Source organism: Hippopotamus amphibius, chromosome 2 (genome assembly GCF_030028045.1).
Source record: "Hippopotamus amphibius kiboko isolate mHipAmp2 chromosome 2, mHipAmp2.hap2, whole genome shotgun sequence".
Lineage (NCBI taxonomy): Eukaryota > Metazoa > Chordata > Mammalia > Artiodactyla > Hippopotamidae > Hippopotamus > Hippopotamus amphibius.
Window position 1 is genome coordinate 193,885,482 of NC_080187.1, and position 257,180 is coordinate 194,142,661.

General features: G+C 36.6%; 1 protein-coding gene and 1 pseudogene across 4 annotated transcripts; one reads left to right on the forward strand and one right to left on the reverse strand.

Annotated features, from left to right (window-relative positions):
• Nucleotides 1-46,561: 46,561 nt before the first annotated feature.
• DMXL2 (Dmx like 2) lies at nt 46,562-215,250 on the reverse strand. Of its 4 annotated transcripts, none has more exons than XM_057722413.1 (44): nt 214,724-215,250; nt 179,145-179,270; nt 176,642-176,713; nt 174,025-174,103; nt 173,064-173,199; nt 172,389-172,455; nt 145,282-145,460; nt 143,361-143,544; nt 140,553-140,727; nt 136,790-137,029; nt 135,646-135,917; nt 134,117-134,813; nt 133,647-133,768; nt 116,399-116,488; nt 113,894-114,011; nt 109,264-109,383; nt 105,822-106,049; nt 101,888-103,564; nt 98,809-98,919; nt 93,468-93,637; nt 89,929-90,026; nt 89,324-89,489; nt 81,880-82,144; nt 76,362-77,437; nt 75,237-75,428; nt 73,141-73,217; nt 71,492-71,619; nt 69,427-69,675; nt 66,507-66,685; nt 62,326-62,456; nt 61,772-61,857; nt 61,145-61,346; nt 60,190-60,307; nt 56,206-56,268; nt 55,340-55,426; nt 55,138-55,259; nt 53,865-54,003; nt 53,139-53,199; nt 52,885-53,012; nt 52,259-52,336; nt 51,025-51,116; nt 50,274-50,326; nt 48,783-49,000; nt 46,562-48,044 (listed from the first exon to the last, which is right to left on the reverse strand). In XM_057722413.1, the coding sequence occupies exons 1-44, from the start codon at nt 214,808-214,810 to the stop codon at nt 47,835-47,837; spliced, it is 9,168 nt and encodes a 3,055-aa protein (XP_057578396.1). In that variant the 5' UTR covers nt 214,811-215,250; the 3' UTR covers nt 46,562-47,834. The 4 variants fall into 4 exon arrangements, with proteins under 4 accessions (XP_057578396.1, XP_057578394.1, XP_057578397.1 ...); XM_057722411.1 differs by having other exon boundaries at nt 71,492-71,622; XM_057722414.1 differs by lacking the exons at nt 46,562-48,044; nt 51,025-51,116 and having other exon boundaries at nt 48,862-49,000; nt 71,492-71,622.
• Nucleotides 201,823-202,222, forward strand: LOC130845344 (transcription elongation factor A protein-like 8; annotated as a pseudogene).
• Nucleotides 215,251-257,180: the final 41,930 nt, after the last annotated feature.

Below are 257,180 nucleotides of genomic sequence, written 5' to 3' on the forward strand. Positions count from 1 at the left end.
CAGCTCCTGATTACCACTCCAAGATTAGCAAAAGCCAAGAACAGCTACCTGCTCATGTTTCCTAATGAAACAGAAACAGGCCCTTCCAGGCTCCTATCAGTTTCTGATCATGCTGATTTGCAGGTTGGGTAAACATCGAATCCTCAGGTCCTGCAGGGTCCTTCTGCCACAGATATGGATCTGCTATCAGAGTAAATACTATGCTGGCGGGCATTAATCTGGAGAGAACCTTGGGAGGCACTTTGCAGTGCTCAGAAAAGGCACCATTCACGGTTATTATTTAGAACAAGAACGAGCAAACAATGACCCTCAGGCCAAAGCCAGTCCATTGTCTGTTTCTGTAAATAAAGTTTTTTTCAGCACAGTCACAGGCATTTGGTTATGTGTTATAGTTTATGACTACTTTTGCTCTACACTGGCAAGGTTGAATCACTGCAGGAAAGTTGAGTAACAGCCCCAAATACCTAAAACATTTACCCTCTGGCCCTTTACAGCAAACGTTTGCCAGCTCCTGATCTAGAGTATAAAGTGAGCCTGAGTCTTGGAAGAGCTTACTCACCTGAGCCTGTTTGTTATATTTTGTTTTGTTCCAGACTAAAAAGTGGTTATTTATATGGTTTGAGTTTTTGGTAAAGTGGAAGGGTGAGAACAACATAAAATTAACTGTCCCTCCCAAAAAGCAGTTAATGACTGTTCTTACCCTAATATAGTTTTAAAGAATGTGATCTGGTCCCTTAAGATACCAGGAGAAAATCCAACTTAACTTGCTCCTAAAAGCCCTTAGATATGCATATTTTCTGCCAACTCAGTACTTCAAACATCCTTCAGCCTAGCACTGAGGTCCAGGCAGGGCCACTGAGAATAGAGAAGAATCTGGAAAGTTTCTGGGGTCCTGCAGCCAGGAGAGAGACCTAGGGAAATACTTATATAAAGATTTTTCAGCAATTTGCCCTCACTGAGTACATGCATGTGTTGGGGGAGAGCTTCTGAAACTTTTTCACCGGATCCAAATCGATTCTCAGTGGCCCTGAGTCCTGGTTTTATACCTTATTAATAGAAGCATTTTAAAACTTAGGAGATGTACAGATTTAAATATTTAAATCTCCCCATCCCCTGAATAAACCCAGGCAGCTATTGGGGAATTTACTGTTGTTGTGTTCTCAAAATAATGGGTATTTGAAACTTTTTTCCCCACTTTTTAATTAGATTGGTTGTGTCAAGTCACGACAGCTTTTAAAAAATATTCTCTTCAGATTCATGTCTTATAACAAATTAAAATAGAGTTCCATGTTCAAGATCAATGTCTTTAATATATACTAGTCTTCCTTTAAACTATTTAAAAATATACATTGATGTTTCTGGGCACAGGGGACCTGAATATGTGTATAATTTCATAGTGATAGTTATAATAATAATATATACAAAACTAACTGTGTATACAGTAGCAATCAAAAGAGGTTAGTTATTGAATTAGCACATATTTCTTTTAGAAAAAAATTTTAGAATTCTCAGTCATGATATTTGAGCTATCTTGGCACCCTTAATTGTTGGTAAGGAATCATATACTCACTACTAGAGAAGTTTATACTGGGATTTCTCTCTCTCTCTCTCTCTCTTTTTTTTTTTTTTTTACTGTGGCAGAGTAACATAAGGACAACTGAGTTTGACCAACCAACAAAAATTAGTAATTTCACAGTAAGGTTGACAAGTCTGTCTTTACACAGTGAGAATTCAGATTTTACTCATTCTTTTCCACAAACAGTGTTTGATTTAAAAAAGGAAATGTTTGAGCTCACTGCTAAAATAGAATGTACCACCTAATGTTTTTAAGTCGATATCATTTTAGCAGTTTACATTGTCATTTATAACCAAAGTTACTTTAAAGCACTTTCCAAATGTCTGCACTTCTGATGTCAGAATCAAACCAGATAATTCTCTAATTCTTCTTTAATCTAAAGCAGATAGCTTCCCACCAAAAAGTAAATAAAACCATCCCTCCCAACCTCAAACGGGGGTGGACCCTATTTCAAAGCATTTTCTTGCAAACTGATAATTTGTCCTTTTGAAGCCACGCGGGTGGTTATGGTCTCAACATATCACTAAGCACAGGTGTTATGAAAGGAAAGAGTCCTGGGGGAAAGGTTTGAAAATGATTTCTAATCTTGGGTATCTCCACAGTCTGTTACCTTCCAAGGTTGCAAGATAAAAAGTCAAACAAGACACCAAAATTCTTGAAGAACCAGGTGTCATTTTCAAACTGCACAGGCTACACTTTGGCTGTGACTGGCTGATCACAAGCCATACGAAGGAGAAGTTCGTGATCGGGCTTTTCTGTTTTCATGCAGCTGCTGTGACCTGGTGTACCATAGTACAATAAAAGCCATATGTCTAATCTGTAACCACAGATTCCTAACTATTCTGAACAACAAATGGATCATGGTGAATGTCTATTTTTTGGTTGTAATTTATTTAACTTTAATCTAATTAGTCAATAAAAATAATCATTGCTGAACACAATCACATGTTGAAACAAGTGTAGTGTTATTTTTACCTCTTATAAATTTACATGTAACATTTAAAGAAAAAATAACAACCGAAATTGGTAGAATTATATTTGTTGCTCCTCTGTTCAAACTCTCACAGTTTGCTAGCTCCTTCTGAATGCTGAAAAAATCATTCATATGGACTGTTTTCTCTATAGGAAAACATGAAAAATGTACAACTAGTTACTAAAACTAGATACTAATAGACATAAATGCAATGAATATTTGCTAATTTATTGGCTTAGGTAAGGCAACTAAAAATGACATGACAGGAGGAAGGGTTCAAGATGGAAGAGTAGAAGGACATGCACTCACTCCCTCTTGCAAGAACACTGGAATTACAACTAACTGCTGAACAATCATCAACAGAAAGACACTGGAACTCACCAAAAAAGACACCCCACATCCAGAGACAAAGGAGAAGCCTCAATGAGACGGTAGGAGGGACGCAATCATGATAAAATCAAATCCCATAAATGCTGGGTGGGCAACTCACAAACTGGAGAACAGTTATACCACAGAAGCCCACCCACTAAAGTGAGGGTTCTGAGCCCCACGTCAGGTTTCACAACCTGGGCGTCTGGCAACAGGAGGAGGAATCCCCAGAGAATCAGACTTTGAAAGCCAGTGTGATTTGATTGCAGGACCTCCACAAGACTGGGGGAAACAGAGACTCTGCTCTTGGAGGACACACAAAAAATAGTGTGTGCACCAGGACCCAAGGGGAAGGAACAGTGACCCCATAGGAGACTGAACCAGACTTACCTGCTGGTGTTGGAGGGTTGCCTGCAGAGGTGGGGGGCAGCTGTGGCTCACTGCAGCGACAGGGACACTGGTGGCAGGGGTTCTGGGAAGTGTTCGTTGGCACGAGCCCTCCCAGAGTCCGCCATTAGCCCCACCAAAGAGCCTGTAAGCTCCAGTGCTGGGTAGCCTCAGGCCAAACATCCAACAGGGTGGGAACACAGCCCCACCCATTAGCACACAAGCAGATTAAAGTTTTACTGAGCTCTGCTCACCCAGCCCTACCCACCACCAGTGCCTCCCACCAGGAAACACGCCTCTTACATAGTTTCCTCCACGAAAGGGTAGACAGCAGTATCAAGCAGTACCAGCAGTATTTCATTCTGTGGAATTGAAAACCATAGCCACAGAAAGATAGAGAAAATGAAAAAACAGAGGACCTTGTATCAGATGAAGGGACAAGATAAAACCCCAGAAAAACAGCTAAATGAAGTGGAGATAGGAACCCTTCCAGAAAAAGAATTCAGAATAATGATGGTGAAAATGATCCAGGACTTTGAAAAAAGAATGGATGCAAAGACTGAAAAGATGCAAGAAAAGTTTAACAAAGACCTAGAAGAATTAAAGAACAGACAAACAGAGGTATGCAACACAATCACTGAAATGAAAAATACACTAGAAGGAACCAATAGCACAATAACTGAGGCAGAAGGGTGAATAAGTGACCTGGAAGACAGAATGGTGAAAATCACTGACGTGGAAAAGAATAAAGAAAAAAGAATGAAAAGAAATGAAGACAGCCTAAGAAACCTCTGGGACAATGTTAAATGCACCAACATTCACATTATAGGGGTCCCAGAAGGAGAAGAGAGAGAGAAAGGACCTGAGAAAATACTGGAAGAGATTATAGTAGAAAACTTCCCTAACATGGGAAAGGAAATAGCCACCCAAGTCCAGGAAGCACAGAGAGTCCCAGGCAGGATAAACCCAAGGAGAAACACACCAAGACACATAGTAGTCAAACTAACAAAAATTAAAAACAAAGAAAAATTATTAAAAGCAACAAGGGAAAAATGACAAATAACATACAAGGGAATGCCCATAAGGGTAACAGCTGATTTCTCAGCAGAAACTCTGCAAGACAGAAGGGAGTGGCACAATATATTTCAAGTGATGAAAGGGAAGAACCTACAACCAAGAATACTCTACCCAGCAATGATCCCATTCAGATTCAATGGAGAAATCAAAACCTTTACAGACCAGCAACAGCTAAGAGAATTCAGCACAACCAAACAAGGCCTACAACAAATGCTAAAGGAACTTCTCTAAGTGGGAAACGTAAGAGAATAAAAGGACCTACAGAAACAAAAACAAAACAATTAAGAAAATGGTAATAGGAACATACATATCGATAATTACCTTGAATGTAAATGGACCAAATGCTCCAACCAAAAGACAGACTGGCTGAATGGATACAAAAACAAGACCCATATATATGCTGTCTACAAGAGACCCACTTCAGACCTAGGGACACATACAGACGGAAAGTGAGGGGATGGAAAAAGATATTCCATGCAAATGGAACTCAAAAGAAAGCTGGAGTATCAATACTCATATCAGATAAAATAGATTTTAAAATAAAAATGTTACAAGAGACAAGAAAGGACACTACATAATGATCAAGGGATCAATCCAAGAAGAGGAGATAACAATTATAAATATATAGTCACCCAATATAGGCACACCTCAATACATAAGGCAAATGCTAACAACTCTAAAAGAGGAAATCAACAGTAACACAATCATAGTGAGGGATTTTAACACCCCACTTACACCAATGGACAGATCATCCACACAGAAAATTAATAAGGAAACACAAGCTTTAAATGACACAATAAAACAGCTTGATTTAATAGAAATCTAAAGGACATTACATCCAAAAACAGCAGATTACACATTCTTCTCAAGTGCACATGGAACATTCTCCAGGATAGATCACATTTTGGGTCACATATCAAGCCTAGGTAAATTTAAGAATATTGAAATTGTGTCAAGCATCTTTTCTGACCACAATGCTATGAGATTATAAATCAATTACAGGAAAAGAAAAACTGTAAAAAACACAAACACATGGAGACTAAACAACACATGACTAAATAACCAAGAGGTCACTGAAGGAATTAAAGAGAAAATCAAAAAATATCTCGAAACAAATGACAATGAAAACACAATGATCCAAAACCTATGGGATGCTGCAATAGCAGTTCTAAGAGGGAAATTTATAGCAATACAATCCTACCTCAAGAAACAAGAAACATCCCAAATAAACAATCTAACCTTACACCTAAAGAAACTAGAGACAGAGGAGCAAACAAAATCCAAAGTTAGTAGACGGAGAGAACTCATAAAGATCAGAGCAAAAATAAATGAAATAGAAACAAAGAAAACAATAGTAAAAATCAATAAAACTAAAAGCTGGTTCTTTGAGAAAAATAAAATTGATAAACCTCTAGCAAGACTCATCGAAAAAAAAGAGGGAGAAGACTCGAATCAATAAAATTAGAAATGAAACAGAAGTTACAACGGACACCACAGAAATAAAAAGCACCATAAGAGACTACTACAAGCAACTATATGCCAATAAAATGGAAAACCTGGATGAAATGGACAGATACTTAGAAAGGCATAAACTTCCAAGACTGAAACAGGAAGAAATAGAAAATATGAACAGACCAATCACAAGTAATGAAATTGAAACTGTGATTAAAAATCTCCCAACAAACAAAAGTCCAGGACCAGATGCCTTCAAAGGTGAATTCTATCAAACATTTAGAGAAGAGCTAACACCCATCCTTCCCAAATTCTTCCAAACAATTGCAGAGGAAGGAACACTACCAAACTCATTTTATGAAGCCACCATCACCCTGATACCAAAACCAGACAAAGATACTACAAAAAAAGAAAACTACAGACCAATATCACTGATGAATTTAGATGCAAAAATCCTCAACAAAATACTAGCAAACAGAATCCAACAACACCTCAAAAGGATCATACACCATGACCAAATGGCGTTTATCCCTGGAATGCAAGGATTCTTTAATATACACAAATCAATCAATGTGATACACCATATTAACAAACTGAAGGATAAAAACCACATGATTATCTCAATAGATGCAGAAAAATCTTTTGACAAAATTCAACACCCATTTATGATAAAAAAAACTCTCCAGAAGGTGGGCATAGAGGGAACCTACCTCAACATAATAAAGGTCATATACAACAAACCCACAGCAAACATCATTCTCAATGGTGAAAAACTGAAAGCACTCCCTCTAAGATCAGGAACAAGACAAGGATGTCCACTCTCCCCGCTACTATTCAACATAGTTTTGGAAGTCCTTGCCACAGCAATCAGAGAAGAAAAAGAAATAAAAGGAATCCAAATTGGAAAAGAAGAAGTAAAACTGTCACTGTTCACAGATGACATGATACTATACATAGAAAATCCTAAAGATGCCACTAGAAAGCTACTTGAGCTAATCAATGAATTTGGTAAAGTTGCAGGATACAAAATTAACACACAAAAATCTCTGCATTTCTATACACTAACAATGAAAGATCAGAAAGAGAAATGAAGGAAACAATCCCATTCACCATTACAACAAAAAGAATAAAATACCTAGGAATAAACCTAACCAAGGAGGTAAAAGACCTGTACACAGAAAACTATAAGACACTAATGAAAGAAATCAAAGACAATACAGATGGAGAGATATACCATGTTCTTGGATTGGAAGAATCAACATTGTGAAAATGACTATACTACCCAAAGCAATCTACATATTCAATGCAATCCCTATCAAATTACCAATGGCATTTTTTACAAAACTAGAACAAAAAATCCTAAAATTTGTATGGAGACACAAAAGACCCTGAATAGCCAAAGCAATGTTGAGGGGAAAAAAATGGAGCTGGAGGAATTAGACTTCAGACTATACTATGAAGCTACAGTAATCATGACAGTATGGTACTAGCACAAAAATAGAAATATAGATCAATGGAACAGGATAGAAAGCCCAGAGATAAACTACAGTCAACTAATCTATGACAAAGGAGGCAAGGATATACAATGGAGAAAAGGCAGCCTCTTCAATAAGTGGTGCTGGGAAAACTGGACAGCTACATGTAAAAGAATGAAATTAGAACACTCCCTAACACCATACACAAAAATAAACTCCAAATGGATTAAAGACCTAAATGTAAGGCCAGACACTATAAAACTGCTAGAGGAAAACATAGGAAGAACACTCTTTGATATAAATCACAACAAGATCTTTTTTGACCCACCTCCTAGAGTAACGGAAATAAAAACAAAAATAAATAAGTGGGACTTAATGTAACTTAAAAGCTTTTGTGCAGCAAAGGAAACTATTAGCAAGACAAAAAGACAACCCTCAGAATGGGAGAAAATATTTGCAAATGAATCAACAAAGGATTAATCTCCAAAATATATAAACAGTTCATGCAGCTCACTATCAAAAAAACAAACAACTCAATTCAAAAATGGGCAAGAAGACCTAAATAGGCATTTCTCCAAAGAAGACATACAGATGGCCAAGAGGCACATGAAAAGCTGCTCAACATCACTCATTATTAGAGAAATGCAAGTCAAAACGACAATGAGGTATCACCTCACACCAGTTAGAATGGGCATCATCAGAAAATCGACAAACAGTAAATGCTGGAGAGGGTGTGAAGACAAGGGAACACTCTTGCACTATTGGTGGGAATGTAAATTGATACAGCCACTATGGAGAACAGTATGGAAGTTCCTTGAAAAAATAAAAATAAAGTTACCATATGACCCAGCAATCCCATTATTGGGTATATACCCAGAGAACACCATAATTCAAAAAGACACATGCAACCCAATGTTCATTGCAGCACTATTTACAATAGCCAGGACATGGAAGCAACCTAAATGTCCATCAACAGATGAATGGATAAAAAAGATATGGTACATATATACAGTGGAATATTATTCAGCTGTAAAAAGGAATGAAATTGGGACATTTGTAGAGACATGGTTGGACCTAGAAACTGTCATACAGAGTGAAGTGAGAAAGAGAAAAACAAATATCATATATTAATACATATATACAGAATATAGAAAAATGTTACAAATAAACCAGCTTGCAAGGCAGAAATGGAGACCCAGATGTAGAGAACAAATATATGGACAGCAAGTGGGGAAAGCGGGAGTGGGGGGGGCGGGGAGTAGGGGTGAATGAATTGGGAGATTGGGATTGCCATATATACATTACTAATGAGAAAAAAATATCAAATTGTACACTTTAAATATACACAGTTTATTGTATGTGAACTGTATCCCAATAAAAGTTCTTAAAGAAAAAAAATAAAAAAAAAACATTAAAAAAAGGACATGACATTTTAGGCTAAAAATGAAAAAGAAAATTTTTAAATTGGATTTGTGTGAATTTGGGCAAGTCTCTCAATTCCTCAGAGCCTGTTTCATCTGTAAAATGTGGATAATAGTGCTACTTACCTCTTTTGACTTTTCTATGTGAAATGAGAAATGCTCTAAAAATTATATGATCCTTGATAAATTATAAGTGCTACTTTTATAGTTCATCCCTACAGGGAACCAGAATGACCATGTTATTCTTATGGCCTTATTCAAGGGCTGCAGAGATGAGTGAGTGGCACAGCACCAACAATTTCTATCTACTGGTCTGTTTGACTACGTAGTTAACACTTCATGTCACCAAAAAAATGGTTGCTCAGTCACACAACAAATTTACAATAAAACTGCCCTCAACTAATGAAAAAACAATTCAAGGACGTGCTGCCTTGATCTACAGAGCTTCTTTAAAACCTTCCCTGGGGGGGGGGGGGGAGTCAAGGGAGGGAGGGAATATGGGGATATGTATATAAGAACAGATGATTGAACTTGGTGTACCCCCCAAAAATAATTAATAAATAAATAAATAAATAAATAAATTAAAAAAAAAAAAACCTTCCCTAGAAGTGTCTCTGTTACTGGGAGGCCTAGGCATGCACTGTTGATAACTTTTGTCATTAAAATAATACAAAACGAAAAAGAAATAAAAGTCCAAGAAGAAAATAGCCTTGCCCCTTTAATTGAACCATTCAGGCCTTGCATGGGAGGCTAACATATCCAATCTTATAGCTGTTTCCTGTAAGATATAAATAAGAAATTAACCTGTCTCCCTCCTTTTCCCTCCAATCTGCCAAGATCAGCAAAAAACTGAGCTACTTGAAAAGCGGTGGTTAAACTACTTTCTAAAATCTAAAAAATTAATTCTAAAATTGCTAAAGTCTTGTGCCTAGTAATCTGGCATAGTCAGTGTCCCAGGCTCATTTGCCAAGAGGCCACATACACAAACACAGGATTGCAAAAGGTCAACACTAGATAGAACTTTCACCGAACACCCACTCCAACTCTCTCACTTAAAAGCCTAGAAAAGTGAGGCCAGAGAAGTTTCACCCAACATCACAGCTTAAGTGCCAAGATAAAGAGGAGACACTGCTTCCTGACTTTATGATCATGTTTTCTGCCTCACTCTGCTGCTTCCAAAGGAATGATCTGGTCTCTGTAACTGGAGAAAGACAATAATTAACTTTGAAGATTTTTTCAAAAGGCATTACTTTTTAAAAGGCTCTATCTAGAGGAAAATGCCCAATTAAGCCTAGTCAGGCAGAGAACACTCCCCAGCAAAGAATTTCTCAACAGTCCACCTTCTGCCAGGTAGATAAGCATGCGGAAGCCCACCACTTGTTACTCAAAAAACTGCCCCACCACTGGACAACCCTTCGTGCCCAAAGTTCTAGAGACATCAACGTAACTACTGCCTGGTGCTTACCAGGTATGTGCCATGGTCTCTTCTAGGCAATTTGAACACACTATTTCACTTAATCATAGATGCTCAAGTGGAAAAGTCCTTAAGTATCATCTGTTCTCTCTGCTCAATGTTTTAATCCTCTCTCCAAACATAGTAGACACTGTGATGCGTTCACTACATGGATTCCACTTCAGGAAAGACTTTCTGCCCTGGTGCTGGGAGAACTGTTGGCATATAGCCTTCAGCTGTCAGCCCCTTTAGGAACTGCTTCATCTGCAGAGATCTGCTTCACCCAGGAAGCACTCCCTCATCCAATGACGGATCAGTGTGAGTATAAGGGCCTGGGTGACTCAGCCCAACGTGGAAGTACTCTAAAGGGCCATTCGAGTGCCAGAGATCCCCAGGGCTCAGCCACATCTGTCACTGGACCTGCATCACAGACTGACTTTTCCTTCTGCCCTCCTGCTTCCTTCTCCTCCAATCCTTCCAAAGGTATTAATACCAAGGGCACTCTTTCGTGACACCCTGCTGGCTAACTCCATCTCAGAGCTTGCTTCTTGAGGAACCCAACCTGTTGTAGAGTTGGCAGGTGAAATACAGGATGCTAGCTAAATTTTAATTTCAGATAAAGAACAACAATTTTTTTAGTATAAATATGTCCCAGATAAGGCATGGGATATACTTACAGTAAAAATTTTGTTTATCTGAAATTCTCACTTAACTGAGAGTCCAATCCTGTATTTATATTTGCTAAATCTGGGAACCCTAACTAGGTGCAGTCCCAGAATGAAGCCACTGATGGGGCTTTGGAGCTGAATCTTTCCCACCCTGTTTGCAATAAGGACCTCATGGCTGATAGTAGATTGAGTACCAATAGCCACTGGAACAATGAGGTGCACCAATCGTTAGAACTTTCATTGGTGGGAAGCTGGAATGGTATAGCCGTGGAAAGGAATATATCAGCTAATGTTATGTATCAGGTGTTTGAGATCATGGAGAAATAGGGACTAAAAGGATAATGAAATCAAGTGGCTATTGCTAAGCTTGATTGACCCTCTGGAAAAAGATAATAAAAAGCTGAGAGCAATTAATTGCCAACCGAAAGCTATGTGGGAAAGCCTGGGTCCTCCTTAGCAGCACACAAAGAGGCTCTTATCTCCTGCAGTAGAGGGGCAGAGAAAGCTGAGGACCAGACCCCAGACTTGAAGATCAGCTCCAGAGAAGATTTTTGCCAAGCTCCAAAGAAGATTAAACTCCCAACAGAAGAAGGTTGCTATACCAAGGTGAGGACCTGGCCAGAGAAAGACTGGGACTCTGCCATTTGGGATGTAGGTATCTGGGTCCGCTGTTTCCAGGTTGCAGCTTGTGTAGTGTTTGTGGTCATTTAGGAAATTCAAGAATGCGTTAAATCAAGCTTGTTGGCAATTTTTTTTTTCTGTAAAAGGCCTGATAATAAATACTTTAGGCTTTGTGGGCCACACGGTCTCTGTTGTAACTCCTGAACTCTGCTGTTGTGGCTGAAAATACTCACAGACAATACGCCAATGTGTGAGCATGGCTGATTCCAATACAACTTTATTTATGGACACTGAAATTTGAATTTTATCATTTTCATGTGTCACAAATGGTTTTAACTATTTAAAAATGTAAAAACCATTCTTAGCTTGCAGACTGCAAAAAAAAGGTGTCGGCTGGATTTGACCTACACCCGGTTTCAGGCTTGGTCTTTGTCTCCTTTCTGGCAAGAGCTCCTAGACCTCAGAATTTCCTGTCACAAGAGCCATAAAAATGTCTTCTGTTTTTAATGAAGTGACTTTTGGAAAGCACTTAGGTAACGTAAGCATAGGGGCTGGTTGCCAGTATAGCCAACCATGATTAGAGAGTTAAAACTTTCCGTCCCACCCCTGCCTCCGGGGAGAGGAGAGGAGGTGGAGGTGGAATCAGTCACCAGTGGCCAATGATTTAATCAATCATGCCTATATAATGAAGTCTCCATAAAAACCCAAAAGGACAGGGTTTGGAGAACTTCTGGGTTGGTGAACACTTGGAGATTTGGGGAGAGTGGTGCCCTCAGAGAGGGCATGAAAGGTCCAAGAGCTTTTTCTATAACTTGCCCTATGCTTCTCCTCCATCTGGCTGTTCCTGAGTTTAATCATTTTATAATAAACTGGTGATATAGTAAGGAAAATATTTCTCTGAATTCTGTAAGATGCTGTAGCACCTTAGTCAAAACCGAGGAGGAAGTAGTTGGAACTTCTGATCTGCTGGTTGGTCAGAAGCACAAGTAGCAATGTGGACTTGTGACTGGCATCTGAAGCAGAGGCATCCTAGTAGGACTGAGCCCTTATCTTGTGGGCTCTCATGCTATCTCCAGGTAGATGATGTCAAAATTCAATTGAATTTTAAGACACCAACTAATATCCAAGAATTTCATAGTGGGAGAAAACTCCCACACATCTGGTGTCAGAAGTATTGTGTGTTGTAGTAGTGAGAGAGTAAAGGAGAAAGGTGGAAAACTGAGTTCTTCCTTATTCACCTGGGTTAAGTCATGCTCCCCCAAATGGCAGGGGTTTTTTTTGGTTTTGTTGTTGTTGTTGTTTGCAAATACATACAGCCACTCTTTTTAATATTCTTTTCCCACATAGGTCATGACAGAGTATTGAGTAGAGCTCCCTGTGCTATACAGTAAGTCCTTATTAGTTATCTACTTTCCAAATGGTACTTATATTTAAGAACATTTTACTCCTAGAGGATGGGGGTCATTGTGTCAACTTAAAGATTGTTGCACAAACAGGGTACAACACTTCATTTTCTCCAAAGGAATACCACAGTGGCGGGCAACATCAGTGTCATCATCACAGTTCACATTTAATGAGTGCTGACTGTGTGCCAGGTGCTGTACTAAATGCTTCACATGTATTAACTCGTGTAATTCTCACGCGAAGCCCATAAGGTATAAATCTTATCCCCATGTTCCAGACTAAAGAGGTTAAGAAACTCCCTCTCAGTTTGTAGATGGTGAAATTAAGATTCAAATGCAAGAAGTCTGACACCAGAGCCCACACTGTTAGTAACTATTCTTTCCTACCTCTCACAAAGAAGCTTAGGAGTCCTCCATTCTTTCTAGCTCCTTCAACCCTTCTGGTACAGAAGCAAGGGCTAAAGGCACGCCCACAGGAAGAAGGTTTGGCAAGTCCTTTTCTGCCTTATTTGGTTGGTCTCATTCCTAGGAGTCTGGCAATGAAATACCTACTGGCAACCTGATCCATTTGGCAGAATATGTAGCCATCTTTCTGTTTGCTTACTCTCTTTCTCTGCACCCTACCCCTCCTTTTGCTCTAGATGTACTCTGGCTAATATTAACACAGGCCCTCCAGCTTTCTTTTGGTTCATGTTAGTATGATATATCTTTTTCCATCCTTTTACTTTTAATCTATGGGCAACATATTAAAATATTTTTTGTAGGTAACATATATTTAGGTATTGGTTTTTTCCGCAATCTATTTCTGACTTTGAATTTGGGTATTTAAACAAGGGACTAGTAAACTACGGCCTGGTAGGCTGACTCACATTTTTGTAAATAATATTTTATTGAAACCTAGCCACATCCATTTCTTTATGTATTGACTGTGGCTGCTTTTGTGCTACAACAGCAGAGTTATGTAGTGGCAACAGAGACTGTATAACTTACAAAGGTAAAATATTTACTATCTGACCCTTTAAGAAAAGGTTTGCTGATCTGTGGTTTACACTGTTTCCATATGATATAATTATTGATATGGTTGGTTTAAATCTACCATCTTGCTGTGGTCTCATCTGTCCTTTTTTCCTTTTTTTTTTTCTCTTTTTCTGCTATCTTGTGGACTAGTGAAAACTTTTTATAATTTCACCTTATTCCCTTTCTTATTAATCTTATTAGTTATCTTATTTTGTGTTATTTTACTTTAATTTATACTGTGTATCTTTATCACAGTCTACCTTCAAGCAATACACCATTTTACACATAGTGTAAGAACTTTATGACAATATACTTTCATACTCCTCTCCTAGCCTTTGTGATACTGTTGTCATGTATTTCACCAGTATATAGGTTTTAAAACCAGAAGAGTAGTATTATTTTTGCTTCAAGCAATCAATTGTCTTTTTATTGGAGTATAGTTCCTTTACAATGTTGTGTTAGTTTCTGCTGTGCAGCAAAGTGAATCAGCCACACGTATACATATATCCCCTCTTCCTTGGATGTCCTTCCCATTTAGGTCACCACAGAGCATTCAGTAGAGTTCCCTGTGCTATACAATCGGTTCTCATTAGTTATCTATTTTATACATAGTAGTGCATATATTCAGTTGTCTTTTAAAGAGATATAAATAGTGAGGTAAAAGTCTTTATATAATTTACCTATGCGGTTACCACTACTGGGTGCTCTTCACTCTTTTGTGTAGATCCAAACTTCCATCTGGTATCATTTTCTTTTGGCTTCAAGGACTGACTGCCTTTATATTCCTTTCACATTTCTTGCAGTATGGATCTGCTGGTGACAAATTCTATGGCCTTTTGCATATTTAAGTCTTTATTTCACATTTGGGGGGAGCAGGCAATCAGTTGTTTGGTTTTTTCTCTCCAGTTTTATTGAGATATAATTGACATATAGCATTAGTTTTAGGTGTACAATGTAATGATTATATAGATATAGATAAAATACAAAGTGATTATCACAGTAAGTTTAGTTAATATCCGTCACCTCACATAGTTAAAAAATTTTTTCCTTGTGATGAGAAGTTTTAAGATCTACTCTCTTAGGAGCTTACAAATATGCAATACAGTATTATCAACTATATTCAGCATATTGTACGTTACATCCTCAGGACTTATTGTGTAACTGGAAGTTTGTACCTTTTCACCACCTTCTTCTATTTCCCTCACCACCAACCCCCTCCTTGGCAACCACCAATCAGTTCTCTGTATCTATGAGACTGGGATTTTTAGATTCCAATTTTAAGAGATCATATGGTATAGTATTTCTGCCTGACATTTCACTTAGTATAATGCCAATGAGGTCCACCCATGTTGTCAAAAATGGCAAGATTTCATTCTTTATATGGCTAAATAATATTCCATTGTATGTATGTCACATTTTCCTTATCCATTCATCTAACAGTGGACACTTAGGTGGCTTCCACATCTTGGCTATTGTAAATAATGCTGTAATGAATAAAGGGCTATATGTATCTTTTTTGAGTTAGTGTTTTCATTTTCTCCAGCTAAATACCCAGAAGTATTTATGATAGTTCTTTTTTTAATTTTTGTTTATTTGTAGTTTTTGTTTTTGTTTTTATTTACTTATTGGCTACATTGGGTCTTCGTTGCTGTGAGGGCTTCCTCTAGTTGCGGCAAGCGGGGGCTACTCTGTTGTGGTGTACGGGCTTCTCATTGCGATGCCTTCTCTTGTTGTGAAGCACAGGCTCTAGGCACATGGGCTTCAGTAGTTGTGGCTCACAGGCTTAGTTGCTCAGAGGCATGTGGGATCTTCCTGGACTAGGAATTGAACTTGTGTCCCCTGCATTGGCAGGCAGATTTTTAACCACTGCACCACCAGGGAATTCCCCATATAGTAGTTCTATTTTTAATTTTTTAGGAACCCCCATACTATTTTCCATAGTGACTGTACAAATTTACATTCTCACCAACACTGCACAAGGATTCCTGCTACACATCCTTACCAACTCTTGTTATCTCTTGTCTTTTTGAAAATAGCCATTCTGAGAAGTGAGGTTATATCTCATTGTGGTTTTAATTTGCATTTACCTAATGATTAGTAATGCTCAACATATTTTCCTATACCTCTTGCCCATCTGTATGTCTTCTTCAGAAAAATATCTACTCAGATTTTCTGCCCATTTTTGATCAGATTGGTTTTTTGCTATTAAAATTGAGTTCTTTATATATTTTGGATATTAATTCCTCATCAGATGTATGATTTGAAATATTTTCTCCAATTAGTAGGTTGCCTTTTCATTTTGTTGATGATTGTTTTTGCTGTATAGAAGTTTTTCAGTTTCATGTAGTCCCACTTGTTTGTTTTTGCATTTGTTGCCTTTGCTTTTAGTGTCAAATAAAAAAAAAAATCATTGCCAAGACCTATATCAAGGAGGTTATCACCTATGTTTTCTTCTAGGAGTTTTATGATTTCAGGTCTTACAATTCAAGTCTTTAATCCATTTTGAGTCAATTTTTGTGTATGATGTAAGGTAATGGTCCAGTTTCATCCTTTGCATGTTGCTGTCCAGTTATCCCAAAACCACTTTTTGAAGAAACTGCCTTTTTTCCACTGTCTGTTCTTGGTTCCTCTGTCATAAATTAGTTAACCATATGTGGTTGGGTTTATTTCTCGGCTCTCCATTCTGATAACCTATTAACTTATCTCTTCATTGACCTATGTGTCTGTTTTTATGCCAATACCGTGCTGTTTTTTATTACTACAGCTCTGTAATATAGTTTGACATCAGTAAGTGTGATGCCTTCAGTGTTGTTCTTCTTTCTCAGGATTGCTTTGGCTATTAGGGGTCTTCAGTGGTTCCATATAAATTTTAGGATTGTTTGTTCTGTTTCTGTGAAAACTGTCCTTGGAATTTTTATAGCAATTGCAATGAATCAGTAGGGTGCTTTGTGTAGGAGAGACGTTTTAACAATATTGATTCTTCTAATCCATGAGCATAAAATATCTTTCTATTTATTTGTACCTTCAATTTCTTTTTTTAATTTCTATTTTATATTAGAGCATAGTCGATTAACAGTGTTGTGTTAGTTTTAGGTGTATAGCAAAGTGATTCAGTTATACATATACATGTATCTATTCTTTTTCAAATTCTTTTCCCATTTAGGTGATTACAGGATATTGAACAGAGTTCCCTGTGCTAAACAGTAGGTCATTGTTGGTTATCTATCTTACATATAGTAATGTGTACATGTCAATCCCAAACTCTCAATCTGTCCCTCCTCCGCCACCACCATTTCCCTTGGTTAACATAAGTTCTCTAAGTCTTTGAGTCTGTTTCTGTTTTGTAAAAAGGTTCATTTGCATCTTTTTTTTTTAGTTTCTGCATATAAGTGATATCATATGATATTTATCTTTCTCTGTTTGGCTTACTTCACTTAGTATGATAATTTCCAGATCCATCCATATTGCTGCAAATGGCAATATTTCATTCTTTTTATGCCTGAGTAATATTCCACTTAATATATGTACCACATCTTCTTTATCCATTCATCTGTTGATGAACATTTACATTGCTTCCATGTCTTGGCTATTTAAACAGTGCTGCAATGAAAATTGGGGTCCACGTATCCTTTCAAACCATGTTTTTCTCTGGATATATGCCCAGGAGTGGGATTGCTGGATCATATAGTAGCTCTATTTTTAATTCCTTAAGGAAATTCCATACTGTTCTCTATAGTGGCTGTAGCAGTTTACAGTCCCACCAACAGTGTAGAAAGGTTCCCTTTTCTACACACCCTCTCCAGGATTTATTGTTTGTAGACCTTTGGATGATGGCCATTCTGACTAGAGTGAGGTGGTATTTCATTGTAGTTTTGATTTGCATTTCTCTAAAAATTAGCAGTGTTGAGCATCTTTTCATGTACCTCTTGGTCAACTGTATGTCTTTGGAGAAATGTCTATTTAGGACTTCTGCCTGTTTTTTAATTGGGTTGTTTGTTTTTTTGATATTGAGCTGCATGAGATGTTTGTAAATTTTGGAAATTAATCCCTTGTTGGTCTCATTGTTTGCAAATATTTTCTTCCATTCTGTGGGCTTTTTCTTTTGTGTATGGTTTCCTTTGCTCTAGAAAAGCTTTTCAGTTTAATTAGGTCCAATTTCTTCATTTTTGTTTTTATTTCCATTACTCTAGGAGACAGATCAAAAAAGATATTGCTAAGATTTATTTTGAAGTGTGTTCTGCCTATAATACTCTAAGAATTTTATAGTATCCAGTCTTACATTTATGTCTTTAATACAATTTAAGTTTTTTTGTGTATGATGTTAAAGAATGTCCTAATTTCATTTTTTAAATTAATTTATTTATTTACTTATTTTATTGGCTGTGTTGGGTCTTTTTTGCTGTGCACGGGCTTTCTTTAGTTGTGGTGAGTGGGGGCTACTCTTTGTTGTGGTGTACGGGCTCCTCATTGCCATGCCTGCTCTTGTTGCAGAGCACAGGCTCTAGGAGCATGGGCTTCAGTAGTTGCAGCACATGGGCTCAATAGTTGTGGCTCACAGGCTCTATAGCACAGGCTCAATAGTTGTGACTCACGGGCTTAGTTACTCCGCGGCATGTGGGATCTTCCTGGAGCAGAGATCGAACTCATGTCCCCTGCATTGGCAGGTGGATTCTTAACCACTGCACAACCTAGGAAGCCCCCTCAATTTCATTTTTTTATATGTAACTGTCCAGTTTTCCCACCACCATTTTATTAAAGTGACTACCTTTTCTCCAGTGTATAGTCTTGCCTCCTTCATGGTAGATTAGTTGAATATAGGTGAATGGGTTTATTTCTGGGCTTCCTATACTATTCCATTGATCTATATGTCTGTTTTTGTGCCAGTACCATGCTGTTTTGATGATGATAGCTTTGTAGTATAGTCTGAAATCTGGGTGCTTGATTTCTCCAGCTCCATTTTTCTTTCTCAAGATGGCTTTGGCTATTCAGGGTCTTTTGTGTTTTCATGTGAATTTTAAAATATTTTGTTCTAGTTCTGTGAAAATTGTCATTGGCAATTTGATAGTTATTGCATTGAATCTGTAGATTGCCATGGATAGTATAGTCATTTTGACAATATTGATTCTTCCAATCTAAGAACATGGTATAACTTTCCATCTGTTTGTGTCATCTTTAATTTCTTTCATCAGTGTCATATACTTTTTGGAGTACAGGTTTTGCCTCCTTAGGTAGGTTTATTCCTAGGTATTTTATTATTTTTGATGTGGTGTTAAATGGTATTGTTTCTTTAATTTCTCTTTCTGATCTTTAGTTGAAAGTGTATAGAAATGCAACAGATTTCTGTATTTCATATCCTGCAACTTTACCAAATACATTGATAAGCTCCAGCAGTTTTTAGGATTTTTCTATGTATAGTATCATGTCATCTGCAAACAGTAACAGTTTTACTTCTTTTTCAATTTGGATTATTTTTTTTAATTGGGATATAGTTGTTTTACAATGTTGTGTTAGTTTCTACTGTACAGCAAAGTGGAGTTCCCTGTGTTAGAGAGCAGGTTCTTATTAGTTATCTATTTTATACATATTAGTGTATATATGTCAATCCAAATCTCCCAATTCATCCCACCCCAAACCCTGCTTTCCTCCCTTGGTGTCCATACATTTGTTTTGTACATCTGTATGTCTATTTCTGCCTTGCAAACCAGTTCATCTGTACCATTTTTCTAGATTCCACATACAGGCATTAGTAAACAATATTTGTTTTTCTCCTTCTGACTTCACTCTGTATAACAGTCTCTAGGTCCATCCACATCTCTACAAATGACCCAATTTCATTCCTTTCTATGGCTGAGTAATATTCCATTGTATATATGTACCACATCTTCTTTATCCATTCATCTGTCGATAGACATTTACATTGCTTCTGTGACCTGGCTATTGTAAATAGTGCTGCAATGAACATTGGGGTGCATGTATATTTTTGATTATGGTTTTCTCTGGGTATATGCTCAACAGTGGGATTTATGAGTTATATGGTAATTCTATTTTTAGTTTTTTTTAAGGAACGTCCACACTGTTCTCCATAGTGGCTATATCAATTTACATTGCCTCCAACAGTGCAAGAGCATTTCCTTTTCTCCACACTCTCCCCAGCATTTATTGTTTGTAGATTTTCTGATGATGCCCATTCTAACCAGTGTGAGGTGATAACTCATTGTAGTTTTGATTTGCATTTCTCTAACAATTAGTTATGTTGAGCAGGGTTTCATGTGTCTCTTGGCCATCTGTATGTCTTTGGAGAAATGTATTTAGGTTTTCCACCCATTTTTTGATTGGGTTGTTTTTTTGATATTGAGCTACATGAGCTGTTTATATATTTTAGAGATTAATCCTTTGTCTGTTGATTCATTTGCAAATATTTTCTCCCATTCTGAGGGTTGTCTTTTCATCTTGTTTATAGTTTCCTTTGCTGTGCAAAAGCTTTTAAGTTTAATTAGGTCCCATTTGTTTATTTTTGCTTTTATTTCCATTACTCTAGGAGGTGGGTCAAAAAAGATCTTGTTGTCATTTATGTCAAAAAGTGTTCTTCCTATGTTTTCCTCTAAGAGTTTTACCATAGGTGCATGGGTGTATCTCAGCTTTCTATCCTATTCCTTTTACCTATATTTCTGTTTTTGTGCCAGTACCATATTGTCTTGATTACTGTAGCTTTGTAGTATAGTCTGAAGTCAGGAAGTCTGATTCCTCCAGCTCCATGTTTGTTTGTTTGTTTGCTTGCTTTTCCCTCAAGTCTCTTTTGGCTATTCAAGATCTTTTTTGTTTCCATACAAATTTTAAGATTTTTTTGTTCTAGTTCTGTAAAAAAAAAATGCCATTGGTGATTTGATAAGGATTACATTGAATCTATACATTGCTTTGGGTAGTATAGTCATTTTCACAATATTGATTCTTCCAAATCCAAGAACATGGTATATCTCTCCATCTTTTTGTGTCATCTTTGATTTCTTTCATCAATGTCTTATAGTTTTCTGAGTACAAGTTTTGCCTCCTTAGGTAGGTTTTTTCCTAGGTATTTTATTCCTTTTGTTGCAGTGGTGAATGGGATTGTTTCCTTAATTTCTCCTTCTGATTTTTTGTTGTTAGTGTATAGGAATGCAAGAGATTTCTGTGCATTAATTTTGTATCCTGCAACTTTATCAAATTCATTGATTAGCTCTAGCAGTTTTCTGGTGGCATCTTTAGGATTTTCTATGTATAGTATGTCATCTGAGAACAGTGAGTTTTACTTCTTTCCCAATTTGGATTCTTTTTTTTTTCTCTCTCTCTGAATGCCATGACTAGGACTTCCAAAACTATGTCAAATAAAAGTGGCAAGAGTGGACATCCTTGTTTTGTTCCTAATCTTAGAGGAAATGCTTTCAGCTTTTCACCATTGAGTATGATGTTAGCTGTAGGTTTGTTGTACATGGCCTTTATTATGTTGCGGTAGGTTCCCTCTATGTCCACTTTCTGGAGAGTTTTTTTTTTTTTTTTATCACAAATGGGTGTTTAATTTTGTCAAAAACTTTTTCTGCATTTATTGAGATGATCATATGGTTTTTTCCTTCAGTATGTTCAAATCAATCAACACTGATTGATTTGCTGACACTGGAAAATCCTTGCATCCCTGGGATAAATCCCACTTGATCATGGTGTGTGATCCTTTTAATGTATTATTGGATTCTGTTTGCTAGTATTTCTTTGAGAATTTTTGCACCTATGTTCATCAGTGATATTGGCCTGTAATTCTCTTTTTTTTTTGTGGTATCTTTGTCTGGTTTTGGTATCAGGATGATGGTGGACTCATAGAAGGAGTTTGGGAGTGTTCCTTCCTCTGCAATTTTCTTGAATAGTTTCATAAGGATGGGTGTTAGCTCTTCTCTAAATGTTAGAATTTGCCTGTGAAGCAGCCTGGTCTTAGACTTTGTATGTTGGGAGTTTTAAAATCATTGTTTCAATTCCAGTACTTGTGATTGGTCTGTTCATATTTTCTATTTCTTCCTGGTTCAGTCTTGGGAGATTGTACCTTTCTAAGAATTTGTTCATTTCTTATAGGTTGTCATTTTTTTTTTTTGACATACAGTTGCTGATAGTAGTCTCTTATGATCCTTTGTATTTCTATGGTGTCTGTTGTAACCTCCTTTTTCATTTCTAATTTTATTGATTTGAGCCCTCTTCCTCTTTTTCTTTGTGAGTCTGGCTAAAGGTTTATCAATTTTGTTTATCTTTTCAAAGGACCAGCTTTTAGTTTCATTGATCTTTTCTGTTTTCTTCTTCTCTATTTCATTTATTTATGCTCTCATCTTTATGATTTCTTTTTTTCTACTAACTTTGTGCTTTGTTTGTTCTTCTTTCACTGGTTGCTTTTGTGTAAGGTTCAGTTGTTTATTTGAGATTTTTCTTGTTTCTTGAGGTAAGATTGTATTGCTATAAATTTCCCTCTTAGAACCACTTTTGCTGTGGTTTTGGATAGGTTTTGGATCATTGTGCTTTTGTTTTCACTTGTCTCAGGTATTTTTTTATTTCCTCTTTGATTTTTTCAGTGATCCATTGGTTGTTTAGTAGCATATTTTTTAGTCTTGACGTGTTTGTGTTTTTTACAGTTTTTTTTTTCTTGTAGTTGGTTACTAATTAATAGTGTTGTGGTTGGAAAAGATGCTTGATATGATTTCCATTTTTCTTAAATTTACCAAGTCTTGCTTTGTGCCCTAGCATGTTACCAATCCTGAAGAATATCCTATGTGCACTAGAGAAGAATGTGTAATCTGCAGCTTTTGGATGAAATGCTCTATAAATATCAATTCAGTCCATCTGTTCTAATGTGTCACTCAAGGCCTGTGTTTCCTTGTTTTTCTGTCTGGATGATCTGTCCGTTGATGAAAGTAGGGTGCTAAAGTTCCCCACTATTACTGTGTTACTGTCAATTTCCCCTTTTAGGGCTGTTAGTGTTTGCCTAATATATTGAGGTGCTCCTATGTTGGTTGCATATATATTTACAACTGTTATATCTTCTTCTTGGATTGATGCCTTGATCATTATGTACTGTCCTGCTTTATCTCTTATAACAGGCTTTATTTTAAAGTCTATTTTGTCTGATATGAGTATTGCTACTCCAGCTTTCTTTTGATTTCTATTTGCATTGAATACCTTTTTACTGTCCCCTCACTTTCAGTCTGTATGTGTCCTTGGATCTGAAGAGGGTCTCTTGTAGACAGCATATATACAGGTCTTGTTTTTGTATTCATTTCAGCCACTCTATGTCTTTTGGTTGAAGCATTTACTCCATTTATGTTTAAGGAAATTATTAGTATGTATGTTCTTATTGCCATTTTGTTAATTGTTTTGGATTTATTTTTGCAGGTGTTTTTTTCTTCCCTTCCTATTTTGTTGTCTTGTGATTTGTTGACTAACTATAGTGTTGTGTTTTGATCCTTTTTCTTTTTTGTGTGTGTATCATTGATTTTTGGTTTGCAGCTACCATGAGGTTTTGATATAGCTGTCTATATATAAACAAGATTGTTTTAAGTTGCTGGTCTTTTCATTTCAAATGTATTTCCAGTATCCTGCATTTGTACTCTCCTCACAATTGCTGGTTTTGATATCATATTTGGATGCAGATGATTTCCCACCTTTACTATATGTTTGTTTTTACTGGTGAGATTTCCTTTTGTAATTTCCTTGTTTCCAGTTGTGGCCTTTTCTATTCTACGTATAGAAGTTACTTTAGCATTTGTTGCAAAGCTGGTTTGGTGATGCTGAATTCTCTTAGCTTTTGCTTGTCTGTAGAGCTGTTAATTTCTCTGTCAAGTATGAATGAGAGCCTTGCTGGGTAGAGTATTTTGGTTATAGTTTCTTCCCTTTCATCACTTTAAATATATCATGCCAGTCCCTTCTGGCTTGCAGAGTTTCTGCTGAGAAATCAGCTGATAAACTTATGGGAGTTCCTTTGTATGTTTTTTGTTTTGTTTTGTTTTGTCTTTTTTCTCTTGTTGCTTTAAAAAATTTTTCTTTGCCTTTAATTTTCGTCTGTTTGATTACTATGTGTCTTGGCATGTTCTTCCTTGGATTTATCCTGCCTGGGACTCTCTGTGCTTCCTGGACTTGAGTGACTGTTTCCTTTCCCATGTTAGGGAGTTTTTCAGCTATTATCTCCTCAAATATTTTCTCAGGTCCTTTCTTTCTTCTCCTTCTGGGACCCCTATGCGAATGTTGGTGTGTTTAATGTTGTCCCAGAGGTCTCTTAGTCTGTCCTCATTTCTTTTCATTCTTTTCTCTTTATTCTGTTCCATGGCAGTGGTTTCCAGCATACTGTCTTCCAGTTCACTTATCTGTCCTTCTGCCTCAGTAATTCTACTATTAATTCCTTCTGGTGTATTTTTTATTTCAGTTCATCTGTTTGTTCTTTAGTTCTTCTAGGTTTTTGTTAAGGATTTCTTCTATCTTCTCAATCTGTGCCGCCATTCTTTTTCTGATATCCCGAATCATATTTACTATCATTATTCAGAATTCTTCTTCAGGTAGATTGCCTATCTCCACTTCACTTAGTTGTTCTTCTGGATTCTTATCTTCTTCCTTCATCTGGGACATATTCCTCTGCCATCTCATTTTGTCTTTCTGTGATCAAGGTTTCTTTCCACAGGCTTCAAGGTGGTTGTTCTTGCTTCTGCTGTCTTCCTCCTGGTGAATGAGGCTGTCTAAAAGACCTCTGCAGGCTTCCTGGTGGGAGGGAGTGGTACCTGCCCAGTGGTGGATGCAGCTGGGTCTTGTCCCTCTAGTGGGCACAGGGTCATGTCAGGGGATGTGGTTTATTGGGCAGCTGTGTGCTCAGGAAGACTTTAAGCAGCCTGTATACTGATAGGTAGGGCTGTGACCCCACCCTGTTGGTTGTTTCACCTGAGGTGCCCCAGCACTGGAGCCTACAGGCTGTTGGGTGGGGCCAGGTCTTGGGAGAAAAATCACACCCTCCAAGAGGGCTCACACCAATCAGTACACTGAAGAACCGCCACCTTCAGTGTCCTTGTTCCCACAGTGAGCCATAGCCATCCCCATCTCCATAGGAAACCCTCCAATACCAACAGGTAGGTCTGGCCCAGTCTCTTATGAGGTCACCTTTTTTTCCTGGGCTCTGGTATGCATGAGATCCTGTGTGCAAACTCCAAGAGTGGCATTTCTGTTTCCCCCAGTCCTGTGGAATTCCTGTGGTCAAACCTTGCTGAACTTCAAAACCAGGTCTCTAGGGGCTTCTCCTCCCATTGCCAGAACCCAGGCTGGGGAGTCTGACATGGGGCTCAGAACAGTCACTCCTGTGAGAGACTTTCTGTAATTATTTTCCAGTTTTTGGGTCACCCACCCCACATGTATGGGGTTTGATTTTATCAAGATTGCACCCCTCCTATGATCTTGTTGTGGCTTCTTTGCCTTTGGGTGTAGCATATCTATTATAGTAGGTTCAAGCATATTTTCATCAATGGTTGTTCACCAGTTAGTTGTGATTTTGGTGTTTCTGCAAGAAGTGTTGAGCACACTTCCTTCTGCTCCGCCATCTTACCTCCATCCTGTCCTCTCCCTTACTATGTTGAATAAAATTGGTGAGACTGGCCATCCTTGTCCTCTTTCTGATCTTAGAGGAGAAGATTTCAGCTTTTCACCTTTGAGTTTATTAGCTGTGCGTTTGTCATATATCTTTGGCCTTTTTATTAGCATATAGATTTTTATTGAATTATATTTATTTATAATATTGTGTTAGTTTCTGCTGTACAGCAAAGGGATTCAGTTACATACACATACACACACACACATATACTTTTTCATATTCTTTTCCATTATGGTTTATTACAGGATATTGAATATAGTTCCCTGTGCTACATAATAGGACCTTGTTGTTTATCCATTCTATATATAATATTTTGCATCTGCTAATCCCAAACTCCCAATCCAACCATCCCCCACTCCCCCCTCCCTCTTGGCAACAACAAGTCTGTTCTCTGTGTGTCTGCATCTGTTTCATAGATAAATTCATTTGGGTCATATTTTAGCTTCCAGATATAAGTGATATCATATGATATTTGTCTTTCTCTTTCTGACTTACTTTGCTTAGCATGATAATCTCTAGGTCCATCCATGTAGCTGCAAATGGCATTATTTCACTCTTTTTTATGGCTGATAATATTATATTGTGTGGGGAGATGTGATATATATATATATCACATCTTCTTTATCCATTATCATTATTCATTATTCAGAAATAATGCTGCTGTGAACACAGGGGTACAAGTATCTTTTTGAACTATACTTTTGTCCAGATATATGCCCAGGAGTGGGATTGCTGGATCATACAGCAACTATGTTTTTAGCTTTATGAGGAACCTCCATAGTGTTCTCCATAGTGGCTATACCAATTTAAATTCCCAACCCAGTGTAGGAGGGTTCCCTTTTCTCCACACCCCCTCCATCATCTTTAATGACTTTTTAAATGGTGGCCATTGTGACTGGTGTGAGGTTGTACCTTGTAGTATTGATTGCATTTCTCAAGTAATTAGCAATGTTGAACATCTTTTCATGTGCCTATTGGCCATCAGTATGTCTTCTTTGGAGAAATGTCTATTTAGGTCTTCTGCCCATTTTTTGATTGGGTTGTTTGTTTTTAATTAAGTTGTATGAGCAGTTTGTATATTTTGGAAATTAAACGCTTGTCACTCGCCTCATCTGCAAATAATTTCTCCCAGTTCATAGGTTGTTTTTTCATTTTGTTTATGGTTTCCTTTGCTGTGCAAAAGTTTGTAAGTTTGATTAGGTCCCATTTGTTTATTTTTGCTTTTATTTCTATTGTCTTTGTAGACTGATCTAAGAAAATATTGATACCATACATGTCAGAAAATGTTTTGCCTAAGTTCTCTTCTAGGAGTTTAATGCTGTCTTGTCTTATATTTAAGTCTTTTAGCCATTTTGAGTTTATTTTTGTGTATGGTGTGAGGATATGTTCTGACTTCAATTATTCACATGTGGCTGTCCAACTTTCCCAACACCACTTGCTGAAGAGACTCTCTTTTCTCCATTGTACATTCTTGCCTCTTTTGTTGAAGATTAATTTACTGTAGGTGTGTGGGTTTATTTCTAGGTTCTTTATTCTGTTCCTTTGATCCATATGTATGTTTTTGTGCCAATACCATGGTGTTTTGGTAACTGTAGCTTTGCAGTATTGTCTGAAGTCTGGGAGGATTATGCCTTCTGCTTTGCTCTTTTTCCTTGGGATTGCTTTGGCAAGTCTGGATTTTTATGGCTCCATAGAAATTTTAGGATTATTCTAGTTCTGTGAAAAATGTCATGGGTAATATGATAGGTATCACATTAAATCTGTAGATTTCTTTGGGTAGTATGGCCATTTAAACAATATTAATTCTTCCAATCCAAGAGTATGGAATATTTTTTCATTTATTTAAATCATCTTCAATTTCCTTTATCAATATTTTTATACTTCTGAGCATGTAAGGCTTCCACCTCCTTGGTCAGGTTTATTCCTGAGTATTTTTTTTTTTTTGATGTGACTTTAAAAAGGGATTATTTCTTCACTTTCCCTTTCTGATATTTCATTGTTCATGTAAACAAGTGCAACCAATTTCTGTATGTTAATCTTGTGTCCTGCTAATCTGCTTAATTTGTTTTTATCAGTTCTATTATTTTTTTGTGTGAAGGCTGTATGGTTTTCTATACGTAATATCATGTCATGCTATAATGACAATTTTATCTCTTCCCTTCCAGTTTGGATACTTTTCACTTCTTCTTGTCTGGTTGCTGTGGCTAGGACTTCCAATAATATGTTGAATAGAAGTGGTGAGAGTGAACATCCTTGTCTTCTTCCAGAATTAGCAGGAAGGCTTTCAGCTCTTCACCATTGAATATTATGTTGGCTGTGGGTTTGTAATAAATAGCTTTTATTATGTTGACAGATGTTCCCCTATACTCACTTTGGTAAGAGTTTTTATCATGAATGGATGTGAATTTTATCCATTAATTTTTCTACATCTATTGAGATGATCATGTGATTTTTGTCTTTTCTTTTGTTGATGTGGTATATCACATTGGTAGATTTGTGTATGTTGAACCATCCTTGCGACCTGGAGTGAATTCAGCTTGATCATAGTATATGATCCTTTTTTATGTGTTGTTTCGTTTGCTCATATTTTGTTGAGGATTTTTGCATCTATATTCATCAAAGATACTGGCCTGTAATTTTCTTTTTTGGTAGTATCTTTGTCTGGTTTTGGTATCAGGGTGATGATAGCTTCATAGAATGACTTTGGGAGTGTTTCTTCCTCTTTAGGCTTATGGGAGAAATTGAGAAGGATTGCTGTATGTCCTTCTTTGTATCTCTGGTAGAATTCCTCAGTAAAGCCATCTGGTCCTAGATTTTTGTTTGCAGGGAGTTTATTTTTTAATTACAGATTCCATTTCACTCCTAGTGATTGGTCTGTTCAAACTGTCTATTTCTTCTTGATTCAACTTTGGTGGGCTGTATGTTTACAGAAACTTGTCCATTTCTACTAGGTTGTCCAATTTGTTGGAATATAATTGTTCATAGTATTCTCTTATTTTTTTTTTGTATTTCTGTGGTATTGGTTGTAATTTCTCCTCTGTCATTTCTTATTTTGTTTATTTGGGTCCTGTCTCTTCTACTTGGTGAGCCTGGCCAAAATTTTGTGGATATTGTTTAACCCTTTAAAAGGGCCAACTCTTGGTTTTTACTGATTTTTTAAATTATTATTTTGTAAATCTCCATCTTATATATTTCCTCTCTGATCTTTATTATTTCCTTCCTTCTGCTGACTTTAGGTTTTGATTGTTCTCCTTTTTCTAGTTTTTCTAGGTGGTAGTTTAGTTTGCTTGAGATTTTTCTCTTTATTTTTATTTATTTATTTATCTATTTATTTTGAGGAAGGCCTGTATCACTGTGAACTTCCCTCTTAGAACTGCTTTTGCTTTTGTATCCCATAGATTTTGTATGGTTGTGTTTTCATTGTCATTTGTCTCAAGGTATTTATTTACATTTCATCTTTGATTTCATCATTGGACCATTGGTTTTTTAGTAGCATGTTGTTTCATATGTAATCTTTTTTTTTTTTTTTTTTCCTTCTTTTTCTTGTTTGATTTCTAGTTTCATGCTGTTGTGGTCTGAAAAGATGCTTGAAATATTTTTTATCCTCTTTGCCCTAGTGTGTGGTCAATCCTAGAGAATGTTCCATGTGCACTTGAAAAGAATGTGTATTCTGCTTTTTTTGGATATGACATGCTGAAAATATCAATTAAATCTAAGTCTTCTATTGTATCATTTAGGATCTCTGTTGCCTTGTTGATTTTTCTGTCTGGAAGATCTGTCCATTGATGTGAGTGGGTGTTAAAGTCTCCTACTATTATTGTATTCCTGTCAGTTTCTCCCTTTATATCTGTTAGTATTTATGTATTTCAGTGTTCCTATATTGGGTGCATATATATTACCAAGTGTAATATCCTCTTCTTGTATTGATCCTTTTATCATTATATAGTGTCCTTTATCTTTCTTTATGCCTTTGTTTTTAGTCTGTTTTGTCTGATATAAGTAATACCACCCCCACTTTCTTGTCATTTCTGTTTGCATGAAATATCTTTTTCCATACCCGTAGTTTCAAACTGTGTCCTTTGCCCTAAAGTGGGTCTCTTGTAGGCAATATATTGTAGGCACTTATTTAATTATCCAGTCTGCAACTCTGTGACTTTTGATTGGAGTATTATGTCCCCTTGTAATTAACTGTTTTTCTCTTGCTGCCTTTAGAATCCTCTCTTCAACTTTTGCCATTTTAATTATGTCTTCATGTAGGTCTGTTTGGGTTCATCTTGTTTGGGACTTTGTGCTTCCTGTACCTGGATATATGTGTTCTTCTTAAGGTTTGGGAATTTTTCAGTCACAATTTTTTCAAATACATTTTTGATCCCCTTTTATCTTTGTTCACCTTCTAAGAGCCCTATTATGCATAGATTGGCACACTTTATATTATCCCATAGGTCTCTTATATTGCTTTCTTTTTTATACATAAATTTATTTATTGGCTGCATTGGGTCTTCATTGCTGCGCATGGGCTTTCTCTAGTTGCTGTGAGCGGGGGCTACTCTTCATTGCAGTGCATGGGCTTCTCATTGTGGTGGCTTCTCTCATTGCAGAGCACAGGTTCTAGGTGTGTGGCTTCAGTAGTTGCAGCACATGGGCGCAATAGTTGTGGCTCATGGGCTCTAGAGCACAGGCTCAGTAGTGGCACACAGGTTTAGATGCTCCATGGCATGTGCGATCTTCCCAGACCAGGGATCAAACCTGTGTCCACTGCATTGGCAGGAGGATTCTTAACCACTGTGCCACCAGGGAAGCCCAATCTCTTATACTGCTTTCATTTTTTTCACTTGTCTTTATTTCTGCTGTTCTGATTGGTTGGTTTCCATTATTCTATCTTCCAGATCACTTATTTGTTCTTCTGCATTATTCAATCTGCTATTTTTTGCCTTTAGCTCAGCTTTCATGTCAGCAAATGAGTTTTCTGATTTTTCTTGTTACTTTTCTTGTTGGTTCTTTATAGTTTTTAGTTCCTTTTTACAGTAATCTGCATTTCTATCAATAGCCTTTCTTAATTCCTAAATATTTTATTTATTTATTTAGGCCACACTACATGGCTTGTGGGACCTCAGTTCCCCAACCAGGGATTGAACCTGGGTCATAGCAGTAAAAGCACCGAATCTTAACTACTAGACCACCAGGGAACTCCCTCCTTAGGTATTTTCATTATCTCCTTTTTGAACTTGGTGTCTGTTAGACTGAAGAGGTCTGTTTCATTGTTTGTTCTTTCACAGAAATTCTCTTGATCTTTTAGTTGGGAGTGGTTCCTCTACTTCTTCATTTTATATCTATTTCTCTGACTCTATGAGTTTAGGAGAAATTTACCTACTGTGGTCTTGAAGGGCTCTTTTTATGTGGGAGCATCCCTGTGTAGCCTGTGTGAGTTTAATATTTTTGGTGTGAGGGCTGCTTTTTAGGATGGATGCCTGCTGTGTCTTTCCTCAGTGTGTGCTGGCTGTTATCCCCTTGATAGGGGGTGTGACTGGTGTTGTGATGAGCAGAGCCTGCACCAGCTATTGAGCAGAGCCTCCTTTTTCCTCTGTGGTTATCACAGCTCTGTTGGGGGAAAGGGTCTGCTCCCTAGTTGTTGCAGTAGATGCCCCCGGATCCATTTCTGAGCTGCGGTATAAGGTAGGTGGGATTGGAGCACTCCTGCTGGGAGAGGAGCCACTGAGTATTCCTCAGATATGGCTTTTATTATATTGAGGTACATTTCCTCTCCACCCACTATTTTGGGAGTTTTTATCATAAATGGATGTTGAATTTTGTTAATGCTTTTTCTGCATCTATTGAGATAATCATATGATTTTTATGCTTTATTTTGTTTATGTGGTATATCACATTGACTGATTTGTGGATAATGAACAATCTTTGCATTCCTGAAATAGATCCTACGTGATCATGTTATATGATCCTTTAATGTATTGTTGAATACAGTTTGTTAATATTTTGTTGAGGATTTTTACAAATAAATTCATTAGGGATATTGACCTGTAATTTTCTTTTTTCTTTTCTTTCCTTTTTCTTCTTTTCTTTTCTTTTTTTTTTTTTTTTTGGCATCCTTGTCTGGTTTTGGCATCAGGGTAATAATTCTGGCCTCATAAAATGACTTTGGGAGAATTCCTTCCTCTTTCAATTTTTTTCACAGCAGTTTAAGAAATTGGTATTAATTCTTCTTTGGATATTTGGTAAAATTCACCAGTGAAGCCATCTGGCCATGGATTGTGGTTTGTTGTGAGGTTTTTGATAATTGTTTCAACCTTGTTTCTAGTAATTGGTCTGTTCATATTTCCTTTTACATCATAATTCAGTCTTTGTAGGTTGAATGTTTCTAGGAATATCTCCATTTCTTCTATGCTGTCTAATTTTTCAGCATATAATTGTTCATAGTGGTCTCTTGTTTCTTTGTAATTCTGTGGTATCAGTTGTAACTTCTCTTTTATTTCTGATTTTGAGAATTTTTTTCCCCTGATGAGTCTAGCTAAAGGTTTGTCATATTTTGTTTCTTTTGAAAGAGCCAGCTTTTAGTTTCATTGATCTTTTCTACTCTCCATTTAGTCTCTATTTCATCTCTTTCTTCTCTGATTATTTCCTTTCTTCTATTAACCTGAGGCTTCATTTGTTTTTCTTTTTTGACTTTCTTGTTTGAGATTTTTTGTTTGTTTCTTTCTTGATGTAGGCATTTATTGCTATGAAATTCTCTCTTAGAAATGTTTTTGCTATACGCCTTTTGGTAGGTTGTCTTTTCATTTTCATTTGTCTCAAGGTATTTTTTGATTTCTATCTTGATTTCTTTGTTGACCTTTTGTTGTTCAGTAGTACATTGTGTAATCTCCACATATTTGTGAATTTTCAAGTTTTTTTTCTGTAATTTCTACTTCCATTCCATTATGGTCAAAAAAAGATACATGATATAACTTTAATTCTTCTTAAATTCATTAAGACTTGTTCTGTAGCCTAACATAGGCTCTATCCTAGAGAATGTTCCATGAGCTCTTGAAAAAAAAAGTATATTCTATTGCTTTTAGATGGAATTTTCTTTATATATCTGTAAGTCCATCTGGTTTAACATGTATTTTAAGGTTAATGTTTTCTTATTGCTTTTCTGTCTGGATGATCTATCCACTGATGAAAGTGGGGTATTAAACTCCCCTACTATTTCTCCCTTTAGGTCTGTTAATATTTGCTTTATACTCCTATGTTGGAGATTTATATATGTATACACACACACACATGTTATATCCTCTTTTTGAATTAACTTCCTTATAATTATGCAATGCCCTTCTTTGTCTCTTATTATAATCTTTATTTTAACGTCTATTTTGTCTGAGGTAAGTATAGCTATCTTAGCTTTCATTTGATTTCCACTTGCATGAAATATCTTTTTCCATCCCTTTACTTTCAGTCCATGTGTGTCCTTATAATTGAAATGAGGCTCTTATAGGCAGCATATAGATGGTGTTCTTTTATTCAGTGACTGTGTCTTCTAAATGGAGACTTTGGCCCATTTACATTCAAAGTAATTATTTTTTTATAATTTTAAAAAATATTTATTTAGTTAGTTATTTAGTTATCTGCCTGTATCAGGTCTTAGTTGTGGCACGTCAGATCTTTAGTTGCAGCATGTGGGATCTTTATTTGCGTCCTGTGGGATCTTTAATTGCAGCATGTGGGGTCTTAGTTGTGGCATGCAGGATTTTAGTTGCAGCTTGTGAGATCTAATTTCCTGACCAGGGATTGAACCCAGGTCCCCTGCATTTGGAGCATGGAGTCTTCGCCACTGGACCACCAGGGAAGTCCCAAAAGTAATTATTGATAGGTAGGTACATATTGCAATTTTGTTCATTGTTTTCTGGCCACTTTGTATTTCTTCTGTTCATTTCTTCTTCTTTTGGTCTTTTCCTTTGTGTTTTGATGAATTCTGTAGTGGTATATTTAGATTCCTCTCTCTTTTGTGTATTTACTATAGGTATTTTGCTTTTTGGTTACAATGAGCCTTACATATAACAACTAATGTTTATAACAGTCTATTTTATGTTGATAACAACTTAAGTTTGAATGTATTCTAAAGTTCTAGATTTTTTTACTCTCCCTCTCAACATTTTGTTTTTGATATAGCATTTTATATCTTATCTTTGTATCCCTTAACTAATTATTTTAGTTATATTTTTATTACTTTTGTTTTTACCTTCAAGCTTTATAAGTGATTAATCTACCACTTTTACAATATTAATATATTCTGATTTTTACTACATATTAACCTTTACCAGTGAGATGTATACTTTGATATGGCTTCATGTTACTAATTAGCACCATTTTCTTTCACCTTAAAGAAGTTCCTTCAACATTTCTTATAAGGTGTCTTTGGTGATGAGCTCCTTTAGCGTTATCTGAAAAACTATCTTTCCTTCAATTCTGAATGATAACTTCCAACCAAGAATACTCTGCTCAGCAATGTTATTTCCTTCAGAACTTTGAATATAGTCTGTCTCTCTCTTCTGCAGAATTCCTGCTGAAAAACCTGCTCCTAGTATTATGGGTGTTCCCTTGTGTTTAATAAGCTGTTTTTTCTCTTACTGCTTTTAAGATTCTCTTCTTGTATTTAGCTTTTGACATATTAATTACAATATCTCGTTGTGAGTCTCTTTGGACTCATCTAATTTGGAACTTTCTGGGCTTACTGGATTGGATATCTGTTTCCTTCTTCAGGTTAGGGAGTTTTTCAGCCATTTCTTTGAATAATGAATAATGAAATAGGGTTTCTGCCCCTTTCTCTTTATTTTGGATCCCTATTATGCAAATGTTGATCTGCTTGATGTTGTCCTGTAAGTTCCATAAGCCATTTTCACCTTTTTTTAAAATGAATTTATTTATTTATTTATTGGCTGCATTGGGTCTTTGTTGCTGCACGCAGGCTTTCTCTAGTTGTGGTGAGCGGGGGCTACTCTTTGTTGTGGTGCACATTCTTCTCATTGTGGTGGCTTCTCTTGCTGCAGAACATGAGCTCTAGGCACATGGGCTAAGTAATTGTGGCATGTGGGCTCTGGAGCGCAGGCTCAGTAGTTGTGGTGCACGGGCTTAGTTGCTCCTCGGCATGTGGGATCTTCCTGGACCAGGGATCGAACCTGTGTCTCCTGCATTGGCAGGCAGATTCTTAACCACTGTGCCACCAGGGAGGTTCCCATTTTCACTTATTTCCCCATTTTTCTTTTTTGCTCTAATTAAGTGAGTACACCTGCTCTGTGAATTCATTGATCCTTCCTTCTGCTTTATCTAGTCTGCTACTGAACTGCTCTAGTGTATTTTTCAACTCAGTCATTACATTATTCAGCTCTGTGACTTCTGTTTGGTACTTTTTGATATTTTCTCTCTCTTTATAGTTCTGTGTTCATTTCATTCTTCTCTTGAGTTCAGGGAGCATCTTTATAACCGTTTTGAATTCTTTATCAGGTAAATCACTCCTCTACCTTTCATTAAGGACCTTTTCTGAGGTTTTATCTCATTCTCTCATTTGGAGCATAGTCCTCTGTTTCTTCATTTTGCTCGACTCTCTGTGTTGGTTTCTATGCATTAAGTAAAGCAGTCACCTCTTCTACTCTTGAAGGAGTATCCTCATGTAGGAGATGAAAATTGTGGTTCAACCCTGCCTAGCTCTTGGTGGTCTCTCAAACCATTGTGATTGTCCAAGGAGGCTATTTTGTTTTTAGCAGTTCCCAGTACTTGAGAGTATGCCAAGACCTATCAGTGCCCCAAAGGGGAGACTCTCAGTCAGCCCCTGGATTTAGGCTGCCTGGAAGCCAGAACCTCAGGTGATAAGTTGGGACAATAATAATGCTCACCTCTCAGGGATCGCTGTCCTTCAATGCCTGATATCCAACACCACCGTATTATATATTTTGTCTATTTTTGGTTGTCTCAAGCAAGAGAGTAAATCTAGAGCCTCTTATTGCTCTTATCTGACAGGAAGTTCTCTCCCTCCACTTGAAAGCTCTCACTCTCTCAGAGCATTTAGGCTTAAAGTATCCTGTCCTAGATGGGTAGCTTGCAGGCAGTTTTATTTTAGGGACTGGGATAATAAAGTCTCTCACAAGCTTATTTCCTCTGGCTCTTCTTGTCAGTGTGCATACTCTGACCTCCCCTACTTCAGAGCAACAGGTATATATATACAGCTTAAATTAAAGAATACACCATGAAGTCTGCCTAGTAATATATGCCTACCCTATATTTCTGAGAGACTTCATTCGAATCTGTGAACAGGATTTAGATATCTATAGGGCAATATTTACAATTCATTGTAGGGCTATGTGGGTGTGAACTCAGGAGTCAAACTAATTTGAATCCTTACACTACTGAGTTATATTTTTTAATTTCTTTCTGAGTCTCAACTTTTTTTTTAACCTATAAAATAGGGATTTTGAAATTGATTTATCTCTAACAATAGAAACAATGCCTCACAGGTTTGTTTTGGGGGTTGAGATAATCTATGTAAGTTGCTTAGCCCAGGACTAGTATGCAGTAAGTATTCAATAAATGATCACCATCATGCATCATCATTTCCCTGGAGGAAATAGCATCATAATTCCATCTCAATCTCATCCAATACTTTCAGCAGAGCCTAAATATGTACATATTCAAGGTATACAACATTGACTCATGCAAATTTAACTTTATATGTTATACCATCAGTCACAATAAAATTTTAGTTATAGAAAGAGTTTATAGTGCTTATATAATCACAAAGTAGAACTTCTGGTTTTAGCCCCAACTTGTAAAAAGCTTGTAAATCATCATACCTGTCCATACGTCAAGGAAAAAACCCTGAACAAAATGAAAATCAACAGTTTTTCTAAGCTCCATCAGAGAACTGAAATCACAGGGGAAAATGCCACTTCAAAAACTGAAGAGACAGGCAAATAAAATCAAAGCTTACTGGGAGCAGAAGCTGCTGGAGCCAGTCACTGGTAGCAATACAAAGTAATTGACAAATTATTGGAGACTGAGTGTGGATCAGCTTGAAGACTTAAATACTACTGCAGCCCAATCTTAGGGGACTGCTGTGGGTTTTACCCCCAGAAGTTCCACAAAGTTTTCATTTCTCATGATAAGAAACAAAAATAAGGAAATTCCCTAGTGGTCCAGTGGTTAGGAGTTGATGCTTTCACTGCTGTGGCCTAGGTTCAATCCCTGGTTGGGGAATTAAGATCCTACAAGCCATGTGATACAGCAGGAAAAAATAAAGAAAGGAAGGAAGGAAGGAAGGAAGGAAGGAAGGAAGGAAGGAAGGAAAGGAGGAAGGAAAGAGAGAAAGAGAGAAAGAGAGAGAAAGAAGGATAAGAACTATACTGGACTTACTTTTTTTTTCTTTCAGAAACCATACTAGCAAAAAGAGAGTGGTGTGAAATATTCAGTGTTGAAAGCAAAAAACCACCACCCTAGAACTGTGTATCCAATGGAATTACCCTTTAAAACTGAAGAAGAAATGAAGACTTTCTCAGACAAGCAAAAACTGTGGGAATCTTTCATAGCAGGCCTGCTTTGCAAGAAATGTTGAAAGTTCTTCAAGAGATAGAAAATTATATGGGTCAGAAATTTGGATCTACATAAAGAATGGAAGAGAATTAGAAAAAAAATAAATGAAGGTAAAATCTTATTTTTTATTCATAATTAATTTCCATATGTAGCTGTTTAAGGTAATAATAGGGGCAATGTATTGAGATGAAGGATAAGGAAAATGAATGATAAGGAAAATCAATGACAGTAATGTTACAGGGATGGCAGGGAGGAACTGGGAACACTGTTATTATGTACCTGTACTACCTATGAAGCAGTAGAATGTTATCTGAAAGTAACTTAAATTGGTTGTAAATGTATAAGGCAAACTCTAGAGCAGCCACTAAAACTCTAAAAGAAGTATAATAGATTTAGTAAGAAAAGATAAAGTTGAATCATATAAAATGCTCAACTGAAACCAGAGAAGGCAGAAAAAGAGGATTTTTTAAAGTGCAATAAAGAGAAAACAGTTATATTAATATTTACCATGTTCATATCAATAATCACTTCAAATATAAATAGTCTAAATATACTAGTAAAAGAGACAGTCAGCTAGGATTTAAACAACAAAATTCCAAGACCTAACACCTAATTTAAATCTAGACACAGATTAAACATAAAGGAATGGAGAAAGATAAACTATGTTAATACAAATCAAAAGAAAACTAAAGTAGCTATATTGACTTCAGACAAAGCAGACTTTATAACAAGTAAAATGATGAGGGATAAAGAGCATTACATGATAAAGGAGTCAATTCTTCAAAAAGACATACCATCCTTAACATGGATGCACCCAACAGGAAAGCATCCAAATACATGAGGCAAAAACTAATAGAAGTACAAGGAGAAACTGAAAATCAACTACTATAGTTGGACACTTCAACACCCCTTTATCAGTAATTGACAGAAAATCAGTAAGGATATAATTGAACTTAACAGCACCATCAACTGGATCTAACTGATATTTACAGAATACATCAGCTAACAACAACAGAATACATATTCTCCTCAAATTCATATGAAATATTTACCAAGATAGGTCCAAATTCTGGGTCATAAGGCATGCCTTAATAAATTTAAAAGTACAGAGATCATACAAAGTATGCGCTCAGGCCAAAACAGAATTAAACTAGAAATCAATAACAGAAAGATAGCTGGAAAGTTCTAAAATATCTGAAATTAAACAATACACTTCAAAATAACACATGGGTCAAAGAAGTGTCAAGAGAAAGTTAAAAATATTTTCAACTAAATGAAATACAATCTATCAACTTGTGGGATGCAGCAAAAGCAAAACTTATATGCATTCAGGTATTATGAATTTTCCTATATTAGAAAAGAAGATCTAATATCAATTATCCAAGTTTCCACCTTAGGAAACTACAAAAAGAAGAGCAAGTCAAAAGTAGAAGAAAAAAAGAAAAATTAGAGCACAAACAAATGAAATCTTATAAAAAGAAATTAACAGAGAAAAATAAACAAAACCAAAAGCTGGTTCTTGGAAAAGATCATTGAAATTGATAAACCTGTAGCCAGGCTAACCAATAAAAAAAAAAACAAAAAAAAAAAACCACAAAGCAGTAAAATTGGAAATGAAAGAGGTGTCATCACTACTGATCCTATATACATTAAAAGGATAAAAAGGAAAATTATGAATAACCTATACTCACAAATTTCATAACTTAAATGGACCCATTCCTTAAAAGATGCAATGTACCAAAACTCACAAATGAAGAAACAAGTACTTTAATAGTACACAGGGAACTTCCATGGGAATGAGACTACTCTGTGTGACTCTATACTGGTGGATACATGATATTATACACTTGTCAAAACCCACAGAACTGCACAACACTATGGCTGAAGCTTAATATAATTCATTGACTTTAGTTAATAATGCATCAATACTGGTTCATTAACTGTAACACATACATCACACTAGTGCAAAATGTTAAGGGAAACTGGGGTAAACGGAAACTCTCTGTAGTATTGGCTCAATTTTTTTGTAAGCCTAAAATTGTTCTTATAAAGTCTATTAACTTTTAAAAAACATACAAATTAGTGTGATGCATGGCAGACTGCTATAAAGCAATAGCTCAAAGAAGGTGGCAACTACCATAATGTCTTTGAATTTCAGCTTAAATTCTATTACCTTGGGGACTTCCCTGGTGGCCTAGTGGTTAAGAATCAGCCTGCCAACGCAGGGGACACAGGTTCGATCCCTGTTCCAGGAAGATCCCACATGCCGCAGAGCAACTAAGCCCATATGCCACAACTACTAAGCCTGCACTCTAGAGCCTGTGAGCCACAAATATTGAGCCCATGTGCCACAACTATTGAAGACCACAAGCCTAGAGCCCATGCTCCACAAGAGAAGCCACTGCAATGAGAAGCCTGTGCACCACAATGAAGAGTAGCCCCCACTCGCCGCAACTAGAGAAAGCCTGCGTGCAGCAACAAAGACCCAATGCAGCCAATAAATTATTCTTTTTTAAAAGTTCTATTACCTTGGGGAGATTAAGATGGCAGAGGACAAGAATAAGGAGCTCACCTCTCCCCACAAACACCTCAAAAATACATCTACATGTGGGACAACTATCACAGAATACCAACTGAAAGCTGGCAGAAGATCTCTAATACAACCAAAACTGCAAGAAAGACCCCCATGTAACCAGGTAGGACAAAAGGAGGGGAAAAAAAAGGGACATGGGATGGGACCTGTACCCCTGAGGTAGAGCTGTGAAATAGGAAAGACACCCTCACCCTGGGAACCTCTTTCACAGCAGCTAGGTGATAAAACCTGGGCTTCAGCAGACAGACCTGGGGAGAGGACTCAGTTGGACTGCATGGGGACAACACGAAGGGGCCTGGAGTAAGGTCTGGGGCATCACTGGGGCTACACGCAGCACAAAGCACAGGGCTGCCACAGGAGCCCCGTTATCAGAGTGCAAGGCAGGGGTGTGGGTCTGCCACAGGAGCCTCGGTGTCAGCACGCTCTCAGAGAAGTGCAGCTCCAGCCACAGCAGGCTTGGGGAGCACATTCACACCAGAGGTGGGTCTGGTGTCTGAGCAGATTGTCAGTGCTCTACAGAGGGTCAGAGCCAAGGGCAGTGGACTTTGTGGGCATGCACGCCAAGTGGTGGGTGGCTCCACAGAGGCACATATCCCAGTGGACAGCCCTTGGGGAGGAATATGCAGTTATGCGCCAATAAACTGGACAACCTAGAAGAAATGAACAGGTTTCTAGAAATATACAGCCTGCCAAAACTAAGTCATGGAGAAACAGAAAATTTAAAGACCCATCACTAGAAGTGAAATAGAATCTGTTCCAAAAACAAATAAAAACTTCCCTGTAAACAAAAGTCCAGGACCAGATGGCTTCAATGGAGAATTCTACCAATCATATAAAGAACTTACACCTATCCTTCTTAAACTCTTCCAGAAGACTGAAGAGGAGGGAATACTCTCAAAGTCATTCTGTGATGCCACCATCACCCTGAATCAGATGAAGGCACTACCAAAAAAGAAAATTACAGACCAATATCTTTGGTGAATATAGATGCAAAAATTCTCAACAAAATATTAGCAAACTGAATCCAAAAACACATAAAAAGGATCATACACCATGATAAAGTTGGATTCCTTCCAGGGTTGCGAGGATGGTTCAACATATGCAACTCTATCAATGTGATACACCACATTAACAAAAGACAAAACCATATGATCATCTCAATAGATGCAGAAAAAGCACTGAATAAAACTCAACATCCATTCATAATAAGAAAGCTCTCACCAAAGTGAGTATAGAGGGAACATCTCAGCATAAAAAAAGCCATTTATGACAAACCCACAGTCAACTAATAATCCTAATCCTAAATGGTGAAAAGCTAAAAGCCTTCCTAATTCTGGAAGAAAACAAGAGGATGCCTACTGTCACTATTTTTTTTTTAATTTTTACTGGAGTATGGTTGGTTTACAATGTTGTGTTAGTTTCACGTGTACAGCAAAGTGAGTCAGGTATACATATACATATATCCACTCTTTTTAAGATTCTTTTCCCATACAGGCCATTACAGAGTAGAGTTCCCTGTGCTATACAGTAGGTCCTTGTTGGTTATCAATTTTACATATAGTAGTGTGTTTGTATGTCAGTCCCAATCTTCCAATTTACCCCTACCCCTTCCTTACCCCCGGTAATCATAAGTTTGTTTTCTACATCTATAACTCTGTTTTGTAAATAAGTTCATTTGTACCTTTTTAGATTCCACATATAAGCAGTATCATACAATATTTGTCTTAGTCTGACTTCACTGAATATGAGAATCTCTAGGTCCATCCATGTTGCTGCAATTAGCATTATTCCGTTGTTTTCTTTTTATGGCTGAGTAATATTCCATTGCATATATGTACCACATCTTTATCCCCTCATCTGTTGATGGACATTTAGGTTGCTTCCATGTCTTGGCTACTGTGAATAGTGCTGCAGTGAACGTTGGGGTGCAAGTATATTTTCAAGTTAGGGTGTTCTCCAGATACATGCCCAGGAGTGAGATTGGCGCATCATATAGTAGCTCTACTTTGTTTTTAAAGGAAACTTCATATGGTTCTCCATAATGGTTGTACCAGTTTACATATGGTTCTCCATAATGGCTGTACCTCCAACAGTGTAGGAGGGTTCCCTTTACTCCACACCCTCTCCAGCATTTATTGTTTGTAGATTTTTTGATGATGGCCATTCTGACTTGGTGTGAGGTGATACCTCACTATAGTTTTGATTTGCATTTCTCTCATCATTAGTGATATTGAGCATCTTTTCATGTGCTTGTTGGCCATCTGTATGTCTTCTTTCGGAAAATGTTTAGATCTTCTGCCCATTTTTTGATTGTTTTTTTGGATATTGAGCTGCATGAGCTGTTTGTATATTTTGGAGATTAATCCCTTGTCGGCTGCTTCAGCTGCAAATATTTTCTTCCATTCTAAGAGTAGTTCTTCATTTTGTTTATGGTTTCCTTTGCTGTGCAAAAGTTTCTAAGTTTAATTAGGTCCCATTTGTTTTGTTTTGTTTCCAATTTTCATTACTCTAGGAGGTAAACTGAAAAAGATCTTGCTGCCGTTTACATCAAAAATGTTCTGCCTATGATACTCTTAATTAAGAGTTTTATAGTGTCTGGCCTTATGTTTAGGTCTTTAACCCATTTTGAGTTTATTTTTGTGTATGATGTCAGGGAGTGTTCTAATTTCATTCTTTTACATGTAGCTGTCCAGTTTTCCCAGCACCAATTATTGAACAGACTCTGTCTTTTCTCCATTGTATATTCTGGCCTCCTTTGTCATAGATTAGGTGACCATAGGTGTGTGGGTTTATCTCTGGACTTTCTATCCTGTTCCATTGGCCACTCGGGGGTTTTTGTGTTTCCATACAAATTGTAAAATTTTTTGTTATAATTTTGTGAAAAATGCCATTGGTAATTTGACAGGGATTGCAATGAATCTGTAGATTGCTTTGGGTAGTACAGTCATTTTCACAACATTGAGTTTTCCAATCCAAGAACATGGTATGTGTCTCCATCTGCTGGTGTCATCTTTGATTTCTTTCATCAGTATCTTTATAGTGTTCTCTGAGTACAGGTTTTTGCCTCCTTAGGTAGGTTTATTCCTAGGTATTTTATTCTTTTTGATGCGATGGTAAATGGGACTTTCTTTGATGTCTCTTTTTGATCTTTTGTTGTTAGTGTATAGGAATGCAAGAGACTTCTGTGTATTAATTTTGTATCCTGCAACTTTACCAACTTCATTGATGAGCTCTAGTAGTTTTCTGGTAGCATCTTTAGGATTTTCTATGTATAGTATCATGTCATCTGCAAACAGTGACACTTTTACTTCTTTTCCAACTTGGATTACTTTTATTTCTTTTCCTTCTTTTATTGCCATGGCTAGGATTTCCAAAAGTATGTTGAATAACAGTGGCGAGAGTGGACGTCCCTGCCTTGTTCCTGATCTTAGAGGAAATGCTTTCAGTTTTTCACCATTGAGAATGATGTTAGCTGTGTGTTTGTCATGTATGGCCTTTATTATTTTGAGGTAGGTTCCCTCTATGTCCACTTTCTGGAGAGTTGTTTTTTTTTTTTTTAATCACAAGTGGGTGTTTAATTTTGTCAAAAGCTTTTTCTGCATCTACTGAGATGATCATATGGTTTTTATTCTTCAATTTGTTGATGTGGTGAATCATACTGATTGCTCTGCGGATACTGAAAAATACTTGCATCCCTGGGATAAATCCCACCTAATCATGGCACTCTCACTACTTTTATTCAAGATAGTACTAGAAGTCCTAGCCACAGCAATCAGACAAGAAAAAGAAAAAGTATTCAAGTTGGAAGGGAAGAGGTAAAATTGTCATTATATGCAGATGATGATACTCTAGGGTTTATGTAGAAAACTTTAGGGTTTTCTATATAGAGACTCCACACAAGATCTATTAGAATAAATGCATCCAGCAAGGTAACAGGATACAAGAGTAATATACAGAAATCCATTGCATTTTTTTTTACACTAACAATGAATTATTAGAAAGTAAAAAATAATCCTGTTAAAAACTGCATCAAAAAAAGCCCCCAAAACCTAGGAATAAACATAACCAAAGAGATGAAAGATGTATAAGCTAAGAACTACAAAATATTGATAAAGGAAACTGAAGATGATTCAAAGAAATGGAAAAACGTCCCATGCTCTTGGATTGGAAGAATTAATATTGTTAAAAATGGCTATACTAACCAAAGAAATCTACAGACTTAAAAATGACTTCCATTAAATTATCAATGATGTTTTTCACAGAGCTAGAATAAATAATCCTAAAATTTACATGGAACCACAAAAGACCCAGAATTGCCAAAGCAATCCTGAGGAAAAAGAACAAAGCTGGAGGCATAACCCTCCCAGACTTTAAACAATACAAACAAGCTACAGTAATCAAATCAGGATGGTATTGGCACAAAAACAAACATATGGATCATTAGAACAGAATAGAGCCCAGAAATAAATCCACACACCTACAGTCAATTAATCTTCAACAAAGGCAGCAGGAAAACACAATGGAGAAAAGACAGTCTCTTCAGCAACTGGTACTGAAAAAGCTGACAGCTGCATGTAAATCAGTGGTTGGAATACACTCTTACACTGTACACAAAAATAAACTCAAAATGGCTTAAAGACTTAGAACATGACACCATAAAACTCCTAGAAGAGAACAAGGCAAAACATTCTGACATAAATCATAGGAATGTTCTCTCTTTTTTTCTTTTTTTAATTAATTTATTTTATTGGCTGTGTTGGGTCTTTTTTGCTGTGCGCGGGCTTTCTTTTTAGTTGCGGTGAGTGGGGGCTACTCTTCGTTGTGGTGCGTGGGCTCCTCATTGCCATGGCTTCCCTTGTTGTGGAGCACGGGCTGTAGGTACGTGGGCTTCGGTAGTTGCAACACATGGGCTCAATAGTTGTGGCTCACGGGCTCTAAAGCGCAGGCTCAATAGTTGTGGCACATGGGCTTAGTCGCTCCGTGGCATGTGGGATCTTCCTGGAACAGGGATCGAACCCATGTCCCCTGCATTGGCAGGAGGATTCTCCACCACTGTGCCACCTAGGAAGCCCCAGCAATGTTTTCTTAAATCAGACTTCCAATGGAAAAGAAAAACAAAAATAAACGGGTCCTAATCAAACTTAAAAGCTTTTGCACAGCAAAGGAAACCATAAACGAAACAAAAAGACAACCCTCAGAATGGGAGAAAATATTGCAAATGATGACACTGACAAGGGCTTAATTTCCAAAATATACAAGCAGCTCATACAACTTTATATCAAAGCAAACACCCAATCAAAAAATGGGCAGAAGACCTTAACAGACATTTCTCCAAAAAAGACATATAGATGGCCAAGAGGCACATGAAGAGAGTCTCAACATCACTATTAGAGAAATGCAAATCAAAACCACAATGACGTATCAATTTACACCAGTTTGAATGGCCATCATTTAAAAATCTATAAACCTACTGGATAGCACAGGGAACTCTATTTAATACTCTGTAATGGCCTATATGGGAATGGAATCTAAAAAAGAGTGGATATATGTAAATGTATAACTGATTCACTTTGCTATAAAGCAGAAACTAACACAACATTGTAAATCAACTATACTCCAATAAAAATAAAAATCTATGAATAACAAATCCTAGAGAGTGTGGAGAAAAGGGAACCTTCCTGCACTGTTAGTGGGAATGTAAACTGGTGCAGCCACTCTAGAAAATAGTATGGAGGTTCTTCAAAAAACTAAAAATAGATTTTACCATATGACCATGCAATCCTACTCCTAGGCACATATCCGGAAAAGATGAAAACTCTAATTTGAAAAGATATATACACCCCAGTGTTCAAAGTAGCACTGTTTACAACAGCCAAGACATGGAAGCAACCCTAAGTGTCCATCAACAGATGAATGAATAAAGAAGGTTGGTACATAAACACAATGGAATACTACTCCGCCATTAAAAAGAATTTGCAGCAACATGGATAGACCTCAAGATTATCATACTAAGTAAGCCAGAGAAAGACAAATATATGATATCGTTTATATGTGGAATCTAAAAAAACAATACAAATGAACTTATTTACAAAACAGAAACAGACTCACAGATATAGAAACAAACAAGCTTACCAAAGGGGAAAGGTGGGGTGGGGATAAATCAGGAGAATGGGTAACAGATACCCACCACTATATAAAACAGATAAACAACAAGGATTTACTGCATATGACAGGGAACTATATTCAGTATCTTGTAATAACCTACAATGGAAAAGAATCAGAAAAAAAAATATGTAATATAACTGAATCACTTTGCTGTACACCTAAAACTAACACAATATTGTAAGCCAACTACATTTTTTAAAAAACTATTATCTTGCAGATTCTGACTAAATCAGCTGGTACTATTTTAGTATAATACATACAATGATGGAGAGAATGCAACATATACAGGTTACTGTATACAGAACTGTGGTAAGTGTATGTATATGTTTACAATTTTTATCCAATTTGTGTTCCTATGTACTCAGGCACCTTCCCTCCTCCTCTTTTCTTCACCACTCCACATACGCACCATCCCCAGCTCAGCTCCTTCACCAGTGTGGCTGCCAAAACCCACTCGTAGTTCAATCAACAAGAAGGTACAGTGGAATTAGTTCTTACCTAACTAAATCCCAACCTTGCATGCCTTCTGTCTGGTCAATGCTGTACCCCGTTTCCTAGAATGGCTTCTGATGTAGAAGGCACCCATAAATATTTGTAAATGAATGAATTGCCTAATAGCTTAAGAATTCTATAACAGTTAAGCATTTTATTAAAGTTAAAATGATATCAACTGTTAAAAATATTATCAAAGAATGCCAGACCAAACTGAGGTAAAACTCTAACAAATAACATTTATTTTTCTTTTACATATGTATTTCACAGCCCAAACATCACACTGCCTTCAAAGAAAGGTGCTTTTATGCCAGTATATTTTACTATTTACCGCACAGGCATTAAACATTCTCATTAACATGATGAGACGATTTGCTGGTAAACATTTAAACACAGAGACATTGGTTTCAATATTTCAAGAACATATTTTTGGTCATAACCATATTTTTTGGTCATAACCAAGTAGTAGTACATCAAAATATGACAACATTGGCTAATATTTTTCAAGCAAATAATATTTAACTCTGCATAGTTTATACAATAGGCTGTGGTAATAAATAATATCACCAATCTCATCAACTATTAACTGGCCACAAAAAGCCTAACATTCATTTTAATTATGATATGAAATGCTCTACTGGTGTAGTTTCAACATAGCCTTAAAATGTTGTGGATGTTTAGCCTTGAATACGTGAAAAGAAAAAGTACTAAACTGGACTAAAAAAGTACTAACCTGGTATGATTTGGTTAACTACAAATATGTTATGTTCACATATTACATTCCTAACATGAAGGCAAATATTTAAATAGAAAAACTAGCAGTCCAAAAAATGTGAATGTGCAAATTGTGAGGAAAACATTGCATTTAAATTTGCACTCATTTGCAAATTACAGTACTAGCTCAGTATAAACACTAACAGGAAAAATATTCAGCAGGAAAGAACAGGAACGACCTCTCACAGCAGAGAACTAGTCACTGTGCACTGCTCCAAAGCTTAGAGCGTGTTTCTGGTGACTGGGAGCTTCTAACTCCTTATGACTATCCTTCATTCAACAAAGGAGACTGCAGGCATGCTTCAATCAGGTAAGAATAGGAAGAAACACCTGAAACAGCAACATTTTCTTCCCTGATTTGGTGTAAAGGTCCTTCTCATTGTTATAACTTACTTGTATGCCAATTTCTAACCTCAAATGTTTTCTGAATCAGGTTTGCTAAATGCGGTAAAGAATAGCTACCCTTCATACAATACTAAGTTTTGTTTTATTTAAGTATGTCAGCATGATAAAAGGTACATGCACAGTCATTCTACCAGCCCATACAGGCAAAACTCAGCCTAACCCTCAGCTTGGATCAGATTCAAATTCTACACAGAGATTCTCTGTACTGTTTTCAATGGGTTAACAACGGCTTCGAAAGCAGAAATGCCTAATAATTTCTGCAGTGTGTTTAACTGAAATGTTTATAAAAATAAAGCCCCAATTTTTAAGTCTATAGAATGTCAAGAATTCTATGAGGGATGTTAAAAGCACTGGGCAAAACCCTTGTTTTCAGCGTCCCATCTGCCCCACAGGAGAAAATCCGGTTGCCCTGGGTGATGTCGATCTGCATGACTCCAGCCCCAAGGTTTCTGAATATAGACTGTTTAGCATGTTCATTTTTAAATGAATGAATTAGGCCATGGCCTGTCAATCTCCAAACCTAGTTTAAAGAAAAAGTGAAAACAAAAAGTGTAAGTCATTTAAAAAACAAGAGAAAGAGACAAAAAACTTCTAAAAACATGGCCTTCACTTCTGTTCTCCCAGCCCAACTGATCTCATCAAAGCCCAACTTTCTCAACCACTACCTCTTTCTTAACAGTTTATCTAACTGGAAGTAATACCATTCACAGGGCTCATTTACTTCCCTGTACCTTCTTTCAAGTTCCTCTCCTCACATCCTCTTGTTTCACATTAACCATATACCCCATCTCTAACTCAACTGAATATTTCTGTTAATTCAATTAAATACATTCCTAACGCTAAGTTAGGCCTTGGGGCAATATAAAAGAACAGTACCACCTCGCTTATCTGGAGACCTGGACTGTACAAAACAAAGTCAGGTACTGGAGGCAGAGGCAGGAAGAGAGGAGGAGGTTGTGAGAAACCAAACTTATGTCACCAAAAATATCGATGCATTAATTAAACTCATACACTTACTTAAAAAGAGCTCTTTAAAGCTTTTTAATGACCTGAGAGTATATTGTTTGATTATCTGATTTTCTAGATCCTCACAATTTAGAAAGAACCACACGGAAGTAAGAGAGGAAGCAACAGACATTCGATATTCGCACGAAGAGGGTGGTGAGTTTTTTGGTTTGATTCCCCCCCCGCCGCCCCAAATCAGTCCTGACAGCAAAGAACTAATATTTAGCACATTCCACCTCTCGTACTGACTCACCTTTATGTTACCTTCTGCTGAACCTGTAGTAAAATATTCCTCACAGGGATCAAGAGCCAGTGCCTTAATAGCAGAGTCATGTGCCTGGAAAGTGTGAATTAGCTGTCTCTGCCTGATGTCAAAAATGCAGACGTAGCCTTTCCTGCCTCCAGATATTAGGAGCTGCTGTTTTGGCGCATACTGAAGTACCGTGGCACCATGATCATGGCATGTGAAACCTGAAGAAAAGCATCAAGAGCCTTTCCCAAATTATGTCTACTTCTGTTAATACTTAAAAATGCACATTTAAGTAATATAGAAATTACGGTCACATTTTCCCTTCTAATTTCTATAATCATGATCAAAGTATTAAAAAAGATGGCAAGCAATGAAAGAAAAAAAAACTTCTTATCCATAAGCTCAGTATGAAAAGATACACATATATATACACAGGAAGTTTGAACAGTAAGACCAAACTGAGTTATACTGTCTCATAAGAATGTAGAAGCAAGAGTGCAGAGGAAAACAAGCTTCTCAATGACACTCAATGTCTTCATTAATACCCATCAATAACAAGTATTTACCCTTTCCCAATTCCTGCCCATAATAAAGCCTCATCAAAAGTTCTTCTCTATAGTACAGGAAACTATACGTAATATCCTGTGACAAACCATAATGGAAAAAGAATATATGCATAACTGAATCACTTTGCTATAAAGCAGAAATTAACACAACATTGTGAATCAACTATACTTCAAAAGAAATTTTTTTTTTAAGTCCTTCTTGGCTAAATAATTGAAACTACACTAGTGTGAAAATTAACCAGCTACAAGTTAGGGAGTTATCCTTCCCAGAACTCTCTGCATTCTAATATGATTAAAGTCTTAAACTAATATGTGACAAATCTTTAAGAAATGTTAATAATTATTCACCAGAAAAAAAAGTATTTTGCAATCAAAACTGGGAAATAACTATACCTTTCAAAATACATATCAACACAGTAAAAGACTTAAAGCCCACCTAGCTGTGTTTAAATCAAACTTACTACAGCTTTGAGCACTCTTGGTGGCATTATGTGAAAGAGTGATCTTTAGGACAGGATAGCAAGATCCTAAACACTGGAAAACACTGTCTTTAAAGGAATAATGTTTAAATGGCACTGTTCAAACTTCTAATCATAAGGTTAACTTTTATTTTACGGTTAGGTTTAACTCTGTAAAATATGATCTCATTTCTGTTGCACTCGATGAATACTAATTCCTTCAACAGCCTTGTTAGCAGCACTGCTCTTCATACTACATTTTCTGAACGAAAGAGAACACAAAGATTATTCTAGGCTAGCTGGATTTCTATGACCATACACGTTTACCTCAGCAAGGCAGCCAGATATTCTAGTTAACTTTTAGAATTTTATTCATTCTATATATTTCTCCATTTTTAACCCGTGAATAAACACGCACTGGATTTACTGGTTAAAATAAAACCAGGAAAGCATTCTTTCAGTGTACTTACCATGAATGAGGCTGTTTCCAGGTGAGATCAATGTGTCCCAGAGGCATACATTTCTAATAAAGAAACAATAACAAAAATACATCATAAATTGTTCTAAGTCATCACTGGGATAAACTGTGTCTTTACATCAAATATTTGTACTTATTGAATCTTACGTTTTTTTGGTTCACTCACATTTATAAAGCAGTGATTCTCAACTAGAATGGGGGTAGAGATTGGGACTGGGAATACATCTCTTCCAAGAGTTTATCCTTTTCAAACTACAGGAGTCTATCTTACATGGTCTCACCTGACTCTGCCCCATCTCATCCCCCAGCCCTATCTCTTTTCCATTATCACTCCACGGAAAATGAGACATGATTTCCAGAGTAAAGGAGATGCTTCTATATCCTCGGGGGTAAACACTGCAGGGAAATGAGAGGTGTTATTCATGGGCACATGCTGCCAATGAAAACAATCTGAGGCAAAGAAAATGTTGAGAATGATGGCTACAGTCTCAAAAACCTGACAATATTAACAACAGTAAAAAATAGCTTTAACATAAAAATTCCATATACTTATTAGTAGATTACATTAGGAGTAATTTTGGTCTTTCTCTTTTTTGGTAAGGAAAACTACTCAAAGAATGATGTAACAAAGTTTTTATATTCCTGAGGCAGAAAACCCTGACTTAATAGAAATCCATACTTTCTAGCAAGAATACCTTTCTGCCTAAAATATGCCTATTTCTTTTCTGTGTCTGTCAACCTACCTATTGTCATTGGACTGTCCAGATGTGGCAACTAGACTTGATGAGGTAACAAACGCAAAGTCACTTGTGGCTTTACTGTGGCACTGCCAACTCTAGGGAACAAAGTGCAGTTGATGTTATCTCAAAATCCCGTAAAATGTGGTACAGTACACACACAGCTCTGCTAATCACATACTACATGCATGAGCTAAGAACAGTTCTTAAAATCTAGAATAAAGAATAAGTGATAAGAGGATTAGCTGTCATCTGCATGTTATTTGGCTAACACCCAATACTTTTTTAAAACTGGAAGAGTTGGTAGAAACATGGAATTAAAGGTTATGTTTTTTTAGATTACGTAACAAAGGAATAAAACACCAATTACATGAACTTAACCTTCCAGCCTCACTGTGCCCTGACCCTCCAAGTGCAGACATGCTTGTCTGCATCACCATGTGTTCTAACATGATTTGGATTAATGGATGAAGTGGCCTATTGGGATTGGTTATTTTATAATCTAAAAGAAACATTCTGGAGCAAACTGGCATACATGGAACCTGTCTGGTTCTTAATACAGTACCTAAAATGAATCACTATAAAACTCTATTGCTAAGAAGTTGAGATTTCAAAACAGATAAAAGTGTAATAAGAACAAGGACGCAGGTGCAGAGAATGGACTGGAGAACTCGAGGTTTGGGAGGGGGCAGGGGGTGAAGGGGAAGCTGAGATGAAGCGAGAGAGTAGCACAGACATATATATACTACCAACTGTAAAGTAGATAGCCAGTGGGAAGTTGTTGTATAACAAAGGGAGTTCAACTCGAGGATGGAAGATGCCTTAGAGGACTGGGGTGGGGAGGGTGGGGGGGACTTGAGGGGGGGGGGAGTCAAGGGAGGGAGGGAATACGGGGATATGTGTATAAAAACAGATGATTGAACCTGGTGTACTCCCAAAAAATAATAGATAAATAAAATTTTTTTAAAAAAGTGTAATAAAAGTGTATCCTAAACAGGACCACAGAGAAGACCCCTAAAAATTTCAAATATAATGATCACCCTTCAAGCTGTGAAAAGCAAGTTTTTTGCTTTTTAGTCATTTCAGTCTAAAACTAGGGCAATGATGGGTGTTGAGCCGTGGCTGCTGGACAGAGTGGTCCCTTTCCCAACAGACCCACCAGTGGGATTCGCTGTCTGAAACAAACACTTCACAAACACACTGGCCTTTGTGTGCTCTGGGGATGCTGAGTGATACTTACCATGTAAGGTTTAGGATTTGATGCAGTTTGGTTTACTTGCCAGATACTCAGAAAACCCTCTCCGTCTGCAACACCACACTGTAAGAATGGTGTAAATATTAAACACAGCTTCAGCATAGCCATATCAAAGGTAAAATCATTTATGAAAGTCACTCAGTCCCCACTTAACCAACATTCTGCCTATACCTATGTTCCTGATGCTACAGTTTTCAAGAAAGCACAAGTACTGTAAATATCCTGCCACCTTTTAAATGCTTTTCCATGCCTATTTCACTGTTTTCCTCCAAAATTCTGTAGCAGAATTTAGTAAGATACTGGAAGGTTTCTCTTAGGTGCCTGACTCTGCACACAGGCACCATCAACACACTCAACAGAAACAGAATTCTTTACCCTCACAGAATATTTATTATCTGTAAGTGGATGGTTAATTAATCCACACAAAATTCTGTGGATTTATGCTTTTATTGAGAGCCAAGGGGCTATATAAAGAGACACAATCAAACTGCCTGCTCAGCTTAAATCCAGAGTGACTGAATTTGTTTTTAGGTGTAATTTTACTAGCCATTTACTCGTAAATATCCACAATTAGTTTCAGACAAATTTAGCAGTAATCCCCAGGAACTAACCTTGTTGCCTTGTGAATTAAAATATAATCTGGTAACTCTTGCATTGCCGGCTTGGCGGAAACAGACAAGTTGTTGAGGTCGTGTCCATTCAAACATTCGTACACTGCCATCCTGAGCACCTGTAAGATCTGAGACACAGAAAAAGAAAACAATAAGAAAGCTGAAGAAAGAGTTCCAACATTTCCCATTCTATAAGCCAAGTTCATAATGATAGCGACCACTTACAGTTCTTTGATCATAAATAAAATACTTACAGTATTGATGGACTGGATGTGAGGTCATTCTCTTAACATTATGTAGATTCCTTTTCATGAGCTTTAATGTAAAAGAAGATGAAAATGAATTTATATTTTGCATCACAGAAGAAATAAGGAAGGATATGACTCGGACCGACTCTAATTCTGATAACATTTATTCTCTTACACTGGATTATTCCTAAAATAAACCCCTGCTGTGGATTTTCTGACCCACTAAATATACAACACTTGTCTGAACAGGCTGAGAAAGCACAGTAACTTACTGGCGGGTGGCCCTGGTCTGTGTGGACTGTGAGGATACCAAGCTGCTTCATCTAGTGATACAGGGAACTCTCCTCCAAGTGCCCCTCCCTGAGGACAATCAGGAGCATCTCCAGATTCTTCAGAGCAGAACATGAGAATGGAACCCTTTAACTACACCGACTAACAACATTACTGACGCACTTCTGAAATACTTAGTAGACACCAGTCCCTCTCCGTCTCTGCTTTACCACTTTGTGTCTCTCAGTTTGCTCATCTATAAAATGAAAACCACTTAGGGTTATTATGAGAAAAAGCATGCACCTGGCACAAAGAAACTCGCAGTATGTTAGCCATCATTATTGTGGTGTATTAAGTGGTCACTGCCCCTGATCTTCAGCAGCATTCCTATGTCAAAGTGATTTCAACCTATTTTTGAGTGAGTCCATATCCAGAAACCATACCTAATAGTAAGTAACATACCACACTAGCGCCAGTGCTAGTCTGTCCACTGCCCAGCCATGGCAGAGATGACGACGGATGCACCTGACTTGCTGAATAGGATGCTGCGCTGGGTTGATAGAGAGTTGTAGTGGAACCGCGATGATCAACGTCATCAGAACTGCGGAGAACATTCGGGTGTTACCGCGAAAGTTCCGTTTTCCTAACACAAATTCCAATTACAGAATTTTTTCTCTACCCAAAGGACCATCTTTATTTAAAAATATATGTATATATAAATATCCATGAGAAAAACAGGTACAAGTCCTAATCATCGCCAATTTTAGTACTGGTTAACTTTTTCCCTTTAGGCAAATATAAGTTTAGTCTAATGTTTTGGGGAATTTTATTGCTGCACAAATTAGAACAAACATTTGTTTTGAAGTATTTAACACAAATTTTCTTTTTATCCTGTACAGAAAAAGATTGTATGTTCTCTTCCATACAGAGATCCCATTTATAAAATTCATACATTTTAAAGAAATTTGAGTTAAATATTTTCTTAAACTGAGGTACTAATTATCACATTAAATGTTGAAGTAATTTTTATGATGGACTATATCATATTGCATGGTTATATCTACTCTGAAGTGTATGACGGAAACCTAGCTATATTATATACTAATAAGAGAGAAACATAACAATGAAAGAGGCCATCATGGCACCATCCCAGTACATAAAATTTCTGAGAGTCTGGAGAAAAGCAAGAGGGAGGGCAAAAGTAGAGGAGAACCCCCAAAACAGGAAAGCATTACTGCACTCTTGGTGAAGTGTCTATAGTTTTACTGAAAAGTAAAGTTTGCTACATTTTTGTCTGAAAAAAAGATACGCTTATGGGGAGATGATCAAGAAGAAACAATGAAAATTACTCAGTAAATGTGACCATCAGTCAGTCTAATAACATACTTTGCTTTTTATTGTAATTATCCAGATCGGCTGAAGTTATTGAATATTGTGCAATTTGGACATTTCTTTGGGGTTAAATGTCAAAGTGGCAGTTGTTAGTACTAGGCTTTGGTGCTGGGTATTATTCTGACTCAAACACTGTGAATAGTTCAAGGTCTAGTGGAAGAAGCAGGAGTAATTTGTACACTGAGGTAAGCAGAGCCTTTTATTGGCAGCTAAATCAAGTATGTCTGTCTCCTTACCAAATGAAGTATAGTTTTCAAGACAATTCAAATCACGTGCATAACCATTTAATAGGTTCTTTTCGAAGAAAACTACATTTAAAGTTGACTACATAAGGCAAGCAAACCTTCTGGATTCTCTGTCATATTCTTCTCCAATCCATATGTATGACTGACAGGCCAGCAGAGAAGTAATATCGAGTTCTTGTACATCATGTGTTGAAGCCAAAACAATTTCATTACAGTTTGCCTATAAAGCAAAGGTAAAGTCAATAACTTAAGCAATTTCACTGAAAGTACTACATTCTTTATAATGACTAAAGATTTTACCTTATTAACAGAAAATGCCATGATCATATCTGACTCCTTATGAATGATTTTCGCCTTTCCTCCTGGATAGCCCAGATCTGCTTCAACCTACAAGACATTTGTCAGCAGTTTTAGTTGTTGCAGCATGGCTCCATACAGAGATCTGTACATCCCGCAAAACTTAAAAGGAGGACAAGAAGAAAATGTAGCAGCAGCACAGCAGCAAGAAAAAAGGTACCAGTAATTCTAGTGTGTTGAAAATTATCTGTGGAATTAGCTTAGATTCGCTGATGCCCTGTAATCACCCCAATTACAAAGATTTCCATTGTGATTACAGGATACTGAGTAACTGTCACAAAAGACAGCTACCGTAATTTTCATTAGTATTTATAACAGTAACGTGTCTCTTATCTCTTCCAAAAGTGCACAAAGATACAGCAGTAAGAATGTAAGAGAAAAAGACACAGAAAGACAAAGGAGTCATGTAAGAAGTGAAATATTTTTTAAATAAGGGTGATGAGAGAGGAATAAGAAGTTGGATAGAAGAACAGTTAAAAAGTAATGAAAGATTATTGATGAGAAGAAGGTGTAATGCTTAGAGTCAAAGGTGATGGGGAGGAAAGAAGAGGCAGAATCAAGAAAAAGGGAAGATAAAACATTCATGTTTAAGATGATGGGGGGAAGGGACAGAAAGAGAAGAACTAACAGCAAGAAAGATCAAACTGGACACAGGGAAGCACCTCCTATCCTGTGCCACTGAGGTCTGTGGGAGCAGTGAGCACTCCAACGAGTTAGCCAGCTGGGCAGGTCATGGTTAGTATCAGAAATGAGGGGTTAGATCCTCGAACGCTAAAGAATGAGCTAAATACAAGAGCGTAGAATACTACCTTGATGTGGGAATCTTCTGCTATGCAGTTTTGTTTGACCTGCTCCACATGTTCTTCTATAGACTAAACACCACCACACCGTCACAAACACAAAACACATGCATGAAACGGAATTATAAAAAAATGAAAATTTTCAAACTGAAATGGTCACTCCATCATTTAAAGATGGTAAAAATGAATTTGCAAGTTTTAAAATGAATTTAAGAGCACATCAAGAAAAAAATTAAACTGAGTAAAACGTGACGTCATCAGATAAAGCACAACACAAAGCAAAACAGGCAAAATTTAATGCATTACATATATAAGAGCAATTTCAAAATAAAAATTCATTATTTGTATGTCAGTTATGTAACTTGGAAGCTCTAACTTAAACTGTAATCTCTAAAAATAAAACCTACTTGTACAAACAGATGCATTCTCTACTACACAGATTCCTAACCTATAGGGGTTTCTTTCAAATAAAAAATACCTAAGAACTACGAGGGTGAGTCAAAAATTATCCGCACTCCAGTTATATTAAAACTTCTGTTGGCTGCACTGTCTTATCAGTGCTTCCCATTCAAGGCTACTGTCTTCCCAGTCACTGCTGTGCAGGCGTGCACATGTTACATCAGTTCATTTGTAACCGGGGTGCGAGCAAAAATGGATGTCCCACTTGTGATTTGCACACAAGAAAAGCAGCGTGCAGTGATTCTTTTTTTGTGGTCTGAGGGTGTGCACATCCGCACACTTCTGCCCACACTGCTGACACTGCAAAAAGTTCCTTTTGAGGTGTTAAAGCATCCTCCCTACAGTCCTGATTGCTCCATTGGACTTTCACCTGTTTGATCTCCTGAAAGCAGCCCTATGAGGACGAAGATTCATTTCTGATGAAGAAGTGAAGACAGCAGTGCATTTGTGGCTCACGGCTCAGCATAAAACATTTTTTAATGAGGGAATACGAAAGCTATTGACAGATGGATGAAGTGTATTGAAATGCAAGGAGATTATGTCAAAAAATGATGTATTTGTCTTTTCTAAAAGTTAATTAAAATAAATTCTACAGCCAGAGTGAGGGTAATTTTTGACTCACCCTCGTATTTTTTTCTAAACACAGATGAAAAGTACTGATAATTATTTCACTCTTATTCATAAGGACTACATCCATGAAGAGAGACTCAAGGATTAGAATTCACATCAACCATTTACTATACATAATCTTATGATTTTTCTCCTTTTAAGTAAATGTCTGATGAGATGAGGCATGGGAAAGAAATCACACAAATAACTTGCTCCTGGGTGATGACACACCCATTAGGGATGGCTAAAATCATAAGTAATAGTTCTGCTGTGCTGTGGAAACCTCTGAAGATTTGGTCAGAGCAATACACTCCTCTTAGTAATTCCTGAAGTGCCTGCTTCTCGTTAGCCAACAGGACCCAACTCCCCCCCACCTTCTGCAAGTGCCTGTGCGCTGGTGCGGCCGACAGTGAAGGAGTGGTGCACGTGCTCAAGGGCCAACTCAGCAAAAGCCGAACTGCAGAGGAACCTATTTGCCTTTAATCAAGTGGCTAAGTTTGTCACAGTTATCAGTTTCACAAAAACTTATTTTGTGGAATAGTCTTCTCTAACATAGATACTCAATGAGTAAAAATATCTTCTGAATATACCTAAAATTTCAGCATTTCTCAGATTTTTATTTTTATTAATTTTTTTAATTAGCCAACATTTTAGCATTCTTAGGATTATTCTGCCAATTTTGCTACTTAATCAATTCACTGAATTTACCAAATTTATTGACCACCAATATACTGTTTAATAATCTAAAAAGATAAAACACTGTTATTAGATGGGTAGTTTTAATAAATTCTGCATATTTCTGACCTAAGTGACCAATTTTATTTTGCCTTAAGAGCTTTAACATTGTGTTCATAATGTTTTTTCATAAATGAAAACCATTTTTCAGCAGATCTGTGCTATTCAATACAGTAGCTACTAACCACATGTGGCTTTAAATTTAAACAAAATAAAAAATTCAGTTCCTCAGTCACACTAGCCACACTTCAAGTGCTTAGTAACTACCTGTGGCTGGTGACAACTATACTGTACAGAACAGATATAAAGTCCCATGAGCAACAAAGTTCTACTGGACAGCACTGAACAAGATATTAATTTCATTCAACAATTTAAAATTCAAAGGTACAAAAGGGTACATGACAAAAATTCTTCCGTCCAAACTCCCAGCCATGTACTTCTCTTCCTGGAGCCAACCAACACTTACACAGCATTTTAAGAAATGTTCAGTTTTATCTCTGTCCCACCTCCCTGTACAGAGAGCATCTTCTTGTAGAAAAATAGAAAAGAACACATAGCTGGGGCTGCTGATCCCAAGAGCACAGAGATGGAGGGGCATGAAGAAGTGGAGGTAAGGGGCCGGATCGGGGAGAAGCTTGGTTAAGGAAGAGGGAAACCAGAAAGGAGACAACAGATCCTGAAGAGCAAGACGCGTCTGAGGGTCCAAGAAACCTAGACCCTGGCTTCCCACAGCACTCTGAGGCTCTGATGATCCAACAAAACAAAACTGCTAGAAACCTTATGAATAATTAAAGCATAGTTTCAAGAAATCACTGTGTTTAATAATTTGAAGAACTAACACTCAGAAAATTGATCCTTCAATGAATTGGCTTTCTGTGAATAACAGAGCCCTAACTGAGCAAGAATCTTTTATTTTAAATAAGTTTCTTAGATCTCTATCTTATTTTATGGGATTTGAACTCAGTATCACTATAGGAAATGCAGTAACCAATGGATTAAATGAAAGAGGAAACGAATTTGGCTCTGATTCCCCTAACAAAACCCTACATCAATAATTTCAATACCATTGGGGTCTTCTGTTATCAAAAAAGCTTATAAGACACAAAAGAATCTCTACGGTTCATTCCTCTAATTCCTCACTTAAGTACATAATTTTTAAATCCACAGAAAAAATAGGAGACTGTTCACAAGGACTGACCACAATGACCATCCAGGTAAGTGGCTGAGTAGTGGAAAGAAAAGAATGAATCCGGCCGGTTCTGCTGAGCTAGATATGCGGAACTTCTGAGAAGCAGGTCTATATCCTGCCTTGGGAAATGGAGCCACAGAGACTGAGCCTCTCGGCTTTCACTTTTCTAAGTGAAATATAATTCATTTTTCTTTTCTCATAGTTTTTGTTTGCCAAATCTTTAATCATATCTGACACTCCACTCTGAACACTCTCCAAACTGCTCATCACCTCATTAAATAGCCAAATGGACTGAAATGCTTATATAAAATATCTGTGTACCTCTCATTTTATAATGAAGAGATCATTTTAAATTCTAAAGTGCCACTCTCTCAAATTCATGATTCTTCTTCAACCCTGTATGGCATTACATTACTAACCTATATTTAGCTTAAAAAATCACCATGCAATGTAGATTCTCTGCCTCACTTTGTAAAAGCAATCTTCCTTCATCTCATATTTGGTTATTTCTGCAGTTTAATCTCTGTAACAAAATTATCCTGAATTTGTTGCTTCTACAGTTTATCCTGTTCATCTTTAAATGCTAAATAAATATAAAGCTTTTAAAGGGTTATGCTGTATTTTCAATTAAATGATATTCAGAGAATCATAACATAGAGTATACTCATTTATGTATTAAACTCCCCAAACCATCCCTCACAATGTTTATTACATGTAAAAGCCCGATGGCAAATATTATAAAGGACATACCAACTTTCACTTGATTATACAGAATTTACCAAAGGACCTATGTTGTTTCACTGTTATGAAATAAAACTTTTAAGTTTTTATCTTAAAAAAAAATTCTCCATAGTTTGTTAAACTATTACCTATGATGTATGAAACATAATAAAATAAGTTCCAACCAAAAGTAAATTTCAAATAAATCAAGTACTGGCTTCATTAGAAATGTTAAAGAAAACAAATGAAAATTACAAAAGAGAATTTTTTCCCCAAAATACCTCACTCTGCTTTCTTTTCTTAGTAAAAATATATCTAATAAATGTCTCTTGAAGTACTTCTTGTTTAACAAGGAAATGCCAAAGTCGTTTGACTGGAAGCGCAGAAGAATCCCGGGATCTAGTTAAAAAAATAAAAATAAAAAAAATCAACATATCACACTATTTTAGTCTACAAAAAATTTTTCATTATTTGCAGATAACTTTTTAAAAACCTCCATTATTGCAAAGAAGATACAGCATTAAGTTTAATAAAATTTTATAATTTATTTCACTTTTATAATTTTTAGTTCTACAAATCATTCCTTCACCTAGAAATTAATGTTCTAATTACAGATTCTCTAAATGGACAGATTGAGCTGAGAGTCAAATGAATTTCTTATTATTCTCTTTTTAAATTATACTTTAGATTGGTTCTGTTGGTTACAGCATATCACCAATGACTATAAAGTCCCACATTTCATTTTTAACAGCCTAACAAGCTAAAAAGTCTTGCTCTTGCAAGTTTATGAGAAATACTCTAAATCATGGCTGGCTGCCTCAAAGAAAGCATGCTGCTTATCAAAAGAGGCCTCGACGGACAGATATAAGATCAAAACATCAATAAAAACCTTAATGTGTTTATTATTAAATTACTGACAAAAGGTCAGTAGCACCTTGTTTGAGTATGTAGACTGTTATCCCAAAACATTTCTGTTAAGAGTTCCTAAAATGATGACAAAAATAAAGGTTTTGTCCTGATTATAGAATTAATGTCTATTGAAGTATAGGTAATACGGGAAAAATAATTTTCTATCCAGATTTCTGATATTTTCCTTGGCATATACTGCTAGAAATAGGATTGCAAGTTCAAAGTTATGAATGTTTTGAAGGCTACTGGCATATTATTTTGCTAAACTGTCTTCCAAAAAGGTTAAACCAAGCTACACTCTCTTTACCATTATAAGAGAATTCTTACTTGAATGGAGTATTTTCAGGTTCTAGCATTGCTTTATTTCGAAGAATAGCTGGTCCAGCTCCTACTGAAAGGTCAGTTGGATATGTGTTGATATAGTTGGGGGGAGGACCTTCAAATTGATCCATTTTCTCTTGCAAGATCTGCTCCCAATTCTCCAGGTTTTTAACCACAGCGATACCTAATGGTGATGTTACAGGCAATTCTAAAATGTAATAGAATATGATATTTTACTTTGATTAAAAATGTTGACCATCACTGCATATTTACAAAATTCAAATCCTTAGAGCCAAAACTTCTGAAAATACAAATAAATCTGAAAATATTAATCTAACACCATTTGGATTCTTAATGCACTGAATGAAACAAGATCGGCTTTCTTAAAATGAGCTGAGAAGATGTTTAGTTTCTCAAGGCTGGTTTCCTGCTTTTTCTTCCAACCTTCCAGGTAGTCAGTGATTCTTGCCAAATGAATTCAAACCACGGATCGGGAGCCTAAGATAAACAAGACCTCATAACATCTCCAATGTAGTATTTTTTTTAGTATCAAATGTTCTTTTGGATTTTGTAAAGAGAAACTTGATGATAATTTGTTACATTTAATAACTAATTTTCAAATTCCCAACTTACCAGAGAATTCCAATCCAGCAATGGGAAAGAAATTCTTGACATTGTGAAGTACTAGCTTAACCATTGTCAAATGCAGAAGAGCCCAGCTGTTCAAAAGGGACAAAAAAAAAATTCTCCTTAATTGAAAAATAAAACCATGAGAATACAGTAATGATCCCTGTCATATATTTAGCCCAATCTCCCACCCAGAAAAAAGGCTGTTTTTTTCTAACAACTTGCTATTAAAAATTAGTACCTTTGTAATCTCTGAAAATAAAAGATATGCAACAATGTATTACACTTGCACTATCTGAAACACCTAATGAAAAGACACTTACCACACAGCCACATGGATATCAATAAATTATGTATTTCTTCTCACTAAAAATGTTTGCGCCAGCTATTCTTTGAAACTGGATGTGAAATACTCTACTACCTAGGAATGCACCTCAAAGGTACAGAATTCCTAACCTGAAAACATGTCAAATCTTGTATAAATTCATACTTAAAACGAGTAATATCAGGAACTTCTACAAAAGAAAAGGCAAAAAGAAAGAGAGGAAAGCCTTATTTACCTATAGGAGTTAGGGTCTTGGTGCTCTTGTATCTGTATATCTGAAAAAAAAGCATCATCTTCTTCTTCATCACTATGAATGCTTTCATCAGAATCATATATAACTCCACTATCAGACAAAGGGAGAAATGGCTGCAATAAAATGTGAAGTTATTTTAAATGTATAATTGGGTTATTTTTATCCTAACAATATTGGATATTTTAAATGGTGTCAACCTAAATTAAAATTTTCTTATGAAAATGATACTAGACCTAGGAAAGTCAGGAAAACCAGGTTAAAACTCTCAGATTCAATAAAATAATTGAGTAGCTAGATACGACACAAATATTTTTTTAAATCAATAGTCTTTTTCTCATATATCAGCAATAACTAGTTCAAAAACTCTAAAGAAAAAAGGTGCATTAAGAAACATAATACCAAAAGAAAAACTTTATGAAAACTATGAGGGCGCTGCAGTGAAGGAAATTACAAATCCTCTAAAAGCTAAATAAGGAGACTGAAATCATGTAAAAACTATGACTCTTTAATTTATGGGTTTTAGGTAACTGCAATAAAAATCCCCATGGGGATTTTTCCTTTTTTGAAACTTGACAGTGATTGTAAAGTTCACAGGGAAGAAAAAATAGGTAACATTAGCTGAGAAATCTTTTTAAAGTGAAACATACCATTTCTCAGTGGATATTAAAATAAGTAATTAAAAATAAGTGCAGTCTAGCAATTGATCAATGGAAAAATATAGTCCGAGAAGAGTATATAAATAAGAAATTAATATATGAGAAAGATAACATCTTAAGTCGTTGGGAGGGAAGGAACGACAACTAGTGTAAGTGTGTCAACAGAAGATAAAGAGGGCACCAAAGTCTGATCCTCACTTCATCGCAGATAAACAGGAAAGTCACAAATTAAAAAGAAGAGAGTTAAAAGTTAAAAAGAATGAGGAGGAAGAGAAGGTGAGGGAAGCAAGGCGGAGGAGAAGATAACAAAAGTAAACATTTATTAATGGAAAAGACTTTCTGTGCTTAAAAACAATGTAACAAATCATTTTTTAAAAGGATGGCTAGACATGACTAAATAAACTTTTTAAAACGTCTGTATGTCAAAAACATGAGACTGTCATACAGAGAGAAGTAAGCCAGAAAGAGAAAAACAAATACCGTATGCTGTATCATATATATGGAATCTGAAGAAATGGTACTGATGAACCCAGTTTCAGGGCAAGAGGGGAGATACAGATGTAGAGAATGGACTTGAGGACACGGGGCTGGGGTGGGGGGTGAGGGAAAGCTGGGACGAAGTGAGAGAGTAGCACAGACATGTTTACACTACCAACTGTAAAATAGATAGCCAGTGGGAAGTTGCTGTATGACAAAGGGAGATCAACTCGAGGATGGGTGATGCCTTAGAGGGCCAGGACAGGGAGGGTGGGAGGGAGTCATAGGAGGGAGGGGATATGGGGATATAATGTATAAATACAGCTGATTCACTTTGGTGTACCTCAGAAACTGGTACAAGAGTGTAAAGCAATTATATTCCAATAAAGAGCTTAAAAAAAATAAACAAAATTAAAAGGCAAACTAGAAAAGGTATCACAAGTAAGATAAATTGTTAATATCCTTAATAAAGAGTTCATTAAAAGTAAGGAGAAACATTCCAATTCCAATAGATAATTTTGTTAAGTAAATGAACAGTCAGTTCTTCAAAGTAGAAAACCTAATGACAGTAGGCTCATTAACATTTCGATATCACTAATAGGAAATAAAAATTATTTAATCAAATTAACAAAAATGAAAAAGTAATACTTAATGAGGGTAAAGTCAGATGCATGCTCACTATTCTCAAGAGAGTATAAAGTCAGTAATCTGGAGATATATGTCAAAAGCCTTTGACCCAGGACTCCTTAATGAAATAATCAGAACGTGAACAGGCTTATCTAAAAAGATACTAATCTCAATTTATAAAAATGTAAAAATAAATACAGCAAATACCTGATAGGCAAATGGTTATGTGAACTATAGTATATTCATCAAACTGAATAGTTATTTGGTCACTAGAAATGATATGTACCTAGAAACAATGACAAATCCAGCAGCAATGAGCACCCATACACCCACTTGTGGTTTCTAAACTATCACTTCCCACAGAAAGGAACCAGGTTCTTTGGAGGTTTTTCTCAATGTGGGGCAGGAAATGTGCAAAATTAGCCTAGAATGACTTACACTAGAAAAAAAAGAAACTCAAAGACTACTGGAAGAGTTCTCAAAAAGATTCAGGAGCCAACTGGAAGAGGTTCTCGCTGGCAAAGATGGGACAATCTAAACGTGCATAAGAATAATAACTGCATTGGATTAAAATACATAAAATATGTTTAAATCCATAAGATCATAACACTAATAACAAAACAAAACTCACTGGCTTCCTCTGAAGGATGCTAGAGAATCAACTCATCACTCTGAAAACTGCTACAAAAAGCAAAGAATAAAGCATTTACCCTGTCTTTCTCTTTCAAAATGTACTTCAGGGTAACCAAACAGGATGATGGAAGAAAGTATTCTAGCAAAAAAATGAAGACTAAATGAGAAGGTTTCATTATCATAATTTTAAAACTCCCTAAATTTAAAATAATAGATTTAGGCAAAGATCATCAACTAACATCTCAAAGAGAATGTTTCCTGATGGAAATACACAAAATCACCTACAAAGTACTCCCTGTACTCCCCTTTTCCTATCACATCAGAATGGAATCTGATAAAGCCTCTAAATTTAACTTTCACTTTACAAAAAAACAGGAATCTGGGGAACAAGGTCAGAAGACCAAACATGGGGATGCCATCAGCAAAAGCCACTGATAAATTTTGAAGGACAAATTTGGGGACAAAAAAGGGGAGAGGGTAAATTTGACAAAGTGAGATGGAGGTAAAACCTACAGATTAAAAGAAACTTAAGACATGTCAACCAATTGCAATGTATGAATCTTATTTTGGACTCTGATTTAACAAACCAACTGTTCAAAAACACAAGGTATAGTGCGGAAAAATGTGAACACTCTAGATACTTGATATTAAGGAGTTGTGTGCGTGTGTGTGTGTGAGAGAGAGAGAGAGGGAGAATGCTAGTGTGGTACTGGTTCAAAATCCTTCTTTTAAAAAAATAGTGAGGACTTCCTAGGTGGCGCAGTGGTAAAGAATCCACCTGCCAATGCAGGGGACACCGGTTCGAGCCCTGCCCTGGGAAGATTCCACATGCCACGGAGCAACTAAGCCCGTGCGCCACAACTATTGAGCCTGTGCTCTAGAGCCCGTGAGCCACAACTACTGAGCCCATGTGCCGCAACTATTGAAGCTCACGTGCCTAGGGCCTGTGTTCCACAACAAGAGAAGCCACTGCAATGAGGAGCCTGTGCACCGCAATGAAGAGTAGCCCCCGCTCGCAGCAACTAGAGAAAGCCTGTGTGCAGCAACGAAGACCCAATGCAGCCAATAAATAAAATAAATAAATAAATTTATAAAAAAAAAATAGTGAAATATTTATGAATGAAATTTCATAATGTTTGCATTTGTTTCCAAACAATCTGGGGAGTGGGAAGTAGTATAAATGAAACACATGTAAAGAAGGAACACAGGTAAAGAAGGAAACCTATCAATAGAAGGTAATGTGCTCAAAAAAACAAAGTGCAGAAAAAAACACACCCAGCACTGTACAAAATGGGACTATGTCAGATATGGTCACCATGAGTATTCTGATTCCCAGAGAAGTTTTCTCTGCTTTGAAGAAACAGAGATATGTCATGGGGGCTCGTGAAACCCATGGCCTTATGAAACCCTCAAATATCCATCCATCTCCTTCTGCTCTAATTTCATGCTGACTAAGGGAACTACTGATAATCAGAAGAAGGGAAGCTAGATGGTAGACACAAGTATTCCAGTCCCTAGAAAAGAATGATACTGATTATATGTTAATAAACTGACTTCTGATTTATACTTAAGTCCCATATGATTTTAATTTGTCTCATCCACATCAAGTATCTGATCACTCCTGAATGTTTATTCAGCTTCTGGAGTTGAGATTAAATGTCTAAACTATGGTGATTCAACCCAGAAGCTGCCCCATCATTCCTTTGTGACGCAAACGTAAGACTTAATAAAACAGACACACGTAAAGCTTGCATTCCCTACGCCCCTTACCTTTGCAACAAAATAATCCCACATACTAAGTTCAGGAGGAATAAACTTTTCTTTGTAAGAAGGTCTTTCTGCAGGCACTGGTGGTGGGGTAGCATCCTTTACAGGTCTTCCAGGGACCAGCATTCGCATGTTAAACCTCCTACGGTGTTTATCTATGTCTTCAGAGGGAACAGGAGGTGCTGAATAAAGACAGGAAAAAAAAAAACCTCTTATTTTCCATTATTAATTCAAAGAGTTAATGTATCTTTTCATCCTACTCTTGCCATGTTTTTCCTTTAGACTAAATTACTTACATCTGTGCTTCTAAACTTTTCTAGTTACTGCATCAGTTTTCCAGCAATTGTGGCAGAGAGACAGATGAGGATAGCGTATAAAAGATTAACCTGCAATGAAGCAGCCTATATGCTATACAGAATAAGGATTCAAGCGATTCTATATACAGTGTAGTAAATAAATGGTATATTCAACAAGTAGTAAAGAGAGTGCTTGAGTGATTATTTCTGGCTATGTTGTTCACGAAAGATTCACGGAATGAGTATGTAGGACATAAAGCATGCCTTAAAAGAAAAGCAGAAGCTCAATGTGAAAAGAGGAAGCTGACACCAGAAGCAAATGACCAATGGTTTGGCTAAATGAGGAGTAAACTTCTCTTGCTAGACGGGTGTCAAGGAGGGGAATAACGACAGTCTGGAGTTAGGCTGGGACGAGCCTGTGGATAGGAACTGCTCATCCCAGGGGCAATTCTCATGAAAGTGTCTTGGACGAGGCACATGATGAGGCACCGTCTGCATGATGAATCAGAGAGGAGGGTGGAAGGATCTGACATAAGAGGGGCCTAGTATGGTGGGTGGTAAAGACTAAGAGGAAGTGTTAGGTACAAGAAATACTTAAAAAATATATCAAAAGGCTTCAGAGCTAATTGGATATGAGAGAGCCAGAAAGAAGTCATCCTGGTCCTCTCCTGAAGCTCCTCGTCACAGAAAATGATAATTCTATCTCAAGTTCTCTTCGATGCATATGACCGCTTTTCACTCTGTCCATCACTAGGCTAAACCACTTTTATCTTTTTTTAATTGAGATGAAATTTTTAAAGCGTACAATTCAGTGGCATTTAGTACATTCACACTGTTGTGCAACCACCATCCCAACCTAGTTACAAAGCATTCTCACCACCCCAAATGAAAACCCCATACCCATCAAGCAATCACTCCCCATTCCTCCCTTCCTCTAGCCCATGGCAACCACCAATATGCATTCTGTCTCTATGTATTTACCTATTCTGGATCATATAAATGGAAGCATGCAACGTGTGACTTTTTGTGTCTGGCTTCTTTTACTCAACATAATATTTTTGAGGTTCATGCTGGTTATAGCATGTGTTAATACTTCATTCTCTTTTACGGCTGAATCACACTCCATTGTACTTACATACCACATTTTGTTTATCCATTCACTCTTGAGGGTAACCCACAATTATCTTTTAAGTGGGCTATTCCCAGAGCCTCCCACATGGGCTCCCTACTTTTATTCTTCCACGCAGTCTATTCTCCACAACAGCAGTTAGAGTGGGTCTTTTGAAAACCTAAATCAGATTATGTCACTCCTCTGCTTAAAACCCTGCAGTAGTTTCCTATCTTTCTTCAGAACAACAATGACAGTTTTACATGACCCATAAAACCCTAGATGACCTTGCCGAGTCATTTATTTTACCTCATCTCTGACCACACTCCCACGGCTCAGGACAGCCTCTGGCCTCCACTGTAGTTCCTGGGAAAGGTCAAACTAGTCCTACCTCATGACTTTTGCACTCACTGCTCCATCTGCCTGAAATGCTCTGGCCCCAGATGTCTGCACGATCTGATTCCTGACTTCCCCAGCACTCTGCTCAAATGCTATCTAATCAGCAATGCATCTTCTGACCACCCGAACTAGAGGTAAGCTTCAGGAAGGTAAGGCATTTGTCTGTTTCATTCACTCCCATACCCCCAAAGCCTGGCATACAGAAGGTGTAAGTGAATGCAAAGATGAATACGTACTCAGAGGTTTAAGCATGATGGTTTGATGAATGAATTACTATGAAAAAATAATAGAAAACTCAGGAAGAGAAAGGAAGTGATTTAGAAGGAAAACTTTTAAATTTACAGTGGACTACAACTAGGTAGGAATATGGAGATTATGAGTCATCCACATATAAAGGGAGTGGAGACAACAAGTAAGATCAGCTCCCTTACTTTGACTCACGTAGGAGCCTGTTCATCTGATTCGATCTTGGGCAGTAAAGACACAGGTTAGAACCTGTGCCATTTACACTCACTGTGCCACCAACTCCTCATCTGTAATATGACCATTTCTAATGATGAATTGAGACAGGCAATTTCTGTGTTTCAGCTCCAAGATGGAAACCTCTCCCATGGCATCAGCCTACATCTTACCATCCTACCATCTCAAAAAGTGGGCTAAAAAATATATTCCAGTCCAGAAGAAAAAAAAAAGTAAACAGAAAATGGAATTTAAAAATCATGTGCATGATTGGGACAGCCTTCTTCTCTATACTATAAACTTAATCTGAAGCCAACTGCTGGTATACTCTGTAAAGATTATGAGGATTTATTTAAATCTTCTTCCTCTAATTAAAAACTATCCTTGTTCCATGACCTCACTTCCCTTGTCTCCTTGCTTACCTTTACCTTTCCTTTTTTCCTTTTTATCCTCAAATTTGTCCTGGTTTATCAAAAAATGTTAAACTGAAATTATACTCTTTATTCTAACATGAGTTTAGTTATTTATTATCCTAACAAGAGTGATTACACATTAAATATCACTGATTTTCAAAATAAAAATTCTTAAAACATTTTAAAAAATCTTCTACTTTCACACTGGAAACTATAAACATACATTACTGGTATCAAATTTATCTTACCTGAAATATTTTCAGACTGTCTTTGAGGCTTCACAACAAGTTTCACACCTCCTCCAAAAACAGCAGCCCACATTCGATTGTTTAATGGGTGGGCTGCAAGTCGAAACAATTCATTGGAGGAATTTGTGGCAAGAGCATGTATCAATAAGCTTAAGTACACAGCAACAACAGCTTCACACAACAAAATGTTCAGTTTTGGCTGGTCTTCATCTTGGGCTGAACTCAAGAGATTAATAAGTGAACTCACACCTGTAGGGGTATATAATATTATAAGAAGTATATCAGCATAAAGCTCCAGAAGGAAAAAAAATCCAAATTTGCAGCTTAACCAAAATTATGTATCTATATTATACTATAATATATATATATATATAAGTGTGGATATATATATATATATCCATAATTTCAGCAACAAAATAAATTATAGGAATGGTTTATAACCTATAGAATAAAATAAAAATCCATTCATCCATACCGATGTAATAAATAAGTGAATAAATAAATAAAGAGAAGAGAAGAGAAAGCTCTTCCTTACAGTACAGTTTCAACTAAGAAGCAGAAGGAAGGAGAGAATTAGAAAATCACCATCTAGTAATCCCCACAGTAATATCTGATTCAGGCAGGAGTCATCACTGGATGCTGTAATTAGTGGGTAAAAGCACCATATTTTACACAATCTCAAAAATTCTCTTCAAAAGATACTTACTAATTGCAAAGGAGAAGAAAGTAACTTTACAAGGAGAAATCTGGCAGAAACTACCATACAAAGTGATCACAGATAATGACACCAGTAATGGGACCAAGTGGCATCACGTGCCTCTTGATATTTTGCACTGAGAAGGGTACAGCATCTCTTCATGACCTGAATCTAATATTAAGAAGACATCAGAAAAACCCAAATGGAGGGACATTCTTATAAATAATTGGCTAGTACTCTTCAAAAATGTCAACATCATGAGAGACAAAGAAAGAAGGAGGACTACATATTAGAGGAGATTCATGAGACAATACAACTAAATGTTACATGGAAGACCTTAGTGGAACAACAGGTGAAACTAAAATCTATAGAGGACAGTACTGTATCAATATTAAGTTGCTGAATTTGATAACATTGCTATGGTTATGTACAATAAGAGAATGTCTGTTTTTAGGAAAGATAAACAGATATATTTAGATGTAAAGGGGCATCACGTCTGCAACTTATCCTCAGATACTTCAGAAAAAAGTATACATATATTCACACAGACACAATAAGTGAGTGAGAGAGGAGGTATGAATGACAAAGCAAGTATGGTAAAATGTCAACGTTTGGGGAATCTGGGTGGTTACACAAAAATTCTTTGTACCATTTTTGAAACTTTTCTAACTCTGAAATTATTTCAATAAAAAGTCAAAATGACAACAATATGTTTTGAGAAACTTATGCATAAATGAATTTTAAATACACACATTGAGTTTCTCACTTCCTTCTACTGCCACTCTTCACAATGATCACTAACATGTAACCACAGAGTTATAAAGCAAGTAGAGTAAAAGGAGGAAAGGATATTAAGAGAGCGGAGGAGGTTTGAAATAACTGATATGGAGAGAGAAAGAACTAACCGGAGGAAGAGGACTGGTGGACACCATGACATATGTGCCACAGAATGGTCACTCCTGTCCTAACATACATCTACACCCCTGAGAACAACTGTATTCTGACATACCTGTGAGAAAAATCTCTGTGCTACTGGCTCTCTAAGACTCTAATTCAGGATGTTTAAGGATAAGAAGAAACATGATGTGCTCACCCTTGTGAAGGATGTTAAACCTTGCTTTTTTATGTGGTCAACACAGCTGGTTTTTGAAGCCTTAACTTTCTGAGTCTTCAGACAACATTACAGTACTTAAGAATTCCTAATCCATGGCAGATAACATCATCAAAAACAGACAAATAAAAAACTATTCACCAGATCCACAGACCCACAAACAACAACAATTAGGAAACCAGATGGTAGCTTTGTAAAAAGGAGTTGCCAAACAGAAGGTTAAAAAACAAACAAACAAAAACCACTCAAATTCTCACCAGGCCATTGAGCAGGAGAAGAATTTGGTGTTGCATGTTCTTCAATGCTTTCAGTCCTTAGTCTTCGACGATCACTTAAAAGAAGCCCTTGATAAGCCATTCCTGTAAACTGGTTTCCTTCTGTTTGACTGCTAAAACAATGAGGTTCAGTTATTTATCGTTCTAATAGAGGTGACAAGAAATTATACCTTAACAAGTATTTATTTTAGATAACTGTAGCAAAAACAAACTCTTAAAACTTGAGTTCACTGTACTAATAAAAACTTATTTCAGAAAGTTCTTTAAATTAGTTACAAATATTTACTGATAGTTTTTTAAAACAAAATACCAAATTTTCTATTTGGGCAGATGACTTTTAGTCATTAAATCCTTTTCCAAATGCCACTTAATATTTAAAAAATTTTTCTACATTTACTCCTTTGTATTTTTTTTAAAGTCTGCTGTAAGGAGGCTAGTGTTGGTACTAGGATATATCAGAAAGTTACAGGGCACTATTTTGTTGCATTTCTTAGTTCTGTAAAGCTGTGCAAGCTCAACTCTGAATGAAAATATCAACTGAAATCTGGAGAATCCTATTTTAGAAATACCTAATCATAAAGCCAAATGTGCCCGAATATTTACTTTCCTCATCTCTATGAAGCAGGGGAAATACAATAGAAGAAAATAAATCTGACTCCCTGGAGAGTCTATCACAGCCTAAGAACTAGAACATTTAAACAAAATTTATTTGGATTCTCATCTGGCACCATTTTAAGCAGTGACTGATATCAAACAAGTTGTCTTTTATCATTAAGATGACCACAGTGAACTAAATATACTCTTTTTCCTTATTTATATTTCCAAGTTTTTGGAGTTACTTAGACATGGCCTTATTAGGCTAACACCAGAGTACAGGCCATTTTGAGAGAGTAATTCCCTATGTAATAACATACCTTCCCACAAGAGATGGCTAAATTTATAAGAAAAAAAATCTAGACATATGTTTAATATAAATTTAATGTGATTCTACTTCTATTACAAACTTTTCATTTATTAATATAATTCATTTAAATCTAGGTCATCTTTCAAAGTGATTCAATTTCTTACTACTTATACTGCCTTAGTCACTAAAATACAAAGTATACACTGATAAAGGCAATTAGACATTTAACAAAAATTCAAACCATTACATCTACTACTATCACTTCTAAAGACTTATACAGAAATGGGTGAGTAAAACTGCTTTTCATAATGCAATGTTAGGAATGTACTTTTTCATTTTTCAAGAGTTTTTCCTCTTTCAACTGAAAACCAAACAAACAGAAACTAATCTAATGCTAAAAGGAATAGTTCCTAAGGAGGGAAAAATTAGAAAACTTCATTTTATAAATTACTTTGGATAATGAACACTTCTTTTCTTGAAAAAAAAAAAAAGATGGTGATGACAATTTTCCTTTACAATTTGTCATTTTCTATGTCTCTGTTGTTATTAGGTAATAGCTAAACTAAACAAATAATTATTTTATTTCTTATTCTCATCTATTAAGGTACACACGGCGGTCACAGTTGAGGATTTTTCAGTCCCTAGGAAGCAGAACCTTAATATAACTCTGGAACAGTTTAACGTTTTTGCCATATTAATACTATTTGGGTGATTTTTTTTTTTTTACCTGTAGCTATGACTGTCACATAATGCTTGGTAAATTGATGCAGAAAGTGATGCTGCTAGTGAATGAAGTGTGTGAACCTAAAACCAAAACAGCCACAATTACATTTTATACTAACATTTCTATGTAACAGTAGTATGTTAACGATCAGAAAATACCCAGGTAACTAGCACTATGATAAGATTAGATCCTACGTGAGACTACTAACTCCACCTTAAAGCTTCTAAAACATAACTCACCCAATTTAATACGTATGCTTACAACAAAGCTGATTCATATGCATCTTTATCAAATATTTATTACTGTGAGCCTACCATTTAGCAGGCCCTGAGCAAAGTGCCAGCGTTCACACTGCTGACTGTCCTAGCCCACTAGTGAATAGCTTAAATAGTAATACTCAAAAAGAGCAGGACCAAAATAAGCAGAGAACTTTCAGAGCTTTTATTTAAACTTGACTTATGAAATTCCCCTTGATAAAACTAAAGACTTGATCTCATCAATAAGAATGAATTAAATGTTTAGAAAATATATCAATCACTGTCTGAAATGGTTAATTTTCCAGAAAGCAAGTAATCCACTTAGTACTCAGAAGTAATGCGGTCTTACCATTTTAAATTGTGAAAGTTTAAAAATTATCAATAGAATATAAAATCCACATCCTACAGTGCCATACTGGATCAAAATTCTGAGACTCATATAATCTTAAAATTTGAAGGGATCCTGGAAATAGTTTCATACTTTTTGAAAGCTTACCCAAATTTCTAGGAACTAGAAATGTTTACTTAGATCTTATATGCATTGAGTGCATTTTCTACATTTCCATATTCACCTATCAAATAATTTAAGTAATCTCTGCTGAAATACTGATACAGATTAATTCATGCTATGGATCAGAAGTCTCTAATAGGATGATATGACCAGTAAACCTTGGGTCTTTCAGAAAAATATACTACCAGAGATTAAATGTGCCTTTCAAACAAAAAAATTAAAAATAAAAATGTTGGGGACCTGAAATGACATCAGCCACTGGAACTGGAAAAAGTATAGTACGAATACACTTAGGCCAGCACAGTGGAAGTTTGGTCAACTCTCCAGATCCTGCCACACTCCCTAGTGTTTCTCAGAATCTATCCATTTTTAAGTTTTCAGCATAAGCTATAGTTTTAATTTGGGGTAGTAACTCTGCCAAAACTCTGATTGCCCCAAACTACTGCACAGCCTCCAACAACACACAATCATCAGGGAGACAGTAATGAGGGTATTTTCTCTGGGACTATTTCTAATCAATCATGGTTTTCTCAAAGATACTCCCCACACTTATATTTTCATAATATCCTGGCATGTAAGCAAACAGTTATAAATATTTCTACTTAATGATTCATTTAAAGGAGATGGAGAATCCAAAGGAACATTTGGCAAGAATACTGCCTAGAAAAGGAATTTTATTATCAAAAAAGTATTTGCCTGTCTTACAGGAAGATAATAACTTTTCCACAAGTAAGAAGAAACTATCATATTAATTTCAAGTATACAGCACAGTAGTTCAATATTTTTATAGATTATCCTCCCCTTTAAAGTTATTACAAAACAATGGCTATATTTTCCTGTGCTATACAATATATCCTTGTTGCTTATCTATTTTATACTATGAACTTAGTTTGTATCTCTTAATTCCCTATCCCTGACTTGTCCGTCCCCCCCCCATGCCCCACCAAAACAGACACACACATACTAGTTTGGTAACCACTAGTTTGTTTTCTATATCTGTGAGTCTGTTTCTGTTTTGTTATATACAGTCATTTGTTTGTTTGTTTGTTTTTAGATTCCACATATAAGTGATAACATACAGAATTTGTCTTTCTGTCTGACTGACTTCACTTAGCTTAAACTCCATCCCCGTTGTGGCAAATGGCAGAATTTCAAGAATGCTTACTTTCAAATTACATTCATTGGACAAATAGTCTTGAACTGATCAGACTGAGAAGGCAGCAGATAAGAGTACTCTAAAATATTTCTTATAAGTTCAAATTGGAAGACAAGTATAACATATTTACCTTCTCAGTGTGTGCAATACCAAATGATCATAAACTTTACATTACCTTCACATCTTCAATACTGGGATGAGGTGGTGTTTTCATCTGAACAATAGTATAAAGTATATCATGGATGTGATTATTTAAGTACAATACAGGATTAGCTATCACTGTTTTTGTTGAAGCAATACTTGCTGAAAGCAGAGGTAGGGTGGTAGGCAGTGGTAGTGGAGACTGGAGCTGCTTCACTGTAGTTTCCTGTAAGTGATAGATTGTTTTTTCCAAAGTAGTTAAAATGAAGGACAAAAAAAGCAATTAATAGTTATATGATAAAAATACTGGCAGTAAACATTTGAGTAAAAGCAACATGTTAATGTTACTTGCTCACTCCTTCTACAAAAATTGATTGTGTACCAGGTACTATGTTAGATGCAAAAGATGTAAAAATGAGTTTGACACAGCTGTGCTCTCAAGCTTTTAGCCTATTCCTAATTACCAAAACTTTTGTCTAAAAAGACCACACAGAGTGTAAGTATGTGCCTCCTATGAACAGAGGAGCTGATCACATTAAGATTAACTAGTGGGACTTCCCTGGTGGCACAGAGGTTACAACTCCACACTCCCAATGCAGGGGGCCCACATTCGATCCCTGGTCAGGGAACTAGATCCTCCATGCATGCCACAACTAAGAGTTCACATGCCACAACTAAGGGGCCCACATGCCACAACTAAGACCCAGAGCAACCAAATGAAAATATTTAAAAAATAATAAAATAAATAAATAAAAATAAAATGAGTACTAACACTTAAAAAAAAAAAAGATTAACTAGTAAAAAGAATTTTACAGGACTTCCCTGGTGGCAGAGTCATTAAGAATCCACCTACCAGTGCAGAGGACATGGGTTTGAGCCCTGGTCTAGGAAGATCCCACATGCCGTGGAGCCACTAAGCCCTCAAGCCACAACTACTGAGCCTGCATGTCACAACTACTGAAGTCCACACACATAGAGCCCATGCCCCGCAATGAAGAGTACCCCCTGCTTGCCACAACTATTAGAGAAACCCCACACACAGCAATGAAGACCCAACGAAGCCAAAACTAAATTTTTTTTAAAAAGGGCTTTACAACTATAAATGAGTTATTGAAATTATTAAAGTAACCAAGATTGAAAACAAAAGTAAAGCTGATACCTGCTGTGATTCTTGCAGCAAAAATTTGAGTTCCATCCTTACTGAGGCCAGACCACCACCTTGGGCCCCATGAAGGCTACAGTAACTAAGAAACACTCTAAGGAGATCTTGGTTCTTCTGCAACCACAACTTCCGTCTTTCTGCATGCTCTCGTTTAGCCTGTAGTCTCCGCCTCTCTATCTGGTGCCGCTCATAGGAACCAATATCTGGTTTGTCCACCATTTCTTCCCGATCCAGAAGATCACTCTCTACTTTGGAATATGTATCACTGGCATATCCTTTAATAACTGATTCATGATTACATATCTCATGCAAGGCAGCAATTTCCTTTTCAAGCCAGTTATAGAGTTGAAATCTGAGTTTTCCTCCATCTACTTCATAACCTGTAGCCAATGTTCTGAGTTCAGTCATAAGGATCTTTAAACAAGCTCTGAATTTTAGTTGTTCAGCAATCACATCAACTTCAGTATCAAGACAATCCTCTTCCTGAGGAGTCAGCAACACATCAGGGTCTGGGGCTTTTGGATCTTCTTGTCTGTCTTTTTCTCTGACATCCGTACTTTTCATTACTAAACCATGAGCATCTTCTTCCTCTTCTTCTAAGGCACTATCATGCTCTTCACCCCAATCAAGAGTAAGAGGTTCCTCTTCTACTTTTACTATTGGTTGACTCCAGTCAATCTGTGATGAAGTTACGTTTGACCAATCAATGCCAGAACTTCCATCACCATCACTGAGAGTTTTTGATTCTGAAGGTACATCATCCATCTTTTTAGAAATGAAGCTGGTCTGATCTTTTTTTGAAGGTAAGGCAGACACTTTGGTAACTTTTGGAATTTTGGAGAGTACCTCCAAGGCTAAAACAGGACATCCAACTTTAAAATGAGCATTTGCTGTAGTAAAGAATAATTTTCTTTCTATGAGGTTAATTTTATCAACAAAGTTCTTCTCAGTTTTGAGACCTAAAGTTGCCAAAGTTCCTTCAGGGGAGGCAAGGTTTCTTCGAATAAGTAAAGGATGAGTTCGAAGGTAGTTGTAGAAACTAAACACCACTGGGTTACAAGATTTGATGATAACTATAGAAATCAAACAGATACAATCACAAGGTATTATGTTAATCTGTAATTATATTACAAAAGAATAAAATATGTCAGCATTCCCTCAAAATAAAGGATACTTAAATATTAAACTATGGTATATCCACATAATACGAGCTGAAATAAAAAGAATTTCCCTGTTTTGCTATGGGGTGATAACTAGAATATAAGTAAAAGAAGATGCAGAAAAGCATACATAGTAAACTACCTTTTATCTAAGAAAGTAAAGAGGGAACACATACATACACACACACACTTTTTTTTTTAAAGGGAAGGAGAACACACTAATTTTTTTTTCAATTGGTCCCCTAAAAAGGAAGAGAAGAACAGGGTAGAAAGATAAGGAAATACCCTAATTTTATTTATTTCAAAACCACTTCAACATTTTATATAATTCTAAAAGAAAATTAATTTTTAAAAATTCACAATAAAAGCAAAATTAAACAAATGATTCTTTGTATCAAGTTGGCAGCATAACCAGAAGAGAGGAAATACAAAGTGACTTAAAAATAAGTAATTTGACTGAACATCCTTAGTGGGATATACCATTAAAACAAAAAGGACAGCAAAAAAAGAGAAAAGCTTAAAATGTTCTCTGTAACCATATTGTTATGAAAATATCTGTATCATTATTCTGAAACTATTATATGTATATAAAACAGCAATTAATGTCATAAAAATCCAAGCTTTTCATTATAAGACACAAATTTGAAATCTCAGAAGAACCCTATACTCTATATTTGAATTAGAAATGTCAGTGGGAACACATGTATCTCGCATGGGGGGATTTCCTAGCTTCATTCACTGAAATAGCCTAGAAACAATGATCAAACCAGTAGCCACTAGGATCCCTGTACCCAGTCTGTGGTCTCTAAATATTATTCCCACCTAAAAGGAATCAGTGGTTAAGAAGCCAAGGCAGGTGACATGGTGGCACAGTGGTTAAGAAGCCAAGGCAGTGGTTAAGAAGCCCTGGTGGCACAGTGGTTAAGAAGCCAAGGCAGGGGACATGGGTTCAAGCCCTGGTCCTGGAATATTCCACATGCCGTGGAGCAACTAAGCCCTCAAGCCACAACTACTGAGCCTGCATTTCACAACTACTGGAGCCCATGCACCCAGAGCCTGTGCTCCTCAACAAGAGAAGCCACCGCAGTGAGAAGCCTGTGAACTGCAACAAAGAGTAGTCCCCACTCACCACAACTAGAGAAAGCCCGTGAGCAGCAATGAAGACCCAAGAGAGCCAATAAATAAACAGATAAATTTAAAAATAAACAAATAAATAAAAGGAATCAGGATTCTCTGGAGGAATGGCCATTTCCAGGTCTTGGGCAGGAGATGTTTAAGATGAGCCTGAAACATCCTGCCATAAACTATCAAAGAATAACATCAAAGCATTCAAGAAATTAAAGAGGCTCTGACTGATTAAAGATTAGATAATCTGAGCATCCATAATAATAACCTGCAATGGACTAAAATTCAAATCTAAATCTGTGAATTCAAAATAACCTTAAAAAAATAAAAGCTTTTGGTCACCTCTGTAGGTTGCTAGGGAACCAAGCTATTATTTTGAAAACTGGTAAATAAAAAGAGGAAGAATCAAACATTTATGTTCCCTTTACTATGCATACTCCTGGAATTCAGATAATCAAACCATTGCCAAGGGAGACTGTACTCTAGGGAAGCATTCCAGGTCATAAAGGAAAGATAAAATGACATATTTAGAATATCATCATTTTATTATAAGACACAAATTTTGAAACTAATGAAATAAGGCATGTAGATAGTAGTCACTGATAGCTGTTAATTCCACAAAAAAGCAATAAAAGCTAACATCATGAGTTCCCTGGTAGAAGTACTCCATCCACCTATGAAATATTTCTGCCAAAAAATGTCGTAAAAGCCTATAAAATGTTAATTACCAATTTATAGGAAACACAGAGGACAAGGGAAAAAAACACTAAATGAAATAACAGGGACACAACCAGCAAAATCCAAAAGTCAAGAAACTACAGGACAAACAATCCGACTTCCTTAACCAATAAATTGGCGGGGGGGGGAGGGGTAGGGCAGAGGTAACTAAATATGGATCAAAATAGACAAGAGGCACCTCAACCAATCACAATACACAGGCCTCATCTGGATCTTGATTCAAGCAAATCAACTGTATTAGATTTTATGAGACAATCAGGGAAATCTGAACACTGAGTATTTGATTACTAATAAAATTGTTTTATGTGTTATAACAATAATACGTGTTATAAAGAGTCCTTATTTTTTAGAAATGCATGTTGCAATATTCACAGATGAAATGATCTGTTAGGTGTGCTTCAAAATAAATCTATACAGTACTGAGAAAAGGAGGGAGTGGAAAGGATGGGATTACATACAACATGAGGTTGGTTATGAGTTGATAATTACTGAAACTGGATGACAGAGTCACAGACTTTCATTATATCATTTACTCTTTTATGTATACATAAAAATTTCCCTGATAACAACCTTTTAAAAGTTAACCTGGAAAACATTAAGAAATAAATAGAATCTTCCTTCAGCAAAAATGTGCATGTTCTATTAAAATTACCTGGGTAACTCAGATATTTATTTTTCTTTGAAAGGTTTTGTTTCCTTTCCTTTAAAAAAATTTAAAAATATTTATGGTAGTCCCTCCTTATCTGCAGTTTTGCTTCCCATGGTTGCAGTTACTTGAAGTCCAAAAATATTATGTGGAAAATTTCAGAAATAAACAACTCATAAGTTTTAAATTGCGAGTGGTGCTGAGTAGCATGACGAAATCTCGCACCATTCTGCTCTGTCCTGTCCAGGACAGGAATCATTCTTTGTCCAGAGTATTCCACCCACTAGTCACTTAGTAGCCACTTGATTAACAGATCGACTGCCACGGCATCACAGTGCTTGTGCTCAAGTCACCCTTGTTTTACTTAATAAACAGCCCCACGTGTAAGAGTAGTGATGCAGGCAGTTCATATATGCCAAAGAGAAGCCAGAAGTGCTTCCTTTAAGTGAAAATTTGAAAGTTCTCTATTTAATAAGGAAAATAAAAAAATTTGTAAGCCAAGGGTACTAAGATTTATGGTCAGAACAAATCTTCTACCCATGAAATTGTGAAGCAGGAAAAAGAAATTCATGCTGGTTTTTCTGTCACACCTTAAACTGCAAAAGTTTTGGGCACAGTGCATGGTAAGTGCTTAGTTAAGAAGGAAAAGGTATTGAATTTGTATGGTAAGATTCAGAGTGAGAGAAACCACATTCACATCTTTCATTACAGTATATCGTTATAATTGTTCCATTTTATTTTATTATTAGTCACTGTTGTTAATCCCTTACTGTGCCTAATTTATAAATTAAACTTTATCATATACATATGAAAAAACATACTTCATATAGGATTTGGTACTATCCACAGTCTCAGTCATCCACTGAGGGTCTCGAAATATAATCCCCATGGATAAGGGGCGACTACTGTATTACAATACTATATTTCTTTTTTGGGAAGAAGAAAGTAAAAATTGAGCCTGAATCTCTTTATTCCTGTAAACACTTTTAGTATTTAAAAACAATATGTAATAAAAATAAAAGGCTAGAAAATTATAACTATGGAAAGTTCAAAATGAAAAGTAAAAGCTTGTACCTCCCCACTCCTATTCCCAAAAGATAACCAGTGCCAGTATTTAGTTTCTTGTGATTTATTCCAGAAAACAAAAAAGGGAGAGGGAGTGGGAAATCAGACACAGGAAACAAGAACCATATTGTTCTATACCTTACTTTTTTCATTTACTAATACAGCACATATTAACACATCACTCTACCTCATTTTTAATAGCACATTTTTCTATACTACGGAGATAATTTATTTAACTATTCTACTTATGAATACTTAAAATGTTCCACTTTTACATTATTGCAAACAATGCTGATAGATACCTTCACGGTAAAGAAAGTTTACCACACAAGAATAAAGTCTTGTAGGTCTACATACTAAACCAATATGTATAACAGCCAAAATTTACTTTTTTTTTTTATAAAACTGGCTATTATGATACATGCAAGGAGCTGTGTAATGTGGAAACATTCTGTATGCTTCAGTTTAACATATATGAAATCAGAACAGCATGGTAATCGTATATGCCTTGATATACAGCTATGAGAGTAAAAATGTGTGTGAAGTCTCCTTAGCACTATTCAAATTATGATAACAAAATGCTAGATTCAATTATGGACAGTGACTAAATCTTTAGCCACACAAGAAATTCTGATACTAATTTCTAAAAGTTGAAAAGTAAATGTGGTAATGATTGGCTGTGTGTGTATGTGGCGGGGGGGGAGTATTATCTAAGTGAACATTAGTTCACAAACTGTCTTCTTTTAAAACAAGAAAAAGAGAAACCCACAAAATGTCCTACCTTGATGTTCATCATCTTCCTTTGGTGTTTGTTCCAATAATGTGTCCAAGGCATGGGTGTAATCTTTCATTACCCAATAGGCAAGACTACGTAGGAAAGGATCAGGATGTAATCTTTTGCAGTAGAATCCTGAGCCATCCTTTTGGCAACCCAAAATCTTCTGATTTAGGATGGACAGATAAGTGGATGAAGTCTCAAAATCAGATTCATATAAACGGGCAACTACCATGGCTAGCTGGATATCTTCCATTTTTTCAAGACATACCTATAAATTTAAATATTAAGAAATACTTAATGATAATTATTTAGAGATATGAAATATCCCATTGATATCCTGAAATTATCCATTATCTATATTCTCACAGTAGAGAAAAGAGGTCCAGAGGTTGAGACAGTGACAGGTCGTTAAATGCTTGCTTAACAGCAGATTAAGGAATAGCAGGAAGATTAAGAAACTAGAGCTTAGTAGCTTTCAGCCTAGAAAGATCATTTATAAAATAAGCATAAAACAAAGCATACCAACACTAGCTCAGACTCAGATCAATTCAAATAACATTCATCTTTAAATTAAATACCACTTGCAACATTTGAATTTATTATATACATCAGTTCCTCTTGATTGCCAAATGTAATTCCATATAAACATAATTATTATTTTAATAGAATCTTCTACTTAGATAGCAAATAACTTAAGAAATAAAGCCACATACTCTATTCTCACTCCCTCTGAGTTTATATTCTAAAGTAACTACTCATCTGAGAATCTGAGGTCATTCACGCATTATGAGTATCTATCACTCAATCAACATTTCTCTTCTTTGCCTGAGTATCTTCTAGGCTACACTTCCCATTTCAAAACTATAAATATTTGTTATTTTTAAAAAAATCAGAGGGAGAAAGATGGCGGTGAAGTAGAAGCACGTGGAATGCATCCCTCTCCACAGATGCAACAGCAATACATCAAAAAATGCAATAATTCCCACAGAGAACCAGCTGAACACCAGCAGTAGACCTTGGATAGCAGAAAGGACTGCAAAGATCCTGACATAACTGGGGACAAGCAACCTCTGAAGTCTGGACTACTCGATCAGAAGTCAAGTAGGAGGCTCCTGGGAGGAAGCACTGAATCGGGATGCTAGACTACTAGGGAGTCCTCAGCCACAGGGAAGCCTAACTGCAGAGAACTCTCATGGAGCCCTGTAACAGAGTCTAAGACCTAGCTTCGTCTGACTGTCCGCAACTGCCAGCGTTGGACACCTCACACCAAACTACAAACAAGACAAGAACACAAACCCACCCATCAGCACACAGACTACCTAAAGCCATATTAAGGTCACAGATACCCTAAAACACACCACCTGACCCAGCCCTGCTCATCAGAGAGAAAAGACACAGAGCCAGACACCGGAAAGCAGGCACTAGCCCCCCCACCAGGAAGCCTACTGAAGACACTGGACAAACCCCATCACAGGGGGCAGAGGGCAGAAACAAGAGGAATTACTACAAAGCAGCATAGGGAAAAGGGACAGCAAATCCTATAAATGAGACAAAATGAGAAAACAAAGAAACAGCATGCAGGCAAAAGAGCAGGAAGAAAACCCACACAACCAAATAAATGAAGAGGAAATAGGAAAAATGCCTGAAAAAGAATTCAGAGTGATGACAGTAAAGACGATCCAAAATCTCGATAACAAAATAGAGAAAGTACAAGAAACAGTTAATAAGGACTCAGAGGAACTCAAGAACAAACAAACAGTAATGGACAACAAAATAACTGAAATTAAAAATATTCTAGATGGTATAAACAGCAGAATAACTGAGGCAGAAGAACGAGTAAGTGAGCTGGAAGATAGAATGGGGGAAATAACTGCCACAGAGCAGGAAAAAGAAAAAAGAATAAAAAAAAAAATGGAATACAGTCTCAGAGACCTTGGTGACAACACTAAGCGCACCAACATTAGATCACAGGCATCCCAGAAGAAGATGAAAGAAAAGAAAAGGTCTGAGAAAATATTTGAAGAGGTTATAGTGGAAACTTCCTCAACATGGGAAAGGAAATAATTAATCAACTCCAAGAAGCACACAGAGTCCCATACAGAATAAACCCAAGGAGAAATACACCAAGACACATGTTAATCAAACTAACGACAATTAAACACAAAGAAAAAATATTAAAAGCAGCAAGAGAAAAGCAACAAATAACATATAAAGGAAAACCCATAAGGATAACAGCTGACCTTTCTACAGAAACTCTGCAGGCCAGAAGGGAATGGTAGGAAATACTGACAGTCCTGAAAGAGAAAAACCTACAGCCAAGAATACTCTACCCAACAAGAATCTCATTCAGATTCGACAGAGAAATCAAAAGCTTTACAGACAAGCAAAAGTTAAGAGAATTCAGCACCACCAAACCAGCCTTACAACAAGTGCTAAAGGAACTTCTCTAAGTAGGAAACACAAGAAAAGGAAAACACCTACAAAAACAAACCCAAGACAATTAAGAAAATGGTAATAGAAACACACATGTCAATAATCACCTCAAATGTAAATGGATTAAATGCTCCAACCAAAAGACACAGACTGGCTGAATGGATACAAAAACAAGACCCTTCTATATGCTGCCTACAAGAAACCCACTTCAGACCAAGGGATACATATAGACTGAAAGGAAAGTAAAGGGATGGAAAAAGATATTCCATGCAAATGGAAGTCAAGAGAAAGCTAGAGTAGCAATACTCATACCAGACAAATTAGACTTTAAAGTAAAGACTATTATAAGAGACAAGGAAGGACACTACATAATGATCAAGGAATCCATTCAAGAAGAACATATCACAATGGTAAATATCTATGCCCCCAACACAGGAGCACCTCAATATATAAGGCAAATGCTAACAGCCATAAAAGGGGACATCAACAGTAACACAACAATAGTGGGAGACTTGAACACCCCACTTACATCAATGGACAGATCATCCAAACAGAAAATAAATAAGGACACACAAGCTTTAAATGACACATTAGACCATCTCGACTTAATTGATATTTATAGGACATTCCATCCAAAAACAACAGAATACACTTTCTTCTCAAGTGCACACGGAACATTTTCCAGGATAGATCACATCTTGGGTCACAAATCAAACCTTGGCAAATTCAAGAAAACTGAAATCATATCAAGCATCTCCTCAGACCACAACGCCATGAGACTAGATATCAATTACAGGAAAAAAAATTGCAAAAAATACAAACACGTGGAGGCTAAACAATTCACTATTAAACAACCAAGAAATCATTTAAGAAATCAAAGAAGAAATCAAAAAATATCCAGAAACAAATGACAATGAAAAGACAACAACCCAAAATCTATGGGATGCAGCAAAAGCAGTTCTAAGAGGGAAGTTTATATCAATACAGTCCTACCTTAAGAAACAAGAAAAATATCGAATAAACAACCTAACCTTACACCTAAAACAATTAGAAAAAGAACAAAGAAACCCCAAAGTGAACAGAAGGAAAGAAATCATAAAGATCAGAGCAGAAATAAATGAAAAAGAAAGGAAGGAAGCAATAGCAAAAATTAATAAAACTAAAAGCTTGTTCTTTGAGAAGATTAACAAAATTGATAAACCATTAGCAAGACTTATCAGGTAAAAAAGGGAGAAGACGCAAATCAACAGAATTAGAAATGAAAAGGGAGAAGTAACAAAGGACACCACAGAAATATAAAAGATCATGAGAGACTACTACAAGCAACTATATGCCAATCAATTGGATAACCTGGAAGAAATGGATACATTCTTAGAAAAATACAATCTTCCAAGACTGAACCAGGAAGAAAGAGAAACTATGAACAGACCAATCACAAGCAATGAAATTGAGACTGCGATTAAAAATCTCCCAACACACAAAAGCCCAGGGCCAGATGGATTCCCAGGCAAATTCTATCAAACATTTCGAGAAGAGCTAACACCTATCCTTCTCAGTCTCTTCCAAAATATAGCAGAAGGAGGAACACTCCCAAACTCATTCTACGAGGCCATCATTACGCTAATACCAAAACCAGGCAGATGCTACAAAAAAAGAAAATTACGGACCAATATCACTGATGAATATAGATGCAAAAATCCTCAACAAAATACTAGCTGAAAGAATCCAACAGCACATTAAAAAGATCATACACCATGATCAAGTGGGGTTTATTCCTGGAATGCAAGCATTCTTCAATATACACAAATCAATCAATGTGATACATCATATCAACAAACTGAAGGATAAAAACCATATGATCATCTCAATAGATGCAGAAAAAGCTTTTGACAAAATTCAACATCCATTTATGATAAAAGCTCTCCAGAAAATGGGCACAGAAGGAAATTACCTCAACATAATAAAAGCCATATATGAGAAAACAAAAGCCAACACTGTTCTAAATGGGGAAAAACTGAAAGAATTCCCTCTAAGAACAGGAACAAGACAAGGGTGTCCACTCTCACCATTATTATCCAACAAAGTTTTGGAAGTTTTAGCCACAGCAGTCAGAGAAGAAAATGAAATAAAAGGAATCCAAATTGGAAAAGAAAACGTAAAAGTGTCACTCTTTGCAGATGACATGATATTATACATAGAAAACCCAAAAGACTCTACCAGAAAACTGCTAGCACTAATTGATGAGTTTAGTAAAGTAGCAGGATACAAAATTAATGTGCAGAAATCTCTTGCATTCCTATACACTAACAATGAAAGAGCAGAAAGAGAAATTAAGGAAACACTCTCATTCACCACTGCAACAAAAAGAATAAAATACCTAGGGGTACACCTGCCTAAGGAGGCAAAAGACCTATATGCAGAAAACTATAAGACACTGATGAAAGAAATCAAAGACAATACAAACAGATGGAGAGACATACCATGTTCCTGGATTGGAAGAACCAACATTGTGAAAATGACTATCCTACCCAAAGCAATTTACAGATTCAATGCAATCCTTATTAAATTACCAACCGCATTTTTCACAGAACTAGAACAAGAAATCTTACAATTTGTATGGAAATGCAAAAGACCCCGAATAGCCAAAGCAATCTTGAGAAGGAAAGACGGAGTTAGTGGAATTAGGCTTCCTGACTTCAAACTATACTACAAGGCCACAGTGATCAAGACAGTATGGTACTGGCACAAAAATAGAAAGGAAGATCAATGGAACAGAACAGAGAACTCAGAGGTAAGCCCAAGCACATATGGGCACCTTATCTTTGACAAAGAAGGCAAGAACATACAATGGAAAAAAGACAGCCTCTTCAATAAGTGGTGCTGGGAAAATTGGACAGCGACATCTAAAAGAATGAAATTAGAACACTTCCTAACACCATACGCAAAAAGAAACTCAAAATGGATTAAAGACCTAAATGTGAGGCCAGACGCTATAAAACTCCTAGAGGAAAACATAGGCAGAACACTCTATGAAATACATCAAAGCAAGATCCTTTTTGACCCACCTCCTAGAATCATGGAAATAAAATCAAGAATAAACAAATGGAACCTAACGAAACTTAAAAGCTTTTGCACAGTGAAAGAAACCATAAATGAGACACAAAGACAACCCTCATAATGGGAGAAAATACTTGCCAATGAAGCAACGGACAAAGGATTAATCTCCAAAATATACAAGCAGCTCATGCAGCTTAATACCAAAAAAGCAAATAACCCAATCCACAAACGGGCGGAAGGCCTAAATAGACATTTCTCCGAAGAAGACGTACAGATGGCCAACAAACACATGAAAAGATGCTCAACATCACTAATCATTAGAGAAATGCAAGTCAAAGCCACAATGAGGTATCACCTCACACCAGTCAGAATGGCCATCAACAAAACATCTAGAAACAATAAATGTCGGAGAGGATGTGGAGAAAAGGGAACTCTCTTGCACTGTTGGTTGGAATGTAAGTTGGTACAGCCACTATGGAAAACAGTTTGGAGGTTCCTTCAAAAACTAAAAATAGAACTACCATATGATACAGTAATCCCACTACTGCCCATATACCCAGAGAAAACCATCATCCAAAAAGAAACATGCATCATAATGTTCACTGCAGCACTGTTTACAACAGCCAGGACATGGAAGCAACCTAAATGCCCATCAACAGATGAATGGATAAAGAAGATGTGGCACATACATACAATGGAATATTACTCAGCCATAAAAAGGAATGAAATGGAGCTATATGTAATGAGGTGGATAGACCTAGAGTCTGTCATACAGAGCATAGTAAGCCAGAAAGAGAAAAACAAATACCATATGCTAACTCATATATACAGAATCTAAAAAAATGGTACTGATGAACCCAGCAACAGGGCAAGAATAAGGATGCAGATACAGAGAATGGACTGGAGGACACGGGGTTGGGGGGGGGGGGATGCAAAGGGGAAGCTGGGACAAAGTGAGAGAGTAGCATAGACATATTTACGCTATCAGCTGTAAAATATATAGGTAGCGGGAAGATGCTGTATAACAAAGGGAGATCAACTCGATGATGGGTGATGCCTTAGAGGGCCAGGACAGGGAGGGTGGGAGGGAGTCACAGGAGGAAGGGGATATGGGGATATATGTCTAAATACAACTGGTTCACTTTGGTGTACCTCAGAAACTGGTACAAGAGTGTAAATCAATTATATTACAATGAAGAGCTTAAAAAAATGAATGAATAAATAAATTAAATAAATAAATAAAATCATACACTTGAGATGTTTAAAATATGACTAATTCTAAACATAAAGTACTTTCATTGTGTTGGATATTTCCTATTTTTTCTATGATGTATTATTCCCAATTATATTTTTCCTTCACCTGTTTAAATTATTCATCATAATAATAGGTATCCTAAGAGGAATATCTCATAAATAAACAGAAATATTTGTAATTACTCTCTTAGTCAGATTACATATCAAAAAATGCAAAGTTTTACCTCTTCCCATTTACCTTCCAATATCTAAGACAACTACATTACAAAACAGTATAAATTGCAATCTCAGTGCCTTATCTATGAATTTCATTTAGAGGAAAAAGAACTTAAAATATCTGCCTTTCTACATCAAGTAAGGAGATTGTGACCTATACATACTTAAATAGTTCATAATTACAAGATGGCCAGGAAGAAGATACTCATAAACCATTTTTTGCCATTTTTTCCATACATTTATACTTGAAATGCATATACTTATTTTGAAATGCAATACTCTCTATATAAAATTTTTCATTGATGTTTCTACGTGAATTTATTTATAATTCCATTATCATCATGCCACTATTTAAGTTAATAACCTCTTAGTTATTCTCTACCCTCTATCCTTACAAACACACAACCAAACTTTACAATCTCCTCCACGACCTTTCCAAGTTTTCACGCTCTTATGGGTATTTCATAGCATGTTTTCTTAGTTATACCTCAATGGCATCTTTCAATGAACCAGCTAACAAGAAAAAAGCAGCAGATTGTTCAAAGCGTTGTTTTCCAAGTAAAGAGAAAGCATTTTTCAAAGCAGCTTTACGCCATCTATCTTCATTAAAGTTGTGGCTGAAAAATGTTGTCATTTTTTCATCATGCTGTGATCTGGAAACCAGAGCACAAACATCAGTGGTTAAACCAAATTTAAAATATTTTTAATCCTTTACAGAATATATGAAAATAGAAAATGAAAGCCTCAAACATCCATCTAAAAGAAGAACAATAACAACTTTAGTAACAGATACTTGTTATCAAGCTTCCCTTCATTTCTTCTAATAAGGAAAACTCAAAATACCTTATATATACATAAATAGGAAGAAAGAGCACTCTTTACGTTCCAAAGTGCTTTATCTACTTACTTTAAACAATATCCCATTCTTTAGGTTAAGTTCAAATGATATTGTGCCTATATTTTTGGCAGATAAAGGAACCAAGGCACAAAAAGGGAAACTGATTTAACTAAGTACTTTCAAAAGCATTATGTTACTGATTCACAGCACAATCTTCATTCCATTAAACCATATTAAGCATCGAGGCAATTTACCTAAACAGACCCCACACTACTGCTTTCTTCTTCATTGAAAGGTAGAATAATGCAGCATCCAAGGCATCATTGTTCCTTTGAAAAGAAGCTTTGGCAACCTAAATGGTCAATAAAAAATTATATTGAATTAACTACTTGATAAAAGAATTACTACAATTAATGCTTTCCTACTACTTGCATGGCTGATAGAAACTAGGAAGATGGCAAGAATTGACTCTATTCCACAATCTCCAGTAGCTTATAATACATACTCCTAGAGACAACCATTTGTATACCAGTAATTACAATAAACATAATAACAGCAACTAGTATTTACTGACTACTTACCATGTACCAGACACCTTTCATTTATTTTACTTAATCACCACGATCCAAGAGGTACTATTATTATCCCCATTTTACACACGAGGTGACTGAGACACAGAGAGGTTAACTGAATTACCTAAAGTCACACAGTAAGTAGGGGTGCAAAAGGGATTAGAATCCAGGTAGTAATAAAACTGTCTAACATAAGAAACAGTAAAGAATGCAGATTTGATAGGTGAGACCTTTTCTCTTCTTTTGGCCACGCTGCATAGCTTGCAGGATTTTAGTTCCTGGACCAGGGATAGAATCCGGGACCCCAGAAATGAAAGCTGAGAGTCCTAACCACTGGACTGCCAGGGAATTCCTGGTGAGACCTTTTCTTGAAAATTAAACATATTAAATTTCTTAAGGTTTTGTAAAAGTAAAATGCTGACTTCTATGGTATGTATATGTGAGTTCACAATTTAAAGCTCTCTCAACTAATATTGATACAGACATCTGTGAATAAATGTCATACTCACACACACGCATACACACACATTTAAAAAACTATGTACAAAAATAAATGTTCTAGTTTTTTTTAAAATATAATAGTCTGTTACTTTTCAATCATATTTTAACAATTCTAAAGGAGTGACACATTCTTTCTGGCATGTAATTAAAATACCAGTGGTTGAAGCTCCATTATTTTGAAGGGCTTTCAAATTTTAGTTCTTAGAAATTCCATGAGAAAAAGTCTTAATGAATACATAATTCCCCATGTACCATAACTAATAATTTCCTTTGAGCCATATGACCAAAGTTGCTGAATTTATACAGAACCAATCAACTCAATGTAAGTTTAAAAATTATTAAGCCAGTAACATTATTGTACATAATCATACTGTTTTGAATACAGTACCATACAGATTGTATATTTCTTAAAGATACTGAGATGACCTCTGCAAATAACAAGTTGAGAGGCCTAACTATAAAAAAAAACAATTGATGTTTTATTAGCTAACACTGACTGATGGTAGAGCAGGAAGCTACCACGGCATGAGAGAGAGGGGGAAGATACCTAAAATCACATCACAAAAATGCTTTATTTTCAATGCTTTTATTTCGCTTCCCTTTTTCAGTATTTTCTCTGCATTCAATGATTTAACTTAGTACTTCAGTGTTTAATAATTTTTACAAGGATTTTTATGTATCTTCAGCTAATGATTTATAATATATATTTCAAGGGAAAAAATTTTACATGTCCCTCTGATTTAATTTTAAGAGATAAGTTACTTGTGAAAATAAATCACGTGTATATATTAGAAATACTCAATTATAATGACACAACACACTGTTGACAAGAAACTAAAGAGACTTTGTAGGCAACATAGGAACATTTCAGATAAAATATGTCCTCCTCTTTTTCCATTGCTTTAGGATATGAAAAAAATTTAATGGGGACTTCCCAGAAGTCCAATGGTTAGGACTCGATACTTTCACTGACAAGGGCATGGGTTCAATCCCTGGTCTGGAAACTAACTGAGATCCCACAGCCGTGCAACACAGCCAAAAAAAAAATTAATGTAGATACTGTGTAATTTATATTCTATAAGAATTAATTTCCTTCTACATCAGACATTAGAAACTACATCTCTTGGTTGGTATGAGAACAAATTCCTTCTTACATCTGCCTATTTTGAGAAGAGAATTGCTTGTATCTTATTGGCAGCCTTACACGTAGCAGGAAAATGACACCTTTACACTCACATTTCAGTCTGTTATCTGAGGACCACGACACCAGAATCACAGGATGCTAATTAAGATGAAGATGGCACAGCCCTACCTCCCATAACCTACTAAATGAAAACTTCTAAGAGTGGAAGTGAAGGACGTATGTTTCAAATAAGTTTGCCAGGTGATTCTTCAGACACTAAAATTTGAGAACTACTACTGCAGAGGAATAAATTCCTCTTGGGAGAAATGAATTTATGCTCCACAAATGTAGTATCAATAATTGTACTTCTGAGAATTTCAATGGACTCCTAAAAGTAAACAAAACAATGACAATTCCACTCTCATAACCATGTCAGAGTAAAAAGGGTACAAAGTAAATCCAACACTTTTAAATAATGGGAGTTTGGGCTGGTTACCTAACTTCTCTGAGTCGTATTCTATCAGGTGGAAAACAGAGATGGTAACATGTGGCTAACGAGATTACATGAAATCATTTTATGTAAAGCAACTAGTACCAACCCTGGTACACAGAAGGTGCTCAATAATGGTTAGTTTCTGCAACACTGAAACAATTTTCAGCTTCTACTAAAACATTTTTTAAGCATTCTATAAATATTTATTAAATTATTGAATAAATGCATTGATAAGAAAAACACCTCTATACTAAGAAAACAGTATGAACACCTCCTACTTGGTAGATTTTGGCTTAATGCTAAGCTTTGGTGTACAAGGTATTTCATTAGTTTCTACTAAAACATTTTTAACATTTTTTTTCTACTATAAAACTGATTTCAAAAACCTATCTTAAAATTTATAGCATGTTTCATTTGCTACCACAGATATCCTCTTCAAGTGCACACAAATCAAAAAATTTTGAAAGCTATTTTAAATGTGCAAAGGAAGTCTGCTATTTATTAAGCTAGCCATGCAGAGAATCTTTTATATAAAAATAATGACTTGGGACTTCCCTGGTTGGGTCAAGTGGTTAAGACTCTGCGCTTCCACTGCAGCAGGCAAGGGACCAATCCCTGGTTGGGGAACTAAGACCCCACATGGCACAAGGTGCAGCCAAAATAAAGATAGATAGATAGATAGATAGATAGATAGATAGATAGATAGATAGATAGATAGATAGATAGATAGATAGATAGATAGATTAGATAGATAGACAGATAGATAGATAGATAAGTAAACAGAATGATTTTTCTATGTAATGTATGTAACTGACATACAGTTTGCATTTCCTTAAACTAGGACACACCTCAACTGATAGCACAAAACACTGCTATTCCATAAATGTTATATACTTAGTATACATGGCAAAAGACAAGTGATATACTGTAGGGACATTTTATAAAGATCAAGTTTTAGTTTTAAAGGTCCAAAAATTTTTATTTAAGAAATCCTCAAGATCTCAAGATGTACATACTAATCCTTCACCACAGGTTTTCTGGAAGATAATATCTTTCATGCTTTAAGAAAAGACTTAAGTTCAAAATCTAATGAAGTAAAGTTACCTTTTCAATGCATCTTCGTAGTGTGTTAATATTCCTGACCCACCAACCTATTCCCATAGCTCTTAACTCAGACCACTGAGGGTCCCCTCTCTGAATTGCTGGAATCATATTAATCAGCTCTTCCTCAGCCTCAGAATGAAAAGCCCAGGCAAAATGGCAAGTAGACACACCTAAATTAGAAAAACAAAATAATAAGCTTCAGAACCATATCAAAACAAAAACAAAAACAATTTTTTACATAATCATGTATTTATTCATTCTGGAAAGAATTTTCAAGTAGAAAAAAAAAGTATGAAAGGATTTCATCATTCAGGATTTGATAGTATAAGCTTCTAAATACAAGATTACTGACAGGATACACAAAACCAAACTCTTTTTCTGAAACATATTTGATGCAAGAATAGAGATATTAAAACTTAATCACTGGAAAGAAAGATATTTGAATATCAAGCCACTCATATGTACATACACACACCAAACTGATCAAGAGTAAAAGCTCTGGTCAAGTCAAAACATACTGGTCTATGTACATGGATGTTGTTTCACAGTGCCACTCACTTGCAGACCATAACCTTCAGTACTGGATACTGAAAACTGCCCCATCATCCCTCAGGCCAAGGAGCTACACGACACTTCAAAGCAAGCTCTAAGCTTGATGAAAGTTTCAGGGAAGAACAGTCAGGAGGCACATTCCTCTGCCTTTGGTGCCTCAGTTAAAAAGAGTTTAAAGCTGCCTAATTACTGATGGCACATGGCAAACACTTTTTTGCCCTGGTAAAAGACTGACATGGATCTAGGCTGTATTTAGAGGTAATAAAATGGGTTCAGTGACACCCTCAATGAGTCTGTCAATAGCTGAACAACTGGTAACACCTTCCTCCACTTAGAGCAGGTGAAGAAGAAACATGAGAGAAGTGAACCACGGAGTGATGTCAGATAGTGGGAATGCTGCCAGGAAGAACCCTAAGAATCCCAGGAAAGAAGCCAGGTGAGTCGAATCAGCCATATATAAGAATCCATGTGGAAACAAAGAGATGACTGAGGTCAATAACAGTCTCACAGTCACATTACGAGGGACTCTCAATGCTGTAAGGCCATCAATATTACCATATATAATCTTTTTCATCAACAACTACTATATAGATTTCCCATATAGTTTAAAGTTTTTCTAATAATTACTGCTTCCCAACAGTTCCTTTGGAAAGTATAAAAAAACTATTAGGACCATTTTGAATAATAATCTTAAGTCTTTTAAATTCCTCATTGCTAACATTTATATACAACTGTGTTTGAAACCAAATCACAAAATCGATGCAACGAGTCTTAACTGTCACTACAAATTTAGGGGGAAAATGGACAAAACTTAAAAACGTCAATTTGTATTTTTTCAGAACCTAAAAAGCAGATTAATTTTCTCACTATTTAAATCTGATTTAAGAAATAATCACTGCAAGAAATCACCAGAAAAAACTGACACTTTGCTTTAGAAACTGCTATTATAAGGCAATGCAAAATGCACACTTTTGCTGTTATAAAATTAATATAAAATAATAATATAAAATATGTTCTATACTCAAATGAAATTTCATTGATTACATTTTTGGTAGGACTAAAAGGAAACAAAAATACACACAGGTATGTCAGAGGAACTTGGTTCAGAAAGAAGATTAAGAGAGCAGTGACTATATTTGGAAACCTAACTATTAGAAGTGAAAAAAGGTATTAGGAAGAAAACAAACAGGGGCATCAACAGGCACTTGGTTTTATTTGCCCACCAATGGCAGGCTATTCTCTGCAATACATCTCTGTTCTTCTTAGCTTGTCTACTAGCTACGTAACTTCTTCTCAGACCATCACCTACTATACCAGTCACTTTTCTCATCTCCAATGTTTTAACTGTATCAAAGAGAAAATGGAATTGGACAAAGCTTTAGAAATTTGAGGTGTTTTAGGTCTCCGTAGGCAATGTACACAATTGTCATGAAGTGATTCAATACCATATGACCATCATTTAAAACTAAAATTTTAAACTTTAAAACTAAAATTTGAGATACCATTTTTTAAACCTATTCCAAATGGCACAGACTGTTTTAAATGATAATATCAAATGTTGCAGTAAGTTGAGTTTTGGCATCATCAAACGCTGGTTCTGGGAATGTAAATGAGCACAGTCTTTCTGAAAGTAGCAATACTTATCAAGAGTTAAGCATTTTCAAGCCCTTTGATTCTGTAATTTCACTACTAGAAAACAAACATGAGGAAGTAATCAGATATACACATAAATATTTATATGGAATGTTATAAACTCATTTATTAACAGTGATAATTCAAATAGGAAAAAATAGCAAAATTTTTTATTTTTAGAAGAAAATATAGGACTAGATAGATAAATTATAGTTTAAAAACATGACAGAATATTAGACTTCTGTTTAGAACCATATTTCCAAAGAACATTTACTGAGGGTAAAGGGTAAGGGGTAAGTACTATGGGTAATAACAAACATAAAAGCCTGGTATTCTAGGTCCTACAATACTAAAGCATATTTTATGGGGCTGTATCCAGGATGTTGGTTTCAAAAGGTACACAGCCCACTGCACTGGAATTCTATTTCCAACTCTATTAATAAATAGCCCTATATCTTGGCAGGTCACTTTAAACTCCACAGTTTTGATTTTTTTAATCTATAAGTTGGGGGCTGATATAAATCTACATATCTCAAATCTGGGTGTGTGGCAGTGTGCTGGGAGTATACAAATCTACTGAATTACTATATGGCAGATATTCCTGAAACATCAGCCTTACTTATAAGTAAATAACTTAGAACATAATGTTTATATTAAAATAAATACACAGGAACAAGACAAGGGTGAACACTCTCACCACTATTATTCAACATAGTTTTGGAAGTCCTAGCCACGGCAATCAGAGAAGAGAAAGAAATAAAAGAAAACCAAATTGGCAAAGAAGAAGTAAAACTGTCACTGTTTGCAGATGACATGATACTATACATAGAAAATCCTAAAGATGCCAGCAGAAAACTACTAGAGCTAATCAATGAATTCAGTAAAGTTGCAGGATACAAAATTAATAGAAATTTCCTGCATTCCTATATACTAATAATGAAAATCAGAATGAGAAATGAAGGAAAAAATACCATCTACCATTGCATCAAAAAGAATAAAATAACTGGGAATTAACCTACCTAAGGAGGCAAAAGACCTGTACTCAGAAAACTATGAAGATACTGATAAAAGAAATCAAAGATGACACAAACAGAGAGTTCTACCATGCTCTTGGATTGGAAGAATCAATATTGTGAAAATGACTATACTACCCAAAGAAATCTACATATTCAATGCAATCCCTGTCAAGTTACCAATGGCATTTTTCACAGAACTAGAACAAAAAATTTTACAATTTATATGGAAACACAAAAGACCTCAAATAGCAAAAGAAATCTTGAGAAACAAAAATGGAGCTGGAGGAATCAGGATCCCTGACTTCAGACTATACCACAAAGCTACACTAATCAAAACAGTACAGTGATGGCACAAAAACAGAAATATAGATCAATGGAACAGGACAGAAAGCCCCGAGATAAACCCACACACCTATGGTCACCTAATCTATGACAAAGGAGGCCAAAATATACAATGGACCAGAGACAGCTTCTTCAATAACTGGTGCTGGGAAAACTGGACAGCTACATGTAAAAGAATGAAATTAAAACACTCCCTAATACATACACAAAAATAAACTCAAAATGGATTAAAGACCTAAATGTAAGGCCAGACACTGCAAAACCCTTAAAGGAAACTATAGGCAGAACACTCTGACATAAATCACAGCAAGATCTTTTTTGACCCACCTCCTAGAGTACTGGAAATAAAAAACAAACAAACAAATGGGACCTAATGAAACTTAAAGGCTTTTGCATAGCAAAGGAAACTATAAACAAGACAAGAAGACAACCCTCAGAATGGGAGAAAATACTGCAAACGAAGCAACTGACAAAGGATTAATTCCCAAAATATACATGCAGTTCATCCACCAAAAAAGGGTGGAAGACCTAAATAGACATTTCTCCAAAGAAGACATACGGATGGCCAACAAACACATGAAAAGATGCTCAACACCACTAATTATTAGAGAAATGCAAATCAAAATTACAATGAGTTATCTCCTCACACTGGTCAGAATGGCCATCATCAAAAAATCTACAAAAAATAAATGCTGGAGAAGGTGTGGAGAAAATGGAACCCTCATGCATTGTTCATGGGAATGTAAATTGATACAGCCACTATGGAGAACACTATGGAGATTCCTTAAAAAACTAAAAATAGAACTACCATATGACCCAGCAATCCCACTACTGGTCATTTATCCAGAGAAAACCGTAATTCAAAAAGACACATGCACCCCAATGTTCACTGCAGCACTATTTACAACAGCCAGCACATGGAAGCAACCTAAATGTCCATCAACAGAAGAATGGATAAAGAAGATGTGGTACATATATACAATGGTATATTACTCAGCCATAAAAAGGAACAAAATTGGGTCATTTGTAGAGACATGGATGGACCTAGAGACTGTCATACAGAGTGAAGTAAGTCAGAAAAAGAAAAACAAATATCATATATTAACACATATATGTGGAATCTGAAAAAATTGGTATAGACAATCTTATTTACAAAGCAGAAATAGAGACACAGACATAGAGAACAACTGTATGGATACCAAGGGGGAGGGAGGTGGTGGGATGAATTACAAGATTGGGATTGACATATACACACTATTGATACTATATATAAAATAGATAACTAATGAGACCCTACTGTATAGCACAGGGAACTCTACTCAGTGTTCTGTGGTGACCTAAATGAGAATGAAATCCAAAAAAGTGAGAATATATGTATACATATCGCTGATTCACTTTGCTGTACAGTATAAACTAACACAATATTGTAGAGCAACTATACTCCAATTTAAAAAAATGCATAGGGCAAAATTTACATAATTTTTAAAGTAAAGGTATCAGATGTCATACAAATTCAGGGCCACTTTAGGTTACAACCTCAGGCATACCAAGTTTACTTCTAAACTACTATGACTTTAGTGATGAACATCTGAGAAACTGAGGCCGATGAGCAAAAGACATAGAATACAGCTGAAAAGTAAAAGAAAAAAGGTAGGTGGGTACCTTATCTTCCTGTGACTGGAAGATCTTAAGGCTAGTGACAGGTATGCATATGATGACTTACATAATGCTTATACACAAATATGACTATACCACCACCTGACTACGAAATAAAAGTTGCACAAAGATTCAAACAATACCTTGATGAAGTAGCTGTACTCGGTATAAAGGAGGCAGTGATGTCAAAAGGCAAGTGTGTAAGCGCATAGCTAATAAGTACCGTAAACCACACTCGTCTAATGTGTCTCTTCCTGGAAAGAAGGAATATGTTTAAGGAAAAAGGAATGCAGCAGGTCACAAACCAATAAAAAGTTAGAAAATAAACATTAAATTTAATAATAATTTACACGAAATATATATTTTTGAGTGTATTCCTTTCTGAACACTTCAATATTGTTATTAATAAATACAGCTTCACAAAAAAACATGTATATAATAAAACTGCCAAATGAAAAATAATTGGGAAAAATATAAGCACCTATTAGTACAGGTAATAATAGTATTTAGAGCTACTCATAATAAATGAAAAAGAAAAATCTTAAAATTCAATAAAAAATAGATTAGCTATAGTAAGTTAGGTATAATTTTTCTACATATTTACTATGCAAATTCAGGTGAGATTTAAAAATAGGAATTACAAAATAAAGTAAAATTATTTATTATATAATTAAATAGGTAATATTTTCTAGGTTGGTTAGTGCAAACGAAATATAGAAGATTCATTATTCAAAGATTTGAAATTTGACTCCCCAGGCTAGTATCACCAAATTAAGGTTGAACTCTAACCTTGATTCCACAAATTTACTCTTAGTTGAAAGTTGAGCAGAGGTATGAAAGCATGGCAAATTTACTCAAAATTAGAGCCACTGCTGGATAAAAGTAACAGAAAAATACTAACAGCACCTAGCCCGGTAACTGCTACTTAGGAAGTACTCAAGAGAATCGAATCAAATACTTTTTTGAAGAAAATACAACTTTAAAATTGTCAAAGTTGCAGCTCTACTTCCCATCAGTTATATTTGTTCATCCACTCATTCATGTATGCATTCAACAAATTAAGCATCTGCTACACTGGAGGCAGTTTAGGTACTAGGAATTTGGCAGGGAAAAGTCCCTACTCCCGGGGTGCTTACACCTTAGGAGACAGAGACAAACAATAAAGAAGTAATGTGTCTAGTGGAAATTAATGCTATGGAGAGAAATAAAGCAGGACTGAGAGAAAGGGAGTGTTGGGGTAAGAGGGTTCTATTTGATATAATGTGACCAGGGAAGAACTTTCCAATAAGAAGACATTTCAGCAGAAATCTGAGGAGGTAAGGGAATGAGGAGTGCCTAAATCTGGAAGACAAGTATTCTGTGCAGAGGAAACAATATGTGCAAAGACTCTAAGACAGAAACGTGCCTAGTGTGTTTGTGGGACAGCAAGGAAGCCAATGCAGTAGAGTGGAAGTGAGCACAGATCACACAGAGCCTTGCAGTCCACTGAAGGATTTGGCTTTTTATTCTAAAGTGAGATAGAAGCCAACCACCAGTGTTTGTTGAGCAGAGGAGAGATTTAATGTGATTTCGTTTTAAAATAATCACTAGTTTCTATGTAAAGAACAGACTGAGGTAACAAGAATGAAACAGTTTAGGAGACTTTGTCAATAATTAGGCAGGATGTAACAGTGATTTGGAGCAGAGTGGTAACAGGAAAGGTGATGAGAAATGACTGGAGTCTCCATGAACTAATAGCATTTCCCAATGGACTGGATTGGGGCATGAGAGAAAGCAGAGTCGGGAATACCTCTAAGATGTCTTACCTGAACAAATGGAAGAATTCATTTACTTAGAATCCATTTACTGAGATGTGCAACTATTTAATCTCTGAGCTTCAGTTTCCTACCTGTGAAATGGAGACATTCATTCCTGCCTTATCTACCTCATGAAAGTCCATTGTGACCAGGAAAAACTATTTTTATATTGCCTAAGGATACAGTTTTGTATCTGAAAATATAAACTATTTTTCATGGATTATGACATATCTATTTTCTTACTGTCCCAAGTAAAAACTCTAAAATATATTAAGTTTGCAACAAAGGCTTAAGGCTGTTCTGGGGAAAATCTTGCTCTATTGCACACAACCTCATAATAATTCAAATTTTTTAAATTAATATGTTAGAAAATAAGTCACAGACAAAACCCTCTAAAGGTCACTCATTTTAATCTACAGAAAACTTTGGAGATATATTATAAGGGCATAAATCTATATGAAGAGATATATTCCAGATAGCTTTGAGGAACAGTCTTTTTTCCTCAAACTCGGCAATCTTGTGAAATAATTAAAAGAATATAGGCTTGAAGGCAATGATTTATTCACATCTGAACCCCAGTTCTGCCATTTGCTACCTATGTGATCTTATATGTCACTTAATCTCCCTAAGGATCAGAGTCTTCATCTATAAAATTAAGTATAATAGTAGCTATTTACTAGAAGACTGCTGTAATAAGTAAATATGATAAAATACGTGAAGCACCTGGCACATAGCAATTGTTCACTCCTCCATAATATTTACTGAATGAATGAATGATCAATCATTTTCGGTTTCCTTTGCTAATGTCATCATTTAGAATCAACACCATTACCTTCAACTATCTGCATAAAAAAGAATGGAATCTAGTTTCAGAAGGCAGCCAAAATTTTTCTGGTTAGAGAATGAATTAAGCAAGACACACATTACATTAAAATGTATGAAAACCTCTTTCTTAAGAGACTTTTTGGAAAAAATTAGGTAATTATAAAAATTATTTATACCTAGAAATGCGAAGATGAACAAGTTGAGCCCAAGGGGTCCTTACAAGCCTGGTAGTTCGATAGTAAAATTAACAAATGGGCCATTATTATCACTAAAAGTAAAATAAAAATAAACCACAGGAATCAATCTGTTCAAAAAAAACAAGACACTGTATGTCCAAAATGCTATGAAGGTTTCAGGGTAAAAACTTATGTGAGGATGCACACAAATACCACAAACACATAAAGACACATGCACAAGTCACAGCCTACCCCAATTGTCTTTTCTTTCACAACTAATCAAATTATATAATAGTAATTGTCAACTAGAGAAGTCATTTCCCTGCAAGGTTTAAGGAAAGACTGCAATTTAATGTGTCATTATACAGACAATACAAATAGTTCTATTAGTGATGACTTTATAAATTTTTAGTGAAAGTATTTACCTGAGTAACTCTTATCTCTGTTTTCATCAAGCTCAGTACTGGTGGTAGCCACTGTATCAGCCAAAGCTACAAGGAACATCTGCTCCAAACGGGTAAGGCCTGGTAGACTTGAGTGCATAAGGTGACTTGAAAGTACCCTAGCATGTTCTTGGCCAAAGTAAGCTGGTCCATATTGAGAAAGATTTATTACTTTTGATTTGTTTTCTCTTTTTTCTGGCTCTAAGTCGATATCATCCGTTGTTATATCCTGGACTTGGAACAGCTCTGAGTACTGATCCTCTGGTTGACTTTCTGTATGATCTTCATAGCTCTGTGGAATTTTTGTACTTTCTTCTGAAATTCTGTAGGTTGTATCTTGATCGGCAGCAAGCAATGCATATAGTGGTAGTGGAGGAATAGAATCTATCTCAGTATAATCTCGAGTACCATCCTTCCCTATGGTGACTGTATCCTTTGCTGTACTGCCACTTACACTAATGGTTCGAGAAAGATGTCGCTTAGTTCCTTCTCCAGCATCAGCATCTCTAACTATTGCAACCTCTCCTGCAATGCATTTTACTAAATGAGAGAGAATAGCTTTAGCCCTGCGAACTTTCCCTAAATCCATCAATTCTAACAGCTGGGTTGGATGATACTGCGGGAGAGTAGGGGAAAGTACATGTGCAGCCTCAAATAAGCCACCATCTTGAACTACAGTTGGTGAACAAAAAACATCATCAGCAATAGCTGTTCCTTCAACAATACTTTTTCTTGACAACATGTTAGATTTAAAGGCAGAATGATCTTGTATTGCTGTCTCTTCTGCATCAGGACCATCAGCGTCAACGTCTCCAAATTTGACAGCATGCTTCCACTGTGCATATACATGCATTTCACAATCCATTCCTACCACCAATATCCCATCTCTTACCCAGGACAGAGAAACAGGCAATGAAGGTGTACCATCGACAGAAGACACTAAGTCTATAGATCTAAGAAGAACCCATCGTGACCTAATTCCTTGCTTTATACTTCCACCTAGTGGTAGAGTAATGACAGCTACTCCATCCTTACTGTTGGTCTGCTCAGTCACGATTCCTGAAAGCCGCCCATACATGAAGATATTAGCACCGACCCCCACTGTGAGAATGTGGGAGCCATCTTCTTTCGATACCCAGTCCAAATGTACTAAATGTTTGATATTCGGAATGAGATATCGATCCTTGCTCAAAAGTGCATCTGATTTGCTATACACAAAGAGATTACTGTCAACACTGACCCTTGAATCAAGTACACTCCCAACTTTGACCAAATCATCAAGATGAATTGTTTGCTCTAAAACCCATTCTGAACCTCCTGTAGATTCACATTCAAATATGCAAACATGCATGGAAAATTCTTTAGAAACAAAACCATTGTGATGGATAGGTTGTTTGTAAGCCACTGCAAGGCGACCCGTGTACGAACAGCTAACAGCAACTGGTCTTCCCACAATGCTCACTGTACTACTATTATCTTCTCCTTCATCATTCATCAAGGGCCATCTCCTCCAATGATAGGTTTCCTTCTCACCACTTTTACATTGTAGGTTGGTTTCCATATTACATTTCCAGAAGCGTACTTTACTGTCAGAACAAGTTGTAACCACCAAATAAGGTGCAAGGCACACTGGATAAATTGAAGAGGAACTCAGATGGCCTTAAGAAAGAAAAAGCAGATCATCATAAAAATAGGATCACAAAATAATATGCTAATAATCAAACTCTAGAATGTGATTAATCCAAATACACTATGAGCTTCTTTAGAATAACTCTGCAATCCCCCACTAAACCAAATATTTCATTAAAATAAGATTCAAAAGAAATGAAACAAGTCAATGCTTAATCAATAAACCTGTTATATGCTGTAATTTACATGTCTTTACCACACATGCCCCACTAGACTTTCATTCTATATCTTTTACCACTTTCATCATAAATACTTAAGTAGTCATTAGAATTTGCCCTTCTAATTCCCCTAACTGGCCCTCAGATAATCCAGACACAAGATCTACTCCTACCACAAAATGTTTTCAGTCAGCTAGACAGCCACTACATCTTACCTTTTTCACTAGGTTTAATTCACGCTCTCCTAACACTGAGCCAGAACCCTCACATTTATTCCTGACTGCCAAAGACTAACACTTCCCATCTACTGTCAACTATAATATGAGGGGTAACAGTGATTAAGACTGGGATCAGAAGACCTGAACTCAAGTTTCAGTCTATCAATACCCTCCTAAGAGTGGGAAAGCCACTTAAACATCCCAGCCTGTTCTATCTAAATAGGGATCATGTTACTACTTCCCTTGGAGTGTTACTGTCCAATAAGACATTTGAAAGCATTTTATAGAGTCCTTGCAAAATATCTTATTATTATTAATTTCAATAAACTTATTTGAGTATATCCTAAACTTTCCAAATACTTTGAAAGATTCAAAAGCTGACCTAAATCTGCACCTGCCACAAAAGCCCAAAGTAAACTCTTAATGTGGTCTTTCCAACTCTGATTGCAAACCTGTGTTAGGGATGAGTAAGAGAACCTCACACTCAAAATCATTCACCAGTAATTGGAATAGTCTTGAACCTCCAATTTCAGTTCCCCAAAAACACTATTCTAAGAACTCCTCAATTACAAATTCCACATTTTATTTTTTTCTTTTATTATTATTTTTTGGGGGGTACACCAAGTTCAATCATCTGTTTTTATACACATATCCCCATATTCCCTCCCTCCTTCGACTCCCCCCCCACCCTCCCTCGAGTCCCCCCTACCCTCCCCGTCCAAGTCCTCTAAGGCATCTTCCACCCTCAAGTTGAGCTCCCTTTGTTATACAACAACTTCCCACTGACTATCTATTTTACAGTTGGTAGTATATATATGTCTGTGCTACTCTCGCTTCATCTCAGCTTCCCCTTCACCCCCCGCCCCCGCAAACCTCGAGTTCCCCAGTCCATTCTCTGCATCTGCGTCCTTGTTCTTGTCACTGAGTTCAACAGTACCATTTTTAGTTTCCGTATATGTGAGTTAGCATACAGTATTTGTCTTTCTCTTTCTGACTTACTTCACTCTGTATGACAGACTCTAGGTCTATCCACCTCATTACATATAGCTCCATCTCATCCCTTTTTATAGCTGAGTAATATTCCATTGTATATATATGCCACATCTTCTGTATCCATTCATTTGTTGATGGGCATTTAGGTTGCTTCTATGTCTTGGCTATTGTAAATAGTGCTGCAATAAACATTATGGTACATGTTTCTTTTGGGATTATGGTTTTCTTTGGGTATATGCCCAGTAGTACAAATTCCACATTTTAAATACAGAAGCTAGTCTTGCTCTCTAAACTATTTTATCTACCTTGTTAAAGTCAGTATCACTCTAGGTAAACCAAACTATAATCTTCTATTCTTTATTTTTCCCCCAAAGTATCTGTCAACTCTTGTTTAAGCATACTTAATAACAGCACAATGTAGATGAAAAGCCTTAACTTAAAAAAAAAAAAAAAACTTCAATAATTTACATATTATGAGGATATATGTATAAATACAGCTGATTCACTTTGTTGTACAGCAGAAACTGGCACGACAGTATAAAGCAATTATACGTCAATAGCTTAAAAAAATTTACATATGAACATATTTGTTCTTTGCAGTTTCACTATCATAGTATTCCTATTTATAGGAAATCACAGTGTAGGCAAGAAATCTTGCAATAAAATATTCACACCAAGCTGATTACATTTATCAAAGGAAATTATTTCTAATATAGACATGTTTCTAAACAGATGTATCATTAGTAGAAAACAAATCTTTATTTCAGTGTCACTTGCACATATTTCAGAAGAGTTCATCCATTTTATGCACTGAAGATTACTCTGAGCTACAACTGTCTGGTCTTAAAGTTATCTTACCTGCTGAAGGCGTTGCTCTTATTACTTCAGTTCCTACTGGGAGATCAAGAGGTTGACTATACACCAGTCTAGAACTCAGAATCAGTTTACTAGCAGTCTGAAGATTGGCAATTGATGAAGAATGTGGCATGGGGCTCACACTAGGAGAGGTTTCTGGAGAAGAGTCCACATTCTTCTGTCCAGGGACTGAAAGCAGACTCTCCAATGAAACACCTTCTGAAGCTTTAGCTTTGAAAATAAATTATGAAATACATTACTATCATCACTATATACATGACCTAGAATAATATTTTGTTATAATCTATAAACATGGTGTCTTAAAAGTGCTCTGAAGACAAGATCAATTTTCAAACTTCTGCTCAGTTACCTTGATAGAATTTTTTTTTTTTTTTAACTATTTTACCCTTTCTTAGCATCACCAATTACATCCCAGGGAAACTGTCAGTGAAGAATCACAATATACGACATCTAGGAAAAAAACTTAAGTTCTCTAGTTCAGTGTTCTCAACCTTTAAAACACATCAAAAGCTTGAGGAACTTTTAACACAAAGGTTCTCAGGCCTAACCATAGAAACACACTGATTCAGTTGTTTTGGGGTAGATCCCAGAAATCTGCATTAATAAGCAGCCAAGGTGTTTCTGAAACAGAAGGGTCATAAACCAAACTCTGAGAAATAACAAGGTACTGCCTCACTTAATAGATGAAGAAATTTAAACTTGGAGAGCTTAATGATTTTCCTAAGGTTATATAATGAGCTAGTGGTAAAGAAGACACTCAAATACCAGCCTATTAACTATCAAGTGCTGAAACAAAATAATAAACAAGATTTCAAGAACATATAAAAGTTCCAAATAAATTTAAGATAGTACTAGTTGAATGGCTTTGTAAGCATATTGACCTTGATCTTCATCCAAAAAATTTCCAGCATTCACATTCAGGTGGAGTGTAACTCTCTAAGCAGATTTAATTGTCTGTGCTTCTGCTACATATAAGAGATACTTTGCATTACATTTATTTATTTGTATGTCCATCTCCCTCACCCTCCCATTAGACTATGAATTCATCAAGGGCAAGGATAAAATCTTACTGCTTTGTATATCCTGAGTAGCACCAGAATACAGAGAGATAATTATCAATCCCTTTTTGCTTCTGGTGGATTTTAAATACGTCAGTCTGTTCTATAATGGCAGACCACTAAATAAGAAATGTAAAAAACATTTTTTGTAAAACAGAATAAGACTACAAACTTGAATCAGTAGTCAGAAGACAGAAATAGTACTCCTGGCTCTAAAACTAACTAGATATGTTGCCTGAAGCGAGGCGCTTCATCATCTCTAGCTATTTTCTCATCTGCAAAATAAAGTTGAATTACATCATTTCTCTCCCTGTAAACCAGACAATTTTCTAATGTATATATCTCATGCAAAGAAAGAAAATAAGAGCAGGGGGGAAAAGCAAAAGAAAGGCTTTAGAGCCAGAAGACCTGATTTTGAAACTCAGTCTGTGACAAACTAGATGTGGCATTTGGTCAAGTTACTTAATATTATCCCATTAGTAAACTGAAGGTAACAATCTATCTCACATATATAAAGTCCCTATCTCAGTGCCTGGTATCCAGAAGGTACTCCAGATGTTTCTTCCCCACCTAAATGTAAGCCAGGATTTTCAACACACTGCTAAATTCAAGTATCAGCTTTAATGGCAATGTGCACCATGTTAAATCTGCTGCATATTTTAGAACCAAAAGATAGATGCTTTATGTCAAAGCTAGACACAGCATAAGATTTTTTTGCCTCTACTGTAATCTTACTGTTTGTGACCTTTTACTGCTGTCACAAACAGAGTAAGCAAGCAACTCTACACTAGCACAGACCTGAGGGGAACAGCAGTGGGATACTTCCTTCATAAGCAGGGGGACAGAAGGCATCACATGATTTCCATCCTACCACAAGGATCTGTTACTACCTCTATTAATCTCTTCAGAACCATTCCTGGCTCTGTGCCCAACTCCAGAAAATACTATATTCTCTGGGGGGTTAAGAATGCTCTTCCTTGAGGATATTATGCTAAGTGAAATAAGTCAGATGGAGAAAGACAAATACTGCATGGTTTCACTCATATGTGGAATAATTTTTTAAGCTAATAAATGAACAAACAAAACAAAACAAAGACTAACACAAAGGTAAAGAGAACAGACGGTGGTTACCAGAGGGGAAAGGGGGTGGGAGAAGGGTAAAATGGGTAAAGGGAGTCAACTCTACAGTGACAGATGGAAACTAGACTTTTGGTGATGAGCACACTATAGTGTATACAGAAGTCAAATTAGAATGTTGTACACATGCAACTTATATAATGTTATAAACCAATTTTACCTCAATTAAAAAAATAAAAATAAAATTCTCTTCCTGACAAGCTTTTATATCCCTCTACTCTTGCATTTCTGTGAAACAGTATATAATGCCAAGAATTAACCCCAAAGACTTTTAAAAATATTTTTGGATTCCTCCTACCACAAGAAGATTAGGCTCAACTAGGCACACGTAAAGGTTCTATTGAATCATTTGGCTTTTCCAATGCCAGTTCATGGCCCAGTCAGAACTGCTATTTACATAGTTATGTGATAATGTAGATTAAAAAACATATAGATTATTATTTCTCTGTATCAAATGTTTAGTATGTATAAAATCATTAAAATTACATTATCATCAGAAAAAATAAAATACTTTCAAAACTCAAATATTTGGGGTTAATCAGTTTAAACTGCATTCAGTCTGATATGGCTAACTATGCATTTCTTCACTGAAACAATTCTCTCTCAAAAAGTAAAAGTTTGTTTTAAAAAGAAAGATTCATAATCAATTTCTGTACTTCATATTACAGATCTTCTAATCTGCTAAGACATCAATATGAATATGTATACCAAAAGAATGGCTGAAATAATTTTTTATCACTGCTGCATTTCCTAATGTTCTACAAAACCAGTTCCCCTTTTGAACTTCAGATGCTCAATCACATTTTTCTAAATAGCAAATCTGCTTCTTTTAGTGATCTAAAGCTAATGTATACAGTCTCAGATAGCAGTGCGTATCAACCAACAAAAAAGTACAATATTAATTCTATGGGCAAAACTGATTTATACAGACACGGTTTCTAGAAGAGAGGACTAACAGGCATTTAATACATACTAATTTTAAAATAAATCAAACTTTTTTTTTCAATATGTCTAATATGCTCATTGACTGGTTTGTTTTCAGATTAACTTGTTTCATTAATGATTTATGGCCTTGTAATTATAAGTTTGGCATATACATACTTCAGTTCAGCAACTTAATTTACAGTTCACTGGATCTTCATTTTAAAGAATTAACCAGCCTAAGCATATCCAGTAAAATGAATTTATTTTACATCACCTCTACATAGAATTGTAATATAATTACTTACCTAAACATGCCTGTACGGATTTAAGATGCAGGTGCCACATATGGAGAATAGAGCAATTATTGCTGTCCTTTTCCATTACTACTAGAAAGAACTTTTCTGAAAATGGTGGTGGTCGATATCCTATTGTTAAAGGAAGAGAATATTTAAGTTAACATGTTTCTATAGGGATATGTTTAGAAGTTGGGAGAAAAGATAAGAGTAGATGTTTAGAAGCAGTTTCATATAACTTTTGTGTTAAAAGTTAGGTGGCTATTGAAGACTAACAGGTCTTTGTGCTAACAGTTAGGTGGCTATCAAAGACTACTACATCAAAAGTACAAAAGCCAACATGAAGGGATACCTATTGGTCAAAGATGGGAAAATTTGAGCATCAAAGAATAAAAATGAATACAATTTACTAAAACACATTGAGTTCATAAAAATGCCAAGAGAAAGGGCACAAAGAAAAAAAAAAAAAGGAAAAGAAGGACAAGAAGGACCAGAAGGAAGAAATGAAAGGAAGCATGAAGGGACAAGAAAGACACACAGAGAGAATGCAAGAGCAAGAGAGGGAGAAAAAGCACAGGAGCAAGTCAGTCTGATTGGATGCCCGTCAAAGTAACTGGGACACTTAATTCCTTAATCGGAAAACTGGCAATTAAATGGAAAGAATGAAGTAAATGTGTATCCTGCTTTTTCTACATGTAAAATAACATTTTTTAAAAAAATTAATAGTCATGGGTAAAGTGCCGGTGATAGTGATACAGAAAAGACTTTTTTAATTTTTATGCATTTTTTATGAAAAGACATTATTTGTGAACATAATTTTTTATACTAATAACTGCATTTTTCATATTTGAAAATGAGATCTACACAGAACAAAAGTTTTCTTTAAAAATGAAAATCTACACACTATATGAAATTATGGGTGTGAAACTTTTGAAAATTGTAAAGCACTACAGAATTTAAGAATCTTTTTCATTCAATAAAAGGAAGGGAGGGAGGGAGGGAGGGAGGCAGAGGGAGGGAGGGAGGGAAGGAGGGAGAAAAAATGAAAACCCATAATGGCAACTCATTGGCAATGAGCACTGCTAGAACTCAAACTGCAGCCTCCAAATACCGTGCTCCATTGAAAGGAACAGTTTGGAGGGATGACTCTATTCTTGCAAACGCTATCTACAAGATAAGCCTGGCATATCTTGCTGTGCCTGAAAGAAAGCAAACTATTAAAAATAATGAGGTTGTGTCAAAAGGACTCAGGACCAACTTGAAAGGTTCTTCACTAGCCTAATATAGGACAATGTGAGCATTAGAATTATGACTGCAAACTGACTGAAATATGCTAAGTACATAAAAATTCATGAGTGCTATGAGTATATCTTTGTACGTTTATTATTCTTCAATAAGGAGTTTTTCTAAAATGGGTTCATAATGAAACACAAAATAAAAAGAAAGACAACAACAATAAACTCATCTGTAACCACTGGCAGCAACCTGGGCACTAACTCCTTTGAAATTATCAATTAAAGGGAAAGAACTAAGCACTTACTCTGGCCTTCCTAAAAATAACTCTATTTCAAATAGCCAAAAAGCTCCCATTGATAAGGGAAAGCTTTTCCTTACAAATGCTTTCCCGCTAATAAATAAATGAGAACTGATAAAATTAGAAAATCATACTCGTGCAATCCTTAATGAAATAACTGATTGAAAAGCAACAATATCAATAGAAGAAACCATAAGATTTACAGATTGCTGGCAAATTTTACATTGGCGCCACCAGGTGACTGTTCTGAATCTTAGCATCACTAAAAATGAGACATCCTAACATTATGTTCTTTCTTATGTCCTTCTACAATGGACACAGCAACACCTAGGAAGTTGAATCTGAATCTAATCAAGTCTACAGAGCTAATTTGCATTTTACAGGGAAAATTTTAAATGATGTTACAAGTAACTGGTCAGAGAAATTCCTATAAAATAACTTTCTCTAAAACAAGTCACTGGCATGATAAGAGTACAAAGGGGGATTACTTTAGCTTAAAAGACTCTTAAAAAATGAAACACAATGTGTGGACTCAATATGGACTTGGATCCAAACAAATTAAGAACAAACAAATAACCCTGACAACTGAATGAAGTAAATATGGACTAGTTATTACAGAATTCTGAGAAATTTTGTTGTTTTATCAATGTGATAATAGCACACATGTAAGAAAGTCATTTTTAGAAATGCACAGAGAAGTACACAGAAGTGAAACAACATGATGGCTGTTTGGTTTAGAATATTTCAGGAAAAAAGGAAAAGAAAAAACAGGGTAGATAAAGCAAGTGTGATAAAATCTTAAAATCATCAATCTAAATTATAGACATAAGGAGGGTCATTTAACTACGCACTCTACTTTTGTCTGTAACTGGCATTTTTCTTGAATAAAATAGTAATTAATTTTTGACTAAAATTCAGAAAGTACAAAATATACAGCAGGGGCAGGGAAGAGAAATACACATTTCAAGTCCCTTAAGAAAACAGCTATAAAATCAAGAAAAACATCAGAGAAACTTTGTACAAAAACTAAACTAAAGGAAAACCAAGAAAAGCATCAGGAAATCCTTTGGCCTGATTTCACAGTGAGATAGAGAAATATCAAGGGAATTTCCTGGCAGTCCAGTCCAGTGGTTAGGACTCAGTGCTTTCACTGCCATGGGCCTGAGTTCGATCCCTGGTCAAGGAACTAAGATCCTACAAGCCAAATAAATAAATAAATTAATTAATTAATAAGGAAATAAAAAAATTAAATGCAGGTCTTGCAACTAAAAATATTACCTAAAAAATACCAACCTTATATAAGCATTGTTTTCTAGTAGGTTGGCATGTAGTCCCTGTTAGAAGTGGCATGATAATTGATAGCTAGGTTTGCAGGAAAGCGTATAAAAAAGTTTAAACCAACTAAAGGTGAAATACTATGGAAAAGCACATTTTAAATCTATAAATACTGTTATGCTGTAGTGATAGTGAAATAAAACTGACCATGATAACTGAATAACCTAGAAAGAGGAAAAGTTCTGATACATGAAGAAAGATACCTGAAAGGCAAAAAAAATTACTAGTCTGAAGGGTGAAAAGATGTTTGAGCTAAGTCTCACAGAAGACAGGAACTCATTCTGATTTTCCACTAAAGAAAAGGAAATTAACTGTACAAATTCAGTAGAAATGCCCTGTTTAAATGTCTATACATAATTCTGTGATAAAAGCTATACTAAGAAAATTAAGAATGTCCTTCTAAATACTTATATTCTATAACTAAATGAGATAAAGTATCTAGAATTCTTTTGTAAACTAAATACTGTTCATCACAGAAAATGAATTCTTAAAGTAGGACATGTCTTTGCTACCTTCAAACAGAAAGTATTCTATTCAGTATGTTTTATTTTCAAATTTCATTTTCAAATAGAATATGAAAGTTTTATAACTTCTAAAAGGTATATTTTAAGCTAAATAATAAAGCTTAAACTAAACATCATATGGTTTGTTCCTGAAAGGTCTTAGAAGAACTACTTTCTTTCACAAGAAGAAGAAAGAAATATAACCCTTCAGAGAGGAAAACTATGAGATGGTACCTTTAATTTACAGCGTACCTGAGCTTCCTGGTATACCATACAACATAACATCTTCCTCACATTCATTAATAATCTTTAGTAAACTTACATTAATTGGCTTCCTTAAGATACCACAGGGATACTTACTACCAAAGTAATTTAATTGTACAGTTGAACAACTAAAGTTAAGTTTTTAAAAAATTAAACTAGATTTCATAAATAACATTTCTTGGCAGAAAGCTATGTCACCAGTGAAAGTGTCTTACAAAATATAATTTTTACCCTCATGTGTTCTTCACCTACAAAAAAAAGCAATTCTGATAGAACTGGTGTATTTGCCAAAAATTATGAGAGTGATGACTTTTGATATAAAGATCCACACTCAATGAAAGTTTGGAGTTTTTTTTTAAGATTGAGGTATGAAACTCAAGACTATTTTTTAAAAGTACCCTGTGATCTATTTATAATAGCCAGGTCACAGAAGCAACCTAAATGCCCATCAACAGATGAATGGATAAAGAAGATGTGGCACATATATACAATGGAATATTACTCAGCCATAAAAAGGAATGAAATGGAGCTATATGTAATGAGGCAGATAGACCTAGAGTCTGTCATACAGAGTGAAGTAAGCCAGAAAGAGAAAAACAAATACTGTATGCTAACTCATATATGCGGAATCTAAAAAAATGGTACTGATGAACCCAGCGACAGAAAAGAATGAGGATGCAGAGAACGGACTGGGGGACACAGGGCTGGGGGGTCGGGGGCCAAAGGGGAAGCTGGGACAAAGTGAGAGAGTAGCATAGACATATATACACTACCAACTGTAAAACAGATAGGTAGCGGGAAGTTGCTGTATAACAAAGGGAGATCAACTCGAGGATGGGTGATGCCTTAGAGGGCCAGGACAGGGAGGGTGGGAGGGAGTTGCGGGAGGGAGGAGGTATGGGGATATATGTATAAATACAGCTGATTCACTTTGGTGTACCTCAAAAGCTGGTACAAGAGTGTAAAGCAATTATATTCCAATAAAGAGCTTAAAAAAAAAAAGTACCTTGTGATGGTTGAAAAAATATTTCTGTTTCCTTTTTTTCCATATCTTCCTTATGTGGTTTATATCCTCTAATGAAGTCTTCTTGAAACACATGAAGCAACTGTGTATTTGAGCCACACTACAAATATGAAAATGGTAAAGTTGTATCTTTGAAATTCCATATCTTTCACCCGCTACCTCCCCAAGAACCCTAATGTACAATAGAAGAAAAAAAGCCTAACAATTTCTATTCTTTATAGAATGACTAATTAGAGTGGAAAAAGCAAGAGAAAAAAATCATTAAATTACTTTCAGAGATACTATAGTCAATAGCAGAACTTTGAAACTCCAATAAAAACAAATCAACAGGTCTGCATCTCAAAAAAACAAACAAACAAACAAAAAACAGTTAAGTAGTCTATGCCACTTTGAGTTCAAAAATACCAGGTCTCATGACTGGCTGGAGAAGGCCATGCAGATCATGTTTAAGCACACTACTACAGGCTCCTTTAGTTTTTCTAATTCTACTCGAGAACAAAAAAAAAAGAAAATGAAAAAAGAAAACCCAGAAAGGCCCTCAAAGTACTTCCAGTAAGTCTGTCTAGTGAGAATTATAAAGGATCCTAGAACTGCTGATGGGAATGACACATCTCTGAAGAAATGTATTTACTTTTAAGCAACTAGGATTTTTAAAAGAATGGATGAAACACCACAGTCAGCTGATGCTACATAATCATGTTTGGGACCACACAGAGAAGAGTAAAGACAACCACAAATAGCTACTTAGAATCACAAAAGGAAACTGAAATTCAAGGAAAGGCTAAATCCAAACAAAAGCTTATTACAGAAGTAAGTCAAGACAATCAGATGGCTGCCCCACAGATTTTAAGGAAGGGAAGCAGCTATGATAATCTTGGCACTGAATGGATGGGCTATAATCTCCGAGAATGAAGCAAATCAGCCTCCTCTCATACTATTTTATAGAAGGAAATAAAAGGACTATGACATTAGGTTGACCCACAAAATTTTTATGAAAGTTACAAGCTATTTTTATGTCTCTCTATATAGAAATATTAAAAATCCCTCCACATTCATAGCATAAAAGGTCACCTCCTCCAGGGAAGAAGAATAAATGAAAGAAAAGGGAAGGCTGACGCCTTCGCGGATACAGAAATCATACAGCACTTTGGAAACAAACATAGAATGAGTTTTAAACTTTGTAATTTATAAGCCTAAGCCATTTATCAGTGCTTGCAATTTACCAGCCCTTGTGAAAAAGATAGCCACAAATGGAAAGGGAAAAAATCTTCAATAAGTATGAAGTAAAAAGCAAAATGTTAAGTGAGAGAGGTCTGTAATAATATCTCATGATAAAGAGTAGAGAAGGTGCTACACTGGGGAAATGAATTTAACTTCCAGTTCAGTAAAAATTAAGACATTTATGGGAATGAAGCTAATACACTCTTCTCCCATGTCCCTACGGATTAAAAAAAGAAAATCACAGGTTAAGGGTTTCCGAGGAGGCATTAGTAATTTGTGTCTGGCAGCCATATTTCTGTTGCCAAGAGCTGATGTGGTAATTTCTCTACATTGGTGGAAATTATTACATTTTCCCCAACAGAATGTGCAAGGCATCATGGAAAATAATGACACAACTCTATATTTGTTTTTAAATGTGGTTGGCTCTTTCTTCATCTCTTTGTTTGAAAAAAGTTGGTAACTTTCTCATCAAAGCAACCTTTTTGCATATCTTTCTATTCCCTTCAGTCCATAAACATGATCCTGAAGAAACAAATATCCAGAGGGCTATAATGGGATTTATAAACTCCCTGTAGAGAGAAGGGTTCTCCTTTCCTACGTAGGGGCTAGGCAAGAACAGTGCCTACACAAAAGACCTGTGATTACAAAGTAAATGCCTAATTTGATCCTACTTCCATCTGCATTTTAATGGATCATATAAAAATATTTAATACTCAGCCTAACAAGGCAAACACTATAAAGCTGAAGTCCCCATCTACTGATCTGATATGAGTAATAATATAAAAAGAAAAACCACAAACTGAGCCTCTATGCAGCTGTACTGCATTTTTCTTCATGGCTTCCCTGGCTGAATCAAATGACCTTTAAACAGGAAATAAACCTACAGATATAATTCAACTAGAGAAGAAAAATTCATAAGTCATTAAAGATTTTCACTAAGGAAATCCAGAGAAGTTGGCTATATTTAGTATCAAACAAGAGAATTATTCTGAGAATGAAATACAGTCCACCCTTGAACTGCACAGGTCCACTGAGATGGGAATTTTTTTCAACAGTAAATATTATGGTACTACTCAATCTGCAGTTAATTGAATCTGTAGATGCAGAACTGAGGATGCAGAGAACTAACTATATGTGGATTTTCTATAGTGACAGGGTCAGTGCCCCAACCCCTAGGTTGTTCACGGTTCAACTGTGTATCATATGCATACAAAGCACTTTGGGATAAAGTATGCTAATATCACCAATTCACAAGCATGTTTTTACTTGGTTGGTTATTGCATCAAGTTCAATAATGCAGCCAGGTCGAGCAGTAGACTGTTGGCTCACAATATTAAACACTTCTCCAATAAGTTTCTGTAAAAAAAAAACAAAAAAAAAACAATGTTAATTATGAACAATATATGAATCTACTGTCAATATGACATGGCAGCTGGGACATTAAAGGCCCTTTTAAATATTCACTGACTGACAAATGGCAATTCATACATTCAAATAAATATTTCAACCTTCTATAGTTATTCTCATTTTAAAAATTAACTAAGCAAAAAAAAAAATTAACTAAGCAAAAAAATCTGTAGTGTATACAAAAATAGTGTATAACTTCAAGGCATCTAGTTCTTTGACTATGCCTTCATTTAACAAGCTTAATGCTCCCTGACAGCTATGGCTGGGGATCTTGCCCAATGCCTATGTGTATGGTTTGCAGATCTGCAGTGCCATTTAAAAGTACAACCCTATCCTATTCACCACTGCAACAAAAAGAATAAAATACCTAGGAATAAACCTAACTAAGGAGGCAAAAGACCTGTACTCAGAAAACGAGAAGACATTAATGAAAAATCAAAGATGACACAAACAGATGAAGAGATATACCATGTTCGTGGACTGGAAGAATCAACATTGTGAAAATGACTATACTACCCAAAGCAATTTACAGATTCAATGTAATCCCTATCAAATTACCAATGGCATTTTTCACAGAACTAGAACAAAAAGTCCTAAAATTTGTGTGGAGACACAAAAGATCCTGAATAGCCAAAGCAATCTTGAGGGAAAAAATGGAGCTGGAGGAATCAGACTCCCTGACTTCAGACTAAACTACAAGGCTACAGTGATCAAGACAGTATGGTACTGGCACAGAAACAGAAATATAGATCAGTGGAACAGGACAGAAAGCCCAGAGATAAACTATCCTCAACTGATCTATGACAAAGGAGGCAGGATATACAATGGAGAAAAGACAGCCTCTTCAATAAGTGGTGCTGGGAAAACTGGACAGCTACATGTAAAACAATGAAATTAGACCACTTCCTAACACCATACACAAAAATAAACTCAAAATGGATTAAAGTCCTAAATGTAAGGTCAGACACTGTAAAACTCCTTGAAGAAAACAGAGGAAGAACACTCTTTGACGTAAGTCACAAGATCTTTTTTGATCCACCTCCTAGAGTGATGGAAATAAAAACAAAAATAAATAAGTGGGACTTAATGAAACTTCAAAGCTTCTGCACAGCAAAGGAAACTATAAGCAAGACGAAAAGACAACCCTCAGAATGGGAGAAAATATTTGCAAACGAATCAACAAAGCATTAATCTCTGAAATATATAAACACTTCATCCAGCTTAATATCAAAAAAACAAACAGCCCAATCAAAAAATGGGCAGAAGACCTAAACAGGCATTTCTCCAAAGAAGACATACAGATGGCCAAGAGGCACATGAAAAGCTGCTCAACAACACTCATTGTTAGAGAAATGCAAATCAAAACTACAATGAGGTATCACCTCACACCCGTTAGAATGGGCATCATCAGAAAATCTACAAACAGTAAATGCTGGAGAGGGTGTGGAGAAAAAGGAACGCTCTTACATTGCTGGTGGGAATGTAAATTGATACAGCCACTATGGAAAACAGTATGGAGGTTCCTTGCAAAACTAAAAATAGAACTACCATATGACCCAGCAATCCCACTGCTGGGCATATACCCAGAGAAAACCGTAATTCAAAAAGACACATGCACTCCAATATTCATTGTAGCACTATTTACAATAGCCAGGACATGGAAGCAACCGAAATATCCATCAACAGATGAATGGATAAAAAAGATGTGGTACATATATACAGTGGAATATTACTCAGCTGTAAAAAGGAATGAAATTGGGACATCTGTAGAGACATGGATGGACCTAGAGACTGTCATACAGAGTGAAGTGAGTCAGAAAGAGGAAAACAAATATTGTATGCTAACTCATATATATGGAATCTTAGAAAAAAAAATGGTATGGATGAACCCAGTGACAAGACAAGAATAAGGATGCAGATGCAGAGAATAGACTGGAGGACACGAGGTTGGGGGGGCAGGGGGTGAAGGGGAAGCTGGGACGAAGTGAGAGAGTAGCACAGACATATATATACTACCAACTGTAAAATAGCCAGTGGGAAGTTGCTGTATAACAAAGGGAGATCAACTCGATGATGGATGATGCCTTAGAGGGCCAGGACAGGGAGGGTGGGGGGGAGTCGCAGGAGGGAGGGAATATGGGGGTATGTGTATAAATACAGCTGACTGAGTTTGGTGTACCTCAAAAGCTGGTACAAGAGTGTAAAGCAATTATATTCCAATAAAGAGCCAAAAAAAAGACCCAATGCAGCCAATAAATAAACAAATAAATTTACATTTTAAAAAAAGGATAAAATACTTAGGAGTAAACTGAACCAAGGAAGTTTATACACTGAAAACTACAAAACATTGCAAAAAGAAATCAAAGAAGATACAAATATATGGAAAAACAACTTGTGCTATGGATGAGATGACTTAATACTGTTAAGATGTCCATACTACACAAAGCAATCGGAAGATTCACTGCAATCTCTATCAAAATCCCAGTGATATTTTTTGCACAAACAGGAAAAAAGCATCCTAAATTCATATGAAAACATGGGGAAAAGCTTCAAGACACCGGTTTTGTCAACAATTTCTTGGATATGACACCAAAAGCACAGGAAACAAAAAAAATAAATAAACAAATGGACATTACACTTAAAAAACCTCTGCATGTCAAAAAAAATCAAGAGTGAAAAGGTAATCCACAAAACGGGAGAAAATAATTGCAACTCATATATCTGATAAAGGGTTAATATCCAGAATACATAAGGAACTTCCACAACTCAACAATTACTACAACAACAACAAAAATAGGCAAAGGAGCTGAATAGACATTTCTCCAAATAAGATATATAAATGCCCAATAAGCATATGAAAAGGTGTTCAACATCACTAATCATTAGGGAAATAAGTGCAAATCAAAACTACAATGAGATAGCACCTCAAACCCATCAGCACAAGAAAAGAACAGAAAATAAGTGGTGAAGAGAATACAGAGAAGTTGTAACCCTCTGTAATGTTGATGGTAATGTAAAATGGTGTTGCATTATGGAAAACAGTTTAGAAGTTCTTCAAAAAATTAAAAATAGAATTACCATATGATCCAGCAATCCCATTTCCAAGTAAATATCCAAAAAAATTCAAAGCAGGATCTCAAAGAATTATCTTGCATACCTATGATTATCACAGCATTATTCATAATAGCCAGAAGTGGAAGCATCTTGTCACATGGTATAACGGATGAAACTAGAGGCATTATGCTAAGTGAAACAAGCCCATCACAAAAGGACTAAAGCTGTATGAGTTCACTCACATCAAGTATCTAAAGTAGTCAAAATCATAGAAACAGAAATTTAGAAAAGTGGTTACCAAGGGCCAGTTGGAAGCAGAGGGAGGGGGAATTAGTGTTTAATGGATATAGTTTCAATGTTGCAAGATTAAAAAGTTCTTATATCAAATCGTCACCATGTAAACTTTAAATATCTTACAATTTTATTGGTGAATTATATGTCAATAAAGCTGGAAAAACACAATTAAAAAGTTCTAAAACAGTTCTAGCACAAGTAAATATATTTAACACTATGAAACTACACAATTCAAAATAGTTAAGATGATACATTTAATGGTATGCATTCTTCACCACAAAAAAGAAAGGGCAGAATCATAAAGAAAGAAATATAAATTTTTTCCACAACCTAGCCTCTACCTTCCTATCCTATCTCACTGCTTCCAATGGCCACTTCCAGTCAATGCTATAGCCATAACAGGAGTTGCATAATAAACACTTCTTATGCTTCTAGGCATTTAATTGCTGCTCCCTCCACCTGGAATATTCTTTTTCTCCTTCATTTTCAACTCATATCCATTGAATAAGTCTCATCTCAGCCATCAGCTCTGCCAGAATGTCTTCCCTAACCACCACATCTCTACTAAGTGTTCCTTCCATGCACAGGACACAGTTGAGACAGGGATGATCAACTACTCAACAAGGTTGGTTAACCCACAGAATCATCCTGAAAATGAGACATATATATCTTCAATATTTATTTAAAATATAAATGTACATAAATTAACCAATATTTTGGTGTAGAGTCAAGGCCTTTGAGTATGGGTTTGCTAAAGGAGTTTAAGGTCTTTCTTGCATACCCCATTCCACGAGGTCATGGCTACGTTTTTTTCAGTTCTTTAAATTGGAGTAACAATTGAAAGATACCTACAAGGCAATGAGTGCAGTTTTTGTTTTGTTTTTTTACAATATCCCCTCAAATCTTTTTTATTTATTTATTTATTTATTTATTTTATTGGCCGTGTTGGGTCTTTTTTGCTGTGCATGGGCTTTCTTTAGTTGCGGTGAGTGGGAGCTACTCTTCGTTGTGGTGTACGGGCTCCTCATTGCCATGGCTTCTCTTGTTGCGGAGCACGGGCTCTAGGCGCGTGGCCTTCAGTAGTTGCAGCACATGGTCTCAACAGTTGTAGCTCACGGGCTCTAAAGCGCAGGCTCAACAGTTGTGGCACATGGCCTTAGTTTCTCCTCGGCATGTGGGATCTTCCTGGAGCAGTGATCGAACCCGTGTCCCCTGCATTGGCAGGCGGATTCTTAACCACTGCACCACCTAGGAAGCCCCTCCCCTCAAATCTTTTACAGTTGTCTTACCATACCTAATTAAACAGCAGTTATTTTTAGCAAAATGTTTCCAAACAATAATTTTTATAAAAACACTCATTTTTATATTCAAATCTCATCAATTTATATAATATTTAATTAAATTACAGAAGTACAATGATGTGTACAACTTAAAAATACATGATTGGAAACAAATGCAACTGGCTTTTAAGAGGCATTACAACATAGTGTTTAGAGCTTGGTCTCTAGAGCCAGGCTGCCTGGACTCAAATCCTGGCTCTGCCACTACTAGCTAATACTACTAGCTAACAAAACTGCTGGCACAAGTAATTACACTTCCCTATACTGCAGTGGCCTTGTCTCTAAAGTACAGGTGATAACACTGTTTACTTCTCAGGGTTACTGAGATTAAATGAGTTAATACACTAAAGCACTTACAGGAGGGCCTGGCACCCAAAAATCACTACATAAGGGTTTACTACTGTTAGCGTTAAAGGAACAGGTGTGATAAGGGTGGCCTACTTTCTAGAAGCATCAGTCTTATGTTTTGTAGAGGGAATGAACAACATCAATGAATCCAGTAAATTAGTTACATGGAGGTCAATTAAGCGAGCTTCAAATCCTGTGGTAGCCTTTTCCCCTCTGGTAAAGCAGTTATTACATACTACGTTTACATATTTATACCACCCAACAGATATAGGGTCCTTGAGGGTAGGAACTATTACTATTCATTTTAACACCCTCAGCACTTGATACAAAAACACACTCACTCTTTCACACCCTACAGCTTATGCACAGTGGGTCAATAAAAAATAAAGATTGAACAAATTAATGATTAATGAGTGAACACAAATTATACTTTGGATTGTTCCTACTTCAACCTTGCTGTTAGTAATGAAACAGAGCAGGACCCTATGGGGCCTTCCCAGGACAGACCCGCTCCATGTTCTCCGCCTGCCTCTTGTCTGTAGAACTTTAGCCAGAGAATAAATTTCAATATTTCAGGTGGGTAATTTTTTTAATCTTAATTAAATCCATACCTTCATAAACAGTTTTCTAAACACAAATCTCTTCTTGATGGCTCAGGGTCACATTATGAACATTAGTCATTACTCATGACTTTGGAGGTCTAATGACTTCAAATACTAACTTCATAACAATAAATCCCAAATGTACATTGGTACCTGATGTTGAATGTTAGGAATTTATTTCCGATTGCCTGCAAAACAGTTATCTAAAACATACTTTGCTATCTAAAATCTCAGTCACCTCACACTCAATGTATCCCAAACTTAAGTCACCATCAATACCTCACAAAATCTTGCCACAGCTACAGGGTCCACTATCACAAACTAGAAACCTTACAATCACCTCCTTTTGTATTCATATTCAAGCAACTTCTAAAGTTACTCTTCTCTTCCAGTGTCTACCAAATCCCACTCTAGCTCAAGTTTGTATTATCACATGCTTAGATGACCTCAACAGATTTCCTGCTGTCTCCATGCTTCCAGTACCTACCAACTACTCTCCACCCTGAAGATTAACCATTTTACCTCCCTGTTCAAAAATTTTCAGTGGCCCCTAAATCCACCTCTAAACCCAAAGAGCAAAATTCAAAATTCAAGATGCTTCTCGTGGGAAGGAAGAATCAAGATGGCAGAGTAGGAGGACGTGCACTCACTCCCTCTTGCAAGAGCACCAGAATTACAACTAACTGCTGAACAACCACTGACAGAAAGACACTGGAACTCACCAAAAAAAACCACCCCACATCCAGAGACAAAGGAGAAGCCACAATGAGATGGTAGGAGGGGCGCAATCGCATTAAAATCAAATCCCATAAATGCTGGGTGGGTGTCTCACAAACTGGAGAATAATTATACTACAGAAGTCCACCCACTAAAGTGAGGGTTCAGAGCCCCATGTCAGGCTTCCCAACCTGGGAGTCCAGCAACAGGAGGAGGTATCCCCAGAAGATCAGACTTTGAAAGCCAGCGGGATTTGATTGCAGGACCTCCACAGGACTGGGGGAAACAGAGACTCCACTCCTGGAGGACACACAAAAAAGTGTGCTCACCAGGACCCAGGGGGAAGGAGCAGTGACCCCATAGGAGACTGAACCAGACCTACCTGCTGGTGTTGGAGGGTTGCCTGCAGAGGTGGGGGGCAGCTGTGGCTCACTGAGGAGACAGGGGCACTGGCTGCAGGGGTTCTGAGAAGTGCTCATTGGCGTGAGCCCTTCCAGAGTCCACCATTAGCTCCACGAAAGAGCCTGTAAGCTCCAGTGCTGGGTAGCCTCAGGCCAAACGACCACCAGGGTGGGAACACAGCCCCACTCATTGGCAGACAAGCAGATTAAAGTGTCACTGAGCTCCACCCACCAAATTCGAATAAAATTTTACTGAGCTCTGCCCACACAGCCCAACCCACCATCAGTCCCTCCTATCAGGAAGCACTCACGAGCCTCCTAGATAGCTTCCTCCACAAGAGGGCAGACAGCAGAATCAAGCAGTATCAGCAGTATTTCATCTTGTGGAACTGAAAATCACAGCCACAGAAAGACAGAGAAAATGAAAAGGCAAAAGACTTTGTACCAGATGAAGGGACAAGATAAAAGCCCAGAAAGACAACTAAATGAAGAGGAGATAGGCACTCTTCCAGAAAAAGAATTCAGAATAATGATGGTGAAGATGATCCAGGACTCTGAAAAAGGATTGGATGTAAAGATCGAAAAGTTGCAAGAAAAGTATACCAAAGACCTGGAAGAATTAAAGAACAAACAAACAGAGATATGCAACACAATAATGGAAATGAAAAATACACTAGAAGGAACCAATAGCAGATTAACTGAGGCAGAAGGGAGAATAAGTGACCTGGAAGACAGAATGGTGATAATCACTGATGTGGAAAAGAATAAAGAAAAAACAATGAAAAGAAGTGAAGACAGCCTAAGAGACCTCTGGGACAACGTTAAACGCACCAACATTCGCATTATAGGTGTCGCAGAAGGAGAAGAGAGAGAGAAAGGACCTGAGAAAATACTGGAAGAGATTATAGTAGAAAACTTCCCTAACATGGGAAAGGAAATAGCTACCCAAGTCCAGGAAGCACAGAGAGTCCCGGGCAGGATAAACCCAAGGAGAAACATGCCAAGACATATAGCAGTCAAATTGACAAAAATTAAAGACAGAGAAATGTTATTAAAAGCAACAAGGGAAAAACGACAAATAACATACAAGGGAACTCCCATAAGGTTAACAGCTGATTTCTCAGCAGAAACTCTGCAAGTCAGAAGGGAGTGGCATGATATATTTCAAGTGATGAAAGGGAAGAACCTACAAGCAAGAATACTCTACCCAGCAAGGATCTCATTCAGATTCGATGGAGAAATCAAAACCTTTACAGACCAGCAACAGCTAAGAGAATTCAGCACCACAAAACCAGCCCTACAACAAATGCTAAAGGAACTTCTCTAAGTGGGAAACGTAAGAGAAGAAAAGGACCTACAGAAACAAAAACAAAACAATTGAGAAAATGGTAATAGGAACATACATATCGATAATTACCTTGAATGTAAATGGACCAAATGCTCCAACCAAAAGACACAGACTGGCTGAATGGATACAAAAACAAGACCCATATATATGCTGTCTACAAGAGACCCACTTCAGACCTAGGCACACATACAGACGGAAAGTGAGGGAATGGAAAAAGATATTCCATGCAAATGGAAATCAAAAGAAAGCTGAAGTAGCAATAGTCATATCAGATAAAATAGACTTTAAAATAAAACATGTTACAAGAGACAAGAAAGGACACTACATAAAGATCGAGGGATCAGTCCAAGAAGCAGAGATAACAATTATAAATATATATGCACCCAGTATAGGCACACCTCAACACATAAGGCAAATGCTAACAACTATGAAAGAGGAAATCGACAGTAACACAATAATAGTGGGGGACTTTAACACCCCACTTACCCCAATGGACAGATCATCCACACAGAAAATTAATAAGGAAACACAAGCTTTAAATGACACAATAAATCAGCTGGATTTAATAGATACCTATAGGACATTACATCCAAAAAAAAGCAGATTACACATTCTTCTCAAGTGCACATGGAACATTCTCCAAGATAGATCACATTTTGGGTCATAAATCAAGCCTTGGTAAATTCAAGCAAACTGAAATTGTATCAAGCATCTTTTCTGACCACAACGCTATGAGATTAGAAATCAATTACAGGAAAAATACTGTAAAAAACACAAACACATGGAGGCTAAACAATATGCTACTAAATAACCAACAGATCACTGTAGAAATCAAAGAGGAAATCAAAAAATACCTACAGACAAATGACAATGAAAACACAATGACCCAAAACCTATGGGATGCAGCAAAGGCAGTTCTAAGAGGGAAGTTTACAGCGATACAATCCTACCTCAAGAAACAAGAAAAATCCCAAATAAACAATCTAACCTTACACCTAAAGAAATTAGAGACAGAAGAGCAAACAAAACCCAAAGTTAGTAGACGGAGAGAACTCATAAAGATCAGAGCAGAAATAAATGAAATAGAGACAAAGAAAACAATAGCAAAAATCAATAAACCTAAAAGCTGGTTCTTTGAGAAGATAAAATTGATAAAACCCTAGCAAGACTCATCAAGAAAAAGAGGGAGAGGACTCAAATCAATAAAATTAGAAATGAAACAGGAGAAGTTAAAATGGACACCACAGAAATAAAAAGCACCATAAGAGACTACTACAAGCAACTATATGCCAATAAAATGGACAACCTGGATGAAATGGACAGATTCTTAGAAAGGTATAATCTTCCAAGACTGAATGAGGAAGACACAGAAAATATGAACAGACTTATCACAAGTAATGAAATTGAAACTGTGATTAAAAATCTCCCAACAAACAAAAGTCCAGGACCAAATGCCTTCAAAGGTGAATTTTATTAAACATTTAGAGAAGAGCTAACACCCATCCTTTTCAAACTCTTTCAAACAATTGCAGAGGAAGGAACACTACCAAACTCATTTTATGAAGCCACCATCACCTTGATACCAAAACAAGACAAAGATATTACAAAAAAAGAAAACTACAGACCAATATCACTGATGAATTTAGATGCAAAAATCCTCAACAAAATACTAGCAAACAGAATCCAACAACACCTCAAAAGGCTCATACACCATGATCAAGGTGGGGCAAGGATTCTTCAATATACGCAAATCAATCAATGTGATACACCATATTAACAAACTGAAGGATAAAAACCACATGATCATCTCAATAGATGCAGAAAAAGCTTCTGACAAAATTCAACACCCATTTATGATAAAAACTCTCCAGAAGGTGGACATAGAGGGAACCTACCTCAACATAATAAAGGCCATATATGACAAACCCACAGCAAACATCATTCTCAATGGTAAAAAACTGAAAGCATTCCCTCTAAGATCAGGAACAAGACAAGGATGTCCATTACTATTCAACATAGTTTTGGAAGTCCTTGCCACAGCAATCAGAGAAGAAAAAGAAATAAAAGGAATCCAAATTGGAAAAGAAGAAGTAAAACTGTCACTGTTCACAGATGACATGATACTATACATAGAAAATCCTAAAGATGCCACCAGAAAACTACTTGAGCTAATCGATGAATCTGGTAACGTTGCAGGATACAAAATTAACACACAGAAATCTCTTGCATTTCTATACACCAGCAATGAAAGATCAGAAAGAGAAATGAAGGAAACAATCCCATTCACCATTGCAACAAAAAGAATGAAATACCTAGGAATAAACCTCACCAAGGAGGTAAAAGACCTGTACTCAGAAAACTATAAGACACTCATGAAAGAAATCAAAGACGACACAAACAGATGGAGGGACATACCATGTTCTTGGACTGGAAGAATCAACATTGTGAAAATGACTATATTACCAAAAGCAATCTACAGATTCAATGTAATCTCTATCAAATTACCAATGGCATTTTTCACAGAACTAGAACAAGAAATTTTATGATTTGTATGGAAACACAAAAGACCCCGAATAGCCAAAGCAATCTTGAGAAGGAAAGATGGAGTGGGTGGAATCAGGCTTCCTGACTTCAGGCTATATACTACAAGGCTACAGTGATCATGACAGTATGGTACTGGCACAAAAACAGAAATATAGATCAATGGAACAGGATAGATAGCCCAGAGATAAACTATGGTCAACTAGTCTATGACAAAGGAGGCAAGGATATACAATGGAGAAAAGGCAGCCTCTTCAATAAGTGGTACTGGGAAAACTGGACAGCTACATGTAAAAGAATGAAATTAGAACACTTCCTAACACCTTACACAAAAATAAACTCAAAATGGTTTAAAGATCTAAATGTAAGGCCAGACACTATAAAACTCCTAGAGGAAAACAGAGGAAGAACACTCTTTGATGTAAATAACAGCAAGATCTTTTTTGACCCACCTCCTAGAGTGATGGAAATAAAAACAAAAATAAATAAGTGGGACCTAATGAAACTGAAAAGCTTCTGCACAGCAAAGGAAACTATAAGCAAGACGAAAAGACAACCCTCAGAATGGGAAAAAAATATTTGCAAACGAATCAACTGACAAAGGATTAATCTGCAAAATATATAAACAGTTTATCCAGCTCAATATCAGAAAAACAAACAACCCAATCAAAAAATGGGCAGAAGACCTAAACAGGCATTTCTCCAAAGAAGACATACAGATGGCCAAGAGGCACATGAAAGGCTGCTCAACATCACTCATTATTAGAGAAACGCAAATTAAAACTACAATGAGGTATCACCTCACACCCGTTAGAATGGGCATCATCAGAAAATCTACAAACAGTAAATGCTGGAGAGGGTGTGGAGAAAAGAGAACGCTCCTGCATTGCTGGTGGGAATGTAAATTGATACAGCCACTATGGACAACAGTGTGGAGGTTCCTTGCAAAACTAAAAATAGAACTACCATATGACCCAGCAATCCCACTGCTGGGCATATACCCAGAGAACACCATAATTCAAAAAGGCACATGCACTCCAATGTTGACTGCAGCACTATTTACAATAGCCAGGACATGGAAGCAACCGAAATGTCCATCAACAGATGAGTGGATAAAGAAGATGTGGTACATATATACAGTGGAATATTACTCAGCTGTAAAAAGCAATGAAACTGGGACATTTCTAGAGACATGGATGGACCTAGAGACTGTCACACAGAGTGAAGTGAGTCAGAAAGAGGAAAACAAATATTGTATATTAACACATATATGTGGACTACTGGAAAATGGTACAAATCAACTGGTTTGCAACGCAGAAATAGAGACACAGATGTAGAGAACAAACATATGGACACCAAGTGGGGAAAGTGGGGAGGGCTGGGGGTGGGGGAAAGAATTGGGAGATTGGGATATCAAATTGTACACTCTAAATATATGCAGTTTAATGTAAAAAATTTTTTAAAAAAGATGCTTCTCATGGAATTAAAAAAACATAAAAATGCTAGCCTCTACTCAGCATCTACTAAAAATCTCATTTGAGGAATAGCACAGCATGTGACAACTTCTTGCTATATTTCAACTCACAATTAGTAGAGGAAGTAACTAAGAGAACTGCTGCTCTGACTTACAAGGAAAAAAATGAGCAGAAATAATGGAACCTTGACAGAAAGTAATCATGTTATCTTAAGAGTTTAAGATCAACAATAAGGGCAAGGCTCTGTAGTCTATATTTTATATTTTAGCAAGGCAAAAATTTCAGAATTACTTATAGCATGAGGCTCTGAAAGTCAAAGCGGCTCAAGGAGTCTGGAGGCTCAATAGTCTTTAGAGGTTCCTGACTATGCAACTGCAGATATAACTGATGAGAAAAAAACCTGGTCAGTGTAGTGGGTTGAATAGTGTCCCTCAAAAACTCATGTCCATCCAGAATATCAGACTGTAACCTTATTTGGAAATGGGATGTTTGCAAATATAATATGTTTAAGATAAGGTCATAGTGGATCAGGGTGCTAAAGCAAATGTCTGGTGTCCATATAAGAAGAGGAGAGGACACTCAGAGAGAAGAAAGCTGTGTGAAGACAGAGACAGAGACTTCAGTGCTGCAGCTTCAAGCCTAGGAATGCTAAAGATTGACAGGAGCCACCTGAAGTTAGGAAGAGGCAAGAAAGGATCTTCCCCTAGAGCCTTCAGAAAGAGCATGGACCTGCCAACACCCAGATTTCAGACTAAATGTACTGCAAATATAAATATATTTGCATACTAAATACATGCAAACAGCAGAAATGCAGAACACATGAAGCAAAAACTCACAGAGCTGAAAGGAGAAATGGACAAACTCACCATTACAACTGGAGACTTCAACACCCTTCTAACAATTGACAGAAAGCTAGGCAAAAAATTAGCAAAGAATAAAAAGAACTCAGTTAACACCATCAATCAAAACAGAACCTAACATTTATAGAACACCCCATTCAACAACAGCAGAATATATTCTTTTCAAGTGCCGTGGAATATATACTAAGATACACCATGTTCTCTGGGCAGTAAAACAAACCTCAATACATGTAAAAGGATTAAAATCACAGAGGGTGTTCTCCTACCACAATGGGATCAAACTAGAAATCAGTAACAGGATATAACAGGAAAATCTCTAAACACGTGGAAACTAAACAACATACTTCTAAATAACCCATGGAATAGGAATTCCCAAGGAAAATAAAAAAATATAGTAAAATGAATGAAAATGAAAATACTACTTATCATAATGCCTCTCAGGGCTGAGAGAAAAACTTATAGCATTAAATGCATACATTAGAAAATAAGAAAAGTTTCAAATCAAGAATCTAAGCTCCTGGGACTTCTCTCTGGCAGTCCAATGGTTAAGACTCTGCTTCCACTGCAGGGGCCATGGGTTCAATCCCTGGTCAAGGAATGAAGATCCCACATGCCACATGGTGCAGCAGGGCAGGGGGAGCAGAATCATCTAAGCTCCTAACTCAAGAAACCTAGTAAACAAAAACCAAAAGAATCAAGCATAAGGAAGAAAAGAATAATGATAGGGCAGATACTAATGAAAATTAAACCAAAACGAAACAGTTCAATGAAACAAATAGCTGGCTCTTTAAAAACATCAACAAATTAACAAACTTTCAGCTGAAAAAGAAAAAAAGAGAGAAAACACTAATAACCATGTCATTAGCACGTGCCTGTTATATAACACAAGAAGGGTACTTCACATCTGAGGTATTTTTCCCCAAAACTCGTAACTCCAGTCTATCCATGAGAAAAATAGCAAGTCGAGGGAAAATTCTATAAATTCTTTCACCAGTACTACTCAAAACTGTCAAGAGCATGAGAAAAAGGCTGATGAAGGTGAAGAAAACTTAGAAACTGTCCCACAACAGAGAATATTTAGGAGACAGGACAACTAAATGCAATGTGGTTTTCTGGATGCGGTCCTGGAACATTAGTGGAAAGGGACATTCGTGGAAAAACATCAGTTAAGTCTTAATAAAGTCTGGGCTTTAATTAATCATATCACACCAATAATGGTTTCTTAGTTGTGACAAATATATTCTGGTAATATAAGATGTTAATGATTAGGGGTATATGGGAACTCTATACTATATCTCCAACATTTCTGTAAATCTAAAACTATTCTAAAATTAAAGATTTGTTTAAAAAATTAAGTCACTGAATTAATTATTGTTTTCAGAGTACAAAGAGAAAGACAAAGGCTCATCAACAGAGGCTGAAGATTTGATGTTAATAAAGATCAGGAGAATAAAGAACTCCTAATTCCTACTTTGGCCTTTTATTTCAAGAATTTAGCTTGCAAAAGTAGAAAGGACCAAAAATTTTCTACAATGAATAAATATTACTTCTTAACTTTAAAAAAAATAATGAAAATGGAAGGTTGAAGAAAAAAGTACATTGGTAAGTACACTGGAGCACACGACCAAGATAAATTTTAAAATTCCAAGAATGTATCCAACTGTTCTAAATGAATTTATATTTTCCTGGAAAAATAATGTGAGGTTATTGAGAAATTTTGCCAATAAGAATAATGAATCACAGAGGATGTTCTCTCTGAGAAATCATGGGGACTGCCACAGCCAAAAGACTAAAAACAGGCAAACATTCCAATTTTCAAAAAAGGAAAACAACATACTTCTATAAGTCACAATAAAGAGCCTGATGTCTTTCTAGTACAACGTTTTAGTCACCAAGATACATCAGGATTCACATATTCAACCTACTATACATTAAAACAATCATCTACAAATCTGACTTCTTTTTTTGACTGCAGAAGATTTGGCACATGGTGTATTTTATTACAGTAAAGTACACGACAAGCTGCCTCATGCAAATCCTTGGGATATGCTGGAGAAATATTCTAGACAATAAAAATGGAGAAAGATTTCAAACATATACCGCTAGATTCTTTCTTCAGTCCATTATTATTTAACATTTCTGTAACTGACTTAAGATGAAGATGTAGAACAACATTCATCAAATAGGCTGGTGATGTAAATCATAAAGCAGTAACACAAATAACAGAATCTGGATCAAAAAGATAATGAAAGGATGAACTGTTGAGTTGAGCCTAGCAAGGTGAAATGTAATAGGGAAATAAGTCTATATTTCGGTCCCAAATTCAAACACACAAATATAGAATGGCTTACTAGCAAAAAAAAAAAAAAAAAAAAAGACTGTGATATTTAATTGAAAGTCAGTTCAACATGAATTAATTACATACAAAGAATGTGGTGCGACTGCCAAAAGACAATAGTATCTACTGAGAGAAGACATAATACTGCCATATTCTAGTAATTCCACGATGCCCAATGTATAGACAATCTGAAAGCTGCGCAGAAGAGTAAATATAAAACAGTTAGATAAATCCATGGGCAGAGGAGCAGCAGGTTTGGCCTGAGGAAAAAAATTTCGTGGGCACAAGACAGGTGTCTCAGGTGTTCTCACATGCAAGAATATTAGACTTACTCTAAATGGAACTAAAGCTAACAAGTAGAATATAAAGTTTAAAAATTTAATTTCAGTATAATAGTGATGGTAATTCAAAGACAGAATGAGCTGTGTTTAGAGGTGAGTTTCCCTCCTTGGAGGCCAGATGAAAACTGGCAGGAATGTGGTAGAGAGAAACGAAGCATCAGATGGCTGGTTAGACTAGGGGAACTTTAAATCTTCCAACTGCATAATTTTAAGATGCTACTTTTCTAGACTTTCTCTATGCCAAACTTGTGGTTCCAGTCTAATTATCACTGTTTCCGGAAAAAGCCTTATTTATACATATACTTTCCTGTATCCACTTTCAGGCCATTCTCTCACTCAGCAAAGACTAAGGATTTGTCTTTCTCAATCTTATCCATCTATCAAAACTGAACTCAAATACTGTCCTTAATAAAAACTCCTATGCCTACCCTAATCTGATCTCTCTCTCACTTGAATTATGAAATTGTGTTTGGCAATTAATTACATACCACCTCCAGACACCTCTTCTTCTGTCTTAAATTGTCATTTAACTTTTTATTAATAATTTCTCTCCTCAACTAAATTTAAATCTCCTTAAAGGCAGACACTGTATTCCCTACACATCTAAGGACACATGGTAGACATTCCAAAACAGTCTTTGATTTTCAATATTGGAAACATCTTTATTTAGAACAGTTATTTTATAAAAAGGCATGTTTTTATAGGTAAATGGAAAATTCACCATTCAAATTTAAATATTAACTAACATGCATGACTTCCAGTTCAAACAGAGAACTACCAGAATGAGATACTGCCACCCACTGATAACATATTCTAACCACAGGACTGTTTAAAATAGTGAATCAAGCTCAGAAATGTTCAAATTTTCCAACCTAAACACAGAGCTTGGTAAAATTGCCTTAAAACCTTTCTTAAGCAAAGAAAGATTAACAGAACCAATCTAGAGAGTGAAAGATGTCAAGAAAAAAAATCATATTTTAGAAAAAAATCATTTATTTCTTTAAATGTAAAATGTATCGATGTATGATGTACAGAATGTAAATCTTTTTTTAATTTTTTTTTTTGGCCAAGCTGTGTGGCTTCTGGGATCTTAGTTCCTCAACAAGGATTGAACCTGGGCCACAGCAATGAAAGCACCAAAAGATTGTAATTTTGATTCATGTAAACTGGAACACTAATTTAAGAAAAAACAAACTCGTCGCACAGAGTCCAGAACAGATGCTCACTCCCTAAACAGCAACTAACAAATAAATGTCCCAGACAAATTAAGAGAATTCCTAGATTTCCCTGGTGGTCCAGTGGTTAACAATCCGTACTTCTACTGTAGGTTCCATCCCTGGTCAGGGAAGTTCCGCTTGCTGCCAGGTGCAGCCAAAAAGGAAGAAAAAAAAAAGAGAGAGAATTCCTTATTAGCTTAGATATATGAATAAAGATTAGGAAATACTCACTGAAGATTCTGGATCTGACAGTTCATCCAATAATTTCCTTGCATCTACCACAGCTTGGTAGAGTCTCAGATTTTTGCCATCAGAAGCAACAAAGCAAGCACTCGCAGAATTGCAATATGTACCTGAAAAAGTAAACACTGCATTATAATATGTATAGCTTATTTTTATTAATGGCTGAAGTATGAGAGAAAAATATTCACACTTCTCTTTTTAAGCATAACCATGGTCCAGAATCACAACTGAACAGATACAATTAATAGATATAAAATTATTAACCAAAAAATTCAATAGATAATAGGTTATGAGAGGGAAAAGATTAAAAACAAACTTCTAAAAATTCTAAACTTAAGTCTGATGCCTACATTCTGAATACTTATTAAAAATCCTAATAATGACAAATATAAATCATTTCATACATAAATAACAGTTTTAAGGCTTTTATTAATTTCACTATTAAAACGAAGACTTACCAAGACAATAACTAGGAATAAGAGTTGGAAGCCAAGCAACATTAGAGAAGGCTGAAGTATGTAAAGAGTTAATTCGCGCCAACTCTGATACTCCTCCAGTGTATGACAAAGGTCCTATTGGGTCCACACGCCACAGAATAAGTTCACTGTAGATGGCATTTGGGTCATGAAATGTACGCGTTGCTGCATTTCTGAGAGGTTGTTTCGAGGAAACTTTTATGTGTCTTATAGGATCCATTAATCTACCTAATTTATTGTCTGAGTCCCACTGAAAATCTGATTCAGGAGTCAACAGAGCATTATGATGAGATGATGTCAATAATAATGGTAAAACTGAATGACATGCCAGGTCATTGAGGTGAAATCGATGACCACAATATCTAAATTTGTGAGATACAGTCAGAACAGTGGTAAAGGCAGACTTGTCAGCAAAAGTGACTGCCCACTGATTTAAAGAGCCATCTATGTGTTTAGAGACCATCATTACTGTGGGTGCTAAAATGTTCATATTTGTACTGTGTGGTCCAGAGTGTGGCTGTGATCCATGAGGACTGCATTCAGCCATCACGTCTTGGTGTAACAGAGTGTGGTGAGAATCCTTCGTAGCATTTATACAGGCATACATCATGATATTTTTACTAAGAGAGCTTGCATCACCAGATGGAAATGCAACAGGAATCCGAGAAGAAAAAGAAACCTGAAAAACACAATTACATGATTCAGTATAAGTAGTGTGCCTCCTCTCAAAGTCTTCCAAAAATACTTCCATTTTCAAAATGTCAAACCTCAGCTTCCTAGCAAAAAATATCATTTCCAACCTCATTATGATCTAATCCCTTTCCTCTATTTATATAACATCATATCTCTATTCACAGCCTTTGAGAAGACTGAAGAAATAGTTTCAAGTGTCTTGCTTGTACATCTAAATGACTACAACCATAAATTTAAACAAATATTGTTGAGAAAAATAAGTTATAAAATAGCCAGATTTAATTAATAAAACTGGGGGGGGACTCATCCTGAGTCACATTTTTAGAGTAGTTTCTTAAGTTTATTCAAAATATTGTGAATTCCCAGAAAGAAATGAATACACATATATTCAAATATTCAGTATCTCATTTCAAAGCCAAATTCATTTTACTTGAATTAATCAACTTTATAAAGTTTGATGACTTAGAGGGCTGGGATAGGGAGGGAAGGAGGGAGTTGTGGGAGGGAGGGGATATGGGGATTATGTATAAACACAGCGGATTCACTTTGTTGTACAGCAGAAACTGGCACAACAGTGTGAAGCAATTATATTCCAATAAGGAGCTTAAAAAAAAATAAACAATCCAATAAATGGAAGTTGTATCATATGGCAAAAAAAAAACAAAACTGTGGTCATTGATCCCCTTTGGTAGCAAGTTATTCTCAGCTGCTTATCAAAAATAAAATCATTGAGTATTTCTGAAAACCTGCTAAATTTAAATAGCATCTGTTTTGTTTTTTTTAAGAAATGTAAAAATTGCTTCTTCAGTAAAATATACCTGGACTTGTCTAAATATTCCAGGATTATATTCATCCAAATACTTTACATGCCACACTAGGAAGGTACCATCTACTGGGTGTATAGTAAAAAGCATGTCAGGATTCTTATTCCATTCAGTTAGCAGCATTTCAATCTTCCGATCAAGCAGGACCGTAGGCAGTGGCATTGGTATACTAGGTCGTGACGAGGTTCTAGGACTTCCCTCTCTTTCTCCATCTTCATGTTCTGATGATCCTGTACCTGTTTCAGATTCTCTATCCAGGGATAATTCTATATCAGAAAATAAACTTATCAGTATGTGCTAATAATACTACAGACATTCATTTACATACTAGACTATCATAAATAGCATACTAACTTTAGAAATCATGAATCTCTTTTCCAACTTATCACCAGGAAAAAAAAAAAAAAAAAAAAGGAGGGAAACTACTTTCCGGTCTGAACTGAAAATTACTACATTTCTTAGTTTTAGATAAATCAAAATTTCATTCACACTATCACATTATCTTTATTATTACCATTTTTAGCAAAACCTGTTCCACCTACCCTCCCCCGAAAAAATATGGCTTTCAAAGCAATTATTATAACAAAGCAGGCTTCCCTGGAGGTGCAGTGGTTGAGAATCCGCCTGCCAATGCAGGGGACATGGGTTCGAGCCCTGCTCCAGGAAGATCCCACATGCCGTGGAACAACTAAGCCCCTTTGCCATAACTACTGAGCCTGTGCTCTAGAGCCTGTGAGCCACAACTATTGAGCCCACGCGCCACAACTACTGCAGCCCATGTGCCTAGAGTCCATGCTCCACAACAAGAGAATTCACTCCAATGAGAAGCCTGAGCACAGCACCGAAGAGTAGCCCTCACTTGCCACAACTAGAGAAAGCCCACGTGCAGCAACGAAGACCCAATACAGCCATAAATAAATAAATAAATAAATAAATAAATAAATAAATAAATAAAATACATTATAACAAAGCAAAGTTAGATGGCAGATGGTCTATAGTAGATGGGTCAATAAAGACCTGTGAATGAATGGAAAAGTGAAAAGGAAAAAGAGGAGGAAGGAAAGATTAAAAACCAAAAGTGGTTTTACAGAAAGCTGTCGGCTTGAAAAAAAGAAAAATCCAAACAGAGGATACTAACCATGGTCTAGTTTCATATGTAAACCCCTCTCTCTCTCCTCCTGTGAATGTTCCTCATCTTCTCTATCTCCTTTGTCGCTTTCATGATCTACCTGCTTTTCAGAAAGTTTTCGTAATTGCTGCATAAATATTTCAGTAGATGATGTAAAATGAAATTCTTTGTTGTTTAACCAATGAACTACAAAGCCTCCATTTCCATCATCAATGTTAAATACAGTGCCAACCAAAACATTTGGAATATCTGTGGAATCATAAAAGATAAAATTTCAATATGAATTTTTAACATCTTTTAAAATATTACATGTGCTTTTAAAATATTACATGTGCTTATAAAGACTAATTCCATTGCATAGAAAATGTACTAAATAAAAAGTAAACATAACTGTAGCAGGATTTGAAATTTTCAATTGAATTTAATGGTAAGTGAACTAATGGCACAGACTTATACAGAACTAAATTACTAATTTAAAAACCAAACACACCAAATGCACAAACTTTTATTGAATCCTGATTTGGGGATGAGGGAACAGAAAGATAAAACAAAAGCAACCCTAGAAGACATTTTTGAGATTGTTGAAATTTAAATATAAGCTGAATATTAGAGATTATGGATTTTTCATTTTCTTAGGTACGATAATGATATTGTGATTATGTGATTATGATTAGGAGACATTTGCTAAAGTATGTAAGTGATGTGCCATGATGTGTGCAACTTACTTTGAAAACATTAAGAAAAAGTTTCACTCACACACACACCCCCATATATAAACATACATATGTGTGTCTATACAGAGAGAATAAAAGCAACTGGCAAAATGTTAGAAATTGTTGAATCAAAGAGGGTGGAATGAGTGTTTACTGTACTATTCTTCCAACTTTTATGAATGTTTTAAACTTTCCTAAAAAGTTAGGGGGGAAACAATGCCAAGAAAGAAGACAGGAAGGCAAGTAAACTTGTAAGTATAGCAGATTTTCTCCATGTGTGGTAAATGAAATTCAAGCTATAGATCAGTTCATATAAAATAGTACAATTCAAAAAAATAAATGTCCTTAATCCCAAATCAAATTATAAATAATCCATTCAATAGAAAGAAAAAAAAGACTGTCCTCTGCAAAAGAAATGAAAATCCAAAGATGAAATGCATAAGATATTCTAGGAGCATTTTATTAATAAAGATCAATGTTAAATAAAGCTCCAAACTGTTCTTTCCAATTCCTGAATTACAATTTTGGCTTTCTGATAGAAATGAAACAAATCACACGAAATAGGATTTGTAAATTAACAATCCTATAAAACAGTACATCCCCTACGTACTTATGTACTATTCTTGCTAAAAATGTTTAACCCAATGGGGAGACTTCCCTGGTGGTCCAGTGGGTAAGTCTCCATGCTCCCAATGCAGAGGGCCCAGGTTCGATCCCTGGTTGGGGAACTAAATCCCACAAGCATGCCGCAACTAATAAGTCTGCATGCCACAATTAAAAGATCCCGCATGACACAACAAAGACCCAGCACAACCAAAATAAATAAACATTTTTTTAAAATGTTTAACCCAAATCTTATCGTGGACAAATATTCTGACTGCAAGACATCCTAAAAGATAACTGAGAGACAACTCTTTTGAGACTGACATTTTTTTTTTGACAACTGAGAGACAGTGAGACTATTCTAAATCAGTGGAATTTAAAGAAGTGTATTTTGAAAAGAATCTATATTTTAATATGAACTAGAATATATTACAATATCCTCTTTTTACCAGAAGATACATTTTGAAATCCTTAGGTAATGTCATAAAATATTTAGGGGATGAAGGAAAATGTCAGTGATTACTTTCAAATGGCTGAGCCAAAAATAAGGGAGGAGAAAGCAAAGGTGTATATATATGGGGAGAAGAGGGAGAATAAAAGCAAACATTCGAGAGGTTAATGGTTATAAATCTGGGTAAAGGGCACATGGGTATTCGCTGTACTGTGCTTTCAGCTTTACTGTAGGGTTCAAAACTTTTCCTGAAAAAAAAGGTGGAGAAGAAGAGTCCTACAATACAAAATTATTTGTATTTAGCAAACAATCTGGTTAACCTAAATGTCGTATTTACATACAGTACCTATGAACATGTAATGTTAAATATTTATACAAAATAATTTTTAAAACAGTATGTATGTAAGTTAGGGTGAAGATGGTTAAAATTGGTTAAATGGTTAAGATTAATAAAGATGCTGGAAGGCAAGGCCCAATGGCTACAAGAACACATCCAGTACTTGGACTCAAATGATGTGGCAGATGCCCACTCACAGGGAACAATCCTGTGATCCTATTCCATTTGATCAGGATAGTACATACAGTTAAAAGGCCAAGCTCTCTAATATGTATTGAACTTATGCATACTACCACTACTTGCATTTTGTTTGAAGTTAGGTCTTCATCACAGTCAATAACTCAAGATAAGGTTCTTTCACAAAAGTTAAAAATCTATAAAAATTTATAAAACCACCACCATTTTGAAAACAATGGTGGTTTATAATGTTATAAATCTTAGAATACAATTAAGATGTTAGGTCACAAAGGATAATACATTCAAAATAACATTCAATCAGGTAGAACAGCACTACTCATAGAAATATAATGCAACCCACAAATGTAAGGCCAATATGTAATTTTTATTCTAATAGCCACATTATAAAAGGTAAAAAGAAACAGGTAAACAATTTTAATAATATATTTTTTCTGACCCAATATATGCAAAATATTATCATTTCAATATGTAATATTAAATAAAATTAACAAGAAAAAAAAATAAAATTATTAACAAGAGATCCTATATTATTTTATTGTTCCAAAAAGTCTTAGAAATCCAGTGTGTATTTTACAGCATATCTCAATTTGGACTAGCCACATTTCAAGTGCTCAAATAGCTACATGTGGCTAGTGGCTACCATACTGGACAGCACATACCTAGAGCTACTACTACAATTGGAAAAAGCATCTAAAGGTCACTCTTTGGAACTGTATTTACTGAATATCATCTTTATATAAATAAACATTTAAAAATAAAATCCTCTGCACCCTGAAGCAACAGACTTACATTTCAATAAAACATAACTATAGCTTTATACAAATATAGTTCTTCCAGCAGTGAAATATGAAACTTATAGGCCTTCTCATATGTTTTTCATGCAAAAAGAAAACAATGACCTTAAATAGAAACTTAAAATATGCTCTTGCCAACAATGAACCTGCCTCAAAATACTTTTCAACTACATAGGAGGAAAAGAGCAAAAAGGAAATACCAAAGTTAGAAGAAAAACTATCTTTCCCTAAGTGTGGGACAAAAAAGTCTATGAGGGTAGAAAACAATATATGTTGAAATATAAGGAAAACTATGCAAAAATATACTTAGATAAAGTTATAAAGAAGAGTTGAGAAGAAAGAGTAATAGTGAAAATACAGAAGGGAGGAAAATCACACTAACTAACCAGGCTGCCACCACCTGTGTTCATCCCCAGGCTCAAGTGAAGTTCTAATTTACTAAGAAAACTTGCCATATTCTAGACAAACAATGGAGCTCAAAAATACTTATTTGAAGTTATTCCCTGAGAATCACGGTCTCAATTTAATAAATGACACAGATTTCTATTCCAATTAAGTAGTACTTAAAAGGAAACCGGGAGTATTAAAATTAAAAACAGGTTATAAAAATAGTCACACTTTTCTATTTATTTATCTTATTTCAGCAGATAAGAAATAAAACTTTACTATCCTTTACCTGTGGCGGGATTGATGCTCGCTGCAATGTGAAAATGACACAGTGCATTTGCATGGTGGGAAATGTGTCTTTGAACTTCGTGCATTGCCATCTGGTCAGGCGTTAATTCAGTGTGAGTTACAAGAACAGAAGACCTCCTTTGTCCTTTTCTTAAATTTTTCAAATGATGTATTGTCTAAAATAGAAAAATAATTACTAAATCCAAGTCTGGGAAGTCTAATAAGTGCTGATCAAGGTACTTTTGATTATTAAGGATTTTACAATTTTCCCCTCTGTAAAACCTAATTTTAACTACAATAGAACAACTCTGAATACATTCTCCACTGGTCTTTTATAGTTCAAGGCAGTAGCTACTCAAAAACACTTATTATCTACAGAAACCCCTATAAGATTAGAAGTCCAAAGTCTAGTTTTTTCAGGATATCCCATTACTGAGATGAAATTTACTAGTCATAAGAGTGTAGAAAAAAAAAATTTCCAAATCTTCCTACCAGGGAGAATATTCCTCCCCAAAAGACTCACTCAGAACTAAACAGCCAGATAAATAATCTAATATATAACCTCTATTATAAATACAAAAAGAAGGTACAAAAATATAGAATAATGAAGGGAACCTTAACTTAGATAAGAGTAGCCAGGAAAGAGCTCATGAAAGCGTTGCCCTGTGCAATTTGTTTAAATTGAGATATGTGTCTATGATACAAACTCTGTACTGGCATACCCCATCATTCGAACTATTCTGACATGGGGCCATGTCAACTCTCGGCATGACCTTTTCTCCACACCATAACCCCACCTCACAGCACTTCCTTATTCTGTCACTTAAGAATACCATGCTTAATAACAATATACCATTTTTTTCTTTGTTTCTCACACTCAATTAAATAAAATGTGGCATCCTCTTAGTTCTTTCTCCATTAAAGTAAAACAACTATCTGGTCCTTCCTTTCAATTCCACAGCCCTTGTGCCTTTTCATGTGAAAAACAGTATCAGTTCTATGGTATGTCCTCTGTCTCTGGTCTCCCTGCTTATTTCTTGATTATACCTATCAAATTATTTTCACTCGATCTTTGACATGTCTCATTATTTTAAATTAGATTGGCAAGGCTGTGCAATATTGGTCAGTTATTTTCTCCTAGGAACAAAGTGTATAATTTAAGTATATATAGAATTATACAGACCTTGCAGTTAGGAGTTTTATAAGAAAGGATGTTAGAAAGCAAAATAGCTCATAAGTCAGATAATCAAGCTTTTTCTATTAAAAACAATTTTAACATTACTAATTAACAACACTGTATTAAAAGGCAGCAAAAATGTGTCAAATCACTGATTACATATTATATTTTTGCTTTTATTTTATGTAGCAATAATTTGATTTAACAAACACTTGAAAAGCAATATATTAGGTAACATGGAGGATACAAAGAGATCTAAAAGCCCTTAGTCTTCAAAAGCTCATATGTAATTTAAAGACAAAATGTTACACAAGTATATATAAATTATTGTAAACGTCTAGTAAATAAAGTACTTTTCCCACTAAATTTCAATCAATACCAAAACATTATAACTCTGTTCTGATTTCTGCTTTTAATTTCATTTATGCTTTAAATGTTGAAAAAAATGTATAAATAGTGCCCAAAGACAGTATCAGAGCAAGACTACTCTATATAAAACTCTGAAGTGCCACATCCTTAGCCTATCAAACCCCCAAAATATTTCTGCTTGCTGAAACTGCAAAACCGTTTTGGCTATGCAACCATTAAAGTGTTAATGTAAATGTGCAACATAAAAGTGTAATTAGTAATGTACAGAGATGTTTATAACACATTAAGTATAAAAAGCAAGTTATAAAACGTTAGTGCATAATAGGATCACAGTCTTATAAAGAAAGAAAGAAAAATGCACAAACACACATATTGGAACAGTTGGATTATAAACTCTACATTTTTTTCTTTTTCCTAATCTAATTTTAGAATAAGCATATATTCTTTGTGTAATAAGAAGTCACATAAAAATTAAGTAATTAGCAATTTAGGTTTACTGCAATAAATTTCTGGTAATTTTCAATAATGTGTTTATCTCATTTTATTCCCTAGTCATAACGGGCACAACAGTTCATACTGTATTATAAATAATCTAAGTTCTTAGAAAGCACTTTTATTTCATATATACTTAAAAACTAGAAAAATTATTTCACTTTCAAAATATTAAACCATGAAAATTGTACAATTGTATAAGTTCACTCAATATCTTAACGACATCTTTATTCTTATTCATAAGTCATTTTTAACTAGAAAAACAAATGTAAAATTTAATCCTCATGAAATAAAAGTAAAATATTTTTATTTCTATCTTTTTTTTTTTTAAGATTGCTGTGGTTTATTTTATTTTATTTACTTATTTTTTTCTGTGCCGCGCAACTTGAGGGATCTTAGTTCCCCGACTCGGGCAGTGAAACCACCGAGTCTTAACCACTGGACTGCCAGGGAATTCCCCACAAAATATTTTTAATTACAACAATTTCAAGGACTTTTACATGTTTTATTAATCAAAGCTGCTTACTCCTACAGATTTTCATATTCAACATGCAAAATGAAAGAATTAAATTTATATTTAATACTTAGACTATATATCTGAGATCATTACTGTCTGTATCTGGCTTCTAAGTGACATAAAATAAGTGAGAATTCTTTGTCATTAATTTCATCATTATGTGTACCACGCACTATCTGCATCTTAGCTTATCAATTCCTACCAGAATCACATTATCTTCAAGATTCATGTACCATTTTTAAATACTACAGTACCTCAAGAGCATGTTGTATTCTGTCTTTGTGTCTTCCAGCATGAGTAAGGTTGCTGGCAACGCTGGAAGTGGTAGTTTCACAAATCTGCTCACCCAAAAGACAGTCTTCTGGTAATAAGGTTTCTGCCCAGAGCCGACAGACACCATCATGGCATGACGTTAACAAAACATTACAGACAGAACCTCTAATTGATAAAGAGAAATAAACAGAAGTTACTATGAGTATCAATGCCATGAAAAATTAAAGGCTATTAATATTTAGTTCTTCATGCTTAAAGATGACATTATTGCAAAACTAACAGTACGATCTATGTGTAGTTATTTTTCAAGTAATGACAATGGATTTCTACTGACTATTTCACACTCTCACCAAACCCCATTTATTACCTGCTCAGACCAGCAAGGTGGCAGGCTGGACACAGGGTGAGATCAATTACCATAAAATAAGAATAACTTAACTGTCCCTGACACTCACCTTAATTCATTAAACTTAAGCCTTGAACAGCTAAAATAAATGACAGTATAGTGTGCTTCCAACTGCTTTAGAAATTACACTGTGTGGAGAAAGACTGTCAATCAAAGAGCTTGAAATCACACACAGTACTGCTGTGAACATCATAAAAACTAGGAAATGGTCCTGACAAAGGATACAGAAATTAATGCAGATTATACATGTGCTGCTTGAAAACAAGGCTCTGAAGAATTAGTATCTCCTAAACAAAAAAAACTAAACATCAAAAGAAAATCTACCCTTCTGTCATTACAAACTGCACAATGATCATAATAAAGGATCATTAATTATAATTAAACTATGTCGCCTATGGCAGTAGTTTCAGCATTTTGCTTTATCCTTCTTATAATCTAAACAGTTATAAATAGGTAAACAAATTTATTAATAATAAAACTGTAAGGAGACTAAAACTTCAAACTATAAACCAATTTCCATTAAGTTAAGCAAAATTGTCACATCATCAAGCAGCGTAAGTTATTTAACCACTCATCATGAAAAAAAGCAATAAAAAATTTCTCATTAAAAAAATGCTTACATAGAATCTGACTCAGTCAAAGGTAAAGTGCTCTACAAATGTTCTCCATAGATGCAAATAACTTAAGCAGATTAAGTTAGAGTAACCTTTTTATTTAGATTCCAAAAATGTATCAATTCCCCATGTTATTATTTGCTGAGCACTTCAATAATAGGTGCCCTGTATTTGCCATCAAGTGCAAACAGTGCTCAGATATATTTAGCAGATGAAATAACCCTTCCTCAGGAATGAGTACAGATTTCTAAGCAAGCATTTTTAGAACTGTATAACAGGAATCATTTGTATGGGCTGTTTTGTAGTTTGCTTAATCTTCTAAATACTTTTAAGAGATGCTATAACAATGAGGAAAAACATAATAAATCCTCTGAGAAGTTTCTGTTGATAGCCCTAAAATAAGAAAAACTTGGCCACTTTATTCACTGTATGTACATGATATGTTTTCCCAGCATGTGTATCACTGACAGCTTATTACTATGTTTTATTCTCCCTCAGCGTGTGCTTTCCTGTTACTTGCAAACGTTTCCTTCCTAGAATCTACTGCTGCTGCTAATACTGACTATACCAGGTAACGCTGCCTGGGCACACACAATGTGCAAAGGCCTGTACAAGCATTCACATGCACTCACACATTTTAGTCTCAAAGAACTCTCTAAGGTAGGTATTACTACTACCCTCATTCTACAGAGGCATAGAGAGCTTAAGAAATTTAGTCAAAAGTTCACAAAGCTGGTAACAGCAGAATCTGAATTCAGGCAGTTGACACCCAGAACCTATGCTCTTAATTGTCACCATGTCAATTAAAAGAATCTTTGTTTTCATTATTTTTACAAACATATGAGGATACAAAATGAAGTTAATATAACACAGTTGTCTAACCTGGGCATATACTTGCTAGTTTTACGCCACGAAAAACCTGTCACAGCTCGCGGATGTGCCAAGTAAACAAAGGAAAACTGGGCAGATGCCTGTCTCCTCTTCACTTCATGATGATCCTGAGGTATAATTGAAGACTTCCAACCAGTCATTGGATACCACACTTTCAAAAGACAATCATCCTGTAAAAATATACAGGCCAATATCGAATCAATTTGTACATACACAATGCAAAATTTAAGTGGTTTGAAGAAGCTTTAAAAATTAAGCTACTTATAAAAACTAACATGTGACCTATATATAGTACAAAGCTAACTATAAAATGATCCTTATTACCCTAAATAATATCATTCTTGACAAATAAATGGACAGTGTGCTCATTATCAACTTTCTCTACTCAAAGGTGATTTTCAAGATTGAAGCCAAATTCCCCCACTTCAATACACAACGGCCACTGTAAAGAAAAGACTCTGAAACCAGATGCGAGCGTGGATAAGAAAGGAGAAGAAAGAAGCCGTGTCATCTGTCACTGTTAGCATCATCTCCTTTTTGAAGAGATCCCAAAGAATGAGACAAACCCTTCTTAAATATGAATTGCTCCTTACTCTAAGTCAAGACTCAGCAAACTTTTCCTGTAAAGGGCCAAGTAAGTTAGGCTTTTTGGACCACACAACCTCTGACACAGATTCTTCTTGGTTTGTTTTTTTTTCTTATAATCCTTTGAAAATGTAAAATCCATTCTTAGTTCATGGCCCATAGTGTTCTGGTCCCTACTCTAAATGATGAGAGGGCATTTAGGCAGCTTTTGGGAGCCACCTCTAGGCCCACCACTCAAGATATTTACAGGTATAACAATAGGCGCACCAACTTTATTGTTTTACTTAGTTCTAAGAATTTTGTTAAAGGCCCAAATAATTTTATTTAAGAGGAACTATCTCTTTCATAGTGCTTCATCCTCAGTGGTGAAAAGTGCATGATGGAAAATTAAAAAATGGTAACATTTATGTAAAAATCTCAATCTTTAAGAAACAATGAAATTATGTATCTCTGAAAAGTATGTATAGGTCCAAATATTTTCATTTGGACTAGACAAACGCATCTGTTTTTTTCCATCTTAGTATTCATTCTCAATCTATACTGCATGATGTATGTTTCCACTAAGGTCTCATTTATTCAGATATTTGAATTACACAGCAAATCTCTTTAAGTACTTACTTTGAGACAACCACTTAACAATGCACTAGTTGCTTTCCTCCAAATACCTTCTTCACCTTAGCATCATTTTCACCTTCCCAAATTTACTGTACAATCTATGGCAGTAGTTTCAGACTACATACCACAAAAAAACCCTTGAGGACGTGAGAGCCCTTAAGGAGTCATAAAGGAAAGTCAGAGAGCCTCCACAAGCAAGGAAATCTAGCCCCTTTTCTCATTCCCACCAGACTCTCCCTCAAATGAAGCAGCCCCACACCATTCTCATCCGTTATTACTTAAAACTCTAAAACCACACAGAATTAAAATAGAAATCAGCACAAGAAAGACAGCTAGAAAATTTCCAAATATTTATAAACTAAACTGCATTTCTAAATTACAAGGGAAATTTTAAAATATGTTGAAATGAACAAAAATGAAAGCAAAACATCAAAATTTGGGGTTGCAGCTACATTAAAGCTTAGAAGGAAATGCATGGCTTTACATGCTTGTATCAGAAAAGAAGGTCTCAAATCAATGGTTTAAGCTTCTACCTGAAGCACCAAGTAAAGAAGAGCAAAAAGAACTAACATTAATGAGATATAAGGAAGAATAAAAGCCAATGAAATAAAATACAAAAAATATAGAGAAATCAATGAATCCAAAAGCTATTTTTGAAAAGATCAATAAAATTGATAATTTATCCAGAAATCAAAAATATTTAGAGAGAAAACACAAATTACCATTATCAAGGATGAAAGATGGGACACGGCTACAGATCCTACAAACAACAAAAGAATAACGAGGGAATATCATGAACAATTTTATCCCAATAAATTCAACAATGTATGTTAAACTCTTCGAAAGACTATTTCAAAAATTGACAAAGGAAGAAATAGAAAATCTGAATAGCTCTACATCTATTAAAGATGTTGAATTCACAAGTTTAAATTTTCTCACCGAAAAACAAAACAAAACCCTAAAACTACAACTAAAATCCTAGTCCCAGGTGGCTTTACTGATGAATTTTACCAAACATTTAAGGAAGAAATAGCACCAATCCTTCACAAAGTGTTTCAGAAAATTGAGGAAAAGATCTCATTGTATAAGGGCAGTATTAGTCCCGAGATACCAAAACCAAAGACATAAGAAAACTATACATGAATATCTTTAATGAACAAAGATGCAAATATCTTTAAACCTAATCCAGTAGTACATTAAAAAAAAACAAATTATGACCAAGTGGAGTTTATTCCAGCAAAGTGAAGTGGGTTTAACACTGGAAAAAATCAATAATTGCATTTCATCATATTAACAGAATGAAAAAGAAAACCTACATAATTATCTCATTACATGCAGGAAAAGCATTTGACAAAAATAAACACTAATTCATGGGGGGAAAAGACACTTTCAGCATACAGAAATAGGAAAAATAAAAGAGAACATATACAACATGATCAAGTTGAGTGACTCAACAATAAACCTACAACTTACATCATATATAATGGTGAAAGACAATGCTTTTCTGACAAAATTGGGAGCAATACAAGAACGTCTGCTCTTATCAATTCTATTCAACATTGTACTAGACGTCCTAGTACTTGCAAATGTATTGGGTAAGGGGAAAAAATAAAAGGCATATAGATTAGAAAGGAAGAAGTAAAATTGTCTTTATTCACAAAATCCTAAGAAAACTACCCAAAAAAGGCTGCTACAACTGATAAGCAAGGTCATAAGACTAAGGATCAAAATTTAAATATCAATTCTATTTCTATATGCTAGCAATAATTAGAAATGTAATTTCTGTAAATATCTTTAACATTAGTAAGATAAACTTAACAAATTGTGTACACTGAAAACTACAAAACGCTGCTAAGAGAAAGAAAACCTAAATAAAAAGAGAAACATACCACATTCTTAGATCAGAAGACCAAATGTTACTAATGTACAATTCTTCCCAAATTGATCTATAGAGATACAGTGTAAACACTATCAAAATCACAGCAGGCTTTCTTGCAGAAACTGACAAAATTTGTATGGAAGTCAAAGGACTGACACCACCAAAAATATTTTAAAAGAAGAGAACAAGTAAGCCAGAAAGAGAAAAACAAATACCGTATGCTACTCATATATGGAATCTAAAAAAATGGTACTGATGAACCCAGTGACAGGGCAAGAATAAAGATGCAGATGTAGAGAACAGACTTGAGGACACGGGGTGGGGGACGAAGAGGACGCTGGGACGAAGTGAGAGAGTAGCAGAGACATATATACACTACCAAATGTAAAACAGATAGCTAGTGGGAAGTGGTTGTATAACAAAGGGAGAGCAACTTGATGATGGGTGATGCCTTAGAGGGCCACGAAAGGGAGGGTGGGAGGGAGTCGCAGGAGGGAGGGGATATGGGGATATACGTATAAATACAGCTGATTCACTTTGGTGTACCTCAAAAGGTGGTACAAGAGTGTAAAGCAATTATATTCCAATAAAGAGCTTAAAAAAAATAGATAGCTAGTGGGAAGCTGCTGCATAACACAGGGAGATCAACTCGATGATTGGTGATGACTTAAGAGGGATGGGATAGGGAGGGTGGAAAGGAGTCACAAGAGGGAGGGGATATGGGGATATATGTATAAATACAGCTGATTCCCTACGCTGACAGCAGAAACTGGCACAACAATGTAAAGTAATTATACTCCAATAAAGAGTTTAAAAAAAAGAAAAAGAAAAAGAAGGGAACAAAGTCAGAAGAGTTTTACTACCCATTTTCAGAACTAACTATAAAGCCACAATAAGCAAGACACATATTATTAGCGTAAGGGGATATATACACACACACGTATATCAATATATCCATATATCAATGGAACAAAACAGAGAGGCCAGGAACAGATCCACACATGTATGGAAAATTGATTTTCAACAAAGTTGTCCAGGAAATTCAATGGAGAATGGATTGCCTTTTTAAAATGCCACTGGAATATCTTGATATCCCTTTGAGGAAAAACTGAATTCAAATCAAATGCAAAAAAACCACCTGAAAATGTAGAAGTCAAAACTATAAAACGTCTAAAAGAAAACATATGAAAATAGCTTTGTTACTTCAAGGTAGACAAAGATTTATTAAAATCCAGGCCACAAAAAGAACAAACCAATTTTTAAAAACTGATGTTGGATTTCTTCAAAATTAAAAACTTCTACACATCAAAAGACATTATTTAAAAAAAAAAATAAAAAGGTGAATCACAGACTGGGAGGAAATATCTACAATACATTTATCTTTCAATTGTACTAAATATACAAAGAATGCTTACAATTCTATAATAATGAGAAAACCAATCCAATTTTTTTAATGGGCAAAGGACAAATAAACACTTTACCAAAAAAAGTATACAGACAGGCAGCAAGCACGTGCTCAACAACATCAGAAGTCAGAGAAATGCATATGAAAACCATAATAATCCACCACTACACAAATTATTAGAATGGCTAATATTAAAAAGGCTGACAATACCAAATGTTGGCAAGAAAGTGGAGCAACTGAAACTATTCAATTGTTGGTGGGGATGCAAAATGATACAACTTTGGAAAGCATCTGGTACTTTTCTGTAAAGTACCATGTGACCCACCAATTCCACTCCTTGGTATTTTTTACCCACGAGAAATGAAATGTATAGACTTGCAAATGAATGCTCATAGTAGCTTTGTTCATTTTAGCCTAAAACTCCAAACAACCTGTCCATCAACAAGTGAATGAGTAAACAAATTTGATATATCCTTATAACAAAATACAATTCAGAAATGAAAAGAACAAATTACTGATGCACACAACATAAATGAATCACAAAGCAATGTGCTAAGTGCAAGAACTCAGACACAACAGAGTACATACTACACAATTTCACTGACATACAACTCTAGTAAAGACAAATCTAATCAGTACTGATAGAAAGCAAACAGCTATTGATTATCGGGAACTAGGGATAGGAGTGAGGATTAACTGGAAAGAGGTAAAAGGCAACCTTCTGAGATGATGTATGTGGCCAGTAACTTGATCGTGGTGGTGATTACACAGGTCTCTAAATTTGTCAAAATACACTGAACTGCACATTTAAAAAATAATCTCATTTTATGTTAATTATACCTTTTAGGTTAATTACATATGGTTTAATTATACCATATAAAGTTAATTATAAAAAAGAAATAATAGGACAAGATTTATACAGAAGGATGTTTTTAATAGCAATAGAAAAAAATTAGAACCAAAGGGGAAAAAAAAAATTAGAACCACTAAATTTCCATTAATAGTTATCTGTTTAAGTTAAACTATGGCATACATTCATTCATATAATGCAAAATTATATCACCTTTAAAAAGAAAAGATGTATGTGTAATGATACATCAGTTTATCTGTGATACGGTAAGTGCATAAATCAGCTTAAAGAATATGTATACACACACATTTCTGTGTGGTTTACAAAGGCATCAAAAAGTCTAAAAGAATATAAATTAAATAGAGAACAGTGGCCATTTTTTTTTACTGGGAGGAGGGCTATTTGGCGAGGGATTTTCATTTTCTCTCCACATTCCTCTTAATAAATACATATTATGTTAAAGAAGTAAAGATATTTCCGTGTTAAAGGGGGAATAAAGGTCAATAAGCCAATCCTTAAATAACCAAAACACTAAATCTAGGTATCCAGAAGCACTCTCAAGAGGAGAAGAAGCTTCAGGGAATATTCTGTAGCCTGCTCCTTCCCTTCCTGCCAAAACCACCCTCCTCAAAAATTCTTCTCACCCTAGCCCTTAGAAAGCCCAGCATTTTTCTTAAAAGGGTAATCTTCTATTAAAGAAAAACGTTTTTGAAAGGTAGTCTGTTACTTTCAAATTTTAAAAAATAGAAATTATAGAAAGTGTTCACTCAATATAAATGTTATAAACATGAACAAAATGTTATTATTGAATTAAAGATCCTTTAAATTTTATAGTGCTTTACAATTTTCAAAAGTTTCACATACATGATTTCATATTATCCCATAATAACCCCCTGTTTAAAATCTGCTACCAAAAAAAAAAAATCCCCTACAACTACATTGCCCCTCCCCCACTTCCCTCTCTCCGCTGGTAACCACTAGTTTGTTCTCTGTATCTGTGAGTCTTTTTTATTTTGTTGTATTTTTTGTATTCCATATATAACTGATATCATACAGTATTTGTCTGATAAATTTCACTTAACATAATACCCTCCAAGTCCATCCACGTTGCTGCAAGTGGCAAAATTTCATTCTTTCCTATGGCTGAGTTATATTTCATTGTGTGTATGTGTGTGTGTATACACACACACACCACAGAGGGCCCCAATCAATAAAATCAGAAATGAAAAAGAAGTTATAACCAACATCACAGAAATACAAAGGGTAAGAGACTAGTAGAAGCAAATACACACCAATAAAATGAACAACCTAGGAGAAACAGACAAATTCTTAGAAAGGTACAAGCTCCCAGGACTGAACCAGGAAGAAACAGAAAATATGAACAAGCCAATTACCCATAATGAAACTGAATCAGTAATCTCAAAACTCCCAACAAACCAAAGTCCAGAACCAGATGGCTTCACTGGTTGATTCTACCAAACATTTAGAGAAGATTTAACACCTATCCTTCTGAAACTATTCCAAAAAACTGCAGAGGAAGAAATACTTCCAAATTCATTCTATGAGGCCAGCATCACCCTGATACCAAAACCAGACAGATATCACAAAAAAAGAAAATTACAGGCCAATATCACTGATGAACGTGGATACAAAAATCCTCAACAAAATATTAGCAAATCAAATCCAACAATACATTAAAATGATCATACACCATGATCAAGTGAGATTTATCCCAGGGATGCAAGGATTTTTCAATATCTGCAGATCAATCCATGTGATACACCACATTAATAAATTGAAGAATAAAAACCATGTGACCACCTCAATAGATGCAGAAAAAGCTCTTGATAAAGTTCAACCTCCATTTATGCTAAAAATTCTCCAGAAAGTGGGCACAGAGGGAACCTACCTCAACATAATAAAGGCCATACACCAGCAGTCCCCAAGCTTTTTGGCACCAGGAACCGGTTTCATGGAAGACAATTTTTCCACAAACTGGGGGTGGGGTTCAGGCAGTAATGCAAGTGATGGGAAGCGGCAGATGAAGCTTAGCTCGCTCACCCACCACTTAGCTCCTGCTGTGTGGCCCAGTTCCTAACAGGTCACGGACCAATACCAGTCCACAGCCCAGGGGCTGGGGACGCCTGCCATATATGACAAACCCACAGTTAACATCACACTCAAAAGCAAAAAGCTGAAAGCATTTCCTCTAAGATAAGGAATAAGTCAAGGATGTCTACTCTCGCCACTTTTATTCAACATAGTTTTGGCAGTCCGAGCCACAGCAATAAGTGAAGAAAAAGAAATAAAAGAATACAAATTGGAAAGGAAGAAGTAAAAACGTCACTGTTTGCAGACAACATGATACTATTCACAGAAAATCCTAAAGACGATACCAGAAAACTTCTAGCGCTCATTAAGGAATTAGCTAAAGTTACTGGATACAAAATTAATATAAAAAAAATCTGCTGTATTTCTATACAGTCACAATGAAGTATCATAAAGAGAAATTAAGGAAACAATCCCATTTACCATCACATCAAAAAGAATAAAAAACGAGGAATAAACCTACCTGCAGATGTAAAAGACCTATACTCGGAAAACTGTAAGACAGTAATGAAAGAAACTGAAGATGACAAAAACAGATGGAAAGATACACCAAACTCTTGGGTTGGAAGAATTAATATTGTTAAATAACCATACTGGGAATTCCCTGGCGTCCAGTGATTGGAACTCACACAATCTACAGATTCAATGCAAGCCCTATCAAAATACCAATGGCATTTTTCACAGAACTAGAACAAATAATTTCAAGATTTGTATAGAAACATAAACAGAATTTAAATTAACATCTATAGCACTGACATATATACAGTACCATATGTAAAACAGATGGCTAGTGGGAAGCTACTGCATAGCACAGGGAGATCAACTCGATGTTTGGTGATGTCCTAGGTGGGTGGGATAGGGAGGATGGGAAGGAGTCACAAGAGGGAGGGGATGTGGGGATATATGTATAAATACAGTTGATTCACTCTGTTGTACAGCAGAAACTGGCACAACGGTGTAAAGCAATTATACTCCAATAAAGATCTGAAGATAAATAAACACCTACCAAGCAAGCAAAAAACAAAAACAAAACAATTCCTGAGCTGCAGATTTAATCAGATATGTCTTGTGGGAAGAAAAGGCTCTTTATAAGTAAGACCCTACTTTAAGCTCAGATAAAAAGTTAAAATACTCTTAAGCCCACCAAAAATTTAATTTACCACACTTATTAAAAATAGATCTTGCCAACAAAAGTACTCAATGAACTATAATATTAAAAATCCTGAAGGTAATTGGATTTGAGTCCCCAAACTCCTGAACTGAAATCTTGTCACGTGTAGCAGAGGCGGTGGGAAATGCCTTCTTAGTGGTAGATCACAATCACCATCTGTTTCATCAAGTCAGACAAACTTGGCTTTATTAACAGCAGCAGAACAGATTGAAGAGGAGGGGGAGCCAAAATTACAAAATTAGTTTGTGTTCTTTTTATCAAGAGGATCTTAATTAGATGTGATATCTTCTCAAAAAAGTGAAGAAATAAGCTTTTTAAATCCATGACATACTTTATTAATCCCCAAAGGCATTCTTTTTTTTAAATTTGTATTGGAGTATAGTTGATTTACAATGTTGTGTTAGTTTGTGCTGTACAGCAAAGTGACTCGGTTATACATATACATATATCCACTCTTTTCTAGATTCTATTCCTATACAGAGCACTGAGTAGGTTTCCCTGTGCTATACAGCAGGTTCTTATTAGTTATCTACTTTATATATAGTAGTGTGTATATGTCAGTCCCAAAGGCATTCTTATCTTTCCCTAAGAATTGTGAAACACTTAGCTCCTAGGAGAATTGAACATCGAAAGCTAAAGGAAACGTGACAAATACAATGAAAAAAAATACTCAATAATCAACTGCTAAGGTTGTGTGCAATAAAAATTCAGGGGAAAAAGGTATTAGGCATTATGGAGTGCACAAACAGAATCACCTTTGAGAAGCTTCAAATCTAGTTGCCCCACTTAAGAGGACATACTTTTAGTCTTATTACTTTTTTCTGTCTAAAGCACAAAGGTTCTTTCAGATTCATTAGGGATGAGAGTTCAAATAATCAAAATATGTTCAGACAATGAATAATAATCATCTTACATGGCTCATTAATAGTGTTTAAAGCACCAAGTGACCCTGTCAAAAGACCATATATCCTAAAGTAGCCTCAAAGTTTAGCCAGTTGTAACACACACCAGAAGCAAATGTCACACACTGGGTGAGCAAAAGGAGATACTCAGAAACATTAAGAATGTATGAGGGAAAAAAAAAAAGAATGTATGAGGGAAATCAGCTACAAGCCCTGTCATTCAGCTACAAAAAAATAAATTCTGCCAACAACCTGAGTGAGCTTGGAAGAGGATTCTGCCCTAGCCAATCTTCAGGGAAGAATTCATCCCAGCTGACACCTTTACTACAGGTTTTAGAGTCCCTGATCACAACACCCAGCTAAGCTATGTCAGGACACCAAACCCACAGAGGCTGAAATAATAAATGTGTAGTTTTAAGTTGCTAAGTTTGTGGTAATTTGTTATGCAATAACAGAAAACTAATACAAACTCCCAGTGACAGTGTTACAAGTAAAATTAAGGCAGGCAAAATGAACAGAAAGTACAGTGGTAGGTAAGATACAATTTTAGAAGGGGTGCTTAGGGAGATCCTCACGGAGACAGTGACATTTAAGAAGTTAAGGAAAAATGCCACACAGGTCTCTGGGGGGAAGGATTTTTCTGGGTAAAGAGAATAATAATTGAAATAGAAAATGAGAAAAATTTGGAGACAGCAGCTATAAGCAACCCTTTCGAGGTGCTATAAGGAGGGCAAAGAAATTAACAGAAGCTGAGAGAGAGCGTCAAGAGATGGTTTTTGTTGTTGTTTGTTTGTTTTAGAATGGGCAAGAGTATAGCACTTTGGTATGCTATGCTGTATTAGTCAGCTCAGGCTCCATAACAAAATACTACAGACTGGGTGGCTCGAACAACAGAAATTTATTTTCTCACAGTTCTGGAGGCTAGAAGTCTAAGATCAGAGTGTCAGCATAGTCAGATTCTGGTGAGATCTCTCTTCCTGGCTTTTTGACAGCAGCCTTCCTGCTGTGTCTTCATGAGAGAACAAGCTCTCTGGTATCTCTTCTTAAAAGGGTACTGTTCCTATCATGAGGGCCACCCTCATGACTTTATCTAACTTTAGTTACCTCCAAAAGGTCCCATCTCCAAATATCATCACTTTGGGGGTTAGGGTTGCAACATACGAATGGGGAGGGAGGACACAAACATTCAGTCCATAACACATGCTAATGTGATCCCCCAATGGAGAAGGGAAAATTAATTGAGAAGAGAGGCGAGGACTGCAATAGGGGGGTTCCTGAGTAAGCAAGGACAAATGGAATCTAGTCCACAAGTGGAAGAACTGGCCTTGTATAAAAGCAGACAGTTCATGGGACCTAATGAAACTTAAAAGCTTTTGCACAGCAAGGGAAACTATAAACAAGACAAAAAGACAACCCTCAGAATGGGAGAAAATATTTGCAAACAAATCAACAGACAAAGGATTAATCTCCAAAATATATAAACAGTTTATGCAGCTCAATATCAAAAATACAAACAATCCAATCAAAAAATGGGCAGAAGACCTAAACAGGCATTTCTCCAAAGAAGACATACGGGTGGCCAAGACATACATGAAAAACTGCTCAACGTCACTCATTATTAGAGAAATGCAAATCAAAACTACGATGAGGTACCACCTCACACCGGTTAGAATGGGCATCATCAGAAAATCCACAAATAATAAATGCTGGAGAGGGTGTGGAGAAAAAGTAACCCTCTTGCACTGTTGGTGGGAATGTAAATTGATACAGCCATTATGGAGAACAGTACAGCAGTTCCTTGAAAAAACTAAAAATAGAATTACCATATGACCAAGCAGTCCCACTACTGGGCATATACCCAACGGAAACCATAATTCAAAAAAACACATGCACCCCAATGTTCATTGCAGCACTATTTACAATAGCCAGGTAATGGAAGCAACCTAAACGTCCATCAACAGATGAATGGATAAAGAAGATGTGGTACATATATTCAATGGAATATTATTCAGCTGTAGAAAGGAACAAAATTTGGACATTTGTAGAGACATGGATGGACCTAGAGACTGTCATACAGAGTGAAGTGAGTCAGAAAGAGAAAACAAATATCGTATATTAACACATATATGTGGAATATAGAAAAATGGTACAGATCAACCGGTTTGCAGATGTAGAGAACAAACATATGGAAACCAAGTGAGGAAAGAGGGGCGGGGGGTAGGGGATGAATTGAGAGATTGGGATTGCCATATATACATTACTAATAAGAAAAAATATATAAAATTGTACACTTTAAATATATGCAGTTTATTTTATGTCAATTATATCTCAATAAAAGTTCTTAAAAAGAAAAAGGCAGACAGTTTATCGATGGCAACACAAGGGAAGGCACAACATACATGCACAGATGTACGGAGATGAACAGATATAGGTAGGTGGTGGGAGTTTATCAAAGTTCTCTTCTGATTACACCTACTTTCTCAGTCAAGAATTCATAGTACACAAATGCTAAAGTTCGAGCACAGACTGTCATAAGGGACTCCACCAATACCCAATGGCAAAGAGCTTCAGTTTAAAATAGAGTAGCTGGGACTTCCCTGATGGCGCAACGGTTAAGAATCTGCCTGCCAATGCAGGGGACACGGGTCCCAGCCCTGGTCCAGGAAGATCCCACATGCCGCAAAGCAGCTAAGCCCATATGCCGCAACTACTGAGCCTGCACTGTAGAACTGGTGAGCCACAACTACTGAGCCCACGCGCCTAGAGCGAGTGCTCCGCAACAAGAGACGTCACCACAATGAGATGCACACGCACCGCCAGGAAGAGTAGCCCCCGCTCAAGTAATCAGAGAAAGCCCACACAGCAACGAAGACCCAACGCAGCCAATAAATAAATAAATTTAAAGATAAAAGAAAATAAAAAATAAAATACAGTAGCTACATAGAGACAACACACAGTGTTCAAGTAAGGTGATAAGTCAGATCAGAGGTACCTGCATAACACGAAGGGAGGGAGGGAAGAAGGAAAAAAACTCCTAAGGATTACCCCTAAATGAAAGGGTGAAATCAAGAAAAAACCCTCTCTGAAAAGGGATATGGTAAGGAAGCGTTCATCTGCACCTGGCCTCTAAGTGGAAGAAAAAGTCTCCACTGGGCATCTGTAACCACAAAACAGGCCTCATGAGGCCCAAGAGCACAGTGTGTGGCACAACTTCCAAGCTGAGGATTTAGTTCAAGTTGGGCATGCCCCGAGGTGTCTGGTAGAAACTATATAAGCCTTTCCCAGAAAATGCATACTCAACCCAGGCCTCAAAGCATACCCACAAATGCACCTGCAAAAAATATTTTTTCAATGAAATACAAAGCCAGCTATTTTGGTGCTGCGAAATCCAAAACATCTATTTACTGTTATTTACTGTATTTTATCCTTTTTTTTAATAAATTTATTTATTTATTTATTTATTTATTGGCTGTGTTGGGTCTTCGTTGCTGCACACGGGCTTTTCTCTAGTTGCGGAGAGTAGGGACTACTCTTCATTTCAGTGCATGGGCTTCTCACGGCGGTGGCTTCTCTTGTTGCAGAGCATGGGCTCTAGGCACACAGGCTTCAGTAGTTGCACCAGGTAGGCTCAACAGTTGTGGCTCGCCAGCTCTACCGTGCAGGCTCAGTAGTTGTGGCACATGGGCTTAGTTCCTCCACAGCATGTGGGATCTTCCCAGACCATGGATCGAACCCATGTCCCCTGCATAAGCAGGCAGATTCTTAACCACAGTGCCACCAAGGAAGCCCCGCCCCACAGGCTTTTGAAGAGACAGTCTCTGATACATAACTGTCAACAACTAGTAGTTGCTACCATAGCAGTATCAGTGGTTATTACTCTAACAACAAATTACTTTTAAGTTTTACTTAATAATGCAAAATAAAAGTTGTCACCACCAATAAAATACTTTTGCACCATCCACTACTACCCCAAAATAACTGAATCCGACTCTACTCCATACTCTGGACAATCCATAAATCAGTAAATAAATCACACTGAAAATTAGAAAATTTTATATTTAGAATAATAGTGAAAATAATACATGTCAAAAGTAATGGAATTAAAAAAAAACTTAAGGGATAAAGCTAAGCTTAAAGGGAAATCTATACTATTAAGTGTATACATTAAAAACAAAAAAGGATGAAAAAAAAACCAAAAAAACAAAAAAGGCTGAATATCCATCTAAAAAAGTTTGAGAAAAACTATTAAGTGTGCTATAGCATAACATCTTTAAAAATGTACATACCTTAACTTAAAAATACTTTATTGCTTAATGAAGCCCATGCACCTAGAGCCCATATTCCGCAACAAGAGGCCACCGCACCGAGAAGCCCGTGCACCACAAGGAAGAGTGGCCCCTGCTCACCACAGCTAGAAAAAGCCTGTGCACAGCAACAAAGACCCAACACAGCCGTAAATAAATAAATAAATTTATTTTTTAAAAATACCTTATTGCTACAAAATGCTAAGCACCATCTGACAACACAGGGTTGACAAAAACCTTCAATGTGTTAAAAAACACATTATCCGCAAAGCACAAAAAAGTGAAGCCAGTAAAACCAAGTATGCCTGTACACAAAAGGAAAAATCATTTGCCAAGCCTCACTCTAACACAGAGATCTCATAAATCCTAAATAAAATATTAGCAAAGAAAATCCAGCAACGATAATATATTACAATCAGGATGAGACTATTTCAGAAACACAAGATTTATTTAACACTTGAAAGTAAGTCCAACGTATTTCATCTTATTAAAAAAGAAAATAAGGGCTTCCTAGGTGGCGCAGTGGTTAAGAATCACCTGCCAATGCAGGGGACACGGGTTCAATCCCCGCTCCAGGAAGATCCCATATGCCACGGAACAACTAAGCCCATGTGCCACAACTACTGAGCCTGTGCTTTAGAGCCTGTGAGCCACAACTATTGAGTCCATGTGCTGCGACTACTGAAGCCCATGTACCTAGAGCCCATGCTCCGCAAAAAGAGAAACCACCACAATGAGGGGCTTATGGACCACAACAAAGAGTAGCCCCTGCTCGCCGCAACTAGAGAAAGCCTGTGTGCTGCAACAAGGACCCAACACAGCCAATAAATAAATAAATAAATTTATTTATTTTTAAAAAAAAGAAAGAAAATAAGAAAATAATAATCATATCATTAGATGCATAAAAAGTATTTGCTAAGATTCAACATCATTTGTGATTTAAAAAAAAAAATTTCTAGCAATCTACAAATAAGGAAATTTCCTTATCTGAAAAAGAGTTTCTATACTAAACACCTACAGTAAATATGACACAATGGTGACAGCAAAAGGTGTCCTTTTGATATTGGGAACAAGGGAAAGTTTCCTACTCTTACCACCTTTACTCAACAGTATACTAGAGGTCCTAGATAGTACAGTTAAGAAAAAGACATAAAACACCTGAGAGATAGAAAAGGCGAAAAAAAACTGTCATTATTCACAAATAATAGAATTATAAACATAGAAAATTCAAAAGGATCTACAGAGGATTTGTTAGAATTAATGAGTTTATTAAGATTGCTAGGTATAAACCCAATATACAAAAATTAATTGCATTTCTATATACCAGTAACAATTATAAAATGATACCATTTATAACATCATCAAAAATATCAAATACCTAGGCATAAATCTAACAAAAGATATTGAGGACCTCTACAAAAAACTATAAAACATTACTGAGAGAAGTAAAAAGATCTAAATTAAAGACTATGTCATGGTGGCTTCCTAGGTGGCACAGTGGTTAAGAATCCACCTGCCAAAAACATGACATATATATACTACCAACTGTAAAATAGATAGTCAGTGGGAAGTTGTTGTATAACAAAGGGAGTCCAACTCGAGGATGGAAGATGCCTTAGAGGACTGGGGCGGGGGGGGGGGGGACTCGAGGTGGGGGGAGTCAAGGAAGGGAGGGAATACGGGGATATGTGTATAAAAACAATTGAACTTGGTGTACCCCCCCAAAAAAAAAAAAAAAAAAAAAAAGAGAATCCACCTGCCAAAAACAAACATGAAAAGATGCTCAACATCACTAATCATTAGAGAAATGCAAGTCAAAGTCACAATGAGGTATCACCTCACACTGGTCAGAAAGGCCATCATCAAAAAATCTAGAAACAATAAATGCTGAAGAGGATGTGGAGAAAAGGGAACCCTCCTGCACTGTTGGTGGGAATGTAAATTGGTACAGCCACTATGGAAAACAGTATGGAAGTTCCTCAAAAAACTAAAAACAGAACTACCATACAACCCAAGAATCCCACTACTGGGCATATACCCTGAGAAAACCATAATCCAAAAAGATACATGTACCACAATGTTCACTGCAGAACTATTTACAATAGCCAGGACATGGAAGCAATCTAAATGCCCATCAACAGATGAATGGATAAAGAAGATGTGGCACATATATACAATGGAATATTACTCAGCCATTAAAAGGAATGAAATTGAGTTATTTGTAGTGAGGTGGATGGACGCAGAATTCGTCATACAGAGCAAAGTAAGCCAGAAAGAGAAAAACAAACACTGTATGCTAACTCATATATATGGAATCTAAAAAAATGGTACTGATAAACCCAGTGACAGGGCAAGAATAAAGATGCAGTTGTAGAGAACAGACGTGAGGACATGGAGTGGGGGGCAAAGGAGAAGCTGGGACAAAGTGAGAGAATAGCACTGACATATATACACTACCAAATGAAAAACAGATAGCTAGTAGGAAGCTGCTGTATAAAACAGGGAGATCAACTCGATGATGGGCAATGACTTAGAGGGATGGGATAGGAAGGGTGGGAGGGAGTTGCAGGAGGGAAAGGATATGGGGATATAAATATAAATACAGCTGATTCACTTTGTTGTACAGCAGAAACTGGCACAACAGTGTAAAGCAATTATATTCCAATAAAGAGCTTTAAAAAAAAAAAAAGAATCCGCCTGCCAATGCAGAGGACATGGGTCCAATCCCTGCTCCAGAAGACCCCACATGCTTCGGAGCAACTAAGCCCATGTGCCACAACTGTTGAGCCTGGGCTTTAGAGCCCGTGAGCCACAACTATTAAGCTCGTGTACCACGACTACTGAAGCCCATGCACCTAGAGCCGGTGCTCCACAACAAGAGAAGCCACCACAATGAGGAGCCTGCATACCACAAGGAAGAGCAGCCCGCACTTGCCACAACTAAAGAAAGCCCGTGCGCAGCAACAAAGACCCAACACAGCCAATAAATAAATAAATAAATAAATAAATTTATATTTTAAAAAAGACTGTCAGGTTCACAGATGAGAAAACTCAATTGTAAAGACGTCAATTCTCCCAAAACTGATCTATAGAGTCAATGAGATATCAATCAAAATCATAAGAGGTTTTCTGCTTGTTTTATCATGCTCATTCTAAAATTTATATGGAAATACAAAGGGCCAAAAATAGACAGGATAATCTTAATGAAGAAAAACAAGATGGGAAGACTTGCTCTACCAGATACCAAGACAATTTAAAAGCTATAGCAATGAAGGTGGCATTGCTACAAGGAAAGACGGATAGACTAAAGAATCCAGAAACAGAACCACACCAGTATGGACATCTGATTTTGACAAAGGTGGCAATACAGAACAAGGGAGAAAGAAGAGCCTTTTCAACAAATATGCTGGGCAATGGATATCTATACAGAAAAAGTGAAACCTGACATCTTCCTCAAATCATTCCTAAAATCTACTCCACATGCATTTTAGATCTAAATGTGGAAGATAAAAAATAAAATGTCCAGATTTTAGACAGAGGTTCTGAGGTCTTCTGACCTAAGGCACCTGTGGATAGAATTCAAGATATAAAAAATATTTTTTGATACTTCAACTATATCTTCTCACGCCTTAGCATTTTAGTGAGCCAATTCGAATTGACAGCATCTCATAACTTTGCCTGAGTTTTCCAGGAATTGTTTATAAGTGCTGAGAATTAACGTTCTGTCCTCACCAACCCTCAACCAATCTGTGTATGTGTGATGCGTGTGAAGATTAAGTGTGAGGAACATAATGTTGGGAGGAGCACTGGCTCCCAGAGTTACCCGGAAATTTAAGCTTCTTAATCACCTGCATGATAATCACTCTTTTTTAAGCACTTTCACTTCCCTGCCTCAAACACAGTGTATTTCTTTGTGAGCACTGCCCATATTAATAACTTGAACTCGAATCCTTGCCTGGGGATCTACTTCTTGAAAAACCAAGAAAACCAAGACCCAGAGTTACCACGAACTTGAGTCAGGGAAAACAATTACTTCTCTATTTTTGTAACTGCTAATTGAAGGAAATGCTCAATTTCAGTTATGAATATAAGCATACCAAACTGGTATCAGCAGTACTTGTGACTTTGTCTCTAACAGAAATCACAGATGTTTTACTATTACATGACAGCTGCTACAGATACCTTCAAATACTTTTTATACTCCTCACTACTTTGAAATTGTTATTTATTAGTTTACTGCTAAACTTCACACAATTGCAGTCTTTCTGCCTATAATGTTATGCAGTCTTCCTGTCTGTAATGTCATCAACTCTTGAGCAACTAACTACCTCTGTGCCAAGTAATTATTCAACCACAAAAGAGTTGAGTGTTATACAACTAAAGATTAACTCAAAGAGCCTTGGGTGAATTCTGATGTTCTTGGAAAATCTATCCTTGCCTTGTAAAGTGTAATATGGAAATTTTAATTCATACACAACTAAATACAAATAAACTTTAACTCGTGATTTTTAAATGTAATTTTTTCTTAGTCAATACATTAACTAAAAAGTATATAACTGATATCGTCACAAATTTATTTTTTAATATCTTGAAGCTATATTTCAATAACCGAATGGTATCATTTTTATGAGTTCAAAACTATTCAAAAATAAAATTTATATTATTTGGGAATTTATACCTGTGAAACTATCTTTTTAAAAAAGCAATGGGGGGCTCTCATACTTTCCTTTCATCCCTATCTTTTATACATTTCTATTCCTTTCTTTTTATTTGCATATTTCCAACCACATTACGCTCTTCTGTTCCCCTTTCTTCCAGCCATTTTAAGTTTATTTTATCTTAACATACTTATAAGCAACACTATCGGTCTGCTCAGACTCCTTGCTCTATTCTCCAGATGACGCACTGCCATGGTATTTAATATTAGGCTTTTGTCTTTATCTTAGTTCTTAGTACAGCTGTCTAATTACATTCTGAGAATCTCCATTCTCTCTGGTGGTACTCCAGCTCTTTTCTATATTTGATCCTAGCTTACAAAATCTCCCTGGATTCATGTTTGGATGTGTAGGGTGTTATTTGTTGTTTGTTTGCTTTTGCTTTTGTCTCTGATTTGTTCTGTTTCAGTTGTCAATTTCTGCTGGGTTTCTCTTTGAATATCTGATAGCACACTGGGGTTCTGTCAGGTCTTTCTAGAGCCTTATCTCCTAACGGATTCAGTAATTGTGTGTCTTATACATGTATGTGTTTCCTAGACTTAATATTCATTTAATCCAATACTTGGACATTAGTCTGAGGCTTGGACAGTCTTCTGTAAACACCTCTATCGCCAGGACAAGCAACCCCAAAAGTTTGGACAACCATGAGGAAACAAAGAAACACCATGCAGGCAAAGGAGCAGGAAAAAAACACACAAGACCAAATAAATGAGGAGGAAATAGGAAAAATGCCTGAAAAAGAATTTAGAGTAATGATAGTAAAAATGATACAAAATCTCGATAACAAAATAGAGAAAGTACAAGAAACAGTTCATAAGAACTCAGAAAAACAAACAGCAATGGATAACAAAATAACTGAAATTAAAAATACTCTAGATGCTATAACCAGCAGAATGACTGAGGCAGAAGAACGAATAAGTGAGTTGGAAGATAGAATGGGGGAAATAACTGCCACGGAGCAGGAAAAAGAAAAAAGAATAAAAAGATTAGAAGACAGTCTCAGAGACCTCAGTGATAACCTTAAACGTACCAACATTCGAATTATAGGCATCCCAGAAGAAGAAGAAAACAAGAAAGGGTCTGAGAAAATATTTGAAGAGGTTCTAGTGGAAAACTTCCCCAACATGGGAAAGGAAATAATTAATCAAGTCCAAGAAGCACAGAGAGTCCCATACAGAATAAACCCAAGGAGAAATACACCAAGACACATATTAATCAAACTAACGACAATTAAACACAAAGAAAAAATATTAAAAGCAGCAAGAGAAAAGCAACAAACAACATATAAGGGAAAACCCATCAGGATAACAGCTGACCTTTCTACAGAAACTCTGCAGGCCAGAAGGGAATGGCAGGATATCCTGAAAGTCCTGAAAGAGAGAAACCTACAGCCAAGAATACTCTACCCAGCAAGAATCTCATTCAGATTTGAGGGAGAAATCAAAAGCTTTCCAGACAAGCAAAAGTTAAGAGAATTCAGCACCACCAAACCAGCCTTACAACAAGTGCTAAAGGAACTTCTCTAAGTAGGAAACACAAGAAAAGGAAAACACCTACAAATACAAACCCAAAACAATTCAGAAAATGGTCATTGGAACACACATGTCCATAATCACTTTAAATGTCAATGGATTAAATGCTCCAACCAAAAGACACAGACTGGCTGAATGGATACAAAAACAAGACCCTTCTATATGCTGCCTACAAGAAACCCACTTCAGACCAAGGGATACATATAGACTGAAAGGAAAGGGATGGAAAAAGATATTCCATGCAAATGGAAGTCAAAAGAAAGCTGCAGTAGCAATACTCATATCAGACAAATTAGACTTGAAAGTAAAGACTATTAAAAGAGACAAGGAAGGACACTACATAATGATCAAGGGATCCATTCAAGAAGAACATATCACAATGGTAAATATCTATGCCCCCAATATAGGAGCACCTCAATACATAAGGCAAATGCTAACAGCCATAAAAGGGGACATCGACAGGAACACAATAATAGTGGGAGACTTGAACACCCCACTTACATCAATGGACAGATCATCCAAACAGAAAATCAATAAAGACACACAAGCTTTAAATGACACATTAGACCATCTCGACTTAATTGATATTTATAGGACATTCCATCCAAAAACGACAGACTACACTTTCTTCTCAAGTGCACACGGAACATTTTCCAGGATAGATCACATCTTGGGTCACAAATCAAACCTCAGCAAATTCAAGAAAATTGAAATCATATCAAGCATCTTCTCAGACCACAACACCATGAGACTAGATATCAATTACAGGAAAAAAACTGCAAAAAAGACAAACACATGGAGACTAAACAATTCACTCTTAAACAACCAAGGAATCACTAAAGAAATCAAAGAAGAAATCAAAAAATATTTAGAAACAAATGACAATGAAAACACAACAACCCAAAACCTACGGGATGCAGCAAAAGCAGTTCTAAGAGGGACGTTTATATCAATACAGTCCTACCTTAAGAAATAAGAAAATGATCGAATAAACAACCTAACCTTACACCTAAAACAACTAGAGAAAGAAGAACAAAGAAGCCCCAAAGTGAGCAGAAGGAAAGAAATCATAAAGATCAGAGCAGAAATAAATGAAAAAGAAAGGAAAGAAACCATAAGAAAAATAAATAAAACTAAAAGCTGGTTCTTTGAGAAGATTAACAAAATTGATAAACCATTAGCCAGACTCATCAAGAAAAAAAGGGAGAAGATGCAAATCAACAGAATTAGAAATGAAAAAGGAGAAGTAACAACGGACACCTCAGAAATACAAAAGATCATGAGAGACTACTACAAGCAATTATATGCCAACAAATTGGATAACCTGGAAGAAATGGATACATTCTTAGAAAAATACAATCTTCCAAGACTGAACCAGGAAGAAATAGAAACCATGAACAGACCAATCACAAGTACGGAAATTGAGGCAGTGATTAAAAATCTCCCAACAGAGTCCAACTCGAGGATGGAAGATGCCTTAGAGGACTGGGGCAGGGAGGGTGGGGGGGACTCGAGGGGAGGGAGTCAAGGAAGGGAGGGAATACGGGGATATGTGTATAAAAACAGATGATTGAACCTGATGTACCCCCCCAAAAAAAATAAAATAAAATAAAAATTAAAAAAAAAGAAAAAAAGAAAAAAAAGAAAAAATCTCCCAACACACAAAAGCCCAGGACCAGATGGGTTCACGGGCGAATTCTATCAAACATTTTGAGAAGAGCTAACACCTATCCTTCTCAAACTCTTCCAAAATATTGCAGAAGGCGGAGCACTCCCAAACTCATTCTACGAGGATACCATCACCCTGATACCAAAACCAGGCAAAGATGTCACAAAAAAAGAAAACTACAGACCAAGATCACTGATGAATATAGATGCAAAAATCCTCAATAAAATACTAGCTAACAGACTCCAACAGCACATTAAAAAAATCATCCACCATGATCAAGTGGGGTTTATCCCTGGGATGCAAGGATTCTTCAATATACGCAAATCAATCAACGTGATACATCATATCAACAAATTGAAGGATAAAAACCATATGATCATTTCAATAGATGCAGAAAAAGCTTTTGACAAAGTTCAACATCCATTTATGATAAAAGCTCTCCAGAAAATGGGCATAGAAGGAAATTACCTCAACATAATAAAAGCCATATATGAAAAACCAAAAGCCAACATCGTTCTCAATGGGGAAAAACTGGAAGAATTCCCTCTAAGAACAGGAACAAGACAAGGGTGTCCACTCTCACCACTATTATTCAACATAGTTTTGGAAGTTTTAGCCACAGCAATCAGAGAAGAAAAAGAAATCAAAGGAATCCAAATTGGAAAAGAAGAAGTAAAATTGTCACTCTTTGCAGATGACATGATATTATATATAGAAAACCCTAAAGACTCTACCAGAAAACTGCTAGCACTAATTGATGAGTTTAGTAAAGTAGCAGGATACAAAATTAATGCACAGAAATCTCTTGCATTCCTATACACGAACAACGGAAGAGCAGAAAGAGAAATGAAGGAAACTCTCCCATTCACCATTGCAACAAAAAGAATAAAATACCTAGGAATAAACCTGCCTAAGGAGGCAAAAGATCTGTATGCAGAAAACTTTAAGACATTGATGAAAGAAATCAAAGACAACACAAACAGATGGAGGGACATACAATGTTCCTGGATTGGAAGAATCAACATCGTGAAAATGTCTGTGCTACCCAAAGCAATTTACAGATTCAATGCAATTCCGATCAAATTACCAATGGCATTCTTCACAGAACTAGAGCAAGAAATCTTACGATTTGTATGGAAATGCAAAAGACCCCGAATAGCCAAAGCAATCTTGAGAAGGAAAAATGGAGTTGGCGGAATCAGGCTTCCTGACTTCAAACTATACTCCAAGGCCATAGTAATCAAGACAGTATGGTACTGGCACAAAAATAGAAAGGACGATCAATGGAATAGAATAGAGAACTCAGAAGTAAGCCCAAACACATATGGGCACCTTATCTTTGACAAAGGAGGCACGAGTATACAATGGAAAAAAGAGAGCCTCTTCAATAAGTGGTGCTGGGAAAATTGGACAGCAACATGTAAAAGAATGAAATTAGAACACTCCCTAACACCATACACAGAAATAAACTCCAAATGGATTAAAGACCTACATGTAAGGCCAGACACTATAAAACTCCTAGAGGAAAACATAGGCAGAACACTCTATGACATCCATCAAAGCAAGATCCTTTTTGACCCACCTCCTAGAATCATGGAAATAAAATCAAGAATAAACGAATGGGACCTCATGAAACTTAAAAGCTTTTGCACAGCAAAAGAAACCATAAACAAGACTAAAAGGCAACCCTCAGAATGGGAAAAAATAATTGCCTATGAAACAACGGACAAAGGATTAACCTCCAAAATATACAAGCAGTTCATGAAGCTTCATACCAAAAAAGCAAATAACCCAATCCACAAATGGGCAGAAGACCTAAATAGACATTTCTCCAAAGAAGACATACAGATGGCCAACACACACATGAAAAGATGCTCAACATCACTAATCATCAGAGAAATGCAAGTCAAAGCCACAATGAGGTATCACCTCACACCAATCAGAATGGCCATCATCACAAAGTCTGGAAACCACAAACGTTGGAGAGGGTGTGGAGAAAAGGGAACTCTCCTGCACTGTTGGTGGGACTGTAAATTGGTACAGCCACTATGGAAAACAATTTGGAGGTTCCTTAAAAAGCTACAAATAGAACTACCATATGATCCAGTAATCCCACTCCTGGGCATATACCCAAAGAAAACCATAATCCCAAAAGAAACTTGTACCATAATGTTTATCGCAGCACTATTTACAATAGCCAGGACATGGAAGCAACCTAAATGCCCATCAACAAATGAATGGATACAGAAGATGTGGCATATATATACAATGGAATATTACTCAGCTATAAAAAGGGATGAGATGGAGCTATATGTAATGAGGTGGATAGAACTACAATCTGTCATACATAGTGAAGTAAGTCAGAAAGAGAAGGACAAATATTGTATGCTAACTCACATATACGGAATCTAAAAATGGTACTGATGAACTCAGTGACAAGAACAAGGATGCAGATACAGAGAATGGACTGGAGAACTCGAGGTATGGGAGGGGGAGGGGGGTGAAGGGGAAACTGAGATGAAGCGAGAGAGTAGCACAGACATATATATACTACCAACTGTAAAATAGTCAGTGGGAAGTTGTTGTATAACAAAGGGAGTCCAACTCGAGGATGGAAGATGCCTTAGAGGACTGGGGCAGGGAGGGCAGGGGAGACTCGAGAGGGGGGAGTCAAGGAAGGGAGGGAATACGGGGATATGTGTATAAAAACAGATGATTGAACCTGGTGTACCCCCAAAAAAATAAAATAAAAAAAATTTAAAAAAAAAAAAAAAGCAATGGGGGGCTTCCTAGGTGGCACAGTGGTTGAGAATCCGCCTGCCAATGCAGGAGACACGGGTTCGATCCCTGCTCCAGGAAGATCCCACATGCCGCGGAGCAACTAAGCCCGTGCACCACAACTATTGGGCCTGTGCTTTAGAGCCTGTGAGCCACAACTATCGAGCCCATATGCTGCAACTACTGAAGCCCACGCACCTAGAGCCCGTGCTGCACAACAAGAGAAGCCACAGCAATGAGGAGCCCGCACACCGCAACGAAGAGTAGCCCCCACTCACCGCAACTAAGAAGAAAGCCCACACACAGCAAAAAAAAAAAGACCCAACACAGCCAATAAAATAATAAATTAATTAATTAAAAAAAAAAAAGCAATGGGGCGTTCCTGGTTGTGCAGAGGTTAAGAATCTGCCTGCCAATTCAGGGCACACAGGTTCGATCCCTGGGCTGGAAGATCCCACATGACTCGGAGCAACTAAGCCCATGCGCCACAACTACTGAGCCCGTGCTCTAGAGCATGCAAGCCACAACTATTGAGCCCACGCGCTGCAACTACTGAAGCCCGCACGCCTAAAGCCCATGCTCTGCAATGAGAAGCCACCGCAGTGAGAAACCTTCACACCACAGCAAAGAGTAGCCCCCGCTTGCCACAACTAGAGAAAGCCCATGTGCAGCAATGAAGACACAATGCAGCAAAAAAAAAAAAAAATTTAATAATTAATTAATTAATGCAATGAAATAAAACATAAAATTCAGAATTCCGGTTGCCTCGGTGGGAGGGGGATGAGGAGATGCAAGAGGAAAATAAGGAATCCATTAGTTTTATGTCCTTTTTCTCAACTGGGTAGCAGGTATATGTGCATTTGTTTAATTATTATCTTATATATGTTTTATATACATTATTTTATACTTATGAAATATGATATAACTTTAAAAGGAGCATTCATAGAATGAGGAAAAAACTCTTAAAAATCAAAAATGTGATAGCAGGAAAAAATTATTTCTAAGTTAAAGCTAAAAAACATCCCAGAATTTAAACCAAAAAAAAAAAATGAAGGGGGGGGGGGTGGGAAAAGAAAATTTGAGGATCAGTACAGAAGCATCCACAACTGAATAAGGCGAGATCCCGAAAGACAGAAAAGAGAACATGAAAGGAAGGAAATAACACAAAAGGAATAATATAGAATAATCCCCCTGAACTGAATGACATGAGTTTTCAGATTAAACAGGCACATCAAATTGCCTGCACAAAAAAAGTCTTTATACTTTAGAGATACACACTAAAATATTTATAGATGACTGACCCATACCATGACATCTTGAAATTTCAGAACACCAGGATAAGGGGAAGATTTTCATAACCTCTACAAGCTGGAGCTGGGAGAGTATGGTCATAATGGCACTATACCTCTCAAACAGCAACAATGGAAGCTGGAAAGCAATAGAATCACGATTTTTTAAATTCTGAAGTAAAATTAGTTCCAACCCAATTCTATGCCCAATCAAATAAAGCATAACAGCAGAAAAAAGAATTGTTCACTGGCAAGCCTCAAAAATGTTGTTTGTTTTTTTTTTTTCCCATTCATCTTTCCTCAGAAACCTACTAGAGGATAACTCCATCAAAACAAGGAAAGAAGAAGATAAATGAAGCTAAGAAACAGGGTATCTAACAAAGGAGATGGGCAAAGAGAATCTTCCGAGGTTGGTAAAAGAAATCCTGAAATGACAGCTCTGCTATTTTCGACTCAGAGAACAACTAAGCCAGATTGGAGCAAAAAGAACACACATTTCCAGGATACCTCCTACGTGGGATGATACTGAGAGAAGATTCAAAGAATGTCAGAGGTGTGGGGGATGAATCAGGTATATAGAAAACTAAGCAAACAGTAAAACTAAGTAATTATTAATGCCAAAGCAACTATTCCATGAAAAATCATTTTTACACTCTTAATAATGTGAATAATAAATAGTGATTTTCCCAAATATTATGAGACATTTATATCAGAAAGACAGGAGGAAGGACAGTGAATATGTGTATGTGGAAATGGGGTTGGGAACATCAGCTAAAGAACTGAAGTCTTAGCCTCAACAGTAGCAAGGCCAAAGATGACACATAAAGCCAAAAAAGAAAAAAATATATATATATAAAAAATGGGAGCATAAGCAAGTTACTTAATGATATGGAAAGAAATACTAATGTAGGCAATCTTATGAATCACCACCTCTAGGACACAGGAATTAAGAGTGGGAAGAATAGAGTGCGTCTTTTCATTGTAAATCTAGTAGTAATATTTTACTTTTTAAATTATGTCCATATGCTATTTTTTAAACATAAAAATTAATTTTAAAAGCCATAAATTTTTACAAAGGTCAAATAAGGATAAAAGTAATAGCCATTATTTCCCAAATGCCAACTATCTATGGGAAACATACCAGATCCTTTATGAACACTATCACTATTCCTCAGGCCATCTTTGTAACATAGGATTATCCCAATTTTACAGATGAAAAAACTGAAAATGAGAATGAATAAGGAACACTTTTAATTGTTTTGTTTTTTCTGTTTATGTTTTGTTTGGTCCTTTACCTTTCCAGCAGTAGCAAAATATTCACCATCAGGGGACCACTCCATCAAATGTACAGATACTGAGGTTCTAAAAAAACAAAATTAAACCGCATAAGATCTGGAACACTATATATAAATAATCAAAATAAGATTTTCATAACATCATCAAAACACCTCTCTAAAAACAAATCTTAATATTTCACCTCCCTAAAAATATAAATTAACTCATTAAAACTAATCCAAAGCTTACTCTGGGGACCCAAAGAAGATGCAATTAACATGCATAAATGATAGCGCAATCTACATGCCCCCACCAACATCCTAACGTAACATTTTAAAAACTGAGTTCATCATCTTCCCTGGCTAGCTGGATCCCTTCACATAACCCTTCCAACTTGAAAAGGTGTCCGGCAACTTCCACCACATCTTCCCTCTCCCTATCCCATCTATATCTCATGCATTAATGAATAATTCCTATGTGTCAACCTTATCAACCCAAGTCCCGAGATTATCAACTATGAAAACATTTTCATCCTTTTTTAAAACAATCAATTGTAGCACAGATTAAAGGATGATGTTATAACGAGTTTTGGTTAGAAAAAGTCTATTTTCTAGGCTTCTAAGATCACTATGAAAGAGAACATATCTCAGGAAGCATTTTTTTAATTAATGAACATAACAGAGTTAGACACTAACTTGCACTGCCAGATGCACTTCCAATCATTTAAAACAGGAGGAATTTTATCATCGATTTCTTCCTCCTCTTCTAGAATGTCACCTCCTGGAGGAGCCCACAACTGAAGAGAATCAGTTGCTGTCAACAATCTGTTATCTGAAAAGTAAAGAATGTTCTCATGAATAAGCAAGGACTATCTAGAGAAATAAATGCACGTCAGTTTCTACTTAGGTCTGTAAACTATTCTGTGAAAAATAAGCAATAGTGTCCATGAAAACAAAACCCCCTGTGTAGTATATCCATTTAAAAGTTCTATGAATCCACTGACAAGAAAACTTGATGGAAGCCTGAGAACAAGAAAGAAAAGCCTACTGACAAGGCACTGTTGTCTATCAGGTAAACCTTTTTAAAAAAAACAACAGCAAAAGTAGAATAACAAAACAAACCCCCCAAAACTCTGATAAACACAACACAGAATATTCACAGGATATACAACATAACTAAAGATTAATGACATTTGTTTTTCTACATGGACTATTAAAATTACCCCCGTTAACTGTAAATGTAAAAAGGGACAACAGCCAATATCATCAGAAGTTTCTACTCTTTCAACAATAAAGACAATAATTTCCTGAAATACAAATAACAAAATGAGATAGGGTTTATTTGGTCTTGTTTTATTTCTGATTTTATTTCTTAATAAATACAATAAGAGTAAAGTGCAGCACATTAACTAACGAAACAAATCATCATTGTTTCTTGGAACAAAACACTCAAAAGTAGGGGGGAAGCACAGAACTAATAGTAAAGTAAGCACTGTACAAAGTAGTGTATATGAAAAAGAAAAAAGTACACTCATTCACTAGCAAAAAGAGAATACAACTGATCATCTTCTTCTTAGGGGAGACTATACCACATTGTAATCACACACTTAAAACAAATATTAACTTTTCATAATTTCTAAAGGTAAATGCTAAATACCTTGGGGGTCCCATGCTAAATTGTATGTCACGGAACTCAAAAAAAACTGCCCAGTTTTAAGCCACTGACACTTGAGTTGCTGAAATATACAGAGAGAAAGAAAAAAGAAAAAGGTATGTTTTCAAAATAATATTCACAAACACTACCATATTATCATTTTCTTCAACTTAAAGACTTTATGATTTGAAACAAAGATATAAATATTTCACTATTATTTTCAAGATACTGTTTTTAAAATTGTTTCCAATGATTCCACTTATTATTCTACCACATCAAGCTGTTTGCCACACCCATCATCGTTTCTTGGAACAAAACACTCAAAAGTAGGGGGGAAGCACAACATCCTTGTTGATTACCTCTTACTGTTTTCATTCTGAAGTATAGAAAGATTTAAAATTTAAAAGTCAAAGGCTTTTCCCATGAAATACATTAAGTAAAATAGGTATTTCTTTGCAGTAGACAAACATAAATTGTCCTTTTGTGAAAGTATAATGCAAGGTAAAGCCATGTCAAGGCTTTTTATAGGCAAGTTATGCATTAATTGTTTGGCAAGTAATAATTCAATAAATGGCAATGCCCTCTCTTATTATACTTTTAAAATATTTAACAATTAAATAATTTATTCAAGATTCCAGGACTAGAGGTGGAATTTTAAAATACAACTACAAAACCTGAATTTCAGTATCCCTATTTTATATTTTCTAATCAGGGAAAAGGATATTTTTTGAACCCTATCACTGCTGACCCAACAACAGTCACAACAGAATTTTAAATACTGCTCAACAGATCTATTTTAAAGTAATAATAAAATCATACCTAAAACTAGAGCTATCCCTAATATTCTTTCCTTTAGTGTTTCTGAGTATAATCTGTGGATGAATTACATTGCAGAAATTTTGGGAATGAGGTCTGGAATCTGAAATTTTTTTCCTTTTTTTTTTTTTTTTAAATTTAATTTTTATTTTATTTTGGAGTATAGTAATTTACAATGTTGTGTTAGTTTCAGGTGTACAGCAAAGTGAATCATTTATACATATATATATACCTATTCTTTTTCAGGTTCTTTTCCCATATAGGTTATTAGCGAATATTGAGCAGAGTTCCCTGTGCTACACAGTACATCCTTGTTGATTACCTATTTTATATACAGTACTGTGTGTGTGTTAATCTCAACCTCTTAAATTATCCCTTCCCCTCCTCCCCTTTCCCCTTTGGTAACCATAAGTTTGTTTTCAAAGTCTATAAGTCTGTTTCTGTTTTGTAAATAAGTTCATTTGTTTCATTTATTTATGAATTATTTAAATACGTACTCTAGATGACAGTATTCTGAAAATTTAACATGCATTTCATAATACTATAATAGGGAAAAGACTGTCATACAATTTGTACTTCTGGGGGAAATGTAAAAAGAAATATTCACATACATACATTTAATGAAAAATATCAAAACCACTTATTTACTGAATTTAAGAATACAATTTTTTTTTAAAAAGCTACTGGTAAATGTCAAAAGGTGAAATCTTAGCATTCAGATTTCACACTGGCAGTTTTAACTATTTGTGAGTGATGGTGGAGTTCTAATGCATGTAGTAATTTTAAAATTTTTAAATTTTTCTAACCATATTGGATTTTCTGAATATTAAGTAAGATAAAATATAATTCAGCACCCAGTGAATTTACCTAAGCTCCTAACTCCTTCATTCAGCAAATATTTAGAAGTACCTATTATGTTCCAGATACTGTTCTAAGAACTTGAGATGCATCAGTGAACAAAAGAAACAAAGCTCCCTACCCTCATGGAGCTTACATTCTAAACAGTAACCTATAAATAAATAAACAAGATAAGTGCTATGGAAAAAAAAGTTTAAAAATAGAAGGATAGGCAAGTTAAAATGATGGTGGGAGAAGCAAGTGGCAATTTTTAAAGGGGCAGTCAAGGCACATCCCACTGAGAAGGTATTACTGAGCAAAAACTTCAAGTATCTGTAGGCGCTGGCCCTGGAGCTATCTAGAGAAAGAAGGGCATTCCAGACAAAAGAACAACCAATGCAAAGGCTCAAAGATGGGAGGGCAACTATTCAAAAAACAGTGAAAATACTAGCGTGGCTAGAGTGACCAGAGCGGACGAAAATAGTAGGAGATGAGCTCTGAGAGGTGATAAATGGGTTGCAGGTGCGGGGCGAGGTGGGGGTGAGAAAAGGGCTGTGGTCCATTCTAATGCTTTTTGGCTTTAAGTGTGAGAGAAATATGGAGCCATTTGAGTTTTTAGGAGAAACGTGTCATGATCTACTCTGTTGAGAACAGAGAAAGGGCAGGGGATAAACATTAAACAAGAGACTAGTCTAGTAACCTAGATAGGAAATAACAGGAGTTCAACTGGGGTAGATCCCAATTAACAAGGCAAATCTCAACTGGCAATATTCTAGGAAACTGAGTTTCTAAAAGGCCTAGGGGTATGTTCCTAGTGAATGTAAAAGATCTTACAATAAAGCACTGGACTAACTTCATACTGATCTTCCAGATCACCTTCAGCACCAGCTCCTAAGGAGCTCTTTACTGCTGTCAACTGGATTCCAAACTCAATTATAAAACTTTTCTACTACCATTTAATACTTACACAATTTCTCTTATGAGAATTTATGCCCAAGGGCTCAAAAATACAAACAGCATTACCATATGAAGCTGCAACCTAAAAAAGAATGAACAAAGCATTAATATTTAAGGAAAAGAGAAGATAAAGATAACTTCCTTTTCACAATAATATATAAACTGATTACATACACTCCCAATACAGTATTCACAGTTTATTTCCTTCCATAAGTATAACTGGAAAAGTACTGGACTTAAGAATCTCTTCTCTGTTATCAAAAATTCAGCAGGCTTTATTTTACATTTCAAATGCAAGGTTGACCTATTCACAGAAATCATCCTTTCCTATAAAAATTTCATTTTTAAATACAGAAATAACTTTTAACAAAGACATTTCAATGGTACATCTGTCACAAACTTTGTAATCCAATGAAAATAATATAAAAACCATAAGTAGAAAAAGACATCAAAGAGCAACAGGTATTAAAAATATACCAAATAAAATGACATTAACTATACTATCAAACAAAAAATACCAATCGGGAACACCATGTAGAAAGAATAGAGAAAACGGACTAAGGAGAAACAGAGAGACATCCACTGCAACTGGAGGAGAAACAGCTGATGTAGACCTCTCTAGTGGACTTAAGCTAGGGGTTTGGGAGCCAAGAGGACTTTGTTCCATGTCACATACCTGATGAGAAGAAACACAAATTCCTCTCTTCCTAGGGCTACCAGAGACTGTTTTCCAATAATTCCTTGAAAGCCAGTTCCCAGTTTATCCTCCTCTTGGCAAGAGGGAATCAAATACAGGGAACAGACCAAAAACCATCTCTTCTCACACCTCTGGGTCTATGGGTTAACCTATAAAGCTAAATTAGGTACACATGTTTTTAAGACCAGCCAAAAAGGTCTACTGCGATTTCAGGGCACTCTAATACCAAAAAAAAAAAGTGATTTTAATTGTTACTTAATATCTAACAATCTTTCCAAGGAAAGCTTTTATTTCACAATGGTAGGGGGAGAGGTACTTAAAATGCCTGGCTAAGGTAACAGGTACAAGGTGTTATGAATGATCACATGCAACATGTCGACGACTGATTGAACAAATGATTACAACTGGTTAGTTCAAGGTCATAAATCTGAGAGTAATCATCACAAGGACTGGGGATAAAGAAAATAAAAGACAATGAATCAGAGATGTCACATTTGGGGCTTCTTTACTTTCAACCAGGTTAGAAAAAGTAAAAACATGGTTATGAAAAACAAGGTCTTCTATATTTAAAAACAAAAACAAAAACAAAAACTTTGCTCCCAGAGAATCTGTTTATTGTGATTATCACCAGCACATAAATAATTTTTTTTAAATGCATCTCTGACAACTAGCGTAACACCTCAGGACACGTTTAAAGCTACCATGCTTGGCATAGGGAGATGAGCAATGAAACATTAATGAGAGAAATCTGACACTCTGAGTGTTTTCTAGAGAGTAAGCAATACTCAGGGAGAACAACTGGAGAAAAAAATCAGCAAAGCAAGAAACAAGTGTCAGAAAATGCAGTGTTTCGATACTATGTCAATTTTATCCATAGACTGTCATACAGTTGCACATTTACACAAATACTAAAGCTTGATACAAACAGCAGGGTAGGACAGTAGAAATGGTACAATAATCATAATGTATTATTTGGCATAAATCTGCATGATTACTATTTATTACCATGAATATTCTGGTTTAACATATCCTTGATAAAATTTGTTATTACTTAGTAAAGAACAATTTCTAGAACACTAAAACTGTTTAAATTATTACAACTATCACAGGAAAAATATCATTCTTATGTTCCCGTATAGACATTTAGCTCTGTTACACAACATTGGCCTTAATGAATTGCTAGAATATACAGAAAACATGCTATATGTACTATACATATAATCAAAATTGGATTATATTACGTTTGAAATTTGGGGGGAGAGGAACATATGATGAAATTTGAATTATTTTAAAATAAAGCCTCTGTTTAAACTCTGAATGAATGAACTTTAACATTCTTCAAACAACAGTTTCATTAAATTAACAGAAACTTTACAAAGCATCAGTTATATGACAAATGTTACATTAGATGCTAACAACTTGCTACATTTCTTAATAAAAATTTGATGTTATTATAATTTGGGAGAGATAAGGTATGCTAGGTATAGAAGATAAAAGTTTACTTCCTGCTATTGGCTTAATAGCTGCTAGAATTATCAGCTGGCATAGTATCAGTACACACAGGAATGTGAAGGCTACAGATCTTTTAAGACAGTATATACAGGTAGAACAATTAATTATCACTTATCACCTTAATGGCTCTTTATAATTTGTACACAACCTATCATTTTACCCACTCCTATTAAAAGCCATCTAAGTAAAGTATATTACATAATTAGATATTGTAGGCAAGCCCTGTATAAAAGCATAAGACTGTTCTCTGAGATTGTTAAATACATTAAAAGATGACATTTAATTAAGTAAGTAAATCCCTTACTCTTCCATGTTGGTTAGAACACTCCACACAGCTGACCTGGATGTTTCCATGCTTAGCACCAGGAATGATCTGCACACATTCAAAGTCATTTGCCAAAATAACAATATCACAGCCTGATCCATATGCCTAAAAAGAAAAGTTTCACATTATGTAAGATATGTAACTTGTGAATTATTATTAGTTTATCTTAGCTTTTGTTGTCATTGTAAAGGATACCATGATACATTTTACAAAAATAGTTAATGTAACAATATTAAAAATATCAATTTCCAAATAAGAACATTAAAAGTCACACCAAAAAAAAGGGGTAATGACACACCACGTATTATAATTCAACAACCGCTACTAACAGGAAAAGGGTTCTTCCAGATCTTAAACACTACAGCCTCCATCCCTCATAAATCCTTCTGTTTAGAATTTCTCTCTGAAGCTCATCTCAGTAAATCCTAAAGAATAAAACTGTCATCTGAACCTAATAAGGCATTGAGGGCTGCAATTGTGTTCCCAGGGTTCAAACCAGGCTTGAGGAAGATCAAGATAGAAATCAGATGCATTTTCCAACACAATTCCACCAGGTTTAAAGAGCTAGTTAAATAGAAATGAACCCCTGAGGCAGAATTACATGCACTAAGGCAAACACTAAACAGTCAGCTGCCTAAGTGAATCCATGATCAAGCATTCTTGCCCCGTCCCCTCAACCTTAGCAGGCAGGAGAGAGACAGAGAGACAGAGAAAGGAAACCAATCCAAAGTGGTTACACACACACATATTAACCAAAAAAAATAAACTAATTTATATAAAATGTGACGAGTATTGGTCTGGGAAGTAAAACACAAAATCAAGTTCCTGGAAAATTTCCTTGTTCCAAAGAACTACAATGAGCAAAACCACATATTTCTTCCTATTGCCACACTTCTTCTTGGTGTATGCTATTCCTGTTTTGTAACTTTGTGAATTTTATGATGGCATAAGGGGCAGAGGGTGGGGACTTTTTCTTCCAAACTCAACTTACGATTAAATATTAAAAACAACCTAACAATGTAATTCTCAAATGAAAAAGTCCCATAAAAAGCAACATAAAGTTTATGAGGTGGTATTTTTTTCCCACAATTTCTAGAGTCTTAAGCAATATGGTCATGTCCTACAAAATACAAATATCCAGTAGTCAGGGCTGACATGTGATGACATCTAAGTCAGTGAGGTCCACATGGCTGCTAATGAAAGAGGGAACTGAAGGTTCCCTCCTGTTTTCCAGAGAGGAAGACAGACACTACTTCTACTAGTCACCAAAACTTCCAATGTTGCCAAAATCCTGCTCTGACTACCATAAACTATCTTCAACTTGTGTTTACATATACCAAAAAGTTCCCCAAATGAAAAACAAAAACAGAACTTTATGCAAAGGAAATATGGGGAAAAAATCATTCCCAGGAGGAAATAACCATTTATACTCTCACAGACAAGGCAGATCTGCTATACTATGTATTCGAGAAGGCTAAACTGAATGGGAATACAGAGTATAGGCAGAAATGTTTGTGTCACCATGCTAATCTTTACACTTATATTATCAAAATAATGAAAATAATCTTGCCATTAAATATTTCACAATTTCCAGAGTGCTTTATAGCATTATCTCAGCAAAGCAGATGGATGGTAAAAGCAAAACTTTGCCTAGTTTGGAATCACCACACACAGGGTTTTAAATGCTGGTTCTGCAGTACTATGCGATCCTAAGCAAGTTACTTAAGCTCTCTGAGCATTTCCTTGTGGCAAAATGGGAGAAATAATACTCATTCTTAAGATAATCGTGAGAATTAAAATAGAAAATCTATTTACATAGTGCTTAGCACACATCACTCATTAAAGAAACGAAAAAGGGCACGATGTCCCAAGTCTGGGCTAGCAACTGGGAATACAAAAACATAAGATGTGATCCCAGTGAGTCTAATGGAGAGACAACCAAGTGAATCACCCATCACAACTAAATGACAAACTGCCACAAAAGAGAAAGATACCTATAAGTTACTAGCAGAAGACAAAAGGTATCAATAAACATTAAATCACTCCCCCTTTCATCTTTGCAACAAACCTGAAAGGAAGAGATTATCATTATTATTATATATAAAGAAAGATTCGAGTTCATTTATTTGCCCAAGATCATACAGTTAGTAAGTGGAAGATGTTCAGATTCAGGTCCTTACAATTCTTATGTTCTTTTCCCCTGCATTACATATCAAAGAGACATAAAATATTTCAGATAAGTATTAGTAAACTTGCTTTAAAGATGGGCCGTCCCCAGCAACTGCTGCTCGAGACACAGGCTCTTACTGCTCAGTCACTGAAGAGGATTTTCACTCCTCCCTAGACAGCCATAACTGCCTGACCTTTTCCAGAGGGCATGTACCATGCTCCTTAGCAGTAGGCAATCCTGCCATTTTTCTGAACTGCAATAGTTCTAAAACCTGGCTGTATCAAAATCATCTAGGGAACTTGTTAAACATACAGACTGCTTGGTCCCAGCCCAGACTTACTAAATCAGAATCTTCATGAATAAAAGAATTTGGCAATATCTATCAAAATTTTAAATACAATGTACCCTTTGATTGACAAGTCCCTACTTCGCTATAAGCATACTTACAAAGTTTGCCAAAATATACAGAGAAGGATATTCACTGCCTCATTATTTTAAGCAACAAAAACTGAAAATAATCATACCATCTCTCAGTAGGGAAGTGGTTAAATAAATTACTGAACATCCACAGAGTAGAATACTATGCAGTTACTGAAAGTTTAGAGACCACTGGTCTAAAATGGTCTCAAATCCCTTATCAAACTAGTAATTACCATCATAACAGAACAATAATGTGGCACTAGTATCCTGTGGAATCACACCTAGGCAATGCCTACTATGTTATTACTATCCACGGTCATGGCTAGAATGGAACCCCATAAACTACTGCACACAAAGAGCTGGAAAAGTACAGAAGCTGAACATTATTAGTCTTCATCTTTCTCCACAGAGTCTAAAGTACACATAAACCCCAAGTGTGCAAGAAGGAGGACTCATAATCAGTCAGCACTGAATCACATGCATTCTATAACTGAAGGCTCACACGATTTTAATGATTTATATACATGTGTTTGTTTGTCTGGTTCCTACCACACCGAAAGGTCTATCAGAGCAAGGACCATGTTCTTGTTTACCACTGTAGTCCCAGCACCCAGCACATAAGCAGCCCTCAATAGATACAGACATCTGTATAACAAATGATTCAAAACCTTCCTAATTTCTGGCTCCAGAAGTCTATGTACCTGGAAACTTGGTCAAAGAACATGGAGTTCAGACAGTTGATATAAACTAATAATCTAGCCAAGTTAGTGATGGAAGCTATACAAGGGAAGAGAAAGATATTTTGGCTCATCTTCCAGTCTAACAGTATCATGGATTTAGAAGGCCTACCAGAAGGGAATTCAACAAAGCCTTCCTTAATAATTTACCATTTACTGAATACCTTCTATGATCAGGCAGTCTGCTAGGGTCTTATATCTTCACAGGCCCCCTTTTAAAGATGGAGAAACTGAGGCCCAAGAAAGGATAAGGAACTTGCCCAAGTTCACAGAGTAAGGATTCATTTGCCTCATAATAAAGCTCCTGCTCTTTTCATTGCATCACCCCAACTCTATTCCATTAAGATGTCTTATTAGCACTGAAAGGCCCATGTTCATCTTTGTAACCCCAAGTATAATTTCCCACAGCATGTAGCTCAGAGTAAAGACCAGCAGTTGAGAAGGTTTATACAAAATCTATAATTACTCAAGAGATTTCCATTCTTTCAATTTTAGGTCAAACGCAATTTGTTCCATTCTTCTTTCTCAGAATTCTGTTTTACCAGAGCAAGAATTTACAGTGCAGGAGGAAAAGTGGGAGCTCACCGAGACTATAAGCAAATATTAAAATGATCCCAGAGAGTATAGGATGTGGGCTCCTTTGTACTAGCTAAACAAACATCTCTGACTTGGCTGAGTATAAACTCACTACTCCACATGTGGCAGTGAGGCCACAAAATTATTACAGGGAGACAGGAAAAAGGGCACTAAGCCCTTTTTGAACAAATAAAAACCCTTAACCAAGTTCTTCCCTTAGGTTCCTGGGAGAACCACCCCTATGTCATAGTACCATATACCAGTGTCCTGCACTTGTAACAGTACTGACCTATATAAAATATTTTATCTCTAAGTCAAGGATATGGTTTGGCCCAAGCACACAGATGAAGTTCAAGAAAGAGAAAGAGTCTTAGAGAAACATTCTTTCCTTCTATTCATGTGGGAGTTTCTTTTATAGAAGGACTGAACTGTCCTTACAATGATAAAGAGTTAATAACTAGCTGATAATTTATAACTAAGAGATAAATTGTCAGCGTAAGTTCTAAAGGCAAAAACACGCTTTAAAAATATTAACTCTCACTTGTTTTAACCTTACTTTTGGAGACCAAATCCATCCTACTAGGAAAGAGAAAAGTAGTCTCTACTCTGAGCACTGAAACTAAGTTTCCAATCTGGTCAAAGTTTTCCACCTGAGTCTAGTGGGTGTAAATCACTGATGGTCTCAGGAGGTCTCTGAAATCCTGGAAATCGTATTTAAAGTCATGTCAATGTGCTGGTTTTTGCTGGGTCCATAGATCTCATTAGTTTGTCTTAAAGAATCTCTTCCTTTGAGAAAGTGTATTATATTATCCCAAAATTATTACACAGGAGCTGAAAACATGAGTATTTGTTATTACCAAGATTCTATGTTTTTAGTTGTGATATCCAAAATTTCACTAGGAGAGTCTTGTCAGTTAGTCGAGGCTGAAAAACAGTGACCCTCTTCTTCTACCTTACTAAAATGTTACACTTGAAAAAAATTTAAGTATCATTTTGTAAAGCCATAAAATCCTCTGAATTAACACATTATCATGATCATAATAAAGATACTGTTGGAACTTCCCTGGTGGTGCAGAGGTTAAGAATCCACCTGCCAATGCAGGGGACATGGGTTTGAGCCCTGGTCCAGGAAGATCTCACGTGCTGTGGAGCAACTAAGCCCATAAGCCACAACTACTAAGCCTGCACTCTAGAGCCCTTGAGCCACAACTATTGAGCCCATGTGCCACAACTACTGAAGCCCACATGCCTAGAACCCATGCTCCACAACAAGAAACCACTGCAATGAGAAGCCTGCGCACTGAAACGAAGAGTGGCCCCTGCTTGCCGTAACTAGAGAAAGCCCGCACAGCAACAAAGACTCAATGCAGAGATAGCTTCCTCCACAAGAGGGCAGACAGCAGAATCAAGCAGTATCAGCAGTATTACATCTTGTGGAACTGAAAACCACTGCCACAGAAAGATACAGAAAATGAAAAAGCAGAGGACTTTGTACCAGATGAAGGGACAGGATAAAAACCCAGAAAAACAACTAAATGAAGAGGAGATAGGCACCCTTCCAGAAAAAGAATTCAGAATAATGATAGTGAAGATGATCCAAGACTTTGAAAAAAGACTGGATGCAAAGATCAAAAAGTTTACCAAAGACCTAGAAGAATTAAAAAGCAAACAGAGATATGCAACACAATAACTGAAATGAAAAATACACCAGAAGGAACCAATAGCAGATTAACTGAGGCAGAAGGGCGAATAAGTGACCTGGAAGACAGAATGGTGAAAATCACTGATGAGGAAAAGAATAAGGAAAAAAGAATGAAAAGAATCGAAGACAGCCTAAGATACCTCTGGGACAATGTTAAATGCGCCAACATCCACATTATAGGGGTCCCAGAAGGAGAAGAGAGAAAGGACCTGAGAAAATACTGGAAGAGATTATAGTAGAAAACTTCCCTAACATGGGAAAGGAAATAGCTGCCCAAGTCCAGGAAGCGCAGACAGTCCCAGGCAAGATAAACCCAAGGAGAAACATGCCAAGACATACAGCAGTCAAACTGACAAAAATTAAAGACAGAGAAATGTTATTAAAAGCAACAAGAGAAAAACGACAAATAACATACAAGGGAACTCCAATAAGGGTAACAGCTGATTTCTCAGCAGAAACTCTGCAAGTCAGAAGGGAGTGGCATGATATATTTCAAGTGATGAAAGGGAAGAACCTACAACCAAGAATACTCTACCCAGCAAGGATCTCATTCAGATTCGAAGGAGAAATCAAAAGCTTTACAGACAAGCAACAGCTAAGAGAATTCAGCACCACAAAACCAGCCCTACAACAAATGCTAAAGGAACTTCTCTAAGCAAGAAACATAAAAGAAGAAAAGGACCCACAAAAACAAAAACAAAACAATTGAGAAAATGGTAATAGGAACATACATATCAATAATTACCTTGAATATAAATGGACTAAATGCACCAACCAAAAGACACAGACTGGTTGAATGGATACAAAAACAAGACCCATATGTATGCTGTCTACAAGAGACCCACTTCAGACCTAGGGACACATACAGACGGAAAGTGAGAGGATGAAAAAAGATATTCCATGCAAATGAAAATCAAAAGAAAGCTGAAGTAGCAATAGTCATATCAGATAAAATAGACTTTAAAATAAAAACTGTTACAAGAGACAAGAAAGGACATTACATAAAGATCAAGGGATCCATCCAAGAAGAGGAGATAACAATTATAAATATATATGCACCCAATATAGGAACACGTCAATACATAAAGCAAAGGCTAACAACTATGAAAGAGGAAATGCAAGGCCAAAATAGAGACACAGATGTAGAGAACAAACATATGGACACCAAGTGGGGAAAGCAGGGAGGGTTGGGGGGGGGGGGTGAATTGGGAGACTGGGATACCAAATTGTACACTCTAAATATATGCTGTTTATTGTCTGTTAACTGTATCTCAATAAAAGTTCTTAAAAAAAAAAAAAGACAATGCAGCCAATAAATATTTTTTTTAAAAAACTGTTTAAAAAAGTAATAAATAAAGATACCATTGCCTTCTCTAGAAGGTTCAATGTCATTCTGAACAATGATTAAATGTGTCTGAATAGGCATAACACACTCAGTCTTCTCTAACTTCAGTTTTATATATACTAAATGCCTTGACTACATTATTTTCAAAAATGCAAATAACTAATACTTATATCCCAAACACTGTTCCAATTTCTCAGATTTCCCTTAAGTCTTAGATAAGTTAAAGTGTAAAGAAATAATTTTTTTTTTTGGCCACACTGTGCAGCTTATGGAATCTTAGTTCCCCAACCAGGGATTGAACCCAGGCCCTCAGCAGTGAAAGCACCAAGTTCTAACCACTGCATTGCCAGGGAATTCCAATTTTTTTAAAAATCTTACACAAACATGAACTTTCCTATAAGAATACAGAGTACAAACAGATTACACTGGCATTTTCTATGAAGCAGTTGGATGCTTTAACATCCTGGTAGTTACAGGGTCAAAGTTTGAGATCACTGACAACTGCTGACACATGTGTCTAAATTTTAAAAAGAACAGCACTGATGAATTAAGAGGTACTAAGCATGCTGAAAGCTTTCACTAATTTAACAAGGTGTTATAGTCTAATTTAACAAAAATACTCTATCAAGAGTGTTACCAATAAACTCCCACCTCTACCTAAGAGTTTTGATTCATGGAAATATAGGGCACACGTTATTAAAAGCTAGAAAAATAGTTACAAGAAAGAGGTGCCATTTATTGAAAGCCTGCTGGGTAGCAAGTATTGTACTATGCGATCCACATTCCTCATCTTTCTTTCAAGACTGCAGTAAACCTGGAAGCTGGTTATTAATCCCGCTTTAATATAAAGAAATGAAAGTTCATATGATTTAATCAAAGTCCTACGTTACAAGGCAAACACATACTGGCATGCAGATTTAGATCTTTTTACACTGTTTTATACACTCCACTAATGACTATCTTCTATCATACTGCTTTCTAGTGCTTAAATTTTTGTTCATCTTATTGGTTAATTATATAAATTCATTTAACTTCTTCATTTCTGCTGTGATCTCTGTTCTATAAACAAAAAGCTAAAGAGAATACAGGGTTGTCTGGGCTTTCATGATTATTTGGTTGTACTAAGTTACCTTCAGGAAATAGTCTTAAGAGGTCAATACTGACCTACAAAAAAATCTTACAACCAAGAAACAAAGCACAGATTAACAAAAATTTCCCCAGAAAACATCCTTACCCTTTCTTCCTTTTAGTCACCTAATTAAAACCCTTAGTGTTTATGATACTGAAAGAATTAAAAATTAACTTGTAAAATGGACAAATAGGTTTCTTATTGAATGCTGAATGGAGCCCTTATTAAGCTAGAACTTTCAAATAGTACTTATCCATTAAAGCTAAGTAAACCCCTTAAAATGTTTTATTTTAATGTTTTCAGTGACAAGATACCCTTTTTTTATAGAGAAAATAGCACATGTGCTGAATTTTAAAACTATATAGGAAAATTAAGTCATCTTCTTAGCCTTTACCACCCCCACTCATACCCAAGGAGCAATCACTTAACAGTTACCAATGAACCCTTCCTGAAATGTTTAGTGTACATACGAGTATATCTATATATAAATCCTTCTTTTTAACACAAAGGGATTATGTTATACACAATTCTGCAACTTCTTTTCCACTTAATCAACAATATATGTTGAAAACTTTATAAATCCCACAGAAGGAATTACTTCATTCTTCTTAATAGTTGCATAGTATTCCATTTTATGGCTTTGTCATAATTAATTTAGGTTGTTTCCAGTCTTTTACTATTGCAAAAAATGTCTCAATGAACATCTTCGTGTATATGATACCATGCACATGTATGCAAATATACCCATAAAATAAGTTCCAAGACATAACTTGCTGGGTCAGTGATTAGAATTAATAACTAAAGCAGACTGGGCTTCCCTGGAGGCACAGAGGTTAAGAATTCACCTGCCATATATGCTGTTTATTGTCTGTTAACTGTATCTCAATAAAAGTTCTTAAAAAAAAAAAAGGATCCACCTGCCAATGCAGGGGACATGGGTTTGGGCCCTGGTCCAGCAAGATCCCACATGCCACAGAGCAAATAAACCTGTGAGCCACAACTACCGAGCCTGTGCTCTAGAGCTCCTGTGCTACAACTACTGAAGCCCGCACGCCTAGAGCCCGTGCTCCACAACAATGAGTAGCCCCTGCTTGCTGCAACTAGAGAAAGCCCACACACAACAACAAAGACCCAGTGCAGCCAAAAATAAATAAATAATTGTAAAACTTTAAAAAAAATTTTTTTTAAAAAGCAGATTGCCCTTCAAAAAAAATCATACTCCCCAGGTAGAAAAAAGTACCTGTTTGTCTACTTCATCACTAACCACCCTGATCATTATCAAATGTTTTAATCTTTCTAATCCAACAAAACCTGGCATCTCCTTGTTGTTTTTTTTGTTTTGCTTTACTTATTTATTTATTGGCTGCATTGGGTCTTCGTTGCTGCATGCGGGCTTTCTCTAGTTGTGGTGCACAGGCTTCTCATTGCGGCAGGTTCTCTCGTTGCAGAGCATGGGCTCCAGGTGCATGGGCTTCAGTGGTTGTGGCACATAGGCTCAACAGTTGTGGCTCATGAGCTCTAGAGTGCAGGCTCATTAGTTGTGGCACACTGGCTTAGTTGCTCTGAAGCATGTGGGATCTTCCCCGCCCAGGGAATCAAACTCGTGTCCCCTGCATTGGCAGGCAGATTCTTAACCACTGCATCACCAGGGAAGTCCTCCTTTTGTTTTAATTTGTATTTTTATTAGGAACATCTTTTCATATATTTATCAGCCATTTATATTTCTTTCTCTTCAAACTGACTATTCATGTTATTGGTCCACTTATTTTTCTTTCTTTTTCTTTTTTTTTTTTTTACACAGCTTGTGGGATCTCAGTTCCCCAATCAGGGATTGAACCCAGGCCCCTCACAGTGGAAGTGGGGAATCCTAAGCACTGGACTGCCAGGGCACTCCTAGTGGTCCATTTCTTAACTGGCTCTTTAGTCCTGTTGTTAAATGATTTATGAGAGCTCTTCACAGAACTTACCCTTTGTCATACACAGCTAACAAAAAAATTTTTTAACAAAATGCCTGAACTGAAGATATATGAATGTGCAAACATACTAAAGAAAACACTTTAATTGAGACAGTATATTAATATAATACCCTATTCCAATTTTTAAAGTTTTATAAATAGTTCATAATAAACCATGGACAATTTTAAAAGCCCAATTTATGGCTTACCAGGAACCTTTATAGATTTATGCATAAAAATACATATTCTAGATTTAATGAGAGTTCTCAAAATGAAATTTAAGTCTACAAAATATGAGTACTTATTATCAGCAATATATTCAATCAGCCTCATTTGTCTTCCTACAAGTTTCTACAGCTGAATTCAAACCCTTACCATTATCAATCACTGCCTACCACCACCACCACCCAAAATAAATAAGCCTCCTGTCATTCAGACATGAACCCACACTACAGTTAGAAAAGGGAGAGAGGGTAGTATTCGAAAAGAAGCTCTTCTTTCCACATGACTAAGAACACACTTTACTGATATGATTCAATCATTCTAACAGTTTATCTAAAGTTCATTCAAGAATGCTGAAAGAGCAAAATAAAAGAGAAACTAAATATTAAAATAAACAAACAAAAAAAATGAAATATTATGCAAAAAGCTTAGAATAAGCCAATGATGGGTGAAGCAATGTCAGAAATAACTTACTATGACCACTTATGTGGTAACCAAAGGGGACTGTTCCTCTTAGAAACAACTGACACCAGGAAATACAAAATTAACAGACTACTTATAAGTAACAGAAAAAAGCAAAGCTGCAAGCAGTATGCTGAGTGAAACATAAGACAAAGATTAATAACATGTAAAAACAAAAATTTATGGCCAGAAAAAAGAGAAGAAAATTTAAGAAAACACTACGTTTGTGATTAATGGGTAAGAGACAAAATGATTTTTGTTTTAATTTCTTCCTAACCCCAGAGACGCAAGTGATCTGAAAGTAGAACTTTAATTAAAATTAAAACTTTAAGTTTAAACAAAAACTATTTTTAATGTCAGTCAAAAGCCAGCCAATTTTGATAATTTACTAACAAGATGGGCCTATAACAAACTTCTAAATACTAAGATAAAAAGAAACAGACACCTACAGTCCAAACAAAGCCTATTTCTATATCCTTGAACAAAGAACACACACGTGTTTTTTTAATTTACTGATACTAGCAACATCTGAAAGGAAAATGAGACCTTGCAAAGAAAAATATGCAATAATTAATTAATTCTAATTAACCATTACAAAACCAGCTCTATCTCCAGTGCATTCTCATTAAAAGGTAGGTCTGAAAGCAAAAACCAAAAATTATCTTCTCTTACAAATAACTATTTTATGTCAGTGCTAAGAATAAACCATTCAAAGTATTGTCAAAAATGTATAAAAGAAATCATAGCAATACTGGTAACAAAAAGCCCCATGGTTTGGCCAGCATGTATAGAAACCAAGAGTCACCCTTCAGCCTCAAATTTGTTCTCTAAAGCTTAAAGTATAAAATAACTTAACTTGCCTCAGTGAGAATACTGAATTAAAATACTACTTTTGAAAACTGCTATGTCTAAAGAAATAGAATGAACTTTTTTGGACATTAAATTATTAGAAATAGAGAAAATAAGTACCGAATATCTTGTTTCTTAATTTGTTCTTAATACATTTTCCATTTGAAAGACTTTTAAAGTTAATAGTATATTATGTAGAATATTAATATGTAATGTTTACAACAACTTTCAATTATTTTGTAACTACTGGACAATTCCAGAAAATCATTTAACCTAAATGTTGATATTTTGAGAGAGATGGTCCTGACAGTGTTCAAAAAAATATTTCCCAAATAATATGATTAAAATATTAAATTGTAGTTAAACTTCCAATCCTGCAATATGATGGAAAGAGTACATTCCTGAGAACCTAGAGGTGCTAACACTGACTATGACAGTGGACAAATCATAGTCTCTCTACAGACAAGTTCTCAATCAGTGAAAGGAAAGATTGTGACCAGGTCACTTCTGAGACCCCTTTCAATTTTTAAACTGTTATTCTGTTAAGTGTATACAAATTTGCTTCAAAAAGTTTTGATAAAAAGATTAAGTAATTGGGACTTCCCTGGTGGTCCAGTGGTTAGGACTCCATGCTCCCAGTGCAGGGGGCCTGAGTTCGATCCCTGGTCAGGGACTAGATCCCTCATGCCGCAACTAAGAGCCAGCACAGCCAAATAAATAAATATTTAAAAAATTTTCAAAAAAGATTAAATAATCCAGTGCATGCTATTTTACACAGAACCCCAGCTAATGTTTTGTGACTCTTTTCCCTACTCAAAGCGGACAGGAGGTGAGCATGGGCCCAGAATATGACCAGTGGCTAACAGCTGAAAAAGATGAGCTATGCCAAAGTCTGTTCTGGGGAATTGAAACCAAAAAACCCAGAGTTAGCAGGAAGAGTTGAACTGAAAAGTCACACATATTCAGGGATAAGGCAGCCATTAAGAACCATGTGCAATTTGAAATTGAAATCACCAGTTTGAGAAGCAAATGGATCAGATATCCAAAAGTAAGAAAGAACTGATAAGAAAACATGTATGCAAAATCGCTAAGAAAAGGCAGTTTATTCTACCAGCTTTTTAGTTCTAATCACTCTGAAGCTCAGCTGCCCTTCCTTGATGATTCATTATGTATAGTGAAATAAACCTTGTTGTTTCTTCAGTTCATCTGTCCCTTGCCCTAACTGGAACCAAAACTGGTACAAAGATGGGATATTCAGAGCAGGGCTTCAAGGAAAATGTGGAATTGTCCATGATATTAGAGCAGTAGCAATGAGGACACTAGGATGGAAAACCAGCAAAACAAAAAGATGTATAATAGTGATACAGTTACTAAAGTAGTCATCTGTGATCCCCTGGGACCCAGATTACGTACTAGAGAAAGGCTTTGGAGCACTAAATAGTCAGATATGCTTTTTTCAGTTTTGAAGAATGAACAGCAGAAAGCAATGAACAAGCGTAGGGTGCACCTGTCACTCTCATACACTACTGCAGTATAAAAACATGTGACTTTTCTGGAAAACAATTTGGTAATATGAATTAAGAGACTACAAAGAGATCCAAGTACTTTGATTCATTAAGTCTATTTCTAGGACTCTATCCTAAGAAACCATTCGGACATGCAAACAAACATTACAACTTAGTACCAAGATGTCTACTGCAGCATTATTTAAAGTAGCTAGAAAAAAAAAAACCTAAACATCCCATAATAGAAAAATTATGCTTTATCACATCAAGTATATTATCCATCATACTACAGACCTTTCTAAGCAAAACTGCCCCACCCACAGTTCTTCTGAAAGGGCAGCCTGGGCAGACGACATGACCAATACTCACTGCATACAACTGACCGGACCAGGGTGACACTTGATTCCAAAGGCCAAAAATTTAATACCAAAAGCTATAGGCTGGCCAGCAACCTATGATGTGGCCTGGCTTAAAAAGGTGAGCTGGGTCAGATTCCACTTTCTGGATATTCAAGTAAATTCCAAGAAATGTAGCAGGTAAAGCAAAATGTAGGTAGTAAAGCCAAAAGAACTTTATGTACACAGGCCAGGGCAGTCCTGGGGGTCCTAATGCAAGCCAGTTGTAATGGATCCAACAAAGAGAGAGGCTGAGATATGAGAGCCACATAGCCCAACAAAGACAGAGTAACCAGTCCCCAGAGCTGACCAAGTTCTTGATACCTGAGGCCCAGTTGTGCTACATATGACTTGCGTTACAAGATTCTTGGAAGAGCTGTCTTATCAACTAAAAAAAAAAAAAAAAACCTAAAAGTTGAGAATTATATTCTATTTGCTGGACTTTCTGAGGACTTCAAGGCCAGGAGGCAGTCTCTCAGACAGTTCTGAGGGACTGCTCTGAAGAGGTAAGGAAAAGCCAGGATATCTAGGAGTTTTGCAGTAAAGACCAGGTAGCTGGAACATTAAAAGATTACTATTAACTAAAGAAAACCAGGTATCTCAAGTTAATGAATTTAAGCACTTTTCTTTGTACGGGAAGATGCAAGAATATGGGCTCACTGAAATCACTGCTTTGATATGCACCTTAGCTACCTAGGACCAGTACCCTGTTCTTTCCCATCCTGAGTCCCTTCAGGGTGCACCTTTAGGGGTGGCTGCAGTGGCTGAGGGCTTGGCAGCAGGCAGCCCGTTCATCTCTCTCCTGTGTTCCCTCAGGGTTCCTGGGGTGGGGGATGGGTGCAGTGGCTTGATGGCTGCAACATCCTTTGTTTACTGATATGGCAGGCAACAGTTTACCCTCACACTCTTCTACTCCTCTTCTCTGTTCTTATAATTCCCTATCACTTAAGGTAATTTGTTTCTTGACTTGTTCCATTTAACTCTCAACATTTACTTACAGCAGGATAACTGCTGGGGATTCAAATCAACGTCTACTGAGCGGTTAGTATGGACCAGGCAAATAGGGCATAATATTATGGAAAACAGGCAGGGTCTTTACCACATGAAGTTTACATTTCACCAGGAGAGAGGGAAAGGTGGATAATAAGTTTTTGGTTTTATATTTTTTAATTTACAAAGAAGCCTTGAGATTCCCATTAAAAATAGCAAACAAAAGCAAAAAACAAAATACATCTATATCCACTCCACAAACCTCCACTAAAAGTCAATTTTTAAAAAAATTCAGAGGTGTACATAAAACAAATAGACATCACAAAGAATAAACTAAAACGAACATGTGCATAACCACTACTTAAAAAAGGAAGGCAATATTTCCAGCAACCCAAAGACCATGTGTCCCTTCAAAAGCATACTTCTCTCCCGCAAGCAGAGTGGCACTACCTTGACTTTCTTGGGAAATCACCTCCTTGCTTTTCTTTGTAGTTCTTCTACTTCTGCATGCATGCCTAAATAATATGGTTTAGTTTGGCCGGCCCTCTGAACTTTGTGTACATGAAATCATACTGCATGTATTCTTTTATCTTGCTCTTTTCATGAACATTTGGTCAGATGCTAATTCGGGATACGGTGTGGCTGTGATTCATTCATTTTCATTACTTATTAATATTCCCTTGTATGTACCACAATGTATCCATTCTAATGGCCCTAGACAGCTTGCGTATTAAAAACAATGCTGCTCTAAAAAACAAGAATGCTTCTTGTAGCAATATCCTGCGTATTATATGTATTTCTCTACTATATATATACAGAATATATATACAGAAGAGGAACCGATAGATCACAGATCACAGAGTATATGTATCTTAAATTTTGGTATATAATGATAAAGCATTTTCCAAAGTAGCTGTATGAATTAATACTCTCACTAGCAATGTATAAGAATTCCCATCTCTGGATATTCTTGCCATCATCAGACATCAAATTAATCTTTTGTGGGACTTCCCTGGTGGCGCAGTGGTTAAGAATCCACTTGCCAATGCAGGTGACACAGGTTCGATCCCTGGGCTGGGAAGATCCCATATGCCGTGGAGCAACTAAGCCATGTGCCACAACTACTGAGCCTGTACTCTAGAGCCTCTGCTCCACAACAAGAGAGGCCACTGAAAAGAGAAGCCCACGCACCATAACGAAGAGTAGCCCCCGCTCTCTACAACTAGAGAAAGCCCGTGCGCAGCAACAAAGACCCACCACAGCAATCAATCAATCAATCAATCAATCAATAAACAAAAAACAAATTAATCTTTTGCAAATATGGTAGATAGGCAATGGTACTTCCTGATATCTGATTACTTGTATTTCTGACTAATAATGAGGAAGAGACTCTTTTCATGTTTGCTAGTCATCCAGATTTTCTTTTTGTGAAATACCTATTCAAGACTTTCATCCACTTCCTATTAAGTTCTCAGTTCTTTTCTTATTGATTTGTAGATATATTTATACTCTGGATACTAATCCTTTGTCAAATATATATGATGCAAATATCTTTTCCAAGTCCATGGCCTGCATTTTCACTGTTCCTCATAATTAGATTCCAGTTATGCATTTTGGGCAGGAATATCATAGAAACGTGGCCATGCTCTCACTGCATTTTACTAAGAGGCACATTTGGCTACTTGTCCCATCTCTGGTGGTGTTAACTTCAATCAGTTGATAAAGGTGGTATCGCCAAGTTTCTCCTCTATAAAGCTATAATTTTTCCTTTGTAATTAATAAGTATCTTGTGGGAGGCTATTTTGAGGCTATATAAATATCTTGTTACTTATCAAACTTTTACTAATTTTAGCAATCATTGGATGATTCTTGTCTAATCAGTTATTACTATGATGGTTGCCAAATGGTAATTTTCTAATTTCATTATTTCATTATTTGTTAGCTTTCTTCTATAAGGAAGAGCCTTTTTTTTGATGTTTTTTGTTTTTTGGGGGATTTTAATTCCCTGACCAGGGAATGAACCCGGGCTCTAGGCAGTGAAAGCATGGAGTCCTAATCACTGGGCCACCAGGGAATTCCCCTCTTCTCTTTTTTTAGTTGAAGTGTAGTTGATTTACAATGCTGCGTTAGTTTCTGGTGTTAAGCAAAGTGATTCAGTTATACATATATTTTTTTTCATATTCTTTGCCATTAATGTTTATTACAAGATATTGAATATAGTTCCCTGTGCTATACAGTAAGACCTTGCTGTTAACTGTTTTATATATAGTAGTGTATATATGTTATTCCCAAACTCCTAATTTATCCCTTCCTCCGAGTTTTATTATTGATTTTAGCAATTTTTATATTAAAGATCATGGATTCTTACCCATTCAAGTGTGATAATCCACTACCATCACTTACTTTCACATTCCAATTGTCCCCAGACTTGGCCAGTGGGGACCTTCAAGCTCTCTCTGCCTTCTTTTGATATGTTCTCATCATTCTTTAAACAATTCCTTACTTTCTGGCATAAGAGATTCCAGGCTCATCTAGGCTTATCATCCAACCTAGAATCAGCTATTTCTCTAGGGAATGCTATCTCCTTTTAGTGGAGAATGATATTTAGAAACCAAGATCTTAATGCCAGTTGTGTTTCTGCTATTGGAATACCAACTGAGTTTAGGCCCTCAGACTAGGAAACAGATGTGTGTGTGTCCATGCTCACGTACACAAGCACATGTGGACACCCACATACATTTAACTCTCCACTGAAAGGTTTAGAAGTGATGACATCCAGGACACGTAAACATTCCCACCATACCTATACATTTCTATACCTATACATCATTGCTCTCTCCCTTTCTTGCTCTCTAAATATATATATACACAAACAGATTCACACATTATAAACACATAGCATATACATGTATGGATACACATACATACATATGAGGTCACACAGATGCCTCTAATCTGATTATATCCACCACAGGATTCATTCTAGCCTTCCTACATTCCATATTTTGAACTGCCTTCTTCAATAATGAGAAACCTTGTTCATATTATAAATACATTTATTTATCTACAATTGTGATATATCTGGTGTTTTGTTTAAGAAATATTTTGCAACCTGAAGGTCATGAATAAATTTTCTATACTGCTTTGTAAAATCTTTATTGTACTGTCTTTCACACCTAGATCTCTAACCTACCTGAAGTTAATTTTTGTGTATGGGGTGAGTTAGAGGCCAAGTTTCATTTCTTTCCTATGTAAATAAGAAAATGTCCCAGCACTACTGACTGAGAAGATCAAACATTCTATGCTATTCTACCATGTCATCTTTGACATAAATCACGCATTAACTGGGACTTCCCTGGCAGTCCAGTGGTTAAGACTCTGCTTCCACTACAGGGGGCACAGGTTCAATCCCTGATTGGGGAACTGAAATCTTGCATGCCACTCCAAGTGACCAAAAGAAAAAAAAATCATTCATCAATAAATGTGTGAGTCTGTTTCTGGTGCTCTCTTTTGTTACTTTGGTATATTTGTTCTTAGGCCATCACCACACTACCTTAATGACTACAACTTCTACAAGTCTTGAGCTGGTAGAAGTCCTCTCATCTTAGTGTTCTTCAAGATAGCCTTATCTTATCTATTCTTGGCCCTACCTATTTCCATAAAATTAACATCATTCTGTCAAATTTCACAAATCCTCTTAAATTTCTGACTGGGAACACATCTAAGCTATAAACCATCTTGGAAAGAGTTGACATCTTTACACTAGTGAATCTCCCAGTCCATAAACATGGTACTTCTCTTCCTTTATTTAGGTTTCTCAATAAAGTTTTATTAATTCTACTCATAGAAATCTTCTACATGTATTATTAGACTTACTGCTGGTTCTTGATATTTTTTGACGATATGAAAAATGGTATTATAGTTTCAGTTATGAGTTAGAACGAGAATATATTATGTCTCTTCCACTGAATGCAGCCATAAAACATAAACAGAATGCATGGAATAAATATTTTTAAACTGAAAAGTAAATGGTAGCAGATAAACAAGGAAAGAACAGAATTTGAAATCCACCGTACTAGCAGAGAGTTTCAAGTTAAGACAAAACCAAAACACACACACACAAAAAGAGTTCCAGGAGAAGCCATTTACTTTTGGCTCAAAAAGTAGGAAAAAAGACTCTACATTATCAAAGAAAGGGAGAGAAAATTTCCCATTTATCCTTTTTTTCTTGTTTTCTTTTCTCCACTTTCTCACATCTCAGCCCCCAAGCAATCCCAGAGCTCCAATATGAGAAACTATGATCCCAAGAGAGTAGGGGAAATCCCCATTGCTTTTTTTCTTTCTCTGTCCTACTGCTACTTGGCACTGGCACTGAATACAAATACAGTCAAAGGAAGCACAAAGCAGGGTAACTAAAGTCTCAACTTTCCAGCCAAAGAACCACCAAGGGGAGCCCTAGCAAACCAGAAAGTACCAGAGAAATCACTAAAAGGGAAGAGCTTTGAGGAACAGCCCAATGAACTTTTTTATAAATTCCTGGGCTCATCCCTGGGCAGCACATTCATGGATCATACCTAAAACAGCAGAGTAAACACCTTTGGGATCTGAACTACAGGAGAGACCACTGCCCAGGTCTTACATTGGCCATCTGTGGCACATACACAGCTATATCCAATTAGCATTGCAAGGCCTTTGAAAATGGAACTCACACTGAAACTATCACCAATAGAAGGCTGGTCAGAACTTTTGGCATGAACCCAAATAAGCTGATTGCCTGCTAAAACAAAATATCAGCATCCTCCATACAATTTACACAAGACCTAGAGTTTCATAACACAATATTTTAAACAGTCCAGGTTACAATGCAAAATTACTCAGCATACAAAAAGCTAAGAAAATCTCAATTCACATGGGAAAAGACAATCAAGACACAGATTTTGAAATTAACACACAAAGATGTTAAAGCGACTACTATAAAAATGCTCACAGAAGTATGAATACCCTCAGATCAGTACTCTAAGCTTCCATCTTAATCAGTTAGAAAAAGAAGAGCAAAACAAATTCAAAGCATGCAGAAGTCAGGAAATAATAAAGATAAAAGGAGAAATCAATGAAAATAACAACAGGAAAACAATATATAATATGAACAAAATAAAAATTTGGTTCTTTGAAAAAGTTCAATAAAACTTATAAGCCTCTAGAAAGACACACAGAAAGAGAGAAGACAAAAATTACCAACACCAACGGACTTCCCTGGTGGCACAGTGGTTAAGAATCTGCCTGCCAATGCAGGGCACACGATTCAAACCCTGGTCCAGGAAGATTCCACATGCCCTGGAGCAACTAAGCCCACGTGCCACAACTACTGAGCTGGCATGCTGCAACTACTGAACCCCATGCTCCACAACAAAAGAAACCATCGCAATGAGAAGCCTGCACACCGCAACAAAGAGTAGCCCCCGTTCAACAAAGCTAGAGAAAGCCCGCACGTAGCAACGAAGACCCAATGCAGCCAAAAATAAAATATTTTTTAAAATTACCAACATCGAGAACAAAAGAAAATACCAGTACTAATCTTGCAAACATTAAAAAGATAATAAAATAATATAAACAACTCTACACACAAATATGACAGTGAAATAGGAAAAAAAGACTAATTCCTCCGAAACTAGAAACTACAAAAACACATCTAAGATGAAATACATTACCTTAATAATTCTTTAGCTGTTAAAGAAACTGAATGTGTAGATAAAACCCTAAAATTCTGTACACATGAAACTAATATTGTAAATCAACTACACTTTATTTTTTTAAAAAAGACCTGAAACAGAAAAGTCAAGACCCAAATGATTTCACTGGAAAATCCCACTAAAATTTACAAAATGACACCAATTCTACCTGATTCCTGACAGAAAACAGAAAAGGAAGGAATACTTACAAAGTCCTTTTATGAAACCATGATACCAAAACCAAACAAAAACAATATGAGGGGAAAAGAAAATGGATCAAGAATGAACACAGATGCAAAAACACTGCATAGAACATTAGCAAATCAAATCTAGCCCTATATAAAAAGGGTAATACACACCATAACCAAGTGGGGCTTATACCAGTAATACAAGGCTAATTCAATTTGCAAAAAATCAATCAGTGTAATCTACCACACTAACAGTTTAAAAAGGAAAAAACAGGGCTTCCTAGGTGGCGCAGTGGTTAAGAATCTGCCTGCCAATGCAGGGGACACAGGTTTGATCCCTGCTCCAGGAAGATCCCACATGCCACGGAGCAACTAAGCCCGTGTGCCAAAAAAAACAATTAAAAAAAAAAAAAAAAAAGGAAAAAACCACATAGCCATATGAATGAAAAAAAAAACCAATATTCAAGATGCCTTCATGATAAAAAATGCAGCAAAAAAGAATAGGAGGACATTTTTTCAACCTTATAAAGGGCATACAAAAAACAAAACAATATCTAGGACTAGTCAGTGCAGTAAGTACAACAGAGCAAATCAGACATGAGTTAAGATAGGATCAGCAAATGGATTAGAAAAAACCAATTAGAATACTGAAAAGGATGACAAAAAAAAAACAGTAGAGAGGGTTTTAGACATAGAACTAAAGTGAGAAGGTCTAATATATGTTTACTATATTAGTCTCATGAGGTCAGTGAGGGCAGAGACAATATTTGAAGAGCTATTAGCTGAAAATTTTCCAGATTTGATGAAATATATCAACTCACAGATCCAAAAATTTCAAAAGTCCCAAACAGGATTAAAAAAAAAAAAGCACACCTAGACACAACACAGTAAAACTCAAGGCAAGAAAAATCTTACAAGCAGCTCGAGGGGACAAAAAATAAAATAAAACTTCTAAAGAAACAACAGGCTGGCAGCTGACTTCTCAACACAAAGTGGAGGCCAGAAGACAAAGAAGTGATATTTTCAAGATGCTGAAAAGAAAATACTGCCATCCTCAACCTAGCAAAAATGTCTTTCAAGAATGAAACACAAAACCTAAAGTCAGCAGAAGGGAGGAAATAATAAAGATCAGAGACGAAATAAATAAGATTTAAAAAAATAGAAATATCAATAAAGCCAAGAGCTAGTTTTTTGAAGATAAACAAAATAGACCTCTAGTCAGGCTCACCAAGAAGAGAGAGAGAGGACCCAAATAAACAAAATAATAAATGAAAGAGGAGAAATAACAACTGATATCACAGAAATACAAAATACCATAAGAAAATATTGAGAACAGTTAAATGCCAACAAAATGGACAGCCTAGAAGAAATGGACAAGTTTCTAGAAACATAGAGTCTGCCAAAAATGAATCAAGAAGAAACAGATAATTTGAACTCTCCCAGACTTCAGACAATACTACAAAGCTACAGTAATCAAACAGCACTGTATTGGAACAAAAACAGACCTATAAATCAATGGAACAGAATAGAGAGCCCAGAAATAAACCAACACACCTACCATCAATTCATCTTCAACAAAGGAGGCAAGAATACACAATGGAGAAAAGAGTCTCCTTAGCAAATGGTGTTGGAAAAGCTGGACAGCCACACCTAAATCAATTAAGTTAGAAAACTCCCTCACACTATAGACAAAAATAAACTCAAAAGGCTTAAAAACTTAAATATAAGACATGACATCATGAAACTCCTGGAAAAGAACATAGCAAAACATTCTCTGACATAAATCGTACCAATGTTTTCTTAGGTCAGTCTCCCAAGGTAACAGAAATAAAAGCAAAAATAAACAAATGGGACCTAATCAAACTTATACATTGGGCAGAAAACCTAAACAGACATTTCTCTAAAGAAGACAAACAGATGGGTAACAGGCACATGAAGATATTCTCAACATCGCTAAATTATTAGAGAAAGGCAAATCAAAACTACAATGAAGTATCACCTCAAACTGGTCAGAAGGGCCATCATCAAAAAGTCTACAAATAAAAATGCTTGATAAGGTGTGGAGAAAAGGGAACCCTCCTACACTGCTGGTGGGAATGTAAATTGGTGCAGCCGCTATAGAAAACAGTACAGAAGTTCCTTAAAAAAGTAAAAATAGCTGTTTCCCTGTAGCAGCTCCCTATTGCTGGAGGAGAAAAGTGCCCCAGATTCTTTCAGGACTCTTGGTCTTTCGAGAGCGACCCAAATCGAGCGAGGGAAGAGGGAGGAAAATCCCCTGGATCCCTGCAGGATTAATTCATTCAAAAAGAGAATAAGAGAAAATACTCAACATGCAAAAGTCTAATGAAGAAAATGTAGGAAAACCACAGAACATGCCAAAGGCTGAGGAAGACCGCCCTTTGGAAGCTGTACCACAGGAGGCAGAAAGAAATCCTCAGCCTTCCGAAGAAGGTATAAGCCAGGAAGCAGAAGGAAACCTTAGAGGAGGGCTGACTCAGCCTGGTCAGGGATATAAAGAGGACACTCCGGTTAGGCATTTGGACCCAAAGAAAACATAACAGGAGTAGATGAGTTGGAAAGGCTTAGGGAAGAGATAAGAAGAGTAAGAAACAAGTTTGTGATGATGCATTGGAAGCAAAGACATTCACGCAGCCGTCCTTACCCTGTGTGCTTTAGGCCTTGAATTTTTTTTTGTCTGTTATTAAAATCTGGCCCCTGCTTTCTTTCTGTTAGCATTTTCTGATGTATCTTTGACTTTTGTTTTATTTTTAATCACCTGGTGGAGTTTTGTTTTAGGTAGTTTCCTTGTTACCAGCATCTGGATTTTGTATTTTCACACATTCTCCAGGTCTATTTTTCAACTGGGAAGTTTCACACATATGCATGAAAATATATTCATTCCATGTTATAAAGTAAAACATAGGTTACAAAGCAGCATATTTAGTATCAGCTCACATACGTAGGAGAAAATCTCAAATTGTGTGTTGTGTGCGTGTGTATACATACATACATATATCAAAAATTTAACTGTGTTTGTTTCTGTGCGGTGAGTTTTTTTTTTCTTTTTGCTTATCTGTATTTTTTAATGAACTCATCAGACACACAAAAAGAATTAAAGTTTTTTTTTATAATTAAAAGTTAAATAATTTGCAACCAGCTTATAAGGGCAATGGGGGCACCTAAACTCTTGATGAAACAACTATTAAAAATGTAAACCTCAAATTACCTCTGGGTCTCTTAGCCAGAGGAATAAAACTGGCAGTTATTACAGATAAAAAAAAAAAAAAGTAAAAATAAGTTACCATGGGATTCAGTAATCCCACTCCAGGCCATATATCTGGAGAAAACTCTAATTCAAAAAGATACATGCACCCCAATATTCATAGCAGCACTATTTACAAGAGTCAAGACATGGAAGCAAGCTAAAGGTCCACTGACAGATGAATGGATAAAGAAGACATGGTTTAAAAAAAAACCGAAGAGGAGGAGGAGAAGCGTATATGTATACACATACACACACACACACACACACACACACACTCTCTCTCTCTCTCTCTCTCTCTCAATGGAATATTACTCAGCCATAAAAAAGAATAAAATAATGCCATTTGCGGCAACATGGATGCACCTAGAGATTATCACATTAAGTGATGTAAGAGAGAGAAACACAAATATCATATGATATCACTTATATGTGGAATCTAAAAAAATGATAAAAATGAACTTATTTACAAAACAGAAATAGACTCACAGACACAGAAAACAGACTTACGGTTACCAAAGGGGGATGGGGGAGGCAGAGATAAAGCAGAAATTTTGAATTAACAGATAAAATAGATAAACAACAAGGACCTACTCTTACAGCATAGGGAACCATAGTCAATATCTTGTAATAACCTACAGAGGAAAAGACTTTGAAAAAGAATATACATATATGTATATATATGTATAACTGAATCACTTTGCTGTATACCAGAAACACTATAAATCAACTGTACTTCAATTTAAAAATTTTCTTAATAAAAAAATAAATTAAAATTAGCTTTGTGGTATGCAGGCAATGTAAGTCTTAAGAATACAAAACTTACATTCTTAAATGTATATATTAGAAAAAAAGACTGGAATGAACTAAACATTTATCTCAAATTAGGAGAAAACAAAATTAATACAAATAAAGCAGAAAGAAGGAAATAATAAATTAAGAATAAGCATTAATGAAATAGACAATGAAACAGAATATAAACATATAATAGAAAGGACTAGTAAAGTTAGAAGTGGGTTATTTTAAAAGATTAATTATAGGTTGACAAACCTCTATTGATGAAAAAGAGAAGCCACAAATAACCAATGGCAGTAAAGAGAAAAGAATACAACAGATGCTGCAAAACAGAGGTTTTGCAGAGAAATAACTACCCAAACTCATTCACGAAAAAATAGATAAGCATTCTGAAGTCAAATAAGCCTCTTCCATGAGGCTTTACCAAATGGTAAGAGGAGTTATCTCTGGACTGTACAATTACATATGACTTTATCTTTCTTCTACATTTTTCAAATTATCTACAAGGGCATGTGTTACTTTTTAAATTTTAAGGGGAGAAAAAAGAACTTGGAGCTTTACATTCCAGTCTTTTTTTTTTTCTCTCATTGCAGTATAGTTGATTTACAATATTATGTTAGTTTTAGGTGTAGAGAGCACTGTGATTCAGTATTTTACAGTTTACACTCCATTAAAAGTTAATGCAGGATAATAGCTATAATTCCCTGTGCTTTACGATATATCTTTGTTGCTTACCTATTTTATATACAGTACTTTGTATCTCTTAATCCCATTCTCCTAATTTGCCCCTCCCCTCTTCCCTCTGGTAACCACTAGTTTGTTTTCTATATCTGAGTCTGTTTCTGTTTTGCATATCATTTGTTTATATCATTTCTTAGATTCCACGTAAAAGTGATATCATAAAGTATTTGTCTTTGACTTATTTCACTAAGCATAATATTCTCTAGATCCATCCACATTGCTGCAAATGGCAGAATTTCATTCTTTTTTATGGTTGAGTACTATTCCATTGTGTATATATGTACCACATCTTTATCCATTCATCTGTTGATGGTGATGGACACTTCAGTTGCTTCTGTATCTCTATTATAAACAGTGCTGCTATAAATACTGGGGTACAGGTGCCTTTTTCGATTTGGTGTTTTCATTTTTTCTGGATGTATACCCAGAAATGGAACTGCTAGATCATACGGTAGTTTTATTTTATTTTATTTTATTTTTGAGGAACCTCCACACTGTTCTCCATAGTGGCTGTACCACCATTTACATTCCTACCAACAGTAGGGTTTCATTTCCTTTTCTCTACATCCTCTCCAACATTTATTATTTGTAGACTTTTTGATGAAAGCCATTCTGACAGGTGTGAGGTGACATCTCATTGCTGTCTTGATTTGCATTTCTCTGATAATTATCAACGTTCAGCATCTTTTTATGTGCCAGTTAGCCATCTGTATGTCTTCTTCAGGGAAAAAAAAAGTCTATTCAGGTCTTCTGCCCATTTTTTCTATGGATTGTTTGGTTTTTTGATTTTTTTCTACCTATATATTTTGGATATCAACCCCTTGTCGGTCATATCATTTGCAAATATTCCCCATTTCATAGGATGTCTTTTTGTTTTGTTGATGATTTCCTTTGCTATGCAAAAGCTTTTAAGTTTAATTAGATCCAATTTATTTAATGATTCCAGTCTTAACTCTGCCACAGGTTTTGCTATGGCAGAATTTGCTGTGGCTTTGATTAAATCCTTTAATTCCAGACTTCCTGGTGGCACAGTGGTTAAGAATCCGCCTGCCAAAGCAGGCAACACAGGTTCAAGTCAAGTCCGGCAAGATTCCACATGCTGAGGAGCAACTAAGCCTGTGTGTCACAACTACTGAGCCCACGAGCTGCAACTACTGAAGCCCATGCACCTAGAGTTCATGCTCTGCAACAAGAAAAGCCACCGCACTGAGAAGCCCAAGCACCTCAATGAAGAGCAGCCCCAAGACCCAATGCAGGCAAAAAAAAAAAAAAAAATCCTCCAATTCCTATATCTAAAATTCCTATACTAGACCTAAATTGTAAGATATTTCATTTCATATAGCAATTTAACATACAAGATGGATATTAATCCTTCCATTTCAAAAAGAATTGTCTTGTTTCTATATATCAACCACATACAACTAGCACTATTAACTACCGCCAGAAAGAAGGGCTACTGTTCACCTACTTTACTTTAGCAAGTTAACTAGTTTACAGCTTATAACAACATATACCAACAGTGTACAACAGTGCATATTTACCAGCTGGTTTGCCTTAGAGGATGTGCACAATGCCTAGGCACTCAAATATTTTTTGAATCAATGATAACCAGGAAGCTAGGCTAAATAAAATTGTACTAAGAAAAGGAAAATTTCCTTTTTACTTTCTATACTTCAACATTGTTTGACTTATGAGTTTTTCACACTGTAGATACTATATTAATAATGTTAAAACAAAAAAAATAATGTTAAAACAAAAAATTGAGTTCTTTATGGGTTTTGTTTGCTTTTTGGTTTTAATGGCCAAATTGGGTTTTTGATTATATAAAATTTTTCCAGCATAAAATGATAGCCATGTTTAAATGTTCCATTTCTATATGTATTAGAACATTCCTGTGCCCCACCGCTTTCCCGACCAGGGATTGAACCCTTGTCCTAACCACTGGAACACCAGGGAATTCCCAACATTCTTTAAATTACTCTCTAAAGAAAATTTTGCTTCTAACCAAGAATACTTCTTTGGCTGAGTTCAGTTTACCACCAAGTGGGGCAAACACCTCAGTCACGTCTTTGTCAGGCTCCTCAATTTTCAATTCCAAGCCCAGCTCAGCTATTTTTTAAAACTCTTAAAACACGAAATCACTACAGTCTAGGTATTAGGTAAATCTCTAATTTTTTATGTATTAAAGTCTTTCAAAAGCATAACGGTGAAAATTTTAGAACTGCTTACTGGGCACATTGTCAATTCCTCTCATACATTAATATGCATCTTTAGATTAAACAAGACAAGCAAAGCTTTATACCTGGATTGTATTCTCTTAGCTCTCCCTGCCCCCATCCTATAAAATTCATTTATCTAAATATGCCATTGACCTATATCAAAAGGTATTATAAAAAATAACCTTATAAAAGTGGTCACCATGTTTACTCTAAGAATGTTGTATACTACACTAAGTGCCCCTTCCATTTATTAATTTATTGGGTATTCTTTTGTACCAAATATATTTTTGTTCTAGGTGCTAAAGAAATAGCAGTAAAGAGAATTGAAAGCATTCAGGTCTTTTCTCAGTGAAAAAAAAGAAGTCATTTGAAAGTTTTGAATGTGAGACTAACAAGATCTGATTTATACAGTAACAGGATCATTCCAACTATTATGCTGAAAATAAACTGAAGAAGGATAAGACTAAAGGTAGACAAGGCAGAGAGACCTGTTAAAAGCCTACTGCCATAATCTTGGAAAGAGATGATGGTGTCCTGAACCAGGGTGGTAGCAGCACAGATGATAAGTGGGCAGATTCTGATGCATTTTGAAGGTATAGCCAACAGAAACTGCCAACATTAGATCTGGGGTGTAAATGAAAGAAAAGACTGAAAGATTCCAAGGGAACTGGAAACCAAAAGAAAAAAATACACAAGGTAGCCATTTACTGGTTTAGAGAAGGATGGAGGAGGAGAATGTTATGAGATAGCTATTAGACATTCAAGAGGGAGATGTCAAAGAAACAGCTGGATACAGAAATCTGGAATCAGGCTGAGAAGGAGTGGTTAAGGGAAGTAAAGGAAAACCAGGAGAGCTAAATGAAGAAATTATTTCAATGAAGAAGAAAAAGCAATTTTTATAGGACAGAAAAGGAGAAACTGTTAGAGCAATGCCCTTGAGTAGATAAGAGGGGATGGGACCTAGGATATTAATCAGGGTTTCTCACAACTGCAGCAGCACTGACATTTTAGGCTGAGTAATTCTTCACTGTGGGGGGTTGTCTTGCACATCATAGGATGTTTATCAGGATTTCTGGCCTCTGCCCACTAGATGCTAATCCCTCCCAACAACCTTGTCACAATCAAAAATGTCTCCAGACATTGCCAAATGTCCCAGGGGGCAAAATCACTCCCAATTTAAGATCATCGGTACCAATGGAGGAACTGGGCTTTGGCTGGAAACACCGACAATGCATCCATATAAAAGATGCTATAGTTAGAGTACATGGTAATAATTTCAGTGTCTCCTTCGGATATAGTCAAGGCCAGAGAAGACATGAGGAAGTTGCTAGCATACCACAAAAACAAAGTCATTACTCCTAGGAAAATGTCAGTATTTTGTTATTGAACTGCAGCTACCATACAAACTATGTGTCTTTTAACTTTGTCTAAGCCAAAATTTTTATGTTTTTTTTTTTTGGGGGGGGGGGATCCATCTATGCCCCTTTGCAGAATGCCCATATAGTCTCAGGTTCCTGGGTTTCTTCTAAAATCACAAGAGGAAAACATCATGACTTAGTATGAATTAAATATTATTCCTGAGAGGGCTCAAATTTTAGAGGAATAGCACTAAAGGAACATATTTCCAATGATAATCTAAGAGGAACATATCTCCAATGATAATTATGCCTTTCAAATCACCCCACCAAATTATCGTGTAGTGTTAAAGGAGTCTGGTTCTATTCAGTGACCCCTTTATACCGAGTGACTTCTTCACCAAAGAGATGTAAGCCAACCATATTTTTAGGCATTTAGGATGGAGGGAAAGGGGAGCATTAAAGGAGCCCTTAGCAATCATGAAATGATAAAGTTTGAGAATAAAAGCAGAGTCAATTGGTTTCACATATTGTACGTCAAGTGCCAGGGTTACATGAACTATGTCTAAGAGAAAGAAAATACAGTCACACCACCTGTGTAAGTTGCACCTGCTTCCTCAATAACAGGTCCCATCCTGTTCTATATCGTGAATTAGGTTCCAGAGCAAAAAAAAAAAAAAAAAAAAAATGAAAAGGGATTCTACAAGCTCAAAAAGATTGAAAACCCTAAAACTTCTATTAAAATATCTGGCTTCCAAACTTGCTTAAAAATTAAGCGACAAGCTAGAAGAGCCTTACTGAATCTGAATTACAGATATTCTCTATTACTATCCCCTTTTACACACTGCCTTGCTTTCTATAATAGAAGGAAATTAAATTGGTCAGGCATGACTTGTTTTCCTACTGCGCCATTGCAGTTGTAACCCAACATCCCATACTCTTTTTGATGATTAAATACTGAGACTCTGATTTGTTCTAAACGTTTCTCAAGATCCCAATTAAGATACTGATTATAATTTCTTTTTTTAATTGAAGTATTTACATATTTACAATGTTGTGTTAGTTTCAAGTGTAAAGCAAAGTGATTCAGTTATATACATATATGTATATATTTCTTTTTCAGATTTTTTTCCATTATAGGTTATCACACGATATTGAGTATAGTTCTCTGTGCTATACAGTAGGTCCCTGTTTACCTATTTTACATACAGCAGTGTGTGTATGTTAATTCCAAACTTCTCATTTTTCTCCCCCGACCCCCACTATCCCCTTTGATAACCATAAGTTTGTTTTCTGTCTGTGAGTCTATTTCTGTTTTGTAAATAAGTTCATTTGTATCATTTTTTTAGATAATTTCTAAAGTCATCCTTCAAGTACCCAAAAAGCTAAGGACAGAAAGTAAAGGAGTAAATCTATTTAGTGGGTGGAGACCCTGAACACCATCACCCCAGCCCCACCTCCCACTCCACACTGTACTCTCTGACAGTAGCATTTACCAGATACTGAGGATACAACCATAAATAAGAGCCTCCTTCCCAACTGTGAGCCCAAAGAAGAACCACTGCTTCACAAAGGCTCTGCATGGCTTAATTCCTGAGCCAGAAAGGAGGTCAGGCTCTCTGACCTTAAAGTCTGACTAACAGTCTTACACATACATACAAGTGGAGGGCACAGAGACTCCAGACCTATAACCTCACCACAGTCACTTTATGTTTCTGGTCCATTTTCTCTTTTGCCCCTTGGAAATCTCTAGATAGGTCCATATAATGCCATCCGAGGTCTAAATACTTAAAAGAGAACCTAATTTAAGAACCTCATTTTACAGATGAAAAACCTTAAAAGTTTCAGTGATTTAGCCAACGTCATATAAGTAGTTGGTCTCTGACCTCCCATTTCTGAGGAGGCATTATTTGGGGCTATACCAGAGTTTCAGGGTCGCTGCTAGGAGTCTTCTCACTCTAGAAGGCAGGCTAATTAAGGTCTACACAGGGACATAAGTAAAAACTTATAGAACCTCAGATTCACCTATAGGCTGACACCAAACACAAGGCCACAAACTCTAAAAGTGATTGGGACTGCCGTAATATACATTACTAATAAGAAAAAAAATCAAATTGTATATTTTAAATATATGCAGTTTATTGTATGTCAAAATAAACAAACAAACAAGACACTACTCTCCGAGAATAAACGGGCCAATTTCTCTTGGAAAATAAGCCCATTCTAAATTTTTGACTTCTGTCTTTCCCTTTATTCTCAGCATAGGCTGTCAATAGGTAAAGTTATTATACCTACTGATAACCACCCAGTACAAAAGCATTTTTCTGTCCAGCTCTCCAATTTCCCTGGCCAAAGTGATCTCTTCTTCCTTCTGAATTCCCACAAGAATTTAAGTGCCTCACAATACCACCCAGCTGGTATGCCATGGTTAAGTACATGTTTTAACTCCCCTAGTAGACAGATTACCAACTTCCTACACTTTTTTAATAAACTCCCTGAAATACAACCTATTTTTTGTCCTTTTTTTTTTACATCTCCACAGAGCCACACACATCCATGTGTTCAACAAACATTTGTTAAATGTATAAACAAGCTGATTATTTTAAAAGTTTGGTGTTGCCATAATTCTAGGACTAGAATGTTACTATGCTACAGTAGAATTAAAATATATCTAAATGCCAAAAAAGAGGTCATATATAACATAACATTAGCTTCTAACTTTTAAATAAATGTTTTTTCATTCATCTCATTCACTACTAAAAAAACAAAAACAACAAAAATCAAGAATGTCAGAATACAAATATATTTTCCTAAAAAGCTATGAGTAATGTTTGCAAATCATACTTTTCAAAATTCTAACAGTATTCGCTATTTAATAAAGAAGCCCTGTGATTTCTTTTAAAGTCCTGTGTTGTTTTTGTTTTTGGTTTTTTAAATCATTTTGTGAAGGAACAGTCACCCAATAATGCATCCTTTATATCACACCACTCCTTGGCTTTTGTTGTTCTCACCATTCAGAAATGCCTAATACCACTCTCTGTCTTTCCAACTGTCAATCTTCCATGAAATCTTTTCTTATCTTCCCAACTACATGTGATCTCTTTCAACTGCCTTACATTGCAATTATGTACATCATTTTTTATCTCTGCCAGTATATTATAAGCTCCCTGAAAGTGGAAATGACTTACTAATTTCTGTAAACTTTTTTCATCAATGTGTTGATTTCATATCAGAATGGAGTAACATTAACTGCCCCATATGTCTGAAAATAGTCTGTACCCCTTAGATGAAAAAAATATTTTAATTATATTAATAATCATCATGTACCATCATTATTTTAATTAATATTCTAATTCTTACAGAAAAGTAAAATAAAAAAACTAAGGACTATTTTCAGAAAGTAATAAACAATATAAAAAGGAGAAATTTAAACTATCTGTTGCATTAAAACATCCACTTACCCATAAGAAGGTAGTTGGAAATGTCTCGATGGCAAAATAAATTATAACAAAGCTCACACATGGTAGAAGATCATCAACCTTGAGCTATCTGGGACCTGACTTACTAAATGATAACAATATTTCCCAGAACTTAGATCTTACATTGAAAAGAATAAAATGATCAAAAGGTGATATTTATACAAGCGTATTTATAAAATTACAATTGAGTGTTTTAAAAAACTAACTGCCAAAACACAACTGAAAACCATCGCAGACCATATGCTAGTACTAAAAGTACTCCTCACTGGGATTGTCCACTACAAACTGCATCACCATGTCAACACAGTAGAGATTGTGCCCTGACAACATAACCAAGCAGACATTCAATGCCCAGCCAATCATACCACCACCAACCGTACACAGTGCAATACATATAACAGACTGTTTTTCAATTACAATGTCATGAACACTTCAAAATTCTTTTAGAACAATTCCTTTTCAAAAACTTTGTCTATAGACTCTGAAATAAATGATCTGCCCTATTTTGAAAAGGTCCTCAGGTTATCACTAGCTAGCTCCAAGACAGTCTTTCCTTCTACACTAGCCACGTTTAGGCCTTCCACATATACACACCCTTCAGAGCAAAAAGGGTGTGTATATGTAGAAAGAAACACACTACAGAGAAAAGCCAACTAGATGAGAAGTCACAAGACCGCCATTCCAGTCCTGGCTGGTCCCCTTGTTAGTCATCCGACCAAGAACTAAAGTTTTTTCAGTTGATTGCTCTACAAATCAAATGGCATTCTCTACATAAAGGAGTTTTACTTATTTTTTTAATTTCATTTTTATTATACTAACACAGGCATTAAAATAATCGTTAGCTGATTCCTGAGTACTTGAATACAGCTTGTTCTCATTTTTTTCAAGCAACTCTGTTCTTCATAGAGTCCAAAAGGTCATCTCTAGTTCAAGGCAAAATTATAAAAGGGTCAGTGCATTCAAAACTAAGATACTAGGACTGCCCTGGCGGTCCAGTGGGTAACACTTCTCACTCCCAATGCAGGGGGCTCAGGTTTGATCCCTGATCGGAACTAGATCCCGAATGTATGCCACAACGAAGATCCCAGTGCCGCAACTAAGACCTGGTGCAGCCAAAATAAATAAATAAATATTTTTTAAAAAGAGAGATATTAAAATGAGATGGTGTGCAACACGGGTGTGTAAATGCCAAAGGGCCATGAAATAATCAGTGTCACAAGCAGGCATCCCAAACCAGGTAAATTCTGAGTCATTATTGGGGAAAACAAAAAGCAAGGATTCTCGTTGCAACATAAAAATGTAGGCTAGAGTAAGAAGACTCATACGGCTATAGCAGAGGCGCCAAGATGAGGAGTATATATAACCAAATGTAAAGTCGAAGATGGCGGAAGAACATCTGACAAATTTAAATTTCACAATTAGAAACAACTACATATTCTTGAGCCAAGAATGATACGGTGAAATGGTATTTGAAGATTATTATACCAGCAGCTGTCTGGAGGATGAATTGCAGTGATCAGAGAAGTTAGGAAAACCAGTTTGGAAGTTTTTAATGTTAAGTAATACAAATAAGGTTCTACAATAAGCTGGTGACTAAGGACATGAAAAGGGATAAACCTGGTAGTCACTGCAGAAAGTCAGCTACATTTGGAAAAAGATTTGAAGATGATTCCAAGGATCTGGTCATGGGCAGTCTACAGCATAACCACACCTGCAGAGCACTAATGGTTCTGGCACTGGCTTTTCCAGACTGCACCTGAACCTGTTTAGCCCTATATACCAGCCTCACTATGAGACAACACTCTACCTTAGATGGAAATAGAAAACTACCACCACCATAATAGTGTGGAGATAAGCCAAGATTCCAGATTCATTTCTTGATGGAGATAGCCTGTTCTTCTAACCCTGGGGAACTTCCTCCCCACCTACACAACTAGGAGAGAGGGTAATTTCTACTCTCTATGCCCCCAAAACTGTCTACACACTTGAAGCCCAAACTCAAAACTATATGGATCTTTTAGGTCACAAGTACACAAAGCACAGATGACACCATTGATAGGGACAGGTCTAACAATATGTCAGGCAAATTATATTTTTTAACCGTTCATTCTAAACTGGTACAAAGCCAAGTTGATTACATTTAAAATTAAAATGGCCAAAAAGCAATCTTATGGGGTTATTTCTAATGTATCACAATGATAGATAAATTCTGCTCCTGAATGCACTGTGCTACATAATGATTCTGCAGTTTTGCAGGAGCTTTTCTTATTTCTGCAGCTTTACAAAACATGCTACTGGAAAGCAGACATCAACGTGTTTTCCTTGTCTAAAAAGCATACCATTATGCCATTTCCAATTTTCTCAAGCAGAATGATTATTAATAACAATGTGTATTTAATCGAGGTCTCATTGCCTACAGTTCCTTCTGAGGAGGACGATGTCTAAATTTAACACAAAAAAGAAACATGTTAATCCATGGGAGTCTCTCTGTGGGTAAAAGCAGCTTAGGGCTTGGTCTGAATTGGCTATGCTAACAACACACCATTCTCAAAAGGACCGATCCATCCAAGCTCCATGAGAAACATGTCTATTTCACCCAGATTTTTAAGAGGTTCTAACACATTGTTTAGACACACTTTAATCTCACATACAGGAAAAACAGTCATAAAATTTTCACATTGCCTTATCTTAAAAACAAACAAACCAGCCTACCTTGCAAACGGCTTAAAATATTATCTAGGGAGAGGTTACCAAATCGTGATCTCATGATAAATAAGAGCTCTCCAGGGCACTGTCACTAATTATTCCATTCCATTCATTCAGAGAATGAATTTTTCCCTTTTCTTGTTGGAATTAAGATTCTGCATAGCAGGAGGTACAGAGGGTCGGGCTCGAAGCCACCGCCTTCAGCGGCTCCCCGCTGCCCTAGCACAGCGGGCAGGGGGAGCCAGGCGCAGCATCCCTTCCGCGCTCCGAGAGGAGGCAAGACCCAGCCTCTGTGTCTCCATGCCGAGAGCAGGTGCGAAACGGACGCTCCGGGCTTTCCGCGGTTTCACCTTCCTCCACCGCAGACCCGGGGCCATCCCAGGAGATGAACCTTCTAGTCCAGCCACCCCCGGGGCCCGTTTGCTGAGGTCGGACAGTGCGGTGGATTCCTCAACCTGACGGGTGATTTCCTCAGCAGCCGCAGGAATCACAGTCCCACGGCCCGCCACCCTACACTGGGGCCACACCTCGCAGCCTCCCGGGGAGGCATGGGCCCGAGACAGAGGGTCTCGGCCCCCGCGTCGCGACCGCGGTCTCCTCCCCCTCGGACTCCTGGACGCCGCTCACCGTGAAGGGGACATCCTCGACGCTGCCCACGGAGTAGCAGTTGTCTCCAGGGTTGACAGCTCCAGTGAGGACCTGATGCAGATGCATCTCCGGAGCCCCGGCTGGCCAGACAAACGCGCGAGGGGCGCAACGAGCCCCGCTCCGGCCCTCCTCCGGCCGCGAGAGCGCTTCCCGCTCCGCCTCCCTCGGGACCCACCCCGCCGCGGCTCTGGCTTAAGGCCTCACCCCCCTTTCGCCTTCCCCCCGCCGCGTCCCAGCCATGGGAGCTCCGAGAGCGCCGCCGCCGCCCCCTCCCGGATCGCCGCTCGGCTGCGGAAATGCCCGGATGCTCCCACTGCCTGCTGCACCGGCGCACAAACGCGGGAGGAGGGCGAGGGTGCTTGTGAGGGGTGGGGGGGAGCGCGGCCGAGCGCGTGCTGGGAGGGACGCTCCGCCCGAGGGAGGTGGGCAGCGCGCGCGTCCACCTCGGGGGAGCGCGGGTCGAGGGGAAGGGTGAACCCCTCCTCCCGCGCGCGGCTGCACCCTCAGCTCTGTCCTTCTCCGCCCCCCGCCCCGCGTTTGCGCGTGCGCGCGCCTAGAGGTTTCCAGGGCAATTACGCGCGCCGCGCGGACCCTTGTCCCGGGATTGCGCGCGCAGACGTGCGGGAGTTCCCTTGGAGCCTCCCGCCTGCGGCCGCTGGGGGCAGTCGCGAGGGGTGGCCGCGGGGCGGGGCGGAGGCCGCTCCCGGCCGAGCCCCTGTCCCACTCAGCGGACGCACCGCCAGTCTATTTCGCTGTCTTTAATCCATTGCCAAGCACACTGCATGATGGTCAATGCAGTTGACCTCAGGAGGACACCCGTCGCTGGGAAATTTCACCTCGGGAAACCTCAGGTCCCTTAGGCCTTTTTTAAAGTACAGTGCATGAGATATTTTACTTTATGTAAAGAATAAAAACATCTTGCAAGTGGGTAGAGAAGCCGTCCTCCCCTGACAGCAAATTATTGTGTTCCCACCTTTTGTCACGGTTGTTCTATGCAGCGAAAGGACCCCCTGGAACAAGTGACGACTCTAGACTTTTTTCATGCGTGATGTCATGGATCTTCGTAGAATCGCCTGATTTTTCCAGACTTCTGAACTTTGATACAGGGATCCGATCCCTGCTCCAGTTCAATTCGTCACAAGGCTTTGAGCCTACACTGTGTGTGATTAAGTCACTGGGGCAAGGAAGTAGAGGGGACTAAGATACAACCATCTATAAAACCAGGCAGAACGCCAGAAGTGTTAGGATTGAGACACAAAAGTCTATGCACCACAGAAGAGGAAGAATACTTTTGAGTAAGGGGATGGGTATAGTGTTATGGAGAGGCTGACAAAAACGCTGCATTCAAATAGAGAAAACAGCTTGACCTAAGGCTTAAAAGTGTAAATTGACAGGATGTGTTTAGAGAAACAACGATTAGATTAATGTTTAAGGCTGAAGATATATAGGGTGGAGAAAGGAAATGGTAGTTAAGATATGGACACAACCAAGAGGTAGTTTGTGGCCGGCCTGAACATGTAGTCTTGAATGCTGCACCAAGAAGCTTAGATTTCATTCTGCCTGCAGTGGGTTGGCGCCGGGGTGGGGGTGGGGGGGGTTGGAGTCCATGGGATGCTTCTGAGCAGAAATGTATACACTCACCTGCTTTAGGAAGGTGACTTTGTGTCACTGTGAATGATAATTAGAAGAGTGGTGAAGATTGCAGGCAACGATCTGGCAGAAGTTGGTAATCAGTTTAGTGAAAGAAGGAGGAGTCAAAGATAATTCCCAATGACCTAGGGCATTTTCATTTTCATTTGGTGGCTAATTGTCCCCCCAGTCACCCAAACTAGAAACCGCAGAGCCAATTTCAGTCCCATTCTCTCTCTTGTCCATATCCAAGGGTCCCTTTTCAAGGTCCCTAATTCATGCCCTTCATCATCCCTACTGCCTTTTACCTTCATTTTAGAGCGCATTATTTCTCATGTAATTACCCTGAAGGCCTCCTAACTGGTTTGATTGCCTTCCATCTCCGTGCTCTCCAGTCCACCCACAGCTCTGCAGCCTGAGAAAACTTTTTAAGGGAAAAATTCCTCTGCTTTAAATCTCCACTCCCTACAGCTTCTGCCTAATCTTTCAGTTTTATCTCAGGCTGCTCAGTCACACCCACTACACTCCAGCCCCACAGAGCTATTTGCTGTCTCCAGGGCATACGGTGTTTTCTTAATCTTCCAAGTCTTGGTTCATGGCTCTTTGCTCTGTCTGAAATGCCTTCCTTCCCCTTGTTAATCTGACAAACCACAATTTAGTTTAAAAGTCAGTTACTCAGTAAAACCCTTCTTGTCTATCCCGAAATACCTTGAGGCTTCTTCCTCTTGAAACATACATATCACATAGCAATCTAAGTGTTGGTTTGTGTCTGTTTCTTCTACTAGAGTTGTAGATATTTCAAGTCAGGATCAGTATCTTATTTTCTCTGTGTCCCAGGTGCCTGAATCATAGTACTTTATCTGTGCTGGCATACAAGATTTTAAAGTGAATAAGATCACCCAGTTTTTCATGAAAATTTTATGGGGTAAAAAAGAACCTGTCAGAGTTTAATTGACCATATATATAAAAAATAAAGCTACTAATAATGATTTTTTTCAATAAGAGACCTTTCAATGTAAAAAAAGAAAAGAACTTGTCAGTATACATGTATTTATTTTGTGTGTGTGAAAGTGTTTAAATAATTTTCAGTGGTTTTGTGGAAGTTTTACATACTCATGTTAATAGAATATACTATATACAGTATATTGGGATCAGTTTCTGTATATTTAATTGTATGCTACTAACCATGAATAAAGGTACTAAGCCACATTTTTTTTAAAAATAGTGAAAATATTACAGACAACCAAATGCACACACACAAAATGAAGCCCCATACTATGCATGAAGTACCATAAAAGCAAATACTGCTGGTGCATCTTGGTGTTAGCAACTAAACAGCATGCCACAGTATCAAATAAATTTGGGGTAATTCCTATATATACAGTATATATCAGTAAGAATTGGTATAAAGCAAGCAGTTAAATACAATAAATGTAAATAAATTCCTTTACAAGAAGGTTTAATACATGTAGACAAACATTTCCCTAAAAACTGGAACAAAACACAGCAAATTAATAGATTTGAAGAAATTCCAACATCATGTTCATACATAAAGGCAAATATTTCACTGAATAGTAATACATGTTGAGTAACAGGAAAAAATGAATATGTTATAGAAGCTAGTGTTTTAGTGAATAATAGCTGTAGAACACTGTTTCTAAGCATAATAAAGACTAATCTTCACCCTCAAAACTTAAAGAAATACTTTCAAAGCTTGAAACCCATAGCTACTACTGGATTTTATATGCATCTCTTAATCTTCAACTTTCACTGCATTAGAAACTGAGTCAAGGATTTCCCCAGCGGTCCGGTGGTGGTTAAGACTCTGCTTCCACTGCAGGGGGCATGGGTTCAATCCCTGATCAGGGAAATAAGATCCCACAAACCACATGGCAGCGTGGCCAAAAAAAAACCAAAAAAAAGAAAACTGAGTCAAAACCATTATCAAACCAAAAATTATACTCTGATTGTCAACAGGATTTTTAATTTCACATTATTTAAGCCATTTCACAGTTGGCTCTCATTTTACAATATTCCATGAAGTTTTGGCCAATTCACAGTTGTGACATTGGAGGCCTCTTCCTTTTGGTATCAACTCAAAACCTAAGCCTGCATCTACCTATTCCTCTCTTCCCTCGTGAGTCCAGTTCTCCATAGTAACATCTCAACGTTGCAGCTAGCTAGTTAAGTCTCCTGGAATTACAGCCAAGCCTTTTGTTGTCCAGTCTGATCAACCAAAACTCATTCCAGACTAATGTGGCAAATTTCTTTAGTAGCCCACCTGCTAGGACAGATTTACCACATTTTAACTGTCCACAGTCATTTCTTCCTTGTTCATCAACATTTTGCATGGACCTAAAGATAAAGTGGGGATTCTTTCTTCTGATCTGGAAATGACTTTCTTTTAAAAATTAGAAAAATTATCAGTTTTGTATCATTAACAAAACATTCCAATACAATTGTAAGATATGGCTTCTCATGTCCACAACTTTTTGATGGAGGTGTAATTAACATATATTAGTTTCAGGGATACAACATAAAGATTTGCTATTTGTATAAAGTTTTAATAGTAACAACTATTGTACCTTTGGAGTTAGGTTTAACAGAACACTAGATGTCTGAGGAACTTAGTTTCCCAGCCAGTAATCACGTACTCATGTGCACTAGTTATCTTTTACTGCGTAACAAAGTATCCCAGAACTTAGAGGCTAAAATCAACAATAAACACAGTTTCTGTGCCTCAAGAATACAGTAGTGGCTTAGTTCCGAGGTTCTGGTTCTGAGTGTCTCAAAATGTCAGCTAAAGAATAAAAGAAGCTAGACATAAAAGACCACATATTGCACGACTCCATTTCGATTAAGTTTTCTGAAAAGGCAAATCTATAGACATAGAAAATAGATTAGTGGTTGCCTGGGGCTAGTGGTGGAATGGGAAGTAACTGCTAATGCGCTGGGGTTTCTTTTGGTGTCATGAAAATATTCTAAAAATAGATTGTGGTCATGGTTGCCCAACTCTGTAAATTTACTAGAAATCATTGAATTATACACTTAAAATTAGTGAATTTTATTGTAAATAAACTGTAACCTCAAAAGCTATCTAAAAAAGAAGTATCAGCCAGGGCTACAGTGATCTGAAGGCCTGAATGAGACTAAAGGACCCTCTTCCAAGATAGCACACTCTCTGGCTTGAAAGCTGATCCCAGTGTCTGAGCGGGGGCCTTAGTTTCTCGCTATGTGGTCCTCTCCATAGCTCTACAAGACATAGCAGCTGGCTTCCCCAAAAGCAAGTGATTCAAGAAAGAGACCAAGTTAGAAACTGCACTGTCTTTTAAAACCTGGCCTCAGAAGTCACACACCGTCACTTCCACCATATGTTATTAGATACACAGGCCAGCCATGATTTAGTGTGGGAGAGTATTTCCCCAAAGAGTGAATACCAAGAAATGAGAATCACTGGGTGGCACCTTGGAGGCTGACTACCTTACCACAGAACTCAAGGATTTTATCTTCAGGCATTGAGGGGCATCGTTTGTTTCATTCTTCTTACCTACAGAGGTAATTGGAATTTCTACTCATAAATCTAGAATGCTATAATGCTGATCTTTGATATGTCTATTATCAGTTCTTTATTGGTGAACTATCCGTACGGTTTTTTTTTAATACTTTCTTTTTTAAAATATTTATTTATTTATTTTTGGCTGCATTGGGTCTTCTTTGCTGCACATGGGCGAGTGGGGGCTACTCTTCATTGAGATGCTTGGGCTTCTCATTGCGGTGGCTTCTCTTGTTGCAGAGCACAGGCTCTAGGCAAGCGGGCTTCAGTAATTGTGGCACGTGAGCTCAGTAGTTGTGGCTCTCGGGCCCTAGAGCACAGGCTCAGTAGTTGTGGCGCACAGGTTTAGTTGCTCCAAGATATGTGGGATCTTCCCCGACCAGGGCTCAAACCTCTGTCCCCTGCATTGGCAAGCAGATTCTTAACCACTGTGCCACCAGGGAAGTCGCTATCCATATGTTTTAAATATTGAATTTCCCAAGTGAGTCCATTTGTTTGGGGGTCTAATATCCATATTTTTAAATGTTTACTCTAGTTGTGGAGACCTTACAGTTTTCTTACAGATGTCTCATGCTTTAAGATGCTATTTTCTTTTGTTGATAGCAATGAAAGCCCTGACTTCCTATTACAAATTCATGTTGCAAGTCTAATCACTAAGTCTGAAATTGATGTAGTAGTAATGCCTTCACTGCTTTTGAGTCATAAGCTATAGTGGTAACGTATTTTAATCTAAAATATCAAAAGAATAACCCTATTTAAGTTATCTATTGCTGTGTAACAAGGCACTCTGAAACTTAGTGGCTTAAAACATTGATTTTTTTTTTTCTTTTTCTTTTTTTTTTTTTTCTTTTGTCTTTATTTCTTATGTTCTGTGGACTGTGTGGGGAGTTCCTTTGCTGGTTTCACTTGCACTCACTCATGCAGCCACATCCAGCTGGAAGGGTCACCTGGAATAGAAGGCCCAAGATGGATTCAAGACTGGCAGTTGATGTTAGTTGTTGCCTGGGATGCCTTGGTTTCCCCTCCATGTGGCCTTCTCCTCCATAGGCTAGACTGACTTCCACAGCAGTCTTGGGTCCAGTCTTGATGGTTACACACAGAGTCAATTCTACTACATTCCTTGGTCAAAACAAGTCACAAGGTTAGCACAGATTCAAAGGCTAGAGAAATAAATTCCATCTTTTGATGGGAGGAACAAAAAAGTCACACTGCACAGGGTTATAGGAGGAACTGTTGTAGCCATCTTTGCAAACAATCTTTGTCATAGACCCAGACTTTACCTCTGAGCATCTCTATGGCCTCTGACATTATTTTTGCTTTGTTTAAATTAAGAATACCACTTATAGGATGAAAAAATGTATATATTTGCTATGATGTCTTTCTCTGCTACAGGCAGCATTAAATTACGGTCTTCTTGGTGACTATACCTCAGAACATTAGCTATTTAACTCATACCTTATGCTTTTACCTTTTTATCTCCAGTATGTGTGCATTGAACACAGGGCAATTTTTGAACAGTTTTTTTGAAGGGCAGGAATGAAACTTTATGAATCTTATAAGCAGTTGAATAAGGTAAGTTTTGATCTATTTGGATTCTTTTGTTGCTAGAATCTGAGAAGACTGATCAGCTTAGAGAAATTATAGTGAATGGTTCATTTCTTTGCAGTCACTATTTAGGATTATATTGTGAAAAGTAAGATATTCTACAAATATCACTGATTTCCTTAAATATTAGTGTTTCATAAACTCATTTAAGTGAGAGCTTAAGTGGAAACTAATTTTTTTTAATTTTTCCATTTAAATAATTATTACGTAGACTAGATATGACATGAACTGACCCCTGCTTATCTTTCCAGCTTTATCTTTTGATACTCCTGACCTCTAAGTAGATGTTGTAACCACACTGAAGTACTAGTAACTTCTTTTATTTCAAGCCTCTAGAAACTAGGTACTTCCCCTATCTAGAAACTCCCTCACCGCAATCACCACCACCACACTCTTTGCCTGACTAATTTCTATTCTTCCTTAAAAACTCAGTTAGAAGCCCCCATCTCTGGTGAGCTCTCCCCAGTGTGAATTGGGTCCCTTTGTTATGCACTCTTACAGGTAATTCCTTTCCTTATCTGTCCAGAGGGCAAGGTCTGTCTTAATGACAATTGCTGAGTGCTTTCCCCATTATCTGTTTTCTTCTCATTAGACTCTGCAGGGTTTTTTATTTGTTTGTTTGTTTAAATTTTTTGGCCACTACTAGGTGTAGTGTCATGTGGGATCTTAGTTCCCCCACCAGGGATCAAACCCGTACCCCCTGCATTGGAAGCATGGAGTCTTAACCACTGGAATACTGGGGAAGTCCCAAATCTCTGGTTTTTTTTACCTGGGAAATAAATGCCCACATCTCCCAGCCTGCCACCTTGCTATTTGGTCATGTGTCTAAGTTCTGACAAATGAGATGTTAGCTGATAATGACATGTACAGCAGTTTCTGGAAATTTTCCTTAAAAGGTAGCTATCGTACCCTTTATGCCTTCTCCTTCCTTCCTATATCCTGTTTCCTTAGAGTATAGATGTGATGGCCAGAGCCCTATCTTGGAACACAAGGATGAGGCTCAACCCCAGGGATGGCAGAGTAGAAAGCTGGAAGCTTTCCTCTAAGTCCCAGACAACCGTGGAGCCCTCTTACCAGTCTTCGGCTTCTACATCTGGATTTTTACTTACGCCATTATTTTTTGCGACTCTGTTAGAATTGTGTCTAATCCTATCTCATATTTTTAGCTTTTTTTTTTAATTCCTAAAGCCTGGCAAAGTGCCTGGAACACAGTAGGAACTCAAGAAATGTTTATTAAGCCAAGTAGTTATTAACTGTGTTGGGGGTGCATTATGTAAATTGAGTTAGTAAAAATGTGACAAATATTTTAGAACCCACTTATCTTTCCACGACCTCAGGAAAAAAAATACTCTATCATGTGGTGGTTACGGGGATAGAGGCTAGTGGCAATGAGATAGGAGTAAGGACTGAACAATAAATGAAATTAGTTACGAAAGCTTAGGTATGGCCTGCTGAGTAGTAGGCAGACCATTCTGTGCCTCTGGAGAGATGAATTCATTTTGCTGGCATGAGTCTTAAGAAAATAAGCTTTTAAATAGGGAGTAATGAGTTAATCTGGTCCTAGAGTTAGAGAATGAAATGAACTGATTATGTTCTGGTTGCTGGAGAAAAATCACGCAAATAACCAGGCTCTATGGTATTGAGATCACCAAGCACTGTACGGTACTCTTAGGGATGGGCCAAGACAGTCAGAGGACTAGGCCCCTTAACACCACACCCCTAAAGAGAGGTGAGAGGGAACAGGAATCAGCACTTCCTCATGGTGTCGCCTCCTGCAAGAAAGAGTTCATATCTGAAAGCAGAAACAAAACACAAAGTTCAGGAGGATCCAGCTCCGATGGTGATGGTAATCGAGGTATGTACGTGCCATTGTGGGGGTGTGCTGACATGCGTTACATGTCAACCCAAAAACTGAAGTTCTAAGTTAACTCTTCTTTTAATCTAGCTCTAAATGTTGCAAGCACATTTGTATAGGCATATTCCTGTGACCATGTGTAGAGCAAGACGATAAAAACTGTTTAAGGATGAATGTTCAGGATATATTAAGGTTTTATTATGTATTTTAACAAGCAAATTGTAAAAAGAAATAGCCATCCACCAACGGATGAATGGATACATTGTGGTATATATATCCAATAGCATCTATTCAGCCAGATGAGGAGTAAAGACTGATACACGCTGTAATATGCTGAACCTCAGAAACAGTATGATCGGTGAAAAGCCAGACATAAAAGGTCACATATTGTGTGAGTCCATTTATATGAAGTAGCCAGGATGGGTAAATCCAGAGACACAGAAAACAGATTGGCAGTAGCCTGGGGGTGGAGGTGGAAGGAATGGGGAGTAACTGTTGAATGGGTACCAGGTCTCCTTTTATGGTGATGAAAATGTTTTGCAACTAGATGCCCAGACTTGTTCACTTTAAAATGGCTAATTTTATATGCATCTCAATTTCTAAAAAATGAAAAAAAAATAGCCATTTTTTGTGAATTTAAAAACCCAAAAAAACTCTGTGTGGACAAAATAAAAAATTTGTTAACAGTTCTTATGTCTAGTTGGTAGAATTACAGAAAACAAGTTTAATCTTTTTGCACATTTGTTTCCAGTTTTTCCACAATGAACGTATATATTGACACATTGCTTTTTATATTGAGGAAACATATAATGATTTTAAATTTTTAAGCAAACAGTGGCCTTGAAGGTCTATGAAGAGGTTTAATTAAGAAACTAGGAAACCATGCTCATGATTATATTATGTAGTTAATCTGTGGCAGTTTTCCTATTGCAGAATTGAATTTTAAATGAGAATAAGGGGTTGTAGAGTATATTTCACTATTTAAAATATACAATAATGCAATAATTTACACACACACAATTTCAAACATGAATGAAAACATAACATTTAATTTCTTAAAAAGATAAGCATTTCAGTTCTAAATCCTGAATAAATCTACATAGAGTATGTGTTGGGATACCTAAAGGGGTCAAATCCCTACTGGGCCTTTGACCTTGGAGCTGATGATGACTTCCATAGCCATACAACAGTGTCAGGGGGCCTAACCCCAAGATCTCCCCACCTTTGAAAAGTGGTTGAGGAGCCAGTGAGAATTCTAAGGCTTATGCCTCTTAAACAGTGAGAGCCAAAGAGACTCCCTCGACAGACTCACCACAACTAGTTTCTTTTGCCTGTAGTTTTTTCTTCCCTCTCTCTTCTCCCCAAGCTATAATTTCACCTCAAGTCATTCAACTCTTTTTTTTCAAACCGCAGCTTAAAAATCACCTCCTAAGTGAAATCTTCCCTCCCCAGTGATGGCAAGTAAATTGATCCCACCCTGTGTTCCCAAAAATCTTCATGCCTCCATTATAGAACTTATTACATTATTTCTGTTAAAGTATACTTTTTCAAAGAGCTAAAAGCACCACTACCATGCAAATATAAAATAAAATTGTGTGGGCTTCCTAGGTGGCGCAGTGGTTAAGAATCCGCCTGCCAATGCAGAGGTCACGGGTTTGATCCCAGCTCCAGGAAGATCCCACATGCCACGGAGCAACTAAGCCCGTGTGCCACAAAAAAAAAATAAAATAAAATAAAATTGTGCCAAAGATTTTATTCAACTCACTCATTAATGAGGAAACCAGTAAGACGTTGAAACAAGTTCAACTTCACTTACAGAGATTTATATGCTCTGCCTGGCAAAGTTCATTTGCATTGCTGTGAACATGAATTATTTGTATTGCTATTCACTTCCTAAAATTTAACTTCTACTCTCACAGAGTTTTAAGTTAGCCTAGTTAATAGAAAATCAATCAAATAGAGTAAGATAATTCCTAAAGTTCCCCCTAGACAATGCCCAACACTCTACTGAAAGGACATCTGATCATTTCTTTTGCCCATTTCCAAGTCTTGAATAATGTTTCTTGACACTTTATCACTTGGATATCTATCTACAGTTCTGCTAGAAGAAGAACTCAAAGCTAGATCTTCAGTTACTGGTTCAATACTGAGCTCCTTTGTGCCAAGCTCCAAGCAAGATTCCAGCAGATACAGGTGTGACACAAAAGCCGAAAAATATCTTCCCGGATCTCAGCAACCTATTTAGTATATATTAAGTGTACATAAGCAAATAATTCATAGACAGTATATAAGAGCTCTATGGTCGAGGAAGTTTGATCTCCGACATCGACAGAATGGAGCAGCAAGAGAACCAGGAAAGAGAGGACACAATGAGGATTATTCTTAAGAAAGAAGTGATCCCACGCATCCCTAAGGCAAAACCCACTCATGATTTACCAGCTGAGAATTCAGTTCAACCACACACACACACACACACACACATGAATATTTGAATGCCACTCACTATTAGTATGTTGGGAACAGGGAAACTGAAGAAGTTACAAAGGAGGGGAGATAAAACTGATAGGTAATATTTACTGAGCACATTATCTTTAATGCTTGCAAGCACCTAATGACCTAGATACTTTTATGAATCTGTGAGCGAGGGGAAATTTTCCGCCCTACCTCTCTTGAGTTCTTATGGCTAGACCAACAATAAAATTGACCCAAGACAGATTAACAGGAGAAAAAGAAACAAATTTAATTTGTCTGTACAGAGGTGTCATAGAAATAGGACCTAAGAAGTGCTCAAAGTAGGCAGCTTTTATACTTTTTAGACAAAGAAGCAATACGTTTGTGAGGAATTGACAGAATAAATCAACTGGGCTTTGGGTGCTTAATTAATGAAGACTCTAAACAGCATTTGGGCTTGGGATAGCAAATTAAAGAAGTAACAAGTTTTGTTTATATCCAGGCTTGCCTGCTGTTTCAGTAAACAAAGGCTGTTCTGGGTCCTAAAACCATTAGCCACTGCAGCCAACCCTGATGGTGCGCACTGAGGGGAATTCAGGATGGAGAAAATCTGGATACTGGCTCTAGACAGTTAAGATGCATATCAAAGGAATGAATTCAATAAGCACAGACTCTTGCATCTTCCTATACACAGAGAAGCACTAAAGTCATTAACTTGAGATGTCTGTTTTTTGTAACTAGCAGTAATCTTTTGATGTTTTGGGGGAGGGTTTTTTGTGTGTTTTGTTTTTTCAACAAAAACTCCTGCATATCCCAGTTCCTTCCTTACCCTTTTAGAACAGTCCCTTAGAGCTGAGAGGCTGCCATCCCAGGCTACAGTCCTCAGTGAGGCCACCGAATAAAACATAATTCCCAACGTTTAGGTTGTAGTATTTTTTTTTCAGCCAACACTCCAGGTGTGGGGAGTGCACCTTTCACATGAGAGATTTATTTCCTGCTTTCAGGAAATAGAAAGGAGGATCAAAGTCCCTCTTGCATTGACCACTTCTTAAGTGACTTTAATTCAAAAATAATCAATATACCATTGAGGCATACTTGGGGGCAGCCTGTCTGCCAACAAATCCCTTTTTATAGATGAGGAAACAGAAGAACATTGAGGTCATACCATGCCAAATCTTGCCTTCTAGGAGCTGAGAGTCTGATGATAAGAAATATACAAAAACCACACAGTCACACAAAAAAGATAATGGTATTAGGAACTACATAGTAATAATTAATTGTGTCAAATATAAGACATATTTTGGGATGCCAATCTAAACCATGCTCCTTCTTTGAAATTGCCTCCATCTACCTTCTCTGCTGGAAGGGGGAAATGAACTAACTGTGCTTGTCCTGAGTGCCACAAAGGCTTGCATCAGCTAGTTGGATTGGGGCTCCACACCTACTCAAGGGAGAACCAACATATAGGCTGCTCGACCAATCAGATTTTCTGATCTGGGAATGTGAAATTGGGACATAGAGACCCTGAGTTGAATCATGGTGGGTATAGGACTTGAAAGGTCTTGTAAAGATAGAATTGATGTGAGTATCAGAGCAGCCCAACCTATAGAGAAGAGGAACCCTAAATGAGCAGAAAAGTCTGGGGTACAGAGAGAAGTAGGAAACAAAGTAGAGCAGAATAGGAAGCAGAGATCAGAGCCATTAGCAATGAAATTCATAGACTCTGGCCTTGCATTTCCAAGTGCGGATCCTATGTGGCCCAGTTACCTTTTCTTTTCTGGATGTCCATGAGATGCCTGCTGCATCCTTTTTATAACCCTCTCCCTGCCCTTCTGTTTTACGTGATCAGTCCTAATTTATCAGACTCATGGACTATTCACCAGATGAAGAAGTGTGAAGAGCATATGCAAAAACAGAGGCAGCAGATCCATGGGATGCTCAAAGAAGGCCAGTCACCTCACAGAGACTGACGAGTGGGCTCCATCATCCTCTCTGTAGGCTTCTAGACTGAGGCTGTGCTCAATTAGCCTTTGTTTACTTAGGCTGGCCCTTTTCTCCCTATACTGTCCCTTACCTGGAGGTTTCTTCCCATCCCTCTACCCACGTGAGTATGCTGCTGCACTCCTGTACTCCTTCATTTCCAGCTGGCTGAGTGACTTTCTCACTGATTTGAGTTTAAGGCATGAGGAGTACCAAGTCCAAAGCCAGCAGGCAACACACACAATTTTATTTTAGACAGATATTATATGAACTGTAATTTTTACTAAACATTTTTTGGTAACAAAAAGTGGATAGTTTTTAATTTTAAGTAACTGGCTACTTGCAGGGAAAACTCGAAGTTAAGAAAGCCATAATTTCCTGAAACTCTTTCAGCTAAAGAATAAAATCACATTACTTTTATGAAACTGAAACAGAATGATTAGCACTTTAGCCATTGGCCCATTGCCAATCATTCCTATGGTACACTTTCTCCCCATCTTCAAGCTCAAAATCAAATTTGGCTTCAGATTCTCCACACTTTTAACTTCCAATAAGATGTCTTCTCTGCATTATCAGCCTCTAATAGATTTTTTTTACTTTTTGTTATTGTTTTAATTTTTGAGTGAGTTTGTGTGGTCACTGATCATTGGTTAGCTTTATAACCTTTTTCTTGCTTTTGTTTTGTTTTGTTTTTCCATAGTTTTCTCTTAGAGTCTGGTCAATATGTTGGCAGAGGTTTCATGAGTTAATTGTGCATAAAGGAGCAAAGTAATGTTAGTTTGAGATTATCTCACTACATAGAACTTGATGCTATTAATGTGTTGGGATCCTGCCTGAACCCTAAGAGGAGTCAGTATGGTGAACTGAACACCCTGGGATAATCACACCAGACTTGTAATAAATTATCTACAGCTGTGGTACATAAACCTTCAGCTCAATCAGCTATGATTTCTGCCTTCAACATCCTCCATCCCACCTGAATCTCAAACGTCTCAACCAAATTAGAATTATGTGAAAGAGAGGGGTGATGATGAGGGATAATTCTGGACTCTACCATCTAGTCCTCTGGGTTCACAACATTTTGTAATTCACGTTTGGTTTCTTTCTATATGAGAATCCAAGTCTGCTAAGAAGGTATTTACACATCTCATTCACTTATCAGGAACAAAAGTATAATTCTGAAAGATTAAAGAAACGTCTCTTGTATTTCATCTACACTAAAATGCCACGAACCCTAAGACTACCATTATGTCATAGACCAAAGGAAAGAACAAAAACTGCCAATTAAACCATTGACTGATGCTGGGCTAATTGTAGAAGCATCACCTGGAAAGCCTGTTAAGATCCAAGATCATGGGTCCTACGCCTAGAGATTCTGATTGAGTAGCAGCTGTAGTTTCCTCTGGTGTTTCTAATGAACGAAATCCCAAGTGGGAGGCAATGTAGCACTGAAGAATAGTGAAATGTAGCACAAAGAATAGCGAGATATGCTAGGTTCAAATCCTAAATCTACCACCTGCCAATTATGTGATCTTGAGCACATTAACCATGCCACACCCTAGTTTGCCTAATCTGTAAAACAGGGGTGATAGCAGTGGCTGTCTCATGGGTCATTGTAAGAATTAAGTAAATTAATACCTAGGAATTAAATTTTTTTAAATACATATATATTTAAATATAAAACAGCTAGGATGCTGCCTAGCACAGAATAAGTGCCATGTGAGTGTTTCAGGTCAAATTTAATAATAATAACAAAAAATTATTATTATAAAATTTCACCTAGCAAATACATCTGTATCACTGAGACTATAAAACCTAGGGACAGTAGTGGTGAAAGTAACAGTAATCAAAAGACCATTTACTGAACATTTACTACAAATCAAGTGCTCAAAAAATGGTATCTCTCTTTTGCCTTTTATGTTTGGAGAATTCAATAGAAATTTATAATAAAGCTACGATCTGGTTCCTGTTTTCTAACTAAGTCATCAGAAAAGGTGTCCCTATTACCGAGTCCTCTCAGGCAAACTCTGCATATCTTTTACAACGATAAAACTTCACCTAATAAAGCGTGTGATAGGAATGCGTAACTCCAGTTTTCTTAAATAAGGTCACTCCCCACACTGGATTCAGTGCTGCTAGAGATTAGGGACTATTGTTGGCTTTGGGTTGGGATTATTTTGTTTTTGTTTAATTCTATGTTGTTTTATTTTCATTTTATATTGTGGGGTTTCCTTTCCTTCTTCTAAATTTACCTCATAAACATCCAGCGTTGTTCCCTTGATTCTAGTTTGCCATGGTTGGGTAAACGAGCCCCCAGTCAATTTGTCTTTGCTGTGATTTTGTAAGTGTCTTTTATACAGTCACCTGTTCATTCCACAGACTTTACCTGCGCCCCTTGCTTGGCCCAGGACCTCTGTTAGCTGCTGGGCTGTGCACAGTCTCTGACCTCGCTGGGCTTGGAGTCCAGGGACACCATAAATTACATTATTATGTCTATGCCTGATGCTAAAATAAGTGCTTAATAAACATTTTTTGGCTGAAGCACTGAAACACCCTTGTTTATTTTTCTCTCAAGATTTGTAAATGGAGACTTTCCTGCTGGTTCTCTGGCTCAAGCTAACATCCAGAGACTAGTGAGTGGGCTTAGAGAACTTAAAGATGAGTTACCACCTTAAACAAATGACTAACAGAATATAATTTTATGCTTCACACTACAAATGTGTAATAAATATTGATACCAGAAATGGAAATGTCACTCAGCTCCACTTTTCTGTGATTCAGGATGTACTCATTGAAGAACCAGTGATCTTAAAACTAGGACAGGACTTATTTGATTGATATAATGTGGAGGTAAGAACACAGGCTTTAGAATCAGAGGGACTTAATGTTCAGATTGTGTCTCTGCCAGTTACTTCCTTTGTTGCCTTAGGCATATTACTTCTCTGATCTTCAGTGTTTTCATCTGAATAATAACAATAAAACTACGTCTCTAAAAATATGATTATAAGAGTTAAATATAATAAAATATGTCTGTGTTTAGGATCTAGCACACAATAGTTGTTCAGTAAAAGTAGCCCCACATAACCTGTTTAGTCACATTACCTCTATAATATAGCTGGAACTTTTAAAATTTATTTTTTACATGATGTAAACACACAAAGACATTTTGAACAGAAAAACAGAACAGTTATATCCTTCTACTTCCACCTCTCACCCCTCATCCCCTTCTTATCCAAATAAAGAGAATGGTATTTCAAGGCTAGTCTTCAGGTAATAAATCATTAAAATCAGTCAGAGATAAAGTATGAACAAGAACTACCACATGATCCAACAATTCCACTTTTGGCTATTTACCAAACAAAAAATAAAACAAAAAACAACCAAAAACACTAACTAAAAAAGGTATCTGCACTTTTATGTTCATTGTAGCATTATTTGGAATAGCCAAGATATGGAAAGAACGTAAGTGTCCATCAATGGATGAATGGATAAAGGAAATATATTCTCTCTCTCTCTCTCTCTCTCTCTCTCACTCACACACACACACACACAGAGAGAGAGAGAATGGACTATTACTCAGCCACCGTAAAAAAGAAAGAAATCTTGCCATTTTCAACAATATGAAAGGACCTTGAGGGGATTATACTAAGGGAAATAAATCAGAGGAAAACAAATACCATATGATCTCTCTTATACATGGAATCTAAAAATCAAAAATCCAAGCTCATAGATACAGAGAATAGATTGATGGTTGTTGGGAGAAAAGAAGGAGAAAAAAAGAAGGAGAGGGAGAGAAAGAAGGGGAAGAAGGGGGAAGAATGGGAAGAAGAAGAGGAAGAGGAGGAGGAAGTGGAGGAGGAGGAGGAGGAGGACGTGGAGGAGGAAGGGGGGACGGGGAAGTGTTGGATATGTTTGAAGCAACCCAGAGATTCCCACGTGGAGCTGTTGAGAAGAGATCAGGGAGTGTGAAGAAATAAAAGCTGCTTGGTGTCCAGGATAAAATATGAGATGGATCCTAGTACCACAGATGGAAACTATAGCAGCCAATATGTAACAGGAAACCAGAAGAGAGACATTTCCTTCTGGATTTATTCAGAAAAGGCTGTTGGAGAACTATAACAATGAAAGCAAGCAAATCACCACTGATTATGTCAGATCAAAATGCAGGACAAATTTAAAATGGGCTGTTCACATACATATTCCTATTTTGAGACGCTCTATACCCTATAAATTATGTTGTAGATAAGGACCTATTGCAGCCTTATATATTTAGTTTATTAAAAAAAAAAACAAAACCAAACTCTTCTTTCCACAGAATATCATACCACTTTACTGTTAGGAATAAATATTCCTAGTTGATTTTTTGAATGAAATAAAGGTATTTTATCCTTACTATTGCTTCCCAAATTTAGTTTCAGGGGATTATACAACAGACACGAGCATGTTGTTCTCCACCTATACCGTAGAGTTTGAGAAATGTTGAGGCAGTTCAGTAACCTTTTGTAGGGTAGTAATGAAATTCAAGAGTAGAGGCTGATTTATAGGTCAGTAGCAACAACATGCTGCTGCTTACCTCTGAATGTCAAGTCCCAAAGACCTTTTCTTTTTTCCGTATCTTTTTCATGATTCAAGATTTTCGGGCATAAAAGAGAGAGAGAGAGTGAGAGAGAAAAAGAAAAAGAGAGGCAGAAGGGTCAGAGCCCAGAGAGATGCTAAAATAGAAACAGAGGGCAGAGGGATTCAAGGAATGTGGGCAGTCTCTAGAATCCAAAAAAGTCAAGGAACAGACTCTCCCCTACAGCCCCCAGAGGAATACAGTCGTTGATTTTAGCCTCACAAGAAGCTTTTCAAAACTTAGACTTTCAGAACTTAAAAAAAAAAAAAAGATAAAGTTTGAGCAATTAAAGACAATGATATGCCCCCACAGCCTAAAAACAAAGTTTCCTCTAGAAAATGAAATTGTAAAAATGTACCTGCAATAGCTGAGATCAACGATCTGTGGTGATCATTCACACTAAGCACTAAGGTCTAAATGGGTGACAAGTGGTCTCCAGTGAGTGCAGTTCAGCTGGTATATCTAAAGCCTTAACCTAGCTAGGTGCCTAAAGGGAAAGGGGTATTTCCAGTGGAAGGAACGATGATCCCATACCCAGTAAACCACCTTCATAGATAAGTTGACTTCCCAATTTTATATATGTATATATATATTTTTAATAGTGATTTTGTAACTCCATCATTCCTTTTTTTTTAAATTTTTATTTATTTATTTATTATTTATTTATTTTTACTTATTGGCTGCATTGGGTCTTCGTTGCTCTACGCAGGCTTTCTGGAGTGGCAGAGAGTGGGGGCTACTCTTCACTGCGGTGCTCGAGCTTCTTATTGCAGTGGCTTCTCCTTTTGTGAAGCACCAGCTCTAGGCGTGAGGACTTCAGTAGTTATGGCGTGTGGGCTCAGTAATTGCAGTTCATGGGCTCTAGAGCGCAGGCTCAGTAGTTGTGGCTACATGTTGCTCCGTGGCATGTGGAATCTTCCTGGACCAGGGCTCAAACCCATGTCCCCTGCATTGGCAGGAGGATTCCCAACTGCTGTGTCACCAGGGAAGCCCTCCCCATTATATTACATAGAAGGTGTGTGATTATAAACGAACACATAAATCGGCAGTTTCTTGTGAATCTGGTATTTGTGTGAGTTCATCTTTCTGAACTCAATCACAAAGTTGGCAGAAAGAGATCAAGCTTTTGGCCTATGAAGCACTGTACAGTGGTTCACAAGATTTTTTTTTTTTTTTTTTTGGCTGCACCGCACTGCATGTGGGATCTTAGTTTCCCAACCAGGGATTGAACCCTCACCCCCTGCAGTGGAAGCACAGAGTCTTAATCACTGGACCACCAGGGAAGTCCAGTGTACAAGCTACTGATTGCCCTGGGAAACCAATTCATGAGGGGCTAGCTAGTGTTTCCATTAACAATGCAGGCGGCGATGATGATGGTGGTGGTGATAGGCTGCTATGCCAGGTGCTAGGTTATGCACTTTACAAGAATCTCTTCATGTAGATAACCAACAAGGACCTACTGTATAGTACAGGGAACTCTGCTCAATAGTCTGTAATAACCTATATGGGAAAAGAATTTGAAAAAGAATAGATATATGTGTATGTATACCTGAATCACTTTGCTGTACTCCTGAAACTAACACAAAATTGTAAAATCAACTATACTTCAGTATAAAATCTAAAAAAATAAAAATAAAAAAATAATCTCTTCATGTAATCACCATAGCAATTCCCTTTTACATATTAGGAAATGGGGCTTAGGGAGGTTAAATAATTTGCCTAAGGTGACACATCTATGAGCTACGAGTCAAACCATATCTGTCTAACTTGGAAACAAATACCTGATCACTGTTCTTGATTGTATCCTTCAAAAAACAAACAAACAACAACAACTAAATAAATATGTGTATATATATACACCTATATATAGTTATCTAGAGAGATATATGTATGGATATTGATATAGATATATAGATATAGATATCTTCTTTGGATCCTCGATAAACTTCTCTAGGATACTTCTCTCTAAAGACAAATACATTTTATGATTCAGACTTGCTTCTTAGTGAGAGATACCAGAAGGTTTAATGCCAGCAAATACTACTTTCAATTTAAGGAGGATAGTGGGGATACCAAAAACTACAAGCTAGTAAACATGGAAAAGTCTTTAATAGATAATGAAACATATCTTGTGGCAATTCTTTTTTTTTTTTTTTTGGGGGGGGGTTACACCAAGTTCAATCAACTGTTTTTATACATATATCCCCGTATCTTGTGGCAATTCTTTAAAGGAATATATTTATCAGGAGTCAGCAGGGGCTCACTAAGAATAACTCATGTCCAATTTACTTAATGTCTCCTTTTCACTAGCATAACTAATGCCATAAATAACTTATTTTGTTTCAGAGAGAGAAATTTGACAAAACCCTTACTGGATTCTCATGCCAAAATATACACGCAGATCAAGGTCCCAGTTGGCCTCTGCAAAACGGCAGATCCCTTGGTCAATTCACCATTGTTGAGGTTCTAACCTTCAGCTTGGCCCACACAGAAACTCGAACTCTTCATGCTTACAGAATCCATGAGAAACTGATGATTAAAACCAAACACTTTTTATTATTCTAACAGTGCTATATTGAAATGTATTACACATAGAAAAAAAGCCCAGACAGTGGGGTCAATCTTAGCAGCCTATTCTCTTCCTGTAGAATTATTACATGGGAAGCTGAATCTTCAGAAAGTGTCTGTGTGAGTCTGGAATCAGCTAAACCAAAGGGGGTTTGTTAGGTGATTAAACATCCAACTCTGAACGGAGATATTCTATCGGGAGGCTTGACAGAAGGCTGGATGAGTAAGGCCAAAGTAGGCCTCAGGGATTCTCCTTTGTTTCTGCACAGCTGATTTCACACCCTCGTGATGGACACGTCTGCTCTTTAGACATATTAATATTAATCTAGGCAGAGAATATGTTTTGGTATCTCAGCTGTTGATTTTTGGTTGAATTATCTGAAGCCCCCCTTCCCTCCACTCCTAGTTCTTGTGCGGAGGACTTCCCTACAATCCTGGCCTAGGGGATAACCTGCAAGATTTATCCCAGAAGAGTGGGTTAATGGCACTCCAGCCACCGGGAAGAGTCACATGGAGTCAGTACCCCTCTCTGCCTTATTTCGAAAGGTTTGGAGGAAGATATTAAACATTGTCAAATTTGTAGTTGGCCAGGAGAGCTGGTACGGGGCTATCAATGTACAAAATAATTTAAACAGACTAAAGTACAAAACTAAACCAATAACATATGTATAGAGAGTTAGAAGTTCAAAAAACATCAATTACAAGTACAGTTTTGGAGAAACCTGACTTGCCAAAATTTCCATTTGAATACAGCTTTACAAAAAACCACTGTATTGATAGAAGCATAATTTATCTTACTCTGCGCTGATTCAGACTGTATCTAGGGAATAATTTCCAATTCTGGCCACCACAATTTAAAAGAAATTCTAATTCTAATAAGTAACATCATAGAGAGATGACCAGCTAAGGGTTCTGCCCCCAGTTCTGATGTGTGTAGATGGGGTCGGTGGGGGGGGGGGGGGGGGTGTGCGGAGGGGATTTCCCACACCACCAAGCAATTCTCCAACACCAGCTGAGTGTCCTACAATTCAACTCAGTTTTTTTTTAATGTACTTATTTATTTTTATTTTTTAACTTATTGGCTGCGTTGGGTCTTTGTTGCTGCACATGGGCTTTCTCTAGTTGCGGCAAGCAGGGGCTACTCTTCATTGAGGTGCACAGGCTTCTCATTGCAGTGGCTTCTCTGGTTGCAGAGCACGGGCTCTAGGCACACAGGCTTCAGTAGTTGCAGCATGTGGGCTCATTAGTTATGGCTCTCGGGCTCTAGAGCACAGGCTCAGTAGTTGTGGCACACAGGCCTAGTTGCTCGGAGGCATGTGGGATCTTCCCAGATCAGGGATCGAACCCGTGTCCCCTGCATTGGCACGCAGATTCTTAACCACTGTGCTACCAGGGAAGCCCAATTCAGCTCAGTTTTGACACTATCCACTAGGAGACAGCATCAGACCTACAGATTAAAGGCTCAGTTCTACAAAAGTGTACTTCTTCCTTTCTTCAGAGGCCAATCATAAGTCCAGGTTATCACCTGGGCTTTTGACCAAATGGTGAGAAATCAGAGATTCCCACAACCATCTCCTTGGTTTCTATTAATCTGCTAGAACGGCTCACAGGATTTAGGAAGCCAGTTTACTCGCTAGATTACCAGTTTACCATAAAAGCTATAACTCAGGGACAGCCAGATAAAAGATACATAGAGCAAGGTACGGGGAAGGGTACAGAGTTTCCCTGCTCCCTTTGAGAATCACCTCTCTCTGCAATCTCCATGTGTTTGCCAGATCAGAAGCTCTCAAAACTGTCCTTTTGGGGGGTGTTTGTGGAGGCTTCGTCACATAAAGACGATGGAGTACATCATCGGCCGTTGCCGTTTATTCACGCTGCAGCCCCTTTGCCACCCCTTGGCCCTCCCAGCCCCGTGTCCGAAGGGTGGGACTCAAAGTTCCAAACTTCTAATCACGTGGTTCTCTTGGCAACCAACTTCCATATTTAGGTGTGTCCTAAAGCCACTTCATTACCCTAAATAAGAGACACTTTGGGGAATTCCTTGGCGGTCAAGCGGTTAGGACTCTGAGCTTTCACTGCAGAGGGCACAGGTTCAGTCCCTGGCCTGGGAACGAGGATCCTGCCTGCGTGGCATGACCAAAAACAAAGAATAAAAGAGAGACACTTTTGTCACTCTCTTTGCTTAAGAAATTCCAAAGGTTTTAGGAGCTCTGTGCCAGAAACGGGAAATAAAGACCAAATATTTATTTCTTATTATAAATCACAATATCACATCAGCACTAAATTATTCATTCAAGAAGTATTTGAGCATTTATTTTGTGCCAGTTTCTGTCATACGGATAGGGGTACAGCACTGAGAAAAACGACCAGGGTCCTGCCTCATGGTCCTTATATTCTAGAAGGAAAATAGGAAATAAGCAAACAAAAATATATTTTGGGTCTGGAGAAGTTCAGTGAATAAAAATAAAGCAGAGGAATAGAGAGAGAAGAGGAAGGCTGTTTGGGATTAAGTGGCCAGAGAAAACCTCTCCAAAGAAGCAACATATGAACAGAGACCTGGCAGAAACAAGGAAGGCAGCGGTCGGCAAACTGTGGATTGTGGGCCAAATTTGACTAGCTAGCTGCCTGTGTTTGTACAGCTCAAGAGCTAAGAATGGTTTTTATATTTGTAAATTGTTTAAAATCTATTGAAAGAAAAATATTACATATGTGAAAATCATATGCAATTCATATTTGTGTCCAAAAATAAAGATTTATTGGAACACATCCACACCCATACATTATGTATTGTCTATGACTGCTTTTGTACTATCGCAGCAGAGTTGAATAGTTGCAACAGAGATGCCATGGACCACAAAGCCTAAAATATTGATTCTCTGGCCCTTTATGGAAAATGTTGACCTCTGATCTAAGGGAGCAAGCCCTGGCAATGTGTAAGGGAAGAATGTTTTGGCAGAGAGAACAGCAAGAGCCAAAGCTAGGACTATGGCTGATCTGTATTCAAAGAACTGCACAGAAGGCAGTGTGGCTGCAGGGCAGGGAAGGAGAAACGGCCTAGTAGGAAATGGTAGGAAATGATAGCAGAAAGGAAACTACAGGCCACGTCTTCTTGGGGTAAAGATTTTAAATGAGATGGGCAGTCACTTAGGGGGTTTGAAAACGAACTGACATGTTCTGACAGCTGGCAGGATAATAGACTGGAGGGCCTGCAGTCCTTAACCTACATCTCATGGACTGGAAAAATAAAGTATCTTTATCGTCACTAGGTTTTAGCTACAATTTAACATTTCCTTCGGTTATGAATATAGCCAACAAAACACAATGACTTTGTCACCAACAGAAATCACAAATATTTTCATATCAAATCACAGTTGTTTTAATTCTCTCAAAATATCACATTAATATTTCCACTTAGAAACTATTACTATATCTTTTACTATATCTTATTACATTGATAAAGAAATATATACAGTATAGATATGTTATTAATATAAAATATATAATATACATATATTATACATATGTTACTATATTACAAATTTGTTTTTTAGATACTTTAATAATTGTATTTCAAAGTAACTTGTTTCCTGTTTAATGCAATGTGTTTTATTTTTTGTATTTAAAAACATTCTTTTGGAGTCCATATCCTTGATCAGGCTGCCAAAGAGGTCTAGGGTCCAAGAAAGGCTAGAAATGGAATTAGAGGGAAGCATTAGAAGGATTAAGTTAGAGAAGGAAAACTAGGTGGGTCCAAGGTAGCTATTTTAATCTACCTGTCACATAGTAAGCACTGAATGTACATTAATATTGTCATTATTAAAATAATGTGTTTGTGGTCTTTTAGCTGTGTGTGACCTATCCTACTTTTGATCTGCATTTTTCACTAAAAAATAGATCTTAAACATCTTCCTTGTCACTACACATTTTTAATATCACTTAAATGGTCAAAGCATAGTTAATTGCAGAATTATTATTTATTCAATTAATCCTCAATTATGGGACATACATTCTTGTTTTCCTTGTTATTAAAAAACCATGATAAACATCAGCGTTAAATCTTTGCACATCGATGATTATTTCCTTAGGAAAGATTCTAAAGCTGGAATCAGGATGCATTACTCAGTGTACTAGATGTACAATTCAGTCTCTTGAAGATTTCCTCTTCAGCCTCCCTCCTAGTTGGGATTTCATCGTTCCTCCTTGGCTCACAAATACATGAGCAGCTGCGTTAACCCTCCTGGTCCAACCCAAGCCCCCAAAGTTTCCACAGACAGGCACACACACCCTTTGTCTGGTCTATTGACTTTTTACACAGAATTGAAGCAACAGGAACCAAAACTAAATTCCTACTATCCACTGGGTGGCAGTATTTCCTAGATGTTGGGTAGACTAGGAGGAAATAAGTACCTTCTGTTATTTCAAAAGTACTTTCCATGTAAACCCAATCCTACAAAGTGATGTCCCGTGTCACATGAATGGAAAGAGGTAGGATTGTTTCAGCAAATACTAGGTCAGTACAGTGGTATGGTATTTCTAGATCGTTATTTTGAGGATTGCTTCAACAAATAGCTTCTTTAAAAAGCTCATAATGTTAATTTTTCTTGTTAAAAAATCAGATTGCAAAATTTTTTTAATGGAGAGAAAAATCACATATATTTTTGTTAACATAATCTGTTAGCATATTATATTCCTTTCTGGTCCTTTTTTCTCTAGGCATATTTTTACAGTTGGAATCAAACTGTACATAAAATTTACTCCTACTTTCTTCCTAGGATTAATCATATTGAAAATTAATATATTGAAGTAAAATATATTAAAATATTAATAATATTTATTTCTAGGAGATGTGATTGTTATTTACTTCTTTAAACATTTTTGTATTTTCTACATTTAAAATCAGGACAAATTTAATCCTAAAAAATTCTCTTTGGTTCCATTTGCATCCTGTATAATCCACCATTTCTACCCCTAGATGTATCCACAACAGAAAGGCAAAGAAATGTGGTTCCAAAGGCAGGTACTAAATTGTTTATAGCAACATTATTTCAACTCTCAGTTGATGATCTTGCTTCCTATCCACTGAGAAAACCTAAACATAAGCAATCACAAGAGCACCTTTACAAGCCACCTACCATTACCATCTCTCATCTACCAGCACCTACATTCAAACACTGGGCCTTCCTCCTGTTACTATAGAGGACGAAAAGATCATACTACAGTGTCTATTTGTGCCCTAGCTTGATCTTTTTTTAATTAATTAATTAATTTATTTATTGGCTGCGTTGGGTCTTCATTGCTGCGCATGGGCTTTCTCTAGTTGCAGTGAGTGGGGGCTACTCTTCCTTGTGGTGCGCAGGCTCCTCATTGCTGTGGCTTCTCTTGTTGCAGAGCACGGGCTATCAGCACACGGGCTTCAGTAGTTGTGGCACGTGGGCTCAATAGTTGTGGCACACAGGCTTAGTTGCTCCACAGCATGTGGAATCTTCCTGGCCCAGGGCTTGAACCCATGTCCCCTGCATTGGCAGGTGGATTCTTAACCACTGTGCCACCAGGGAAGCCCCCAGCTTGATCTTTTTTCTTTCTTTCTTTCTTTTTTCTTTTTTTCCCTTCCTTTTTCTTTTTTTTCTTCTGCTTTATTTTTTTTTAAGAACTTTTATTGAGATACAGTTAACAGACAATAAACTGCATATATTTAGAGTGTACAATTTGGTATCCCAATCTCCCAATTCATTCCCCCCACCCACCCTAGCTTGATCTTAATTCTCTCCCCTATTCAAGAATACAGCTCCAGCAATTTGTTTGTTTGTTTGTTTGTTTGTTTGTTTGTTTTTTGGCTGTGCAGTGGGATCTTAGTTCCATTCCCCAACCAGGGATGGAACCTATGCCCCCTGCAGTGGAAGTTTGGAGTCCTAACCACTGGACCACCAGGGAATTCCCTAGAGCTCCAGGAATTGTTACCCCTCTGTCATACACCAATTTTTTTTTTTGCTTCCTACTGATTTGTTCCATCAATCTACAAATAAATATGCAGTATTTCCCTCATCTTAAAAAAAAAAAAAAAGGGCTTCCCTGGTGGCGCCTGCCAATGCAGGGGACATAGGTTCAAGCCCTGGGCCAGGAAGATCCCACACACCACGGAGCAACTAAGCCCGAGCACCACAACTACTGAGCCTGTGCTCTAGAGCCCGTGAGCCACAACTATTGAGCCCACATGTGGCAACTACTGAAGCCCGTGCACCTAGAGCCTGTGCTCCGCAACAAGAGAAGCCACAGCAATGAGAAGCCCACGCACCACAAGGAAGAGAAGCCCCTGCTCTCCGCAACTAGAGGAAGCCCATGCACAGCAATGAAGACTCAACTCAGCCAATAAATAAATAAATAAATAAATAAATTTACCAAAACAAAACAAACAACAACAAAAAAAAAACCTGTCTTGACCCCAATTCCCTCTCCAGCTCCTACTCCTTTCCCTCTTTCCCTTTACAAGAAAACTCAGTGGAAGATATGTCTCTACTCATTGTTTCCCATTTCTCTGCCCCCATTCCACCTTGAACCTGTCCAGTCAGGTTTGAACCCAGCATTCAAACAGAGACTGTTTTCAAAGTCACCAGAGCCCTCTATGCTGCTAAATCCTAAGTTATCTTCTGACCTCATCTTATCTGACCTAGCAACATTTATTAAGTTGATCACTCTCTCTTCCTTGGAATGCTTTCTTCACTTGGTGTTCACTTGCTTGGCTTTTTCCCTATCATTTTGGCTGCTCCTACTGAATCTCTTTTTCTGTTCTTCCTTATCCCACTTTTGAGTGTTTAAGGACCTCAGAGCTTAGTTAGGTCTCTTCGCTTTTCAACCTACACTCACTGAGATGGCAAATTCATTCTGTTTCATGGCTTTAAATACTATCTACATGCAATCAACTTCCAAATTTGCATCCCCAGCCTAGGTCTTTCCTCTGAACTACTCAAGACCCATATGTGCCGCAGCTTGCTGGACACCTTCATTTGGATACATAAAGAGGGATATCAAGCTTATCGTGTCTAAAACTGAGTTTCTGAGAGTCATTCACAACCACCGCCAAACACGTGTGTGTGCGCACGCGCACACACACACACTTATTTCTCTGGCAGTTTTACCATTTCAACTGACAATTCCATCCTTCCAGTTGCTTAAGTAATCTTTGACTTCTCTCTCACACCCCACATTGGATTAGTCACCAAATTCGTTGGCTCTACTTTCAAAATACATTCAGAATGTGATCATTTCTCACTGCCACCACCCTGGTCCAGGCCACCATGGCTCTCTACTTGATTCTACAAGAGCCTCACTTCTCTTCCTCTTTCTATTCTATCCCCACTTCAGTCTGTTCTCAAAATGGCAGTTGAAGTGATCCTTTTATTTTAAAATAGTAAGCCGTATCCTATTACTTCTCTCCTCAAAATTTTGTGATAGTTCCCCTATCATTTGGAACAAAACCCCAGCTCCTTACTATGACCTGCAGGATCCTGGCTTTACTAACACTTTGACTTCGTTCCATTCCCTTCTACTCCTCTCCAGCTTTCTCACTCTACTGCAGCCACATCAGCCTCTTTGCTGTCCTGAAACAGGCCAGACACGACCCCATTCCAGGACCTTTTCATTTACTCTTTCCTCTGGAGGTGCCGTTGCTATGCCCAGGGCTAGCTTCCTCGTTTCTTTCTCAAGTGTTTCCTCAAAAGTCACCTTCTTGCTGGGGCCTTTCAATCCCACCCCTAACATCATATCCATCTTCCTGCATTGTTTTTTCTCCTAAGCACCTGTTACTTTCTAACAATATATATTTTGCTTAAGGTAAGCTCCATGAAGGCAGGATCCTTGTTGGTTCTGTTCACTGATGTTCACTGACCAATTTGTTTACTGAGACTTTGTTTCAAAGCCTAGAACATGGACGGCTCATGAATGGTATGTGCGCAAAAACTACTTACTGAATTGATATACATATGAATGATGGTGGCCTGAATTAGAGCAGTGGGGGAGATGGAGAGGAGGGAGATGGATTGGACAAACAGAATGAAAATGATTGGTGAAATGTGGGGTGTGAGGATGGAGTCAAATATGACCCTCAGTGCCACAGTGGACAGTTGGCTACCATCCTCTGAGATACGGGAGGAATAAGGGTGGAAGGAGCTTGAGTAGTTCCATCTGGTACCTGAGATGCTTGTGGGTCATTCAGGTGCAAGTAGGCATCCAGAAATGAGGTCAGAGGAGTGGTCAGGGATGGAGAGACAGAAGATGGCCTTAAAGTCTAGAAATGTAAATAAGATTTTACCATGTATTATGATATCCATAAACAGTATGTTACATATTTACCCAGGTTTCCATTGTAGAATCTTAATAAATATTTGGCAAAGGAAATGAGTTCCTCCTGTGAGATTGCTCAGGATAGCTAATCCTATTCATGAATGTAGCTGTCATTATAAACTTTCCAAGAATTCACCAAATGTAAGCCTATCTTTGCTACTATGTCTTCTTTAATGATAATATAAAGTTTTGAAGTATAAAGGATAGCCTCAGAGACTGTAAAGCAAATTCCAGGAAGCCCCCACAAAAACACACAACATGTAGACTAAGCTTATTGATTTCTTCAGAAGAGCCTGCTGGGATTCTGATTAGGACTGCATTGAATCTATAGGTCAATTTGGGGAGAATGGCTAGTTCAACAATAATAATACTAATACATGAATATGGCCCTTATCATTTATTTAGGTCATTTAAAATTTCTCTCTGCAATGTGTTGCAGTTCCAGTAGAGGGATCTTGCACATTTCACTAGATATATTCCTAGACATTTGATGTTTTTTGGATGCTGCTATAAATTTTATAAATTTTTAATTGTATAAATTGTATAAAATTTTTTTCATTTTTAAGAAGAATAAAGCTAGAGGCATGATGTTCCCTGATTTCAAACTATAGCAATGAAACAGTATGGTATAGGCATAAAAACACACACATACCAATAGATCAATGGAACATAATAGAGAGCCCAGAAAAAATGTACACATATATGATCAATTAATTTTGGCAATTGAGCCAATAATTACTATACAATGGGGAAAGAATATTCTCTTCATTAAATGGTGTTGGGAAAATTGGACAGCAACATGCAGAAGAATGAAATAGAGCTACAATCTTATGCCACATATAAAAATTAACTCAAAATGGATTAAAGACTTGAATGTAAGACCTGAAACCATAAAACTCCTAGAAGAAAAGATAGGCAGTAAGCTCTTTGACAGCAGTCTTGGTGATGACCTTTTGGATTTGACACCAAAGCAAAGGCAACAAAAGTAAAAATTTTTTAATTTAAGATTTAAAATTTTAAAAATCAAACTAAATAGCTTCTGCACAGCAAAAGGAGCCATCAATAAAATTAAAAGGCAACCTACTGAGTAGAAGAAAATATTTGCAAGTCATATGTCTGATAAGGGGTTAATATGCAAAATATATAAAGAACTCATACAAGTCAATAGCAAAACAAACAAACAAACAAATAATCTGATTAAAAAATGGGCAGAGGATCTGAAAAGACATTTTTCCAAAGAAGAAAAACAGTTGGGCCAACAGGCACATGAAAAAATGCTCAGCATCACCAATCATCAGGGAAATTCAAATCAAAACTGAAATGAGATATCACTTTACACATGTTAGAATGGCTATCATTAAAAAACAAGTATTAGTGAGGATGTGGAGTCAAGGAAACCCCTGTGCACTGTTGGTGGAAATGCAAACTGCTGAAGCCACCATGTAAAACAGTATGGAGTTTCCTTAAAAAATTAAAATGAGAACTATCATATTATTCTGCAATTCTACTTCTAAGTACTTGTCTGAAGAAAACAGAAACACTAACTTGAAAAGTTATGTGCATTCATTGCAGCATTACTTACAATATCCAAGATACGGAAACCACCTACATGTCCTTCAACAAATGTTGATAGAGAAGATGCAGTATATATAAACAACGGAATATTATTCATAAAAGAAGAATTAAATCTTTCCATTTGTAATAACATGGATGGACCTTGAGGGCATTATGCTAAGAGAAATAAGTCAGACAGAGAAAGACAAATATGGTATGATTTCACTTATATGTCGAGTCTTAAAACAACAAGAAGTTACATTTCAGAGCAAAAAAAAAAAAAAAACAAGAAAAACAGCAACTCAACTAAGCTCACAGATACAGAGAACAGATTGGTAGTTGCTAGAGGCAGGGGGGTGGGATGGGTAAAATGGGAGAAGGGAGTCAAAAGGTATAAACTTCCAGTTAGATAATAACTCATGGGGATGTAATGTACAACATAGTGACTATAATTAATACTGTATTGCATATTTGAAAGTTGCTAAGATAGTAAATCTTAAAAGTTCTCATTACAAGAAAAAAAATTATGTCATTATGTATGGTGATGAACATTAACTAGTCTCGTTGTGGTAATCATTTTGTCATGCATACAAATATTGAATCATTATATTGTACTCCTGATGTTGCAGAAATCAGTCCGTCGAGAAACCAAGCACCACACTCGGATGGTTGGAGAACTCAGGTTTATTAAGCCGGCAGCCCCAGACGAACTAACGCTCCAAAATTATGGGCCCCGAGCTCAGTGTGAACTTTACTTTTATAGGGGTCAGTGCACATGTTTACAGTTAGCATTGGTAGATTGGTTACTTGGTTTACAGAGCATGGAGGGTTCCAAACAGAAACTTACAAGAGCAGGTGCAGGACATTCCATTCTCAGCAAAACATCTTATGGTTACATTGGATTGCTAGGTCATCCTGCTTTTTTTGTTTTTCTCGGCAGCAAGCATATTTTACAAAAGCAGAAACCAGCATGGAGTTAATTTTAGCTGAGTGCATGTTTCTAATTTTCCTCTTCACTGAAACTAATATAATGTTACATGTCAATTATACCATAAGTAAATAAATAAAACCAAACAAATCCTGCTGGGAGATTACAACTCTACTTTGAACTAACAACTGGATATGGATTTTACTATTTAGAATGTTTCAGGCCATTTACAACAACAACAAAAGACCTTTAATTTGCTCATTTCTAGTTCCTCTGAAGAAAGTCTTTTGCAGAATAACCACCTTTTGCAGAATTATTGTAACTAAAATTGCACCAGCATCTAGGGAGGAACATGCACACATTTGCTGTTGGCTCGGGTAAATGTACCCTGTCACTTTATACTGTGAGAAAGGATTAAAGACACAGCCTTTGGTGCTTGAAAAGCCCACCTCCATATCACAGAAGTCCATGTGTAGCTGAGCTCACTGTACCAGCTTCAAGCACAACGGCTCCTCCTTCTCTAAAATAATCTTTGTGTGTAAAAGACATCTCAATGTTTAAAAGACTGTCTCCAAAGCTAAGAATAATATTTGGATGACTTAACTAACTTTAATAAAGGGTAGGTACAAGTATGAAAATGGCCAGAAAAGAGTCACTTTCTAGTTGTTGCAAGTATGTAGAAATACAACAGTTTTAACTATTTTAACTATTGATCCTGTATTCTACAACCTTGCTAAGTTAACTTATTCAATTTTTTAAAAGTAGAATGCATTGGTTTTTCTGCATACACAATTATGTTATTTATGAAAAATACAGTATTATTTGCTTTCCCTTTAAATCAGAAATTTTAGCCTAAGTTAATTTGTATTTTATGTCAAGAGAGTATACAGTTTTCAGGTTGTCTGATGCAAACTCTTTGGAAAGAAGTTTGGCAATATAAACAGGAGCCATAAAAATATTCATATTCTTTGATTCAGTAAATTCCCTCCTATAAATCTACCAAGTGAAACTAATCCTTAAAAAAATGATACACCCACTTTACTCAATTAGTAGACATGAAAAATGAGGTTATAGGAGTTTCTGGATTGGTGAACACATGGAGACTCAAGGACAGTGGTGCACTCAGAGAGCATGGAATCCACACCCTTTCCCCACACCTTGCCCTATGCATCTCTTCCATCTGGCTGTTCCTGAGTTACATCGTTTTATGACAAACCGGTAATCTAGTCTTGCTCTCTGATGTTTAGCAGTGAATATTAATGTTATCAATGGAAGCGGTGGCTTCTCTTGAGGCAGAGCACAGTCTCTAGCCAAGGGGACTTTAGTAGTTGTGGCACTTGGGCTCAATAGCTGTGCCTTGCAGGCTCTAGAGCGCAGGCTCGGTAGCTGTGGCTCAGGGGCTTGGTTGCTCCTCAGCATGTGGGATCTTCCCTGCCCAGAGATGGAACCCGTATTCCCTGCATTCTTAACCACTGCACCACCAGGTAAGTGCTCCAGTTTTTTTTTTTTAATGTCAGAAGCGTACATTAGAGAACTATGGCCAACTCTCTAAGCATGTATTATTCATAATTAAAGTTGACTCAACTGCATACAATATCAAGTTTTCAAATGCAATTCTGTACACAGTGTTTGCTCGCTAAACGAATGAACCATAGTAACAAAGTCATCTTTTAATCCACGCCATGGTACTTCAAGAACATGTTAAGGTAAGCCACAGGCTGGAACACGTCGATGCAACTCAAAACACCTCAGCCAGTGTATCTGTATCATTCTCCTTTCCTTTTGAGATCATAATGGTTCCGAAGAACTATAATGCCTCCGTTTGAATGACAGTTTCACAATTTCAATGACCAAGCGATGGAGCATTGCACAGGCGGCTCCTCCGCGGGTGAGCCCTCAGTCTGGTCCATGCGGAGCGCTAGCGTCATCCGGGTTTTGGAAGTGCCCTGAGGGACCTACGTGGAAACTGAGGCTTAAACTTTAAATAACATTTTTTTTTTCATATAACCGAAAGACCAGAGGTAAGACAATTTAAAACCTACTAAATCATTTTCTTTAAGTAACTAGGTGATTTGTATGTATATTAAAATTTGAGAAACATTGCAGCCTGAGATATTTCCGCCTTAAATCCCATTAACCGGAGTTGTTATCAGGAATGGAATTGCTGATGGTTCTCAATCCTGCCTGCACATTAGAATCACTTTGGAAATCTTTGCCAACTCCAAGGCCACCATAAATTGGACTTTATCTATCAAAATTGAAATCTTTTGCCTTTAAAGAGACACGGTTAAGAAAATAAAAAAGCGAGCCACTAATTGGAAAAAAAAAACGTTGAGAAAGCAATCAAACCAGAAAGGAGGGGGAGTGTAATTTGCAAGGCAATTGTTCAATGACATAAAAAAAGAAGGGGAGAGCAGGATGCTCTAGATTATAAGAGACTTAAAAGACATAACAATCAAATGATTTGAGCAAACCAACCATGAAAGACATGCTGGGAACCACTGGGAAATTTTAAATATGGGCTGGGTGTTAATCAATGTTCCTTCAAGTGAAGGTTTTTTGCCCAATTTATTGCAGACCATTACATTTGTAAAAATAAAATAAAATTTAATTACTAGAATAATGAAGTGAAAGAAAAATGTACAACAAATAAGGGCTATGGTTTTTAGCCAGTAGATGTAAAATTATGAAATTGTTAAACTTACTTAAAAAGCTTACTCTCAATTTCTCTACATATTTCTTCACAGACAGGTAGCAGTTTATGGACCAACAAAATGATCCATCATCACATTTTGTGCAGCACCGTATTGGATGATATTAAGCAATTATCAATATTACTAATTATTGAATATTTATCTGACTTCCAGAAATGCCCATGGCCATTGACCCAACATCCAACACAAGGGGAAGTTTGGTGGGAAGTTGGAGTACAAAGACAAAGGTCTCAACCAATTGTGCTTTAAAACTTATTCAAATTTTACAAAAATAGATGGCTTTGTGAACAAAAGCTAGGGCTTTTCTCCAGGACTTGGAAAGGGCTTGTACAAGCTTAAGCACGCTTCATTAGCTTCATAGTGTGTCTGTCCTTGAGTGTAGCTAATAATGGCTGACTAGAAGTAGGATAAAATAGCTATTTGTTTATGATTTGCCATTGACCCTACTGAGAGCATCTATGTACCTCTTCTTCCCCAGATCACCTGAATAAGTAATGGCAGAAATGGGGAGTTCCTAAGTGACCCAGTGGTTAGGACTAGGCACTTTCGCTGGCAATCCCTGGTCAGGGAGCTAAGATCCCACTGCGCGGCATGGCCAAAAATAAAAAAGAAATTAAAAAAAAAATACCAGAAATGAAACAGAAATCTTTGTGTGGACTGCACAGGGCAGGCAACTGGACTATGCACACTAGACCAGAATGTCAACAAATTAACATTTCGTTTTTCTTACTGTTGTCTATTGGAATTTCAAGAATACAGTGCTTCTAACCTGTAACATATGGTTAAAATTGCCATATTTTGTGGTCCCAATGTAGGGATCATAATATGATAAAGGACTTTTCCTGGTTTGTGAATTTATGTGCGTGAATTTTTACATAGGTATAGAAATTAAATAGTTATATATAAATTTTAAATTGCCTTTAAAAAAGAACAGTATTTTATGAAATGAAATACAAAATTCAATAATATTTGGGTTGTTATTTTGTCATGCACGTGTCTACTGCAGAAGTTGGTACAGCACCTGTACTTTAACATAGAACTCAGAATTGCTAAATATTATTTATACTTCTTAATTTATTCAAACATCTCTTGGAAAAATCTTTGCATAATTCTTTTGGATTATCATTACAGATTTCACAATTTACTGGCTCTAAAAGTTTTTTCATCAAAGGTTTCATATGGAAGACAGAGGAACGAGTAAAATGAACGCCCATACACACACCTAGATTTTTTTTCTTTTTTGGCTGCACCATACAACTTGTGGGATCTTGGTTCCCTGACCAGGGATTGAAACCCCCCCCCCCCCCCCCCACAGTGGACGTGCGGATTCCTAACCACTGGACCACCAGGGAATTCCCTATATACATCCCAATTTAACAATAGTTAACATTTTGCCGCATTTGCTTCATCTATATTGTTTTCTGATTTTTTTTTTTATATTTTATTTTATTTATTTTTTGGCACACGGGCTTAGTTGCTCCGCGGCATATGGGATCTTCCTGGAGCTAGGATTGAACCTGTGACCTCTGCATTGGCAGGCAGATTCTTAACCACTGCGCCACCTAGGAAGCCCCTGATTTTTTTTTTTTAAAGTAAATTATAGACATCACGACTTTTCACTCCCTAAATACTACAGTGGACATCTGTAAAAATTAAGTATGTATCACCACAATCCCTAACAAATTAACAATATTCTTTTTTTTCATAAAATACCCATTCTATATCTAAATTTTCCAATTGTATCAAAAATGTTCATTCTAGTTGGTTTGCTCAAAATAGCATCCAGTGAAGGCCCACACATTGCATTTGTTACACCTCTTAAGTCTTGTGAAATCTGGAACTGTTTCCATCCACAGTTTTCTTTCCATAACAATGACTTGCTGAGGAGGCTAGAAGAATCTGGTAGAATTTTTCACCTTCTGGATTTGTCTCATTGCTTCTTCATGGAAACAGAATTTATTCCTAGAATTAAAGGTCCCCTAGAATTTTGATCTAAACACTTGATTAGATTCAAATAAACATTTTTTTTCAAGACTGCTTCAGAGGTACTTCAAATTGCATCATAACAGGATATTTTTTTTTCTAAAATAGAATTTAATACAGTAGATACCCATATACTTCCAGTTTTAAGTATATCACACATCTAAGTATTATCAGTGAACAACTACTGTTATTAGAAAATCTATATAGCTGAATAAATAGTAGTATGATCTTATAATTCAAAGACTAAAAATAAAGGACACTACTTTTTGTTTAATCAGTTTTATCTCTCTAGGGTCATGATAACAGGATGTTCAGATGCCTGGTTACTCCACTATTTGTGATGTTAAGATTGATTCCTAGATTTGGATAATAACAGTTTGATTCTTTTTTTTAATAACTTTATAGAGATACAATTCATGTACCATACAGTTTATGTAAAGTGTGTAATTCAGTGGTTTTTAGTATATTCACAGTGTTGTGTAACCATTACCGTAATCACTTTTAGAAAATTTTCATTACCCCCAAAAGATAAGCCATACATGTTAATAGTCATCCTCCAATTCCCAACCACCACCAGCCCCCAGCCCTAGGCAAACACCAATCTGCTTTGTCACTATAGACTTGTCTATTCTAGACATTTCATGTAAATAGAATCACACAATATATGGTGTGATTCTTGCGTGGTACAATTGCATCCTTCTTTTCCTCATGACTACCAAGTAATCTGCCAGGTCAAAAGTTAATTAAATAGTGAAATCTCCTTTTCTAATAATGTTCATATTAGACAGTGAGAGGACAGATACACACATTTTTTTAAATTAAAATATTGTGTCAAAAATCCTTAAGTAACATTTATCTTTGATCTGTAGAACGTCTTAGTCCATTGAACTTGCAATTTCTTATTATGACGTGACTTAAAGATACATGTTCATTTAAAAGTTAATGATATGTAAAATAGATTGCTAGTGGGAAGTTGCTGTATAACAAAGGGAGATCAACTCGAGGATGGGTGATGCCTTAGAGAGCCAGGACAGGGAGGTTGGAAGGGAGTCGCGGGGAGGGAGGGGATATGGGGATATGTGTATAAATACAGCTGATTCACTTTGATGTACCTCATAAGCTGGTACAAGAGTGTAAAGCAATTATATTCCAATAAAGAGCTTAAAAAATAAAATAAATTTGTTGTCTTTATAAAAAAAAAGTTTATGATAGTGCAAAAGAGAAGAGAGATGATCTTTGGAAAAGATAAGTTGGCTGAGAGACTGACAAAATCAGGAAGATGATTTTCCATTGCACTTGTGTTCTTCTTCAGATCATTTTATTAGGACTCATACATGTAATTCCAAAATAATTCATAGAGGTATCGATATTTACCTTTCAAATATTTAAATTTAGTGGTTTGCTCTCTAACTTAATTGCACACTAGACTTACCTAGGAATTTTTAAACACTTATAAGGCCAATGTTCAGGTTCTACTCCAGGCCAAATAAACTAGCATCTTTGGAAATAGTATGAACACTTAATAGTGATGCTTGTGTACTTAATTTTACATCCCTTCAAGAGGCACATAATGTAAAGTCCCATAATGAATGATGCTAAAGTTTCTTCACCAAATTAAACTGGTGACTACCAAATAACTCCATCTTAAAGATACATGTCTTCTTTGCATTATCAAGTAATCTGTGGGGTAATATTTGAGCAACTTGGAAATTTTTCACCTAATGATTTTAGAATTCATTGATAATTCTTGCAATATGAGGTTGCAGAGTGGTGGTTTTCTAGTTCTAGTATTCTTTTCTAATTTGTTAGCTTTCATTCTTCTGTAAAGAAGAAGGATTTCAATTCCCTCCACCCCTTTCTAAGTATCCATTATGGACTCATGGATTATTTGTCCTGTGTGTTACTTTGAGTTATCCTACATTATTATTTTGATGCTAAAATCATTCTGAGTTGTAACTGGGGATCTTTTCAAGCCAGCCCCTGTTTGTGTCCTTTGCCCATCTTTCTTTTGGACTATTCTATTTTATTATTGACTATTAAGAACTTTTTATATATTATGTAAATTTATTTTTGCAAGTATTTTCCACAGTGTTTCAAACTTGTTATAACATATTTTATAAAAAATAAATTTTAGGTAGTTAATGTGTCATTCTTTATGTTTTCTGTTTTGTCTATAATATTTAGAATACCCTTTCTCTTCCCAAGATCATAAAAGTATTTACATAACTTTTCATGTTTTCATATTTAAATCTTTGATCTATACACAACTTATTTCAATGAAGGTATAAGGAATATATCTGTCATTTTAAAATCTGCTAGTCAATTATCCCAACATCATTTATGAATTAATTATCTTTTCCCCACTGATTTTTCAATGCCACTTTTATCATATAGTGAATCACCATATTGCAGGGAAAACAGTCAGGAAGCTATTGCAGTGGTTCTATTTCTGGACTGTGGTATTCTATTCCTGTGTCAAGGTCAAAATGTTCTCGTACTATAGCTTTATAATTTAATATCTATAAGAAATTTCCCTTCATATTCTTTTAGAATTTTCTTGGTTATTTATCTGTTCATTCATTTAAAAAATATTTATTGAGCACCTACTAGATGCCAGACTCTGTTCTAGGTGTTGGAAAAAAGAAAAAAAGACAAAGTTCCTGCCCTTAGAGAGCTTGCATAATCTGGAGGAGGAGATGGACAATGAAACATATTTATTAAAGGTTGTAATAAATGCTAAGAAAGAAAGAAATAGAATGATGTAACAGAAGATAACTGAGTGAGGACACTGATTGGGGAAGGTCTGTCTGAGGAGGGGACATCTACCAGGCTGGGTGTGTGAAGGAGCACTCCAGGCAGAAGCAAATGCAAAAGTCCTGTGTTGAGGGAAAGCTTGTCATATTCTGGGAATGATATGAAGGACCATGGGAGTGGAATAGCATGAAAGAAAATAAAAAGTGGATATTTTCAATCTTCTTCTGCCTGCCCCCACCCTGGATTCACTGTTCATCCTGCCCCAAGCCCAAGAAGGCTGACTTCTAAGGACCAGAAACCCCTGCCTTCTGGTTTCTGGTTGAGTTCAGCCACTGGGGACCACTTGTAGGAGACGACTGGAAGAGAAGAGAGTGATGTCAGGCGATTTATTTCCTTGACCCCCTCCTCTCCATGTTGCTTTGCGCAAGCTCCACCCTTACCTTTGATCAGACTTTTTAAAGATCACTCTGGTCACTTTGAAGTATGAACTGGAGGCATGGAGATATAGGGCCAGAGGAAGGGAAGCAGAGAGATATTGACAGGAACAGAGTTAAAACAAGGAGTGACTTGAAAATCTTGAATGAATGGTCACTGGCTGAGAAACACAGGACTCTGAGCTTCATTCATTCATTCACTGTTTTCAATAACTATGTTCCAGGCACTATTACTGGCACTCGGGATAGACAGATTAGAATTTACATAGTATGTTGAAAGAGAAAAGTGGCAAAGAATAATGAAAAAAGTAGAGCAAGGTAATAGGGTAGGGAGTACAGGGGTAGCAGAAGTGGGTACAATTTCAAATAATCCATCACGGAGAAGGTGACACTTGAGCCAAGGTTTGGAGGAGGTGAAGAAATGAGCCATGCAGAGACTATTCAGGCAGAGGAGGAAGTCACTGTAAAGGTACCAATGTGAGGGCATGTCTGACCATGCCTGGAACAGCAGAGGCCAGTGTAGCTGGAGCTCAGGGCCTGGGGGTGAGTGGAAGGAAATGAGGTCAGGGAGGCTACAGGAGTCATACTATCCAGGGCCTTTCTTGGGGATTTGTTTGGGGTAAAGGGGGCAGAGAAGAGGGAACTGCTTTCCTTTGTGGGTCAACCCACCCTCCACTTCGGAGAGAGGTGCGCACTCGCACACAGCCTCCTCCTGTCCAGTGTTCCATGATTGATGGGAGGGGAAATCCAGTAATCACTCTTCGTTTCTCAGAATGCATGAGTCCTGTCTAATCGTATCTATGCAGTGTCTAGCAAGAAATGCTGGCCTAATTCTCCAATGTCTATAAAATGTTGACATCTAGGAGAAGAAAACTGAAATTGTACCACTAAGCCTGCAGGGGCATTGGCAGCTAAGTCATCTGGGGTCCCCATGGCAGCAGCATGCCTACAGGGATGGCTGGAGAATGGGCTCTGCAGCACCAGAGCAAAGCTATTGATTTTCTGTTCCACTGAGAAAGACGTTTAATTGTATTTTCGGATACACCTTTGGGAGAAAGAAGAAGAAACACAGTCTCTCTTACTGCTGTCTCTACTAGTGAGCAGTAAATTTAAAATAAATCTTTGCTTTTAAAGCTTTTTATTATGAAAAATTTCAAGCATATACAAAATTAAAGAGGATAGTATATTGAATCTGTGTATGTGTACTCATTACTGAGATTCAATAATGATCAATTAATGGCCAATCTTATTTTTTCTATGTATCTAGCTAGCTATATATTTTTTCCTGGTTTTTTTTTTTTTGGGGGGGGGGGGGGAGGGTGATACCAAGAAGCTTACTGGATCTTAGTTCCTGACCAGGGATTGAACCCAGGCCCTTGGGAGTGAAAGCCCTGAGTCCTAACCCCTGGACCACCAGGGAATTCCTATTCCTGGGGTTTTAAAGCATATTCTAGATTCCAGACATCAATATGTGTTGCACACTCACTCTACGTCAGACCCTATTCTAGATGCTTGAAATTCAGCAGTGAAAAAAAAGTATGTACATAAAATCCCTGTCCACAAAAATCTCACAGTCTAGTTGGGGGAGATAATAAATAAAATCCACAAGTGAATTATATGGTATGTTAGGTGGTAAGTGCAATGGAGAAATAAAAGGGGGGAGGGGGAGGGAGCATGTAGGGCAGGAGGTACACCTTTAAATAAGGGGGTCAGCGTACATGTGGTGAATGTTGGGATGCGTTGCTCAGATGCCAGCCACTTCAGGAGTAAAGATCTTATTCCCCCAGCTGCTGAAAAGAACCACCTCATCCAAGGTCCTGACTCCTTCCTGGGAATGCCTACACCCAATGACTGATCTATGCAGGAGTATAAAGGCCTACATCTCTTGCTCCAACTCTGGACAGCTCTGAAGGATCATCTCATCTTTAGACCTCCTTGTAGGGTTGGCTACAGCCTCCACTGATATTGTGTTGTGGCTCAGTTTCTCCCGCTGGCAAATCCTTCCTATTTTTTCCCTTCCGTAGGAACTGATTCAAGAGAATACCCTAAGACTTCCTGCATGTTAATCTCCATTTCAATCTCTTTCCCAGGGAACTTGACCTGAGACAGAAAGCTTGGCTAAGACCATGACTTCTTAGCAAAGATATGGTCTGTGTAAGGGATTAAGCCCTAGGACTATCTGGAAGAAGAACATTCTGAGAAGAGAAAACAGCATGTGCAAAGGTCCTGAGGCAGAAGTAGGCCTGCTGTGTTGGAGGAAGTTAAGAATGGCCTGGACTTCATGTAAGCTGAACACATCTTGCAGCTAGCAACTTGTGAAGATCCACAAGGAAGCACACGCCCCCAATAATTTAGCAAATCCTCCCAGAATAGACTCTATAGAAAGGAATCCCCGGTTGTATCCTTTATCTTCCTTCCCCACAACCCCCAAACCTGTACTATAGAACAAGGAGGAAACCTGTAATAATCCCCTATTCCTAATTCCCAGTGCCACAGAGGCCAGCTGCAGGTCCTGGGCGGGCGTAGAATGGGTACTAACCTGAGGAGCCCTTGGGAAGCCTTAGCCTACCTCAAGCATGCCCCTGATCATCTAGCAGCTTTGCCTCTGGAAAGGGAGGGGATGGAAGGGCTGACGGAAAGGAATGCTGTCTGGCATAGTATGGCTACTTGAGGTACACCTGTAGCTTGCGAAAAGGTGTCAAGCCTCATGTTAGAGAACCACTATGGATAGATTCATAAGGTGATAAAATTCCATTTGACAAACATTTACTGACTTCTTTACAATATGCTAGGTACCAAGATAAAAAGATGAGTCCTGACCAGCCCCGCCCCTCAAGAAGATCACAATAAAAAGGAAATATGAACAATGATCACACACTGTGAAAATCATTTAGAATGGCATTCGAGTAGGAGCAGAATATCATAAAAGACAAAAAACCCTCCCACTAGATTTTAATTTCCCCTCTTTTGACCTTATCACAATCTATTCTCATATCTCAGAAGAATATAATTCGTTACAATTGTCTGAAACATAATAGAATATGTTTTTAGTATATACAATTAAATTATTAATATAGATTATATTGCTTTATTGAGTTTTTTAAAAAATATAAACCCAGTACACATGCATGTTGAAAATTCAAGGAATTCAGAACTTCCTAATTAACAAAGAAAAAATCCTAACCTGGCAACCACTGTAAACATTATGGGAAATAAAAATTTCAAATTATTATTCATGAGCACACACACGATTTTTATAATGAGTCATATTGCTAATAGGCGACCTGATATTTTTTACTCAATAATGTTCAATCTGTCTTAAATACTATATTCTACAGTGTAGTGAGCATCTGTTGTTTTTGTTTGCCGTACACCCTCACCCTGGTTGCTTCCAGGAAACTGCTCTACACTTGTATTTCTGGAGAGAGCACTTGTATGACTTACACTTTCCTCCCATGACCCCTGGAGCAAGTGAT

Excerpts from the sequence above, each read along its gene's own strand:
- DMXL2 (XM_057722411.1), bottom strand. The coding sequence starts at position 214,810 with ATGCATCTGCATCAGGTCCTCACTGGAGCTGTCAACCCTGGAGACAAC. Across the intron at positions 143,545-145,281 it reads ACTAGCAAGTATATGCCCAG|AGGTTCTGTCTGTAATGTTT; the intron begins GTTAGACAACTG and ends TTTATCAATTAG. Across the intron at positions 52,337-52,884 it reads TTAATTCACAAGGCAACAAG|TGTGGTGTTGCAGACGGAGA; the intron begins GTTAGTTCCTGG and ends CCATTCTTACAG.